This window comes from Cyanistes caeruleus, chromosome 2, assembly GCF_971803275.1.
Source record: "Cyanistes caeruleus chromosome 2, bCyaCae1.hap1.1, whole genome shotgun sequence".
In the NCBI taxonomy this organism is placed as follows: domain Eukaryota; kingdom Metazoa; phylum Chordata; class Aves; order Passeriformes; family Paridae; genus Cyanistes; species Cyanistes caeruleus.
In genome coordinates, this window is record NC_141702.1 from 97,958,597 (window position 1) to 98,246,954 (window position 288,358).

Here is a 288,358-nt window from a genome sequence, read left to right on the forward strand (position 1 = left end):
TACTAGACACATAAAATAGATAAACTTTGTGTCTTTGCCAATTAGATAAACCTGGGTCTACCCAGGAAATTTCCCTAGAATCTTGGAAATTTTCCTAGAGAAAGATATTCTCCTTGTAAAAAGGGAAATATAAAAATAAGCAAATTATATATTTGAGGAGCAGTAACATGTTGTTAAAGCTCCAGTACATGTATTTTGTAGCACCGTGGTTATATAAAATCACCATAGGCATTATCAAAACACTTATAGACACTAACTGTTAAAAATGAATGAATTAGGAGGTTTTTTTTAAATTGATCTTCAAAGCTTCTATGTTGTTGATAATTATATGCAACACCTTTGTATCTAATCAAAAGCAGGAAAAATGTTTAATGGAGAATGATTCATGGAGACTTGTTTACAGCCTATAAGCACACAGAAAGTCAGCCAATAGTGTTTGTGTGTTCACATATCCCCAGGGAGTTGTAAAAGGCTAGGCTGACACAGTCCTACATCCCAGTGGACTGCCCTCTAGAACACTGTGTGGGTGAACAAGGGTTTGGGTGTGCACATGTGGCCGCTCCTGAGACCTTCTGTATGGCAATATGCAAGCACTGTGTAGGCTGGGAAATGTCACAGGAGGGAGAGGAGGAGCTGCCTGTTCTCTGTCATTATAATTTTACATTGTCATACGTGATGAATTCCTGGAATTGGCTCTGGCCTGATCAAGCAGGTGGGGCAGCAAGAGCCCACCACTTCCTACCAGAGTGTGTAGCATGAGTGAGCCTCCCCTCTGCTGAGGTGATTCATCTGAGCCCCACATACCACAGCGTCCTCCTGACCTCCTTAGTCTCTCTCTGACCTGCTGTGAAGTGTGTCACACAGCCTGCTTGTGCTGGTTGGGACGGTGACAGAGATCCCAGTGTATGGATGTGGATCTCTGGCAGCCAAATTCCAGTGCTCAGCCTGCCCATGGCAGGGACCACCCAGTTACAGGAGCCCAGTGCTGTTCCCTCTGACTGACAGGCCCCAGTGTAACCTCAGACTTGGAGGCAGCCCAGTTTCATGTTTCTGTCTTATCTGTTTTACCCAGAGAGGGAACCCTCTGGGCCAGCAGGATAGCACATGTGCCTGGGGACCCTCCCGCCTGCAGCACTGCTACCAGCTCCCCTTCCTCACTCCTGCACAGGTGCTTATCTGGGACAGCTGGAGCCTTTCTGGGGGAATGGTCACCTCCAGCTCTTCCTTTCAAGATTGCCTGCACAGCCTTTGGGTGTGCCTGAGTGCCATGATCAGCAAGGTCTCCACATAGCCTTGTGAAGCCACCAAGGTGCAAACCAGCTAATGATTAAACCTGCTTTCTCAGTTTTACTGCTGGAGAAATGCTTCTGTGGCAAAGCACCGAGGAGAGTACAATACTCCTTTCACATCAAAAGAATATGCAGACACCCAAGGTAAATACCAGCCTGCACTGAGCATACTTCTTTCTGTGCTGCTATCTATTTACCCTGATAGTTTCAGTGAACTGAGTTCCTCAGCCCTCTAAAGAGTTCTCAGCACAGTGGTCAAACAAACAATGTAGTTTTCTGGGTTTTATTTGTTTCGGTAAAGAAAACAACAACAGTGTGACTGAAAAATACAAAGGAAATGGAGCAGACAGTCAAGAAGGAACAAAGACAGCAAGAAGGAAAAGAAAATCAAAAGCAAGTAATTGGCAGGGTTAGAATTCTTTATTTCTATCAGTTCCAAAGTTCTTGCTTCCTTCTGCCAGCCTCATTTGATTGCTGGACAACAGGGACAGTTTCTTTGGGTTTTCCTTTAGTTAAAATGATTTGTTTATAAGACATATTATTTGTAATAAACGTAAGTATCACTTTGTAAAAACATTCTTCTTCAGGAAGTAATAAAGCACTTGCTCAGTTTAAAATGTGTCCTCAAGTGTTTTTGCTGGATGGGTGTCATACCCATGTGTCTCGACTCCACTGAATCATCCCCAGAGAGAGTAGAAATGAGGGATGGTGGGGAAACAGATTTGGAAACAAATAAGCACTCTAAATCATAAGGACAGGACTTTGTGTGCAACCCAGGCCACAATAGCATCAATAGCTCCCACAGGGCCAGAATTCCTCCTGCATTTACCATCCAAGGACAAAACCTAATAATCTCACCCTCACATTTCCTACTGCAGCAACTTCCCTTGGTAGTTTGCAAACCTCAGTTCAGCAGTGTCTGATGCATGGCAGATGTCTCTCAGAGCTGTGAAGCCCCCATACTGTCATTTTTCTGATGTCACTCATGCCTCAAAGGATTTACCAGCAGGGGATGGGGGAAATGCATTTGTCAACAGCTTTTACTACAATAGTTCTTAATGGGACTTATATTTTGTGAAAAAGAACAGGTTTTCTTAGGAGCTCCCCATCCTTTGTAGATGCTCTAAGGGAGATGAAAGAAAATTTACAGAAAATCTTGGGGGCAGGTTCTGAAATTATTGCTCAAAGGCTGATCATTAGGAGATGTGGCTTTGATATAAGTTTAAACCCTGACTCAGAGATTCTCACATCAGGGACTTCTACCTAAATTGTGTATTGTCTTTTTGAAATCTATCCAGGAGTGATGGAAAGGTTTCAGGTTGTGGGGAAGCCATCTCTTTCCTCAGTATCTCAAGCCCTGCAGTCTTGCTATCCCCTGGCTGCCAGTGTCTTCTGGCAAGAGCAGCCCCAATCACTCAGGTCCACACACTGGAAATGCTTCTGAAGTAGATAAATAAAACATTAATGATGATAAATGTAAGAGAAAATCCAGAAATAATACACTGCAAAGAGATGACCCTAATAAACAGCTGAAGGGGTCAATGGACTTTTTATTATGATGTTAAGCCCAAATTTTTATAAAAAGTTTCTCCATAACTCACAGAGGAAGATGTAATTGTGAAATGGGTACTAAATTAGAATTCCCAATTATAACCCGTGCCTTGAAAAGGCAGTTACATGGAAATTCTTTGCTTCCAATGATGCTGAATTAGGGTCAACATTTCTACCATTGCAGGGAAATTACAGTGAAACCCCAAGTACCTGTGAATAAAGTACCATTGTTTTAACATCCACTCTTCCTCCCATTGTCCCAAGGGACAATTAGTTTAGACAAAATTTTTAAAATGGAAAACATATCAAATATAGTCTTTTGATACCAACTCAGTAATCTTTGTAAAATTACCTAAAATTGTTCTTCCTCTTTCTTGAAGAAGTAACCACTTCATAAAACACATAAGCAAGTGAGACACTACTTGGAGCAACCTAGATGAGGAAGCAGAGCACTGAGTGCACATACAGACAGGCTCACCCTGTTAATTCATAGTGAACTTCCTCTCATCAGTTACTGGGCTTAATTTAAGTAATAAAATGGGTTGGATTTTGCCACAGAGACATTTTCACTTTACCTTGTGGCCTGTGTTGGTGTTTTGAGAGGGACTCAATAGCTGTGCAAAGACAACATATCACCATGGGGTTGTTTCTTCTAGCTACATGCTTAAAACAGACCAAAATCTCACTGCCAGCTAATGCAAATCATAAATAGGAATTTTCTTAGAATAACTCACAGGTGGAGAAATGTCTGGTACATGCATTTACTTAATTCTTTATTATATTATATATTTACACTACATACATGCACCTATTAGACATTATATTTTGTACTTTAATATTTGCATGCATATGTTATGTATTTATACACAGAATATAATATTATATGTTACATATTATGTTCTTGCTTATTTCATGCATTTATTATTACTTATTACTCGCCAAGGACAGGAAGGAACCTGACTGCTAATCACGGGTCTTAATGCAGTTGGGGACATGTGGAGTGAGGCTGGGTTCTTGTCCCATTCCTCAGCACTGCTGGGGCTGGCACAGCACAGGAGGATTTACAGCATGGTGAGGAGTCCTCCTGGCATTAAAAAAGTGAGCAGCTCCTGTTCTTCCAGGCTGTGTCACCAGGGAGAATGAGCCTGTAAATAGGGGAAGATGATCATTGTTCTGTGTTTGGTTACTAACAAGGAAGAGTAGGAGAAAATTCTGTGTTTGCATATACTGAAAGCTGTCCTCACCACTGCAAAGACTTGGTTTTATTCAGTGCTTTCCTTGTCGATGCTTCTGATTTTCTGTAAGAGAACAATTGGTGATTCTACTGTAAGGTCACTAAAAATATTAATTCACAACCCAATATTGTGAGATACTGGATTAGGACTGAAGTTGGCAGCATATTTGGTAGTACATATATATATATACATATAGTTTTTATAATAATGACAATAATAAATCCATGCAAAACGTTCACAGTTTTTCTCCAACTTTGTACCAATTGTTTACATACAGTGTGTCTTATCCACTACTAATTAGAGAGAGTTAAATAGCATTATTCAGTACGTACAGATCTCAAAATACTTCACTTCAGCATAGTAGTTTCTTCAATCCCACTTTCTAAAGGTAGGGGTTTGAGGGGGGAAGGAGGTGGCTCTCTTTGGGTTGGTTTTGTTTGGTTGGTTGTTTTTGGGGTTTTCGGTTGAGATGTTTCAGGGATTTTTTGAGAAAGTTGTGAATTTTCCCAAGCTGAAGATGTGGAGAAACAGCCCAATGAGGGATGCAGGGGCAGGACCTGCAGAAAGGTTGTAGAACAATTTCCATTTCTGACAGCAAGTCTTGCACACAACTGAGGCGATGCAGATATGGCAGGCCATGTGCAAACTCTGCAAATCACGGCAGTAATGCTTACCGAGGTGACCTCGGCAGCAAGTGCTACTTCACTTCCATGAAAGTGGCTTTGAAGATGGAATATAAACTGAAAAAAAAATTAAAAAAAAAAGAAAAAAAAGTGACCAGTAGAGCATCTGCAGCATCATCAACTGGAGCAGTGACTCCCGAGCGGTTTTCTGCCTCCTCTCCTCCCGTTATCCCGCTCATCCCTCCCATGCCCTCCCCGCCGGGCCCCCGCCGCGGTCTCGGCTCCGCCGGGCTCTCCCCGGGGCGCTGCGGGGTCAGCGGGGGCCGTGGAGCTCCGGGCCCGGGGAATGCCGACCACTGGCGGGGCCGGGCAGGGGGACGCCGGAGCATCCCCTTCGGGGGGTGCAGGGGGATCCGGCCCCCTGGGGCAGCATCAGCCCCGCTGACGGCGTCGCGGTCCCCTCCTCCCCTGGAACCGGTGCTGCTCCTTACGGCGTCCTTCTGTGGCTTCCGCGGCCGTCGTGAGGCTCCTGGACTAGTGCGAGCTCCCCGACGGCTTCGTGCTTGTGATGGACCATCCAGAGTGCACCCAGGACTTCTGGGATGTGCTGCAGGAGTAGGGATTCCCTTTTTGTTTTCAGTCGCAGAAGGATTTGGGCTGTTCTCCCTTTTTCAGCTTTGGCCTACGATATTTTTTCTTTGCCAATACATGCGTAGGGGGTAAGGGGATAAAAGCAGGGTTTTCCCTACTCAACTGTCCCCTTGCAGCACCAGAGGTTTTCTTTCACAACCCAAAATTTGTAAACAAGACTCATGCACTGGTGAGAAGGCAGTGGGAGTGCCTTGTGCCACCAGTGCAGCCCTGACATCCCCAGGGATGCCCGGACAAACGAGGGTTTGAGAGGGAGCAGCATCCACTTGATGAGCTGTGCCTGTGTCCTGTGGGAATACCAAAGTACAGCCCTCCAGAGTGGATCTGCTTCCGCTGCTACTGTGGCCATTCAGAGATGATCTAGTCCCTGGACATCCTGCTGGACAACGTGATCTGTGGGGACCTTCCTGCCAACAACAACGAGGACATCATCCAGGGCTGGCTGTTCTTCACACCACAGGACTCTTGGGGTAGGTAGGTACTTGGCTTCATGGCACAGAGCAAATAACAGCGCTGGAAGGGTGCAGGGTGACACACGAGCATCCCATTCTTGCATCTCTGGAGAAAGTGGCACATACCCTCCATCCTGCTCTTCTCCAAAGTGTAGAATTGATTAGGACGCTTGGGTGCAGCTCTGAGAAGCCCCAGTGTGGCCTGTGCACTGGGGGCACTGGGGACACTGCGAGAGAGTGCACAGTTTGTTTTCTTCCACTGACCAGCAGTTTCTGTCTTCTCTCCCTGGAGTGCCAGCACCTCAAAACATCACTCAGCCTGTGAGTTTGAAGGAAGGGGGTTAGGAGAAAACACTTTTTATGAGGATGAACACTTTATTCACAGTCAAAAATAAACTTTATGCTTTTGGTCCCACTTCCTCCAAGGCAATTTTTTTTGTGTCCTTGCTCACTAGCTTTATTGCAGTTAGGAAGGGGTTAGGTAACCCAAAGAACGAATCAACAGCCTCTGTTTCAAACTGCAGCAGCCACCTCAGTGACCCTGAACTGCCACCCAGGCACACACGTGAATGTGAAAAGCAAGTGGGCTGCAGGGGCAGAGATCTCACCCCCTGTGAAAGCTAGGAGGAAATCAGAAGTGGCAAAATGCATTTCAGCTCAACCTCTGTCCAAATTGTTCATCTTCCACCTGTAGGCCCCTGCAAAACGGCCAGGCAAAGCTGGACTCCAGCAAGGTTTATTTTGGAGCGCTTTGTTCCCCCTGGCAGGAAAGTGATCAAGGAAACTATAATGTTTATTGATTGGAAAATGGATACTGAAGGAAGAAGGGGATTGTGGGAGACAGGGAAGTCTCTTGCATCTCTTTTCTATCCCCAGGAGCTCCTCATGAAGAGAAATGTCTCCCCTGGGTTTACACCTGACACCTCCTGATCCATCCACCCCTTCCCTCACTCGTGTCTGACCCATTCTGTGGACTTCATTAGCTGAACTAAGAGGAGTCCCAGTATCAATCAACACAGACCACAGAGAGAGCCCTGTGCAGTGAAGAAAGATTACAGATCTTACTTCAGGGGTAGAATTTGAGAATTGTATCTCTAAGGAGTTTACAATTTACTCTAGCAAACCACGAAACACTAAATATAGGCTATGAATCTTAAATGAAAAAAGCAGGAGGCGTGACAGCACAGGGATCAATAAACCAAAGGCCCTGGACCACAGGGATACCCTGTAAGCCCTAAACCCCTGGCAATCTATGGCAAACTCTGAAGGCTAAACCATCAACCCTAAGCAATAACCACTAAAGCTGAATGAAAATCTGGAAATGCTGCTACTGATGTTTTACAACTCTTGTAGAGGTGGAGAAAATGACAGAGAACAGTGGGTTCTGGCTGTCAGATTGTTTTTGAGAAGTTTTATATGCTATTACACCTAGATTCTACTAACACCCTGTGCAGGGATCTCCAGCACAGCATCAGCTCCACTGATGGCATTGTGGTCCCCCCACATATTTTCCACATCCCTTTGGTGGAATGGGTGATGAGCAACAGCCAAAGGTCTGCCACAGCTGGAGAAATACAGATTTACCACTGTGGAGAAGACCCTTCTGGGGTGCAGGGGCCACACACAGACCCAAAGAGGAGGAGACTCAGAAGTGGCATCTTCCACTTTTATGAAGAAGTTTGATGGCCCTCTATATTTATGTCTGATTTTCATTTTTTTTATCTGCCCAGCCAGCCAGCCCTTTCACACTGTTTTAAGTGCTGTTCAGCTGGCTGCAGAGATTACAGGGCATGACAGCTGAAAATCAGGAGACTGGTCCATATTTTTCGAAGAAAATACAACTTTCTCTGCAGGTTGTCCTTGATGTTCTTACGCACATAAAACTTCTGCAATTCCAGAGGTGCTCACAACTAATCATATTATTAAAATTCCTGACATCTGTATTAAACATTAATTAATTTCTCTCACAACATTTCACAGTGTACACCATTATTATAATCCTATAAGGCTTAAGCTGTACCATGTCCATATGCACTTTTCCCTTCCCTTCTAAGACATTAGTATATCCATCAGCACGACGGCAATGTTTTGGAAGTACTCCATAAGCAGTCACCATTCCCATAAATGTTCTATTTGTGAATGTTCTATTCCCTGAATATGTTTGAAAAGTGCATCCTGAGTGTGATTCCAATGCTACACACGTTCTATTAGAAAAACAATTATGCCCTTGTAGGAAAACGTGAATTTCAGTATTTCAAAGCAAAAATCCTGAGAGAATGAATACCATCTCCAGGATGCCTTTTACTATGTTTGGCACATCTTGGTAGGAAGTTCTTATTTCAAAAACCTCAAGAAATACTACATTTATCATATTAGAGTGATAATACTTCAAGAAGACACTGTAAGAAATGCAGTTAAGCAGCTTAACGCTACAGTTGTAACCTAAGCTGTTCTCATTTATTACTGCCATTGTGATTGATACAGTTTGCACACTCTCTAGCATTTCGGATTCATAACAGCATAGTTGTTAACCAGGACCTTGATTCAGCTATTTTTATAATGCATGCATAAAGATGCAAAATGGAAAATCGGAGATAATTATAATTAATTGCACCAGCAAGTACTAAAGCATCCGTAGCCAAAGAAAGTCAGCATCTTGCAGCAACGTGCTTAGAACAAAACAGGTAAAAAGAAATGTAAATAAGATATTAGGTTCTGGATGAATGTATAATAGAGGCAGTTCTTATAAATGACAAGGCAACAGTGCCATCTTGAGGTTACTAGAGAATTAAAGAGGAAAGCCACAGACAGTGCTCTCAAGGCATTTTACTTTTAAATGCAGAAATGTGTGTTCCAAGAGAAGAAATAATACCCTCAAGCCATTTTCTTACCTTGGTCGTGTTAAAAGCAAAGCATTTGTAAACACCAGCCCTTTCACATGATTGGATGGATGGAGCAGCTCCCCTATGAGGAAAGGTTAAGAGAATTGGGATTGTTCAGCCTGGAGAAGAGAAGGCTTTGGGGTGACCTAACTGGCCTTCCAGTACCTGGATGGAGCCTAGAAGATGGCAGCTTGTTTACAAGAGCACGCTGTTACAAGACAAGGGGGAATGGCTTTTAACTGAAAGGCAGTAGGTTTAGATTAGATTCTAGGTAGAAATTCTTTGCTGTGAGGATGGTGAGGCACTGGAACAGGTTGCCCAGAGAATTTATGGATGTTTCCTGGGTGGTCCCTGGCAGTGTTCAGGCGGTGAGCTCTGAGAAACCTGATCTAGAGAAGTGTCCCTGTCCATGGCAGTGAGGTTGGAAGCAGATGAACTGTAAGGTCCCTTCTAACCCAAACCATTTTGTGATGCTATGAATATGGAATTTCATGAATCAGTATTATTTTCTTGGCTACTTGTTTTCCTCCTTTCACTGACACCTGAGTTTTACAGGCAAAACATTCTTGAATCTTTTGTATTTTTTCCGATTGTACTAACACCACTGTGCATCTCACCCTTTAATGTTTTATGGGTTAAGCCATAAAGATCCATGAAGGCCAGAACTGCATAGCGGTGCAATGCGGCGACTGAGGCATGGAATAGAAAAACCTGAGTGTGCAAACATGGTGACAAAGCAGGGATTTACCCTTCACATACGTGTGAGAAGCTTCAGAAATATGATGGAATGCAGAGGAAATCTGCACTGATCCAAATGGCACATTCCCACCAAACCTAGTGCTGGGGAATGACCACCAAAACGTTGTTAGTTTTAGATCAGCAAACAGAAGAGTCATGTCTAATTCTTTAAAGCAAAGGTTGTGGTGAAAACAGCAACCACTCTGCAAGCAAATGTTAAGTTCTGCTGGTTGTTAAGAATCTGCTAGAGCAGATCTGTTTTTGGGTTACACAAGTACTTCTTTCCTGCAAATCAGAATGACTGAAGTTGGAAGAGACCCTTAAGATATCTACTACGTCAAATTAAATTGATGTTTCAATGAAGATTCTTTTATGAACTAAAAACCATCTAGAATACCTCCTCAGATAACATTCATAGCCCAGTAAGGAAAGAGATGTTTTGAAAACAAGCTGTTTTCTAAGAATGTATGTTTTATGACATTTCAATCCAGAAAGAAAAAAAAATCTCCATATAAAACATATGCCAGACAATTTCAAAGGATATTTTAAAATTCATTGAGTCTGAGTTTATGAAACTTACACCACCTTAAGTGAGCAACTCCTACACCAGCAGGGAATTGTTAAGGGTAAGATGGAGATACCGCCAAAGCTTCAAGAAAATAAGGTTTTACTATTTAAAGGACAACTGCCCCACCCCAAAACACAGATGCTAATATGCTGGATAGTGTCCCATCCTAGACAGCAGTCTCAGGGGATCAGTTTATAATACAGTTTCAAGGCAAGGCAAAGAAGTTGTTATTTCAAATGCCATACCCTGATGCAGGTCTTGTAGGAGGCTGGACAAAGCATTCAGCTGCTCGGGCAGGAAAGGAATATAAACCCAGAAATTACATTATTTTGACCCATCCCACTCATTAGTCAAAATATAACATTAAAAGTAACCTGCTTTGATAAGTCACTTACTTAGTAGGAAGAGATGCATAAAATCTTTGTGCTTTTTTGTTATAAAATATTTACAATTGCAGAAAAGAAGGCACTATTTTCCCACATATACAGAATATCACTTCCTTTATCAACAACTGTGCATTACATACAGCATCATTTTAACCTGTAGAAAAATTAATCTCTGTACATTTTTCACCTGAAAAGTTTTCCACATCAGATTTTAAACAAATAATTTATATATATTCATTCTTTATATTTTCAGAAATGTATGGTAAACAGGAGGACCAAAATATTTTTCTTTAAGAATACAATTAATTCAGTTTGTTTTATTTGGTATCAAAAGTACCTATTTTCACCATAGAGCATCTTATGCATTTATCATAAACTACCTAACATAAACTAAGAGTTTGTACAACTGTAAAAATAATTTTTCAGTAGGTTCTAGCTTAAGAGAGGGAGGCACAAGTATCTGCCTATACATTTAATCTTCTTTTCAAAGATAAATATATCTGTTACAGTTTCAACGCATGCCCAAGATTTGTCTGCTCTTTAGTTGATAGTTTTTTTCCAGTTCAGCCAGTGCTTGAGCTCGTAGATTTGCAGCATATAGACGACTTTTGAGATCAGAGCTTTTCCCTTTGGAAAGGAAATAGTTTTCCATATTATGAGGAGACACAGCTTTCTCTTCACTTCCATCAAGGAGTGAGTTCTTCTTGGTTGTAGAAAGGGGAAGCAGGAGTGCGTTATCTTAAGAAATCAAAAAGTACTGCATTAGTGCATCTTGCAGCATTTATTGCCTTTAACCCTGGTGCCCATTTTGTCATCTACCTATGGCTTTAAGTGATCTAATTAAATGCATCTCAGTTATTAGCAACAATTCTTTTCTATTTTTTGAGGGGAAAAAAAATTGAAAATAAGCCTTTTAAATTATGGTGGCTAAGGGATATATGTCAGAGTAGTTTTTAGAGTGCACCTCCCAATACCTAAGGAAAAGTTAGTTGAGTCAGAAGAAAAGACATGATGTTTCTTCTGAAGGACAGGAATTAAAAAAAAGCAACATAAGCCAATTTCAAAAGAAAATGCAGGATGAATTTTCAGCTCCTCAGCTTAATTTTTTTGAAAAAACCTTGTCTTTGCATCCTTTCCAGTGGTCTTTGTGCTTTACCCACGTTGTTCCAACTCTATCCTTATAATAAGTCACTGGGGTACAAAATTAGGCTCTGACTTGATGAGTAATGAGTTTAGATGTATTAAAAATTAATAAGCTACTTTCACTGCGGCCTCTAGAACAGGAATTTTCGTAGTGTGTCCTATAGCGTGCCACTAGCAAAAGGCAGTTACTGACTCAAGAGTAGAACAACTGCCATCAAAAGCTTTTGTAACACCTGAGTTGCCTCACATAAGAGCCAACTTCACAAGGCCAAACTTAAGGTGTGATTTTTATTTAATCAAAGGTCTAACTATTCTAATCTTAACACTGAAGCCTTAATTGTCAATTTATGAGGCTACAGCAAGAACGCAGTAAGCATAAAAGAGCAAGAAGGAATTTAATAAGCCAGCAAATATTTCAGCACTGTTTAGCTTCATTACTGTAAGTCAGATCTGTTTTAACATTAAATGGTTCACTAAGAAAAATCCCTGCAAAAATAGGGTCATGTCTAGGACACTGTCTTAAAAACCAGGATTTTTTGTATTCCATTTTACTGTCAAAGTGAACCACTCAATGGACTTCTCCTAGAAGTTAGGGATCTAAGAGATATGTGAGATGCAGTCCAGTAATATTTGAGCAACTGAAAATGCAAGCAAGCAATCTTGGTACCACTATTGGAGAAACAGTCCATTTGTATGAGAATAGGCTTAATTTTAGACACAGTGTTACAAGAGAACCATAGAATGAAATGGAAGAGCAGCAAATCACATGCTCGACAGATATTGCAATGTTTGGTCAGGTTTGTAACAACTATGTTCATTTTGCATTATCGAGCTTGAGGTATTAACCACCCCAACTGGTTTTGCCTATCCTCAAAAACTAATATGGTAGGGTCAAAATATCATGCAAATGGATGGGAAATGCAGAAGAGAACAGAAGTCAGAGCTGAAGCTCATTTGCCTTCAGTCATCCAATTTTAGATGCAACATCAGAAAGCCAAAAGCAAGTTTGTTCTCAAATTCTTTAATGTGTTGATGTCAGACAAGATGTTGAGAGACGGGTGGAATTCTCAAAGTTGACAGAAATGTTATAAACTGCTCAAGGAGCACTCACTTTCTAGGGGCATTTTACTTGTGTCCTTTCCTGCTTTGATAGGCAGTTCTTGAAAAAAAAAAAAAAGCTACTTCAGTTTTATTTGGTTGGGAGGCAGGGACATGCTTATCCTGCTTTATCAGACCAAAACTAAATGAAGAGTGTTACTGCATGTTAAAGAGTGTTCACATGGCTTTGTTCTAGAGCATGACTTCTGACCCATCCCTTCACTATTCCTACCACTTTTTAAAAAGGCATTTAGACACTTGAATATTACTTTTAGTAATAAAATATGGGAGCAATTAACAGATGATACCCTTATGATAGCAAAGGCTGAACAACCAAGGGCAAAGTGAGTATAAAATACTACTGTAAAACAGACTGTACTAGAGGCAGTCAGGAAGTATTTTAATACATTTCCAAATATGAGTTTTTCTTTATAATAGCAATGTGTATTCTTCATAGTTTCTATGATGCACCCACCAGTCACAGCAGGGTTCCTTGCAACAAATAATATTTCCCACATTAAAGCTTTTGGGGATTTAATGAAAGCTGAATTTATTAAAAATGTGCAATTTTATTAGAATTAATTAAATTAAAGATCTGTAAAAAGACATCCATACATAAAATCAGTGCAGCTCTGAGAAAGGTTTGGGTTACAAGGAGGCACCTCCCTTAGCTCAAGAACCTAACCTCCCAGACAGCACAAGACTGCAGTGCAAACAGTGCTAACACAGACTTTTGGCTGAGCATCACTCATTAAGTCCTTTTGCAAAGCAGAAAATCAAAAGTCTTTCCTCAACCGTGCAGCCATAACTGGGCTTTGCCGTGCCCCAAGGGGACTGTGCCGAGCATGCTGAGCACCAGGGACTTTCTTCAGTTCACACCAGCCTACATGGACCTTTGCAAGTGCCTTCTTGTGTATTTGCATACCTGGACCTTCCGCACACGTTACCTCCCGCTGCTCCTTCTGGAGATTGTACCTCTTCAGCAGGCTTTCAGCTCTGGTTTGGGAAGAGAAGTTTAAGCTTTTTGTTGTAAGACTGTAGAGTTTCTAATATAGACTACTCTAGGTTAGTACGATACCTAGAAAGTTTGTCCTCTGCCAGTCTCTCCCGAACACAGAGCTCCCGTTCTCTCTCTAGAAGTAGAAATAAGGTAGTATGCAGTGTGAACATGTAAATGTTAGAGTGACTGTGCATGGTAGGCTTCTGTTACAGGGAAAGACAGCAGTAATAGCCAGTCAGATGCATCCACACTTCTGATTCTGTGGCTCTAAACAAAAGGTAACTGCTGTGTAGATACACCTTTATCAATGTACTAATCAAACACTGACAAGTACTCTGAAATGCCAGGCACACTTCTGTCCCAAACTCTGACACATCTGCAACATAACAGATAGATGGCAACTTTCTATTATGCACATTAACTCGTGGCACACATGACAACAGATTTAAATATTTATATACCAGATACTATAATTCAGCTATGATTAAACACTGCTCACAACAGTAGCAGCTGTTATTCAGGTTCATACATATGGCTAAAAACTGTATTGCAGAGAGACTACTGCACATGCAGAGAGATATTTTATGTGGGCAGGAAATGCCAGCACCTGAGGACCAGCCATCTACAGACTCAGGTAAGCAACCTGTGGCGGTGCAGCTTTTATAAAGCAGTTGACAGTTTACTCAAAGATTATTTTTTTTTTCCTCCAGCATCAGGCTCACCTTAGGTTACATGTTAGTATAGGCAATTTTTACTTGCACAGTACGTGAAAAGCAACCTACACTGCACAGTGCAGACCCTATGTTTCTGTATACTTCCCTGCCACTCATGTTTAATAATCTTCCACAAACCAGACTTCCATATACAAACTGCCAATTCTATCTTAGTAACTTAAAACAGAAGCTAGTATAGCAGAGTAAGCCCTGAGCATTCTTGGTTTGGTCATTAGACACAATTCTAGTGATGAATGCAGGACTACAGTATCCTAGTGCATTAAAATGAGGGTTGTGAAAACTTTCTAGTTTTTCTTCTTCCAACTGAATCAGAATCCCACTGCTACCCCTTTCCCAAAACGGAATAGCATACCCTCCAGACGTTGTTCTCTCTCTTTAATGGCTTGCTCTCGCTCCTGTAATTGTTGCTCCTTCCGTTTCAGCTCATTCACTGCAACATCTGAGTACTGTGGCCTTTCTGGCTCCCGTGGTCTCAAGCCTTTTCTATCAAAATTATGTTTTAGTTCTTCTGTCACCACATTTTCTATCAAGGGGCGCTGCAGAATATCTTCAACGGAAGGTCGGCAGTAATCCTAAAGGAAAGACATTACCAATACGTTCCATCTGTAAAAAGAAACATTAAGGCCAGAGGTTCCCAAGCAAGACCAGCTGAGGTGCTACAAAGCGAAGGAGAGATTGGAGAAAACTGGAGTTAGGAAGCAGTAGCACAACCAGATGATAAAAGCTAAGGGAGGAGGCCATTACCAGCCTCCAGATCCAGAGCTGCAAGTCTGTCTCCCAGCACAGGGACCCTCTTCTTGCAGGATCAGAAGGGGGTGGGTGAGCCTGCAGAGGCAGCTGTCAGCAGATTCCTCAGCTAACACTCTGCTGAACAATCCATACCTGCTGGAAGCTTGTGTGCTTATTGCAGCTCTGTTGTCCCATGCTGTGTTCTTCTCAGCACCCCCACACCAGCCATGGGGGAACAAGCCATATTAGCCATATAAAGCAAACCCCAAAATGAAGACAAAATAGCCCCTTCCGGCTTCCAAACACACTGGAACCATTTTAATGCTGAAATTCTAAGACCTCAATAAGCATGCAGTCAGGAAATCCCATGTAAGCTAATATTGAGGCAGCCTTTTGGCATCCTGTGACCCTGGCATGACACCTGAGCTGCTGCCTTTGTTTGATGGACTCCAAGCACAACTCCTCCCTCCTTCCTCTACAAGTGACACTGCCAGTGACAAGGTGATACCAACCACTGCTTCAGATTGGTTTGTTTCATAATTGTGAAGGAAAACTAGTATTTCACTACTAGCTCAAATTATAGCTGGAAAATTAGTAATTGGTTCTTACCTTTACATTCAGCATCTCCTTGAGAAGGTCATTCAGCTCATCTGAGTAGCGATATGGTATTCGCCTGAACCTTCCTTCCTTTATCTTTTCTGCCAGCTCCTTTTGGTTGTAAGCCGTAAATGGAGGCCTGAAGAAGAAATTTTTTCTTGGATTCTTTAACTAGTTTTACAGGGCTTATTTTCAGAAAAAAAATGTATCAGACTATGAAGAAGCCCTGCAGTCAAGGTTTGTTTTGACTACCCAATGTCAAGATGAATAGAGAAATAAAAATCTAGGACTAGTCTCTGAAACCTTTAAGCTTTCATCTACAAAAAATATAATCACACCTACATTAGCAGTTATATGTTTCCACATTCGTTATCACACCACCATACTTACGAAAGAGCACATAATTCATACACGAGACATCCCAGTGACCAGATGTCAGATTTTTCATTGTATGACATGTAGTTCATTTGCTCCTAAAGAAATAGAACAATCTTAGGTTTATTAACAAAGACATGGTTTCACTATTGCAGGATAATCAGCTATTTAAACCTGAAATAAGCCATTATATACTGGAACAATTTCTGATGTTCTAATATTCCATGTTAATTAATATCCGTATCTACTCTTACTAGAATGATTTTAACTATTTGTGGCAGTACTACACTGTAGAAGATTGAAGTGTTCCACCAATCTTTAATTGATGCAACTCTGTGTGGGAAAGTTTAATGTTGACTGACAAGAAGTGCCTTGTATCAGGGAATAAGTCATTCCCGCTCATTTACACCACAAATTAAAATTCTACCATTAGGAGGTAATTTAATAAGCTCCTTACCTTAACAGTATGAAGCATAACAGCTCTCTAACTTCCCTGTTCCTTTTCAATATACAATATTGAAAACAATAAACAATATTGTCCAACAACTCTAATGTCCCCAAAACAAAACTAATACAGTGAAGAGCAACTGTAATTAAAAGGAAACTGATTGTGTGGGGAAGAAAGGAGATGAAAATAACTGCAAAATAACCTTGTCTCCAGAACATACATACTCTATGAAAAAAGTCACCTGTGTTTAAGGCCAATAAGGCTTCATTAAAACCTCCCAAATATCCATGGACTCTGAGAGCAACACAGCACACCTTGGAGGGGCGAAGGGGAAGATAACATATCATAAGAGGGAGGTCTTACAGGAGACATGTAGTATGGAGTGCCAACAAATGTTGTGGCAAATTTGGTGTCATGGTGTAATATCCTCGCCAGTCCAAAATCTCCAAGTTTCACATTCTGTTTGCCATCTAGAAAGACATTTGCTGGTTTCAGGTCACGGTGCACAGTGACTCCACCATCACTCCGTCTGTGACACTCCTTCAAGGCCAATGTTAATTGAGTCAACACTCTGAGAACAAAGTTTTCATCCAAAAAATGCCTGAAAAATGAACACATTGTTTAATGGATTTTCTGAGCACACATCAGTTTGATTAGTCTCTGCCAGTTTTAGTTCCATAACTTTTTAATACTACTACCATAAAACACCTCTGAAATAACCACTATCAGCAACAAGCATCTATGTATTCTACTTTTTTAATTTATTTTTTTTTTAAAAAAAGTCACTGCAAATATGTCAGAAGACATTGAGGCTTTCATTTCAGAATCCCTGCACTATTTCTTTTCTCCCCAAACCATCTGACAAACACATAGCATTTTCACTACTTACAACACAAGTATCAATTTGATGTTTTTGTAATGAGATATGTCCCTCTGATCACTTAAGATAACAATACACTGCCACCTGCTAATAATGAGCAACTAACCATTGCTCATCACAGCCAAAACATAGCTGATTTTTTTAATACAAACTTCCTTAAATGAAAACACTGATGATGGCAGGCAGCTGCAGAACTGTTTTAGACTATCCTCACAAAGTAAAAGAGATGTTGTCATGTACCTATTTGACCTAAGAATGTGTAAACTAACATTATACTTAAGTAGGATACTAAGTCTAAAATTAGACCAAGGTGAAGCCTTATCAACTTGATGTCTCTCCGAGCTTTATATAAAGGCAGATAAAATAGCTTTTCACATTGTGCTCAAAAATCACTCCTCCCTTACACATTTTGGTGTTCTCAGGAGTCTTACTCATGGGGAAGGCCAGAACCCACAGAACAAGCTGCCTGTCAAAAAGAGCTGTGACCTCCTGGTTTATCTTCTCAACCCCATTTGTAGCCAGAAACCCCTCAACAGCTTCTGCCTCACAGGAGAGCTCTGGGTTTTTTACTGCTTCAGCACCAACATCCAATCCGGTGATGCCTTCACTAGCACAGTTCCCATCACTGTTGTAACCTTTTACAAAACCTTTCACAGTTATTAAGGGTTGTTGGGTCCAAAGAGTTAAACCGCAAACTGCTCAGAAGTTACAAAGTAATTTTCCCTTCCCTCTGGACAGTACAAGACGTTTGGAATGCGCCACAAGCACATTTCACATGCCTTTCTTTCGCGCACTTGGCGATCAAGCCGGCCAGGTCTCCCCCATCGCAGTACTCCATGACGATGTACAGGGTGGTGCTGCTCCTGTCAATGATGCGATCGTAGTAGCGCACGATGTTCGGGTGCCGCAGCTCCCTCAGCAAGTTCACCTCCGACACGAGCATCTGCTTCTCCGACTCCGTCATCGCGCCATAGTCCAGCTCCTTCCATACCAAGATCTGCGGAGGCAGAAACATCCCGGGGAGTGACTGGGACAGCGGCCGGGGCCGCGCAGGGGGAAGAAGGGCTGCCACAGCCGCTCCCTCGCGTGTCGCGGAGAGCCGCCACCAGCGGGCAGGGACGCACGGCAGCAGCAAAGCAGCGCTACCCCCGCCGTCGCCTCCTTCTCCTCACCTTGCCGTCGGCCTTGCGGCGCACCTTGCGGCACTTCCCGTAGGAGCCGGCGCCGATGGTGAGCAGCACCTCGTAGTCGTCGGGGCGGCCGGGCATGGCGGGCAGCGCACGGACCCCGCCGGGCCGCGCAGGCCCCTACGCTCGCGCCGCGCCGTTCAAACGCACCGCCCCGCCCGCCCATTGGCCGCGCCGCCCGCGCGCCCCGCCCGCCCATTGGATGCGCCGCAGTAAACAGCGGCCGCGAGGCCCGGCGGGTACGGCCGTTAGCGCCGGGGGCGGGGCCCGCGCCCATCGCGAGATCGGGAAGGGGCCGCCCCTCGCCCCGCCCCGCCCGGGGCTGAAGGAGACCGCCTCCGCAGGGTGTCCTACTGTTTCCGTTGCTTTTCCCCGGCTTTTCCCTCTTTGTCTTCCCTTCTTCCTGCTTAGACAAATCACCGGGCCTGCAGGTATCAGTATCAACTCACATATTCAGAGCTTCTAGGAAGGGGCGGGTTTTTGCCATTAAAAATAACAGTCATCGCCTATCCTGAAATGCTTATTGGATAGAATGCCAGAAAGCTGGAACGTCTTAGCAGAGTTTTTTGCTATTCAGAAATGCTAAAATAACCTTAAGCTGTTTAAAATTATGTAAATCTAGTCTGGATTTATTGCAGTCTACAGCGTCTTGGTGAGGGGAAGAGTAGGGGTAGGCGCTGATCTCTTCTCTATGGTGACAGTGACAGGACCCGAGGGAATGCCCTGAAGCTTGGATATTAGAAGTTGGATATTAGAAGTTGGATTTAGTTGTATATTAGAAGAAGGTTCTTCACCCAGAGGGTGGCTGGGCACTGGCACAGGCTCCCCAGGGAAGTGGTCACAGCACCAGCCTGACAGAGCTCAAGAAGTATTTGGACAATGCTGCCATGCACGTGGTGTGACTCTTGGGGTGTCCTGTGCAGGGCCAGGAGTTGGACTCGATGATCCTTGTGGGTCCCTTCCAACTCAGCACGTTCTGTGAAAATCGTCCTTTAAAACCAGTGCAAAAAAATTCTCATAGTTATTTAAAAAATCGCTCATGAAAAACTATCAAAGTCGTGGAAGCTCTCCTGTCCCACCACATAGGAACACCCATGCTACATCATGCACAAAACAAAAAAATATAATAGCTTAAAACATAAAATTTGGAAACAGCAAACTGTGGGTCCACATCCAAACGCTGAGCCAGCAAATACTGTGGTTTACATGAAATGGCACCGAGTAACACCACAGGATACTAATGTCATTATATACATTTTAAGAACAATATAGTGTATTTTCTAGCATTATTTATGATAAGGAATGAGGCCAAGGTGCAATTCTGCATTCAATTTAATCTCTATCCATGTAGCAGCAGCTGTGACTGAAACAGGAACTCCTTCAGCAAAGCATTATAACATAATAATATAGAATCATCATGGCCTGGGGTGGAAGGGACCCTGAAGATCATCTTGTTCCAACCCCCTGCCATGGGCAGGGACACCTTTCCTGAATCAGGTGGGAAAAGGAACAGTAGTATGTCCTGACCTAGAAATTTAGCAACAGGACAGAGTAGCTCCTCATTTTGCATCTCCACATGGTCTCAATTATTTCCCAGTTTTGTTTCAGCTTTGAAATAGGTTTGAGTAGGTGTCATGCTATGGCTGAATACTTATGAAATATTCTTCTATTAGTCTTTAGAAAAATTGAAACCTTTACTTTTATCATCAGGAGGCACAAAAACTCCTGCTGTCCATTATAAAAATTTTATAGACTTCTATCTGTGGAGAATGTATGACCATTACAGGAAAAAATGAGCAAATGGATTCTAAAATGTAAAGACATTTTAGTTTTGTAATTAATGAGTAACAGGGTGATCTAAAGGGTTTGTGTTTATTACAGGTTTCAATTACTTGGAAAGAAAATCCTCACCTGCACCATTAGCATAGTGAATAAATTATGGCACTACACAATAAAAATGACAGGCAGTACAGTATGTATTATTCAGGCTGTAAGCTTCATTACTGGTTTCAAATATCTCCATTTCAAACTTCTGTACTTTCAAATTAGCAAAAGGTCATCGTGCATTCCCACTGCTATCAATGGGAGCCTTTCTATTTATATTTCAAAAGAAATAGATTAGGATTTCAATACTATGTTTTGTCTAGGGACTGTCTGAAACGTTTCTTTAGAAATGTTGGTTTGAATCAGAGAAATGTCAAAATTTCATGCTTCAAAAGCCAGCAGCAGAGTCATTTTATTTTTTTATTATACTTATTAAGGGCTGGATAATTTTGAGAAAAATACATTTCTAAAAGTGGTCATTACAATTTTTAACAGGCCCTCCATTTTCTTTCTTTCTGATTTTCTCACTTATAAAAATTAATAAGAATTTTTTTCCTTTTATATATGGACAAGTGAACCCAGACATGAATAATTCCAAAGACACATATCAAGTTTGAAATGGGGGCCTCTTTTTTCATGTATTGTATTTTAAATTCTGGTCTCTAGTTCAGGAGCAACTCTCAGATTTCTAGTCCTGAAAATACATGTGCTGACTTCAGGCCCTCAAAAGCCACCAAATAGTTCTCAATAACATATTTATAATGATATAATAATATTATTATATTATATTATATTATATTATATTATATTATATTATATTATATTATATTATATTATATTATATTATATTATATTATATTATATTTACATAAAATAATATATTAGTATATATTATATATTATGTTATATAATATATGATATATGTAATAATATAATATATATTAACACTATAATAATATAATAATATTATATTATTATTATATTATTATAATATTGCTTCTAATATTATATTCTGCTGGTTTGGGTTTGTTTTGGTTTTTGTTTTGTTTTTTTTTTTAACACCAAGTTTCACAAATTATTTCCCAGATCTGAAACAAAATAAAAGTCCTCTTTGGTAGTTGCCCACTGCAGTTTTTCAATTTTGATGACATCTGTCATTTGTGCTGTAAGGAGTACATTTTCTCTTTTTCCAGGACCTAGTTATCTGACAAAATATTAAGTGCTGAAGATAAATAGTATGGTAGGCAATTCGATATTTCTCTAAAGATATTTTTTTTTTGCATGTGGAAATAGGTAAAAATAAATGTGTAACACTTTGCTGTGTAAGTCCAACACAATATAATTGCACAGACTGACAGCAAAAAAAAGTGTGGTAAAGTACTGAAGGAAATTAACTTATGTTTCTGGCAGCTTTTTTTTTGTTTTCCAATCAGATAAGATTGCACAGGTTCAGAAAGTGAAAATAAGCTCAATAGGAAAAGTACTGAAAATAAAACCATAAAAATTATTAATAATGAAAAATAAACACAGTTTATAAAAATAATTAGAAAAAAAGCTGATAAAAATGTTGAGTTTTTTCCTTTTCAAAGAGGTGAAAGTCATAGTCCAGGATCTCAGAAATGTGCCAAAGTCTTCTAGAAAAAAAGGAGGAATTGGGTATTCAATATTAGAAAGGTAAGAGATCCTAGAAATATTTTTATATGACAAGAGGACTCATAAATACAGGAGTGACTGAGACAATGACTGCTTTATTTCAGTTCATTTTCAGCACAGAAATAGTTTGGGGTTTTAATGTTCAATTGTATTTGTCCTTATATGTCTTTATGCACATTGGGGTTTTCCCCCTCACTTTCTCTCATTTGGTCCATGCCCAGACTTTTTACATTCATCCAGGACTGCTGTGCACAGATGACATAATTTTTTGGTAATGTTATAGTTACTGACTCTTAACAACAAAATCATACACAGGATCAACAAAAACATATAAAATACCGGGTTATTAGAGAGAAACACTCTAAAAAGTACCAGAGGATAAAATTTCACTCTATTGCTTTGTGAGGGAAACAAAGAACATGTTAATTGAAGACATTCTGCACAACGCAGCCATGGACAGGACAGCAAAGGAGCAAAATTTAGCAGCATTAATTATAGTACTTGAGACCATGCTGTTTTTCATCTTTCGTGATGTTTGAATTCAAAGGTGAGTGAGATTCCAAGAGCAATGTGTGCAGCAAGGCAAGCTCCACTGAGGGAGTTTGTTGCAGTGGCTGTACCTTGAATGTTTTGCATTTCAAACCATCCAGGTGAGGAAAACATAAATCCACCTGAAATAAATTCGTCAGCAGGTCAAGTCTCTACACAAAAGACTGTAAAATTGACAAGCTAAGAGGATAGGAATCAATGAGGAAGAGACTGAGGAGAAAAGACACATTTTTACATTCAGAGGGGAGCATATGAATTCTACTAACTCCAGGTTTTTTATTATCCATTCCTTATGTTCTGTAAAGTAATATTTAAGTACAGTGCACAGCTGAACATTTTGAAAGCATGCAATTACTTAGCTCTCTTTTCTGTAATGAAACTAACAGCCCTATATGTTATATATGTCTTCATATATATGCTAATTTTCAAAATAGTATTCATTAACCTTAAGAACAGAAAATGCTTGAATTGATCTTTAAGGCCACTATTTAAACTTAATTTAAACTGATTAAAGACTGATTATTCGATGTGTATAGAACTTCAAAAGTGAAATTACGGAGTGTCCTGAAATCCATAATAAGTCAAACTTTAAAGAATTGGAATTGTCTCTAAGGAAGGGTTCTAGTATGATAATCCATGATTTCTGTTGGCTTACTAAGTCCTTACTAGGAAAGCTGACAAGTTTAGGATCTGTGCCTTAATTTATCTTCTTTTGAAAGGGAAACCTTCCTGATTAAAATTCATATCTAGGAGCTCTCAAAATCCTCAAAAAATGCTTTAAGTGATACAGTAAGTAAATATTTTGCTGACTTGAGCTGCCTGATTTTTTAAAAAGCAACAATATTGGAGTTTCTTATTGTGGAACAACCAGTCTCAAATGTTTTTCCATTAATTTATTTGTACTTACAGTCCCCTCAAATATATTGGGAGAAAGTTTTTCAAGTATAGCCATCACCAGATTTCTGTGCACCATTATTGTCCCAGATATTTTCATTACCAGTTCAGTCACTATTTCTTTAACTCACAATGTCTACAAACCCATGATATAATCCCAGTAATATGATTCCTCCCTACCTTGTTTCTCCTGTGGGAGAAAAATGCACAGAATTCACATTAAAGTTGCATCATGAGCAATGATGGCAGAATTTCTTCCAGGTTCTCTCCCAGGTCATCACATCTGCAAAATGTACAGCTCCAGCTTTCCCTGAATGCAGCATCTTTTTTGGAAAGGATGGTCCTAAGGCAGTGTGGTAGTGTGGAGAGCCTCTGGGAACATAGCAAATCTTTGCTAATATCTTTGCTGGGAGCTCTAACAAGTGTCCTGGGGCAAGAGGCCTTCATTTTCATGGTGATAAAGTTGAAAATACTGACATAAAAAATTATTGGAAGAACAAAGTGGCTTGAGATCGGGAAATATTTTTTGAAGGTTTGAAATGTTGTGCTGATTATCCTGTCACCAAAATTCTGAGATAAATTGTAGCCAGGGAAACGTTAGGAATTGTGACAGCTTGGGAAAATCACTGACATTTTATGCACTCTGTGCAGTATTTTGCCTTTTACATTTTTAACAAAATTATGTACTTAACTAAGGACTATTCTCCTTGCTTCCACACGTGGCAGAGCAGTGTCAGGGAGACTGTCACCAGGGTTTTATTTGTTTCCAGTAAACAAAGACTGATATTCATCCTTCTGTTACTCTGCCTCTCAGAGTCCTCTGGTTAAAGACTCTTTTCCACTGTGCTGTCTCTCTTATTAAGCTTTGAAATAAATCGTTGTATGCATCAGTGGAAGGCTTTATAAATAAAAGAGAGAATTACAAGAGTAGGAGGAACAAAAATGAAAGAAAGCTTTCTGGCATTTTTATGTTGACAACCTGTGTTTTCAGGAAAGTATATAGTAAATGAAGCACTTACACTGCATAAAATCCACAAAAAACTCTGTGGGTTTCCTAAAGCAAAATGTTTTTAAATCAAAAATTTGTCATGTGCCTCAGTAGTGTGCAGAAAATTGTGCTGTGAAAGGCCAGTGTCCACAAAGGAGACAGAGGAGCCCTGCAAGAATCTGTGTCGCCTTGCCTTGCACTCAGGAAAGGGTAAGCTACAGTTGTAACAATCAGATTGTGAGACCACTTCAGATGGCAAGGATTTGTATCTGTAGACTCAAAGTCACAGGGGAATCTGGGCTGCTTGTTTCTTAAGTCTGACATTCTGTTTTGCGGTCAGTGACTTTTAAGGTGGGAGAGGGAAGAAGGATTTCGTACAGATATTTTGTTTGACTGTATAAATAAGGACATTTTAATATATGTGAATATAGTAATTATTTTTTTCAGTTATGTTGAGGACCTTGAGATCCATGAAACAAGGGATTCTCTCCTAAACTCAGGGACTGACAAAATATAGGGACAGAACAAGGGGAAATGGCTTTAAACTGAAAAAAAAGGCAAGTTTAGAACAGCTATTGGGAAGAAATTCTTTAGTGTGGCAGTGGTGAGGCACTGGCACAGGCTGCCCAGAGAAGCTGTGGATGCCCCATCCCTGGATGTGTTCAAGGCCAGGATGGATGGAGCTCTGAGCAACCTGATCTAATGAAAGGTGTCCCTGCCCATGTCAGAGGAGGTTGGAACTGGATGATCTTTAAGCCCCCTTCCAACTCAAACCATTCTGTGATTCTGTCAGGATTGTTTGGGTGAGTCACACCGAGCTCACAAGCCACAAGTTCAGCACCGTCAGTACAGGGACATTTGGTCACAGCTCTCGGTTACATCCCCTGCTCTCTCAGGTGAATTCCCCAAAGGGACCTTGGCACCTCCATTATGAATGGAGCAAAAAGTATATCCTCTGCATGAGTCAGTGGCAGTGGCACCAAGTGTGCACACCAAGTGTGCGTCCCTGTGTCTGCTGGCAAGAGAAACTGAAGTGCTTTAACAGTGATGATACTCACAAGGCTTCTGGTCACCCGCAAGAGGAATGGGGCAGCTTGTCCCTCTCTGAGCCACCTTCAGTCTGTGAACTCAGGAGACATTCCTACCATGGTGACACAATAGTTCAGATTATATTTTGCTGGTCTCTTTGTCAAAACATATTTTGTTTGATTTTTTGTACTTTCTGTGGGAACTGTTTGACAATGACAGCTGGCTAGGAAGACTTAAAGTGGTGCATAGGATCTTAGGGAGCAAAGTTGGAGACTATGGCAAATGAGCCATGTCAGTACATCAGTCAGTTTGGAGCCTTCACAGAAGAGCTGTGACATCTGACTATAAAGGAGACTTTCTCTTTTGCAGCTTTATTTGCTGCTTTTTAAGCTGGCTTCACAGTTAACCAAGATTTCTCTATACTTTTTCATGTCCTTTTTCCATACCTTTTTTTTTTTTTTCTTTTTTTTTTTTAATTTCAGTTTAATTGCAGTGTCTCTGGGTTTCTAAGACTTTGTGATTTGTACCATACTGGGAGACTTTCTGGGTCAGAAGACCAGTCTCAGCTTTATCACACTTCAGTGCTGTATGTGGTAAAAATTCCTAAAACCATAAGTGAAAAAACAAAACGAAAAATCCCCACTTATCAGATAAAGCCAAGGAAAAAAATTTGATTTACAATCTGCTTCTGCTGAAGGTTTCATTTCTCCTATATGTGCAATTAAATATTCAAATAACTTGTTGAAAATTGATATCATTATTTCTAATTATTCTTGGTTAGAGTCCTAGAATTATATGATTACATCTAGATGCATGCAGTATATGCAGGAGGTACAGCCTAGATGAGGAGGAAATGTCATTTTATTTTTCAATTCTTTCATTTTTACTAGATAAAAAGATTCACAAAGTTTAATTTTCATGATCCTAAAAGAGGTTCCCTGAACTTAGCTTTATTACATTTCTTTTTGTAAGTTAAGTGTTAAAACCTCTGCAGTTATGGAGACAAAATTTACTGTGGTTTTTTTTTTTAATATTTAGGAAGATTAAAAAACACCTTAGAGTTGTGTGATTGATATGCAAGTAATGTGAGTGTGTATTTCCTTTCTACAAAATCAAGCCTGTAGTGTTGAGTAGGTTATTCCTAGGAGAATATAACCAGTGGAGAAGCAGCAGTTAAATCAAAGTTAGTTTGTTTCTATTCCATCTCAGTCTTTGCCCTTCTTTTGTGATACCAATTTGAATTTCACATTTCCTTCTACAGTAAATTCAGCTGTGTTCTTATGATTGTCTAGCATAGGTGCTTAATTGATTTCAGTATGTATCAGATAAGCATCTGAACTTGATGATATTTTTTTTTTTGACATCTTTATTAAATGCCATGGCAAAGCTACTGGGTCTGATTGTGCTACAGCAGAGAGTAGTGTAGGCTAGGACTGACTGCTCAAGTGAGATCACTCTGCAAGCAAAATTGATTTTAAAGGTCCTTAGTTAAGACCATGTTTATTAAAAATGTGCATTGAGTTTACTGGTGTTGTGTCTAAGAGAATTCTGTCTTCTTATATGAGTGAATGCTACATCTAAACAAAATAGGTCCTGTCTACCAGCAGCTTGCACATTTGGGTAAATTCCTGCTGAAGCAAGCAGAAGCTCCCTGCTAGTTTAAGTCCAGGTTGGAAGTATCTTTTTAGGAAATGGGTATATGCTCTGATGCCATAGGTTCACCAAAAGAACAGTGAGGAAGATTTCAGCATGCTGGAAAATAGGGGCATGACCTCTGGTGGCAGAGGAAAGTTCTGTGCAGATTTTAATGCTCAGAGCAATGAAATCTCAGCTGGAAAGCACTTTCTGCAATGAGGCTTCTCACTTACTCATGCTATCCAAGAAGATAAAGCATCCATTTCTGAAATATCTCATCCTCTTTAAGTTACTGAAGAACCTCAGGCACAAATTTTAAAGCCTGATCTGCTGAGAAACCTCATCAAGCCCAAATCACATCAATACTATTACCCTTTTTCCCATCTAAACTACAGCAACCACTGTCAGACATAGCAAAAAGTGTCTCTGAAGCAAGGCAAACTACAGAAACACAAATCTGTAATTTATGTATGGCTATTAAATAACAATGGAAGAGAGTTCCAGCTCTTTTTGGCACAATTTTCCAAAATTTTCAATACAAAGCAGCCCAAACTTAATGAGACACTGTTCTAGTCCTGATGTAACTGAAGATGAGAAATGTTCCCAATAACCCCAGTGAAAGAGGCTGCACAGGAGGAGCCAGACGGGAAGACAGCAAGAACCTCTCCTCTTATTGTAAAGTCATCTAACAGTGTTGTTTCAGAAATTTTGAAGTCACTCACCAATACCAAGAATAAGGATTATAAGAATATATTAATACTTTCATCTCTTAGTCCTATTGGGAGAGCAACTGGAAATTCCTGTCTTTAAGAGAGATGCTCTGATGATCTATAATGGTCAAGTCTGCCTTCTGTATGTAATGAGGCATGAAGATTTTTCAGCAGAAATTAAAATTTCTGGCCACCACATATTGCTTATGAAGACCATGGTTTGGCTTGTTCCATGTAGTTCTGTCTGTAATCTAACTTTCAAAGTTCCACATCCACTGCTATCGAGGGAGGATGCTGTGAAACAGAACATAAAATGTCTTACAACATGTTCTACCTGCACACACCAGAAGAAGGCATCAAATGAAACACATTTCTCTTCACACAGGATGACTGCCATCTCTCAGCCCCAAAACTGGTCATATGTTTTAATATTTAAAGAAAACAATGCCAGCAGAGACACAGTGTGACCCCCTATTCCTGTTCTGTTTGGACAACAGTAGAGTTTAGTCCTCATCAGTCCTACATTTTTCTTACTTAGTAGCAAAAGGGGAAGAGAAAATGGTGCTCATCTATTGCAAGTAGAACACCCATGTGGTTTTTGGTAGCAGATACTGAAGGAATGGGTTTTCATACCAGACATCTCAAATAGCAGTGCTTCATTTAATTGTGCACTGGCCATAATACATGGTCAGATTTTGCAATGTTAAAGGTGACCAGTGTGAGATAGATGGGGTAGAGACAGTATTTTCCATGGAGCAAGATCCATAAATAGTTGTAGTAGTGTTTTAACAGAGACACCTGTCACTGTTGGTACTCTTGACAATGCAAGTATATGATATCCTATAGCTCCTTGTAAAAACACACAGAAACCTCATAACAATCCCTTGCTTTGAGGAATGAATAAACTGTAAAGCCAAGAATATCAGTTATATCTGATGCAACTGAACATTAGGAAAATAAAGGCCATGTGTAGAAGAGGATGAGGAGACAGAATTTTTTTTCAGAAAGCAAGTATTCTGGTATATAGTGCATAATAGTGCAGCACTCCATGGTGTCCCTGAGTTCACATTAAAATAAACTGGCTTCCTGATTTTCAACAAGGAAGATTTGAAATTTTGGAGCTGCTGTACAAGTGTAATACCGATACCTTTAGTGAGGATCTTGGTATGTGGGTTTCCCAATGACAATAACAAAAAAAAGGTTTTGAAAACAAGACAGTTCAAATGGAAGCATCTGGAGTGATATTTTCTACTGCAAAGGTTTAAAAGCTGGTGTTTTCTTTGCATAAACTGATTTTTTTTGTTTGTTTGTTTCCCTGTGGAAATATACCTTAACTGATCCTATCACCTATATATTTCTCAGTCTCTATGTCTCTTGCTGTCCTACAAATTCCAATTAAATAACTCAGCAGAGAGGGAAGAAACATCTCAAAGTGTTCAACTATATCATTATACCAGAGTTCACATGGATGACAATGATGATGACGACGATGATGATGGCGGGTGGGTTCACTGCTGGAAAGACCTTGATTATTGTGTACTCTTGAGGCGCTAGTGAATTTAACTATGAGATACAAATCCTCAGGAATATGAACTTCATTAGCTCCACTGTTTCCTGAACTACATGTGTTATTGATCTGTGGTATTTTATTCTCAAACAAAACTGAAATCAGTTCTACTGGTATTGCAGTAAGGTGATTACAGTGAGTAAGTGCTTTCATGTGGAGAAAATGCGTGGTACTTACAAGCTTTTTAGACAAATGGAGAAAGGTGCAACACAAACTGATTTTTGGAAGATGAAATCAGACAGATTAGAGGGAAAGGTACAGATTTTTAAGTGAGCAAGTAAATTGAGGAGCAGACAACCAATGTAACATTCTCTGATTTTTTAATGCTTACTGATCAGGACAGTGTTTCTTTTTGAAAGATAAACTTTAACCAAAGTTGTATCTATATTAGCAGGGTGACATCTCATCAGAAAGTTAAGACAGATGGCAGCATGTTTCTTTCTGGTTTAAACTTTATGAGCAAGTAAGAGGTGGGCAGTGGGGCTTGTAGGGACACTGTCATTAATGGAAATAACAGAAGGGAAATAACTTGGCTGCATATAACTCTTTAAGGAACTCACTGCCTCATCACATCCCTTCTGTAAGGCAGGGCCTATCTATGTCTCTAGAACATTTACACTTGACAGATACATTTTAGCAAATTTTGCTTTCATGCTCATTTATGTTTAAATATTTTCATCTGTTCTGATTTGAAACAATCAGCAAACACTGTGGTTAGAAGTATTTAAAGAGCAAGGTGGCCACCGTTCTCTTTCCTCACAATTTTTAAACTTTATTTCTGTAGGAGGCTTTCAGGAAGGCACTTAATGACATCAATATGACCTCTTGCCTAGGCAGCACCAGCTTTTGAGTGTAACTCATTATGGAAAGGACAGACATAATACATTCAGATTAATAGGAGAAAGCAGAGAGACAGCAATTGCAGGACTGGTACAGCCAATATGCTTATGAAAGCTTGTCCTTTGCTTCACATTTTGTTTATATAGAACTACCTTGACAAGGAAATGTCAAGACCAAAAGTATATACATATATATATATATATATATATATATACATATATACATATAATTTTATTTCTTCATCTATTTATTTATTTATTTCTGCAACAAAAGATTTGTTTGCCTTTAGTGGCAGTAATTTAGGCTGTCTCTTAAATCTAGCACAGCCCTTTACTGGAGGACTCTCCAATACTCAGAGTGTATTTGCCTTTTCTATATTTCACCCATGATCCTGAATGCCATCCTGTAGCAAGAGCCTGATTTTTCCCCTCAGAGCCCACACTGGTGTGCTGACTAGACACACATCACCCTCACTGCAGAGGAGAGGTGTGAAGCTGTGACTGGCAAACCAGGCTCAGAGCACTTCAGTGAGCGAGCTAAGGACACCTATGATCAGAGACAGGGGAACTTTTGCAGTTCCTGTGTAGCCACAGGCAGCAGGCAGGCTCAGCACTAAGGTCACAGCACTGTGGCTCGTGGTGCCTATCACAACATGAGACTCAGCTGCTGGTGGCAGCACAGGAAGTTCAAGGCTAATCTTCCAAGTGGAAGAGAAGAAACAGATTGTGATTTTCCAGGTCACTGAAGCTGTTCCTGTCATGTTCAAAGGGGAGTTATTCTGGCACTCAGCAAATCCAGCAACAGAAAATGTCAAAAGCTACCTGGAAATGTCTGGGACCAGAGGGAGAACCTGCTGTATGGAAGATCTCAGGATTTTCTGGGGGAATTACCTGTCAGTTGGATTATTTGCCCTCAGTCTTGTGACAGCCAATAGCCAATAAAAAATAGGGTATTTTTTATCCAATAGGGGTAAAAAAGTCACTGCAATAGAGGATAGTTCTATATTTTTATCTGGCTATCTTTCGCCAGGCTTTCTTAGAAAGGCTGGACTACACTATCAGAAATTAGAGGCACCTCAGAGTGCTTAGGGAAAATGCCCAAGAGGAACAGAACTCAGTTACAGGTTATGGCTGTGCTTCACTTGTCTGTGCACCCTCAAACAAAGTGAGGACACCCATAAAATGAGCAGGACTGCCTAGAGAAGCTAAGTGCATCAGGAATGACTCTGAATTTTGAGTGAGGATAAGCTCCTAACATAACTAAACTGACACCAGTCCTTGTCATTAAGGGCTTAATGCTTGAGAGAACATTATGTCAGATTCATATGTGATTGTTACACCACATTCCAAACCCACTGCTAAGGATGACTGGAAAACATGAAAAGCAGTTCTGGCTGACTGTGCCTTGAGCCAGCAGCACTCTGGGGTATGAACAACCACTTGCTGATGGTTTTGGCCTCATGGTGCTTGCCAAGGCTTTTCCTAAAGGACACCACAGATCTCCTTCCTGTGCCAAACAAACTCCACAGTAGGTACCTTCTGCAGTTTGAAGTGATATGTGATTGGCACTCCATCAGAGGATGACTTGATGGGAACTGTTGCTATTGTCACAATACAAGCTCTTTCCTACAAATCACTACAGCTTATTCAGAGTGGGGCACAGCAAAAAGCTTTTGCAAGACACGTAAGACATTTCTGTTTCCAGGGTAATAATTTCTGAAACCTTCTGCAAAGCAAAGGGAGGGAGGGAGGGAGGGAGGATGTCCCTGTCCTTGGGAGAAATTCTTCTCCATTTAAGTAGTCTTATTGCTGGAAAAATTGATAAGTATTTCTTTTATCGGTATTATTTCATGGCCCGGCAGAGTCCCTTTAAATGCTGTCAGTAATTCTTCATTGCCCTTGCTTTCTGCCACCTCCAGAATACTCATCAGCAACTGCAGCTACCTATCAGCTACCTATCAGCTGTTACACAACCATCTGTGCAGCTTTTGATTATGTTTTGTTTTTTTTCCTTCCAGATTGCTACCATCCTTCTGGAAAGAGAGAAAGGGACAGAATGTTATAGTAATGCTACACAGTCGGGTGATACATTGTAGCTACTGTATACATGAGACAGTTTAGGGTAATGGCTGCTGACACCTCAGGCAGTCTACAGTCCCCAAGAGTCTGTAAAATTAGGGTGATTACAATTATTGTGGTATGTGACAAACAAATGCTTAAATCCATGGAGGACTGCTCTCTCTGAATTTGAAATCTGATTTCTGTGATACGTCATTCAGTTTTGGAGGGGCTGAAACTCAGAATCTGAGACTATTTTGCTTCCATTTTGGTGATTTCAGTATCATCTTGTATTTATCTTGGAGCCTGGAAATCTTTAATAAAATCCAGATTGGAAAGAATTTTGTTGATCACATTGATCTGTAATTGCCCTCTCTTTCTCTACTTAAAAACAGAAAGAAAACATTACTTGTACTGTTGAGTAAAACTAATTTCAAAAACCCTGATTACTTCTGTCTAGCTTTCTATGAGAAGCTTATCGCATCATTAAAAAGGATGAAGAGACATAACAGGCTCTGAGAATCAAAATTTGAGAGCAGTCATGCAGACCACTGATGAATTAAAGCAGAAGAAATAGGGGAATTTTCTAGAAAATAAATGCAGAGTTTCAGTGAGAAAAAGATGCAACCCTGATGTAGGTTTGCAATGTCAGCTAAAAATAGCATTTTTGTGGTCAAAAGTGGTCAAATGCATGTTTAGTTTCTTAGATAATTTGATTCACATAATATTAGTTTGAATAAATACAGGGCTCCAAAGCTCTCTGGACCTTATTCCCTTTCGTCCTCAGGGAAGTACCCACATGGTGTAATCCTAGTGAAGACAGCAGCTTTGCCTGAGTCCCTGGGGCATGGTGCTCATCCCTCCACACACAAGAGCATGAAGTCCCTTACTGGCTGCCATCCTGAGAATCTGTTAATTCAATTTCCCAGTGATTTCCAGCATTCTCTCTGATCCTCTAAGTCCTGGGAGTTCAGGGAGTTAATGTGTTCTCTGCAAGAGGTGATTATTATATTAATTAGTCATGCTCCAAAGCTTTATATGGATAAGACTGAAGCATTTAAAAGTCAAAAGTTACAATGCCACCTCCTAGAATTATGTCAAAGTGACCCCACAAATAAAATCCTCACTGGAATTGCTCAGGAAAAGCAATTCTCCCTCTGGCCACAGGGAGCCATACGGCCACCGCTGTGAGCCCAGGGAAGAAAGCAAGGGAGAGGGCAAAATCCATCGAGCCTGAATAGTCCCTGCCAGACGAGTTTGCAACAGGGGTTGTTCTCTCCTTGAGATCACCCCATCAGCTACACCTGTTTTCTCCCCAGCACCTGCTGGGATCTTGCACTGTTGTTAGCCTGGCACACAGAACGCATGGATAGCAAAATACTTGTACACAGAGTAAGTAATTAGTGCAGACTGTCATTGTAATTTCTAAGTTCCTTTTTGACTGCAATTTTAAGGTCACTTTGCAAGATGGAGAATGACCATTAATCTGTGAAGCCCTAAATGACAGCAGCAGTTGCTTGACTCCAGGTTTTGTGTGATCACCCCCAGTATACAACTCTTAAACATTTAATTCTCCCTGTACCAGTAGCATTGTCATCAGTAACATTACAGATCAGGTCTTGTCATTATCTCACACTTTATGCATCTAAGATAGTTCTGGTATTAATGTAAAGGTCTGGTAGCACTCAGTTTTGTTGTGCCTTCTGGACAAGGGTGTCACATTCAACTCCCTTAGCACCCTCAGCTTTTCCTCAAGATCCCTACCTGGCTCACAGACTCACACTGTGCCTTCCCAGTGTCTCCTTCAATGTGTTTCCACAAAATTTCAACTTAGTAAGCCTGGAGATTCAATAAAAGCTCCTGTAGACCTTTTCTTGTGAGGGAAGGAAAAAAAATTAAATGAGCCGGTAGCTCAACAGAAAAGCGTCCAGGAAATTATTCAGGTCCACTGAAGGATCAGTTTCCCTTGTTTTCAGCCTGTCCTTAACTTTTTCTTTCTCTGGACACAATATGTGCACTACAAAGGTAGAAACAAATTTCTTTGGGGATTTAAATTCTAACTAGGCATCTAAATAGATAATCTTTCATTTATTCAGGTCCTTAATGCTCCTTGTCGTGGTTACATGATTACACTTACCAGAGCGTGTAAACATGTTGAGATATTGCCTAGGAGTTCAAATATAGAGATTGATTTGGACTAGAAGGTCTGCTGCACTGATTCTCACTGTGCCAGATTAGAGGAGGAGTGCTGATAATGCTGTGGACCTGCCTGGTGTCACATGCCAAGTTAACTGTTGTTCCAGAAACTGAGCCTGATAATGCTTATTATTAGTCTGGTTTTGCATCTACTGTTCTTTGCTGCTCTCAAGTCAGAAGTTTATCTGCTTGGAGGTGCAGATTTGGCCTGTAAAATCAAATTACATTGTCTCAGTCCAAACATAGCCTCAACTCCAAACATCCCCAGCTTTGTCTGAAAGCTGATACTTCCTACATGAAGAGCTCCCTCTGTTTCATATATCTAGTGGAGATAAAGTGTATAGAGCAAGCACTGTTTCTTGGAGGACTTTAAAAATGCTTTCTGACCAAATGATATTTGACATTTCCTTTGCCTCTCTCTCTCTGCAAGGCTCCTCAGAGAGCAGAGCTACTCTCATTTCTGCCACAGAGGCAAAGCCACCATTTCACTTCCCTCAAGCTAAGCAGTGTATGATAGGCAACAATTCAGAATTAATTTGACAGTAATGGAGTTGACAGCCATTACTGTGAGGTATTTCTGCTATGAACATTGTCATCCTGTCCTCGTTTCACACATACCCCACATCCCCCCCAAGTTTTGGTGTTACAAGGAATCTCTGAGCAGCAGATAACCCCATACACAAAGCACACACATATACCCTGCTGTCCAGGCAACAGCAGCAACTTTGGACTCGGCTCCTTTGGATACAGCAGCTGTAGCTTGGAGGAACAGAACAACCCCATCAGCATGGGGCTTCAAAGTACATAATTCACACAGGTCCATGGGAAAGGGCAATTCCTTCTAAATAGGAGTCAGGCCTAGAATCATAAAGTAATTTTATTTAGAATGAATTTTTGGAATTTGTGTGGTCCAACATTTTGCTAAAATTGTAGAATATCTTAGGCAAAAATGCTTATTATTTTCTTTCTGGCTCTCTTTCTAATTAAAATGCACAAAAGAAACTGGCAGTGGAAGGATGCATTCTGTATACATGACTAGAAAAAAAGAGTGCAGGTTAAATTTAAAATCTATGCAGTTCCTTTCTTTTTACACAGGTATCAGTGCAGAATGAATAGTACTGAGACAAATATAATTATAAAATAGAGACAACTGGCTACAGTCACTACACAATATTGGAGTGGGTCCTCTCCCTGTCTGCAAGTATTTGATGTATTAATTCCCACATTGTAATTTGGGTCTTGCAACCCTGAGAATGAGGGCGAAGTCCTGAAATAATGAATGGCATAGGGTGAAGAAAACTGAGCAGCAGTCTCTTTAATACTGCAGTCAAAACCACTTCACTTCCCTTGGACTTCTCTTCCCATTTCTCAAATAAAATGCATTTTCAACCTGCCTTGTGGGAGCTTGGCTCCTGCCATGCCGGATATCCCTGCTCAGCAGAGAGCTGCATTCCCCTCAGCCTGCAGCACTTACGCACAGGAAGCATGGCACAGAGCTGCTCCAGGCTCACTGCCAGTGACTCGGACATGGCCTCTCCTTGATCCCAACCTGCTGGACATAATGAGTTTGTGCCCTTCCTGTGGAGAGCCAGGCTAAAGACAGATGCTGGAGCTGGTCACTGAAGATACCCAAACATGGCAAAAATGCCAAGGTGTGTGAGGACAGGCATTGCAAGCAAGGACAGGTTCCTATCCAGCTGATGAAAGAAATTTCCTTAACTTTTAATGTCTCAGCAGCTGAATTTGTAAAATAAGAACTTAATGTTCTAGTAAGGTATTAACACAAAGTCTCAGCTCCATTCAAGTCAATAGGAGCCTCATCTCTGACTTCAGTCTGAATAGCTGGTATAGGCTTATTTTAGTAACTAGCTGTGTATCACAACAACTATCATAAAAAGATATCATGTATAACAATTAGTTTTATGATTTTTATCAGTAGGATACATGGAATGCTTCTGAAACAAGATGTTTCTGGGAGAGTTCTGTAAATGTAACTTTTACGAGAATAACAATACCACCTACTTGGTCTGATCTAGTAAACAATGTTTGCCAGTTCCAGGTAGCAAATATCTCAGTGGAGTCAAACAGAACACAGTCAACTAAGTCCTTCCTTTGCTTTAAACACAGACAACAGGAACATCAGTTATCCCACATGCTGCTGATAAAAATGGGGTGTTTTGTTTTTACTGAAACCCTCCCTGTTGGTTTCCTGTGTGGCCATGGGCAAGGCAGGCACAGGGGCTGTGTGTCACTTCTGTTTCTCTGGAATGAAACGAGCTCTGCTACCAACTTCTCAGGAGACAGGTAATGATCAAGATTTTGATCTTTTGATGAGCTGCAGCACAGAAGAGCAAGATGCTTTCATTATTAATATTCTCATACATTTATCCTGTAGTAATTTATTGCACAAGCCAAGAATTATTCCTCAAAGAAGTGTAGAAGATAAATCTTCTAGGGCTGTTCTATGAGTGACAGAGCCAGGGAATGCTGGATTCCTACAGATTTGAGTTTGTTGCCTACTGAACTCTGCTTCCTCCTCCCTTAATAAAAGCCCTGCTGCATGTTCCGTGCAACACCCACTGGGTATGGAGAGCACATGCTGCAGTCACCACAGCCATCACAGACTGGCCAGCTGACCAGGTTAAATAAAATGCCTGTATTCTTTTTTGGTTTTTTCACATGGGGGTCGTTAAGCTGTGGAGTCTGCCCTCTGTGTATTATTTTATGTGCTATTATTTTTTTCAGTAAAAAGCCCTCTTAAGATCACACTTGCAGGATTTAAATGAAGTCAAGGATGGCCAATAGGCCTGAAATCTGTGGGGCAGAGTAACAACAGATGAATCAACCACAAAAATCTTTTCCTTTTAGGAAACTGGGGGTGTTTCTCCCACCCCTCATGTGTGGGATAGAAATGCAATATCAAGACTCGCAGACAACCCTCTGTTTCATGGCAATGAAGTGCAATACAATTAGCTTAGGGCATTTTCATGTTTTTAAGACAGTTTCCCCATATTGTCATGACAGGGTTAAATCCTTTTTCAGGTTCTAGATAAGCATTTAACAATCTTAGTATATCTTAATGTCTTAATGTAATCATTATAGATTTTCAAACCCCTTTGTTTGGGGATAATTCTTACAGCATATTTTATTGAAAACTGCTAGTATGTTAGAGTTAATGGAAAGTGTAATTTTGTCTAAAATTTCATAAGGAAAAATGTCACATACGGATAAACTACATTTCTAATGCCTTGAAAATATAAAGTATTGAGCCTAATTCTAAAGCTGTCCTTTTTACAATTGAATTTAGCTTTTTGGCCTTAAGATCACTATTCCATTAAGTCACAGGCTGATGAAAGACACATAGGTAATAGGAGGAGCAGAAGCCTGTTCTTTGGCCTGGCTAACTGCAGACAGTCCAAATAGCTATTTTAATACATCTTACTCTGTTAGGAGAATTACAGTGTCATGCATTTGTGCTTACAGCACTAGCACTAGCAAGGTGATAGGTAAGCTCAGTTATTTGAGTATGGTTTACCTAAACTAACAGGAGCAACCAGGAAAGCTGACAGCTCTAAAGACACCAACTACAATGCAACTACATGGATATGACTCCACCAAGATTGGATGAGGAGACTGTATCTTTTCTTATTCAGTCCAGAAAATACAAGGCCAAAAGGCCTTCCCTAATGTCTTTAATGGAAAAATATACTACATAATTATGTGACTCCTAATTAACAAAAGCTGGCTCTGAATTCTTCTGTTTAAGATGTACTGGCCTGCACAGCCCTAAACTAACAGCTTTAACTCAGTACCTTCAGTAAGTGTGTGACCATGTGCTCTGGGCTTCTCAGTGGTTCAGATCACTGACTTTGCACAGTCCCTGTGAGATATATCCATCAATCCTGTCTCCTGGTGGCTCACACAGACAGCTTAGTCATGAAAGGTTTCATTTCTTAAATGAAAAATTCAGATGAAGATTGCTGCTGTCTGTGATTCAACTGCCTGTGAAAAATAGCAATGTCGTCTAATATTCATTGTTTGAATAGTGCTGGTGTACTGGAGTGATAATCGAAGTAAAATCAATTGTAATTCTGACTGCAAATAAGGTCTCTGTGATTAGCTGATCTGAGGACACAGTTTGTGGTTGCATGGGACATCCAGAAGAGAAGAGGAAGCTCAGAAGACATACCAGAAGGTGCAGGACCCCAATTTCAACCTCACTTGAAATTGAGTTGCTAGTCCTGTGTTTCTGAGGTGAAAGTCATGTTGGTCATATCCAGTGCGAAATGCTGACCCATTACCCATCCTCTGTAGTTTCACTTTAGACAGAATCACAGAATCTGGTTTCTCTCTGATCCCACCACAAGCTAATTCAGTGTATTTTGCTGGCAGAAAATAGCTAGCTTTGATTTGGGTGGGCATGAGGTTTGTGTCAGTGCTATTCAAAGCAGAACACAAAAGCACAGGGAAGCAAAGTGACTTGGTAGGCCAGAGGGGAATCTCTTCCAAGTCTTTTATAATACCAGTCCATAGAGTGACCACAAGGCTTCATGTGTTGCTTAAAATATTGAAATGGCCTCCAACACTTCAGTGTCAAAATCAATAGCATTCTGATGAATTGGGACATTAATTTTCTTCTCCCTCCCCCCTTCCCACATTTTTAATCTCTTTCTCTGTGCTGATATACTAAATTTGTTTTGAGGTTTCAGATAAATTTGGAACATTTTAGCTTTTAATTTTAATTAGTAGGCACGAGAGGACCTGACCCCTTTTATAATAACTGGAAGGGTTGAATAATCAAAGTCTGAGTAGTCAAGGTCAAAATACATTTCTTAATGTACATCTTATAGTTATCTAATACCAACTCTATACACCACAGATGTTAATCTACAAAATCTTTCGAACCCAAATATTTGTTTTTTCTCTATTAACATATTAAAAAAGACACCATTTATAAATTAAAAATTATTAATGTCACAGTTGCCTAACATTGCTTGTAGTAGCAGTGCATCTGCTCGTGTTTGGGTCTGTTCACATCAGGAATAATACTTAGGATAAAGCTGCTTCTGTCTTTAATACAGGATCTGTAATGTCACGGGAGGTTCAGTGTCTGCACCACAAGCACAATTACATAATGATGCATCACCCACAGTATCTATTGGTGTGCATTTGTCAACAAGGACGAGAGGCATATGCTTAGAGGGATCAATGTTCCTGTTAACACATTGCATCAGAGGGATGAACAGACATCCCCGTGGAAATGGATCCCAGGAGCAGGTAGCCTGGATCTGTTAAGACATTGTTCTCATTTTTCCTGAAAGTAAACATGAAATAATCTCAGCTTGGTTATGCTAATCTCTTTTCAAAGCTTGATACAATTTGTCAGAACAGGCTATTTGACCATTATAAAAACTCTGGACTCGGGGTGCTGCTCCTGCAGCAATGGATTTGGGAGAGAAAAGGGAGAAATTGGCCTATACATAGAGCTACACAGCAGCACCAGTTCATGGCAGTGCTTACAACACTACAAGTGGTGCACTAGGAGGAAGCTAAATAAGCTTGCATATGCCTGAGCCAATTAACTAAACCATCACAAGCCTGTATGTAAGTACACAAGATCTTTTCTAGCTTTAATGATTCTATGATAATTACGTCTACAATGCTGCTTCCTATGTCTCATATTCAAAATAACTGCTTCAGCCAAGTAATTCTTCAGCTTTCTGGAAAGAACAAACTAGAAGTAAGGTGTTTATATCAGAAAAGAATAAAAGGCAGGAAGAGACAACTTGTAATAGATATAATGAGCCCCTAACAAGGAATTGCTCAAGAGAGGGCAGGGTGGGGTATTGTACAACCAACCCCCATCAGGGTGAATGCTGAGGACTTGTCCCATGATTTCATCTTCAGTGCTGAGCTCACCAAACCCTTGTCCTAAAGTCTGTTTCTTTCACTGAACTTTCCTTCCCCTCCTCTAGCTCTGTTTGGAAACCTCCTGAAGCAGTGCCATGAGATCTACTGAACACTATTAGTCAGCCCTCTGCTGCCTTGGTTCTTGGCTGGTGTGTTCACACAGACTGAGATCAGAGCCTGTCCAAACCAATAAGCCACACTCTGGATGGAACATCTGAAAGGCAGAACACCCACCTGCACTTTTAATGTAGTGGTCATCACTGGCAGAGAAACTGAGAGGTGTAGGAGGTAAGCTCTGCATCTGCACAAATAAATCAGGAAATGATCCTGAATTAAGGCACCCAGTGCTCCCATCCTTTGGGAAGCCTGGGAGAGCCAGTACTGCAGATAAGAGAGCCACTGCTATGAGCAAGTAGCTCCAGAGGCTGCTTTTCATGGACTGCATGCAGCACTAGGAACTGACTGCAGGTTATGTTTTAAACAGTACCCAGCAATGTAGATGTAACTGGGTTTGGGATATTGTACTTGAGCAGTTTGCTTCCACAGGGTATCTCACTCCAGTCAGCAATCTGGCCCAGTTGCAGCCTTAGGCATTTACTTTGTAATTCACTCCCTCCAATAAAAATGTAAGAATTCATGTTTTATAAAGCTGGAAGAAAAGACTTTCTAGTGCAGTGCAAAAATGTAGTGCATCTCTCTCATCATGTTTATTCATCATTATAAATGCCACTTTTCTTTTTAATTTTGACACATATGAACTTACTGCTTCTTCTCTCCAATTTTGCCTAAATGTTAAAGCAAAATTCAATCTCAAACTATCTTTCTTTCTTGTAGGTCTGTGACTCAGCTGGATGGAAGCACCTTCTTTATTTTCTCTTTTAGGGTGCAGTCCTGAGATAAGTGAGTTTTCTCATCATTTGAAGCTTAAGCGTGAGCCATTACTCAGCTAAAAGTCTAGATGAGTTGTCAGAAGGGTTCTTACCCAGCTCTGGGACAACAGGTGAGCAGGGACAAAGTAAGGCTGAGAGGAGAGCAGCATTTCACTGACTATTTAGCTGAAACATTGTAAAATATCCCAGTCACTGCCTGAGCAGAAGCTCATGATTCCACAGATCTTGGCCTGAGAAATTCCTGTTTGGGCCAGCACAGCACAGCACAGCAAGTGGTACCAACGCTAAGCCAATGCCACAGAAGCCCAGGCCTTCCTAGTAAATCTCTTTGATAGCCAGTTTATCAAACACAGGATACCTACCAGGGATCAGGGAGATGCAACATGGTTAGTAACCTTCTGCATCACCAGAGAAAAACTAAGGACAGCACCAGTTTGACAGATCTTATATAACAAGTCCAAAAATCTCAGCACAGATGTAATAATCCTCTTATTTATATATCTCCTTTTGGAGAGGATGAAGGACTCTTAACATTTCAGTGCTGGAAACTTCCACTGGTGATGCAAGTTGCAGGAAAGATAGTGTCCTGAAGCACTTAGGTAGCTGAGCCTCTGCAGAACCACAGCAAGAGAGGCAACACTGTCAGGCTGCACTACCAGACAAAAAGGCACTGAGCAATCCAGGTGCAGCTGGTACCTACAGGATGTTCTTTGAGAAATGTTCTTCAGACTTCAAGTGGAAATTAGATAAAAAAAGTATGTTTCTCTCTAGCTGTAGCAGGTAATTTCTGGAAGGATTTTGCATCTGGGACATGTTCAGGAGAGATTTATCATCTTAAGGAAACTGGGATTTGCCCAAGGTCAAGACAGGATGGTCTGTGCAATTGTTTATGGTAAATCCTTAAACTGCAAAAAACAAAAAAAGTGAGCAGCCCAAAGCCTTGTACAAGCCAAAACATTAATTTTATCCTTTTCATTAAACTTTAGTTTCTCCAGGTGCTCTTAAACTTGTTTTCAATCTAAAATAGGATCCTGGGCATGAAATAGCAATCCAAAAGTTAAATCACCCAGTGATTTTTAGTATCATGAGAATTTACTTGACTAAGAGCAGCACAATTTAAATCAGTTAAATTTTTCTGACATTAATGCCACATTCTGACATAGGAAAAATCCTGTTCTATGTCCTATCTGAAAAGGTAGTATCTAAAAAATTCTAAATTATCAACTGTTAATACAAATTCCTACAGCATACCATGACTCACCCTACCTTCCCAATTAATTGAATCACCAGAAAATATTTTGTCCACAGCAATGTTTGTATTGCAGATGGTTCAACCAGCTCATGTAGGATAGTGGGGTGCACTTCATTATCTTTTCAGCTCTCTGGAAAATGTGCTGGAGTACCAAGACCTACCAGAGTGTGCCAGTTTGTTGAATTATATATCCAAAGAGATGGTACGTGCATGAGATCTGGTAATCCTAAAAATACAGGTGGCTTTGCTTAGGTGGAGATAAAAGCAGTGGCAAAAAATATGAAAAGTTTTGCTACGGTTTGTAAGGACAGGAGAAAGAGTCACACTTCACTTTTTTGAACCCAATCCTGGGCACTTTCAAGGACAGATGGAAAGCTGACAAAGCTCAGATGCTGTGCTTACCCACTTAACCTGAGTGGGTTGCAGGTTCCAGGCTAGGCTGCATTTAGACAGAGCCCAGTGAAAGAAACAAGCAGGCTTTCTATCCCCATCCTTTTCTGATTTAATGATTCTTTAAATGTTGTGTGTCACCTTTCCCATCTCCCAAGATGCAGAAAGTTGTTTTGACTTTCCCACTGATTTGATTTTGTCTGCCTCCAGCTTTGCAGCAATGCAAATGTCTTCCTGGCAAGAAGGAGACCCCACCTTTGATGTTTGATTTAATTACCAGCAGCCAGTGCACAAGGCAGGAAAGAGAGTAAGCAAATCCCAGTGCAGAGCCTTTGCATACACAGAACATATATTTTACATGACTGTGTAAGTTGGCTCCTACTCCTTATAGAAACCCTGCCCAACAGCTCCTTTTTGCTGTTATTTTTGTTTCCCTTTAACAGTTTCAGCCTTCTTAGCCTTCAATAGCAGATGATGCAGCAATTATGATTAACCACTAGCAAAATGTATTTTCTCTCCCTCCTGACTTGCAAACTCCAAAGTGTTAAAAAAAATAACAAATTTTGTCATACTAACTTCTGAGGTGGGTGCCACATGTGTTGTCACTGTAACACATACTTTTGATACCAAGTAAGGGTTATTGCCCTAACGTGGAGATTTCCATGCAGTGCTCTAAGTAAGGCATGTTTTGTTCCTGCAGTTTTGATAATTTAGCTGCAGGTCTGGCCTGTCTTACTATGCAGCTTATTCCTGATTCATCTGAGCTTACAAAATACCAGATAAAAATAGATTATTGTTCTATCTAAATTCCCATAATCCTTGTACTCATTAAAAATAAAGTCATGTAACTGTTCTTAGTCAGGATTGCACTAATTAGTACAACTGGCACTTCTGACCTTGTGATTTCTACCCTTAATACACTCAGGTTGGCTGTGCTGCCTGCATTAACACACCCAGCACATATAATACCTCCTTACACAACAAAGTGCTGCAGAGAGAAATGCAAACCAGAAAATAAAGGTCAGGAGCCTGTATGGAGTTTCTCCACATCCTTATCCTTTGGCTTCATCGAATGTTTTTTATTTATTTCCATATAAGAAATTAGAAATTCACAAATGAAAATCAGGAGCTAACTCTTCATAGATCCATTAGGAGATAGGGCAGGTCCTCAAAGTGCTATTGATCAGTGGCTCTGGTTCAGGTTAGCAGTTTGTTGGATTCTGTAACAGCTCCTAGGATCTCAAAAATTTCTAGGAAATAGCAGCACAAGCTTATTAAATTTGACCTAATTTGACTGATTTATTTTTATTTTTATTGCTTTTATTTTTTTTTTTTAAAGGAAGACAGATTAATATGAAGGAAACAACTTTCTTGTTCTCACTTTACCTTAGGGAACAGCTTTATCTTTTTAGTCTTCTTCACTATGCAATAAAATTAAATGTGGGTATTTTTGTGTAGGAAATTAAAAACTGTTGGCAGCAAATTTTTGTTCTGTAGCTGCTAACTTATTTATTGTTTGATTTATATGTGCCACTGGAGTCAGGAAATTACTGATCCATTAACAAATCTAATACTCTCACCATCAAGCTGTATGGATAAGTAAATTATACCAACAGCACGATCAATTCTCTGAATGTTGTAATAAAAAGCAGAAGGAACTTAAGTATGCAGGTGATAGATCTACCACAATGAGAACAGAAGTTTACATAGTTCAGAGAAATACTCAGTTGTGGTAGACTGACATAGGATATAAAAACAAGAAAGATAGAGGGAATAAGCTACATCAGGGTTTGAGGGGTTTTTAAAAATATAACACAGGAAGAAAGGAAGAACCAATGCAAACACAGAAGATTTATAAAGAATGAAGCTTTTTCTGAAAAATTTGGACTTCTGACAGAGTTTCCAAGTGGCCTGCAGGACTCATTAACCTTCCCAAGCTCAAAAATCATCAGGTCAACAAAATAAAACCGAAAACTAAACGAACAAAACAGGGGTGTAAATTTCAGTCAGCCAAGATTGTAAGCCAACTTCTAGTGGAAGGGTTAGGAAGAAAATTCCTATATATAGCAAGGTTATTTGATGCTTGTCCACTCCAGGGATTCTTACAATTTTCTCTGAGGCACTTGTCCTAGCTATTCTGGGTGTGTGGATAATGGCTCAGACATATCTGAGGGCCTGATTCTCTATGCAGCTCCAGTCATCTGTGCTTAAATAAGAAAGGAAGACATTTTAATAGTTACTCCACAGATGCAAATGATTAATCTCAAAAATTAGCATTGTATTTATTGCTATTTCTTGCAGAATTGAGGCTTGTAAGCCTGGAGCAGAAAACAGAAATGTTGCATTGAGAAGGTAAAAGCATAGAAAAAGAATTTACCATCTAGCTGCTAATAAAATTCTAAGTTTCACAAACATTTGGGCCAAAGCCCATGAATTATTTAGTCTTGTTACCTGCATAATGTAGGTCACAACCTCCCTCTGTAATTAGGCTAAACAGTACCTACTTCTATTTCAGCTCTGTAATAAAACATTTAAGGCAACAGCTCTGATTTCAGGACTTGAGGGATGGAGAACAGAACACATGCCCTAAGTTGGGGCTTTCCCTCCCTTCCTCATCCTGAGCTCAGCTCATTATATTCTGCATGGAACTGCTGCCTCTTCAGTCTTTTGTTTTCCCAGCCGAGAGTCCATGACTGACAGCACCAGCTGAGTACTTGTACGTAACACAGTGGTATTTTACTTAACCTTTGGATGAGCTAACAAGACTTCCTCCTTTCTCTAAGTTTTTCTAGACTAACTTTGTAGCTTTTATTGTCTCTGCCTGGGGTCTTTTAGGGGTTGTGTTGGTACAGCTTCACTCTGTGTGTGTAAGGTTTATTCAATGATTAATGCTAAAAATCAATCTTCACCTAGATCCTTCTCTCAGCACAACAGAGACTCGGGCAGGTGTTAGACACAGCCTTTGGTGACTGTTCTCACCTACAGGTGCTTCTGCCCACTTAACAAATCCTTAGCTGCCTGTTCTGAACTTTAGGGATCAGCTGTGGTACAAACATGGAATATCAAACCACATTTTGTGATTATTTCCCATGGAGAATGGCTGGAATAAGAAAACCCATTAGTTACCACCTAAAGTGACAGTGGAATCAACACTTAATATTGGAATAAATGGAAGTGCGAAAAGATTTTTTTTGACATAAATTAATCCAGTACTACCTAAGCAACCCTGCTTCAGCAAATATTACTGCAGGCCTGTGTTACCAATTAACGAGCTTAGTTTTAAGACTCTACTAAGTATTATTCACACCTGGTTTTGTTGTCAGTTTTGGATTAGAAATTTCCTGGAAAACCAACCCCACCCATCTTGTATCCTATAAGGTTCAGCTCTGAAGGCTCTTAAAATTGCTTGTCAGGTGAGGTCCTATAAACCATTTGGCCATGGTGTAACAAAGCAGAGCATTGCACATAAAATGTTCCACAGGTTTTGCCAGCTGCAAGAGAGTATTTAGTCAGAGCAAAAAAAAAAACAACAAACCCAAAACCCCAAAACCAAACCAAACCATCAGTTCTGTTCTAACAGATTCTAAGTTTGGCATTTTCAGTACATGAAAATTACCGTCTCATCCAGTGAAAGGAGTTTTCTTTCAGGATGCCTGGTATCTTGTGCACTTCAAGGCAGAGGTGCAGGACAGCCCCTATCTAACAGATCTGGGTTTCTCCCCTTCAAATCCTTGCTGATGAGGAAGACCAGTGTGTCTGCCTAAGGGAAATGCAGAGAGCAGGGAACACATCCTGAACATGTGCAAGAACAGGATCAGAAGCATCTTCAGTGTTGCCAAAAGCACAGAGGGCGTAGAAAACCCAACAGCTTTCACTTTGGGGAAAACTCTGCCAGGCTCTTCCCTTCCATCTTACCTTCTCACTTTGAATCAGTATTTGATTTTTGGTCTCACTAATATTGCAGAGGGAAATCCTGCAATCCTCTACTTCTACTTGGTCTATCTGTTCAAAGGGTCACATCTGCCCTTTTATTTACTTCTATGTGTTTATTTACAGCAGAAATGCCAATGCAGCCCTCAGTTGCCAGAATATCTCAACTCTTGTGTTTTTTGGGATAATTTCTCTTCCTGGGACACATCTATTCCTTATGGATAGATGACCTTCCTTTTGCTCAGTATCAAACATACACTGCACGAGTGACTTGGAGCATTCAGCAACTTGTTCACATTAATAACAAATCAGTAATAAATTATGGTTTATTTAAGATAATTTATGAAAATATTGTACACAGTTGAACAGATCTGCAGAATTATACTAGCCAACTGTTAATGAAAACTTCCCTCTTCAAAAGTAATTCAGTATAAATTGACCTTTTAATTTTTCTCCTTCAGGTTCTCAAGTGAGATTATAAAAAACCAGCTCTATTGTGGCATATAATAATGAGCCACATCTGCCATCTGTTTTAGTCCTGCAGTTTTGTTAAGACCAGTGTTGCTTTTTCCCAAAGCTACGCAGAAGAGCTCTACTGAGGTTACCTTATTACTCACTCCTTTTATAGATCCAGAGTTTGATCTTATTGATCCCTTTCACAACATCCACTTTTTTAGAACTTCCAATTTCCCAAGGTAAACTTAAAAATCCACATGTCACCATCCAGCAAGCTCTTTGCCACCTTTAATCCACTATCTATCTGTTCTTATCAGCCTTTAATACTTACACAATAATGCCATTTACAACAAACTCAATGATCATTTTTAAGCAAAAATACTGGCAGCCTTTATTCAGCTGCACCAGATCCCAGCACTAGCTGCTCTGAAATTCCTGATGCACCACTGCTCCTAGCCCATGGAGAAGTCTTAGTCAAACCTGGTACAAAATCAGACTGGCATTATAAAGGACAACCAACCTAAGAGATTTCTTCCTTATTCCACAGAGAGCCCAGGGACATATGGGAAGTTTAAGTTAACAGATTCTTGTTACAGAAAAGTATTGACAAGAAAACCACTTTTTTTCTCCTCCAGGATGTATCTTCTTTGCTTTTGAGATCAAAGTAATTGCAGCACGTAACACCTGACCTCCTCAGCTGCCTGTTTTTTTACCTGTAGCCTTTCATAATTTTTCACAGGATGATTTTTTTTTGTTAAATCAAGACAAAAATGGGGGTTTTTTTGTAAACCAGAGTAAGCACCCATGACATTCACACATCTTTTTTTATTTGCTGTTTCAGCTGAAATTAGTGGTCTTTAAAAACGAAGAGCATCCTTTCAGAAAAGCTGACAGTTACCAGAACAGCAAAAATACAATAGAGTCCTGAGAGATAAAAATTTATTTGTCTCATCAGCATGTCATGATATGGCCACAACTCATACAGCTGACATTCTCATAGCCAAGAGGGATGTTTTTTCTTTTTAAAAATACATTTTTCTTTCCAGCAGGAAGTATTTTTTAAAAACAAACATTTCATACTAGGCAGGAATTAAAAACAATGGCTTTTTCAGTTTGACAACACGGCTGGTAAGCACTGGATCCCCCACCAGTGTCTTAATATTCAGATTTCAAGTTTTCCCTCCTGCTCCCCAATTCTCTCCACCCCTCATTGAAAAACACCACACAGAAAAACAAGACAAAGCCCAGAAGGGAAACAAAGAGGTAGATGTCACTACAACCATGGCGCTGTTTTGGAAATTGTGCGAGATGTCTCACAATGCTCCAAGGAGTTCCTTGTCCCTTCATTAAACATTGCAGAACTGGGCCCCCAGCAGTGAACTCAAGAGGTGGCAGGAGCCAAGAGCCATCGCCAGCGAGAGGTGCCAGGGCTGCAGAATGAGTGGGGCTGTCCCACCTAGCATTGCTCTGCCCAGCTGGTGTGGCATAAAAACAGATCCCTCTTCAAAACCGTATGGATCTCACAATGACGACAGCCTTGCTCCCAACAAGGCTGGAGTCACGTCCTTCTAGGAGGCAAACCAGGGTCAAGAGAGCTCAGGTTCTGCTCTTGGCATGCCCTCAGCTCTCAGACTTTAGGAAGACTCATTGCTACAGTGACTTGCACAGGAACTCTGCAGCCTGGGCACTGGCACAGCTTCTAGCAGGTGCTGGAGCAAGTGAGGGCTGCAGAAGCTGCTGTCCCTTCTCCCCTATTGCTCCACTCCTCTTGCCACTTCTGGCACTGAAACATTTGTCTCTGTGTTCTTCCTAAAAAACAATGTTATCTATCACAAATGAACACTGTGGCTGTAGAGTGAACCAAAGCATTATTTTACTATTTGTTGTGCTTATGGTAAGCACAGTAAAGGTTGTATATCCATTAGTAATAAGCACAATAAATACAACCATCAAAGAAAATCTTCTCATCTATTAAGGATCAGAAGCATATGAAATAGTCTTGAAAAAAAACTTAACTCTATTTTTGCCACAGGAAAAAAACCAAAACACCTAACCCAAAAAACCCCACAAAAAAACCACAAACCAGCCCAGGGAAAAGAAAGAAATGCTGCTTCTGGTATCTGTCTACATTTCTGAATGACATCTTGGCTGCTGGGAAGATTTTATAAAAAAATACCCCAATTAAATAAATTCAACAAAATAATTCCAAACATGACTAGCCCTTTGCAAAACCACTGACAGTCACTCCAGGCTTCCACATCCATTTTATCACATGAAACAAAAATACAGGTAAGAGAGGAGAAAACTGGAGGTGAAGACACTGGTACCTAAAAACCAAAAAAAATTCTGTTCATCACATAATATGAACATCATGGTGGAGTAATTATAAGGAACTAACTCATTTTAATAGGACAGTTGTTCAGTGAATAATTACTTCATTATCTCATGAAAAAATAAAAGGCCTAACTTTAAAATGCATAGAATCCTTCCAATGACGACTTCTATCACAGCCAGGCAGTCTACAGCTCTTGCAGAAAAAGTAGAGTTGCTCAGAAGCATTTCTGATGTAGGCAGACATTTTAAACCAGAGTATGGTTTCCATTTTGCTCTTCCCACTGTTCCTTTCTATTTTTTTAAAAGAAGTGTAAAAACTATCAAATATGCAATTTTGCAAAATAACCCTTTATTTCATATGGCTCCATTATTTCCAAAAAATACAGAACCCCAGATGTATAATTTTGTGTGATTGTATCAGATCACCACAAAATCTCCAGCTGACTGTCAAGAGAATGCATCCAACCCTGGGCTCGTGATTTGGAAATCCCAGTTTTAGGTACCTTTGGTCCCAAAATTTACGTCAAGGCAAAGCGGAGCAGTTGAATCCTGTCACACACAGTGATCGGTATCTGTTATTATCTTGTACAAACAGGTGAAAAAAGTTAACAGCACTTTATGGCAGTGTCACACAAAGAAAAGTTACATCATCTGCAAACCAAGTGAACAATGAACAGTACCACAGTGATAGCTTTATTTTTACTGCAAGAAGATGCACCTTATTTTTAATGCTGAGGGAGGAGGGAGAGGGAAGCTTTTATTTTTCCAGGAAAGCAAGGTAAACTGAAATTTCACTTTTCAATGTGACAGCAACTTTAAAAAAAAAAAGGGGGGCGGGGGGAGAAAAGAAGGAAAAGAGACACCATGGTTGCAAAACTCAACAGAACCACACATGGAACCCAAGTGAGATTGAAATGATGGCGCACTCACCCCAGGGCACTGAAGAAATTGCTCGGTGTGGATGGGCAGGTGCTCTTCACATCATGGGATTCACAGAGCAGAAAAGCTAAACCGTGAGGACTGACACAACTTCAACTGTAACAACTTCTTTATGAACAATTAAACATAGAAACATGAAGATGCTTTGTGGGCAACCCTAGCAGAGAACCATCTTTATTCTTATTATTTGCAATGCACCCAAATTACTCTGTTCTCACTTCTGTGTGCAACAGCTTTCAGTTAGAATTTTTTCTGTTTTTAGTTTTTGATCATTTTACACATTTTCCATTATTTTTTCCCTAATATAAATTCAATGTGATACTAATTTGTGATCAATTGTATAGTTCATTAACATCACTTTCTAACAAAACACATTTTGAACTCCCCAGAGGAGGCAACGGTACAGCAAAATGCCCACTACATCCAGAACTGGAGCCAACTGCCAGAAGGTAGAACCGAAGTGCAGCTGACAGGAATTAGTGTTTTACGGACTCACCTGCTAAGCTCCAGACTGTCTGGACCAGCACAATATTTTTAGCACTGAATTTCCTACCTATTGTACCCATTTTACATTTTTCCCTTCATAACAGAACTTATTTTATCTGATTTATTCTCTTTCATGAAGCAGCATCCAGGATCATGCTGGGAGGGTCCTTCAGAGTTGCTTTCCAACAGTTTCATTCTGGTGTCACCCACAGCACCTCAGCGAGCCGCGGTGTCAGCTGCTCTTCATGTTTCCCAGTGCAAGCAGGAGAGAAACCGGGGACCTGACACTATTTCCTCACCCTACTGAAACAACAACCAGTGCTTGGAAACAACAGTCTTGCAAGATTAAGAACTACAGAGGAACAAAGTGAAAATGAACAGGACCAGATCAATCTAACGCTTGTCTGAAACATTATTGCGCAGTGCTAACTTCTTGAGGCAGCACGTGAACATTTGCTGTTGGCTGCAACCCACTGGGAAAATAAAAATACTGCATTTGACAAAACAAGATGCCCTTACATGGAGTTCACAGGGTCTAGAAAGAACAATCTCCTGATGTGAGTAACTGCTGTGCAATCTGCTTATGTAAACTTCCCTTTTTGCATCAGTCCAGTCTGTCCTAGCTCGAAGTAAAATGAGCTGTACTCTGGGCATCTCTGTGGTTCTGATCAAACTACATGGGGGAGGACAGCAGTGAGTAGCTTGCCACCTGCCTTCTGCAGTTTTAAGGGTCAGTCCCATGGGCAGCAGAAACAACCACTTATACAACAGTGCTGGGCTGCCCCAACACACCCCTGTCAAATGGCAGATTAAATACTTTCTTTCCATCAGCTGAACTTCAGCAAGAACAACATGAAACAACAAACACTCCACATACTCTCTCCTTATCACGGCATACCTACCTCTTTTTAATGGTTACACCAAAATTCAGGTGCAGAGATGGTATTTATAAACAGCATCTTGCCTCAAACATGAAGCTATTGGCAACCGCTGTGCTTTGCCTCCAGCCCCCTGTGGAGTCAGGGAGGGAACACACACTTCAGGGGACCTTACAGTGGTATGTCATTTACCATCCATCTCCACTGAGCAACCACTGCTGCATGGAGAGGGACAGGGATGGCATATTTGACAAGGTATTTTTCCACAAAGCCAGGGAAATTGGCACTGTCTTGTGTTTTGGTATGCTCTTTGCTCCCCCTGCTCCCAGAAAGAGAACACTGGCAAGGTTTTGTATTCTGCACACCACCTCCTGTGATTCATGTAGCAGCAGAGGGAGACAGAAGGGGAATCAATATTGCTAGCTCAGAGCCAAAACTACTGAGGGCTTACTTTGTTCTCAACAAAATTACTCTGTAAAAGGCAATATGCCAACATCTGAAGTTCTGGCTACCCTGCCTGTATTTAGAGAGATTAGTTTTATTTTAGGAACAGTTCTCGCAAATCTGTGCATAATCACATAAACACAATGCCAACCAGACCTGCCAGAAGCAAGGCTGTACATCACAGACATCCTTTCAAAAGGATCCTGCACTACACATCTGAAAGTGTCTTCTGTTCCTATCTGCCTTCAGTTCAACCCATCCTTCTTCCAGTAAGATTTTAGTGGTGAGCTAATTAATACTGCCCTCCATGTAGTTATTCAGAATATTTACCATACTTATTTTTTCAGTAGTATCTTCCTACAGATTTAGGATAGCAATTATACCTATTTTTACTTTTTACGAAACTAGTTTTTCTTCTATTACTCCTTAGCAAAACATTAAGATGGTTGGCATTGTATCATTTAAACTCTCCCACAAGTATATTTAGCACTGTTGCAACTAGTGGGGAGAAAAAGGCCTCTATAAACCACTCCAAGGTCACCTTGGTTGGACTGCAGTATACAAAATACAAAGGTGGCTAAAAATCACCGGCAGCACCAGCAGGCCTTCAGAAACAGCTAGAATTGCTCTGCCTTCCAATGCATGACAAACAAAGCTTCCCTCTGTTCCCTAAGTTTTATGCCTTTCCTTCACTGACATTTCATCTTTGAAAGTGCATTTTCAAAACTGATGATGAGGGTTGAGCTGCATTCTGAACAAAAAGGGAATTTAACTGAGTGAGTTTGTATTTTCCAAGTTTCCCTATAACACGAGACACTGGTAGCACATGGAACTTGGAGAGCTGATGGCAAGACCACAGCAGGGATGGGCTGATTCATCCCAGGTGGACAGCTTGTAATCACACTGTGATGCTGCAATGCTTGTTTGAGGACCAGTCTTGTCACAGGACAGACCTGACACCGGATCTTATTTGGGTGTTGGGTTTAGATCAATGTGTCTGGTACAACAACTGCTGACTGCGTAGCCACAAAGACACTTCCACCAGCTCTGTCGAGGATCTCTGACTCCAGCACAATGAGCTGCAATAAAGTACACGTTGTGCAAATGAGGAATCTCTACCACACCAATGCTGTACACACTACTGAAGAGACAAGTTGCTGAATTTTCTGAGCTCTAACTACAATGCCAAGAAATATTTGTGGTGACAAAGCTTTCTTGTCACAGACATTCTTCTATGGTGGTTGTACGATTGCACCTTTTGTCCAAATGCTGAAATTGCTTAAGTGTGGGTGAGAGTATACATTTTTAAAAATACAGACAATTCTTAAAATAATACATCATCAGGTCACTATGTTACTGATCTTCACTTTTAGTGGAGTTTAAAATTCCCCCAAAGAGAGGTAAAAGTCCATCCAGTATTTTCCTTTACTCTTGAATATTCACATTTGCACATACAACATGATACTCATTTGCAAGAGCCTGGATTCCCATTGTGTCCTCAAGTCCCATTCCATTTTTAAAATAGGCAATGGTACAAATACTGAAAGAGGCAGTACCACATCCCTCCTGACAAAAATGCAAATGATTGTATGGCAACCAGCCACAGGTTACTGAGGGTCATCTCCCGAGAAATCGCTTTTGTCTGACCCTGGGGTGGTGGAAAAGCTCCTGCAAGAGAAAAGAAAACACATTTAATACTTTGCATAGGAACGACAGCTTAATGCACAATTCTTTACCACCACAGCATGTCCCAGCAATGAATCACAGAATCACAGACTGATCAGGTTGGAAGAGACCCTCAAGATCATCAAGTCCAATCCAGCCCTGACACCTCAACTAAACCATGGCACCCAGTGCCACATCCAGTCTGTTTTTAAACACATCCAGGGATGGTGACTCCACCACCTCCCTGGACTGACCATTCCAATACTTCATTACCCTTTCTGTAAAAAACCTTTTCCTAATATCCAACCTATATTTCCTTTGGTGCAGCTTGACACTGTGTCCTCTCATTCTGTCAGTTGCTGCCTGGAGAAGGAGACCAAACCCTACCTGACTACAGCCACCTTTCAGGGAGTTGTAGAGAGTGATAAGGTGACCTCAGAGTCTCCTTTTCTCCAGGCTGAACAACCCCAGCTCCCTCAGCCATTCCTCACAGGGTTTGTGTTCCAGGCTCCTCACCAGCCTCGTTGCCTCCTCTGGATGTGCTCAAGCGTCCCAATGTCCTTCCTGAACTGAGGGGCCCAGAACTGAACACAGCACTCAAGGTGCAGCCTCACCAGTGCCAGGTACTGCTCTGTGTTCTAATGCTGTCAAATTAATGCAAGATTCTCCAGAAGCCTTTAAGAAAATAAAAAACCCCAAACCAAAACACGACCTCTTATGTTAATGAATAAGAACAATTTTAATTTCCTTATAAAAGCATCCCTTAGAAGCTGCTAGCACTGTACTCAACCTTTGCAGAGATATTCAACTGTCAACTAAGCTTTGTGGTACTTTTGAAGTTTTATTAGTACCGCCAGGATCAAATTTAATGGATTCCATATAAAACTCTATAGCTGTTTGGTGGTGATATACTGTGAAAAAGCAACAAACATCCATTCTTGAGGTTCCTCTTGAAAATGTAAATACACACACACACTTTCTTTAAAGAACAGTTTCCACATATTGTTTGAACACTCAGTCATATTGACTAAGGAAACATAATTTGCCATGGAGTTTTCCAGAAATTCTTTACTGAAATCTTTGCTTAGTTGGAGAAGACTGGAAGAGATTCAACTGACAATAAAATTTGTTTTTTCCATACTTTGACATTCTCTGATTTGCAGCACTAAATTAAATGTGCCTGAATACATCATCAGAGCTTTATGATCATAAGCAAACTACTTGCATATATTTACATCAGCATATTAAATGATCTGTGTTACATTGTACTGAAATGCACAAAGACTTGATGACACGAAGCACTTTTGTTGTTGTTAATCCTGAACAGGGGATATAAAACTCTGAATATACCAGACAAGATGATGTACTTGTTGCAGCATTACGGAGTCTCAGCTTCTCTCAGAAGAACATGAAATCAATGATTTGAGAGTAAAGATGCAGCAATGTCAATTTTTAATCTTAGGAACCACACAATTTGGGCAATTAGATACCATCAGCAGCTTATCTCTGTGCTTCAGATTTGCAATCACTGGAAGAACTGCAATCAAGCATCTGAGACAAAGCTTTTCTTCCTGCATGAATGCTCTTAATTAAAAAAAAAAAGAAAAAAAAAAAGCGCAAAACCAAAGCAAACAAAGAAAAAGCCTAAAAACACCCTTGATGATCCCCATCCACCTTTCCCTGATAGGTATTTCATACTTGGGCAGATCTGCCACATCATTATTCCCCAGAAACTCACACCTAAGCTTCTGTCTACTCTATGTTGGATTTGTTCTTCCATAGCCCATTTGTTTTTTTGTACCAACAATGACCTCTTGCTTAAATACCTTTCCTTTTTCTCTGTTAAGTACAGACCGCGGTCTCTTCCCCCTCTCCCAAGTCATCTTTGACCCTTCTCTTTCCCAGCTGAGACAAGCCAAGTGCTTTTAGTTGCCCTTCACAGAAATGACTCCACCTTTCCCTTAATCTTAGCTCCCATTATCCCTCCCTCTCCCCAGTTCAATTTGTATTCCTTGACAGGAATGATGGACCTGTATGCAGGATTTCCAGGTAAGTTTTCAGATCTGGTAGAACAAAGAGTGCTTCCACAGCATTAGGGATGGCATTCCTTACTTTTTTCATCACTTCACACTACCCGGCTTCAGAGCACAGGGAATGAGGAGCATGATTACTTCAGCACACCATCACTCATTTCCAACTGCCCCTGGTTTATGTTTGGGGTTTTTCCTTTAATTGGTCCCCGAGTGTTTTTGTCCTGATAAATGTAATCTCACTTGTGCTACTGTGGGCTTCAAGGTTATCTTGCTACGGAGTTCAGAATTGCCAAGAACTTGCCAATACAAGTTTTCCACTATCTGCCTAAAACAAGAGTCTGTTACCTACAGCTTTTAACTTGAAAGGGGTTTAATTTTATAAATGAAATCTGTAAAATACACCTGTAAAAAATTATGGGATAATTTCATGTCAAATTTTAGGCATACTTTTGTTTTGGTTTGATTTCCAGAGGTCTAATATTACAGGTTTTCCCCAGGTGATTTAAGTTCTTGACACTTAAGAATACTGCAAAATGGAAAAAGGTGCTCTGAGCTTTGTTTCTTTCTCTTCACATATAAAAATAAGCCAAGAAAATGTATTTTTACCAGTGATACTTGTCAATGCAAACTTTTAAAGTTCCATGGAGCATTAAATTTTATTCCAGCTTCATGAAATAAGCTTTATTAAGAGAGAGAAATTCCTAAGCAGTGTGTATTGTAAAATAATATAATGATAATAATGGTAACAGTAATAATAATAATAATAATAATAATAATAATAATAATAATAATAATAGTAGTAGTAGTAATAATAATAATAATAGAAACAGCTCTAAGTCTTAAAACCACACCCACTTATGACCATGTACCAGGTGAGTACAAAGCTGGCTTTTGAGGAGCCTCAGGATTCCCCTCACAGTTAACCTCAGGACCTTTCCAAGGGGTTGTCAAAAACTGTAGCCTTTTTCAGTAGGCCAACTAAAGCAATGCAAGCAAGTCCTCAAAAAGTATAAATGGCAGTAACTTTAAATTATGCTTATTTATGCCTAATAAAGTCCTATGCCACAGCATTTACATTTAAAACATGTCTTTATTAATTCATACTGATTGCACTGGCAAATTATTACCAATTATGCTATTTTGAAAGTGCATTTTAATGAATAAATCTGATTATATTAATTATACTCTCAAATTCTGGACTAGTTAGATTTTCTGGGTACGACTTATTTCAATAGCATAAAATAATGTCACGAAACCAAGAATTCTTTACAATCTATTTGCTACACTTCTGTTTTTAAAGATATTCACAAAGTTATTTGTCTAATAAAATCCAATATATGTATTTGGATGTGATTTATATAGCAGAGTCTGAACTTTGCCATCAATGATGGCTGAGTGACAGCAACACTTCAAAAAACAAAACTCTGGGTTGTTAAAGAATTCTATTAATCTCTTTAAGCACTTGGATTGATAAATTAAGCACTCAAAACTAAATTAAAGCAGCCTTTGCAATAAATCATCTCACAGTAAAAGGTTCTTCTTTTAAGTCACCCAGGAATACTAAACTCAGCTTATCTGAGACACTGAACACTTGATCCCATCAACTGTGATGCACCAGGCTGCACATCACGGCTCCAGAGACTGTGTGCCATGTAATTCTCAAAGGTCCTTCCAATCATACTTTCAGTCATGGATCTTTGCCATCAAATCCCATACTGTTACTGTTTTGACTCCTTTGAAACATTATCCTTATTCTAATGGTGCCCAGGTAATTTACCTTTTCTAGGTAATTCTTTAATCATACTTCTTGCCACATAAAAAGCAGTAATAACAGCAGAAATTGTATCTCCTGTACCCATGTGAAGAATGCTTACACATTCTGAAACCGTTCTGAGATCCTTGTAAGGAAGTCACTACCAAAGCACAGTTCTCTTTGCTAGGTATCATTCTACCTGTTTCATAGAAATGTGTCAAGAGGTCCTCCTTTTCAATGAATCGTTGATATAGCCAGTTTGTGAGAGCTTCGGGCTCTGTAGGTACATCTTTCACTGGAAAAATCCTATCAAAGAAACAAACACAAATTAAATCTAGCAAATGTATTCTCCACGTGGAGAACAAAACTCTTCTGCCCCAGCTCACCACAAAACAGAGAGAACAGAACTTTTGTAAAAATCCAACTGTGTGATGTGCACTCCCTCCAACTCACAGATCACAGAGGCACGAAGGATACAAGAGTGGGAAACTCCAGGCTGCCATCCAGAACCACACAGAAGACACCGACATCAGTCTCCACTTCTGATAAAAGCTACTAAGGTGCTGGTTTGGTTTTTATTAAATAGAATACCATCACACTGTATATTACTATCCCTAAAAAGAATACAAACCAAGGAAGAATGAAAGAAATAATAAAATGAGCAAGTTCATTCACAGCTTTGAAGAAACAATTCAGCAGGCAGAAGCCACATAATGACATCACTAAGCACCAATAGCTCTTCCACATCCCAGAAAACAAGCCCTCTGTGCTTTTCAAAGGATGCTGGCAGCTTTGTGTGAGATTTCTAAGGCACATTTTATACTGAAAACTGACCCTGTACTCAAATATTGCTGCTCTGTTCTAAAAACACCAATGGAAGAACTGCTAGTGCTTTGGTACTTCTATGCTGAATATCAGCTCTGCTTAAAAAAACAGACACCCAGGGCAGAATTCACTGTGGTACACACACCCTGAAACTCCCAAATGACCCACCATACCTCACTGGATTATTTTCAAAATAGAATTTCCAATCTTGCAGTAACTGTGAAACCTCCTTAGCAGACCCTCAGTGCCTTTGGATATACACAAGAAATTACACATCCACTGCGTTGTACTGGCAGGCCAATGCAGAAGAGATTTGTGTATCAGGCTAACCTGAAAACTTCACACTCTGAAATGCAGGGCCTTTACTGGAGGTTTCTCTTTCCAGGTGAGCTCCCACTTAGCCTCTCATTTACATAATTCTATTTTCATTCCTGGATTTTCATTTCAACACAGTCTAAACTGATCACAGTGCAAAGAATTGAAAGTAACACCACAATCACCTGAGCAGTCTCTGGACAGATATGTGAATGTCAGAATAAGAAAATAAGGCATTTTTGAAGAATGCTTTTGTTGCTGTTACAGTTTTCAACATCTTTTCCAGTTTTGTTCATTTGTCACTTGTCCTTCCTCCTTTCAGTCTGATGTATGGAAAAATAAGCTGTAAGTGGGGGAGTCAAGCAGCAAAGCATTGCTCTAAATGAGTGAATGACAATCATGGTGCTTTGGCATACAGAGACAATATATCCTCAATGTAAGGAGATTAACAACTTTATTTACACTCTGTAGTATCAACATGAACTCAGCTATCTCTGTAGCCTTTGGAGTAATTCCACCTACATCTTCCTCACACTATGCAGTTCTCTATGTTCCAGTAAAGCCAGTTTTGGTAACCAGAAATTAGCAGCTGTTCTCTTGGATAAAACAGAGTTTGAAGGAAAGTCTTTGGCCAAAGACAAATGTTATGAAATGGCGCTTCAGTAAGCAGCTCAAGTTTTCAGTCTGCATATTAAGAACAAACAATTAAGAACTATTTTATCTTGAAGCCCAGATGCTGTACAGCTGGTTAAAATTAAACCACGTAGCACAAGTAAAAAACATACCCATAGAGCAAGGACCATTTTGTTGAAGGTAGAACACTAAGAAAGACTTACTCTGTGTCCCCAAACACAACTGAGCTGCCAAGCACTATTTTTATTCTCTTCTGCCTATCTGCTGTGAAGAGATAAAAGGCTCAGCAACTGAATATTGTGTTTCACAGAGTATTTTTGAAGGACAGATGCTTGCTTACGCAGGTTTTAAGAAGGTTCAGAACTAAGAGAATGCGTGTTGCCTCAGGACAGAAGTGTAGGGTTACCTGGATTCACATGCAGTCTCCATTGTAGACTGCAAGATATTCCTCACCTCTACCTTCACTTTTTCTTGACCTAATGCGTAACAGCTCTATTTTGTCAAGAACATTCCTCCTAGTCCGAAAACATCACAGGATTTTGCCAGATACCTGTTAGAAACATTTTTTGAGCTGGTGCTTTAATGGAGCAATGAAGTGATGCAGAGGTGATACCACCACTGTGAGAGACTAATGGAATGCTGCATACCACTTCCCTGCTTGAACCCATCCAGGCTCTTGTGTGGATCAATAATGCTGCTGGAATATAATACAAACTCTGGGTATAAACTCTGCTTCTTAGAAGTCTGAGAAGCAATCACTGCTACACCCAGTTTGAACAAATATTAACAGAGGGAAAAACAACTGGTTTGCCAATAATGCTACACTGGCTGCCACAACTTAGCAATGGTTAAGTGCTAGTGTATTTAGAAGCATTTTCGAATGTATTTTTAGATTATCCAGAGTTATTTTTACCAGCAGAACATTCTTACTAATGACTGATCTAAATTAGAGATTAAATATTAAAATAAACCAACTCCAAACTCTGGAAAGAAGCCCTTTCTGTACTCAATAAGGCAAAGCTAAACCCCATTATATTTAAACTAAACATACTGCTAATGCCACGGTTTTCTGCCCATCAGATGGCTCAGCTGCCATTTTTCTAAGAACACTCTCTTGAAGGAGACTGGGTTCAGGAAGGCAAGCAAGCAAGTCTGCTGTTATAAAACACAGATAATCTAAGACAAAAGCAGGGAGCCCCTGCTCTGATGGGAGCAGGGTCACCCCCAAACACCATATGCTGGCATTTCCCAGGTCCAGCGTTAAAAGATGCAGAAAACAGTTCCTTATTTTCACTGAGATATGCAAACAGGTGTCCATGTGGTCAAGGCATGAGCATCACCTTGGCTCTACTCCACCTCTGAGTATGCAGCATCAGGAATGCCATTAGAAGCAAACTGTTTGCTCCTCTCCTCAGGAAAATAAAACAGCATCAAACAGAACTGTCAAGACAAGGAACAAGGTCAATATGTAACATCTGAAGCTCCTGGAGTCTCTTGGGCACATGAATGTTTCTAGCTTTTGGGCAAAACTCACCTCACATTGCACTGTAATAGGAGCATCTTTGCTCCTGGTGTGGCAAACAAGGAATTTAACAGAACTGGATAAGAACTTGACCAGAAAATTCAAGCAGAATACCTTTTTTTGCTTCTCATCACAGGAACAGCTGATTCTCTGTCCCCAGGGAAAGTGAGGAAGGGGCTAAAAGCAGTGGCAGCACATGCTGCACCCAGGGAAGTGAAAAGGGGTGGTGGAAACAAAGACACATTTCAGTGGGAATCTGTGAAGAATCTTTTTCCAGTAATGAAGCATTATCCTTCAGCTGGAGATGCCTACTGGCAGCTGCAAGGTGACAACAGCTGCAGGGTACTTCAAGTACCTGACTGAGGGACAGCAACTTCTTAAACCACTACACAGATTTGTGTCCACATCCCAAAACAGATTACAGTAGAATAAATAACAGTCCAGGAAAGAAGAAAGGATTTGAAAAATCAGGAGATGTAACGGCCAAAGACATGCTGGCATATGTGAGAATTATGGAGAAATAGGTACTGATTGGCTGTTTCTCAGAAGATACCAAAGGATTTTCAGAAATATGGCATATTTAGAAACGTCTATCTCTTTTAAGTCATCCTTATTGGAGAAACAACCTCTGATCCTGCATTTAAATTCTGAAGTTCATGGCTAACCCTTTAAGTACTAACTGCCTTTTATCAGCTGTCCTACCCTGAACTGAAGTTCTGTATTACTTGCTACTCCACATCAGTCATGACATTATTTGCTGCTTCAATGGCTCTAAATAAATCTAGGACAGTGGAGGCTGTTGGTAGATGTCAGGCATGACCAAAAATAAGCTACTTGCGTAAAAAAGTGCATTAAAATACACTGCCAAACGGGATGCCCTTCTGCAACATTCATTCAGCAACCACAATGCATTTCACCTTATTTATAGCTCACAGCCTGGCTTATTTCAATAAATCTGTATCAATGCAGACACAAAAATAGGACTTCCTCAGCAGCTGAAAGCTTGTTTCAGCAGTGGCACAGCACGAAAGCTGGCATGGGGAAGAAAGATGACAGAGCTGGGAGCAGCCTGTGTGGCACTTCTATGCACGGCCACCCCTGCGTCACAGCTGACTCGGGCTGGCTCTGACGTCAGGGCTGCTGCACCAGTGTCACTGTCACACAGCCCAGAAGTGGGATGTGAGCATCCAAGGACATCACCTTACAAGGAAACTAAGGCAAAAAAACCCAGCCTCACACCACTCCTGACTGAGGGGACGCTAAGCACAGAGCCAACTTCATAGCCAGGGTGTTTTATATTTGCAAGTCTCACGTTTTGCTAACAGAACTGCAGCAACTTGAGAAATTACTGCTGAAGAAACTTGGTGATCAGTTAAGAAACACTAAGCCAATCAGACTAAACTAATGCCTGGTGTAAAAAGAAAAGAAACAAATCCCAAACTCAAGTCATAGCGCAGAAATGGTGGGAGCTGAGAAGAGCGGCCAGTCTGTGGCCTTGCTACACTGACACCAAACCACTCAGCTTGTTTCTGCAGAGTGGAAGTGTTGCAAGTCTGGATTTACAGTCAACACACACTACACAATGACCCAATCATAAACCTAAACCATCTGAGAAGAGCAAACAAACCTTTCCAACAGACTCACTACAAGGCAGGTCTTACAGTGATGCCTCTAGTTTGACATGCCTTGCACCAGATGGATTGACATCTCTCACAAAAATCCCAGTGCCATTTGGCCTGGAAGAAGTTAATTAGATATTTTCCTTGAGCATTATATTTCAGAGAGAAAACTGAGTTTTGCAGCACTTTCCAGTAAGTTCTGAGAAAAGTCAGTCAGGGTCAAAAAGTTATTCAATAGATGGGTGCAGATGTCACACCTTGTGTTTTTAGATTCAAACCTGGTAATTGTTCTTTTTTCTAGGGAAGATTTTTTTTTACATTCTGAGGAAAATCAGGCCACAGCTTAGCCTAATTATGAACTTCTGAAAATGGTGTCATTTGTACTGAAAATTGAAGTTTGAAAAGCAAGGTTCAACTCATTATCAAAACTGAGCTTTCAAAAAAAAAAAAAAAAAAAGAACTGGATTAAACCAAGCCTTCTCTGCAATTTCCACCAGCTAGAAAAGCACCTAGTAATGATAACATAAGGCTCCTTGCTGTGTTCTCTTCTGTTGTTTCCTGAGCAGGATGAAAAAGAAATAATCCTGCAGCAAAGGCTCAGGCTATGAGAAAAGGAAATCACCAAATTTGAAAGTCTGTAAGGCAGAAAGAGGCAGGTGGTGATCAAGTGGCACAGCAGAAGGGACTGACTGAGCCCCCAGAACAAAAGCAGCTCTGCAGTCTCTTCTGCTCCAGTTTGAGTGGCACAGAAAATGTTCCTTTTTTCCCCACTGCAGTCATACATCATCAATACCTTGCTCTGGACTACTCCAGAAGGGAATAAGCATGTCTAAATCCTGATTCTTCTTTCATACAGCACAGATGGCATCTGGACAAAACTATTCTTTGCTTTTTCCAAAGGGATGCTTTTTTCCCCCCTATAACTCAGTTAAAAGAAACTACATGAGAAACTATTGTGCTCTCTTCCCAGTTACTTAAAAATTACCCTGATGATTTATTTCAACTGTTATCTCCGAAGACATTCCAAATTACAAAAAAATGAGCAAAATTTTAATGCAGTAAATGCAGGCAAAGTGAGATATAATACCAATGCAGACAGACTTGATGTACATTGAAAGAAAATTTCAGAGGACATCCATGTGCCAACCTACACCCACCTCACAGTGCAGGAGCCATGTGCCTCAAGTACTACTACTTCAAGGACTGGAAGTCAGGCTGAGCTCCACCCAAACCCAAGGCACTCTGGTCTCATTTCAGAGCCATCACACCCTGTGCCTGGCTGGGCCCAGTTGCTGCATGACTTTCTATTTGGGACACACTTCAACTGTTTTTACAGAGTCAGCCATGATAAATTCAGGTTATTAAGAACATACATAAAGTAGTCAAATAGAGCAGCTTGCCCCTGTCTAAACCAGTGACTTATGCCCTCTGGAAGAAAATAACAAACTTAACACCCAAAATTAAATAATTTCAAATATTTTTCTCAGGATTTCAGTACTACAAGAACTTATACATTCAAGTACAACACAAAAACGGTTGCATTGGATATACATTTAGATATAAATATAATATTTATATTATAAAATATAAATTTTATTTATGGATATACATTTAGATATACATTTAGGATATACATTTAGAAGCAGGAAGTTAATTCAACTTACATTAACTTACTGTTGTTTATAAAGGAAGTATTTTTGGAAATACTTTTCAGAAGAACGCTAAATACATTCAACTTGCAATTATCCCAGAGGTCTGAGAGAGTACTAAGGTGACCTAAATAAAGTACAACAGATCTAATGCTATCTTATATAAATTAGGGTGTTCACCTTCAGGGAAACTTGGAAGGCAGCTTTCTATAAAAAGTAAGGACAGATTTAAACAAGGCTGTGAAAAGGAGCTCCCGCGAGCAGCCTGTACTCTGCATCACACAACACTGACACAGCAGTGATGATGGAGAAGGTCATTCCCACTTCAACTGCCACCCAGGGGATCCACACAACAATACCTGAAAGCTTTCTGTAAAAGTCTAAAAGCTCTCCAAATCATCAAGAGGGACTAAGACAAAATAATGTGATTTTGGGATAAAATGCAACAACTTATTTAGTAGAGGAAAAGTGTTAAAAACTCCTGGAGATTTCAGATTTGCAATTCATTGTAAACTAAAAGCAAAATGCAACTTCTCTCTCCATCAGTTTAGTCTTGAGACAAAGAACTGCTGAGGAGAAAAGTTTTAATAATCTCCCATTCTAGCTGTCAATGTGATTTGCAACTTTTTCCACCTGGTTTTTCCAGTTGTTTTGCCCAACTACTTAAAGTATTCTTTGAGTGAGAAAGCTGGCATTTCTTTGTCAGAAAGTTAAATATAATATTTGATTAGGAAATCTCTTTTAATTGTTGTTTTAATTTAACAACAGCAATTTTCCATTAATTGACATTACTAAAAACCAAAATTTTCAAAATTCAAGTTGCGTTTACCAGCACCTTAAGATTAAAGTGATAGCCTTCAGATATATTCCCCACAACCCCATTCAACCACAGGACATGAATCCAAAACTTAAATGTCTGTCCTAAGATACAGAATAGTCACTGAACTTTTTAAAAAAAGATGTATTGTGCTTAAATAATATGAGTTGCCCACCTGTGCAAGACATAAAAAACCTACTCCCACTGCTACTGATTTCCTCTTTCCTGGAATGACAATGATTTGTGAATACTTGAGCTCAGTGTAGGAGGAGCAGGTTTATTTCCTACCTGTAATGTACGTGTGTCACTGTTGGCTGTCGGTAGCCAAGAATCCAGGTTTGGATGTCTATAGGTTCAGCTTTGGGATATGCAATGGTTGTATCTATCACCCACTGGAGGCCTTTGGGTTTGCTCTCTAGGAACAAAAAGAAAATTCCATGTCACTTATTTGAGAGTTATTCCATTTTTGTATTACTTCATGATGTATGAGGCACAAATAAGACGATCAAAAAACAAATCCAGATTTCATTACAGAGCACAGAAATATTCTTAGGAATTTCAGCTAGACCTAGATTTTATTTAACCATTATTTCTGTTTTCTTAGATACCATGGTACACAGAATAGAACAAGTTCATTCACCAGGTTTGAGTACAGTCACGGGATATCTTGGCTCGAAGATCAGGTGCTTCTTCCCATTTACCAAAAGGAAAAACCCCAAAATAAACATCCAAGCTTCTTGGTCTGCACTTCAAGCACATTTACACCTGGGCCTTTCTAAAAGACCACTGATGGAGTAGCAGCCATGCAGATCCCTCAAAGGTTCTTAAAAACGTGAGTTGCAGGAAGAAGAGAAAAACCACCACTTTCAGGGTGACTCAGGGTAAGAAAGCAAGGAACAGAAGGTGGTCAGTTTTCACACTCCACCCACAAGGTTCCAGGAGAGGCTGACAGCAATACATGTTCATATGCTGCTCAGCTCACTTAGAAACTGAAAAAAGAATCAAAGGAGGTGAAAACACTTGCTATTAAGATGAGTCAAGAGAATCAATCTGTGGGTCCCTTCCAACTCAGAAAATTACACGACTCTTTATAAAATCTGAATAGAGATTACAATCAGCAACGGTCCAGGTCATAAATCAACCTAGCCATGACCTCTCTCTGGCCTGTCTTCACAGGTTTGCTAAGAGGGAGAGCAGCAGATCTGTAGAGCAAACCAAGAAGGAAGGGCACACTGCCACGATGGCACTCTGAGTTTAGCCTGTCAATTTTCCCTCTCTTCTGGATCTGTCTTGTGTTTGATGTCACGTTATGGCCAGGCCAGCAGAGAATGCTCACTTACTGCTTGAGACACCAGTACAATATACTCACACCACATCAGGCAGTATCTCAAAGGATTTAAAAAGCTGACTATCAGAAACAGCCACCCATGGGCACAAGCATGTAAGAAATGTTAGCTTTGAGTACAAAGTACAGTACAATACAAGCCTGCAGCTGAGAAAGCTACAAAAGAAATGTAACAGAGGTTGACAAGAGCACTGTCAGCATCAAGAACATGTACATGATTGACTGTTCACCATCTTTCCCAATACAAGAACAGACACTAAAAATTCAGCCAAGAGGAAAAGTTTTCTTAGCAGAGAAACGATTCTTTGTGCAGAGGGAGGAGGAAAAATCCTATTTCTTGCTAAAGGATGTCAAGGACACCAAGAACTGGGATGAAGAGGAAACTGAGTAAGTACATGAAGGGTTAACTAACCGGGCAAAAACCCCTACCTGGCTTGGGAAACCCACCACACAAGTCAGAAGCTTGGAGAATATGTGGGAGAAGTATGATGCTTGTTTGCTGTGTTCACATTCTTCCTCTGCAATCCACCTGGAGTCACAGACAAGATGCTGGGCTAGACAGATGTGTCTGGGCCTTGCCCGGAGTGGCCACACTAATTTTATGGAAGGTCTACCACACACGTGAAGAAATCTGCTGCAGTCAGTCTGAGCCACAGTTACTAACTCCAGCTAGAATGTACATGCAAGGACTGGCTTGCAAGTTTCTACCTGCTTTTAATTTAATTTAATTTGCATTTAATTTAAGCGTGAAAAGAAAATTGCAGCAATGCTATCACATGTATCAATTATTTTAACAAGCAGTGTTTTCTTGGTGTCTGCTCATCAGTGGAGTCGCACTGCTTTGTTACAAATGCACTACTCCAACAGAGCTAGACAGCATTTCCTAAAATTTAGATTTTGAGTTCTTAGCAGCACGCAACATGCTATTCCTAAACTTGACCCAGGGCAAGTTGCATAGGTCAAGCTGAAACATTCAGTGTTACCTTCTGGAAATTCAGTATTTTAAACCCCTGACAGACACATGGAATGAGAACTGGAGGCTGCAGGCTTGCCAGCATCATGACAGAGTGCTTGTCAAGTCTCTCTTAAGAAAATCACTAACTACAGAGTGCTTCATTTTAAAAGTAGCAATGAATCAGAGAAGAGCCAATATGAAATTAATATTAAATCAACAGAAGTATTCATTTAGAAATAGATTTTGAATCAAAGTCATTCAAGTTATTATTTTCCCAGATGTAAAGCAAGAATGGATAAAGACAAGTAAATTGCCAAAGTTAAATTGCCTAAGTGAGTAAGCAACAAAGATCATTAATTGCAATTAAAAAGTGCCAGATGAATATGGGCACATTTTCTTATTATTTACAGTAAAGTGTTTCAAAATAATTTATTCAATATTTAGCTGTATTTAAAGCTGTTCTTTCAGTGGATAATGGTTTGCACTTCATTAAGGGAAGACTCCTGCAGTTCTCTGCTGTGCTGATTTCCTACCTTCTGCTTTTGTGGAGAGAGCTGCTGCAGCACTGGATTCCTCAGTCCAGCTCCAAACTCACATCCAACCATTTTCAGGGCAGGGTGGGGAGAACAATACAGACAGCCCACCAGAAACCCCAGGCCAGGAAAAAAAACATAAATCTGACAGTAACATCAGTCTCTACAGACCTCCTTTTAGAGCAAGCAGGTGCTAGTGCAGCTACCTCCATGTGCTCTCAAATCACAGTATTTGTGCATGCTCTGGTTTAAAATAAGCCTTACATAATCATCCGAGATACCTGACTGCCAAAAAAGCCTGTATCACCAAGGATTTAGGAAAATTAATTTTGAAATACATCTTGTTATACTTTTTTTTGGGGGGGGGGGAGGGGGGTTATGTTGCAGGTTGCAACTGTGTTGCAACCTGCTCATAAGCAAATTTATTTTAAAACAGGGAGCTCTGACAGACCCTGAAAACTGCAGAAAAAAAATTCCTGAAAATCCGGAAAAGAAACTGTACAAAACACAAAGAAGTGGTACCTAAATATCTCCAAGGATGCTGCTTTCAGGTGTAAGCAGACCTCTGACCCTATTATTAACCCTAATACTAACAAACCCTATTATTTTTTAAATGGAGCATGTTAACAGGAGTGCAAATCAAAGACTGCTGCATTAGTTATAACATGGTGTGAATCTCTCATCTGGCATTTGTACCTGAGAAATCAGGGAGCTGCATACACCAGTGCTCAGGAATTCCTCTTGCCCAGCCTGGCTTGCCCAACTCAGCCACACCTTTCTGACAGCCAAACTCTTCCAAATTTCTACCTACCATTAAAAGACACTCCTACCTTTCATTTCTAGTACTTGCTGAAAGACTGAGCAGCCTGACTCTCAGAGACTTCAGCAGAAGAAGCTGCTGCAGAGGCCATACTTAAGCTGATGTCTCCAAGCACTGGTTTGTCTTCTGTGGTGTCAGTCTGTTTGCCACTTCCAGCATAGGTGGAAGACACAGACTTCTCAAACTGCTTGAAAATGTTAACAGTCTCATTCTTCTTAAATAGCACATAAACCTTCTAAATATGCTCACAGGCATCTGCCCTACACACCCAAACCACACAGCAATGATGTACCTCAGTGTGAATGGTACATACTTGCCTTATAAGTGGTAAGACAGAACTGAACAATCACATGAAACAGCAGCTTTCTGGCCTAGACAAAAAAAAAATAAAAATCAAAAATCAAATTTAAACAGCTTCCTAACTTGTTTGTTGTTGGGGGTTTTGCTTTTTTTTCCAAATCATCAGCAGAGGCAAATCTTTACAACTATTTTCTTCACTGTGGATTCAGTGATGCTAAGTCGCTCCCTATTTACTTAAGAAGCAACTCCTCATCTGAGTCTTCAAGGCAATCGAGCTGTAATCCTCTGAAGTCCTTTCACAGCAGATACTTGACTGTCTACAATCACAAATTTGTGGGGGTTCAGAGGTTCTCTTCATTCTTCCTCTTTGTCCTCCCTGGGGTTCCTATTTCCTGGGGTCAATGCAAGCTGAACACCAGATCAGACCATGTACAGAACCTCTCAAACCCACCAGCAGACTGTGTTTGCCACTGAGAAAAAACAAATCATAGACAGATTTCAGCAGGAAAGCTTGCCTCCAGCCGAGCTCTGGATGGTGTCACACTGCCAGACTGGATTCAGAGTGGGAAAGAATACACCAGCCAGGTGTGGACTTGAGGACTTCAGCTTGCACTTGAAAAAGAAAGCATTTGCTAGTGTTAACCAGCATTCAGGTGTGGTTTCCTGAACACTTGCACAACTCTAAAACGCAGCCAAATAGGCTGTTGGATCTTCCTTCACATCAATCTATTCTTGTAGCTTGTCCCTTGTTCTCTAACTGTCCTTCTGTGATCAACTGGATCACTGACCTCAAAATTAACTTTTTTCTCCAAAGATTAACTCTCAGACTGAACACCTTAATCATCATTCCAAGATCTTGACACAACAACCCACCTGGAACAAAACAATAAGCCTTTTTTCCAGGGGGAAGAAAAAACAACCATCAAAGCTTTCTCACATGTTATTCAAGTCACATTCCTCATGTAACAGTGAATCAAAAAGTTTGATTTTTAAAAAAATCAATTATGAAGTTCAATATACAACCCTGCAGAAGTGAAAATTGAATTTCTCTGAGAAACAGCATCAGAACTGAATGTACTCTGCTGCATTTGAAAACAGTATGGTAAGATTTCAGTACGGCTCTAACTAAGCTCATAGCAACCTCTTACCAGACAAAAAATTGCTGCATGGTACAATAAAACAATTTAAAAAAACACACTAGAGCAAGTTTGATCAAAAATAAGCTCTGGAATGTGCATATTTGAAGAACAATAGCTTAAAACTCCTTTGAATTGTCAGCCTTTGGCATTTAGAACATTTTGACAGTTCTAAAACTAACAAAATCAATTCTTATCAACTGAAGAAACAGTGTATTTGCAACCATGTTGAAGACTAAGTGTTGTGCTAAAAAAATTCAAAAAGCTATAAAATACTCCTGCAAACACACACCTGGGTCACTACAGGGTTAGGGTGATGATGGCTTCTCATGAAGGACTTTTATACTGCCTGTATTTCTATTCTGCACTAAAACCTTCCTCTGGAATGCAGGTGCTGGCAGCAGTGCTGGCCCATCTGGAGGCTTTCATCAGACACCAGAAGTACCTTAAACTCTCTTTTCAGGGACAGACACCATTCACTGTATTACTTAGCTTCAAGAATGGTCATGCTATCAAATGATTGTCCTACCTTTCCTATGCTTTTCCATCCTTCTATTAATTTAGGAATACAATTACATAATTTTGTTAAATTAAACAAGAGTTTCAGAAGACAGCAAAAGCAACAAGCATTCCAGTAACTTAATTCTGTATTTACCAGCAATAAGCTAAAATTCACTCCAATGAAGGTTCGTACTTGGGTTTTTAAATATGAAGGGAAACTGATAAGATGAAAAAATTAAGAAAATAGAGGCTGCTTGTCCTGGAAAAGCCACTGATAAAGAACTGATCAGTTTAAGTACAAAAATTATCAAACAGTATTAATCATCTAAGGAAGGTTTGTTCTTCTTGTCACTTTACAGAGGAAGAGTTAGCTACAAAACTGTGGGAAGTTCATTACTAGTATAAAAATAAATTGAAAAGAGGACTGGATATTAAGAATACTACTATCATAATTAAGACTAATGAATTTTTGGGGAGGTTACTGAACCTTGCACTTCTCAACATAAACCCACCTCTACCAAAGGGATGCCATAAATCAGATTAGAGACCTTACAGCAGAACAGACGATGTAGCATCGAGCTACAATTAGCCCATTTCTTGAACTATGACTTGAAGGGCACAGCTTCAGTGACATGTGACATTAAAAACCAGCTGGGCTGAGGAGGTAGGGTGTGACACTGTATCAAACAACTGTATATGACTTGGTTTGTGTCAAACTGTGATAACAGTATATTAAGGACAAACCGTCTTTTATTATAGTTGCCTTTGCCATCTTTTCTTCTTTCACCCAGTTTTACACATCACTCCAGTTGAGAAAGTAGAATGGCATCAAATTTACAAGGTATAAAAGCTACAAGGATCATTTAAAATGAATTAAGTATTAATAAAATGACAGCAGCCAAGAACAGCACTGTGTATCATGACTCAACATTAAAATAGCTACCCAGGAAACTCAGCAGGAAGGGGACATAATTTTTGATAAGGAGAACTCTTAATCTATAAACCAATTTAACTAAAATCATGTGGGAGAGGAAGATAAATTCCCATGAATATCAATAAAGCTTGGTGGAAACAAAAAGACAGGGAGAATAATAAATAATGGAGTAGAAAGCTTATTATAGTAAGCTGAATAATTTGGCAACCCAGGACTCCAGGAACATTGTTAAGACAGTATAGAGCACAAGGAGTGCTGTAGATGAAGAATGTGTCCAGCAAACCATGAAGTTCAAGTGTGATGCTTCTGATAAAGAAACCACTTCCCAAGCAAAGGAGAAGAGTTATAATGTACAAAAGGTTTATAGGCAGTCTCTGTGCAAGCCACTGGCAACACCTTTAATCTCTGCACTACACCTGGCTCTAGCACCCACAGCTCAACTATGGTCACCTGGAACAGGAGGGAAGCTTGATTTCTCTTACATGGGTTTTTTATGTGATTTTAAAAAAGGGAAAAGATAGAAGAGATTAAAAGTCAAGATATTCACTACCTTTGTTAGACTTCTAACTTTCTAATATAACCATAGCAATTTATACAATTATATTTCATGCAACTGAAGAAACATTTTCTGACATTGCAAGAGACCAATAAAAGCATTCAGAAAGCAGCAGATTAGAGGAAGAATCTTTTATATAAGATACAGATCAAGAACATCTCTGAAAGGGAAGTTTTACAATGCTAGAAACATTTTTGTATTAAAAAATTGCTAAAAAGAAGAGAGGACATAAAATACCTCAGTGTCACTATGTATCAAATACTACTTTTCCCTAGCATATAGAATTTACTTTCACTTTTTCATCCTTTTCAGTACATTTCCAAGTCCATTACTATGAAAGAGTGACAGCTAAACCCACGCATTTCATTCCTATTTTTACCCAATTATCTTTCCTTGAGTAGGATGGACAATATGGCTCCATTCTATTTCTGAGAGAATTCCTTTATTTTAGTACCCAGTTAGGTCAACTACTATCAAATGTTCATTTCTCTAGTGTCTGAATGATGCCACTCAAAGAGGGAGGGAAAAAAAAAGGCAGCCAGGTTTGATTTCAGCTAAGTTGATAGCAACCAAAGAATAGGAAAATATGAAATTGGTATTTGATAAGCACCTCTGGTCTCCCTCCAGAACCACACAACTTGTAATTAATTTCGGGAACTTCTTAGTCTCCATACCTTTTTAAGACAGCAAGAAATAGAACAGGAATAGGCCAAACTTTTCTCATCAAAAAAACCTAAACTTTTTAACAAGGACTGGGGTATTCAGTTTCTCTCTTTTAAACTTCAAATGTTTTATGACAACAAGAGCTTTCTTCAGCCTTTCTTTTCTGCATGTAGCCTGACAAGAAACACTCTGATGCATTCCACAGCTTGATTTTTCAGCTTATTTTAAATCCTACCTTCACTACTGCAAGTACATAATCTCAATTATTTCCTATGCTGACATGAATAACTTCAAAACTAAAAATCTGAATGCAATTTCTGTACAAGGGTTTTTGCTAACCCTGAGATTGGACCATTTTCTGTCTGAAGTTCAAAAGTACTCTGCATATGTGGCTTCCTTAGTAAGGATCTTTGTTTCAAATTGCTAAATGATTATCAAAATTTGGCTGTGGACACACCAGCACCACCCATCAATAAGAAACTACCACAACTCCCCCATCCATTGTTTCTATAATAAGTAACAGAAATCCACAAGGAAGTTAACCCTGCTGCTGAACATGCCAAGAAGTTAATTTTAAAAACAGAGACTAAAGCACCACATCCCATAACTACAGGCATTATTTATAGCCCATCTATACACTCCCCTATAGCCCAGACATCCCAGAACAATAATGCTGCAGGAATATTTTTATTCTCTCTTAACTCTTCTGATATGATAGCCAAAACAATCCTTCAGATCTAGTGATCAGTCTAGTGACAGTTAACTCCAGCAACAGGGACAGGCAACACAAAGATCTGTACAGAACAGAAGAACTTGAACTCAGTGGAAAATAGTTCAAGAGGAATAAAGTATACAGTAGTGGATGCAAAGAAAGCTTTAAAGCCTGGAATAAAAATATGAACATAGCTAGCATATTCCAGAAATACTTTTACTACAGTTCCATGCTGTCACAGACCAGTGCAAACCATCAATCTTGCCAAAAGGAGATGATCACCTTCTTGATCACTCTGGATGCCTCTTCCAGTATCTGCTTCACCCATTATGTGAGCCAAGCCAAGCACTCATGCAGCCATACCTAAATCCATACCATACCATAGACTAAATCAAATTAAAACTAAGGTGGGTTTTCTTGTCTCAACATCAAAGCAAAGTTAGCAGAACTAAAACTAGTTATGAAAACATAAAATGCATTATAAATGTATTTGATATTTGAAGAAACCAATTCTACACAATATTTTTCGTAACTCAGATCTTTGACATTTAATTTGCTTTATACCCACACAGTTATCTTTACCTTTTCTCACTGCATCTCCACCTGATGGAGTTCCATTTTCTTGTGGTGCTACAAGTGTTTTCAGAATTACTTGTGTTGCCCCAAGTCTTGGCAGGGTGACATGTTTAAGAAATGGCAAATTGTTTTTCTTGGCAAATGCCTGGCTTGTTTCTCTTCTTTTCCTAAGAAAGCCACCCTCTGGAAATAAAACAATCCATTTCCGATTGCGGCTCCTGTAATATTTTTCTAGATGATCTTTGAGTAACACAAGCTGCTGGTCACGGTGTGTTCTCCCCTGTAAGGATAAAACACTATCTAAATAAAATGATTGCTTAAAAGAGATAACATCAGACATAATTATCATGTTTCTAAGGTCTCTCTCTTTTCAGAGATAAAAATAAGCCCCTGAGAGAATAAAAAGCTGTGCTCTCCTCAGAGTACCTACTGGAGGTGTACAGACCAGGCCTCAGCTGGGTTACCACAGCAGAACCAGACCTCACTCAGACCCGCACTGCTCCAATGACCCACTCACTTCTCCTCTTTGATGCATTAAGACAACTTCTTCAGAACAGTAAGATACATCCTTAATTACTGCAGAAATATCTTCAGGAACAATCCTTCCTCTTCCCATCTCTGCATGCACCAAGTTAAATTTTCATAGGAATCTCTTAATACTAATTAGCATTTCTGAGTGCTCCAAAGTGACTTTGTCAAATCACTCAAAAGACATAGGAGGGCAAAATTAGAAATCTCCTCAGCAGAGGTGATTTTAATTTTCTGAAATGTCATAAAAAATGCCACAAACATTGCACTGTTTGGTGGCTAGCTGGGTTTTTTTGGTCACAGGAAGAGGGAAGAGTAGTGGGGTTGAATGAAAGACAGTATTTTACTAAAGGTGAGTTTTGTGAAAGTGCTTCTCCTACATTTAATTCTCACCATTGCAATTACTTCTGACTGACCACACGAGGGGAAAGGAAGAGGCTCTGTCTGCTCAAATTAATGCAATCATAAAGCAATATAAAAATCCTCAGTTAAGCCAGACCTTTCTTATCAGACCACAGGACTCCAGGATAGCACAGTAGTTAAGAAAAGAACAGTGAACCATAACCACCCAAATATTACTAAAGCCTTTCTAGAGTTAGGCAAAGGACCATTACTCACTCACATGAAGTATTTTGCCACACCCAAAGGCTAACGGCCTAGAAACGTTTTATTTTCAACTGGCTTGTCTCCAGACTCGCAGTGATATCATTGTATTTGTGATGTTGTCTACATCAGCCACTTTACAAAAATGAGGAAAAGCCTTAGTTTTTGCTAAGTGCTTCAGTGATGGTTTGGTTTTGTGACCGGAATTGCAACCCCACATTCAGAAATCATAGCTAACAAGGTGACAACCCTGCGGACCTCAAAATGTGCATGCTGTAAATTCTACCTATTGGAACAGATTTATATTTTACAAAGCATCCAACCCTGTTCCTTCCATCCATCCTCTCACAATACACAGTTGTGTGCCTCTAGAGACCTTTGTTTTATCTAATTTTGCCTGAGGTTTTCTAACTATGCCTCTAGTGTTCTCTATGTTCTCTAGTGAGAAATCTCACTTCAGCTGTGTACTGCTGTGATTAAGCAATTCTTTATTTCATTCTGAGTAAATTAACTTATTCTCTGCAGTGTGAAAATTCATTAATTCTCTCTGGCTCTCCACACATTTTATGTCCAGAGAAAGGAATAAAAAGAGGAAAAAAACATGTATGATGGATATTGCAGTTCTCATAACTGGCAACAGGTTCATGCTTTTCATTGGCCTCCTGAATTTCTACTTCAAGAGTGCAGTTTGATCAACAGCCACCTAACAACAAAAAACCCTACCCAAACTGTATAAAATAACCTGAGGGTCTCACTCATTAATATTTGAGATGCTGAGTTCAAGAGACATTCTTTCCTAATGTTCAAATAATAATTAACCTTCAAGAATGAATTAATTACTATTTATACAGGTCCATCACCACCTTGATTAATCCACTACTATGTCACCATCAAAAGGGATGGTCCTGCCTTTCCTAATTTGAAACTCTACAGCCAGAACAGTGACTCAACGAGACTCTCTGCATGGCTTCAAGGTCACTAAGGAAAGGTGAGAGGTGTGCTCAGAACCAGAGATAAAAAGGACTGCCCATGTATTTTGCCTGTACACCTCTCTCACAATAGGCTCCCTTCACAACTGGATTCCACAATCATTTGTGTCTATGCAAATAATAAAAATAGCTTGGAAAACAAAGTAGCTTCAGAGCAAAGACCTCCCCAAATACACACTTTACAGCATAGCTATTTCATCATGCAAACCAACAAGGAGGTGAGAAATAAGTCCCATAACACCACAGTATTCAAAATATATAAGGATAAATCAAAGCACTATAATGTGTTTGCATTTACCTGTCTTATAAAGAAGTCTCCATGGATTAGAGACACAATGCCAAAATTTGTATACTTGAAAATATGATCCATCAGCCACATCATCTGACGGACAACCTGAAAAGTAAAAAAAAAAAAAAAAAAATTAAAAATGAGTGAATTATCAAGTGCAAAGAATTATGGATTATGAATATACAGGTCACATTCTTGTCAACTCCCACAACAGCAATACAACTAGCAAATAAATAGAATAAGATCCTTTATGTCCAAAACATAAAGCAGCACAGGTGCTATGCTTCTCCCTTGAGAGCAGAATTAAATAGCTGCCTTTTTGTTATGTAATATACAGTTCTACAATTTTAGCTATGGCAGAGCAGCCACATGTATCCCTGAGAGCTTAAACAGATCCTGCTGCTCATCCCAGTCAAGCAGCACAGCAGGAAGGCAAAAACAGAGTTTGAGCTGATCAATTCACTTGACCATCACTTCTTACAGGACAGTGAGGCAGCTACTTTATTTTTTCAATCCTTAGAGATTTAAAATAGGAGAATTTCTCCCAACAAAGTAAACAACAGAAGGGAATAGCTGCTTTTCTCATGAGGTCTTTTTCCTTGATCTCTCCTACATGTAGTTTTTGAGAGGGCAGGAAGCAGTTCTCCAAAACTGGAAAATCCAGTGTCTCTGACATGTTCCAAATCATAGGCTAGGCTGCCTTTTCCCTGTGCTATGAAGCCACATCACTACTGGTGCAAGTTCAGTGAAACTGAAGTCACCTAAGACAGTACTCTTCTATTTATCACTATCAAAAAAGAATGTGAAGGACTGTGACATTTCTCTGGTGGTCAAATGATCATTCATGCACCTTCTGCTTCGCATCTCTCATGCACTTTGAGGCAAACACAAAAGAGAGCAGTCTAAGAAACAAAAATAACATGCTGGTATCCCTTCCTGTCTGCCAGTGGTATTCCTTACTAGATGCTATACATCCAAAGGACCAAAGGCACACTATGTGTTTGTGAGTGACAAAACAAAAATTAGTTCCTAGATACAATTCCTTACTTGTAACTAATATTGGCGAAATCGTTTATCCTACAGCTCTCTCCAGGCCTGTGTTAAATAAAAGTGAGGATCTTAAAGCCAAATTCTTCTCTGCAGACATTAACATTTTTTCAATTTCAGTAAATTAAAAAGCTTTATGGAAAAAAACAAGAAAAGGTGTGCCCTAAGGATAAGAGTTTAAAAAAGCATCACTCAGAGGTGTTACTGCTCTTCAAGGCACTACAATGAGCTCATGCCCACGCATCACCCAAAGGTGACTGGCTGGTGCAGGGAACGACATCCTTTGATAAAAACACCACCAAAATTCCAGTAATGATGATTTAGCCTGCAGCAGTACTCAAGGCCTGCCAGTGTTCATGTACTACTTTGGCATTTTGACAACTATTTTTCTATTATATCGAGAAGAAGCTAAAGCAACTTAATCTGTTTTACTGGAGGAGATAAGTGAGTTTAACACTCTGCTCTGCTGGAAAGAAAACGTGTCTTTTGAGGAGTCAACACTGGACTCAGATGCTCTATGGCAATTCTGGATGAGGCACTCTTACCTAGCAGTGCTACTGCTTCTCCTCTGCCATACCACTTGATACTTTTTCTTTAGATAATGGTGGATTTATCCTGCAAGTTGATCACTGCTCTTCAAAGTCTGAAGTCCATCTCACCTTGCTTTAGGCTTCTAACAGGGCTTCTAACTAGCATCCCTGAGCTTCCTCAGTCTTTCTGAGGAGTGATGAGATTTTGTCAAAGATAAGTGTGACACACAAACTGTAACTAAGACACACACAAATCTGTTGTGTGTGGGCTACAAAGAGACAAACTTCAGAGCCCAGTGATCATAAATCTGCCTGTAAGCCTAGGCAATGGTACGTACAAAGAGAAAGTGTTTTCATGTATTAATTAATACATACACATACTAACATACCAAATCAAGAAAGCAGTTCAAAGAATAAGACACAGTTATCTTGTCTGCAATCAAAAGGCAAACGAGATTAATGGATATTCATTTTGTTCCGCTACCAAGGGCAGAATAGAGGACTCTGCAAAATTTTGTTGGTAACTCTTTTATGTAGTGACTTCTCTATTTAGTATCCCCAGGAATGAAACAACAATTATGAGGTGAGCCTTTTATCACTTGCATTTCAAGGGGGTTTAAACAAAGACGTTCAGAAATGTTTTGAACAGAAACTCAAAATTTGTGTTTTTGATGGTTTCAAAGAACTTCTGGATGCCACTTCAGGTCCTTTTTTGCTCATGCTTCCTGGTTAAATTCAGAAGCTAGAAAAAGCTTTTACCAACTAAATATAAAAAAACCTAGGTGCCTCCTATTCACAGGCCCACTTTCACTTCAGTCTACACAGGTAACAAAATAACCTGGAGAGACTGACTTTCATCTTTCAAGCACCTCTAACTTAACAATGAAACCTGAGAAAGCATGACTTGCAATCTGCATGCAAACCACTGCAGGCTGCAGTTTTGTCTCCACTGCACCCTTCCTGGCACTGCTTTCTGCTCCAAATCAGAAAAAAACCCCACATTTATCAGTCCTAATCCAGTTAGGAAGCAGTAATAGCAACATTTTAACTTCTTTCTGTTAAACACATAATCTTAAATATTTATGAGACTATAACTTACTAAATTTTTTTAACTCTTACTTTCACAAAGCAATTGGAACAATTTCTCAAACTTTAATAAAAACATAATTAGGTTACTTCTGGTTCACCTGAAACATTACTGTTTGTTTTATATTATGGTATAATGTATTAATCAAACAATGCCACTAGTCCTTCCACTAAAATTTTTATTTTTAGCTAAAGTTCTACTTCTCTAGTAAAAACCAATTTTTTTCTTATTCATGTAAGTGAATCTAAAAGACCAGAAATACCTCATAACATGTATTTTATCTTACTGCTTTGTGAGATTAAATTTACTTAAAGCAGATAGACTACACTCTCACTGGTATCTAAGTATTTATACAATACTAGAAAAAGATGCCATCATGGTTCCTGACACCACTCTTTGGACACTGTCAAGTTGCACGACTGTCTCATGAGTTTGCCTCACTACATAGAAAAATCCAGAACCTTAAATTGAACACTTCTGATTCTTAAGTGAACTTTTTTTTTTTTTTTTAAAGCAGCACTGAACTGTAAGTGCTTGCAATTTACATCTGTTTTTAGTCTGTATTGGCTGGCAAAAGCAAGCAAAAGAAGTTGTGGACAGGCACAAGCTTAACCCTCCTGAACAAAAAAGAATTCTTGAAAACTACAATCTGGCTGCCAGAGGAGTTTCAAGCTTGTGAAGGACTCCATGTTAAGTTTAAACTGGATTTAAGGAAAGCTGACTAATTTAAGCATTTTCACACTGTATAATGATTATTTCTGGACAGGAAGGTTTCTTTTCCTCCAGTACTTTCACAGTCACACAAAGACAATTCTCTACAGAAATATGAAGCATGCTATTTAAAAGCACTTGATCCAGCAAGTTCTAGCAAAGATAAACTATCCTGGTCTTTCTCATTATTTTCAGCCACTTGTACTACTCTTGCTGTATTTTAAGCACATATTGAAGCTCATAGTGTTTAATTTCTTTATTAGCTAAAAACATCAAAGCCATACTAAGCTCTGGATATGTACATTCCAAGAGCAATGACTGCAACTACTTAAGGGAAAGAATCCTGATGTTAGGGATTTTCTGAAAACATGTGAAGTTAATAAATTCCATGATGAAGATTATTTGTGATCTCAGTGCCTTCCTCCATCTTTAGCACCTCCTACATTCACTAAAGCTTACTCTGTCTTGACTGAAATATTTAAGCTATGGGGTCAAATGGGACAAGCATGACTGAGACTTTTATCTATGAACTAGTGGTCAAGATTATATGCCATACATATCCACAGGACTACACCCTCACAATCTTATCTTTACCACAAGATTGTCCTATGTACAATTTTGATGAAGGGAGTTTCTTCTGTCATTCTACTCATTTGGGTACAGCACAGAATACCATATATACCGAATTCCCTCAATTCCAAAATAAATAAAAGCAATCAAAAGTACTTTTAAGACAGCCTGCTCTAGGCTAGAGTAAAAAGAAAGAAAGAAAAGTCTCTGCTCCATCTTGAGTACCATTTTCATACTTTGCGAGACTGTGTTGTATAAAAGGGTTTTTTTTTTCTTTTTTTGTTTAATCAGCTTTGCTCTCATAAGTAAGATCTGGAAAAATTTCTAAAAAATGGTAAATCACTGATAAAGGTAAGTGTACCTGTAACTATATTAATTTGCACTAAGAAAAACAGTGCCAGTTACAAATTGTGCAGATGCAACAAAAAACAGTTCTTGTTTTCTTGTTTCTTCAGGGTATGATAAAGGAATCAACACTAAGACACTTCAAGAAAGAAGACAACACTAAGACAAACACAGCTGATGGATTTTTTTCAGCTTGACAGGTATGCCTCCCATCCTAATCATGCACACATACCCTTCTTCCTGATTTGTACATCAATTTGATCTCCTGTTCAGGTCCTACACTCTGGTTTCCACTCCTTAGATACTAATTTTCTGAACAGTAATGCATGAAACAATCAACATTAGTTACACTTTTCACCAAGAAATGCTTAAGGGATTGTGAAATAGAGCTCAAACAATTTTGACCTTAGCTAGGTATCTTAACTTTGGTATGCCCCCAACTCCTACCAAAATCCCATACACAGCTTGCTCTAACTTTTCACGCTGGAGTAAAGTCATAACCAAGAAGCTAGACCTGTGCTGGTCTGAGCAAATTTGTCTTGAGTTGCACACAGGGGCATGAGGTGAGAGGAGAAAGTCAAGTACATGACTACCTCCTAGGAGATCTGCTTCCCTCTGCGTTAACCTTGACTGGATGCACAGTGACTCAGCTCACATCTGACCTTCTCCAAAGACAACATTCAGGGTCTATACCTGCTCCAAGCTACTGGCTGCCACACCGGACCAAATCCAAACCAAAAGCTCCCCCCTGAGATGATCTGTTGGGTTAACTGCTCAAAGTGAGCCCTTAAGGCAGCAGAGGGATGCAAGCAGTCCTGAGGGAACACAGCACACACAGCAGCCACCCCCTGCCCCAGATGCAGCCTACCGTGCCTTTATCCTGAAGGCACATCATCAGAGTGCAGACGTCACCCGTCGCTTGGTGGTTCACCAGCACCATGGCTTCATCTTCTGACACTGCTTTAACATCATCACCCCATTCCACTACTATTAAAAAAAAAAACCAAAAAAAAAGGTAAGTTTAACAATGAGCACACAGAAATTTTTCTGTCAACAGAAGAAAACAAAACAACCCCACACCCAGACTATAATCATAAAGAAGCCTACATGCTATATGTCAATTTAAATTGGCACATAGCATAAGGCAGGAATATTAACAAGACTGTTTTTCCAAGCAGAGGGTACTCCAGCTTTGAAATTGCATGCACAGAATAAAAACAGAACAAAAATACTCTACCAGAACATGTGCAGAGAGATTGATCTTTTTGTGTCATTATACCATTCTACATTTAGGGTCTGAAAATTACATAAGCTTTTTGACCCAGCTTTCGTATTCATCTATCTCACCTCATCTCATTAGATTAAAAACAAAATTATATTGCCAACAGTGGGTTTTGCTGGCTGGGCTTGTTTGTTTTTTTTTTAAACTTAGCAAGGTTTTTTTTGTTTCTCCACTCACTATTATTATTCTACTCCAGTAAAAGCAAAACAAAAAAAATCTGTATTTGGATCATTAGGTTTAAAATGCTACGTTAAACAAAATCATTCATTCAAATCCAAGTGAGTTAGCTATAGGCAAGGAAGTGGGTTCAGAAAATGATGCTCAGATGACATTAACCTATTAGTTAGTATTTTGTAGACCAGAGACCAGATGCTCCAGTGGCAAGAATGATGTCAGAAGGAAGATACAGATGTTTAGCATCCAACACTTACACGGACTATCAAAACTGTGCCGAGATTAGGAAGAGGGGTTAAAATTGATAGTTCCATCATCATGAAGTAACTAAGTGGAGAAAGAGAAGACTGCCTCTCAAAGAGCACAGGATGGGAAACTAGGAAGTGTGTGCTGCAAACTAAAGAAAGACCAGAATATGTCTAATGCTGCTATTGGGGCAAAAAGACAAGTGGGTAGAGTCTCTTTCTTCCATGAGAGGGATGGACACTGCAGTTCAGGGTAGAGGGAAAGGATGAACAGGCAGAGGAGCTCTCTGAAGTTCCAAAAGAAAAATAAGATGCACTGCCTGTGCACATAGGGTATAATTTTTTCTGTGTTTGTTATGTACCTTAAGTGGTTCCTACTGGCTATTGTTTTCAGTTCTGACAATGAAGGAAAGATTTCACCTGCACTACTGACTCTTTTGTACTGTTACAAGTTCTTCAGACAGTAAAAACTCTCAGCACAGGCCAATTACTTTACTATCTGTCTTTTAATAGATGGTTTAACTGATGCAAAGGTAATAGGCTACACAGTGATCACAAGAAGCAATAATCCATGCATAGCTTCCCTGTCCTTGAAGAAATCAATTAGCACCACACTTTTGAAAATTGCCACTTTATTACTTTCTAACAGCTCCAAAATTAGTACTGAATTGAGACTTGAACACAAAATTTTAAAAATGCTGTATTTGGTCACAAGTAGACAAAATCAGAATAGAGGTTGAAGGTCTCTGCTAGAAGGTGAAGAGGACATTTCATAATGTTTAACCTCCTCTTCTTTCCCTGAAAAAGCTAAGCACAGATCTTTCCTTATTTTTTTCACCACAAACTTGGAAGAGCCCCTTTATTACTCCTCTTCACTATGTGCAAATTCCCTGTGATGTCCTCTCTAATGCCATGAAAGCTGGAAAATGCTTGGCCATGGCAGTCGTAGCTGACTGCACACCTTCCTTATCAAGTATTTCACATATCTCAGTATGGCAGTATCCCACAGAGCAAGAAACCAAGATGAAATGAGAATTGCTTTAAAGGGAAACTAATCAACCACATACCGACTTTGAAATTATTATGTCAGTGTTTCTATTAAGCAGCCAATATATAGTAGTCTTACTGAACTGTGGCTTTCTAAAAGTAATAAAAATTAAGTACTAAATATATCAAGTATCTACAAAATCATGTTTCTCACAAGTAGCTAATTGTTTCCAAACAAAACTATCTTATTTCTAGATCACTCAGAGAAAATAAATGCATTCCTTTATTAGAGATCTTTCCCAGGAACATAGCAATCTAATACTAATAATTTAAACTGTGGAACAGTTTAAAATGAAGCTCTTCAAAAATGATTCAAAGATCTAACTTTACAATGGATTAAAATAAATGTCATAACTGAAAAATATAAGCGATGAGAAGCAGCATATAATTGAAAACAATTCAAGAGAAGAATTTATGAAGCTTAATTTGCTACTAAAAATGTACACTTTTAACATACCAGGTGAAGACTAATGTCCGACTTTGAAACTTTCAGATAGGCCCAGTGAAAGAAACATGGGGAAAAAAAACTCTCATTACCTGTTTTACCTACTGTTGTTAAATACAAGAGGGTATAAAACAAACAAGCAGCTCACAATGCACTAATAGGATTCAGCTGGTAAGCAAGAAAAAGGTGGGCTATGTGATCCCACTCCAAATGCAAGGTGAAGAAAAATGAAGTTTGATTTAATTCTTCAACTGATTTACTCCACTCATTTTACCTATCAACCAGCCAGGATAACAGCTCAACTTCTGCCACTCAGCTGACAGGTAGTGGGTTATTAAATCCCGGTGTATCCTGGCCCTCCTCTAGCTTCTTCTCCCTCTGTCATTCCTCCTCAGGCAATCAGGCTGTCTCTTGTGCTTAATAATGCTTTATGGTCAATTGATTGACCTGATTATCAAGGAGAGGAGAATCACCTTGTGCAAGTCCTTCACAGAGCATCTCTGCATTGAAAAGAGAACAGCAAACCACAAAAGCGTGCAGAAAAACGACTGCCGTTACTACGGTTTTTTAAAGAAGAAAAAAACCAAAACCTCAAGTCTCTAGCATTTTAAGTCCATGGTGTCCCTTTAAATTCAGTGGGGGGAATAAATGCTTATCATCAATTTCCTCCGCACACAAAGGAGAACCTTTTGCTTTAATACTTGCACTATTACAGTTCTCCGCTGCAGTTGGAAACATGGAAATCAAAACCCCAGCATGGCAGCAGAACCAACAACACTGCTTTCCTCTACTCTAAGAAGACAAAAAACAGCTCAAAGACAAATATTTGTCACTTGGGGACCCAAGATCCAGCAAACTTTGCTCCACAGCTGTCTCCACAGAGCACATTTTTTAAAGACAGTAGTTCTGTGTCTACAGCCTGACAACAGTTAGACTTCTGCAAATGCAGTTGAACATAGCAAAATAACATAAAGGAAGGAAAGAGCAGGAAATAATTTTAATGTGGCAATACAGATGTGACTGTAGTAGCTGTAAGAGAGACTTCATGTGACTTCAGTTTGTGAGCAAAAGGATGAAGACAATTTTCCTTGCAATTACATGAGCCCCAAAACAGAAATATTTATCCTTCTCTCATAAAAAGAAGTCCAAGATATAGAACATCAAGAAAGTATTTTGTCTAATGAGCTGCAGATTTAGATTTTTATGATCCAATCCTTATATAACTTAAAGAAGGGAACAAAAGTAATAGAATTTTTCCCATATTTTTACTGAACTATTACTAGCTATTGAGACACTTGGCTACTTTGTAATCATGTCCTTAATGTAATTGTCTGCATGCAAGTGCTGCTATGAATAAATATTCAAGCACTTCAATTACAGTATGTCACTATGCTGAGCAAAGGACTACTAACCTAACAAAAAATTCAGTAGATTTATTTTATAGTTTTGAATATACCTGGAAGAATGGCAGTCTACTGATCTGTGCAACTGCCCAGACATTAATATGAAAAACTTCATTTTGCATACTGTATTTAACACTTAAAAAATGCTCCGAAATTTTCAGCATCTCTTCCTTGTAATAGTCAGTAGTTACAGTGTGTGCTCTGAGAATTGGCATAGATGTCCTCGGCCTCATAACAACTTACATCTAAATTATTATTTCAAAAGGTACTGAGTTTAAAAGACTGACATTTTATGGCAAGATCAGGGAAATGACCTTAAGCATTCTAATCACAACTACTGAAACACAAATCACCTAAAAATTACAGTAGACGCAAACATGTAATTGATTTGGATATCCACTTTATTTGCTATTGGACTTGAGTCCACACAATATTCACAACTTTCTCTAGAAACTGGGAGAGGTTTAGAAGTCACTGTAGAATTTTCCACAGAATCACAGAATGGGTAAGGTTGGAAGGCACCACAGTGGCTCATGCAGTGCAACCTCTCTGCTCAAGCAGAGTCACCCAGAGCACACAGCACAGGATTGTGCCCAGACAGTTCTTGAGCATCTCCAGTGAGGGAGACCCCACAACCTCTCTGGACAGCCTGTTCCAGTGCTTGGTCACTGTACAGTATAGAAGCTCTTCCTCATGTTCAGGTGGAACTTCCTGTGCATCAGTCTCCGCACATTGTTCTTGTCCTACTGCCTGGCACCACTGAGAAGAGCCTGGTCCATCCTCTAACACCTCCCTTCAGATACCTAGGTAGATTGATGAGGTCCCCTCTCAGTCATCTCTCTCATTTTTTCCTCCTAAGAGAGATGCTCCAGTCCCTGCATCATCTTTGTAGACATCCACTGGACCAGCTCCAGGAGATCCATTTTTCTCTGGTACTGAGGAGCCCAGAACTGTACAGAGCACTCCAGATGTGGCCTCACTAGAACAGAGCTGAGGGGCAGGATTACCTCTTGGCAATGCTCCTTCTAATGCATCCCAGGACAGCTTTGACCTTCTTGGCACAAGGGCACTGCTGTTCAAGGACAGCCTTGTCCAGAAGGACCTCCAAGTCATTCTCAGCTGCTTTCCAGCAGGTCAGCTCCCAAACTGTGCTGCTGGTGCACAGCTCCACCTCAGCTACAGGACCCTGCTTTTTCAGACCCATCCTTTGGTTATTTTCCTTCTGATGACTTGTATCCATGTCACAAGACTTCATGAAAACTTGTTCCAAGAAGCTGCAGACTGACAACTCTTAGAAATGAACAGAACCACCTTTTGTTGATCGATTAGAAACCTTAAGCAACAAATAAACAGCATTACTGAGGAACAGCTTTCCTCAAAAGCCACCCTGCTATCCAGCAGAAAGAATGTTATTGTTAGGTGTTCAGCAGTGACTAATGCCTGACAACCAGGTTTCTATGTTTTAAACATTTCCCGTCTTACTCAAGCATTTATATCTGGCAAGTTACAATCCTGCTTTACTGTTATTCACAAATGACTTGTCAAAGCGTGTTTCAACTGGAGTGACTATGTACAGTTGTTCAATTAATTTGTCTCTCCTTAATAGACAGGATTCTTCGATAGCTAGCATTACCAAATCCCAGAAGTGATGCCAGAGGTTAAATACTACTTAGATGTTTTTTACCCTTCACAAAAAAATTAAGGTATTTATCTCTGGGAATTGGTTGTCTACAGTAAAAAAAAGGAAAACAAACAATGGACTAAGTTAATTATCATACAGTTAGTCCTTTACATTTATTAAGCATGTATTTTAGGGTCAGAAGGCATTTAAAAACACCAGCATAAAATCAGACATTACTACTGGAAAGAGAAAAATAGCTCCTCCTATCCCACTCATTCCTTCCAAAATTCCATCTGCCAAGGAAGACTTTGTATCTTGGTTTTAATAACAGACAAGAGGTACAGATGATGAATAAAAATACAGTACAGAAAAGGAGGGAAAGTACATACATACCATTTCATATCTCATTAAACATGGCTTCACCTAACATACTGTCCTCCTTCTACTGAAGAATGTACTCTTCCTAACAGAAGTATTGTTGATTTCAATATCCATATCTTCAGGTTTTAAACATGTCAGTTCAAGCCAGATTTTGCTAACAAAAAGAGCATTCTTTACAGGTGACTTAATCAGAATTTTATGCTGATAAACTGATGGCACTGACAATTTTTCCCTTTATTTCCATGAAGAAAAAACACTTGAAATAGGTAATTCAGAGTAGGAGCAGCAGCTGGCTGCACATAAATAAAGGGAGGTTATTCCTACAATCTATGCTACTAAGCCAGGGCTGGGTTTAAGATGTCCCAGTCACCAGCTTTGTTTTTTTGTGACCAACCATTTTGCACACCTCTGTGCTTCACTTCATGAAACAACACAAATTTCTTTTTGTTCTCAGTTCTCCTTAGCTTCCATTCCTTCCTTTTACAGTTTAAAGTCACATCTGCTTTGCGGACAAGAGCACTTTAGTAGTTACAGGATTTATCCCTTAAGTCAACTGACCCTCTTACTCCAATTAACCATCAGTCAGGAGTGTTAAAAACAGGAGAGAACTACAACAGAGATGCCCTGGCTCTGTCACCTTTCTAACCAACTCAAGAACCATGTTCTTCCTAAAGCACAGTAGCTCCCTTTGGAAACAGGCTCTAGCAATGACTGCTTTTGCAGACTGACTTAATTTTCCTGGAGCACATGTTCAAGACCTCATGGGTACAGTTTATTTGAGTTCTATAACTCACTGGCACAAGAGATGACACTTGTGGCTGAAGAGAGGGCTGCTTTTACCCATATGTGAACGAGAATCAATAAAACAAAAGCAAAACCTTAGCTCATCTTCAAGGAAGCAAACTTCTTACACTGACTTAAGTACTGGCAATACCATTTCAAGAGTTTCAGCATTTTGCAGTTGTATTAGGCAAGCAGTTTATATGATGAGAAAAATTTTAAATTAACAGATACTGTCAGAATACACAAGCAATGATCACAGAAGATATTTAAGAAAGAGCTCCAATATATCTTAACTATTACAGGAACATGTTTTGCACTGGACGTACCCTCCACATTTTTTTGGAGGTCTGAGTTATTTTATGCTGCTCCCATAACACTGCTTGAAATGTACATGCACCCATGACTTGGGTGCTCATAGTTTTGATCATCCAAACTGGAAGCCCAGCTGTAGATGGTGGTTCCTGCTCCCAAGGAGTAGAACTAGTAGGCACAGTGCTTGCAGCCACACAGGTAAATGGGAACTGTGAGATGTGAAGATTGCCGTTGATGTCAGCTTTCATGACTAGAGTGGTAATGAACTGTAGCAGCTGAGAAGGAACTCCGCTGTCTGTTTTGCTGCTTCTATTCTTAGAAAAGCAACTGCAAGACTGAAGAAGGAGATGGAGTGCTGAAATATTTTTCAAGTACCTCACGCTCATGAGTCAGAGCACTCGCAGAAGGAGAGAGCTGAACAGCACATTCCTCCCCAATGACACATAAAATACATTAACCACCCAGAAGAACATCAATGCATTCATGAACTAATATCCTAATGCTCTAAGACCTTACATACTGCAGATGTTATAATGGCCAGGAGAAAAAAAATAGTTTGTCTGAAGCCTAGAAGGAGAAGCAAAACAGTGGGGTAGCCTGGCAAGTTTTTCTCGCTGTTAAAGAATATTTCAAAATAAAATATCAGCACAAGTAAAGGTTATTAAGGAATACTGCAATCAAATGATCAGGCCTGAAAGTTGAAAATTATCCTGACAAGTTCTAAAGTATGCACACAGAAAACTACCTAGTTAGAAGCACACTGTCACCAAGGTTCTAAAAAGGCAGGTGAACCTGTGCCAAGAGTAAATACACTGCAGATTAACTGCCACCACTTCAGTTTATGTGCAAAGCTGGCATCCTGTACCATTTTGGTCATTCCCAGTTGCAGTGCGGAAAGAAATGATGTCAACCTACGTTCAAAAGTGTCTATTTCCAATATGAAATAAAGACTAAATGTACAGGACTGTCTTTAAGATTACCATAAACTAAAAAAAAGATGTAAGCTAAAGTTGAAATTTTGCCTTTTCATGGTCAAAAGCCTCTAAACACTGGGGATGACCAAAAAGTTGTAATGCCGTAAGTGATAGAAGCAAATAATCATATTTTCATAAAACAAACATCTAAGAGATTCTGAATAGAAGGATCTCATCGAGGTTGTTACATAGTGCAAATACAAGATTTGCATCTTACTAAGACTGCATAATGGAAAGAAACCTAATTTGACAATCATTGACCACAAGACCTATTGTATGAAAAAAATTTCCCATGGAACTTTGGTCCAGACATCTTTTACTCCTCCTTAAAGAAAGAGTATGGATTTGAAAATTTTAAGAGACAGCCAAGACATACAATTCTTTTTTTTTTACGACTCTGCACTTTGTGTTTCAAGTGTAAGGTAAGAGACGATGGAAACACCACAGACTATCTCTCATTGCAGAGGTCAGCATATGCTTAACTAGACCTGTTTTCAGACAAAGCTGTGAGCCCTGTATTTTGGTCTCTTTATCCACAGGAATGATTTTTACAAGTGAAAAAGGATTCTCATCAATTAAGCACATGACTTAAAATACTGGATCCATATGATACTCTTCCATTGTTTTAAAATGCAAGAGTCAAAATTTCAGAGTTTCACCCGTAACACTGATGTCTACTTTTAACAAGAGGGAAATTTGATATTGGACTACCCTAAGCTGGTATCTTAGAAATCCTTTTCAGTGTACTGCATATTGAAACTAATAAAGTAATTTAGTTGTTGTTACAAGGCAAAACATAACCTAATCTCAAAGAAAACTTTATCTGTAAGACTCCTTTATGAAAAATAGCCTGGTTTTTCCAGAATTAAAAAAAAAAGTTACTTTGAAAGCAAAAATTCTGGACTACAATACCACTAACAACATTTCCAGCATGCTTTTTTGCAAAAGGTCAAGTACTACAGAGGAGCAAGAGAGGAGGAAAGAGTGTTGGTTTTCTCTGGTAAAAAAACATACCAGTACTGCTGGGTAAGGAAAATACGCTGCAAATACAAAGCTTCCTATTATTGTTACCCTTATAACCCATTTGAGCAAATAACAGCTGGCTGAGGCTCTGTATTTTTAATAACTTGAACTCAGCAGGTTGCTACAGTATTTTACCCATACTCATCTGCCCCATCACTACTGCTGTGCCACTAAGCAAGCAGGAACAGAGCTGACAAACAGGGTCTGACTCAGCAAACACCGACAAGCAGGAATAGAAGTGCTAGGGCCCTTCTGTCTTTATTTTCCCTTTAAAAACTACTGCTATCTTATAAAAAATACCCATTTGCTGCATGAGCTGGAGAATTTGTTCCCCCCTGGAATCAAGTCAGAAAATACCATATGATTTCATGCTCAGTATATAAAGTTGGGGGGAAGAGGGAAGATGCAGGATGTTTGGCATGATGGTGCTTGTCTTCCCAAGCAAACACTTGTGTGATGGAGCCCTGCTTTCCCAGGGATGGCTGAACACCTGCCTGCCATGGGGAAGTGGAGAAACACCTTCTTGTTTTACTTTGCTTGTGTGCCCAGCTTTTGCTTTCCCTACTAACTATTAAACTGCCTCTGCTTCAGCCCTGGGTTTTCACTTTTACTTTTAATTCTCTTCCAGATCCTGCTGGCAGAGGAGGGACCCAGCAGCTGCATGGGGCTCGGGGGTTAAACCACAACAAAGAGCCACTGAGATAATGAAGGGACCAGAGCATCTCTCATTGGAGGTCAGAGTGAGGAAGATGGGACTGTTCAGCCTGAAGAACAAAAGGCTTCAGAGGGAAAAATCGTACCCATGTGTTAGTACCTGATTGGGGGCACAGAGAGAAGTGTAAAGACTCTTCCCTGCGGTGTCCAGTGACAGGCTGAGAGGTAATAGGGACAAATAAAAAATAAAGGCTATCCCACTTCAACACAAGGAAAAAAAAAACAACAACCAACCCCAACAACCAAACCACCAAAACATTTTTACTATACTATTGCAGGTTGCACAATGAGGTTGTGCAATGTCCATCCTTGGAGCTAGCTCATTCAGACCCTAACAGGACATGAACCTGTACAACCTATTCAAACTAATCTTGCTTTGAGCAGGGGAGTTCAGCTGTATGAGCCTCAGAACTCCTTTCCAACCTAAACAATTCTGACAGCCTGACACCAGGAGGAAAAACACAGTGTTAACAGAACTTTCTCTCGGCAGATATGTACAGCTACAACAAAACCTACAACTTCATCCAGCAGCATGAGAAGGAACAGCCTTTACAATCACAAAGTACATGTTGCAAATGAAAACTGGTAACAGCTTTGTGTCTTACTGCTGCAGAACTGCAGCGAAGACCTAACTCTGAAAGACAGCTCAAATCTCAACATGAAAGAAGCACAATTTCATCTGGGATCATCAAACTCGGGCAAAAAAGTGGGGCCAACAGCAGAACTTGAGGCAACAATGCATTTTAGCCAGAATAAGCCACTGTGTTCACTGTGGAAGTCTTGATATCTTCATCTGAAGATCTTCATTTAAGTATTTTTAGCTATATATGGAAAAATGAACTCTCCTATTGAGACTGTTTTGTCTGTGTGACAAACATAACACATGTAAGCAGTGAGACTGAAACTGAACTACTTTAAGTTACTCAAACACCAAGATATTCAAATTACTACTTAATACTCAAATATAGCTAGTGACACCTACTCAAACACGAAACTTAGAGTAATAACAAGTAAACAAAAAACTCCAACATGTAAAGTGGGAAGGCCTCAATTACTTCCCTTATTATCTTTATCCAAGATATATATCTAAAATAGTTACCTAAGCTGCTCTTACACTTGAGAAGCAGAAGAGAATCACTGCAACATTGTGGGACAGTCTATGCTGGTGAAAAAAACCCCCAAAACTAGAAGGGGCAAGCCAGCACAATCAGGGCTATCAGAAGATGGCATGATGGGGCAGCAAGCACGAGTTGAACCAGGATGAATCCTTACAGAACTGTGGTTTGCTACGCTGGAAGACCTGCTGGGCAAGTCTGGTTGGCCCAACAAGAAAAGCATAACCACTACGAGTCACCCAGGTTACCTTCAAAATTGCTGTGAAAAACTTTTTAGGCATGCTGTGGTCTCTAAAGCACAGCAAATGTAGAGTTTTGTTCTTTTAAAGAACATGTTTAGAACACGCTAAAAACCTGCAACCTCCCCACTCTTTTTTGTAAGCTTAAGTACAAGAGAAAATTAAACATCCTTGGTACAAATTTTTTGTAGCCATGTGTCACAGAGACTACAGAGACACTATGTGGGCAGGGACGGGGTGACAATTTTTAGTGGGCTTTGGATTCATTTGGGGAAAGCAAACTAAAGAAAATATTTTCTCCCTAAGAGAGCAGTCTGAAAGCACACCCTCTGCCACAGTTAAAGTACTGCATCCTAGCAATAGCCTGAGCTGTCTTCACAGAATCAACTGACTAGACAGCAGAAATTACCCAGAGGCAGTACCAAAAACTACAATACCATTACTACAGTTTCCTTTTGAGTCACTAGCAATGGTATGCATTACTAATTAGAACATGCTGCTTGTCTTTCCATTATGTGAAACTCCCTGTGATGCCAAAAAGACTCATTCATAAGGTACTGCACTTGCCTCAACTGTTAAGGCGACTCAAAAAGTACAGCTAACACACCATACAGCCTTAAAAAGCTAATAGATACAGGACTAAAGCAGTCAGACAAAACCCAGTCAGATTCCAGGGGAGACAATGCCCAGAAAAGAGAGCCAAGGCTTTTGGCCCTAGAGCAAAGGGACACATTTCAGATTGTGTCATCAATACCCACAAACAGTACATCCAAGCCAAATGTGTGAAAAATCCCATTAGGATAATGGTGTATGCAGAACAAATGACTTGTGAAATTGCGGGCCTGTAGAACTCTCAAAGTAGGGGGAAGGCTGAAACCTCCTTTGCAGCCTCAGCTGTTCACTCTGAGAACCCTGATGTCAACTGGTCAGCCTAGAACAAGCTGGCCAAAACTAATAATCCCCAAGTCACAGGACAAGAACACAGCACTCCCACAGCTCCCATTCAACTGTTCAGCTGCTTCTGCAGAGGTGCATACTGCGGGACTCTGTTAGGAATCAAATTTTCTTCTCATATCACAGAAACAGGGTCTGCACTGTGTAATCCAGAAAAACATAAATAATGGGGAAACTGAACAAAGAATCACTGAAAAAAAATGCACTTGCATGCCAAAAGCAAGGCTTTAAATAAATAATTGAGAAAAATCTGTAATGCTGTTTCAAGAAGAAAATAAAACATGAGCAGAGTCTGATGGCTATAAAGAAGTAAGGATAAGAATCATCTATTATCATTGGTAAATAGGTGGATGTGATCCACACTAGATTTTTCTACTTTTGAAGTGGACAGATATAAGTCCTGGCTGCTTCTGAGAACAATTCATAAGACTTGAAGGAATTTACTACAGAAATTTCAAGTATATTTACTGGTAACTGCTGAGGTGCTCAAAATCAAATCCTGATAGACTGCATGAAATTTTCATTGTTTCTTAAGAGGGAACAAGCTCTACCACTATAAAGTTCCACAAAAAATTGCTGGTTTATACTCTAGGGGGGGGAAATAGAGTTGAGGTGTTTCTAAAGCCACAGTTCCAGCCACACAGAAAATTCTGCTCTTACTTCATCTTGATCCTCCAGTCAGCCCAGCTGAAAGCAGGGCTTTAAAGAGCAAGTGGCAGATAGGTGGCAGATAGCAATGAACCTGCCCAAGAAGAGATGGCTATTTCCTCTCCTTTCAAGATTTGCAGATCGCAACCTTCCAATGTAATAAAAAGAAAACCAGGGCATCTTGAAGCTTTCCAGATGCTTTTCCCAAAAAACACAGCTGCAGAAATGACATGACATATGCAGAAATTTTACAACAAATATCCCAAGGCCATACTATACCAAGTCTTTCTGGAGACAGCAGAAGAACTCAGCCAAATTTAGTTATTATGTATTACATGAGGGACTGGAGAGGATGACCAGCAATGCAAAGATACTCACTGTAAGTCTCATTCATATTTTTCACTTAAAAGTTTTAACTTACTTTATGATTTGGGACCACAAACTTTTCAGAGCACTACACAAGAGGTTCTTTGTGGTAAAAGGCATGCAGAATGCAGAAAACTCTCACTGGGTTGCAAGAAGAGAGAAAGCAGGATCTCATGGGAAACTGACAAAACATAGCTATTCTAGTGCACTTACATAATAGTTAGAGAGGTAACACATCAAGAGTTTTCTGGTATCATGAAAATCTCCGAAGTGCCTTGAGGTTTATGAAACATGGGAACTGGAGAACTACAGTCAGACTGGAAGTGAGCAAACATTGCTTTTTCTTAATACAAGAAAAAGCCTTTTCTTTGCCTGAAACTCCAAGTGAGAGTTTGCATTCATCTCTCCCTACATACAAACCCTAATGCATAGTATGGTGAAAAGGCCTGATCAGCCCCCAAGCATTCAACTGCTTAGCTCGGAACTGCACCACTGGGACCAGGTGTGGCCAAGGGTTAGAGCAAGAGGGTACACATCAAGAAAAGCTGCCAGAGTGACACCAGTTAAGAACTAAGAACATGCTTTTCAAAGTTTTTTTATTTACTTTTTTTAAGCTACGTTAAAAAAAACCCTAATTACATTACTAAGCAAGGAAAGCATTTTCTCAGCATTCAAATCAACCAGGCTCACAAAAACATGGTATTTCATATATCCTTTAAATAAGTCATATTGATTAAATACAAACAAACAAAACCAGATCTTAATCTGCTTTTCCTTCTAAGGGAAGCAAACTGCATGACTTTAATCACTGGCTGAAGGTTCAAGTCAAGAAAGCAATACTATTACTGGAAGTCAAGATTCTAACTACTCAAACCACCCATATATCCCAGCTCATTACCTTCTGTTTACCTAAACCAAGTTGAGACCTTGCAGTTACCTCTTCATATTCTTCAGTTCTTGCCTAGTTACCACCAGACATGACAATGTCTTGTTATACAGCTGATGTTTTTCAGCCCAGCTCATAGTCCAGTACAAATAATCAGAACACAAAGTAGTGCCAAATGTACTTGGAAAACAATTTACTTTTAGATTACCTTGGTTAAATAGCCTACATGGGAAAGCAAAAGGCCCTTGGGTGCATTTATTTGTTGTCTCCTTACAGTGACCTCAGCACTGAGAAGCTTGTCTCCACTTGAAGGACAATGACCATTTAAATCTCTTCAACTTAGTCAAGCCTGGACAGTAAAAACAGCTACTGAGTGCCTGAATGATCACAAGAACACTGAGAACGCAGATGTAGCATAATCTGGAAATCAATATCCTCAAGCCATAAAACTGGCTACTAATCAACAGCTGCAGCATTACTGTCTTCTCCACCCACACACCTCTGTGCCTTCCCCCAGTTCCAGCAGGACAGCATGGCCATATACCACAGAACACACCCAGGCACTGGACATTCTCAAGCTGCAGTGTGAAGGAGGACACTTAAAAATTAAAGGCTTGCAAAGAATGAAAAATAACTGGATACAGATGCAAGAAAGAAAGATAAACCTTTTAAGCTAAGCTTTACATGTTTCCACCATTATGTTCCAAGGACTTTAAACAACATCTCATCCATGTTAAAAATAACAGTCTTTACAACAAGGAAGCTGTAACATGAACAAGAACTGTGAAAACATTGTCCCTTGGACTTGTTAGATACCAGGTTAGTATTTTCCAAATGACAAATTTTATAAAGGCTGGGGGAAATGATGTTCAGTTACCACAAATTTAATGAAGTAATTTAATCGTAAACCAATTAAAAGCTAAAGATGCAAATAAATATAATAGCAAATTCCTAGATTTGGTTTTATGTTTCTGTTTATGCAAATTCCGCCATTAAAACAAGAGGCCACAGTAAGTTTGAAAAGCATGCTGTGATGTGTATGACACCAATTCTAGCTGGGAACTTAAGTATTACTTTTGTTAGTATGACACAACAACTGATTCAAGAGAACAAAACCTCTTATTACATTTGCCCCAGGTTATCCTATACCAGTTCAGCAACTTTTAAGAATTAAATGTGTGGCCAGGTATCAGGTTGACAGCAAGCAGAAGCCCATTGTAACATCAGAAATAATACCTTTAATAGCATAGTCAGGCTATCACAAATTAAGTAAATAGTGGGAAAAAACAGCCTTTCTCATTATATTGTTCTAGCTAATATATCTCAAAGCAGCAGCAGAAAGTTTACTGTTCCTAATTTTACAGAAATTTTAGCTCTCTGGCATCAGTTACTATTATGAAACAAACAATCCTCTTACACCTGCTGACAACTGCAAGAAGTACCTTGGATTTGTGACCAAGAGACACTATTTGGAACTACTGGGACTTGGAACTTCAGTAGTACTTTCTACTAACATAAAATGGTCACTCTCTACAAACAAATTTATTCAAACATTCTGAGTGGATGGTTCCAATTCCTATCCTTCATCCTTGGTGCACGGACCAGTATTGAATACACCTTTCAATGAAATACACAAGTTCAAATTGTGAAATATGTTGCTGCAATGACAGTAATTGAGGCTTCTCTTTCTCCCTCTTTTTTCACTCCTCACATTAAAAAAGAACTCCCCAGCTCAAATAAAAAGGAGTTTCTACACATTTGGAATAAACAGTGAAAATGACAGCACATGACAAATGACAAAATGTTGGGGAACAAAAAAAGAAAAAGAGCAGCCTTCAGAGTACTCCAATTAAAAACTACTTCAGTGCAGAGCAGTTTTCTCTGGAGATCACCCATAAAGGGGTTGAACAACAGAGCTGTGAAAAAGAATGTGGAAATGGGCTTCTCCATTTCAAATACAGAAGGGTGCCACAAATGAAAGAAGATATGATGACTCTCAAACTTCTGCTTTACAATTAAATGATTAATGTGAATACTCCAAGTCTGCGGGTAGCAATGGGCACCATAAGCATTTTAAATGCAACTTGTTATGATCTGTGGCTACTAATGCCTTGGCTTACTCCACTCCTGAAACTCTTGTCAGAAGTCTTACAAATTACTTTTTCTTCAAACAGAAAGAAAACTAGGCAAAAAAAAAGGAATAGAAAGAAAAAAAAAATTGTCAGGCTACAGAAGTCTAGCATTCCCACAGAGTAAGAGATTTGGTCAATACCATTCAAATACGGAATTCTACCTATCCAACCAAATCATCCATACTTCTTCACTGCCTCAGGTCAAGCCCAATGAGTGACCAGACAGCCAGATCTACCACACACTTCTTGCAAAGTATCAGGAAAGGGTAGTAATAGGACTGAAAAAGAAGGGAGGAAGCCACCTGCCAGGGTTCCTTCCCACAGCAGTCGCCCAGAATAAGCCTTTGCCTTCCTACAGTGATGCACAGTAACACCATTTGTGGTTACCTGAACTCAGCTCTGCATTTCAGCTTTTAAAGTTCAGTAGGCTGCTAAAGCAAATCAGAGAATGTAAGCAATAAAGGAAAAAAAGGTATGTTTCTCCCTATATTTTCTCCCTTTGAAAGAGGAACAGAAGTGCTCCTGAAGCCTGCAGAAATCTTGTCAAACTCCAGAAGCCCAAAATAGGCATCAAATGATCTTAAGTGTTTCGAGATGCATTAACCAAGACAACAGAATTACCTGGGCAAAGACCTTGCTGTTGTCCCATTCCCATCCTCTGTTACTACGTTAGAAGACCGAAGTACTAGGTTTGATAATACACACGGAAAAGTTCCAAATACAAAAAATATTCATCTGTTCATTTTCATGTCATCCACTCCATGCAAGAGATTTAGCAGACATTTTTATAAACCATGCCTGCATCTGGAAACATTTTCACAAATGTAAACTGAACCTCAGAGGTCCTTCATTCTCTATTAATGTATACACAGGCTATGGTTCTATTTATTTCCAAGTAATGCTGCTGACAGGAGCAACAACAACTGAATTTCATGCCAGAGACAACCACGGGAAATAAAAATGGGTAAGAAAGAAGAATGCATTTGGAAAGCAAACTGGCAGCTATCAGAGCTGGAGGTTTGCCAGGCCATCTATATATATTTATACATATCAAAATAGGACAAGTTCAGATACCAAACTCAAGAGGCCACACTTCCAATATGATGCCTTTAAGCGTGGTGCAACAGTGGTACAGAACCCTTCTTGACAGACTCTCATGCTGCTTACAATCCACACCATTGCTTTCTTCCAGGTTTTCCCAAATATACTCAAATATATACCTTGACCTTCATGTTTCTGCATGTCCCTGGGTCAGATTCACAACTGATTTCATCTTTGACTCTGACCTGCCTACAGTAATCTGAGCATCACTGCTCTTTCTTGAGAGTTTGATGTGGTTTTAGGAGGAAAATTAACACTATCCCAAAATCAGGATGGAGTTTCAGTCAGGTTAATGTCCTTCTAGTCCTATTTGTAGGAGGCTATGTGAACTTCTGTTTAATACAAAGCAGAAGATATTAAAAGCTCAATATATTAAGTTCTTTTACCAGTTAGCCTTTTTCCTAATATTGAGTAAAGAGTTTTCTGTATATGCCTTTTGGATCCAAAAGACTATGATAAGCAAGGTGTACTAAACCCCACAGGAAAGGATGCTGCTTCCAGCACCATCTGCCACTGCCAGGTTAATGTGTTGCTCCAGAAGCAGAAGTAACAAATGCCAATCTCCCAAAACCCCACTATCTAACCTCCTTCTCCCCAACAGGATGGACAAGATATGCTGGCACTGTGGCAAACCCTGAATCATTGATGTACTGTTTGAACAAGCAGCAGATGTCAAACAAGCCATACAATGGCTGAGTCTGCCTGCACTACCCTCAGCTGAGGCACAAACTCGGGTCTCTCTCCTCCGCTCAGCTGTCAATTTTCACAAAACTCATGAGAACGCAATTACGCCTGAAACCCGAACCATCTGGTCAATCGCAGACAGATTTGCAAGGAAGCAAATCAGAAGTGTGGGAGAGGTGAGAGAAAGAATAGCTGTTAAACAAGTAGCTTAATCTCCTCACAAAACTATACTTAAACATGGTCACATTTATCTATATGGGTAATAAATACCCAAGTCATAAAATTACATTAAAATGGTGTTTGATGGCCCACCTTAAACACCACACTCAAACATAACTGATGCTTAAATTAACCAAAAGTATATGTTCTTAATAATGATGGGGTTTTTTCTCCCCCAGTCCAAGCAAGCAAACACAGACACTGTGGACTTTCACAGAAACTCAACATGCTTGTAACTACTGGATGCTAGAAAACAAATTAAACTAAATTTTAAAAGAAGTCAGACAAAGCCCTCCCTTTTGCCACCAAAAAAAGCCCAAATCCACAAGCATTCATGCCACTGTCCTAAAGAATCAACTTTCCTGAACCCATGTCCTCACAAACAGCAGCAGCTCCACCCCTTGCCCTTGGAACACCATTTCTACTTTCAGTTCCACGTAAGTGTGAAGCAGTAATAAAGCTATTAATCTTTCCTCTCCTCCCTCACTTAAATTACAAAACTGAGGTGAGTTTCTAAGCTATGAACTATTAAACTCCTTGAAAAGGGAGAATTCCTTACCCTTTAGAACTGTAACATTTAAACAAGAAGTTTTACAGTTATGTTGTATGAATAAAAAGAATTAACACCATTGGCATTACCTGGTAAAGCATTTGTGAAAAGGTATAATGGAAGTATTTAAGAAAAAATTAAGCATAACCTCCAGGTATGCTGTCTTATTAAATCTCATAGACTTGCACTATTCTACCTTTTAATGGGAACACTAAAAATTCCCTTCTCCTTTACACAGAATCTTTTCTGCCTAGGAAACAGAATCACCAAGTTGTCCAGTTTGGTTCTACTTTGAGTTCAGCTGAGACTGAAATGGTTCTGGTTTGATTTCAGCCTGCACTAATGAGGCTGATGACCCTTCTAGAGAGGTCTTAACTCTTCAATAGCTTTATAACAACTGAGACAAAATTACTGAACTGTGAAGGTGAACCACTGATAATTTTTTTAGTATTATTCTCCATTCTGTTCTTCAGATATTTTATAACAGAAGGTACAGTTGTTCATTGGGACAAAACTTTCTCTAAGCTTTCCACCATGATACTCATCTAATTCCTAAACTGCTACTTTAGTTATATGTTTATTATTTTATATTGTCCAACACCAAACACCTTCTACACTGTGTTGGCTATTCATGCAGCTTAAGTACTTTTGAAGTTTTCTACAACTGTCTCTGCAGCTGACAAATTCAAATAGTACATATACAAAACTTAAGAGAAACCCCATTGCTGAGCTTGCCCCAGAACCACTGGTCTTCTCATTTCTTTATGAACTAGCTTTCAGTTTATCCTAGTCCTTTGTTCTCACCCTAAGCTTCCTTTTCTTCTCCAGAAGAATTTGGCAGAAGGCAGTTTTCCAGTCTAAACAACATCAACCAGTTACAATAATAAGAAAAGATGAAGAAATCCACTTCAGTGACACTCACCTACTCAAGCCCTATCACACACAGGATTGCTCCCTTGAATTGAGGCCACAAGCAGTAGTTAAAAAAATACACTAAAGCTGGTGCTGCCACCAAAAGATGCATTTCCTTCCTCTTTCTCTTTGCTGTTTGTACCTACCTTCTCCCACCACACCCACAAAAGGAACTGGGTTAGGGACTGTGTCTTCTACATCACCCAGCAAAAATAGAGGTGGGTGGGCAGTTTTAGCATGGGCCAGACCTGGCTGTGCTCCAGATCACCACACACCATTAAATATTTGGCCAATAAAACTGAAGCAGTGGTAGGATGAGTGAAAGACTGGGACTGGCTTTCTTCTGTGGCACTCCCTACTCAAAATGCATTTAGCGGGGAGAGGAAAAACACCAAAGAGCCTCATACACAGAACCCCTCACTGGTGTCATGGAACATTTTTGGGAATGCAAACATATTAGCCTTATTTATTTCAGTAAGTGCACACATAAGTGGCTGGACTATTATCTGAGCCATGCTGGCTGCAAGGGCAGTGCAATTCCGTGCCTGTGCAATCACGCATTTGACATGTCATCCTCTGCATCATAGTTTACATCCCACTGCAACAAACAAGAGCAGATTACATATCTTGGAGCTGTACTTTGGCTCGGTTCACACTAGGGAGTTACACCACTAAGATTATATGCCATAAAGGATTTACTAACTATCCTGTCTAATTAAGGTTGCACAACTCTTCCATTTCTCAGCACTTGTCAAACTAACCTTTGGCAAGACTTTTCTGTCCCTCACACACGACAGAAAAAGAGAAAGTGATATATTCTGCTAATCTGTTTGAGCCTCAGTCTAGAAAAGTAATTTCCCAGAAAAAAACTTCAGAGAAAATAAGTTATCCTCTCCACAGTAAACAGTATTTTTTTTTTCTCCAGCTTTCTTGAAAATCTCTAAGACTTCCATGCTTTAGAACTGTTACATTAAATGAGAGTGAGAAATTGCATCTTTGACATAAAGGCATCACCTCTGATGCATTCCAATATACATGACACTATTCAAGTGCAAAAAAAAATTTCACTACAAAGAATTTGTGAATAAAGTATTTAACTCTCTAAGACTTTGTTTGCCCAAATCAGACCTGGACAAAAGCTTTCCTGTAATTATTTCACATGGTTACTAAAAGCCTACCATCAAGGAAAAGAACAGGAAAAATTAAAGAGAACAGAGACACATCTCTCAGGTATTCTTAGTCATATCCCTTCAGTAATGAAGGGAGAAGTAAGAAGACTAATGTGAATAGACATGCTAAAATCAAAGACTCGGGTGAAGTATGGGGGGATAAAAACGTGCTAAAAATAGCAAACCCAGCCATAAGGAGGAATAGAACCCAGAATTCCTAAAACTTCATTTTGCTTTGGCTGTGAGCATATGAGCTAATTTAGAAGCATTCCACAGCCATTGCTGGACTTAAAATTACAGAATCACACCTTTCTGTATATGTATTCATCAGTAATTTCATCTTTAATATGCTTTGGTAGGCTTCCAGTAGTTCTTGTATTATCCAGAGTAGGTGAAACAGGAACAGAGACTAACCTGCTCTAAAAAAAGAAAAAAAAGAAAGAAAAGAATAAAGAAGAAACCCAAACAAACAGAAGTAAAAAAGTACTTCAATAGCAACAAACAACAAAAACAATAGTGTGTACTTTTACTCTAAGCGTTGTGCCAGGAGGCAGCAACTTTCTGAAAAAACAAAACAAAACAAAAAACCAACTCAGAGACGATTTTATTATCTAATCTTTTGGAATGACCCTTTACAGTGAAATGATACAATAGAAAAATGAATTATAAGCTTTACTGCTTTTGACACATTAGATTGCATTTGCTGGCATTATCTGAACTACAAAGAAGCATGGTAAGTGTAACCCATGTCCCCAAAAGGAGATACGGGGTTTTTGTGACGTAGCATCTCATGCCACTGGAAAAGGACAAGGGTCTTTGTACAGCACTCTTTCAGACACACCACATGCACAAAGAAGTTGACACCAAGTTCACTGCACACCTTCCCTCCTCTTACGCAAAGCTGCAATGGGCCTTTGCTCTGAGGCCACGGTGGAAACAGCTCCCATGTCCCCAGCTCATTCATCTCTGACCTTTTCTTATTGAAACAGCTCAAAAGGTAAACACAAACTTCCTCTTACAAGCAGTAAAATGAATGCAAAGATTCCTGCTTGATCTCAGCATAACCTACACATCAGGGAAAGTTTCATTTAAGTCAGAGATTGCCTAGAAACCCAACGCACGCCCACAGCATAAACCAGAAGTTTATGCGAGGTACATTGCTACCCAAATCTACTGAGTCACATCACGTATTTTTGCACATTCTAAGAAAACGTTAACAAGAACAATTCTCCTTCTCCATTTCACACACTGCCTGACCTCAAAAACAGTAGCTGTTTCTCCATGCCTCTCCCTGCCCAGCCCTCAGAGTAGTGACCAGACCCAAAAGCAAAACACTGCCAATGAAAAATCACCCTGTAGGAACTGAGGAGAGTAGAACCAACGGCAGGGTTAGAGGCATAGATAGGTCTCCTGAAATAACACTGCCTGCCTTATATGGAATAAAAAATTTACTTTATCTCATCTGCCGTCCTTCAGCTTCTGCTGCACTTCCTGCCCAAGGAGGGGGGCCAACCTGCTACAAGAAGCAGTGCAGACAGCAAATGCTGTCTGCACCAAGGAAGTGGTGTCACAGCAACTCCACCTGTATCTTTTACAGCTCTGGAAGACAAAAATATTTGCATTCTTAGAAGATTAGAGGAATTTAGACTGTTGACTTAAAAAATGGAAACTAGATTTCGCATGAGAAGGAAAAAAAAAAAAGTATGACTGCTGAAAAAATTGTACAGTGGTCACACCCTAATCACATGTATAAATCAGCCAATAAAAGCCTAATCACTTTGGAGGAGACTGGGACAATAAAAATCAAAATCTCAATCTCAGTTTTTCTTTAACTGGCTGAACAGATAAGGAAAGAGAAATTCTCCTTACTTGACAAAACCTGACCATTCTTACAGACACTCTTTAAAATTAGTCACCATCCTGGCTGACACAGAACAGTAACACCATAGGATCAGTTCAATTTTAATTAAGCAGTGCATCATTATGCCAGCAAGCACTAGGAGTTTTTAGTGTGTGGTAGCAGGTGTATTACTCTTTTCCACCTGCCCACAACCCACTGACCTATCCAATGCTACTGCAGGACTGTGTGTGTCACTGAGAGGTTGAAACACAAGGTTGTGTCAAGCCATCCTCTTTGCTGCTGGAGTACAAAATACTCCAGGCACAGTTCTGAAGAAACCCCCTCCCCTGGTGCACACAAGCCTGCAGAGCCCATGGCTTCTCTCTCCTGGAGCTGGTGCTTGTTGCAGCCAGAGGACACTCACCCTCCGCCAGCCCTTCCCCACCCGCAGCCAGAGGCGCAGGCTGGGCACAAGCACCGCTCCCCACGGTGGGACCGAGCTGCACCGAGCACAGTGGAGCAGAACATCGGCATCGTGTCGGGACTGCACTGCCAGCTGATCACTCTGCTGTCCTGGAGACTCCTAATTTCAATACTGCAACACCACCACCACAGGCCCCTGCTGACTCCTGCCTTCAGACAGCAGGAGAGGCAACAAAACAGTTTGCCTACTGTCTGTAATTAATTAAGCAAGCTTCTCTCTAGCAGTCCTATTTTTGGTGATTTGATTAGGTACATGGATATTACACTTAGTCTGCAATACTTAACCAAAGAAGATGCAATCTGCAAGATGATTGCTTTAAAACTAGTTTTGTAGGAGAGCAAAAGGTCATCAGAAATTCACCACCAGAGATATTCTCCATGTCCCTCCCATCTACTGCACTATTTAGTGCTATCTGGTGTACTCTTATATTAAATGACAAATTATAGTACAGGGGGAAAAGGTACTTACAAACAAAGGATCAAGCACTCTCGACTTTGCTTTTTTTAGAATGTATCTTCCAACAAATGCAGGAAAATATTTAGAAGTATTATTCAAAGGTGCCCTTCAAATCACACTAATATGCAGACTCCAAGTGCCCTGGCTGAACAGCTCCTACAAGAGCAATGCATTTATAAAAAAAAAAAAAACTTTAAAAAAAGGAGATTTAGAAGAGTTATAAGAAGGCCTTTCTGAAATCATATAAAAATAAAATAACATTACTAGACTGTCTGTATGCTCTTCATAAAAAGATACTCCATTTTCATTTTTGTAAGAAACCCTATGGAGCTCAAGAGAACAGAGATATTGATCATATTCTGCCCTTTAAAAATCAAAGTCAACCAATTATGCACAAGTTCTCTCTCATACTTGCATCTTAAGAAGAAAAAGATGAGGGAGAAGACAGTGACCTTTACAATTTCTCTTCCCAGTCCCTTCTTCATTTTGCTTGTCCAGTCATGTGCTATCTCTTTACATAATATCAAGTGCATCTGCAAACAGAAACACCTACATTTATCAAAAAGCACAGATTAAAGCTACTGATACAGATCAGGTAATTTCTGTAATGGATCCTGTACGATCCTAACAAAAACCTCCAGGTTTAGACAGGGGTGAGGAAGAGAAGGGCAGACGTAGTCCAGGAGTTATTCCTCAGCTCTTCCAGCTATATTCAATACACCAACAATTACGCAACAGCAGCAAAGCCCAGAAGGATAAGCTAGCACTCACCATATTCTCTTCATTTGGTGTTGAGCTTTCTCCTACACATTACACACAAATTATGGGAGCAAAAAAAAGTCCGCCCTGAATCTATTTTGCAGGCTGAGTTTAAGTCCCTAATTACAAATGATTTATGTCGCTTCTTACCCAAGAGATGACCCAAGCTTGGAAAGGGAAAAAATAAATGAACTAAAGAACTAAAACATACTTGCAACACAACTGAAATAGACCTCTTCCTCCAATTAAAAGACAAGTAAACTTATTTATCAGGTTACCCTTTTAAAGATGAACAAATCAACTAAAAAACCCTTCACCACCTACTCTGATACTCAAAAGAAAAAACTTTCAATCTTTTCAATGAACCCATGCATACCTACTATCTTGTATTTACTTTTGCAAAGAGAGAACACACTGAAGCCTACCTTTGACTTAGTTTTTTTGAATTTAAAACAGAAGAATTCCGGAGCAATGTCTCTTGCAGACGCACCACTGCAAGTTTTGGACACCAACTCTAATCAGCAGTATTTCAGTTCTGAGTTAATTGGGTTATCCTGTACAAAAAACAGGGGACCTACTGGCAGTTTTTAAAAATCTGTTAATCTGAAAAAAGACACACAGATTACCCTGTCTGGATATGTTGAAGCCAAAATGATTCACTTTCCAGGTTTGTTCTGCAAGTGGTAGTGAGCACTGATGAGGTTAAAGAAAGGACGAAGAAATAAGCTGTTCCTGCTAATTCATAGCTTTCAGTATAAAACACATTAACGCCTTCATGTCAAATAAAATGCATTTAAACTAAACTTTCATACAAGCATTTGCTCAAAATACTCCCCAAAAGCCATGCTTCATAGTGAAAAGCAAAAAGAAGGGCCTCCTTACCCATACACCATCCCATAAAACACTTCTGCACAGCAGTTTGCACATACTTCAAATAAATATGCTACGACATTTCAAGACTATAAAACAAATTATTTCAAATTGTCATGATACATCAGCAACACCAACCAACAGATGCTTCAGGAGGACTCTAGGATATGCAGATCATGCTAAGACCACCTTCCAAGCAATAGGCAAAAGAAACCACACAGTTCTGCAGTCAGCAGTAAAACTACCCTGAGGAAATGGCTTTGAAAAATTGTCATAGGACAATGAATTTTAACCAGCACATTCAGTACACACAGTGACTCCTCGGGGTCATGAGCTGTATGACTTTCACATCACTATTACATCCATAAACTTTCCCATTTCCAATTAATAATACACAAGACACCTTGAAAGTCAATCCTTCCTTCTGGAAGGCCTTTGTGCTTCACGACATAAAGCAGACTTTTACAAGTGTACCTGCCACTGCAAACACTATGTGGACTTCTTTTAATGAGCAAACACATAAAGAGGTTTTTAAACAGCATATCTGGATAAGCTTGAGCTGTACCAGGCAAGGCAGTTTTGAAGCAGTGCAACGTTGCGACAGTTCTAGCCCGACAGATCAGAGTCTAGCTTGCTGCTGCTGCTGCCACCATCTCCTTAAGAAGAATGGGAAGCTCACCTAGAGTATCCATAGAAACTCTGCATCTCGGAAAGGCACACGACAGGGTACCAAAAGCCACGCTGGCACAGAGGCGTCAGCTCTCGTTGCCTAACAAGACTCCGTCTGGGTCAACACTGACTTTCTGACTAATCTGGAGTCTGACCAGACTCCAGAGCTGTGTGCTGCCATTCCTTGTTTTTCTTGTTTACACAAGACCTGCAGATGCAGCCTGGGCAGAAGAGAAGGAAAAATTTTTAGGAGGGCTGCTCATACTTTGTACTCAGTAGATTAATTTCTTCCCTTTCCAAAGCACACACAAAGAACTGATGGCTGCGTTTTTGCACGAAGTGCAGTAGCCAGGATGAAAATCAGTGCATTCGAGGACAAAACCAGAGCCTTCCTTAATAATTCAGTTCAGTCCATCACCTTGATGAGCCTATGAATACTAAACGAGCAAAAACAAGTTCAGTAATAACCACAAAGCAAGCATGCAGAGGGAAAAACCCTACAGATACTGTAATTAGCTCTGCTAACAGTAAATGAAGAGTCATACGGTTGAGAAATACTCCGTATCACTACTTGAATGAAAGAGGCTCCCTCTGTTTCTGTCCGTTCTGAAACAGCAGAAAAGACAGTCGATGTTGCAAGGAATAGAAGACCTACTCTTCTGGCAAGAGCTTTGTGTCAAACTTCTTAGCCTTGTCTCCTGATATTGCTAAGGGGAGATGATTTAGAGATGCACACACCTAATAGAAGAAAAGTTTAGTTCTACCAGCTACATGCACAGTACAAATCAACTCTCCTTTGAAGAGATGTATCTTTTTCATGTTAACACTAAAATAATGTGATCAAGATACTAAGGAGAAGTCACATTCCCCACTTTACTAGGATACTGACTGCAAAACACTTAAAATACATAAAGTTTCTGGCTACGATTTAAAAAACGTTTTAGTATACAGCATCTCAACCCAGGAACACGTCAGCGTAAGACCCCTGAAAGAAGAGCATTCTGCATATCTACTACATTCAGATATTCCCTAAACATCCCCTTATGAAAACAGTGTTTTAACATATTAGTACGTTTTAAATTAATAAGACATTCTTACCTGTATATCCTGCCCACCAGCCCCAGGAAGCCACCATAGCTAAAAGCCATTTAAATAACACTCCTTCGATATACCAGAAGCTTTTACTGTCCAATATTCGGAGAGGCTGCAGCACAATTAAATACAAGACGTAGGACGGAATAGCAACCAGGTTATTGGCGACCATAAAAGCGAACCTGAGGAGTGCTTTCAGGCAGGTATAGCCCACCCTCTGGGCCTGCTCTAGAGTCACGGCCATGCTCTTCACAGCGGAGGGCGCGGGACCGTCCTGCGGGCAGAGGGAGAACAAGGTGGCACAGGTAGCGCTCTCCGAGGGGGTGAGGAGCGGGTGTCCGCCGGCCCCGGCCGTGAGTCACCGGGCAGGCAGCGACCCCCGCCCCGGGGGCACGGAGGCTCCGGCGCGACCCTCCGGCCGGCGCCGCCTCAGCGCCCGGGCCGCGGGGGACCCCAGCCCGCACTCCCGGCGGGGCACACACGCGTGCTCCCGGCCGCCCTCCATCTCCCCCTCCCCGAAAAGGCGGCGGGAGCTACGGCGGCTGCCGGCGGCCTCTCCCCCGCCCCGGCGCGGCTGACAGCAGCCCGGGCCCGCGGGCCGGGGAGGCAGCGGGCGGCGGCGGCCCGGCCGCGGGACTCACCTCCGGCGGGGCGGCGGAGCGGCGGCGGAAGCGGCGGGGCTGGGGGAGCTGGGCCCGGCGGCGGCGGTCTCGGCTGGCGGCGGCGGCTGGCGGCGGCTCATGGACCCGGAGGTGGCTGGCCCGGCCGCGGCAGCGCTGCTCGCCCTGCGGCTCCCTGCGGAGGGGGAGAGGGGGGCGGGCGGCGTGAGCGCGGGGGAGGCGGGAGCGCCGGGCCGGGCGGGCAGGCGCAGACCGCGGGTTCACCTCGGTTCTCCCGCGCCCGCGGCCGGGCCTGGCACGCTTTGCTCTCCCTTCCCCTCCCCTCTCTTACCCTTCCCCTCCCTGCCGGCTAGGCTCGGCGCTCCGCGGGCGGGACCGCGCCGAGCCCCGGCCCCGTAAGGGCAGGCGGTGCCGCGGGCGGGGGGAGGACCCTGCACCTGCCGGGGGCGGGGGCTCGTACCTCGGCACCGCCGCCGCCTCCGAGCCCCCGCCGCGGGTTCATGCCGGGCGCCGGGGCCGCGCTCCCCGCCCCCGCCGTGTCCGCCGTGACCGCCCGGGAGCGGGGCTGGCGCTGCAGCGAGCGCCGCCCCCGCCGGGCAGCGCGCAGCCCCCCGCGCCCTCCCGCTCTCCCTCACGCGCACACACACTCACACGCATACACACAAAAGCACAGATAGACGGACGGACACGCAGAGACACTGGTACGGATGCCGCAGCGCATCCCGGGCCGGCCCGCGGCCACCCGCGCTCCGCGGAGGGGACACGGACAGGGGCTGCCCCCAGGGCTTCTGCGCCCGGCCCGGAGCCGGCGGGGCGACACCGGGACGAGCGGGTGAATGGCCTGAAGTTGTGTCAAAAGAGGTTTAAGATGGGTGTTGTGAAAAGGTTCTTCACCCGGAGGGTGGTTGGACACTGGAACGGGGAAGTGGTCACAGCACGATCGTGGCAGAGTTCAAGAAGTGTTTGGACAACGCTCTCAGGCACATGGTGTGACCCTTGGGGGTGTTCTGTGCAGGGCCAGGAGTTGGATTTGGTGACCCCTGTGCATCCCGTACAGCTGTGGTTCTGTGAACAGCGAGCAGTATGGCTCGGCCCCCTGACTTCCCCTCGCCCTTGTTTTTTGGTGAAAGTTGGGCAGTCGGGGAAGGTAGAAGAGGACGCTGCCCCAGGTTCCCTTAACACCACCAGAAAGATGCTTTGGGTACAGAGAGCAACAGTGCATTTCGTCTTGTCCTTGTAGTTGTAAGTCCCTTGTGTGTGCTTTTTATAGATCAACTCTCTCCAGTTTTCTTCCTTCTCTCTTATCCCTCCCCAGCAGCCACAAACATCATCTACCTCCAGACTCAACTCTGTGATGGCCTCCAACCTAGAGAGACACCTGACGCCAGCACAGAAGCAGCTGAGGGCAGAGACTTTACAGCCCCATCCAGAGAACCCACACCTTTACAAAAGCACTCCAGGGTGAGGATTTTTTACATTCTGTATAACTGCTTTGTCCCTTGTGGCAATACAGGACTGCTGCCTCTTGTCTGTTCACTGTGCCTGTCAGACACAGGTCCTGTCTTCTCTGTAACCCCTTAGGAGGCCATGGAAGAGCACTGCCACACCTCCATCAGCCCTCTCTGGCCTGACCAGGCTGTTCCCTCGGCTTACTCGAACTCTTAAATCACACTGAGCAGAATGGTTTTGCAAGTGATTTTAACTCTGCTTGTGTCCTTATGGAAGAGCAGCAGTTGAAACCTTATCAGGGAGATGTACTAGGTCTTTTGTGCTGAAAAAAAGAAAAAAGTTCAAATTGTAATATGTGGACTGAAAAACATACTGGTTTCACATATTAACCATGCCATGTGTAAAGGTAGTCCACCGTTTCCTAGACAATGAGGCTTCATAGATGACCGTGCCATCAACAAAATTAAATCCCAACCTCCATTCCAAGAAAGAAGCAAAGTTGTTATTGCAGATAAATTTAATTTGAGAACTTAAAAATGCAAACAACCAAATAATACCATCATGTTCTAGTTGAGCAAAACAAAACAACGCTAAACTTGTGACCTTTTTGACAAAAAGGACACATCTTGCATAAGTGTTTCCAAGTCTGGGCATTTTTTTGCCTGTGCTATTTTTATTCTTAGGTTAAACCTGACAGTTGTGCTCAGTAATCATTATGCAGTCAGCTCGAGCTGTTCTGAAGTGCTACCAGCGTCAGTAGAACTTGAGTATTACGTTGGTTTTGGGTTTCTTTTCATATAATTCATACAAACAACTCTGGGTATACACTTGAAGTTATTCTCAGCAAAATTTTGCTCCAAAATTCTCAGGTAGAAAAAGGATAATTTTTAGGCCCTAATTAAGGATACATTTTAATTTTTTTTACATCCAACAGCAAAATGAAGCTTAGTTTATGTATCATTCCAAGATTAAAATCATAAATTCTAATTAATTTTTAGAAAATTTTATATATCTTAATTTTATTCACGCTGCACAATTTGGAATACTGTTCTGAAATCTGATGTATTCAATGAGGGCCTGCAGAAATGATGTTAGACAAATAATGAATTAGGCAATTTATCCTGCAGAAAGGAATTGCACATGGGGAAGCAGCCGTACAAAGCATTCATTCTTTGTCAGTGACTGCCTTAGAGTTTAGGAAGATGTGGTTTAGCATTCTGCTGAATGAGCTTGTAGCAAAGGCCCACCCCTATTCCTCATTTCCTGCCCTTCCTGTGGACAACCCAGGTCCTAGGAAGCATGCACAATGAAATAACCCTACTGCTCTTGAGAAGCCAGCTGTGCCACCCAGTCTGGGCCTCTGAAGAATCCTTTCTAGTGTAAAGCTACATGTGTGCCACTGCTGCAAACAAAAAGAAGGAGACAATTAAAAGCAGCAATTTTTCATTAGGTCAGTAACTCTGAAGCCCAGAAGTATCATAAGTGATTTTTGGTTTCAATTTTAAGAAAATAAATTCCAGTTTTTGGAAGCCATTCCTCAATCTCTGAGCTTCATAAGCTTTCATTATATATTGTTTGTCTTTTTACTACTATAAATGCAAAAAACCAGCAAAGTATTAATAAAAGAAGCTCTCACTGTATGGCCTTTTTAATAATTTCTCAAAAGTTTACGTGTTTTTTGACTGAATACCTACCCTATAATTTCCTCTTTTCAGCCTCACAGAAATGCTGACAGGGATGTCACTATTGATCATTGTAAAAATACATTTTAATGTGCTTATTAACTGGTAGCTACAGATATGAACATTGGTAAAATTAGGTGATTAACCAGTGTCAATGATTGCTGGAGCAGATAAATAAATATGCAGTTGTCTCCCACTTACCTTTATAAAAACCTACAGATCAAAACCACAGAAGGTTAGGGCTAATCCTGACAGTAAGAAGGGGAAACGTGTTAGAGGAGTGAATGTGACATAGTAATAAACAAACATCTGCTGCATTTGGCTCCCTTAACAAGTTATCCTAAGGAGTGCACAGGTTACTGCATAACCCGGATCTGAACACTGGATCTGGCTGCACGATTCCAGTCAGGTGTCAGTCATCAAATCCTCAAAAGCCTTTTGAAGAAGGTAATGTTTCTGATGCCTGGGTACACTTCCAGAAGAGATTAAGCCACTGTCATTGTCATACTCTGCCCTTCAATGGCACATCTTTGCATCCCAACTTCGCCGTAGAGCTGCCTGCGAGCGTAGGGCAAGGAGGAGATGTAGCACAGACATCCAGGCAGTCCACGAGTCACAGCCACAGTGGAACCCAGGCTTGGAGGTGTAAACACCAGCTAGCTGAAGGATTGGTTTCTGGAGTTAGGAAACAGAAAGTTTTGGAATGCTTTTGAACCTCAGTCTGGGTCAAAGATTGGCAAATCCAAAGCTGCTCATTTGTCACGACCAGATTCAATCAGCTCTCCCTGCTTGCTTTTGTTGTAGCAAACTGAAGCTGCAGATGCCATATGGTTGGAGAAAAAAGGGTTAGGAGGATGCAGTCATGTGCTGATGCCAGTAAAAACAAAATGCCCTTTTCAAATCATAATCTCTTTCATAGAAAAAAAGGACAAGAAAATAAATTTTCTGAGAAATCTCAGAAATTGTACAGAGCAGAAAACAACTACTGCTTCCAGCCTCTCAGAAAAAAAACCAACTGGCTACTTGGGGAATTATATAAAATTTTATTTAAAAAAAAAGAGCATGATAGAAACATGAAAGTAGACTAAACTGCCATGAGGAACTACAGAGATGGGAACGTGCAGAGCACAGGCTGCTGGAAGATACATAATATGGAACAGGGAATATACTCAGGGGAGCATAAACACAGAAAGCATCTCAAGTGAATTAAGTAGTTAGCACTGGATTTGGAAAAGTCACAGTTTAAAGAAGCATCAAGAACCTATATTTTCTATAATCTGCCATAAAGGGGGAGGGGAAAGATAAACCCAAAACAAAATACAAAAGGAAGGAAGTTTTAGGAAAAAATAAAATTACATTTAACCTTCAATTCTGAGCTGCTTTACAGTTTCAAATACCCAGGTGTGAAGGATTTTTGCATTACTGTCTTATAACATTTAACATTTTAATTACAACAGTCAAACCTTCCAAAATACTCTCTAACAGTAGCTTCTACCACAACCTCTGTAAGAGAGGCAAAATCACTTCCATTCTCCAAGTAAATTCTTAAATTTAAAGGACAGTTCCACCATCTGCACCTCAGAAGGAACTGTGCTTGTCAAAGTCCCTCGAACTTCAGTGGCAAGCTGATCTCATGTTCTTTCCCGTTGTCATCCAACGGCAGACACGCTTTTACAAAGATCTATTTTCAGTAATCTTTCAGACACAGGAGTTCCTTTTGAAGGCTCGCCTTCATTTATCACACACAAAATGTAAAACCCAGGCCACTTGCCTTTTGTCATTTCTCTCCAGGAAGTAAATGTTATCAGCCTATTTGACCTTTTGGTCAAAGATGCTTTTGTTTGCACTTTAATTCTTTTAAGGACACTTCAGGGTAACATGAAGCAGAAGTTAAAAAGGAAGTGAATTGTGGCATTGACTTTAACACTTGTCACATTCCTGAATTTATGTAAAAAGGCTTTAACTGAGCTGACGCTGAATCTCAGCCCCCTGACAAGTTCCCTTCCCTTGCTTGCAACTCCAGATCCCTTCACCAAGATCAGCCAGCTGCAGCCTTGCCAGCTCCCTTGGCTCTAGCATACAGAGTTGTCATTTTCACTTGTTTTCTCTAATATTTAAACTCTTGGAAGAAAGGCTAAGTTTTTTCATGTTAAAAAATTACAGGCCTCAGAGAAAACGTCACAGGCATGACCAAAAATTTCGAGCTCATGACAAATGCACGCTTTTCTTCTCTCTTCTACTAGCTTGAGTTGACATCAGATCTTAGACAGTGCTTGTTTAACAAGACTGCAGGATGCCAAGTTAAGGTCTGGAGTTGTTTTAGGGACATTTTTTATCACTAGTGTAAGAGAGACTAAACAAAATGTACTTTTTCCTGCGTGAATAAAAAGTGGCATTGAAGTAGCAGCATTTGACCTGAAATGGGTTTTGGTTGTTGTTGCTGTTTGGGGTTTTTTCAACCAAGAATCATTAAATATGATGCAAGTTGGATTTTTACGTAGCTTTTTAAGTTAATATTTCATTCCAAAATTTTTGTAAGCCTAAATGAGACCAAGTAAACATTTTATAACCAGGCTTTATTGCATTTCTAATTTTGCCCAAGAGAGTTTTATACAGTTAGACACAGACAGAAGAAACTCTGGCTCCAGTGAGGCAACTCCAGTGTAATGCTTGAAGTTCTGTCCAATATAAAGTAAAAAAGTAAGTCTGAGACACAGCTTCTGGGGTGTTCTCAGAGCAAACCAAGGTACACCCAAGGAGGCTGTGCAACATGGAAGACACAGCTACACAAAATCAGGATACAAAAATATCAGAGTACAAAAATACAGGGGAAGAGAGAAGACAGCACATGTCTAATGCTGGGGCTGGCTGTGGTCCCATCACTCCATCTACTAAGTCCTGCATCACATTGGGCCTTTATGCAGTGAGATTGTCCAGAACATGTACTGCATCCTCCCTGCTCTGCATTTCAGATGCAGCTCATCTGGTGGATTGCTGCTGCTCAATTTAATTGGCTAGCATAGTTGGGCTTTCTCTATGGGAAGATATTTTTGTCCCATTTAATACCTAATTTTTATTTATCATGTGCTTTCCAATTGTTTGCTTCATCCAAGATGGTGTCAAATAGACTTACTGGGTATGGTCCCATAAAAAGTGATAGTTCATGAACGTTTTCAGGTGGAGATTATGTTCTAATATTTAGAAGTACTCTGTTACTTAGGATTTGTCAAGGGTTTCTTTTTAACTATTTTTGGATGCATTTCTTTGTGGCACAAGAGCTGTGTGATAACCAGCATCTGTACAGCTGACACCACAAAGACTCTAAAGAGACTCTTAAGTATAAGCTACAGAGCGGGACAAAGCCATATGATGCTTCAGTGAAGGCTATCTTGATCTCCCAAAAGAATTTGGGTACATTAATATCTGAATGTACTTATTCTTTCTACAGCATAACAGGAGCAAATCAAGGAATTTTGGAGCTGGTTAAGAACAGTGCAGTCATCTTGTTCATGACCTTCACTATTTGTAAGACAGGCAAAACCCAGAATATATCACATTTGAACAACCTGCCAGCTAGTCAAGACTAGCAGAAGGTGAGGCAGATGTAGCCATCGTTCCCTTTCTTCTACCAGCTATATGCAAATTTCATAATTTTCCACTTAGGCAGAGCTTGTTAACCTTCACACAAGGCCACTCTTGGATTTTCCATTTCAATCTGTTTTACATAAGATGTACATGTCATATTTGCAACTTTTTGGGTTACTCTTGGTCCAACCTATGAGGAATATAAGGCCTCTTCTTGCAGCTACATCTTCTGTAAGTTGTATGCAGACCTCATAAGGTTACTCATAATGTATTTCACAGTTGGCTAAATCAACATATTCTTAAAAACCAGAGAGGCTGTTCCTGCTATTACAATGCCTTTTCATACCGTAATAAAGTCACCATACCAACCCCTATAATTGTGAGCTGAATAATTCAGGTCTTTTGAGGTGTCTGATTTCTCATTAAAGCTAAACTGAAGTCTTTGACAGAGGCCTCTTATTAAAGATGGGTAACAGATACAGCACAATGCAACCAGGTGGCCAGTGAGCAGCACTTCCATTTGCTGCCGTATGGAATGTGTTTCTGCCATGTGTCAGTCAAGGGGCAGCTTATGTAGGGCACAACAAAGCTGAGCTCTCATCTCAGTTGCATGGATGCTGCTTTCACCCCACTGACACTACTGTCACCAAGGTAAGTTTGAGCTCAGGGTTTGCTTTTGATTTTTGTGGCACCTTGTTTTGCGTTGGTTTGTTGCCTTTTTTCCTAGAATTAATCTTTAACCTCTCTGTTAGCTTGGTTATGAAATCTTTTATCCATAACATTGATTTAATCCAATCCCATCTACAGAATCTTATTACTTCAGGCAATGATAACATGCTGATTATATATATAAGCTTGCGCTTTGCAAGATTTTTTTGTAAGCCCATTAAGTTTGCATAAGGAAGCATGGTACAAACACAGAGATGAAGCCAACCTGTCTTTAGGCAGATGGGACTCCTAACATTTTGTAGTTATCACACTGTTTTGTGATTAGCCATTTAAAAAAAAAAAAAAAAAAAATATATATATATATATATATATATATATGTAAAAACCCCAGGAATTTGACTGCCCTGAGTTAGTCTCTAATACTTTTCTCCATCTGTACTGGCAAACTAAGTACTACACTGTATGGTCCTGATCATAAAGTTCATATGTTGCATAAAGATCAGATGAAGCTCTTATTTTCATTCAAGTTCACTTCAAGTCAACGTTTACCAGACTGACCTACTTGGGTTTTGGTAAACTCTTAACACCAAGTCAGTGTTTGTAGATCAAACCATAAATACAAGAGAACTAAATAAATACTTATCACTGTTATAAAATGTGATTATCACACTTAAATCTCTAGTGAACAGCTTGTTACAAAATTAAAGAGTTATTCACACTACTTTATCCTTCTTATGTTTGTTGAATTCTAGATTGTTACAGTCTAAAAATAATATTGATGTTTCCGGAAAGTGGTGATTTTCCAGTTGAAAAAGAAAGTAAAGAGTCCAATGTAACAACAACAGCTGCCTTTGTCATGGAGTCTGTTTGTCCATGTGATTTCAAACAGCATTGGTCAAAGGGCAAAGATCCATCCTAAGTGAGCTGACTGAAGACCTGAGGACAAACTAATCAGGTCTGATCCAAGGTCCACTGTGCATTTCCAGGAAGCAGGTATTGTAAGATAAATACCACCATTGAAATCTGATCAGGCTAGAGATCTATTAAAAAACTCCTCATCTTCCCTCCCCCAGTTTAGCACCTCCTTGTTTTATGATGCCATATGCAGCTTTGCAACTGTTTTGCTGAGCTTCCTCAAAGACTGTTTAACTTGGTTACCCAAAGAAGCTCATGAGCACATCAATGTTGCAAGCTGTTTATACAAGTTTTGCACAAGCTCAAGTTGACTGAAGAAATAATGCAACACTGGGAAATCCAAAAGGAGAGTCACACCATAATTTGCATTCAAGCTACCCACATCCTCTGCAGCTACCTGGATGAAAAACACTGATACTGTCTCTGCTGAATGTGGAATAGTGATGTCCACTGTTAAAAGCAGTTAATCATTTATTTGGGAAAACTTCAGTTAAAGATACTGTTGGCACTGGTTAATGAGAAATCATTCATTTATGTAGACAACACTATCAGTTAGGTATTAAAAGGTATCCTGTTTTGGTTTTTTTTTCCCTCCAGGGAAAGATAGAATCACAGAATGGCTTTAATTGGAAGGGACCTTTAAGATTATTTAGTCCCACCCCTCTGCTCTGTGCAGGGACACCTTCCACTAGACCACATTGCTCAAAGCCCCATCCTACCTGACCTTGAACACTTCCAGGGATGGGCCATCCACAGATTCTCTGGGCAATCTGTGGCACTGTCTCACCACCATTACAGTAAAGAATTTCATCCTAATATCTAATCTAAACCTACCCTCAGTTTGAATCCATTCCCTCTTGTCCTGTCACTCCATGCCCTTGTAAAAAGTACCTCTCCATCTTTCTCATAGGCTCCCTTCAGGTACTGAAAGGCCACAATTAGGTCTTAACCGAAGTGTCCTTTTTTCCACAGATGCAGGAGAAGGTTGAATTCCAGAAAATCCTTTTATATCTTATCTGTAGTTTCATATTAACTTCATCATCCTAAGCCAGAGGCAGGCCCAATATTCTCAAAAGGAGAGGAAGGGAGGAGGCTCCATGCCCTGTCCTATGATTGGCATCAACAATAAAGCCCCTTCCCGTCCTGCCCACAACCAATCCAAACCACTTCATCCTGATTTACACCAGCCAACAGCATAGACTTAGGCAACAGTCATTAGTCAAAGAGGAATTTTCATCTAGATGATTGTAATGCTGTTATATATTTTTTTACCACAGACATCCAAGACCAGTTTCCTTAAGTCTGTGGCACAGAACAAACATGTTTGTAAGGGACAATTACTCCCTATTTTCATGCCACACAGTCAAGTGCTGCCCAAAAGCTCCATAGGTTGGCATGTGCAGTAAGAGCTGGAAATTGTCCTTCCTAAAATACCACAATTGTTTGTCATTAGTGCTATTGATGCATTTCAACTTAATAAAATGTTGTAAAATCCATTACACCATTGTTAACTGTGGCTAAGACAGGCAATCCTAATGGCATGGATGAATCCAGCCAGACCACAAGGGATTACATAGTTTGATTTGTTCAGCCTAAGTCTCATAACAAAAAGGAAAGAAGGCAAGTAAAGGTTTCAAAATTATACAGTTTCCTAATGATACATATAACTGTAATACTATTCTTGTAATACTATATACTTAGGGAAAAAAAAAATATTGAAGAAAGTAAAAACACAACAAACTCCCTTTGTCGAACAGAAGTGATGCAAGTGGAAGATAAAAACCCTTTCAACCATCTGCTCAACTCAAATCCCTTTTTCTCCATACAGAAATACCAGTAGTCCCAGTTTCACTGAGCTCCTCTGGAGCTCTACACCCCCTTATTGATTCAATGTGGCCCAGGCTGAGGCTGATTGACCTCCCAGTGTTTTATGTCTCATCTCACACTTTCAAATGCAAGTTTCTCTAAGGTCCCAGCTTTCACCTCCCTGCTTTACAGCCCCAAGTTTTCCAATGGAAGCTGGAAGCTCTGAGCAGGACACTCACCACGTTGTTCAGATGGGGATCCATCCCCAGCTTCAGAGGTTGAAAAATGGCATTAAATGTAGTTTTGAGATTGATAAATTAAGTTTCATTATTAGTAGAACTGAGATCTTTCCACTTGCTTCCTCTTACAATTGCCAAGACTGACAGACATCAGTGGAAGCCACTATAATTAGATTTGGGATGGGGGGAGGAAGGGGAAGACGGAACAGGCTGATGTGTTGAGGTTCTGAAAAATTATCAAACAAGATGTGCCTTGTGTTAATATTGAATGATACATCAAGCAAACTGAGTATCATAGAACCATAACTGCTTATCACACTCAGCTGTGAGGATGGTGTACTGACTTAATTGAGGTCAAGAATTAATTGCATGTCTTTCAGATAACACTTCCAAATGGCAGCATCTGCCTAAAGTGAAGACATTAATTCAAACCTTTTAGGCCAAACATTTACAGAGAAGCAGAAAGTCCCAGTCAGAGAAAGAATGTGAAAAAGTAAGTAAAATGTTATCTTGTCATAAAATGTGTCTTGACTGGCAAACTGTAAGTATGGATCAAAGCAGTAATATGCTGGAGAAAGAGCTAGATACAGCAGAGCGTAGGCTTGAGTATTTAACCTACTATTTAACGTTCTCTTCTCTGTACTTGTGTATTCTGAGGAATTTGCCGCCCAAACCCAGCCTTGCATCCTCTTTCCCAATATTAATACTTAGTGATGACTGACTTAGATTCTTAGCAAGGCAAACCTACCAAAGATGAACACAAAAATAAACAGCAGTTGAAGAACAAATTATGTTGCATTTGTGACATCTTGTTAGTAAGGGTTCTCAAGCTTGACTGGTGAAGAAACAGGACATACCACAGGGTGGTACTTGAATTCCAGGCTATCCTGATGCCTGAGATTACCAGCTGACAACCTAGCAGGGAGCAGCCCTGGGCAGGGCACTGTCTCAGACATGAGCATCTCCAGGAGTATCTACCATGCCCAGTGATAAATTTTCTTTTCCTAAAGGCAGGGAAGAATTGGAAGCAGAGGCTTGACACCTTCTAGTTCCACACCAGCTACTGCTGTCTCAAGTTGGGCTGGAGGCCAGCAATTTGGAGTATGTAAATTATATTGCACATTCCAGTCCCTACAACACACAGTCTTATTGTGGTAACTTCTATCTCCAAGTAGAGGTAGTATAGGAGTTGTTACATTCTTTACATATTGATCATCTCTCCCCTAAGGATGTGGCACACCTTAAAAAACAAGCAAACACCTCTAGCCAACCAACCCCAAACCTAAACCGACATCAGTTGTTAGATGAGTGCACAAAAACATTCCCTGGACTATCCTAGACGGCAGCAACAGCATCTAGGACTGCAGGCAAACATAAATTACATGTGTCCAAATCGACAGTAGAAAGGCTCACATTCCAGGTGAGGAATCTCTGCCATTCCCTATGCTGCCAGACACCATCATACTTGCTCCTGGCCACTTAAGTTTTCCCTGTGAAAGGTGAGGTAGGAAGGGAGCAGCCCTGACACGTGGTCAGGCAGAGACTGCCACTGACTGCAGGACAGCCAGGGTGATCTGTGCTGCTGCCCCACCACACACATGGACAGCATTGCCCAGCTCATTCTGCTCCTCCTCCTCCTCTCTGACAAACTCACAAGCATCACAGCTTCTGCAAAGATAACTTCAGGGAGTTACAGAAAGAATCACTGGGCACATTTGGAAGGACTGGGTGCAAGCACTGCTGTGCAGGATGACCTGTAAGAAGCTGTGGATTTTGTCTTGAGGAGATGGATGAAAAAGTGCAAGCTAGCAGCTGAATGAAGAAGACACAACTGAGCAGAATCCACTTGTGAATTTGCAGAATCGAGGCAATAGATTGTAGGGAAAAAAGCTGACTAAGATTGCTCAAATAAATACACTATATAATACACTCTGAAAAAGGCTTAACCATTACAGAAAAGTCAGGAGGATTTGCAAATCACTACTTGTAACCAACACACCCAGGAGCAGTCATTCTTCACCAGTATTTGCCAGGGGCCTTACAAAACACCACTACTTGACTTTATGGTCAAAACAAAAAGATAAAAACATTGACTTGCAACTTTAGTCTTGCAATGCTGCAACTCAGAGAGCAGCAGCAGCCAAAACCCTACAGTCTCTAGTCACCATCTTTAAAAACAGATGATAAATGAAATATCCTTACAAAATAAATGGATTAACATTCTGTTCCAGTAGAAAAGCAATGAGTGTCACAGAAAAACTCTCTGTACCCTTGTTCACAGAAGCTCTTCACCCTGTGAGCTGTGTTGCTGAGATCCTACCCAGTCTGTAACAGCTGATCGAGTTCACATCGAATTTCAGCTGAACTGTTATAAAAATCCTGCAGGGTTTCCACAAAAGGTCATCACAATGTATGCAAATGCATGATGAAAGGATATAAACGAACATACAAAATAAACAATATGAATTCCTGGTTAAAAATAGTTCAGCTGAACCTAGGTATTATATAAACACTAAAGATGACTTTTTATAATCTGATCGTGCTAGTCAGTGACTTCATTATGCAGGGAAACATGAGCTGGAATACTCAGATTTTTCAGTGCATTCTACAGTTTCACATATAGAGCCATTTACATGCATTCAGTTCCAGGCAAAGTCCACTGCTAAGTACATCTGCAAACAGAGCTCAACAGGGCTGCCTACATGAACACAAAAACTGAATTTTCAATCTGTGATTCAATGCATGTGAAATTATAGCTATTTCTACCAGCTAGATTAAGAAGAATGCTCATGGACAAGGTTCCCCTTTTAGCAATTCAGAAGCACTAATTCTGTTACATTAGACCTAATCATCAAGAACATTTAAATTAGTCTTTTCTCAGTAGAGCTTCATAACCTAACGTGTGCTATTTGAGGGCATTTATTAAGTGCACTGTTAGTATTTCCCCCTCCTCAAAACTCAAATACCTCTTGATCTTTTCCAGATTCTCTTTTAGAATTCATCTTTAATCTTTGCTGTTACAGAAGTGTAAGTTTGTCCAGTTTCTCTTATCTTCCACCCTCCTTCAAAGTAACAGTTGCTTACACATGCACAAATACTTTAAAGGCTTATATTCCTGAAGCTACAAAGCTTTCATGCATCTCCAAAATACTTTAGTAAGTGGAATGTCCATGCAACTGCAGCTCCTTCTACTCCTAGGTAGCCAAAATGATTAAAGAAACAAATTAAATAATTAATTACAAGTAGCATTCTTTGTAATGACTGGATTCTTTTGCCATTGCCTGGATTACACAGATAAATATTTTACTGTATCAGGTTGTATGTCTTGCCAGACTTGTAATTGAAGTGGCCTGGAAGTTTAATATTTTAGAGAGGCACAAATGAGTCATGGTCTCAACTGCCTGTGCTGAGCATGAATTATGCACCTCATTTTAACAGCAGTCCAACACAGAACTATGGCAGACATCCTGTGCCCTGTGTCAACCCTACTACAGCGTTACAGAGATTTGTCCTACATTAAAGGAAACTTTTGTCTACATTCTGTTTAGAAATTCAATTCCTGTGAATGGCTTGTGAATCCATGTAGACTGTTGAGTAATCAAATCACTGGTGAACAAATTATATCTCAGGCAGCACAGCTGTAGATTGCTGCTCTCTTGCTGGACAAAGTCCTTTCCACCTCTGTCCTTCAGCTGTCAGCTTCTCATTATCAACGCCACAGCTAGAACTAAGAACGGGTACAAATGAATCACTGCTCAAATCACAGCTGAGCTGCTGTGACTAACTCAGGCTCCACAGCCTCTTTACACTGGTCAAAGTCTTCCTGAAGGAAAGGTAAAGGACAAAATGAGTTATGTTTTTATTCACATGTGATCCCAGTATTTCTATACTGTACTAAGTAAATAACGTTATTACTTGTAATAATTTCTGTGAGCACAACCAGAGGATGCTGGGGTTTTTTATCTCTTCCAAAGGTTGCAGATGAGGAAATAAAACAGGTGATAATTACAGTGATAGATTTCTAAATTGCTAATTTGCCATCAACTTTGTCAACTGCAAGTCACACAAGTGCTGCCCAAGTCCCACCCACAGGATGGAGTGGCAGCCACTTGGCTTCTAAAGCTATTAAGTTCCTGTGCTGATAATCCTCTACTCCTTGAATGGCAAAATGTCAGGCACAGCCCAGCAAGGCTGGGCATTTCAAGGTCAAACCAAAACTAACTGAATTGCCTAACAGTGCTGTTGGAAGGACAGATTTATTTTTTATTATTTTTTTTTTCTCAGAAGGACAGATTTTACTGAACATTTGGCTCTTTTTAAACTTATGTTTTTAAGCCACACTTCCTGGAGTCATATACTAAAAATAAAAATGAGGAATGAGATTAGGCTAAACATGATTTATGGCTATCATGATTGTAGAGAAGAAGTTGAAAGTAAAAGCGCAAGAGATTAAAAGTGGCATTTTTCAAATTTATTCAGATTGCATAGCAGAATATTTAACGTGGCCAATGCCAACTTCTCCCTGGGCTGCCCTGGAGCTGCTGGAAGTGGTCGAAGATTTATAGCAGGAAGAGGATGTCAAGCTCCCAGCAGCTTCTCATAGCAGAGAATATTTCCATCTCTGCCAGGAGGAGATAAGTGGTCACACACAGGTGAGAACTCATGAACCAGAAAAACCACATCACAGGTAAACAGGGGCTGACTTGGCAGTGGATGTCCGAAACCAGCACAGCCTGTCAGTGCTGTTATTAGCCACGACTGGAAGGGCAGTGCCCAGAAAGCACAAGGAGCTGCAGAAAGGCACCTCTCAGGTGATTAGACAGGCATCACAGAGGGCTCTCCCATCTGTCTTCTCACAGCAAGAGCTCACTGTATTTGTACTACAGAGCAGGCTTCACTGAAAACAAATTTTAAGTTCCATATCTGTCTGGGTAAGCTGTTTTCTGGTGAGGTAGTGTTGACAAATATATTCAGTGAATCATCAACATTCCCATCTGCCATTTAGTACATTTACATCACTAAAGGGCAGACCTGAACTTGAGTACCTGATCACCAAGTTTTTGTTTTAGTTAAAAAAAGGTTCAGTTAAAAAAAAAAAGATTGATTCATCTGCAAGGAATTTAAAAATATTTTTTCTCAAAAGCATAAATTTTAAGTTCTGCACTGGTTTTGTTATCTTGCCAAATTGAACTACTGGAAGTATTGCAACACAGTTAAGAGTCATGGGGATTGTGTCCTCCTTTTTCCTATACAAAAAAGAAAAAATACCCCTCCACGAAACAGAACAATAATTTGTATGACCATAGTGAATTCCTAAAAATCTGAACAGCAAAACAAAGAATTAGGGGGTTGGGAGTTGTTGTTATTGTTGTTACCTGCTTTTGTTTTGTTTCAAGCAGGAAAACCAACAGAATTGGGTGCTTTTTTTAAGGTCAGGCTGAAATACCAGGAATACAACTAAACATACAGCCTTCAAGCTGTTTGTTCTTCTGGTTCATCTTTATTGCCCCACTCCCCCAAAAATGAAAATCAGTGTGTATTTTTGTTCTTGACCTAACTTACACATGCTAACAGAAGTACAAATCTCTCCAGTGGATCTATGATTTGGCTTGTACTACCCTGATGCAGTCAGGATTAATACTCTCAGAAATTCCTACCCAACTCACAAAGACTTGGTCAACACTAGAATTTAAACCCTTTCAAAAGGAGGAACAAAGAAATCTCCTGCATCTCTCTCACATGGCACAGAAGGCTGCCAGGCAAACATTTTCCTCTGCAAGGGTGAAAATGCACATCAATTCATTACTGGTGACAGACAGAGATAAAGGAAATAAACTATTGGAGTTTGTACACTGGAGGGAGGATCTGCTCACTGCTTACATATATCAGCTTCACTGATGAGTAGCAATAATTAGCCTAATTAATCATGGTTGCTTTTGCTCTTGCCTTGTGGAATGTGGGAAAGACGTTCTGAAGAGGTCAGACATCTTTTGTCAATTATTACAACTCCTGAAATTTCCTCTATGTCTGAAGTGGGTGACCAGCTTTGAGAGGTCTCCATCCACTTCACTCAACAATCTGGTTTGGACACTGTCATTTGCACAGACCAATTTCTGCAAATATGTACCCAAGAAACTAGTGCCAGTGGATTTCAGGCTAAAGGATAAAAGCCTACCTTTAGCCAGAATTTTTAAGTGTTCATGCAGGAATATCACTGGTATAAACTGCAATACGTGAAATCGGACCTCTGCACACCTTGGGACTTTGTGAAACAAGGCAAGTCAGAAGCCATCATGTGAGCTGCTGCCCACATGCACTGCTGGCAGATCAGGACATAGTCAAGCATGCCTCACCTGCTGCAGAGCAGAGAGTGACACTCACACAGGCTTGGCCCCAGCCACTGCTCCAAAGGACATTCCTTGCCCTCTGTCGCCTCGCTCACTGGTGGGCGGTGACTCAGAGCAGCCGGGAGGCCGGGCAGCTGGCTGGGAGCGCCTGCAGTGCTCTCTGCCCTCTCCAGCTGCCCAAACAGAAAAGCCACAGTTCAGACACACATGAACACAGTTTCCTCCAGACTCTTGCTAAGTACAGAAGTACACTGCAGGTTCATGGTCAGCCAGTCCAGCAGTTCACCATTACTTCCAGGATACACCACACATCTTCCCCAGCACCTTTCTGCTACTGACTGCATTCACCAAGTCACTCTACAGTCAGACAAGACAAACCAGCTGAGAAAACACTCAAGCCAAACAGAACTGTTTTAAGTGGATAAACTGATGATCTGATCCAAAGAGCAAAGCTGGAGTCAGGAATAAGCACAAGAGAGAGTCCCATTTCAGCACTGCCACACACCTAGAGGGTGTCAAGTGAAGCCTGAAACTGTACCCTGAAGATTCACCCACCATGTTTGGCAGAGTCCATCCATCTACATCACACTCAGTTTATATTTATCCCAGTCTCTTCCAGCTCAACTGTTACTCCTTGGGTTTTCTCCACAGTTAGCTGCATGTTAAGCACAGACAGCTCTTAATTTCACATTAACTGCATTCCTAAATTTAGAGTTTCTAGGAAGCAAGGAAGGGCTCTATAAAATGGATTGCCAGCATGTCACATACTTAAGCTGTTGAGCAAAGGTATTTTAAATCAGCCAACCCACACAAGTCTCTTATTTTATCCTATCCTCCTTGGAGCTCACTGTTGACACCCATTAAAAAAAAAACCTTCCAAACAATTGTTTTTAGTAATCAAAGTTTTTAAAGACTTCTGGAGAACTCCACAATCATGTCTGAGGGAATGTGAATATGACTCCTTATCTATAGGGAAAAAGCAAAAGGATGATTTTTAAGACTGTGAAGTGGCTATGGCCTAAGTTTTCTATCTATACAATAAAACAGTTTCAGTATCTGCTTGACTGCTCTACTGGTCACTGGTTAAATTCTGACAAAAAGAAAAATCAGCTTTTTACTACAGTTAGCTGTCCAGTAGACTAAAGTGTTTAAGGCATTGTTACAGGCTCTTTCTAACCTCAGAAAGACTTTTCTCTCAAAACTCACTGAACGCTGCTCTTACCTTATCTAAGATCCTTGGATCAGGAGACTGAGGCTAAGTGCAAACATCACTGACATACAACCAAGCTGTCCTTAATTTCGATAGCATCAGTTGGAGGTGGGCAAGCAAGAGATAAAGACATTATCCTAAAAGCAAATAAGAACACCAAATAAATGCTTCCTATTTCTCAGCTGACAATCAGTAGAATAGAGAAACTTTCTGAAGTGCAGACCTGGGATGACTGCTCACTGAAAAGCAGCAATCTGTGATTTCAGTTGTGAGTTTGAGCAGCTGCTGTTTGGCAGAGAGATGTTCCTTGGAGTACAAACAACTCAGGAACTATCAGGGGTCACTAAGATAGGCTTGTTTCCTGGTGACACAAAACAGCACCTAGCTTAAAGGTTCACATGGGGAAGAGGGTAACTTCAACACTGCATTATATGCCTTGCTAGAAAAGCAGGTAACACTTGGTTTTCTTTCGATTTCAAGAAGTGTTTTTGTCTCAGGCACTCTCTCTGCTCTGAAGGTGAAAATGCCAAAGTTCTGGGTAAGTCTGTTTTTGCTTAGCATCTCAGGTTGTGTCCTTGGAGGCACTTATGTGTATGAAGCAAGAGCAGCTCCCATAGTGCTGGACACAGAACTGCAGCAGTCAAGCAGAGAGAACTACCAGTTCTTGGGCTTTACTCAACTCAGAACTGCTTTGAGAGCTGGCAGGGCTCCTAAGTTCCCCCCCTCTACCCTCTATTTTTCCCCCCCTGCCATCTTGGTTTGCACAGTGCAGACACCTGAGTACACCTGCACTGCTACAAAAGGAACAGAATATTCAGAGAAGATGCTATTAGCAAGTAAAAGGACATGTGTGTAAATGTGCTGACCAAGGACACAGTAAGCAGCACTTCAGGCAAACAAAAAGATAACCAGAAAAGAAATGAAGCTAATCTGAAGGCAAGATGCCTCCAAACTGTGTTGTATGAGATTTCTCTTTCTCTAAATGCATACACACGCACACTGAATATCACTCAAAAGATATTTTGGGAATGCAACAAAATTCCTTCAAATCCTATAAATTTGTTCAGTAGGCTGGTGGGATTTTTAGCTAGAATTGTGGTATCACTAAATAAAATATTTCTTAAAAGTTTATGCATATGTTTAAAGAATCATTGAACTTGCTTCTAGACCTGTGCAATTCCCATACAGTTTCACAGGATTTAAGTCAAAATATATCCCCTATCAAATACAAAAACTTCAGCTGTATTAAGGCATATCAGTCCTTGGGTAAAATGAGGGCATATCCAAGGAAACAAAAATAGGAAAGGAAGTCTAAGATTCCATGAATACCCATGATGAGTACAACTTCAGGAATCACTTCTGAAATACACTTGAATGACCTTAGCAGGAGATTACATTCCAAATTCCAGGGGAAGGTAGAATCTGACAGCGGACATTGCTTCCCTTCCCTGCATTCAGTTCCACATTGCCTGGAGCAAGGAATCAGCCAGGAATCCAGAAATGACACTCTCTGGTATGCCTGAGCACATGTTCACAGGAATGTGAGTAGCAAGTACTTCCGAGAGTAACTGGCTACACCATCTGTGGAGAAGTCAGGTCAAATTATAGAGCCTAAGCACCAAAAACTATTGCCTTAATGCTGAACTGCACATATTATCATATCAGCACCTCCAGTCATCTTCATTCAGCCATCTCCTCCTGCTCCGCCCAACAATTTATCCAAGCTAGATGAAAGCATATCTCAATGATCAGGAACAGATCATGACGTAGCTGTCTGCATAAGCCCTTCTGTTGTTTGAATTCTTAGCAGCTGTCTCAGGACCAATGTCTGGCCACTGAATATTTTCTTTCTTCTGTCAGTTAGTGAGACAGATCTGAATTGTCTTCCATTATCAGTATGCAGCTATGCACAGTAATCAAATTACTGCTTTGTTTACTGAGAAACAATAAGGAGATATAAGTTGGGTCCCTATCTTAGAAGTGCCTTCCAAATTCTTTGTTGCGTATCTTCAAGTACAGGCACCAGAAACTGAATGCAGGAATCAAACATTAATAACTCCCCTTCTTCCATTAATAGTCAAGGATCACATTCACTGCTGATAGCTCCAACAGCAGCTTTCTGTATATTGCTGTAATTTTAACTCCCTTCCTCACTTCTCTTTAGGTATTTTCAGACATTGTTTGCCATAAAATCCATGGTTTCTGTTTGACAAGTCTATTTCCCAGCGTATTAAGAATAAAAATACACCATGTTAGGAAAAAAACCAAAACACATACACAAAAAAGAACCTCACTACAAATCCAAGAAAACATAAGACATTTGTGTTTACATAAAAAGAGAAGTTACTAATAGGTCCAGGGCCTTTCCTGATCAGCACACACATATAACTAACCCACAAATGAGCCAGCATGAGAAACTCTTCAGGGTTTGTTAGGAATACAGGTATTTATACAGCAAGTCACCTTCCTATACAAGCTAACTTCCAATAAGCAGCAATTGCAATTTTCCTCCCCCTGCAATCTCCCATACCTAACATCCAGACTCTCAGGCTTCAATTATTATTTGCTTGGCTTTAAAACTGATACAAGTTCTTGGAATTCTAGAAGCCTCTCAGATCAGGTGAGCAGAAATGTTTAAAGAAGGAACACTTTTTTCAGCTGTACTAGGGTTAATCTCAGCAGCTCAGAGACAGTTAAGCCTCAAGCCAGAGCAGGGCTTTCCCTGGATAAGGCTGGGGTTTTTTCCTACTAGGCTTCTCGTAAGTTTAACTATGCACTCTGAACATCACATGACTTATGAGAAAAGTTTGTTCCCCAGTGTGGAAATGTCTTGTAATTTCTGAGTTGTTTTGGAATAGCACCATCAAAGGTTTCCACCAACATATTGGTCAATAACAGCAAGAAACACACATTCATTATGCAGGATTAAAAAAATTGTTTGACCTCTTAGTCTCTTTTTTTTTTTTTTTTTTTTGGCATTAAAGTACAGAGGTTTTTGTGGTAAAGACACTGATCTATGCCTTTAATGAAAAAAACCAAATGACCACAAAAAGTTCAGGTCTTCAGTCTGACAGAGAGCATACACAACAGCAGGTCAATTACCTCTTTCTGGACTTTCATTTAATTAGATGCAGCTACAGGTACATGTATGCATGTGTGCACACAGCTGCATGTATATACACACACACCAAACTATTGTCATGGAACCACAAAAGTGGCACAGAAACCACCACTTTCCTCAGTCAGCTTGAAAGGCAGTGGCACTTTGTGCCTCCTGCTCAAAAGGAAAATAATTTAAGGAGGATGCTGCTCAACTTTTCACCAATTTTATGTCTTCTGTTTCTACCTTGCATCCCAATTATCTTTTCTAGTTAGGATTATAGCCTGACCAAGACACGACATCTAGCATCATCACTTCCAGTTTTTTTTCTTTTTTTTAACAGTCTCAAGCCAAGAGGAGCTACTATAGGAAAACACAGCAAAAAATCCTTCATCCTGCTATGCAAAAGAAGCCTCAGCTTACACCAGTTCATTATCAGATTCTCTGCACTTGAAGGAAGCAAAATCCATGAACTCCAGTCAGCTCTAGAATGAAATCAGATTGAAGAAATAAACAGTAGCATGGGAATTTGCTGAGAAAATAACAATAAAAATTTCTGCTCCAATGAGAGAGATTAACAAGCTGAAGTATGTAAGAAGTGCCATTCATCCACCTCCTCCTCACCCAAGTGGGTCCTGCTTTTCTACAAAGTGATATGCAGAGACTATTTATGAAGATCAGATGAAGGTCATCTTAAGTGATCTACTGCCCATGAGTCTGGATACAGTTCAGCCCTTTATATCACAAAGGAGGTGTGAAAATTATGTATGAAGCAGCATATTTCCAGAATTATTCTGGATCTATTTCTAGAATTGGCAAAATTCTATTTCAAGTTATCTTGTAAAATTAACATTTAAGCTTAGCAAGTTGGTCAAAGAATAAATAAGATTACAAATTTTTGGTACAAAGGACTTCTTTTAAAAAACAAAGCTGTTAACTTGCAAGTTGTCATTAATTTTAACTTCCTCCTTAAAAGAGCAAGTAAAAAAAACCCAACAAAATGACAGGTTTCAGTAACACAGATGCATAAAAATTTAAAAACAGCACAGTAATATTTTTCATATCATCTCAGAGACAGTGATTATTCCCACCTATAAAACTCTGCCTCTTTCAGGACTCCCCCAACATCAACCCCTCAACCAGTCTCCTCCCTCTACAGTGACAAGTTATCAGAAGTGAACTGCAATGTTTTTTCTTTCAGCTGCGTGCATTAAGTAATGCTGATGAGTTGCAATAACATACAAATTCCAGCCAAATACTGGAACTTGCTATTGAAATGTCAGAAAAAGAATCTCTGGATATTCCTGACAATTTCTTCATATTAAAAGATACACACTTGATATTACACTCATTTCTATATAACCAGCCAAAGTGAAGTGCTTCCCAATGTCCTGTAAACCTGACATTAGAACCTATGTGTGCCTCAAAAAAAATGGAAAGTACCAGTCAACAAGTTCTTAGTGTCCCCTGCTACTGTAGTTTGTGGAGCCTGCTGGAATAGGTTTGTAAACAGAAGTTAGAGATCAGGTAGAAGTTCTTATAGCAAGAGCACAACTCCAAATTTGAACAGTTGCCTCTGCTGAATCAAGTTCAGATTTATCCCAGATAATTTCAAAAGCAACAAATTGGCATCTGAGACTTTCTAGGAGAAGGTTATGATGATAAGAAGTCTTCAAAAAAACAATTAAAAAAAAAAAGTGTCCAAGAAAAACTGCAATACCAGTTGAGCAGGACCGAGTGACCTCTGGGAATCAAAAGCGTGAGTACGCGGTTCTCTGCTGCTGCTGCTGGGATGGAGGCTGTCCTTGCTGCTGCTGGAGACGGACCTGCTGAGAGTATGGATCCTCAAGAGACTTAACAAAAATAGTTGTTTTAGGCCCAGTTTTCCAGACAATACCATTTGAGTCTATCACAGAGGACTCCACTGTGATGTTGTGGGTGCCAAGGATCACAAAGTTTAACAGGAACTGAGTGCTGAAATAGTCGTTGTGCGGTTCCACCTTCTGCTCCATTTCATTGGTCATGTTGTCAATAGGAATCTGAGAACACAGATGGAAAGTTAAAACACCATTTTACATAAACCTGCCAAAAATAACTTTTCAACTCTCCATTTGAAGGAGAGGAAAAAAAAGGAAAAAGCTGTCCTCAATTCTCCTAAACATAAACACATGTGCATGCCTGAGACAGCTTGATAAGGTAACAAGTCATCTTCTACCTGAGGTTCTACTTTTCCACAAAGTAATGTGAGTCAAACATCACACACTTCCTAGTCCTGTTATTTTACAAGCCATTGACTTTCTCCTATTTGCCCTCAAAAAACCCCAAACAACAAAACAAACAAAAACCTGACCCCGAAACACACCAAAACCAGGCCTTTCACTATCACACGTTAGTTGAACCTAAATCTCACGGCATGCAATCTTTGATGAAACTGTTTACTTAAATTTAATATGTGTCTCTGCAGATGCTATTTGATTTGGACAGTGTGTCCTCAAAATTTCCACAAACAAAAGAAAAGAACCTTAAAATGACTATAAAAAAATTCTAGAGATTATGTGGTAGAGAATAATCTATTCCTGGTTTGTTTTTTTTCCCTGTGGAGTTTTGTATGATGTATAACTGGGCTGAGTTCTCATCATCTCAGGCAGATTCCTAATGACTTGTTCTGAACATCACAAAGCCTCTTTGTTTGGAAGAAGAGCTGTTACAAAAAGGTACTGACATATTGCAGACTTAAAAATCCCAGATTCCCTTCACACGTTATGCTTGGCCCTGGCCAGTGCTTGAATGTCAACTGGCAGGAGTGAAAGGATTACAGAACCACCCATTCATTTCACCCTGGAAATTCTGCTGCCCAGAGTCAAACAAAAGAACAGCAAAACACAGCAAAAAAGCTTAAGACTCGTCCTGACTCTACTCTATCGACACCTTATAGTCTTGTCCAGATTTGCTCTGCAGCACTGAAGAGACATTCAGACAGACGGATTGGATTTTACGGAAAAGGCCTGGTTTAGATCCGTGCTGAACCACTCCTTCCACCTTGAGGGCCAATTGCTGGTTGTTCTGTACTGCTATAGGCTCTGCTGGGTTCCTTGGAGACGGGGATAGAGCAAGCTGGAACACAAGTAAACAGATCAAAATGTAATTATGAGCCTTCAGAAAAGCAAACAGAATTCAAGGATGAAACGGGACACCTTCTTACAGAAAAATTTCCGAGGAGAGGTTGGGTAGGAAAATCAGCAAATGGAAACAAAGACATTATCAGAGTATTCATTACTATATTAACTAATATACATCATCAGCAATACCAGATATTATCTTTGTATCAGTTTCATTTACTTTACTTCTTCAAAAGATGTGGAAGAAATATGAAGCTGAACAAAGAAGCAAAATGCAATGAGTAATATTAAAAAAACTTAAGGCTTTCACTTTTCCCAGAAAAAAGAAGCACTTGAGTAAAACAAAAAAAACACCACCATAGCCATATACACTCACTCTTAGTCAGTGAGCTGATATATATGACAATTTTCGTCCAAGATAGTGAACACTGTTTAAAGAAAAAGGGAAAAAAACTAATACAAATCTATAAAAGCTGCCCTCCCAGGACCAGAATTACTTAGCTTTGCAGACTCAGAATCAACAAAAATTCCACGTACATTTTATCTTTAAGGCTTTGCAATCAAAAAACTGAATCACACTTGCCTAAGTGACAGTCTAGTGGTTCTGAACAACCATACATACATGTTATTTAAGTTATTCCTAACAAATTAACCTAAATGCTATTTGAGTTATGTATATTCACTAAAGATGCTGAAGCTTTGTGCCTTCAGTAGGGCTTTTCTCATGAAAGGCTCTGTAAAGAGAAATCTGAGGTCCTACTTGAGCAGTACATACCTTAATACTTGTAGACTGAAGCTTCTGGAAAAAATACCTTTGAAATGAAAGGGGCACCTTCAACAATGCAATGACAGCATTGCATAGACAAGCTGTATGCTGCAAGAAACAAGAGTCAGAACAATTGAGAAAAAATATCATTCATGACACAGCAAAAACCATATACTTAAGGTACTGAAACATCAGGAATTTCCATTTTAAGTCCAAAAATATATTAATACAGTTACAGAATTAAAGCCACTAAGATGACAGTGACTACATTCAGCTGCTCTGTTTATGTTCTGCCCCTTATTGAAGGAGGTATTCTGCTCTGGAAAAAAACAAGGAGGCCAAGCAAAAGAAAAATACAAACTTTCCAGTCCTACTGTTACAGTCAGCAGAGCACTTTCTGCTTGAAACACTCATCCAGAAAAACTCTCAAAAAACAACTCCCCTCCAAGGAAAAAGGCTGGCATCTATCACAACTTAATGCAGTAATTAAGTTTTAAGCCTCTTGTCTACTCTTTCTTTCCCTGCTGCACCATGCCTCTGGCTCAGATGAACACAAGCAGTGCCACTGAAACCACCAAGCTGCCTTGGTGCGGAGCCAGCCACAACTACGTTTACAGGGTTTACCTTTGCTGTGGTTTACATGATTTACTCTTCTATTCTATTTGAAATTGGTAAGGACTGTTTGATTAAGAAACCAGGCAAACAGATGGCAGCCATGACAAACAAACTACCTTGTTCCCATTAACATGCACTTCAGCTTTATGATGTTCCTGAGCAGTAAGAGACAAACCCACCAGCCCTGTAAAGGAGAGCGTTATCAGCTCAGTGTTTGCACCCAGCACACTCCACACCGTGCTCTCTGATGACCTGCACTGATAAGAGAAATGCTACACTCACAGAGCACAGTGCTCACCACCACCAGAGAATTTCTCTGCAGCAAGAACATGAAGGAAGAGAATGTGCTCCAGTGTTTGAATGTGAATGCAGTGAGGGGTCTGACAGAGACCCGATAGTGCTTTTAGTTACCTTATCAGCATCTGCTGTGCTCTTAGGATGGGAATTTTAAAAAGATTATTTTTAATCAGACCAGTGAGGCTACCAGATGTTTTAGCAAAATGATTCTTCAACTATTTTTAAACAAGTGTAGAGACCATTTGTGTCAGTAATGTCAGGTAACTGAGAATGCTTCCCAGCTTCTTGCCAACCACAGATATATGGAGTTCTGGGATGTTGGCCCCTTTCTCTACACAATATACATTTTAAACTGTTACTTGCCAAGTAAGACACAGGAGCATACTTCCTGTTGAGAGATTCCACTTCCTCTAGTACATGATTAAATACAGACATCATTCTTCTTTCATATTCACTTTCAACATGAGCTGTTCCATTTGAGCTATATTCCTGGAAACTATAAAAAAAACAGAAGAAACTTTTCATGATGTCTAACCTACCTTCCTCATCATAACCTGGAAGGCATACTGCCAAAGAGACATGACAAGGCATTACAACATGAAATCCATTAAGAAATGTCTTTCAAACTGTTTACTCTGTTTTTAAAATTATTTTTCCACTATAACACTTGCCCTTTGCATTTAAATCTTTCTTAACTACCACTTATTCACCATTTCTTGTCCCCACCCTCTCAGTTGAGGCAGTGACAGGTCTAACAGACTCAGCATACTTACTTCCCCTGGATTTTATTTAACCCTGCAGTGTGTGTAACAGTCAAGAAAATCTCACAACACAAAGCAAGAATGCCAGTCACAATTAAAACTAAATCTTGAAGTTTATAATCTCCTCCTCTGAATAGAATTCCACCTCGTACACACCCAGCTTCCTACAAATTTGACTAATACAACTTCTAAGCAATGCTTAATTCATAATGAGTATTACAGTATCTTAGGATGTTCACTTTTATTACCAGCTATAAAATCACTGAGAGCTTTTACCCACAGTATTTTCCATTTAATCTCAGCCTGGGAGTTTTAAGCAGTGATTCAATTCATCAGGACTTCAATGTTGTTTTCTAGTGGACTTAAGCTCACTGTTAGAAAAAGAGCCAGAGGTGATGGCTTTACATTAAAAATTTGAACTAATTTAGTGCATATATTCTCACAACTTTGAAGGAAGCTAAGGTGCACTTACAAGTGCAAGCAACAGGTATGGGATCTAACACACAACACAAATTAAAGTAAGCAGCCAAAGGAGAGATTTCAAGTTCAAGTCGGCATTTAAGCTAAGTCCAGTATTCTCAAGAGCAAAATCAGTATGAAATGCAGAACCCAAGAGAGTTCCCAGTTTGCCAGGTATTGCACAGTAGCAACAGATCCTCAAGCCTGCCCAGAATATAATTAGAAAGGTCTACTGAGAAACTTTCTGAACATTCTTTGAATTCCTAGTTTTAAAGCTCCCAGGATTTATTAATAAGCAGAAAAAGAGTATGCAGTTAACTATCAAACCTACCTTGCAGATTCTGGATCCAAAATCAGAGCTTCTATTGCATGTGAAATCAACAGACAGCTCTGCTGTTGTCTGATATTAATACTAAGGAGTTAAAAGACTTTCAAAGTTGGCACCTAAAGCAAGAAATGCAGTGTGTTTAGTGGCACTTTTCCTTGCTTCTGCTAAAGTAATCCTACAGTCATTACTCAATTAGTGACCAAAGAGCAAGAACTGTGAAAATACCAAGTTATATGCTGCTCCAATTTTTGTCTCATAACTTGTTTATCAAGTAATTCCAAACAATAATATGGTAATACTGATTTTCAAATAGGTTTTAAGCAATTGACTGCTAATTTTTACGTTAGCAACTTTCAAAATTACTTCATGGCAGTCTTCATAGAAAAGAAGATTCTTACGCTTCATGCTGTCCACATTAGAATGGAAGTGGACAAACTCTAGGATTTTTAAAGGATACAGTTCTACATTCCTTAGAGTAGCTGAGTCCGCATCAAATGATGACTGATACAGATCTCCATACCGTGTAGCCAAGTTTCGGAATTCCTCCATTGAGTGCTTCATCTGGAGAGACAATGTTACTAGGCAAAAACACAAAGCAAAACAAAACCCCACACATCCAGAAAACCACTGCATTGTAACATACAACACTGAAGGAATAGGTGGCTTATTAGAGAAAAATTTATTAAGTTCTTGCTTCTTCACTCAGATAAAGATTACCAAAGTGACAGACTGTTATCTACGCATTAAACAAGTATTTTTCCTGCATCAAGAAAATCTCCTTGGGTTAAAAACAAAGCAAAAGGAAAAGAAAAACCCACCAACAACCTCCTCCATCCCCTACTGGTAAATCAAACTGCTCTTTCAACGACCACCCACTGGTTCCTTCCTGCAGACTAGATGGATTTGGAAGCAAACCTCCTTGCTGTTATGTACAGTACCAAGGCAGCTGCCAACTCTCAGCAAAAGGAGTTGCAGACTCATCCTCAGAAGATATGTTCTTCCTTAGTGTACTCAAGAGCGTCTGAGGTGTTTCAAATCAAGGTGTCAAAAGCCTTGCTACAAGTTTGAGTATACCAAGTGACTTGTTACATGCATAACCTTGGAAGCTGTGTGCATGACTGGAGGAGAAAACACACGTGCACACACAGCTTCAAAACATGGCTTGCTATAGGCAGGTGTTTCCGGAGCTACAGCTGAAAACCAAAGTCCACAATTCAAAAAAACACACTTCACAACTACTTTTCATTTATTTTGTCAAATATGCTTGCTGAGAAGCAAAATTCATACCAGAGTCACAAACATAACTGCACAAGAGCAAAACAGGAGCACATATACCTGGTTGGAGATGCGTCCACACCTCTGGAGATCATTTCCCGATGTCATAGCAATTGTCGTGGCAATAGCTGGGGGGGGACTTGTTTTTAGGCTGTTGCAGGTACAAATAAGTTGAGAAAAAGCTTGCAGAAGGTCAATCCTGAGTTTCACAAAACCACACTGAAAGCTCAGAGGATTAAGTGGCGTACTAGCAGCCTGAAACACAGTAATAGGAATGTTGGCAATCTAGGTCAAAAGCAAAAATGATAAAATGACACTGCAGTGCCACTGAACATTAGAAAACTGAATCCTTAAGTTCAATTCTAAAAGCTGTTTTTTTAAAACTGCATTTAACAGGTTTGCTCAATTTCAATCATACTAAATATAAATGACATAGAAATTACATAATTACTAAGTCATATTCCAAGCACTTCACCCTTGTAACCAATGTGACTTAAGCTGTCAAAACACTGTTAGGGCACCTATTTCCTCTTTTTCCAAGGCCAAACCATTAGGCTTCAAATGACATTAGGCTAGATAGTCTTTACCATAAGAAAAAGTACACTGAATTGGATGGTAAACAAGAAACACAAGGACTGAAAAAGTGATTCTCTGCATCAGCCAGAAAAGAAAGAATTGGCTGAAGTAACCCACAGCAAGATGAAGGGGTGATTTTTTGGAACTGTGAAATGGATGAGGACACTATGAAGGCACTGAACCTTGCATTTGATCAAGGCAAGAGACACGGTCTAGTGGTAACTAAGAACAGTAAATAACAGAATTCCAGGAAGATAGACAAGCTGCTATTGTTTAGAAAATACAGTTCTATGAAGCTTTGCTCCCTAAGAGCTTATCTGACTTGGAGAAACATCTGTGACAACTTAGGACACCCAGGAGGGGGTAAACTGCAGTACTCAATGCTTGATATTACTAAGCCAAAAATCCACTACTTATTTTTCTTACACTGTTGGATTTTGAAAAGAATGAGCCCTCTCCAAAAACAAAGCACTGAGACTTACTCTTAAGACTTACTTCCCCAGTGCTTCTTGTTACTCACCAGGTCACTTCTCAAAGCAAGAGGTTATAATCTACACCAAAACCTTACTAAAAATCATTTCTCTGCTGGCAGAAAACCAGCTAACTGATTTCTCACAAAGCATCACATCATCTGAGAACTGGCCCACTATTGCCAAAAGTGAGGAAACATCAGCCCACCGCAACCAGTTTAAACTACTGAACTAAATTTCAACTGAAAAAATAAGACTATTTCATATTAAACCATTAAGTCTCTCTTATCTAGCACTTTGCTTTTCCTTCTCCAAGGGCACACACAAAAAATCCCTTTTGAACTGGAATTGTTCCGTTTATTTTGCAAGGATGGTTTCAGCAAACCCTCTGTGGAAGAGGGCTACACTGCACTGTAATTGCTCTACAGAGACTACATGCTTTTAAAGAGTAAAGTACTCATATCAGAAAATCCAGACATTTTTAATAGCACAAATTGGACTTGAGTCTTGTAAATGGAAATACAAGCTTGTCTCATTAATACTGCAATTTACCTTATCTGCTATGGGCAATAAATGAGTAACAATTCTTTTTGAAAGTGACAGAAATATTTTTTTGGCTCAGCCAAGTTCTTCAAACACTACCGTTTGCTATCGACATATTTGGAATTGGTGCTACTTAACCAATAGCTGTATAAGTGCTTTGTTCAAGTTTTAGATTACCAGCAGTGAAAAATTAACCCAATGCTTCCAATGGCACATGATCTGTGCCATAAAGAGCAGGACCCATTCAAAAACTTTGCTAACTCTACGACCAAGCACATAGCAAGGCAGATGTGGTCAGTATGCTCCCTGACAAGTCCCTGTTCTCCCACAGGGAGAACCTCTTACCCATAAAGCAGAGGGACTTCCTTCCCTCAAGTGCACTAACTCCCATGAAAGAACACTCTGCAGTGCAAGACACTTTTATGTACATCAAGGAGGAATTGAGAAATTTTCCGACAAGGCGCTGTCTGAGTATTTCATCGTTGCTAAACTGGGCTGGCTGAACATCTGCAAGAGATTTACTGACACTGTTTTCCAGCTACAAAATGGAGGAGCTACACAAGGTTCATCACATGCACCACTGGTCTTTGGTACCAGCAGTGCTGAGTCATGCCCTGCACTGAAACAGCAGCAACAGGAAAGCTCAAGTCACAGGGAAGAGAGCAAAAGCCTCCAGCAGCAAGGCTGTCACATGCATTTTGTGACACTTTGCTCCCCTTGGAGAGGCTGAGTTCCATAGACAAGCAGCGAGTGGCTCCTTTTACAGCTGATACACTCAAGCATGGCTGGGAAGTTCTCCAGAGTGATGCAACAAGTCAGTAACAACCAGCAGTAAAACCCAACTTCCTCCCCTCTAACCTACAGAACGTGTACTTAGTCCCCCCGGACCACAGCCATCCATAAGGAGGGCACTGCGCCCAGAAAAGCACTACGTGCAACAGGAACTGAAGTCAGCGGAAGACAAGAAGACAGGAATCCTTCAACAGAAAAAAAGCCCCAAACTCCACAGAATTGGTAATTAAATTACTGGATCACAGTATGACCTGTTTAAGCAAGTTTTTTTTCCTGCCTGTATTAAATATTAACATCTAATTAGATGAGGTCCTCCTCTCAATGTCTTCTCGATGTTAGAGAAATCTTGAAATGTTGAATTAAAAGCCTTATTCAATCAGTTGAAGAAAACCACTTCAGGAATGATGGGTCTTTCAGAGGACAAAAGTAGAAGTTTATGTCATTTCAGCTTCATATTCAGGGACATTTAATTAATAAATAGTAATATTTGGACTTTATTAAACACTAATGTCTAAATTGCATGACCCAAACTGTCCAGTAACTGAAACAACAAAGCAGCTTCACTGAAAAGGCACACGGAAAACTGCATGTAAAGATTTCCTCATGGAAACTAAAATATGAAAGAAAGTATTGTGTGAAGCTGGATCATCTTTGCTTAAGAAGCAACTTTACAGTAGGAACTAAAGGTCCCTAATCATAAATGCTTTTTTTTGATCTAAAGACATCACATAGCTTCTTGGTATTTTTACTACTTCAGAGAAGCAGAAAGTATTTGCATAAATGCAGGTACCAGTTGGATTTGAAGAAACTGAATTGTCTTCCCTCTTCTTACTAACTTGCTGTTAGGATTCCATGAGATCACATTGTCAAATAGAAGGCAACATGAACTCAGCAGGAGGGAGAAAGACAACTGAATCCTTCTCTGTATTTCAAGAAGACAGCAGCCAATTTAGGCCAATTCCCAGGTTTGACTATTACAATAACTTTTGTTCACCCAAAGCAAAATTATAAGTACTGCAACTTTAATTAACCAAGATCTGTCACATTTCATATGATCTGATCAAGGGAGGAAATGAGGGATGGAGGGAGAAGAAAAAGCAAAGAGAAATTTAGCTAATGACACTTGGCTGAGTTAGAGGATCTTTTCTCTCAAGATGCAGTGTGTTACAACTGAGATGCCTGCAGAGGAGAACCCAGCAGAGTCTGGCAGATGCCAGACATATTTAAGAACTTTTCAGGGAGTTAAGAACAGACCCCAAAGAGTCATGCTGCAGCACCCAGAAGCATCACCACTACTAGAGATGTGTGCTGACCGTCAGTGAGGCTATTCCTTTGTGGTAGGATTTTAAGGCTTCGGCAATGCAGGAGAGCGCGGAGCTGTAGTTGTCCTCCTGCAGGCCTGTCAGGCACTGCTCTGCATGGGAGAACTCCTTCAGGCTGTTCAGCCAGAAGTAGAAGTGCTCTGAAGCCACTTGAGTCAGCAGGCTTTGGTACAGTTCTCTGGCCATGTCGTGGTTGCCCTGTAATGAGAAGAATGTTTCTGAAAGGAAATGTGAAAGAAGGCTGGGGATTTCTACAAAACTTACACAAATAAGAAAACAGGAACATCTCCAGAACTATTCCCAGCTTAAAACCAGGAATAGTGAAACTTTTTCCAATTCTTTGATTGTGGCAATCCTGATAATATAGAAAAGCACAAGGGCTTACTTTATATAAATATCAGCCTGTAAAAAAGTATATATTTATTTACACAAGATAATTCAATATGATGAGAAAAAAAAATCATGGAAATTTACCTCATCATCTCATACTAGGATTTCTGTGTATTCTAACCCCAACTGTGAATTTACTGAAGGGAAAAGGGGAACAGTATATTTTTCTTCCTTTCTTTACATTGAAGAAAGAGAACCATACATCACATTCTGAAGAGCAGTCAGACAATACAGGTTAGGTATGTCCTCAAGAAAATGCCGGGACATCACTTACTTCCTTCTCAAATACTTCAAAAGGACAAGTGAAAAAAGCATTTTGATGGGATGAGTGTCCCAAATTATATGTATCTGAACCTGCATTCCAGTGAATTAGGAGGGAAAGTGATTTTTATTCTTTTTTCCTCCATTCCTTATCCAATTCAAAGAAATCCCTGGCATTCCTTCAAACCCAGCAAAGCATTTTTCTCCAGATATTTTCACTTACCATCCTGGAAGCCTGCCTGGCTATCCTGTAGGCTGTCCATCCATTGGAGGCATTCTCAAGCTGCTGTTTGATAACAGTTTTGATTTCTGTGGACAAAGCTTTCTGACTGGAAACAAATATCACTGTGGCAAGAGAAACCTAGTAGAGAGTGGAGGAGTGAGAAAGAAAGTTATATTTCAGTAACAAAAGTAGAAAAAAAAGCGCCATTTCTGTTTTAATTTGGGCTGAAAACTACATAGAAGATTACACATATATATTTTAACTGCAAAACTTCTCAGTCATATGTTTTAAATAGTTAAGCAATCCAACTATATCTTGTAGATAAAAGTAACTTTCATTTAAATAATCTCTACTCTGCCTTGTAGCTGAAATATTTCAAATGTTCCAAATAAATTAACAGAAAGCTTGTAATTTCTTTTTTAAAATTCAAATTATTTTCCAAGTAGATGTGATGAAAGCATTTTTCTCTCTTACAGTATATTAAGTCATTTGCCTCAGAGTACCCTATATAAATGGAGCTAGCTGCCATTTGGCCTTTAACCACTACTTTAGAGATACCCCAATAATTTCAAAACCAGGTTTGCCTAAGCAGTGCCATCTGCTGGAAAATCTAATGGAATACACTGCACAGTACAGCTCTGTCTTGGAGGTTTTTCTACACTAAGCACTGACACATGGAGTCAAAAGTTAAAACAAAATTGAAAATAATGGCTACAGACTGGCACATCAACCTGGACACATAACAAATGTGTCTTAGCTGCCTTTTAAATACAGTCCATTCACAATTGTTTACACAGACTTTATCCATCAATGGAGGTCTTACCAAGAGTTCCTGCTTTTTATCTGTGGCAGATTGTCCAATTAATTTATAGAGGTCCATTAGGTCTCCCAGCATCCCATCTGCCAAGACAGGCAGCTGCATGGCAATGGCTGCTAGGCAGTGGCACATGAGGATCCTGGCATTGTCCTGGGCACTGTGCAGCTGTGTCAGCAGGGATTCCACCACGGACTGGCTCAGGTGAGGGCGGCACTTCACCAGCTCCACCATGCAAGTTAGCGTGATCTGCAGCTCACACAATCCACAGGTACAATCAACACAATGTCTTCAAAACCAGAAAATCCAAGCACACTTACTTAGCTGCAAGCAGGGCTGCAGAAATACAGACCTGGTAATTTCAGAACTATGTACTCTACGAAAGATGAGACTTTTCTAAGAGCCCAAGCCTTTGTCCCCAAGCTACCAGCACAAAAACATGTCACAAATTCAAGAAACATTAGTAGTCTCTCACACCACCAGCCTTTAAGGTAAATAACTAGAAAAATTACTGATGGTTGCTGAAGTGGGAAAATAAGAATAATCATTTACAAAAATGTTGTGATAATGTACATTGCATCTCCATCTCCAAAAAGCAAGTTCTCTCCAAGATTCTCTTTGCCCTCCAGATACACCGACATCCAATGGCGGTTCATTTTTTATTACAGGTCCTCTGAGAGGAATGCTCCCTGCCACCTGTAAAAATCCTCTTATCATAGAGCTGAAGGGAGTTGTACTATAGCCATGCTCAATTTCTCAACTGCTCTGAACTCTGATTATGGACAAACCAGAAAAATCTTCTTTCCCCTCCAGTCTGTTATGCTTCCACCAGAAAGGATCTGGTGCACACCAGCCTCTGTTATACAAGCTGTTATTTTAACTTACAGCTGTGAAGGGGAATACAACAGTAATGTCACCTTTAAGGTTGCCTGAGCTCCTGGGCTGTCATCTTGGCTACAGAGAACAAGAAGAGCTTCTAAGCCAAAAACTGCATCTTGCTCCAAAGGCAGAAGATCTACAAAAAAGAAAAAGAGTGAGTTTGTTCTCTGACCATAGTTGGTGTAATGCTCGCACTGCTGCTGCACTCATGACAATTAAGAATCTTCCTAACTCTTCTGCTTTGCCTTACTTTGACGAGAAACAATTCTGCCATTCTATGTCTTGGGTAACTATTCAGCAGCCACACTGACACTTACAAAGCATGCATAAATCTTGGGACCAAGACTTCTAAACACCCTGTTATTATTTTGCAAGACACTTTGTGCCAAGGGCTTTCAAAGTTTGACGAGCAATTTACTAGCCTTACAGCAAAGGTAAAGCAAGCATTCATTTAGCACAAGTTCTACTGTGCACAGTAATTTTCTCCAAATGAGACAAAGATGGAACCTTCCCAACCATTCATAAAACCACACGGAGTATTCCCTGCTAGATTATAGTCCCCATTCTCCCTCACCAGCATGAGGGATCAGACAGATTTACAGGCAAGTTCACAGACAGGACAAGTTAATACGTGTTAAGTGCATAAGCCTGACTGTAAACAGAGCCACTTCACTGCCCTTGCCTTCCCTTACCTTTTTCCTGGCAAGAGGCTGATATATTGGTCAGAATTCTCACTCCATGAGCTGCAATGCCACGGTTATTATGATAACAGCACTCCTGTGCTAGTTTTACCAAATCAAATGACCTTGCAGTTGTAGCTGTTGCTCCTAAATAAAAGCAAGGCAAATGAAACATAAAACTGCACAGTCCATAAATACACCACAGATCTTTCAGTACATTTCTGCAAAACAATGATATTTGTTTAGGGTTTCTTCTTATGTTTAAACAATAGGATAGAAATATTTTTCTCTCTTCAGATAAAACCAGAGACTCTCTCATTCTTGAACACTACACAAGTTAGACACATGAGAAAGAACATTTGGACCTAATGGTTGATGTTTCAGGACTCGGAGAAATATTGCCTTAAGAAATATTATGTCTGATTAAAAAAAGCTGGTGAGTCTATTAATTATTAAGCCATGCTAGAATGATTGAAGAGGATGTACTATTTTTTTTTCCATTTCTGCAGCCCATGTATTTGAGCTCATAACACTCATTAAGACAGTCTGGCTTTCAAGAAGAAAAAAAAAAAAAGGAGCACGATCACAATTTTGAGAGCAAGATACCTTTAATCGCTTTTAAATGTCTACTCTTTTTCAACAGTTTCTCCAGAACATTGTCACAGAGCAGAAAGGTTCACCTGGTACTGCTGTAGGTCAAGCCCACAGGGGTGGAAGAGTAACATGCCAGCCCACTCTTACACCATGAAGCCTCCCTACTACTCAAGAATTATGCAAATCCATGGTTTCAAAGCACCTTAAGCAGAATGCAGGTCAGCCATTTGAGAGACAATACATCTCTTCACAAAATGAAGAAAACTTGAAGACCCAAAGGCAAAAAACCCTTTTTCATATACCACAGTACTCACAAAACAAAACAAAACCATCATTACTCATGACTATACAGTGTCCCATTTTAAGTTTTAAACATGATGAACACAGTCTGACTCTCAGTGTTCTGAAGTTCAAAAAATAGTTTTAGAAAATGCTACAAAGTGTTTTGATGAAACTGATCATCAGCAGAAAACCAAGCTACTAAAATGCCAAAGGTAATGATCTAATCCAGTTTTCTTACCTGGAGCACTGCTGAAGTACTGTTTAATGGCAATGGTCCCTGATAAAGTGGAAAGAACAGATAACATGCCCATTTTCAAGCTGTCATAAGGAGTGTTAAGAGCAGATTCACAGAGTGCCTAAAAATCAGCAAGAAAAAATACAGAGTTAAGAAGTCCCATGAGCTGTTTGTATGAAAAACTCAGTTGCACTTCTCTGGGAAGTTTTAAGAATCGAGATTTTCTACAGAAATTACTGTACTAAAATCAAAAATCAAGTCCTCAAGCATCTGGTTTAGAGGACTGAGGATGTGGCTTGCAGAAAAGTGACAGTGGGTCCTATATGCCAGGAAACATCAATTAGAAGTCATTCATTAATTAAAAATCACTGACAAAAATATTATCTGGTCTCACTGATCCAATGCTATAAAAGATTTTAAGACAGTTTCAGGCCTACTGATGATTTTGCACTGTAACAATCTGCAAGGTTTTATATAAATATACACCTCTGAAGAGCAAGGTTTCAAGTTCCTTTGCAGTATTTGTGTCCAATGGGAGTTTAAGGTTCTTGATAAATAAATTAAGGTGTATTTTATGTTTTAACTCATTTGTTGTCCAACTCCTGTCTTACTTTTGTGCCTTTTGCCAGGTCTAATCACAGGCATTATCACATTTAGGTTTTAATAACTCTTAAAATGCACACTGTTCTCAATTCCTTATGCCAACACTGCCCACAATTTAGTCATTCACTGATTTTGGATGCTTTTTTAGTCAACAGGAGTGACAGTAATATGAGACATAAATAGAAAACATAAGTATATTCTGCTTTAGAGTGTGTCAAAACTGAATGACAGAGAGCCAGTAATGGATAAAGGAAAGCAACACAATTAGTTCCACAGAACATAAAAAAACCCCACAGTATCAGGTATATGTATTGTGTAAGGGTTAAATTCTAAATATATCTGTTATTTATAGCAATTAGTATTTTGCTAATCCACTGAATAGAATGGCATCCAAAGACAGAGGAAGATCTAATGACTGGGGTAGAAAATGAGTCTCAATGTGTCCCAAGACACCAATGTTTTACTCCAGTGCTATCAGATCAGCTCCCAGAGCAAATCTGAAGCAGCAACTGTGAAGACTGCCAGGAGCAGAGAAGAATTAGCAGGATGGACTGCTCTAGGCAGCAACAGCTTCTGAAGCTGATGTCTAGAAATCAGTGAAGCCTCCACAGTACAAAGACCAAATCTCCCAACTGACCTACACAGGACACTTAAAATGCTGAAGTAACTAAACAATGTTTGTTGGTAGAAAGGCATAAGAGGCAGGCCTTGCCATGGGAAAAGGAGGGTCTGTTCCAGTCCCTCTTGTATAAATATAAGTAACTGTGGAGAACAACTTCCCAACTCAATATGTCAACTTTTTATTTCAGAAGTCAGAAAAACTCTTATTACTTCTGCATACCATTCTGCAAGCAGTAGTAAGTTTCAGACAATCAGTTTTATTTTAACCTAGTCACTGGTTTAGCTCTGACATCAGAGGGACTTCTTCCCTATGCATTTCAACCATCAGGACACCCACTTCAAAACACTACATGACAATGAAAGCCATATTATCAATGTCTCCCACTTGAACTGATATGACTCCTAATGAAATATAATGGGATAGAGTAGCATTTTCTCCACAAAAAATCCATAAATCTGTAATTCCTTAAAATTCCTATCAGGAAATAAATTTCTGGAGTTAAGCCATTATGAAGAAAAAACCAGTTCACTAAAGCAAAAAGCTCTGCACGCTCCAACTCATCATTGAGAACCCAAGAACTGGAGACAAAGCAGAACATGCTTTATTTCTCCACGATTGTTAACAAAAACCTGCACAGATTTTCCTTCCAGCTGCCTCCTGCTCCTACAGCACAGAACCAAAGTAGCTTCCAAGAGTAACAAAAGCAAAGAAAAAATGACCCAGGAAAAAGTAAAGCTGTAACCCTGTCCCATTAAGTTCTTGAAATATTTACTTTCCCATTAATCTAAACTGAAGTTATTTTCCATTGTCATTTCTACCAGAAAAAGGGAAAAGAGAAAAAATTCATATGCAACTGTGATTGAAAGAAGGCAGCAGTAGTATCTACAGTAGAACACTAGTTTCCCCAAATAGCACAGGTGCACTATAAACACCTTCTCACGAATACAACAGGAGTCACAAGACTACTATTGAAAAAAAACCCCATTAATTCTAGGAAATGAAATCAAAATTCCATTTGTCCTTTCAAGAAACACCTTGCTGGACGACACGTTCTGACAAATCCCGGAGGCTCTGCTTTGCACCAGAGCGTTGGCGTGTACTCCGTGTGGTAAGATCAGTGTAAACATTCAGCTCTCATGTCTGTTACCTGAAATGGGTTTGTCAGATGGAAAAGCTACTTCCTCACTGTACAAAGGCCTCCTACATGGCACATGCCTTCCCTCAGTAATAATGCTTCAACTTTAATCACTGAGGGTCAACTTACCAACTGAAGACATTCTATGAACTGCTCATTAATACTTGGCTAGTCTGCTTGGCAGAGTAACCTAACTTAAGGGTATGGAGATGAATGTTACTCCTTTCTTTACCTCCCAGATTGTTCCTCTGGAAAGAATTCTACAACTCCTTGGGAAGTTTCATAATAGACTTTAGCTTGAAAAACATACAGACCTGAATATTTTCTCTGCTCCATGTATGTGGTGTCTTGTTGGCCAACAGCTTCAAATCCTGGATTGCAAGCCTCTTCACAGCCTTCCTGGGGTCATTTTTCAAGTACTGCAACAAAAGTTGAATCTGCAAGAAAAAAAATTCATTGTTTAAGAGTGAAGCTACTCGGAGGAAGTATTTTCAAAAGCATTCAGGAAGGTAGAGCACACTGAGCCAAAACTAACTTGAAAAAGTATGAACATGTCAGCCATGGTTTTAGTCTCCATCCTCACCCTGGCTACATCAGTTTTATGCAGTATTAGCTGTCGTGCTGCAGAAATACAGCCTAAATCTCCATGTTTACTGCCATTAAAAAAAATAAAAGCAGCACATTAAGTGTTCTACTGTTGTTTCAGTAGACTCAGATTCAGTACCATCAGAACCATCATCTGAAATACAGAAGTGAGCCACAGCACTTTCAGAGTTTCAGACAGATCAATGCTATTATCTAACAGTCACAGACACCAGCCTTGCATGGCTGTACAGGGCTGAAAGAAAGCAAATAGATTTTCATGACTCCTTTACAAGGATTTGCTGGATGAGTCTCAAGACCTGCTCTATAAACCACATCCATAAAGCTCATTATCAGAGTATAAAAAGCATTGTAGTCTCCCATCACTGCTTTCCCATTACTTGGTTTACAGTTCTTGAATTTAAGGAACCAACTGAAATTCCTCAAAGTTCTCCAAGAAATGCATTTTAATGCATTCTATGCTATTGAAAGCTTCATGTGCTCGCATGAAAGAAAGGCAGAGGGCACACCCACAACCCAAGACAATATACAGAAATGCAAAGTGAAGCCTGGCTTCCACAGGCAAGTTGAAGATTTTTCAGAAAAAGTCAGGATGTTTATTTTCCTGCATGCTGATCTATCCTTGCTGATTCGAACCCCATTGTTGATTTGAATCCCTGATTTAGAAAAAGATGTTATGAACTGTAAAAAAGGCATAGTGTGTTTGATAGAGTCACCTGGAAATGGAACAAGAAAAGACAAGAAGTATGAAAAAGCAGCAATTTTCAGGGTGTTCTTCCTCAACAGCATACAGGAGCAACCAACCCAGCACAGCCATCACCGTTTATTTTGATCAGCAGGCAGAATCTGAGGGTTTTTTAAATGTACTTTGTACTTCACAAGGAAGGCATGTCTTAGGAAGAATTACCTGCTTGGGAATGTCAACCAAAGAAGAAGCAGCAAGCAGAGTAAAGGTGTGCAGGGTGACAATGACCATCTTGGTGGAGGGGTAGGATGTCACCAGCTGCTGCAGTAGCTGCCGGGAGCTGGAGGCCAAGCTGGCATCGTGGTGCATGTGCTGCAGAATAGGGATCAACTTCAGCTTCAAGTCCACAGGTGTGGCCAAACCTGCAATAAGGAAAGAAACACAGCCAGAGTTAGTCCTTGGGCTGACTTTTTTGGCAGTTCTGAGGCACAGAGTATGTCAGGATTGCTAGCATTGCTGAAAGGAGATTTCTGAACACCTGCAGTGGCTTCAAATAACTCATGTTCTAGCTAGGTGTGAAATGACAGCACTACCAAGCACTTTCATGGTTGTTTGAGAAAGCTACTCCTTGTTTCACTGCAGGTAACACACAAAGTAACTCATCTGAAGCAACCTATGAGAGTCCATGCACGTTTATTCACCACACTGTAGATAGGCTTTTATTTCTACCAAGCAGGTGCTTCAAAAACTTAAATTTTAGGAGGATTTAAGATAACCAGACAGATTATTGATCAGATAATTTAAAAACTGGAATCATCTAAGAGCACCAGCATTCTGATAGCTAATATGTAAATATGAATAATAAAGAATTTTCAGACAAACTAAAGCTTTTCCTCCTTAGCATTCAACATACATGATGATCAACGTACCTTGGATCATCTCACTGATTTTATTACAAATTCCGACAGCAAAATCCCTGTGAAGAAAAGAAAGTACCAGGTGAAATAAAAATTAAAAATTAAGTAATTAAAAATTAAATAAAAAATTAGACTGAACTACTAAACACTGTGTTTTAGCAATTCAAAGTTACACAAAAGAGTGCCTGCCAAAACCTAAGTCTTTTCAGAGCCCCTGCACACAGGCATGACCAAAGGAGAAAATGAAAACTGACTTTCAAAAACTGACAAGCAGCACTACATTTTAGTAATGTAATTTCTGTAAAGTAATTCATGATTAAAGCTGCTATTCCAGATCTCAGGCTCATATTTGAGCCTTCCATTCTAAAGGAAAAAAAAAATCTGCTGAACTTGTATTCAGATTTCCTTACATTGTTATTGCACATAATTGCTTTGCTTTAAAGGAGAGCACAACAGAAAACAGTAAGGTTTGTGAATGTCAGTGTTAATGGAGTTTCCATTCTCTGTAATATGAAAAAGTGAAAAAAACCAGTTCTTACTTAGATTGTGCAGAAAAGTTGGCAGCAGCAAATATAGCAGCTTCAACTTCCACATTATCATGGGAATCCAAACTCTGGCGAATACTGTGATGTGCATTCTTCCTTTCTGGAATGATAGATGCCATGCTGCCCAACATCCTACAGAAATAAACCACAGCAAAATCAAGGAGAACAATGATCATGAAGGAATGATGAAACCAAATAAAAATGTAAAAAGGCTATGCTTATATAAATATGCGCTCTTTCATGACTATTACAGAAATAAACAAATGCTAAAAGCACATAACTAAATGTAACAGATTTTGACCTGTGGGTTGTGTCAGTGGTTTGATAAAAATTTAATTACATTTCGATACCTTTTAGCTTGAAATTGGCACAGTGAGAAAACTTACTAAAAACTCTTTCAAAATTATGAGTTCACTATGGCATTATTTATTTCCAACATCTTTCACTGATGTAAGATAAGGTTATTAGGGAAAAAAAGTACAATCTGTGTAATTGCTAAAAAGGTACCAAATCAGCTTATACTTTGCCAAAAATATTTCAAAGATACCATTCAGACATCTTTAGCATAATCCAATTAAAAGAAGAATAAATGTAGGATTGATTTATACTGATGGTAATTTTAGCAAGAGTTCTGTGGAAATATTTACACAGTTATCTAGCAATAAAATTCCACAAAGTTTTGTTTAAGCAGTTCTTTCTTTCAACATGTTCTTCCTTACTGACACTATTCAAGGAGGACCAAAAAAAAAAAAATCAACAGAAGATTTTAAACTGAAACTGCTGAACCAACAGGTATTTTAACATTTTATTTGATGTATTCTGTGAATTTATTAGTAATTTAAGTTTTTTTGCAAACTGAGAGGACTCCTGGGACTTGTAGCAGTTTGTGAAGATAACCCTCAATGCCAGTCAACAGCTGCAATCTTAAATTAGAATACTGAACTACAAAAAACGATGCAGACACATTGTATTTACAGATTTCTGAGACACCAGGGCATGAAAGCATAATCTCAAATGAAGTATTGAAAGACAAAAGAAATGGACCTCATCAATCAAAAGTCCTGTTAATGCCTCCCATTTCCCAGTAGCAAAATCAGTAACAGTTCTAGATGAAGGTACAAAAATAATATAAAGAGAAAAAGACAAGTGCTCTCTTCACATTTGAATTCACCCACACAGAGGCTGGAAGATGTAGTTAAGAGGATCGTGTTGGACAGCATTAGAGACACAGACACCAAACCAACAGGAGAGTGACATGAAAGATTAATTTTTTTTGTTTTCCCATTTGATTCCCAGAAGTTAAAAGCAGTAAGTAATATAACAGCATTTCCTTAGAAGTTACTGATCAGAGATCAACTAGCAGTTCTGGCTGGGACAAGGATGAATGAAAAATAGGTGCAAACATAAAACAAGGGTCCTCTAAGTTTTTGTTACAAGTTAACAAAAACTATTTGGAAAGGAAGCACTTTCACTTGGTCTAAATGTATCCTAGACAAGATGTGATATATTGCATATAGCTACTGTCTGGCTTATGCATACAACAGATTCAGTTTTCTTCTCTGGTGTACACAAAATTTCAACACTGCAAATTCTGCTTTGCCTGGGACCAGCCACAAAATTCTCACCATTGTAAGTAGTTAATAACCTTGTTCTTGTCCACAAAATTCTCACCATCACAAGTGGTTAATAACCTAGTTCTTGTATTACAAATCCTTATCATTCACACCTTTTAAAGACAGAATTCTTTGCTTTTAACTTTATGAGCAATGTATAAAAAGCCTCCTTTATTCCACTCACAGAATCACAGAATGGCCTGTGTTGGAAGGGACCTTAAAGACCATCCAGTTCCAACCCCCTTGCCATGGGCAGGGACACCTTCCACTAGACCAGGTTGCTCAAAGTCCCATCCAACCTGGTTTTGAACACTTTCATGGATGATGCATCCGTAACTTCTCTAGGCAACCTGTTCCAGTGCTTCACCACGCTCATAAGAAAGAATTTTTTCCCAATATTTTATCCTAACCTGCTCTTTCAGTTTGAAGCCATTTCCCCTTATCCTGTCATTATAAACTCTTGTAAAAAGTCCCTCTCCATTGTTCTTGTAGGGTCCCTTCAGGTACTGGAAGGCCACACTGAGGTCACCCCCTATCCTTCTCTCGTCCAGGCTGAACAATCCCAATTCTCTCATCATTTTCTCACAGGTGCTCCATCCCTTTGACCATCTCGGTTGCCTCCTCTGGACTCCATCCAACAGGTCCATGTCCTTGCTGTGCTGAGAACCCCAGAGCTGGACAGCACTGCAGGAGGGGTCTCACCAGTGGGGAGCAGAGAGGCAGAATCTCCTTCTTTGGCCTCCTGCCCAGGCTCCTTTTGATGTAGCCCAGGACACGTTTGGCTTTCTGAGCTGCCAGTGCACATTGCTGGGTCATGTCCAGCTTTTCATCCACCAGCACCCCCAAGTCCTTGGCAGGGCTCCTCTGGTCTGTTCATTGCCCAGCCTGAACTGATACCAGGCGTTGCCCAGATGCAACACCTTGTACTTGGTCTTGCTATTCCAGACAAGTACATTGATAGTTACCTACAGATTTGAAGTAAATCCCAATCATTCATCAGATTTGAAGTACATCAGAACCATTGATGCCATACATACCGGAGGGTAATAGCCCGAGCAACAGGATCATTGCTATGGATTACTGAGAAAACTCTCTTGACAAATTCATCCACATTTAGGATCTTCTCTAAGTGCTTCTCACTCTGCTGAGTAACTTTCAGCACACACAGCCTCAGGAAGTTGTTCCTGTTGGAAAATATACACGTTTCTTTGTCAGGCTATTTTGTAACAAACATTCAAGCACTTTAAATACTAAGTTATTTAACTACAAATTTAGGGAGCAAATTAAAACCAGGAAACGTCTATGCTTTAGAAACATTTGAGTAGACTGACACAGTAGAAAAGAGGCTATTAATATACTGTTGTTTTATTTTCTAGTTCAGCTAGTGTCAAACTAAAGCCCAATTCCCGGGAAATGAACCTGTTGACACCAGTGAGGAGAGGTGTAGGCAAATGCCTGTTTTGTGCACACACAGGGATCCAAATCTGCTGGAAAAACACATCCAAGACTAAGACAGAGAAGTCTAATTACCACTTTAAAGTACTGAGAAAATTTATATTCCTTTCTGAAGACAAGAGCGAAGATTCCATGACATCAACATACACTTTTGTAAGCTTTTACAAAGCAGCTTTGATTCCATTACATACATCACTTGGACAGCAGGCACTTGGAAAAGCTGTACTTTGAGCTTTGTTCCAAAAGCTTCGAGCTTTTTTATCTGCACATGTGATCATTCATCCATTTATGAGCTACGATTTGGATGTGCTTATGGAGCAAAACTTTCACCACTGAAATTAAACCAGTCAGGGAGAGAGTCCTCAAATCAGGACAGATGAAAAGGAACTCTGTCCTTATCACTCATAGCCACTTAAGCCCACTAAAGAAGTGGAAAAGAGGTTTCAGTCAAGCACAGCGGTGCTGTCAGGCAGGCGGGACTGCAGCGCAGGGACACTGCGAGGCACAGTGCGTTCTCACGGACCAGGCTTGAATGGCTAGGGCCAGACCGACAGTACTCACCCCACTCGGAAAACATCGGCTAGCTTTAGGAATGCCGAGTTGATGAGAATGGGGAACGGGTATTTCTGGAAGAGCCTCGGAAAACGAACGACGGCTTCGCACTGCTCCCCGAGCTTGCCAGACCTGAGGCCTAAAGGAGACAGCAGGAATTACCGCAGGTACCTCCAGCCCCGGGTGCTCCCTCCGCCCCCCGCCTGGACAAAGCCGTAACAAGCAAAGCCCCCACCCCGGCCCCGCTGTCCGGACCGGTGACAGCGCCGATCCCGCGCGGGCTCACCTTTGTCCAGCTCCATGAGGGCGGAGTTGGCGTCCAGCTCCTGCTCGCCATAGCCCGCGTCGGCCAGGAAGGACTTGGCGCTGGCCGCCATTGCTGCCGCTCACGCCGGCTCTGCGCATGCGCAGCCGCGCCCCTGACCCCGCCCTCCTGGCGCGGCCGCGGGAACCGGCGGCGGGCGCGGCCTGGAGGCCCCGCCCTCCGGCACCGCCCAATGAGAGGAGGCGGGAGCTGCGCGGCGCGCTCGCCGCTGACCAATGAGGGCGCGGGTTGCGCTTGGCGGGCCGGTCGTTTGGCGGGAGCTGGCGCGGCGCGCGCCGGTCGTGTCCCCGTGGCCATGCTGTGCCGCGCGCTGCTCCGCCGCGCCGCCGCCGAGCCCGCCCGTGAGTACCGAACCTTTCCCCACAGCCCCCCCGTCCCGAGCCATCCCCGGCCGCCTGCACCGCCGCGGCGGCCGCCTCGCGGCTCCTGGCGCCCGAGCCTGTGGTGCCGCAGGCGTTTACGGTCCGTCTGTCCCCTTGTAGGTCGGTCCTCAGCGCTTCCCCTGCAGCATCTCCTGGAGAGCTACCAGTGCAGCCATGAAGATGACCACCTGTCTTGCGGGGAAACGGGAATGCCTGTCCCTCCTTTCGGCTGCACCTTTTCTACAGGTAAAGTCACCTCCTGAAAGGCCTTTTGTGGGCCCAGGGTATGTGCTCTGTTGTCAGCAGTTTCTTGTTTTAAAGTGAGCTGGTAACAGTGTGCTTGCTCCTACACGTGATAAGCACTGGATCTTGGTGCACCTAGATACTCCGGTGGAAAGTACTCAAAGAAACAACTGCAAAGAACTTATTTTAATGCCTCTTTGTTTCATCTGTGTCTGTTTCAAGGTATGTCTTCTTGGTGAGAATGTGAGGCTACATAGGTGAGAAACTGAGCTTTGTTCAAAATATATAATAGCTACAATAGGGTGAAAATTAGGTGGAAGTCAGACGCGGATGGATGTCACCAGGCAGTTACACATTGGCAGCATTTTCCCATGATGAGAGAAAGGAGTAAGCAGTGAAGCTCCTGCATCTTTTTCATTCATTGTACTCTAGTTTTGGCATGAGATTTTACATTTCTCTAAGGTGGCTTCCTGCTTTTCCAAGTCAGATTGTGGAAAATGCTGGAGGCTGTAGATAATAGGTACTCTAGATACAGAAAACAGTAACTAGAAAGCTATTATAGCTGGTGAAAGAGGCATTATCTCGAAAGTTGCTCCTGGAGCCATTTGATTGCCCTTGTATAGTCATTCCTGAACGGAACGTCTAGAAAAAATGCTTGCCGATATTTCTGTGCTTTAACACTTAGGTTGCTATATAAATGCTGTTTGTTTCACAGCTTTATGTTTTGTGTATTCCCTGTTTAAAGCATCTGTGGCCTTTCACAAAAAGCATGGGCATTATTATGTTTTAGCTTTGTAGCATAATACGTTTCAATTTCTTTCCAGCCCCAAATTTGGAGCACATCCTGGCAGTTGCAAATGAAGAAGGGTTTGTTAGACTGTATGATACTGAAGCACAGGGCACCAGCAAGCTCATCTTTAAAGGTAAATGTTGTATAGAAGGTGATCTTCATTTGATGTGACAAGTATGGGATTTGCTGGAATCAAAGAGAGCTTTATGCAAGTCCTTAAAACATAAATTCTAGGCAGTACTTTATTCCTTCCACGTTCTTTGCTGAGTCTTCTTTACAAAGCAGCAGCATGAATGTGCTCTTAAAACAGCAGTAGCAGATGAATTGTTCTGTGTTGTCTTTCATGCCTGAGGCAAACTGTTGACAAGATTTCTGATTTGAGTGTCTGATGTCATTTAGTCTTCTGCAAAATACCATCCTGCAATGCACGGAACTAATCTTGGCTTTTGTTTTCTTGTTAGAATGGCAGGCTCACTCAAATGCTGTATTTGACCTTGCCTGGGTGCCAGGGGAACACAGGATTGTAAGCAGTCTTTTACCATCCGACTTTTTTTTTAATGCTTTGGCGACTGTGTACAGAAAATGACTAAAGCTTTTTATTTTTCCTTCTGAAGGTCACTGCTTCAGGAGATCAGACAGCCAAGGTGTGGGATGTGAGAGCTGGTGAACTTCTTGGCATATGCAAAGGTCACCAGTGTAGCCTCAAGTCAGTTGCTTTTTCCAGATTTGAGAAAGGTAAATGTTGATATTCCCTGTTGTCTGGTTTTTTCCTTCTTTCCCCCTGGCAAAGTAAAGGGCTTAAAAAGGGCTTTGGAAACTGACAGGTAGAAATAGCACAGGACTGAGCAGTGACCCAGCCAGGAAAGCAAAACTGTCTTGCTGGAACTTGATGGTGTCCTGATGCTAAAATCTGCGTATTTCTTATCTTGGGATAAGATAGGATGTCAGGTTCCATACCCAAGTGTGTGAATATGCTTTCCATAAGCTGGTTTCTCTAGTGGGAGCAAGAAAAGAATAGTAAGAGTAAGGAAACAAGTCAAAAAGCATGGCAAAACAATGGCCTGAGTTTTGTGTTTCTAGGACTGGCAATTCAAGCATTGGGAGAAGAGCCAGAGGTACCCAGATGGCATTGTACTGCATTCAGTTACTTAAGTGAATGCTTTTAGAAGTTAATAACACATTTATTTTTTTTATTATTTTTTTTTTTCCTTTCAGCTGTTTTCTGTACTGGAGGGAGAGATGGAAACATCATGGTTTGGGATACCAGGTGCAATAAGAAAGGTAAATAAACTTTCAGATGTGTATCAAAAAAGCTTGGTATCTCATGAAAAAGGACTGCTCCAATGGACTTGTTGGACTGATACTTTTGATTACAATATAGGCAGCAGAGCATTCTCAGATAACTGTACTGCTTTAGGTACCTTAAGAGGATGGAATAGGTATCTCTGCTATGTATAATACATTTCTCCACTTTGCAGCAGTCTCAGATTTGCAGCATCAAGCCACAGTCTGGTTTGATAATTCCCTGTGTGAAGGTAAGGAGATGAGGTTGTATAGAATGCATCCCTGTTAGGGCACCGCACAAGCCGATGAGGTGGGAGAAATTGTTTAGTTGAGAGCCATCCAGAGGGGTGAATAAAAGGCTCCTGCCAGCATAGGAAGGAAAGCAGAAAGTGTAGAAAAAAGAGCTTGTGAGTGCTGGCAGCAACTGAATATATTGGAGGAAAACCTACTGTAAGTATGGTACGAGCTAAATTTGCTCCTGCTCATTTCCTGGAGCTTTTCCTTCCCCAGCCCCTTCCTCTTATGCCTTTTTCCAGTTCCCTGCTCTGCCACAGCTGTTTCTTTGCCTGAACATGTCTTGCTCTTCCATCTGTCCCAGGTTCCCTGGTTTTTCGAACAGGCAAATGAAGGAAAAGACTGACTCCACATGACTGAAGTGGAAGGTGTAGGAAAAAAAAAGTAGAAAAGTTGCATTACTCCAGTAAGGCAGCATATTTCATAAACTAACAGACAAAAGGCTAAACAGAAAATTATAGGGTGGAAAAGCACTGGAAATCTTCCAGTGAGCACCGTTCTGCATGGGATGAGGTGGATTGAGCACTCCAGACCAGGATGCATGTGAAAAACAGTCCAAGGGGTTAACGATTTCCAAAGGCAGATCCAAATTGCCTAGATCAGTTTTAGTTTCGTTGTCCATGCTACGCTGACCTCTGTAGTTATTTTACACTGTGCTCTTCTCACTGGTTTTGTACATAAGTAATTTTTGTTTTCAGAATACAGTAATGATTTTAAAGGTTAGCCTAAGCCACCTTTTAGGACTAATCCCAAGCTGATACCTGTTTTATTAAAGCAATAGCAAAATTGCATGTAAACTACTAATTGAGATGCCTTTGATTTCTTTCAGATGGCTTTTACAGGCAGGTGAATCAAATCAGTGGAGCACACAACATGGTTGACAAGCAGACTCCTTCCAAACTGAAGAAGAAGAGGCAGAGCCTGAGAGGACTTGCTCCCTCGGTGGTGGGTATCTGGGCAACAAACAAAATGTCTCTGCTGGGGACATTGTTACTCACAGAGTCCTTTCTGTGTAAATATGATGAAAAATATGTGGCTTGTATGTGGTAAATGCTTCCATTTATTTTTGCAGAGATAGGGGTTTTTGTCATGGTCAATTCCTATGGCTAATTTTAGACATTGTTTTGTTGTCTAACAACCTGTTTGCCTTAAAAGCCAACTTTAGGCAAATGCTATCTGAAAACACATTTTTTGGGTTTTTGTTTGGGTTTTGTTGTTGTTGGGTTTTTTGTGGGTTTGTTTGGTTGTTTTGTTGGTTTTTTGTTTGGTTGGCTGGGGGTTTTTTGTTGGTTTTGGTTCTTTTTCCCCAGAGAGGAAAGGAGTGGCCCAGCATTACCTTTTTGAGGGGGAAATATGAAGAGTTGTAATTTTTTTACCCCCCTAATTTGACCAGACAAATTACTGCCTTAGTGGTGTAAGACCTGATAATTTTTAATCTATTAAACCTTGTGATGAAGGTAGCTCTCTTATCTGTGACCTGAAAGATGTTTTCTCAAACTGCTGCCCAAACACTTATCTCTCAGTGGTAATTTCACTGGTAGGAGTGTTCAAAGGATTGTTGTGTCCTAAATGACATCTGCTGTTTCTAGGCTCTCGTGCCTGGTTAGGAGGAGGTTTTCCCTGCATTCACATGGCCTTGAACTAAGCAGCAATATCTTGCTGAGCTTAAAAGAAAATAAAGTTCTTTTTTCTTCTCTTTTTAAGGATTTCCAGCAGAGTGTAACTGTGGTGCTGCTTCAGGATGAGCATACTCTAATCTCTGCAGGAGCTGTTGATGGGTAAGGAGGGAGGAAAGCCTGTTTTCCTGTCTATTCTGTGTGCTCAGAGGCATAAAAAGATTGGGAGATTTTCTCTCTAAGATCACTCAGTGGCCAGCAAGGCTAGAGCTACTGCTAGGTGAAATCAGCAGCTATGCCAGCTTGCATTAGTTTTACTTCTTTACTGGAGATTGTAGTTCTGAACAAACTGTGATATGTGATAAATGCTCATTTTAGTGTCTTAGCTATGGGGCACAATGAGAGGAATTCTTCCCTCTCTCTCCCTCTATTCTCATGGACCTACGAGACAACACATAGACAGACTATTGTTAGACAGCCTTTTTGGATGTGAGTGGGTGGTCAGGACCTAGATATGTGTAGGAGTGCTTGAGAAAATGTTGCTTTGAGTTACAAAAGATGCATTCTCTTAGGTGCCATATCCCTTGCAGCATCTTGGAGCTTGAGCAAACTGTCTTATTGATTAGCATGGAAATTATCCTCTTGGACTCAATTCTTTAGCAGGATCCATGTGGACAGAGCCTTTCTGAGGCAGATATAATTGACTCTCCTGCCTATGGTTCATGACAGAGACTAACTTCCAAAGAGCAAGTAAAAAAATTGGAAGACTTAATTTTTAAAACTGCAAACTAAAACTACTTGTCAGAAGTATAAAGGCATCCATGTATTTCCTTTTACCAGTTGAGGAGAGCTATTACTAGAGTACTACTAGAGCTTCTAGGCTCTTGTTCCGTCTTGTGTTTGTTACAGAAGGCAGTGCTGCCTCCTCACCCATGGCCAGCAGAGCAATTGTTTGGCTTTCAGCACGGCTCTGCTCTGCTCCTGCTCAGTTATTGTCTCTTTAGCACTGGATACTCCTCAGTCATGACCAACATAACTTTCTGTGCTCTTAAAAGGCTTCACCAGCATGAAAAGGGAAATTTGGAAGCTGAAGACACTTGTGCTTTTCTATTCCAGTGTGATCAAAGTGTGGGACTTGCGCAGGAACTACGCCTCTTTCCGCCAGGACCCGCTGCCCGTCAGGTCTTTCTGCTACCCTGGAACCAGCACTCGCAAGCTTGGTAAGGCACTGGGCATGGATTTGTTAGAGTGCAGAATGAATTTAAGTAGTACTGTCAGTGATATTTCTTATCTTTATAGCCAATTGTTGATCAAACTGGCAAACTGTGCAGGATGCTTTGATTGCCAACACCAAATTTTCAGGTTGAAGAGTGAACATATGCCTGACTTCTATATCACTGCACCAATGATAAAAACTTGCAGAAGCCTCAGCAGTGCATTTTCATAAACAGAGTTGAGGAACAGTAGAGCTCTTGATGAGGAATTTAGCTAGTAATTCTGATACATGACTAAAATTCAGATTGAACTTTCTTTGCATTGCTTCTTGCAAAGACAACAGACTGGACTGGGTTTTTATATTATTACTTCTTGAAACTCTTATAAAAAACAATAGCACACTTGTTCATGTTTCTCTGTCTTCTTTGTACCTTTAATGCCATACAGTGCTCTGATGCAACACAGTAATTCCTGATGATTTGTCTGACCAGCGTGGTAATGGTCAGTGTCAGTCCCAGGAACGTGAGGCAAATCCTCAAGGGGGTAGCTGTGTAATAATTTGCCTGCAGCGAAAGAGTTTTCTTTGACCTGAATGACTAGCAAATCAGAAAATGGCTTGTTCTACCAAAGCATGAGGGTTTCTCTTTATTTTTGATCTCTGCCTCTACAACTGGTTGTTCTTGTTAACTGTTTGAAACTATCTAATAAATCACTTGCCTGTTCTGAAGGTGCAGTTCCTTTCTAAATACCATCCTGAATCCTCATGAGAAAATGTAGATGTTATTCTAGAAACATTTCTTCTTCAGCAAGTGCTCTGTCAAACACAGGAACTTTACCATGACAATCTCATACATGTTACAGATCCTTTCCAAATTTCCTTCTCTGGGCATTTCTTTAAGAATATTTCTTTTCCAATTTCTTTTTTTTTTTATGAAGAACTCTTTTTCTCTGTAGGATATTCTAGCCTGGTTTTGGATTCCACTGGTGCTAATCTGTTTGCCAACTGCACTGATGACAGTATCTACATGTTCAATATGACAAGTTTAAGGACCACTCCAGGTAAGCATGATATCTGTGGAAATAGCTGCAAAAACAATAGATGTTACAGAGTGTAGAAAGGCAAGTTTGTCCCTCTGACACAGAGGGACAGGGACCAGGTTCAACACTTGAAGGAAATCTATTCCATGCTCTTATCTAAAGCTGTGTAGGAGAGATGTGCATTTTGTGTTAAACCATCCACATGAAATAATAGCAGATACTGGTTCAGCCAGACAGAGACTGATGGTAGTTTGTGTGTTAGCTTTAGTTATCCAGCGAGGAAAGGCTGTCATCCAGCCTGAAGCAAGTTTGAATCTTCTGCTTACTGGCAATCACTGATTTGTCAGACTTTTAGATATGAACCCAGTGAAAGTGGTCACCTGATAACTTCAGATATTTTAAGGTGTCTTTTCAATTTAACTTCTATCACAGTTTCTGGAAGAAAGGATCCCCAGATAACGAGGTGCCTCAGCCTTTCAGATTCCTTCAGCTTTGCATCTGTGACCTTTACATGAACAAGATGGCCCTGAGCCTTTGGTGCACGAAGCTGCTTTGCCATAGGCCAGTGGCAAAATTTGTTAGATGCATTCCAGCCAGACACATAATTTATTTTCCACTGCCTTTTCTCAGTCTCTCAGTTAACAGAAATGAAATGAACAATGTGTCCTTCTGTCTGCTCTTCAGGAAGGCAGTCTGGTGGGTGGGAATTCTTCCAGAGTGGAGAAGTGCTGCAAGTAGTAAATATTAATAGCTTGGTTGTTGAGGTTAACCCCGGGTGCCACCGCCATCTGCTCTGTGGGAATGGGCTGCCTGGCCTGTCCCCTCACAGGAGCAGGCTCTTGCCAGCACACCCCTCGGCCTCCTCATGGAGCTCTTGCCTTGTGTGTGTGCGGCTGAGGCGAGCAGTCTCCGTTGCTCCGGCTGCACGGAGCTCCTGTGGCGCGGCTCCTCGGAGCGTGCGGTTCCCGCAGAGGGCAGCGCCTGCCCGCCCTCGTGCCGCCCTCACCGCGGCCGCAGCTGCTCTTACCCAGCGCTGAGGCGGCTTTCGTTCGTCGGGAAATCCTCCTGTAGCAACACTTGCTGCCTGGTTTGGGAAGGGATGATGGCCACTGCACTGGGAAAGCTGTGGGCAAAAAAAATCCAAGGGTGTTTTGGGGTCTTGCAACTCTTCAAAGGCCACTGAAGGCAGCTACGTGTCCTCTCAGACTGTGGGCTGTTTCCTTTGTGAGAGCCACTACCAAAACAGGGCTGGAGGAGAGGGTGCCAGCCCAGCCTGGGGCTACACTGGGAAACTTGAGCTTTGTGCCCCAGGAGAGGACAGGACATGGTGCAGCCAAGCACCCTGGATCCACGCTCAGCTCTCATGCCAGCTGAAGGCTGTTGTGGTAGGGGCACTGTCAGCCATTTGGGGTGATGGTTTCAAGGCTTTAGCAAACACTACTAAGGCCTTAAGTACAGGAGAGCATGACTGCCAAAATGCAAGTTTTATTGACGAAATAAAGCTGCTGGCAGTGGGAGGAAGGAGCAGCCAGTGCCTTTGTTGCCACCTGTGTGGAAGAAGGCTCCTGCTGCAGGACTGCCCTTGCTGATGAAGTGGGACTGGTGATGGCGAGTGAGGGAGGAACGGACAGGGAAGCTAAACCAGAGTAGTGGGGGAGCCTAGGTGAGGGCTGAGCCTGCTTGTGATATGGGTCAAGCTAGAACTTTAATAAACTGCCACTGGTTTGTTTGGGAAGCCTGAAGGGCTCCAGTTGAATAATAAAAACTTCCTGCTGCCAGAGCTCCAGAGCAAGGGAGCAGCGCAACCACTTTCTCCAAAGGATATGTGGCTAGGCAGGAAAAGCCTGTAAGATCAGCCCTTCTTGCACAACTGACTCCAGGGCTGTGCACTGAGTGGGGTTTTTACTTAATTTTTTTATTTTATTTTCTCTTCACAGTGGCTGTTTTCAGTGGACACCAGAATTCAACCTTTTACATCAAATCCAGCACCAGCCCTGATGACCAGTTCCTGGTCAGTGGCTCGAGCGACTGCAACGCGTACATCTGGAAGGTGAGGCAGTGGGGGGACACCCAAGCGTGCAGCCTGGAGCTGCATTTGCTTGTCAAGTTCACATAGAACACTCCTTGCTTCCCAATCCTACCCAAAGCAGCTAGCTCCTGATGGGTTGCACAAGGAGTGTGTATGTTGCTGTCAAGGCTTCATGTAATTGCTTAATGTAAAACAGAGCTAACCTCCTGCTATCAGTACATCTCTCGTCGCTGCTGCTTATTGCAAATTGCTCTTCTTAATCTGGTTTTAATGGGCATTAAAATCCTCTTTCACTCCTGTTGGTTCAAGCAGCTATGACAAGTAGACAGACAGTTCTTGGTTCATATTTAGCAATGGAGCACATTAGCAGAAACCTAAAAGTTTAATTGTTTTAAAGGGCACTCTTTCCCTCCACCTCTTCCTTTTCCAGCTCCTGCTTCAGATATAGCTTTTTCTCTTGCTTAATTTACAGTAGTTAAAGCTTTTGTATTATAGCAAAGGTTCAGCCAGTGCCGTCAGCAAAATTCCAAAGCAGTCTGACAGCTGAGGGGCTTTGTCGCTTAACATCTTGCAGTGATGTGTAGGAAATGCAAATGTCACCAAGTTAGTAGCAGGCACCTCAGAATAGGGTATGCTTCAAGTTCTGTTCTTCATGTTCCTCATAGGAGAACAGAGTAGACTTACTGAAGTAGAATAGATAGAAACCACAGGTGACTGCCTGTTTCAGGTTTGGGATATTTTTTATGGACTGTTGACTTGTGCATCCATTTCACAATGAGTTTGAAAGTAAAATACAAACCTCTAAGAGGAGAGGGTCAGCCTGCTGAGGTTGTGGTTAGAGCATGTAGCCTCTTTAATTTAGAGAACACATGGAAGCAGCTGGGTTGCTCAGTCAGTGGAGGCAGGAGTTTATAGTAGCAGGACTACTATGCCAAGTGGTGTAATTTTAACCTTCCTCATGTTCTGTGCAAATTCAGCAAAAATGCCTGTGCAAACCTGAGTTGCACATTCTGCATTCATGTGTTCTGATACTTTCTTGGAGGCTGGGACTCAGTTGAGAGTATTCAAGGATGTCATTTTATCTCAAAATTTAAGCATTTGAGCACATTTAAAATATGATAATATACAGAAGGCTTCTGGTGCTATTGCATATGAGTGACAGATCATATTGCACATTTATAAAATAAATCATCAGATGATTTTTAATACCATAGTCATATTAGAAAGTGGGACTTGCAGTGCACTTGTGTCTTTCAAGCTCTATAGTATTCAGAGGCTTCTTAATTTAAATGTTGACAGATTTGACTCTGAAACATATGTGTCTTTTCATGGCATGATGACTTACTTTGCTGTGAAAAATAAATGGTTAGATGTTGCATGAGTAGATAAGAGGTGATGTAAGGACGTTAATGAAGAGTTCTTTCTGTACCTAGAGAGGAATAAAATGCAGAGGAAGACCTTTTCCACTTAGATGATTTCTTTGAGGAACTTTTGCAGCAGTACTAAGTTTGTGTTTGGGAGAGAAACACTGTGGATAGAAGTTATGGCTGACAAGGATGCTGTTTTAGTCTGTTTTCTTTATAAGTCACTTCCAGGCAATGAATACTTCCTTTATCGTGTTTGTTTTTTTGGGGTTTTTTGGTTTTGGTTTTTTTTTTTTAATTAGAAGTTCATCAATTAATGAACTTCCACTCTTGAACAGCCATAAGATTATATAAAGCTGAAGAGCAGAGAGGTTTTTCTCCACAAAGATGGTACCTATCTGAGATACCTTTCTGGTAATAAACAAATACCATTTATAGACTTGTACTTCCATTGTTCTTTCAGTCCTTAAATGTGGATCACTCCCAGGAAACCATATCAAGTTGTGCTTTGGAGTGTCCCAGCCCTGGAATGTGCATGTTTCTGTATCATATGGTGCACAGGACCATAGACCCCATTTTACACGGCATCCTGAAAATGGATGTAACAGCTGTTTCCAGTGAGGAGAGTGACTGAAAAAAGTCTCATTTCCTAGGTTTCTCTTTTTAACCTTTCCACAATAGCCCTCACTTCCCCAGCAATATCCTGTCGGTTCAGGGACAAAAAGCAGCCTGTGCTGTGGCTAATCCTGACTTAACATACGCAGACTTGCTGACAGTCTTCTGCCAAACCATCCAAGTGGATGCAGCCATAACTGTGCACTCTTCTTCACAGTAATATAAATTTGGTATAGTTGTTTCAATTTACACTACTTTAGTGTAAAACCACTGTGTCCTAGAAAGAGTAGTTCCCTTCTTCTGCTTTCCTTCCAGCAATCAGTGGCTACTGGACCACTGTTTTGGTTGCCATGAATGTATAATTAGCAAGACTGCTATTAACTGTAAGTGAAGGTGTTTTTTGCACCAAGATCTCCTGTTTATTCCCTAAATAGGGATTTTGTTTCCATGGCATTGCATGTTTTGGCAGCGAAGGGAATGCTCTGACCAAGGCATTTAGTGGGTGTTTAGTCAAGTGATTGCCTCTGTCATGCCATGGGGAAAAAAAGGTGCTATTAAGATGAACCTGTTTGTATCAGAACAACTCGAGTTCTGAAGCTGCAGTTTTGCAGGCTGTTGTAGATGATCGACAAGAGAAAAACATTTGTAAATCAGAAGCCTTTCCCAAGATCTTGCATCTTCCTTTGAAACCTATATGTAATGTCTACTCCTTTTCCCAGACAGTAAAGGATTTGTTCATTCCCTTAGTCATTTATGCAAACCCCCTTGATAAATCTCCCTTATAATGTCACATCAATGATGGTGACTCACAAATCCAGAAAGGATTGCTTGCTGAAAGCAAGCAAAACTTGGCTAGAATCTGTGTGTGTGTGTGTTTTCTTCTGTGAGCCACTTAATGCTGGCTTCAGCTGTCTGTTACTTACAGGAGCTGGAGTCAAAGATAAGTAGCAATACTATAGAATAGGAGAATGATTTTTATGAAGAGTGTGAGAGAAATAGAGATCAGTTGAATGAATGTGAGTGATTTTGAGAACTCTTAAGCTGAACTCTCGAGTGGGTCTCTTGTCCAGCTGATTGGCTGGAGAAGGAACAGGCACTTGGCAGTTGCACAAATGCCAGTTCTGAAGCCAGTGAAAGTTCATCTACGGGATTTTGTTGGCAGTGGTTTCATTTTTTTAATAAACCATTGACCTGTGATTGGGACATTGGTAAAACAGCAGCAGAATATATTTGCCTGACCTGATTCAAAATATGAGCCTCTCAACATTTAAGCATCTTGCCTGGAACAGGTAGAGGTACTTAAAATGCTTCTCATGTTTTGGGCTCTCAGCTCTGGAGGCAGAATTCCTGTGTGTAAGAGGAATTGAACAAGTGTTTCCATGAATTGCTGCTTAGGACTTCCTCAGTTGTTACCTCATAATGACAGGCTGAGAGCATTTGATTTATGCATTTCATACAGGAAAGATGGGAAGTATCCACATGGGTGGGATATGAGGTTTTTCTTGGAGGTGTATATTAGGCTGTGTGCCTTCTGACTGTTTGCTTGTTTTTCTTTGGAATTTTTAAGGTTTCTGAGCCCAGCCTTCCTCCATGGATACTCCTTGGTCACTCTCAGGAAGTTACCTCCATTGCTTGGTGTCCTTCAGACTTCACTAAGGTTTGTCCTCTGCAAAATGGCCTTTCCTGTGAAACAATAGATGTGATGTGACAACATCTGCTTTTCAAAACAGCAGCAGCATTTGTTGTTTTGGGAGGAAATTTTTAGCTAATCAATCCTAAAATGTTCATTTAGGGGACAGTAATCCAACCATGTCATATTAACACAATGTATCAGAACCTTTTTATTATTTTCAGATAATTTAGGCTAATTGAGAAGTCTAAGAAATTGCAAATCAGTAAAGACCTCTCCTGATGAGAGCTTAATACTACCTATAAGAGACAAAACAATGAAATCATTTAATCAGGGCTTTCATAAGCCAAAGGCTTGTTTTGGTGTTCCATATTCACATCTTCCTTTCCCTCTGACTGCTGGGTGGCGAGAAGTTCTGAATGCCTTTTAAAAAACATATGGACTCTTTTCATTGTGACCTCTTTTCAAAACCTGAGCTGTTTTTATGATAAAAAGGGCCTCCAGTGAAAACTGGGTCAGAAGTTATGCACCAGGTGTCACTAAAAAGGAAAACAGCTGAAGTAGGAAGTTGATTCGAATGTTTGGCCTAGCTCAAAACTGGAAATAACCCTGAAAAATCCTGAACAGTGTCCTAATGATAGCCAGAATTTCTTCCACCTCACAACGTTAAAGAAGTCAGCTTCTTTCTCTAGCTTGCATTGCAGCACCAGGGCTTCAGAAAAGCATTACCCTATAGGAGGATGGGAGTTCTGCAGGGAAACATCAGGAATTGTTCTATTTGTGTAAGATAAGCAATATGAGAGCTGGCATTTCAGATGAAATCTATGATGTAGAGGTAGCCCAGCATCCTTACCATGATGCATTGGAAATGCAGACCAATTTGACCTTTGAAATTGTTACTGGCACAGGGAAGAAATAGTCAGCCATTGTTCAGATGCTAAAGCATGAGAAAAAGGGAGCTAAGACAGGTCAGGAAGCTGCTTGGTGTGATTTGAGAGGGTTGCTTTTGGTAGGGACAACATTGGTGTGACAAAGGTTGGAGTAGAAACATTTGCCCCATTCAGATTGCTATGAACTTTCACTATAGCATTTCCTTTTTCTTTCTACTGATTTCCTGTGGAGTAACCAGTTAATCTGCCTGAAGATAGCCATAAAATGTGGGCCAGATGGGTGCTGCTCCTTTGGTCGGGATTCCAGAGATCTTTTTAGAGCGCGTGATGCTGCGGCAGGGCTCTAGAGCTGTGTTCCTGGCAGAGTTGGGTTCTCTGCCAGATACTGCTGACACCTGACTCTGAAGAGATAGCACAGGTCATGCAACAGCCATCCAATGTCACCTTCTCAGTGTGCTGCAAACGTTTGTCCCCAAGCAGAAGATGTCCTCAGCAATAGAGGCAGATTAAGATGTAGGTGCAAAAAGGATTGTGGCTGCTTTTGTCTACTGAGGGCCTGAAATTTCAAAACAGGGCAGTGTCTGTTACATAGCCATGTATTTCTATAGCAGAAAGACATGCATGTGGTAGCCTTGCCTGCTTTAAAACAAATACTGCTGCCTGGTGCAGTAATGAAACAGTGTTGGGTTATTTTCATTGCTGAATGGTCAATCTTGTACCCCTTCAGCCAAGCTTCACCATCATTCATACTGGTTTGGTGTGTTGGACGTAGCTGTTCCAGTTCACTCAGCCAGTGATCCATAGGATGTGCCCTGGTTGCTCTAACACACAGATTTATACTTAGATTGCCACGTGCTCTGATGACAACACTGTGAGGATTTGGCGCTTACAACGATGTCCTCAGGAAGAGAAATCAGTATACAGAAAAGCCAACTTGGTGGGCTGGGTCACTCAGAGGAAACCAGAAGAACAACATGGAGCAGGTAAGGCCCCTGAGCTATCTTGCTCTGCAACACAGCTGCTGAATTTTGTCTGTTCTCTGTACCAACAAAAGCCTTTGGCTTATTAGCCTTCTGAGGTTCTTCTCATATTAGGCAATTACTCATATAGCCAGACAGGCACTTCTATTTGTAAACACTTCTGCCATCAACAGGACAAGGTGGCTGAAGTAGCTTACAAGTATGGCAAAGTCTGTATGGCCAGACTGCAAAGCTGATATTCATTGACACATCTTGTTGGGCAGCCAGGTCTTCAGTGAGTTTCAGCAGAGTTCAATAACTGAACAGTTAAAGGAGATCTCACTGTAGCAATAACTCACTTTTTTTTTACCCCCTACCAGATAGTAACTGAGAGCAGTAAGATCATGTGCCTTTTCCAGTTTGGTAGTTTACTCAGCAAAGGGCTGACAGCACATATATAGAGCCTTGAAACTCTGAACTGTTTGCTTCTGCTCATAGTTGCATTGTGCACAGATTTCTCGGGCGCAGTTATCAGTATTGTATCTCTTCCTTCATCTTTAGTCAGTGGTACTGACCATATACACCCAAATGAAATACTGTGTAGTGAAAGTACTTCAAAAAAAACATACAGACATTTGTGATGATTGTAATGTCCCAGAATTAATCATCTATTCATGAGTTAAGTCTAGTGAACAAATGCAGCACCTTTCTACAAAGCCTGGGCACTCAGGCAAGTTGTACAGTATGCTCTGAGCTAGCTAGCACATGTGGGCTCTGTGGAGAAGGGAATCACTAAACAGGCAATACCTTAGACCAGAAGAAAGGAACCCTGATCATAATATTACTTTGATTTGTCTGTAACCTGCATTTTGTTGCAGTAGAGTAGGTGAAAGGAGAAGTGCCCTCCCCCCAAAGTGAAGTAAGATGAGCTTCTCTGTAGCATAGCTCTGAAATTAAGAACACAATAGCTTCCCAGCAGCTGCTGCTGTGACTTCCTGCATTCCACCTATCTTTTCGAGCCACCCTCCAAATGAATTTCATCTTGGCCAACACACATAAAAGCTGAAGGTCTCCAAATCCCACTAATGGGATAACATTACCTCTAACCTTTTGCCAGTGAGTAACAAGTCTAGCAGGAAGTGAGCAGGACAATAGGAGGGAGAGTGCCAGGTCCACTCCATAGCTGCTAATTGTTTTGTGTGCACACACTCTTCCTCAGAGAGGGCTCAAAAATATATTTGTATCATAGTTTCAGAAAAACAGAAGTAAACATAGATCTAGACCAGAAATGTGAAGTCTAAAGTATCTTACACACTAAAACTTTTCAAATCAGGTTTGGCAATAATACCAGAAAAAATGATTTATTTCTCCTTGTTCTTGCTGCATTAAAGTAACACAGGAGGGAAGAGGAAGTACACAGACAAACACAACAGCAGGCTTCCTGCTGACCTTGGCTCTTGAAAACAAAACACGTGCTGTTAGAATATAGGCGTTATCTGCAGAGACTGATTCAGAGCTGGCAAGCAGAATACTATTTGACCTGCTGGGATGAATCTAGGTAGTTCCCCACCCATTTCTGACGAATAAATTACAAGATTGAGGTTGTGTATTGATTGTTGACCTACATCATCCAGTGTAGCAACCAGAGTTTCCTTTACTTTAGCAATTACTTTTGTGGTTTCTGTAAGTTGTACTATTTTCTCTGTGGTTTTGTGTAACCAAATTTCTGGAGCAGGCCTGTGCATGGACAATTTGATTCTTAAATCTTGAGATTGATTATACCACTCTAGAAGATTTGTGGCAGAGAAGGTAGGAAACATCCAAAATAACCTCCTTTCATGTGATGCAGGTTGTCTGCAGGTATTTGCAGTATTGTACCATGTGCAGTGACAGCATAAATGGAAACAGCTTGAAACTGGATTAGTAGAATCCTGAAAAATGCAGGCAGTCCTAGAAAAAAAGAAAGCCAGATCTTCATATTCTTTATTTCAAATTTGTGTTTGCTTCTTGCCATGACAAGAAGTCATCCTACTCCAAGGATAACTTGTTTTCTGTTATCCAGTGTGTCCACAGCATAGCTTTAAGACTGGTTTGGGATTCAAAGTGCTCATACCCAACTAGTCATGCAATATTTCTGCTGAATGAATTTGTAATGGTTGTTGTGGACTAAGAGTTGCTGAGCTTGCTACCTTCTTCCCCTCTAGGAGCTTAGATCTTTGAGTGCAACTAATTTCCTGGTTGAGTTATTATTGTCTTATAAGTGCTCATTAAACCAAAGATTAGGAGAAGAAATCTTGGCAGTTATGTTCTCATAGCTCAGATTGAAGCAAGTTGTTATGAAGTAGCATATTTTATCAGGAAAGGAGCCTTTAACTCGTTTTTTTGTGTTGAAGTTATTCGTAGCAGGGCCCTTTAATAGGGGTTCCTATTCAATTTTGTTCTACTGATACAGCAGTACTTGTATTTTGAATGCTAGTTAGATAACACAGTTAAAGGATTAGAAGAGGCTTAGTATGGTGTATAACCAGGCCTGTAGGTGCTCACTCAACGTGTGTGAGACAGCCCAGCATTGTAAAGAAAATGGCAGGTTATTCCCCCTAGACTTCTCATGTTTCTAATGAAGTGCTTTATAGTGCAGTGCTAGTGCTGAGAGTGGAGAATTTGGATTAAACCCACGGTATACACAAAATTTTTAGTGCTCTTGTGCCCAGCAGTGGAAATGACCAAAGTTACTTAAGGCACTACCCCATTTAATTGCATCACCATGAGGTTAGATGAATGAGAAAGCAGGCATCTTGCAAACCTACTAATGTGTTCCCTGTGTGAGGGGGATGGAGATAAAAACATTTGAAAAAATTAAAATAACCTCTCTAATATTGCTGCAGACTGAGATCTTTGCCATGTATGATTCCCACTATTGTTAGTGGGGTCCTTAGGCTCCCTACCTGGTGTTTTCTGGGTGTTCAAAACTTCCCTTTTACAAGAAGGGGGATGTCTTGGCTAGTGAGCTCAAAAGCCACTGTGAAATACCTGTTTGGTATTTCCCTGTTTGGGAATCATTTGTTGAGAGATTTTATTTCCTCTAGAATTTAGTCCTGGTTCAGGAGGTGAAGAATTTCTCAGACTTCCCTAACTGGTAAATAACTACTGGATCTCCGTTGCAATACAGAACTGCAGGAAGCCCTCCAGCAAAAAGACAACAGAATGAAAGTATGCCTTCACTAAAAAAAAGTCTTTAAAATATGCAGCCAGTAACACCTGACGAGGAGCATTATTCACGTGGTAGGGCATCACAGTGTAAGGCTTCCTTGCTATTGTAATTAGCCGTGGGACCTCCTTACAGCACCTTTGTCCCTCAGCTTGCTTGTGCAGCTGTTAAAGATGCAGGGCAGGTTGTACTTTGTCAGTGTGATACAGGATTTTATAACGGGCTTGTAGCAGTTTAACCAAACTCAGAGGGATTTATACAACTTCTTAGTTGAAAAGGGTGCATCTGACACACAGGGTCAGCACCGATTCATATCCTGGTTGGAAGGGGTGTTTTTAAAAAGGCTGTCCTTAATTTGCTGTTCTGTGTCCCTCATCAAAGTACTTATTTCTCCCTTCTCAGGGCCACTAGCCAGCCCACAAAGCACTCCTGCCAAGGCCCTGACAGCAGGCAGCGTGTGCAGCTCCTCACCACGGCCTGCTGCCTGTGCTCCCACTCACTCCGGGGACCTTCCGCTGCCCACCAACACTCCCACAGTCGCTCTCAAAACCCTGACTGCCACTGCCTCCACCCCAGCCAAGCCACCTGGAGCCAGCCCCTGTGCGTCTCCCAAACCGATCTCTTCCTCCAAAATGTCCATCAAACACTGGATTACAAGGACTCCATGCTCTTCTCCTCCAGAAGTGGAGAAAAAGGCTTCTTCTCCTCGAAAAGCCCTGGCAGAAGTCACCCAAGTTACTCAGGGTTGCCTGGAAGCTGCTTGCCCTCCTCAAGTCCCACACTCACAGTTTGAAAAGCGTGCCAAGAGAAGGCTGGACTGCAGCAAGGAGGCTGATGCGGGGCAGAAGTGTCTGCAGGCCTGTAGCTGTGTGACTGAGCTGGACCATGCAGCTAAGAAATCCAAGCTGAATTTATGCCACTTGGTTCCAGAGGAAAAAGCTGCTGATGAAGACTCTCTCAGCCTGGCTGACTTGTGTAGCAACCATGAAGGCTCCAGCCACAGCCCAAAAGAGCCTTCCCTTTCTGGAAGCCATATTAATCCATCAGGCATTCAAACTTCCCCCTATCTTTTCAGATCTCCACGTGGGAAAGACACTGAGGTAGTAGATAAAGAGAACAGTTCTCCTGAAACAAAAAATTGGTTGTCTGCTCTGGGAGAGAAGCTACGGACTGGCAGACCTGGCAGCCAGAGCACACCAAACAGCCCCCTGTCACTCTGCAGCCCCGGTGCCAAAAGACAAGAGTCTGTGGCAGCGGCCACTTCGCCGAAAACTGTAAGTAGGGCAGCCAACAACATTGTCATGAAATAAGCTATCCCTAGCTGCCACTCTCTCCTTGTTTGTTCTCTCCTGCTCAGCTACAAAGAATTATCTGATCCCTTTGACTATGGACAAAAGGGATGATTTCTGGCCTAATAAGCCAGATACATTATTGCTGTGATCTGCTAAGCCCCTCCACGCAGGAACAGAATTTTTATGATGTGTCCTTTGTTTTCAAGGGACTTAAGGCACACTGGAGCTCAGAGATCCTTGTAGCTCCCAGCTGGATGTTTGAAGGATGTAGCTGTCTTCTTAAGTACAGCTCTAGTCTGAGAGGCACAATATGCCAACAGCTTTCCTGGCAGACCTCCTGTTCATGTGTTCACTATCACATCTGCCTGTTTATGTTACTGGAAAGCCACTTAAACATTGGAAGAAAGAGCTAAACTCTCTTCCAGCTCAGGTAGCAGAAGAATTTGTTACCCATGTTAAAATTAAATAATGCCTTCAGTTCCTTCAATGGAGAACTGGAAGAAAACAGTAAGTGTGCAAGAGTGAGAGGTCAGGATTTGACCTACATCATCCTGCTTTTGGTGTACAGGAAGCCTGACACAGAGCCCATCCTATGTTCTGAAATTAAAGTTAAGCTTATAAAGCAGCTAAAAACATTGGCATGAGGGTTTAACTAGGAAATTATGATTATATTTTTTAAAACAAGCCAGACTTGCCTTATCTCTGAAACTGGACTCCCAAGTCTTCCAGTGTCTTTGACTGAGTCTTTTTTCAGTAAATGTTAGGTAAATTTTCAATCATCAAATTTTAGTTGTACTCTGGTGCTAAAAGATCTAAGGCTAAAAGCCATTACTGAGGCTTATCTCATTTCTTAGCTAATTTCATCCCTTCCAACACTTCTATCAGATATGACCTGGGCAAACCACCGGTCCTGAAGTTATTCATAGCATCTTCATGTTGTGGTTGTACCAAGAAATCTTGGTTATAGAAAACCTACAGCTACTTGTGACTACTTGTGATTTATGCTGTATGTGCTTAAACACAAGACAGAGAGACTTGCCCTGGAGAGAGATTACTATAGAACAATTACCTTTCCTGCCCAGTATGCTCTGGTTCAGATTTTGGGATGCTCCTGTGTTGTTACAGCCTGAGGAGCTGCCAGAAACACCCCACAGCATTCATTGAATTTGCTGTTTCTTGGAAATCTGCAGCTCTTACCTGCTGTAGGGAAGCTGAAACTGCAGTTGGGAGTTCTGCATTTCTCATGGCAGTAGGACAACCCTAGGATTTAGACAGTGCTGCCTGTGGTTAGTAAGCCTCTTATCTGTGAAACAGATTGTAGTAAAGAACCTTTCCATTTACTCTCTTAGTTGGGAAGCCAAGCAAATTGGAACAGTGATGGAAGGGAGACTTTGGGATTCCTCCAGCAAATGAGCTGTTAACCTAAAAGTGTTTCATGTTGGTTTTGGTTTTATTTCTTGCTAGGCTGCAGCCACTACAATTTCCATGAGGAAGATCTGCACATACTTCCACAGAAAGCCACAGAGTGACTGAAACAGCGTGTGGTGGTTGCACCTGAGGCATGTTGACACTGAGGTATCAAGACCAGGCTTAACAATGCCAGCAACGATGCACCAGCATTACACAATTTGTTGTCGGACCTTCATAGACTTGAGGTTTTAGTCTTCCTGTTTTTAAAGCTGTTAGCAGTTAAAGTGAGTTGAGTGTGTAAAATCTACACAATACTTACTCGTGGTCTCTTTCTGACTTCTAGGGTATGTATTTTTTTAATAAACAAAGTATTTTTAATGTGGCAACTGTTCTAGTCCAAAGACAGCCACAGCTCTGCTGTGTATTGTTGACAGGTACCTATAGCTTGTCAGTTTATGTTATTAATCTGCTGTTCAAACTGCCTCTGTTTAAGAGTAGCGTGTCAATCATTACACCCTCCTGAAAAGTAAGTGTTGGAATGTGTGTACAGAAATTTACTGGAGGTACATCTGAGCCTCTAAATACTGAATGGCATTTCAAGAGTTATTCCTCTAGTACTGCAATGACTGCCTGCTTCCAGCAGGGAAGTTAGAAATGTGTTAAATGAATCTAAAACCCTTTTAAATAGCCTATGTCCATCTGATGGTGACTGATGGTATAAGAGACAAAGTATAATCAAGTACATAATGCCTGATCTCCCCTTGCCATCCTCTTTCTTCTCCCACCCTGGAAACTACTGTATTTACCTACTTAGCTGCCTCTTGAACCATCAGCACTACAGTTCTTAAGACCAAAAGTTTATCACTTTTCTGAAATAAAATACTGGCAAGGCATGTTTGAGGAATTAGATTGACCTAGCCTAAATAGGCATCCATAACAGCCCACTGCCAGTCAGCTCTTACAGGTTCAGCCTGTAGCAAAGGCATTAGTAACTGCTTATAGCACACCTTCATAAGTTTTATAATACAGTAGTTACAAAATAATACCCTGTAAATTTTGGGAGAGACAACTGACATTTTAGAAAGCACTTGAGAGCATTTACATATTAATATTAAATGCTTTGCCATTGTGTGTTGTCCCTGATGCTGATAGAAGGTCACTGAAATGAGGTCACTGCCCTGGCTAATGACACCAATTCCTCATCCATGCTTTCCCCAGCTTCTTCTAGTAGAAGTAGGATCTTCTAGTAGAAGATTCCTACCTTATGTTGGAGCATTTACTCTGTTTTCTCGTGTAATACTTCCCATGAACTTCAAAATCAATCAAACCCTTTGAATCCCTATTAAATTTTTCAACTGCAGAAGAATTGAGGTATATGAAGGGGAGATGATCCCACTAACTTATGTTTTCTATCTTAAATTGTAACACCTACTTTCCTGTAACATTGGAAAGTAGGGTAGCTGAAAGGGATTAGAAGAAAACAGGATGGTTTGTACTTTGTGATAGATTGTATTTTGTAAAGAAATCGATTACTTGAGAGACAATGGCTTCTGTTAAAGGTCTGGTACAGATACAAAGCAAAAGGAAATGTATAGTGTGCTTTTTTTAAAAAAAAAAGAAAAGTAATTACTATCATGTTGCATCTTTTAGCAGAAGCTCTTGGGTACAAATAGGGGCCAGGACAGCTTTCTTGTGTTTGCTGAATTACAGGCCATCATCCTATGAATGTGTCAGGCATATTTTTATAGTACTTTTAAAAAACGAATTTTTAAAAAGTGATTATCTGAATAGATCTAGTATCTTAGGCAAAACAGGAATATAAAAATATCTGCTAGTTTAATTTTAACCTACTTCTGTATATTGAAGTACATGGAAGTAGTAGAAACATAACCTAAAATAAGTAGGTTTGGGATTTAATTCTGTCTTAATTTTAATTATGAGAGCAACTTTGTGGGGTACAGCCTGCCTCGCCGGGTACAAGCGGATTTTCACGCAGGATTCTTCCATGCAGTTTCTAAAAAACATTGCAGAGTAAAGAGATGTGAACCCTATTGAAGTAAATGAGAGTCATCAGACACTTCAACAATAGGATGTTGTGTTTCTTCACTTTTCTCCTCCAGAAACATTCTGCAACCAAACCATTGTCTCCTGTATCTTGTAAATGTCTACCTGGAGATGATAAACACTAATGGCTTACCACTTGGATGAATAATATTCTGTGGGCATGTGAGATTTTCTTCTTTCAGGCAATACTTGTTTAGTGGAACAACTTGTTTTATGGACCACTGGGCATTTATTTTTTCATCTGAAACCGGTGTCAACCTGGTTCAGAGTCTAGGAGAATTAACTGAGACATATTTTTCTAAGACCAACTGCCTTGACCTTATTGTGATAAAATCAAAATTGCAAAAGCATGGAAAAATTGCTTATACAAATTGTATGCCAGGTGGTTCAAGGTAACCAGTGCTGCCTTTACCTTAGAAGCTTGATAAAATAAGCATTCAGAGAACTGCTTTCAATTGTTTTGGGACAGCAAGCCGTACCTCAGAATGTTCTTTCCTTCTAAAGGATTTGCAGAATCTCTTTACCTTCATGTTTTATAATAAAATTAAGCCTTTTAAGGTATTATTCCCAAATCCTACATATGTATGTAAATCCCACCTTAAGTATCTTACAGGTTTTTCCAGGCAGATGCTAGTGATTTCTGATGTCTTGTCTCTGTCCTCAGTGTTTACCTTTACCCTCCGACTGCCAAGTGGGATTTGGGACTGACCACAGCAGTTTCTGATGGTGCTACATCCAACACTTATTGCTGCTGCTCTGTTGGAAGTTGTGCCTCCCCCTGCTCAGCTGTGAGCAGCCAACCAGTTTGGATTTTGGGCAGCCTGACAGCAACTGGGGCTAGCCCTGCTGGGCAAAACTGGGCAGGCACTCCCAGGATCTGTGCAGCCGCATGGTCAGCAAGCCTGGGCAAGCATTTCTGCTGGGAGCAGCACTCACTTAAGAGTCCCTTGGGGCAGCTAACAGCCAAGAAAACCTAAATTACCTCAGTTCCCTGCCTCAGCATCTAGCTATACACCATGGAGGAGACAGACGTGAACGTGTGGGGACAACATTGCCACCAAGGGGACTGTCCTGTCAAACTACCTCTTGATGTGTAGAGTTGGCTTCTGGTGGAGTTCAGCCTCTTGTTGGTTGGGGAGTGCTTGAGTGTTCCTGTGGCACGGTTGTTTCTGCAGCCACTGAACATGGCTGGAATCTCCAATATGGTCTACATTACCTTTGAGAGTCCACCTTGTACAGTGCTTACTGAGATGACAGAAAAATGCACTAGCGTGGCTTAGAAAAACGTTCTAGTTGCTCTCTGTGTGTGGTATATAAGTTCTTAAGAAGTTTGTTTAGAAATTGATGCTTTTCAGCCAGGAATTTGCCAAAAGCATTTGGTAGCTGGATATTCTAAGGTCTGTGTATAACTTTTGAAGAAGCTCTTCAAGGTCAAATATTAAAAGTTTTTCATCACTAATACTTCTTTGCCAGTAAATGGGAAATTGTGTTCATCTTCAGGTCCACTACGATCAAATGTCATTCTTTCCCTCCTGGAGCTGACCTGAACAGTTTTCCAAGTGGAAATTATCATTCTCTTCACAGAACTCAGAACTTCCCCTCTCTCTGATTTATGAATACTACAATAAATAAAATACATCATGCTACTATACAGCATCCATGTGTTGTCCTTCAAATAACAGCTTTACCCATAACAAACTGCTCATCATCTGCACTCCACAAAATGCCAAATACAAAGCAAAGCATGGATATGGGGAAAGCAAACATGAAAGAGTCCATCTATAATTTCTTTTAAAATTACTTAAACATTTCATGTCAGTTGTTTTATAGAATAATGCATAGTTGATATGAGGACAGCATGAACCCAGAAGGGGAAAAAGCAAAATTGCAATCAAAGAATGTTTAAATTTTAAGCCTGTCTAAATTACATATTTTTCTAATCAGAATAACTAACTTTCCATATTAATTTGTGCATTACGGAAAAATTCCAGGGACTAAAAGGACAAGAGGAAGACACATTACTCCAGTCTTGTGCAGCTAGACAAAGATAGAAAGCATTATGTATAATGAAGTCTGAATACCTGTCTTGGCATGAAAAGACAGGTGTCTGCTAAGGAAGGCAGGAGCCTCTGTTGAAATGGAAAATATAAACTCCCTCTGAATTAATATAATTTTGACATTAAAAGGCACTCAGGTGAAAGATATTGAAGTAAGAATAACAGTTATTTGCTAGTATGTATAAATAAAAAAAACCCTTACAATTTATTAGAAAAATTAATATAAAATGCATCAGCACAAAAACCACAGAGAATACAACCTGACCCCTGTTGGTCAGGGTGTTGGTAGCAGTCTGATTAAATGGTGTCTGCAGTCCTCCTGGAGAGACAGATGTGGTTCTGTTGAAGCAGTGATCCTGTAGAAGGGATCCTGTAGTTTTCCTTTGAAGGTCCAGTGGTGGTGTAGGTGGGTCTGGTCTTCCTCTGGGAATCCAGTGGAGAAAGGCTGCCTGTGGTGTGCCAAGTAAATTAATAATAAAGATTATATCCAGGTAGGCATGCTGGGCTCCTCCCCCTGGGTGGAGCATCTCCCAGTGGGATGATGTAATTTTATCAGTCATGCACTGAGACTCAATGGCCCATTAACAGAAGAAACCCCCTGGAGGGAGGATGGGTTGTGGAAGAGATAAAGAGCACTGCCCCAACCTGGTTTTAACAGCTGGTAATAGAATACATACTTTTAGTTAAATCTTGCATTGCAATTGAAGGACAATACCCCATCTTAAATTTTCAATATACAATCTACAGCAGTTTTTATTTTTTAAGTTGTTCAATCTTGATTTAAATGCTTTGCATGATTACATGTCCATTACAGTTGTACATAAATTATTCTAGAGCTGAGATACTATGATAAGAATGACTTTTTGAATTTGTTTAGCAAACAATTTTTTTTTTTTTTTTTTTTTTTTTTTTGGTCATTTGCCGGTTAGCTCAGGTTACTCACTTTTTACTATTTATACTACATTAGATCTTTTATCCAATTTGTAGAAAGCTCAAACATGAAACAACACCTCTTGTTCTTCTCTTTCTTGAGCTAAAACAGCCAAGGAAGTGCTTCATTCCTTCACATATTAAAGAGCCACATTTGTAGCTCCACTTATATTAACACCAAAGCCGCTGTGTGTCTTTACTTCACTCGGATTTATGGTTTACTTCTCTTGTCTGAAGATTGACTGAATCCTTTGGCAAAGTATCTTCAACCACCCACTTCTGTGCCATCCCTGGATGTTTTCATTTGGGTCATAAATTATGTAACTCCCTGGTGCTTCATAAGTGTGCTCTCACATTGTATTGGGAGTGTGGCAGAGGAGGAGATGGGCACAAACCCAAGCAGCAAAAACAAGACTGACCTGGGAGAGCTGATCATCTTTACATCCACTTGCCTATAACTGTGACAAACCTGTTTTGGTTGGGGTTTTATCCCTCTAGTTGTAACATCATGATAAAAATACCAATTTATTCTCCTGTCCTGTTCTTGCAAAAAGTGTTAACTATCCAAAAACCAGACTAATAATAGTCCATGTGACTGTAAGGCCAGCTCCAGAAACAGCAAGGTAGGCTATGCTGACAGGAGTTTAGCAGATATTGTCAGAGTGTATCGCTGAATTATTCAGTGTCACCATTATTTTTGTTCTGATTTTCATGGATTGACTGACAGAGGAAGTGACAGTTTGTACACTGAGATCCAGAGGTCCCTTGGATTCTTGAAAACAACCTGTGACTGACATAACTGCAGTGAGTTCTCATTTGCTTGAATGGACTGATTTGCTGCAGGTAATTGATGGCAATTGATTATGTGAAAATTGGAAGTGCTACATCATAAGGAATTGGCTGTTTGTACACATCCAGTTGTCTGAAGAAGCAGGACTGGTGAAAGAACGATAAAGAGAAAGCTGATGTTTGCACAAGGGGGAAAACAGTCACCATAAATGTGAAAGAACAATGTACATTGCATAAGACAAGCAGCTGACAGGAGAAACTAATATTCATCCGTCTGTTAGGTGCTTAGAAGAAAGAGTAGGGCTTGGGAGGCCCCTACCTTTGTATCAGGTTCTCATCTATATACTCCTGGCTTTTTCCTCTGTGGAACAGGACAATTGTCCATGCTTGCCAATTCATTCTGATTAAGAGAGGGTGTGAATTTGAGGTCTGTTCCTGTTCCCTCTCTTTGTGGACACTCTTCTTCCAACTGTTCTGATTTAACCCGATCAGCTCCTGAAAAGATGTCGGTTTTGAAACAGTATTGAGATCAATCAGAATAAGGTTTTTTTTGTTTCAGAATAAGCCTAGTTTTGCACTGGTGGTTCAGAAACTGCTATTTTGAAGAAACAGCAACTCAAATGGTGTTACAGTAACTCCACTACGTAGGCGAATCTTCAAGAAAGTCATGCGAGACTGCTGGGGGAGCGGGATAACATAAAAGCAAAGATACTCTCAAGCATGAAGGCAGCAGGAAAAAAATTCTCCATCAAAATTAATTTTTTAATTTTTGCAGCTCAGCACCCTCAGCCATGCCAGTTGGCCAGCATGATACAGAGAAGGGCTCTCGTTTTGAGTCGCACAGCCTGTGGTTTGGCTGTCGATGTGCTTCTGCCCATCCAAGGCTGAAGGGACCCCTGCTGCTGCCCCTGCTTCCTGGTGGCAGAGCCCTCCTCACCCCTCTGCCGACTGAGAAAGTTCCACTCACTCATGGATCTGTACGAGGCTCTGCTGCTCTGCTTTCCTGCAGAGCAGGAAATTCCAAGGGATGCAGCCCCGTGGAATCAGGGATATTCCTGTAGCAGCCACATTCCCGGCCCCAGAGGGTCTCTGAGGCTGTGCCTGCATCCCTGCACCTCCAGCACTCCAAGCACAGCCCAGCATCGCAGCCTCCCACCACCTCATGTCTCCCCCGCTGCCCCAGAGAGCCCACAGTGGGTCCCCTACTGTGCTCACACAGCCGATGTGCTCCAAAAAGCATGTTCTGGCTGTGCTTTTATTGCCTTGCTGTGCAGCCAGCAGGGACACCACCTTGGGCCACCCTTACCACAGGGCGTGCGTGCAGCCTTCCTTTTCATTTTCTCCCTGGGAGGCGGAGAAGAGTGAGTTTTAAATACAATGCTGCGAGTTCAATGCTGCTAAGCAGAGCCTGTCTGATTGCAGATGCAGCTGGAGCTCCTGGCTTAGTCCTGGCACAAGCAAGGACAAAAGGTCTTCGCTCCTCTTATGCAAAGAGACAATTTCTGTGGCAGCTGAGGGCAGCATTAGTATTCATGCCTTGGCTGGTCTGGCAGCAAGGCGGCTAACTTGATACTAACTGTGGCACAATGACTGGGGCTTATGGGCTGTTTCTTAATATATATCACAGGTAGCCAACCAAATGTCTCTTTATCCTATTTTCCCTGGGCTCTCCTATCTGCTCCAACTACAGCCTTGGGTTTTTCTTGCAATGGTGGTGTTTTTTTAAGAAAAACCACAGGCTGGTTCCCTACTTGGCTCATTTATTGTCGTGTTGTAATTTTGCGTTGGTTTATTTTCCAGCTGACCAAAGTTCCTCTTAAACTCAAGTCATCTGTGTTTACAAATATTTTATTGTGTAATGCACTAAAGCTTTTTCCCAGCATTTGAACTGGACCATAGATTTGCTTCTGAGACATTTCCACATTGTATGCATTAGAAACGTGTTACCCTGAATGACTAATGGAAATTATTTCTGCTCCAGGAAGCAAAACGATGCTGAGTGAAAGAGAGAAGAGGGTTTATATGGAAACAAGAGTATATTCCTCTTTGCTTGGGCCTGCTGAAATGCTCTTTCCCCTGCCCCCTCATCGTGTATCTCACCACAGCACAAGGGTGTGCCAGAACATGTTCCCACAACCTTTCAACCCATTCCGCACAGCCTGCAACTTTCCTGGCTATTTTTGTGTACTCCACTCAATGATTAAGTGCCCAGGACTGTGATAATACATCCTTTCAGCACTGGCAACCAACAAAATGCAGTCTCAGCTGCTCACAAACAGCTTTTCCAGTTCTTCTTCCTTAAAAAAAAATGGATTATGGATAGCTTATCCTTCTGATCATAAGGGTGTAAACTTGGAGACGTGTTCTTCCTGGCAAGGACTTCAGCTCTTAGTAATCAAGGATTATTCTTGTTGACAATAGGGGTTCTGCATCTAACTGAAGCCCCTTGCAGGCTGCCTTTGCCTGCTGTAAACAAAGTGTCTCATCTGCAGCTGAAGATTAACCACGTCTGGGTCAAAACAGGGCAGCTATTCAATTTTACAAAGCTGTAGCACACATTGGTTTCCTGAACACCTCTGGTTGTATAGTGGTATTTTAGCTTTGCTTCAACTTCTCAGTCTATTTACCAAACAGGCTATAACGCTGCTGATGATTTATCCTTGGCAGAAAAGCCCCTTCTCTCTCTGACATCTGACAGTTTTTCCATTGCTCAGCCACACTCGGGTGCTGTGAGCCCCCACTCCCACAGCAAGATTAATTCAATCTCATATTGACCAGGTGGAAGGGCTACCATCAATTCACTGCTGTTCATTGTCCTTGTCAGCAGCAGAAGCGAGTCTTGTGATTCGGGTCGGGGTGCAGTGATACCACCCCAATAAACCATTTCAATTGCTCCTTCAGTGTCAGCTGACAGACACCAAGGCACAACACATCTATTGCAGCTGACTGACAGCTTGCTGACAGCTCACAACCCAAATCACGCCTGCTTTCACATTATACCTCAGTGAACTAATAAAAATAAAACAACAAAATGGGAGCTCTACCACTGAAGAAAGTAGGGGAGCATCAGCCACTGCAATGTGGGCAGGATGTGACAGAATCAGAAATAGGAGCTTTTGGTTCCCACTTTCCCACTCACCTTCAGGAGTGCCTGAATCTTTGAGGAGCCTTCATTGCCTGAGCTTCCAGGCAGGCTCTGCAGCAATGTTTGAGAGCAGGAGTGTGTCTTCCAAGGACCCTTGGCACAGTGAACATTTCAACATTAAAACTTGACTCACTAAACAGAGCAGAGGCTAAATGTAGGGAACCACACCGAGGGTCTGGCCCTGCACATACCTGCAGAGACAGGTGATTTTTGATGCCTGCTAAGATCAGGGTCAGGCAGAAGAAAGAATTTCCCTCTTGGGCTTTCTCTGATTCTGCAAGACATATCCTCTGAGTCCCACATGGCAGCCAGAAGAAAGTCTCCATCCAGAAAAAGAAAAGTAGGCTGTTTTTGGGACTTGCCAGCCACAGCCAATAGGAGTTATGTGGGCAAAGGGCCAGACTCCCACAGATATAAATCAGTCAGGCTCCACTGACACCACAGCTCTGCTCGTTCACTCCAAGTGAAGCTGGTGCTCACTGTATTTCAGGTGTTAGATTCTAATTTATGCTCACTCTCTATCCCACTACAAGGTAAATCACATTCACTGGCAGGCTCTGGGCTGAAGAGGGTGGTGCATTATATCTCTGGTTTCATTCTAAAAAGCAAAATCAAAACCTTAGCTTAGCCCTTCCAAACTACGGTATGAAAATGCATGCCAAAACTGTGCTGTAAAAATATTTGGAATGTTAAAAATAGATTGGCATTTGAATAGCTGTTGAAAGGGGAAGCAGTCCCAACTAAACCTGGCATGACCAAAGCTGTTTGTTGTCCCTACACTTACTTCCAAGCAGGTTCAGCACATGGGGAGATCATTTCCTCTTGGGGTCTTTGTATCCCAGGTACCACTGGTGGCAGCTCCCAGTGCAACTGTAGCTGGTTTCCCACTGCTGTCACCTGCCCTCCTGGCTCAGCATCCAGTCTGGGCATTGTCGTCATCAAACTGAAAACTTTTTCACCACAGGAAACTATGAAGGTTGAGTTAATGAGAACAAAAAAAAGCTCACTTAGGTAAAGATGAGCATCTTCAAATTTCAGCGTCTGAAACTCTTCTGTGCTATTTTAAAGGCAGAACCTACCGATTTATCAAATCATCAGACAGATCAATGCATGCAAACATTGTCTGCTTTCTCACTGTCCTGTGCTGATGTGCTTGCACATTGCTCATTTTCCACACTGAAGTCATGCTGTGCTAAGTCAAACACCCATATGTAAGTTTCTGCAGCATCCTATTCATGACAAGATAATGATAATGATACCTTAGAAGCATATTTTTCTAGCTCAACTCAATGTATTTTTATACAATCGATATTCACCTTTAAATATGAGAGACTTACAGAACTTATGAATCTTTTGAGGGGCCAGAGCATGGGGCAAGTGGAAGGGCCATGCTATGGAGAGGGGAACTGATGCCCAGAGGAATGATGAAGTCAATGTTTTACGAAGCCAATGGATAGACAGAAAAGCAGTAAATAAATAATCACATATCATTCTTGTCCAATTTAAGCCTCAAACCACCATTATCAAGACAGTCCTGCCAGGAGAATTATGAACATCTTCTGTGATATTTTACATGACCATATTTGTGTGTGTTTCTAAACAAAATTTCCTCTGCAGCAGGCTGCTCAGCTTCACACTTTTTCAGGGCAAAAAGCTTCACCTTTGTTCTTTCTTGCCAGTATGCCTCACTTAAATTGTGCCTAGATTTTTGATGACTGCCTGAGGTGGTTTCTCTGTGTGCTAGAAGAATCATTCAAAAGGCTTATTTGTTCTAAAGTGCACCAGAGGAATGCAGGGAAGTGCACTGGTGAGGGAAAAGATAAACAGAGCAAACAAAAAGAGCAGTTTAATCTTGCTCAGCTGTATCTCAGCTGCAATTCTACTTTCTCTGGGCAGCTTTGACACAATCATGATGAAAGCAGATGGCAAGGAAGTGAAATTTGCAGTAGCACCCAGCCCCACCTTGAAACAAGACTGAAACACCCGCAGAAAAGGAAAGCCTTGCTCACCAAGCCATGATACACAACAAAATTTTTCTCTACCATGGCTGCAATTTGTTGGAAGTCTCTTATATTTCTGTATCTATAGTGTACAGCAAGCAGGAAGCTATCGACTGCATTACCACAGAAAATGGTTTTTGCTTAGCAAGCCTGCAAGATGAGTCATTAGATCCACCAGCACAAGCTCTGTGTGCTGCTTCATGCCAGGCACACCCTGAGGAGCCAGGGCAGCAGGGTGGTCATGAGCCTGGGGATGCCCACAGAACAAGAGGCTGGAGCTGAACCGTGTTCTTGCCAGCAGCAAGTTCTCTGCAGGTTGTTTGACATTTTTCTCTTTGTTTCTCCTCCTTTGCAAAGCTATTCCTCTCTATTTCACCTGATGCTGTTGGCATCTCCCACTGCAAAGCCCTTTAAAATAATTGCATGGAAGGACATCTATGGAGATGCACTTTACAGCTCCAGGGTAACTGGTGGAATGAGGAGAAAGCACATGGCCCCCCACCCCAAATTCAAAGAGATAATCCAAAGAGCTATTTCAGGCTTTCTGGCTCACAGCTGGGGTAGCAAAAAAAAAAAAAAAAAAAAAAAAAAAAAAAGCTTCATGGTGAACTCTCCTTCTTTCTGGCATCTCAGTGTGGATGAGGGTGGGGAAACTCAGGAACGGATCACTACAGTAGGGCTGTGAAATAATATTTAAATCAACACCCTAAAGCAATAAAAAGAGGCTTGCCTCACAGGATGATTTCTTTATGGTGGACATTTTATTATACTGGTTCAGGTTTGCTGAAGCCTCCAGAAAAAGTCATATGGTCCAAATGAATAAGTACTTAATCAGTAAAAAACCCTCTCACTCTTTGCATGTTGTTGTAGTGCTGCCACAAGCCACCCAAAAAAAACAGGCTTGGGCCAGGGAATCCCTTTCCACAGCCCTCGGCCACAGCAAGTCCTGTCCCTGTGTTCCCAGGAGGCTGCCTGGCTCCAGCAGGGTCCCTGGGGCTGCACTGCTGTGCCAGCACCTTGGGATTGGCTTTTAGTCTCACTGCTGTTTACCAGAACCTACCCTTGGACCAAAGCAGATTTCCTTCCTCCATTGCAACAACTTGGAAAAACATTATTTCAGAGTAAGCCCTAAGAAGTGAATGATTGGAGGTGCGTCTCAGCTGATTAACAAAAATCCTCAGTAAGAATAAGCCTCCCCTTTGAGCTACTTTGAAATAACCTTTAGCACAAATGTCTCTCCAGGCTCAGGACAGCTGAATGCAAAGCAGACAGGTCCCAAGAGCCCAGAGAGTTTTCCCCTGCACTCTTATACTTCCTCTGTTTTTGCCATGATGCATTTGCACTTAAAAGTAACAAACGGAGAAAAATTACACCTTGTGGGAAGTGTAGCTCTGTTCACATGATCTGCTTTCTTTTTTTAGCAGGATGCTTCCTGTATGCTCAGGGAGGTCAGTCACTGCTTCTGGTAAAGTACATTCCCAGAAGAGAAGGGAGTACAGGATGGGCAGCTTCTGTATAATTAGCTAACTAGCCCCTTACAGCACAGAGGATTCAAAGGGAAGAATTTTTTTGTACATGAAGAAATCCCCCTCCCTTCAGGCCTCCTGAGACGCTGGCAGGGTGAGGACAGCATCTCTTGTTGCAAACGTGTGCCTCAGAGATGCAGCTGCTGAGCTCAGGCAGGAGGGTGAAAGGAGTGTCACCACCACCGTGCCCTGCCGCCTCCAGCTGCAGAGAGGTGCTTGGGCCAGCTCTCCTCCCCCCTTTCTGGAGGCAAAGCTTGGGGCACTGCCCTCCTGCACCCAGAGGCACCCAGGGGGAGGGAAGAGAAACCCTGGGGAGCAGCAATGCCCAAGGTCCTGAACAGCCCCATGTGCCATTTGGGCTCAGCATCCCCAGATTCAGGTGGGAGAGCAGAGGACATCCCTCCTCCCTCCATCCTCCAGCACCACTGTGGGTCATTTGGCTCCTCAGTGTCCAGGACCTGGCTGGAGACCTCCTGCCCATGGTGCTGGCAGAGGCTGTGGTCATTCTTTCCATGTGATAAATATGGTAACAGAGTTTGTACAAGGTCAGAGCTGGGAATAAATTCCATTGCTCAAATAGGAGAGAGCTAAGTTTCGTTCACTTGCCCCCGTTCCAGCTCCGTGTCAACGCTGTTTGTTAAGGGTGACCTATTACGGGTGACCTACAGTCTGCCCTGGAAACCAAATCCACTCTTTATCTCTGCTCCAAGCTCACAAAAGCCCCTCGGTAGAGGCAGTGACCGAGCACACTGGGCTGTTTGCTCCCAGCCGGGCTGCTGGAGCTCACACAGGCTGCTCCTTTGGCCAGCACCGAGGACACACGCACAGCACAAGGCCACGCACAGCACGCTTGGGAGCTACAGATCTCTGCCTGTGCACTCTGCCATGGACCCAAATGAGGTGGCAGAGTGCTGATCTTGGCTGCCCTTACTGCGTCCAGAGGTCACCCGCTTGCCGCTGGCACCGCCAGCCTGGCATCTTCGCACGGCCCTTGGGCAGCCCCAGGGCCACCTGCCCTTTTCCCAAAGAGCTCGTCTTGGCTCCAGTGGGAAAATCCCTTTTGTGCAGCTGGATGTTGCAAATATGCCCAATCCCTTGCCAAAAACTAGCAGTTGGAGGCTGTACCAATAGATGCACAAAGAGACTGAACTATGCATTACAGACAGCTAAAATAAACAAACAAACAAACAAACAAACAAATAAATATGTATCTGACACTTCAACAGCCCTGAGCACTTGCCCTTGCAACTTACAAGAGGGAGTAAAAAGACACCAAATTTTCCATGCGTGTCGTATATTAAATATGGCAAATGTATATTGAAGATCATTAATCTCTGCTACCTATTTTTCCCAGATTGCATAGAAAGGCTTATTTTGGAATACCTGAAGCATGCAAGTGTTGTCCTCATTAATAAATTGTGGGAAAATCAACTGTCCATATGAATAACAACTGTTTGGTGAATATGAGAGAAGAAAAAATTCTTATCTGAACACTGCTGATGGCTTCTAAGAGGTCCTGAGTAGGAGGTTGCCTAACAAATACACATTTTATTTGAATGATGGATCTGCCTCGTATCGGTGCACCAGTGTTTGAGATCTGCTCAGATTCACCTGCAGTTGAGGTTTAAATTAGTATTTATACACATTTATCTCTGGTTGAACAGCCAAGAGTGTCATTTCAGGTGATGGTGTTTGGAATAGGGGGAATACACCGTGGAATAATAAAACAGCACTCTGAGCTGTCAGACAATAGATCATGTTGGGCAGTGTGAATTCAGAATATTAAAACTGTACCATGTGAAGGTGCTTCATCCTCCTGCTGGTTTGGATACTCAAGAAAACCATTCTCTGTTTTTGCTCTCAAGAAAATGGACTAAGTGAAACTTAGGTCACTCCTTCCTAAACCATTCCTGTTCATTAATTCAATTTTGAGAATTTAGGGGGAAATGTCTTTTTTACATTTTGATGTATGGATGGAGAAGGAGAATGTGTTTTTAGGATGGCAGGTGGTGTAATTTACACAAGGAAACTCTAACACTGAAAAGTGATCTCTCAAATCTGATAGCTCACCACTGTACAAACACAGGGCTACTGTAGTCTCAGTTTGCAGAAGTTTTAAGGCTTCAGAAAAACAAAGCAAATTACAGTAATTTCCAGATCTCCTGCCACGCATTACTAAAGTTTTAGTTGTCATCCATATGTGCACCACAACCAAAGACCATTCCTGCCCTAAGGAGTTATCAAATCTAGTTGACTGATGAAAGTATAATTATTACAGGCAAGCCACTTCCATATTTTAGAAGTATCTAACTAGCCTTGAAAACATGCCTGCAGAATCTTCTGTATTTATACAGATACAACTTCTCTAACTGATTTAGGAGAGAATATGCCCAGTATACAACAGCAATGCTCACTGATAGGTTTGTACTGTGTTCCTCCAATCTTTCTCTGGGGCCCTTGAGCCACTCTGAAATCTGTACACTGTTCATTTTCATTTTAGGCTTTCTCAGTGACCATTTGTCCACTGACAGCACACTTGAGAGCCTCTGGAATTGTTTCTGCTAAGAGGCTATTTGAGATCCTCTCGTGTGCTGAGGTGATGAGCATCACACAGGTCTGTGAAAGCCAGCTAGCAGGGTTCACCTCTGATGAAGGCAGTATGAGGGGAGAGGCTAAGGCTATCTTGGGAGAGCATAAACAAAATTATCTCCTCCAGGAGTAAACAGATCCATCTCCTGGCAGGGAAGTAGGGTGGGAATTACGTCTGAATTAACTTTCTCTGCTTGCATTGCAAAAGATTGAATGTATTTGTTGAATGAATTTAAAGAGATATCCAGATGTTTACAAATATCTTCCTTCTATTTTCTATTCTAAATACATTCTCCTTTGAAATACTGAGCCTTAAGCCAAGTGCTTAAGTCTTCAATAGGAATTTTGACTAAGTAATAAAATTTATAATGACTTTAGGTTTTGGCCCTGGGTAAAAATAAATCTTCTTCCTGTGACAAAGAATCAATTGATACGAAGTATCTATATGGTCACCGACACAATAAATCATTTCATAAACCCCTGACCACTGATCTTTCAAATTCTTTGTCGTTTGAAACAGATACACTGCATGCTTTAGAAAGTCCTGAATTATGCACTTTTTCCAACCCAAATATGCAAACCTCTTATGTGAATAACACTTGTTTTTAAGACAAAGCCTTGAGAGGGAGTGGGATTAGCTGGCTTGTAGTGTCATGGTTCTCTCCTGGACAGATGTGCTGGGAAAGCAAAGGGTGCTTCTGACACATCTGTCCAGAGGCAGCAGCAGTCTGGCTCTCCTCTCTGGCTGGTGACACCAAAATATTCCTTTTGCATCACTGACATCAATAAATCATCCTTTCCCTCATGACGTGTTAGGTGATATTACTGTGTTTACATAAAGCATAATCAATGCTGCTGACTCAAACAATTCCCATTTTGGTGTAGCAGAGGATGTCCCTAGTCACCAGGGCCTGGCCCACACACATTATAGGAAGCTAAATACCAGTAAAACAGAGTACTACATTACAACTTCTGCCCCCAATGAATTACCTTCTCTCCTGTTATATTTCAGAGACCTCTTCAGAGGAGAGTTTTTTCCCCTCCTGAATACTGTATGCCTACACAAATACAAGTGACAGAGATTTCATCAGGAAAAAAAATCCCAGGTAATCTGCTGAATTTGATTACTGTACCGAAGGTGATATTAATTTCCCAAGCTGCTTTAGCATCTCTGAACTGCACCAAAATTACTTCTTCTGGGAGGATGAGGTAGAACACTTAATATTTCCTAAAGGGTATGGAGTGAAATGCATCCTCAAGATTCACAGTAAGAGATGACTCCACAAATCTTCTGGATGGCTTTGTGTTTGTCACCCCGATGCTGCATCACTGGCCAGGAGTGTGTGTGCTCTTTCAGGAAAACCTATGAACTGATGGGAGATACAAACAGGACATCAAACTGCTACTGGCCAAGTCAAGCAATATACTTCCCTCACCCAGATACCTGGACAGGTGTTGTCAAGGAAAGCAATAAAACATTTCAAGTATAAAATCTAATAATTTTTTTCACTGTATTGAAAGAAAAGATAGATTAGAGTATATATACTTAAGATAGGCTTGGATCAGTAAACTTGATATATTCTGAAGGATAAATTTTTAAAGATCAGTACCTCCCATCTGTAAATTATCTCAATGCAAGATATCTGTAACTAGCAAGCGATAGGATTCTAGTAACAAGGCATTTTTCTGACCAGCACAGACAACCTGATTTTTAAACAAAACTGATAGAATTTTTTTCTTTTCAAATGCACTGGAGGGAGATTAAAAAAAAAAAAAATTAAAAAAAAAAAAAAAGTGGGTAGCTGTATTTGTGTAAAATCCTGTTCCCACTCCCTGTATTTTGTAGAGGAACAAAGCTCTTATCTTGGATGTTTAAATTCCACAAACCCAACAACAATGGAGTGCTCATCCCTGTGACGTCTGAATTTCCCGTGTGGCTCAAACCCCTCCTAAGTGAGATATCCTTTATCACAGACCAGTCACTTTTGAAGTTGCAAGAAATCCCTGTAAGATGGTGGGACAGTTTTTTAGATCACTGCAGAAATCTGTTCTAACCTTCATCCCAAGGCAAGCTGAGAGAGGTACATGTGAGCTTGCCACATCTCCCTTTGTGAGGTGTAGCACTTGACACCATCTTCTGCAAACGTGAGGGTCCCTGCAGTGAACTGAAGCCTTGTTCTGCTGCACCAGGCAAAAAAACTACTAAAGGCATTAAAAAGAAGGACCAAAAAAAGTGTGCATTATTTTTATTCCTGTGCTGGTGACCACAGCTTTATGCAAGAGTGTGAGGAAGGAAGTGGAAAAAGTGGGTTGTTGTGCTGCCTCACTCATAACAACTTTCCTCAAGCTGGTGAAAGGGGAAATCAGATGTGCTACAAGAGGTAAACAAAGCTCTGGGTTTATCAAGGATATCGAGGGCAGTATTAATCACATCTCAGGGTATCTCTTTGTCTTTCCAGTTTAGATCCTATATGCAAAAATCAGACATATCAACAAATAAGATATGTTACATATCAGTGCCATGACTGTGCTTCCAAAGGGGATGAAGCAGGGTAGGACTTTGCCAAGTAGCTGCCCAGAGTTATGTTTGTTTTATGAGCCAGCTTTAGCTGTACACAGCTTTCACTGGTGTCAGACCTACCTATTGCACACCTCAGCTAAATTAATTGCTTGTCCTTATCAGCTACATAGTGTGCAGTTCTGTTTCTCCTGACCTCAGACACATTTATTGTTAAGAGGGGAGATGATGCACAAATGGCATTTTTTTCAGCAGTGTGTCTGTTTCTTGAAAGGAAGGTAGTTTGTTGATTTTTCTGCAAAAAGTTTCCAATGATACCTCTTTTTCCATAGTAAGAGAATACCTCTCTCTTCAGCCTTTACACACAATCCTATGGTTCTGAAATAGGTGCCTCTTCAGCAGACCCTGCACAGCTGGACCCCGATTGTGGGGGTGCCTCCCTTTCCACTGAGAGATTAAATTTCGTCCTAAAAACTAATCAGGCACTGGCCTACAATTAAACATCCAAGCCTCTATCTTCAAAAGTTTTCACCTCGTGCTGCAATCCCCACTTTTCCTCAATGCCAACAGTGCTAGTCCCAGGATGGTGCCTGCCACCTTCCTGGTGGTCCCAAAGAGGAAGAAAGAAATGGAACAAGGATTCTGAGGGTCTCCTCAGAGCTGGGTGCATTTCAGCTGTTCTCATTTTAAGTTCAAAGCCTTCTACATGGCAGCTGATTGGGAGGCTTTCCAAAATCTACAGGAGGCTGGGAAGGAATCCAGCATCACAAAGAGTACCCTGACAGAAACAGAAGAACTGGCAAATAAGCATATGTGAAACGTACCCCTTTTTGTCACAACCAGAGGCACTGTTTTCCCAACAAACACCCGATCCATCTGGTAAAGAACAGCCACTACCTGGCTCTGGGGAGATGATCCTTGCTGCCCAGCCAAAGGGAGTTTTAAGCAAGCAATCCTACCCTATACATTGCCCTCTTCTTACCCCGTTATCTTTCCAGTGTTGCTACTATTTTGTAAGAGAAGGTATTCTTCTGAGATCCTAGACCTACAAAATGATAGCAGTGTCATGCAAATGGGTTCATTTGCAGAGATAAGAATTTGTCACTAGCACTGTTTTACAGGACTGGGCCTTATATATTTTTCCTTGAACTCTTTGCAACAATTTCTCTCCTGCCAAATCCCTTTCTGTCTAGATCCTGCTCTTACATTCAGACTCCATTTCCTGTGGCTTTGGTTTGGCTGGAGTTTATACGCTCTTTTTCTTCTTAATCCCTCAGCTTTCTTTTGCTGTATTTTATTTTTGCTTCTCAAGCTCCTAATAGTGTTTCTGTAATCAGACTTCTGCACAGCTTCTGAAAAGGCAACACTGCAGGTCTGTCTCGGAGCATTAGTTTGCAAGCATTAGAAGACGCAAAGAAAAACCCTCTGTGTCTAAATCCTGCTATTTAAGCTACTATAATAGAGCATGTTCGCAGAAAGTCCTATAAATATATATATTTTTAAGGGTATCTCAAATGTCATACACGCTGCAGGCACAGACTTTTTAAGTCAAGGATTTACACTGACATCAGCGTCTCCTCAATTTTCTTCATAAAGCAGTGTACCCAACTCTTTCCTGGTATGTCCTTGCCTTTCTCCAGCGGCTGCAATAACACCAGGAGTAATTCAGAGGAGCGAGTAAGAGGCTCCTGCTTTGTGTATATCAGTGAAAAGCCCAAGGACAGAGCGAGCCTGTGCTTCTGGCAGCGCAGCACATGATAATTAGACAGCCCTGGTTACACATCCGTTGGTGCAGGAATGGCATACTTTCCTGGTGAGCTGGCAGGTAATAAAGCTTGCATGCTTACACGTCCATTATGAACAGGCTTATTAAGAGCCTCTCCTCCCACAGGAATGCTGTAGTATACATGGAAATGAGTCTGTGGTCACCCAGCGTTTCACAGGTATCCAGCTGCGCACTCAGCAGACACGGAGCACGCAAAGCTGTGCCAGCCTCCCAGGCAGAATCCAAATATTCCTGCTTAGAGAAGCAAGATCCTTTTAGTTGGAGCAAAGACAAGGCCCACTTGCTTTTAGCACTGCTTGAACCACAGAAAAAAAAAAAAAGGCATTTCTCATTCTCTTCAAAGAAAGACGGTTGCACATATTTCTCCAGGCCCCCAAGGGTATTTTGTCTCCATCTAAAATTCTCCAGATTACTTCACAAGTTTCTTAGCCAATATCTCATTGATTACTGTTGCTATAACTCCTCCTAAACAGATAAAATATTTCAACTGCCTCAGAGAAATGTCCTCTCTCTGCACTGGCATGTGTAGAAATGCCTCTCATAACTTCTGAATCTGGCTTATCTTTCCCAAGGGCTGAGGCATGACAATTCTTTGCTATTCCTCTCCCTGGTGTTTAGAATCGTGCTTCTGCCTTTGGCAAAGGATGAGGGAGGCCAGAATCTCCCCCCGTACACTTTGTTGAAGCTACAGTACTTGAGACAGGTTATTACTGCTAATATTATTAATTGTTTTAGAACATATTTTTACTGCCTTATAATATTTACAGACTTCATTGTGAATGCTACTACTCCCTTCCAGCTACTCACTGCTCCCTTCAGGCGTACTTCCTTTGAAGCAGCAGGTACAGGGTAAGTGCTTCAAAACTCAGGAGCTGCGAGGGTTTAGAACGCATGTGATGATGATTAGTGTTTCCTTTAGGGACTTCATGTTTCTGAGATATTCTTAACATTGGTCTCTTGCATCTCTCAGACACTCAAAACTCCCAGGGGATCTAGGGAAGTTGCAGTCCAGCCAAGTCCACTTATTCCCACAGTTCGCTTTCCACACCTCATTAAAGAAGTGATTCAGGATTTCTCTTCAAAGCTTCAGCAGCCCTGCACGTTAAAAAAGAAACCCTTCAGGAAAAAAACAGTATATGCTGTGAAGCACATATGGTACTCTCAGTGGGATTATATGGCAATAAGGAAATATTTTTGGGTAAAACACCAAAACAAAAATACATTTTTAAAAAGCAATGCAATTCAAATGAGGCCAGCAGCTCCACATGACTCCAAACAACATTCCAAGGTCTTCAAGGATTCATCTATGCTTACCAGTTCTGCTACTTTAATTATGCTAACACAGAGAAGCATAATGCCTTTCTGGCAAAGCAGCAAGTATACTGGTACAGTTTAGTCCAGTTACACCCATTGAGAGTGCCTACTGTTTTATACCTTTGTGCCCAGAGTGAAGATTTTACTGGCTATATGTATATCTATCTATCTAATCTATCTATCATCTATCTATCTATCTATCTATCTATCTATCTATCTATCTAATCTATCTCAAAAGAAAAATCATATGCTTGTTAATAAAACCTCTGTGTCAATTAGGTATAAGTCCCAATTAAATTCACCTTTACTTGAAGTTGCTTGTTTCTCTATCAGTTCTTCTGGGGTCTTGTTTGGAGATCTCTTTATCACGACTCCCCTGTGCCTTCCCTGCCACACTTTTCTGTGTGCTGCTGCAGCTGCTAAACCTCTTCCCAGGTTTGATTCCAGGCTTAACTCCTCCCAGTCATTTTGCAACATTTTCAGATCAAACCTAAGTGTGTGATCATTTATATTCCATTCTTCCTGACAGCATTCACCTCCTCTTATTTCCTTTGAGCTGGGTTAAAAAACCAGCTGGAGCAGAAGGCCAGCATGAGCCTGGTTATTCCAGCAGGACAGGTGGAAGTTAAGCAATACTGTTACCTGCTTATTCCTGCATTTTCATATAGAAAGGTAGGGAACAACTACAACTTGAGAGAGGTAGTTTTCTTCTTACCATCAGACTGCCTTACCAGCCTATTTTCCATTGTAAAGAGGTTTCACTAAGTGCAGACCTTTTTCCCCATGTAGGCTCTCTCTGAGGCTCTTGCACACTCAGATTTATCACACATTTCAATCAGAAATTAACAGCCACCCCACAAATCTGGGTAAGGTACCTACATGTGTACATCTATCTTCCCTGCTTCTCTGGTAAGAGTGACAGCATTACTCCTGAAAACAGGAGATCACTGCTGGAGTAACTCCTCCATACCTCCTGAAGGGAGTCAGCATCCCCTCAAGCACACATCAACTAGTCCTTCTCTGAGGCAGCCACAAGCTGGAGGCAAAATGGGAGAGAATCTTCCATCTGAAGCAAAGACAGTCACCACCTCTGAACACATCTTTGTGCCACAGCTGGCACTGGCCATTTGATGAGCAGTCTGAGAGCCCGGGCTCATCTATTACAAACTAGTGCGGAGAGCCATCTGCGTTACCCGCAGCATGATTGTCCAGGGAGAAGTTCTGCAACTCTTTGGACTTACAGATGATGTCTCTGCCGGTTGTGTCAGCTGCAGAAGCAGTTGTATTTTCAAAAGGGAAGCATGAGAAGGACATTGGAGATCTGCCTGCATTTCATTGATGTCCTCCTTGCAGATGAGGTTGGTACCAGGCTACTGTAAAACATCACTCAGGGAACTAATCTGCAACTCCAGACAGGAAAACTCACTTTTCCCTGAAACACTTTGAAGCATTTGTCTCTGGGAGCTGAGGAAGCAAAGGGCTGCACAGTGCTCAGTATGGTGGGTGTTTGGTCCCTGACTGCTTCAAGTCAGTCATTTAAACTAACTGGGAAAAAAACAAGGGAAGGACCTAACTGATGTGACTATTAAAGGAAAAAAAGGACAAGGTTCAAAATCTGATTTCCTTCATATTTACTCCCGTTAAATGAGAATAGACACACTGCAAAACACAGGAGTAGGAGTAGGAAACTGAAGCACTGTGTTGGCTCAAACATCAGCCTGAATCCTGCGATGACCCAGATCACAAAGATTAAAAGCAACACAATCCCTGAACTAATGAAGTAGGTAAGTGGATAGGACTTAATAACGGTGTGATACTTGGGTTATGGTTTGTGTGCATTTTGAAGTAAAGAGGAACTCTTTGGATAATTGGTGTATTTATTTGTTCCCCTTTTTCCCAGCCTCTCTCAAACCAGCACTCAGACTCTCAGAGAGTCTTGATCCTGCCAACAATTTGGAGAGGGATGCTAAATGTCAGAAATGCAGTAGGACAGAAATGGCTTAACTTTCTCCAATCAGTGGCACCTTTTTTTCTTTTTTTTTTTTCTTTTTTTTTTTTAATTTACACTGTAAGCTGTTTAACTGGGGCAGGGACAACTTACTTTTTACTTTTTACGGATTTGCATACAGGATTCAAACCACAACTCTTATATTTCAGTGAAGCACTCGTAGGTGCTTCCATAAAAGAAATAAAGTGAAAAATCCTACAGGGATGTGCAGTGAGAAAGTCTAATTATTACTGAAAAGGGCAGTAATCCACGGAGAAGTGACATCTAATACAGCTCTGTGGCAGTGACAGAGACAGCAAATAAGGCACTAACAGCACTTGTTAGCAAAGGAGCAATTACAGCACCAGCAGCTGTGGGTGAATGTGAAATCTCTGTAGAAAGGCCTGTGCCTCTACCACACTTGTCTGACAGCAAATGAGACAACTGAACTCCCCAATTGCTGCGCGAAGAAGGAAGATGACAAAAGTAAATCAGTTTGTTGTGGGTCACTTCAAACTGCAGACAGCCCCAAAATATACCATACTTCTTAAACCTACGTCTAGGCAAGCAGCAGCAGCAGTTCAAGCTTGTGGCAATGGTGTTAGAGGTATTGAGGCCACAACAGTGGCTGCCACAGGAGAGCTCAGGCTCAGAAAGTGTTCCACAGAGAGCTGCCACTGTGAAACTCTTGTTCCATTTTCATCTCAGTGGGACTAGACTGCAAGGGATGTCATGCGGTAAGAGACACTCCACGTCAAAATTAGAGGCCACAAAGGACTGGAAAAGTGGAAATTTTTTTTCCCACTTTTGTTTAGGAAGAAACAAATCACAGAAAACAATGTATCACAGAGGGGCCATCTAACCCTGGGGAGACAGGATGGCAGTTTTGGAGCACTTCTGTGGACAAGTTCTGGCACCTCTGAGCCCCATGAGCATAGCAGGTGGCAGAGCTCGGGGCACAGGGACACTGGAAGGCCTTGGGCTGTGGCTTTGTAGTTGGATATCTCTGTATTACTGTCTGCATCTCTTCTAAATCTCCTTACGGAATAATTACTTGAGAGATCCCTCTAAACACTGCAGGAAAGTACTTCATCCTAGGCATTAATTAATATGGCTGCCAGCCCTGTACCTACAGCTGTTTTGTAATCAAAGGAGTGAAGACTGCAATTAGTTGCTCATCTTTCAAGCCTTTATTTTGAAGAAGGTAACAATCCCAGTTACAACCAAAATGATTAAGACACCAGAAACTGCAGAGCTGATGAGTAAATAATAACCATATGACTCATTTCCTAGATCAGAGATGCCTGGAAACTGAAATTAGCAAGTCACAGAGCAAAAGGCTTCATCTTTGAGGGGTTTCATTTTGTCTTCTAATTGTACATAAAAAGATAAAATCTGCAGTGCCTGGGCCTTGTGAAGTGTCTTTCCAAGACAGTCTATGGAGGAACTTGCATTTTGTTATATTAAAGGCCATGCCTTACAGTGTTTAAAACCACACCTTAGAGCACAGTGGATGGCCAGGGGTCTGCAATGCATGTTCCTGAGCTGTTGGCACCATGGGGCTCCCTGTTCCTGCGCTCTTCTTACTTTCCCAGCTGTGGTTTGGGCTGTGACTTGTGGAAACAGTCAGATGGATCAGGATGGACCTTAAATCCAAATTTCCTTGCTGCAAGAAAGCTGAGGTTTAATGGGTAATTAGAATCTGAATTAGAAGAAACCACCAAGTCAGAGAACCCTGCTTATGTTCATGAGTTACGGTGGCTGGTCTCTACCAGCTCTGATACCAGCTTGCTTTTCTTTGCAAATATGTCAGTTCACAAATGGGCCTCAAGGATTTAGGAACTAAACCCAAGACACATTGCAAATCTTGTGTATCCTTTAAGACACAAAAAAACCTAATTTTGAGGGCAAGTAGTACATAAGTGCTATATATAGCTCATGTTCATCTCTGAGCAGGAGAAAATGTATTAGAATATTTAACCTAATCTGGCATTCTAGAGGGAAGCCTTACTTCGGTTGTACCCACAGAAATTTGTTACAAGAGTAAATACATGGCACAGAAACAATTCACCTCACCTTGAAAACTTGCAGTCTGGATTTGGGAGGTTAAGAGACAAAATGTTGAAGCAGGTAAGAAAACTACTTCATCTGAATGTAATTTGAATGTCCAACAGAATGTCATTGTAGTCCCATGTCACCCAAATAAATGACTGCTCAGAACATTCAGAGAACATTATTCAGAGTTTCAAATTAAGAAATATAAAAAATAGAGAGAGCCTACATTATTCATAAAGGCTGACCCAGTGAAAGACCCAAAAACCTGAGCTTTCAGAAACTTCAGCCAGAGATGATCCTCTGTGCAAAGCCATTGTACCCCCCATAAATCACTCAGCTGCAGTGGACTTCAACACACACAGCAGAGAAGCCCAGATAAAAAGAGTAAATATTTTTAAAATACCAAAAAAAAAAATCAATAACAGACCTGAGCAGCAGATTACTTCCAAATCTATGAATCAGTTCCTTCATTCTTATGTTCACATAGTGCTCGCTTGTCAATGGTTTATGAAAAATAACATCCTTTCAAATTTGAGGAGAACAAACTGTACCAAAACCATAACCAAAACATATGGTTTACCTTCAATTTCAGCAATTATCAAGTGTGTTATTTTGAGTTAATACAATTATTAATAAGGGCTTTGCAAACATTTTAGATATTCTGGTTATTCAAAACAGGCACAATATGTACTTGTCGATATTTGCAGCAGAAATGAAGACATTTCAAGGTCCTGTTAGCCTCTCTGACTGTGCTCTGGAGCTGCTCACCTGCCCCTCCAGCCTCACAAGTGAGCTGAGGTTGCCCCTGGAATCCCAGCACAAGCAGAAATGGGAGGCCTCCCATCCTCATGCCCTCAACCCAGCTTCAGAACTGAGACCTGCTTTTTATCTTGAGACCTTTTCCCAAACTGGCTGTCCCCCACTGGTCCTTCCACAGACTGTATTCCCAATCCATTACTTAGCTCTTTCAACCATTTCCCAGTTATCACCTCTGAAACCAGTAAGGGAGTAGCAGCAAGAAAACCACAATTTTTACTTCAAATACGACATCGGCCTAATAACCCAGACCGCACCTATCTCTGATATATTGTCTTTTTCTTTGCCTTCATCTGACCATGACTCTAGCAGGCCTGTCATACAGTTGTGTGCCCATTTGTCCTACTTGTATTGCTTCTTTCCTAGATTTCTGGTGAAATTCCTGGTTTGTACTAGCATGACTGCATACATAGCCTGCACAATGCAAGCAAATTAGGCTTCCATCCAAGGTGACAGAGTTACCTTTCTCCCTCTCTGTTCACTCCATCTTTCAGAGGTGGAAACTTTAGCTCAGTTTCACTCCAAAAGTTAGCTGAGTGTCTTAAAACATCAATGCCTCATCATCCCCATACTGAGAGTTTACAAGAATGCAACTTCAGGACATCTGTCAACTGCATCTCCACTGACTGTAGAGGGAGCATAGATCCCTAATTTAGGCACCTTTTGTGTCCAAGATTAGTTTATACAAATACATCTGAAATACACAAGTTATTTAATAATTATTTTATTTCTGTGGGCTTATCGAGCACTGCAGGGGAATGCAGCTGTTTGGGAATACAGATAAAAACAACAGTGTGCAGAAGTTGCATGGCTTGTGTGGAAGTGCAGAGTCTCAAGCCCTCGTAGGAAAACTGCCCTGGGCAAAGGATGCTCAGGTAGGTTCTGCATCTCAGAGCCCCACCAAGATGCAGGCTTCATGGAAAACAAATATACCAGGTCTTTGAAAGGGGTGGCTTTGGGTCCTAAATTTTCCTACCTGAGCAAACAAGTGAGAACTTGATAAGAGCACTTGTTCTCTACACCCCATTACCAATCATGAGAGGATGTCAATATTCAACATGAAGCAGTCTTTTCACCACTATGGATAGGAGCAGTACCTTCATCTGTGTTTCTGGGCCCTGGAGTCACACCTGGGAGGTTTTTTTTATACAGTTATTGTATAGTAAGACAGCCAGCACAGCCCAAGGATTTTGTTTTGTTTGTTTAAAACCTGCTTGTGGCCATGAGGTGTTGAAATTCACACTTCAGCTGCTGAAGCAACACTCTGGGATGACATATCACAGAAGTGAGGCCAAATGATTATCAGGGAGGGATATATCATAAAACAAAATAAATGACAAAGAAAAATGGGCCATTCTAAAAGCAAATAAAAACAGTGCAAGGTGGTAGCACAAACAAACAAAAAAGCAAGAAAAAAAAATTACAAGAGCTCACACCACTCTTTCAAGACACAAGAATACTCAAATAAGGGCAGCAGTATTCACTTGAAACTACACAACAGGACTATAGTCCAGCTGCTTTATTATTCTCTTATAAAAATGAATCTAATATTAAACATTGCAGCTCCTTGATAGAACATGAGGAACTAATGCTGGCTGCACACTATGAATCACAGTGAGTATCTATCTGCATTTAAATTTACTGGACTTTGAACAAACTGACCTAATAGCTAAAAATACAGTCTAGTTCCCATTTCTAAAATCCCATTTCTGCCTATCCTAACAGTTCACAGACAGTGATGGTTTGCTGTGAAGGTACCAGTCCCTTCTCTTCCCAAAAGAGGATGTGATGCAAGCTCTGACTGATTGGCATGGACAGATATTCAAGCAGACAGTTCTCTGAGCTATCAGTTCTTAACTTCTGCATTGCCTGGACATGATGACAGGAATCTAGAAGTTAATTACCTAGCAATTTTCCTTCCTTAAAATTATTTTGTAAGACTGACTTCTGTCTCCTGCTCTAAGACTGTGCAAACACTACTACTGCCTGTGTTTGGTCCTGAATGGCAGTGGCAGTAGCAAGCACTGAAAGTTGTTATCTTCTTCCTGCTCACAGATATAAAGCAAGAGAAAATAAAAAAAGGGTGGATTTTAACATCAGAATTACCATATATATCATGGCTTCTCTAAAAGGTATAAAGTTACCCACACTGGAAGTCTGATTTAACAGAAATACCATCCAAAGGTAAACTGGTAAATAAGTGGCTGTATCTAGTTTTGCATAGGCAGCTGTCTAATACCTTGCAGCCAAAGCCGATTAGATTGAATGATTTCCTACAACACATGTAGATGAACCCCTTACAATATGAAATTGAGGGTTTTGTCATGCATAAAAGCAAATTCAAGCATCCACATCCACAAGTCAAGCATGGAAAATTATAATGATTCTCACATAGTCATGTCACTGCATCATTTAGAAACTTCACCAAATACTGCTAATCTTGCAACACATTTGGCAATTCAGATAGTGGGACTAAAGCAATTCCATAAAGTCAGGATACCTCCAGTATCCACCAGATGCATCTTCCTAAATCAGCTGCATTTGTTTAAAATAACCAGCAGGTCTGACTTAAGACCACACACTCCTTGAAAGTGAAACAATTTTTCTCAGAGGAGTGTTGCTTCATAACTTGTGCAAAAGCTATAATTCCATTTAGCTGGCAACTTCATCTCGACAAGAAATAAGTACAATCATACTTTCAAAATTTTTTGTCAATTTTTTTCTTATTTTTTTAAAAATTTCAAAATGAAAACAAAAATTGCTACCAGCTGATTAGAAGCAAATCATGCTAGACAAGACTTCTGCAAAACTCATGGTGGTAGTAAAATTATGCTCATTTTAACTTGAACACTTTACCTGATCAAGTGTCATAGGGATTTGTAATAAGCAAAAAAGTTGTAGAGGCAAATTTGAAAAATCAATTTGTTCACTGATAAACTAAATTAACTATGAAAAGAGAGGAGCAAGTTTTGTAAGCTTATTTTCCAAACAATACTACATTTTTTTCCCCTACATCATGCATTGTTTCTGTCTCATACTTATTTTCTCTGCTCTCAAACCAGAAGTAGCACTATAGCAAAACAGCCAAATCGTGACCAGCACTGGTAAAACCCTTTCATTTTGAAAATCATGTCCCCATCCTCTCTGGGAGTAGAGGGTCACTATGCTCCACAGAGGAGGTAACCCAGTCTGGGACAAATCTGAGCGTCAGGATATTATTAGTGCTGAAGGTCATTATCTCTTGGGAACACAGTAAGGATTAATCACAGACTAATGACCATTCCTGGCCCCCATGGAGGAATTTGGGGGGTAGACAAGGAGCGTTTCAGAAGCAGCAGTTAGGTCTGCCTCATATGTGACCCTGGAGCTGCCGGGGACCCGTGGGGACAGATCCTGTGCAAGCTGAGGGACAGGTCCCATGGTGTTCCCTGGCACAAGGACAGGGTGGCACGGTGGCAGGGGTGGCCAAGGGTGGGGCACAGCTCCTGCCAGGGCTGAGCACACACGGGGTCAGGCTGGAGGTGCAGGGCTCCGTGGGGCTGAGTGGTGCCCAGCTATGCCCCACTATGGCACTTCCCAAGGTCTCCCTGCTGCCTCCAGCCCCACCTGGATTGACATGCTAGTGTGCAAAATGCAGGTCGTGCTATCACTCACACCAAAACCTGCTGGCAGCTCCATCTTTTCCTGCTCTCTCAAGGAAGCGGGACGTACGCAATCCCACCGTCTGTTGTCCTGCCTGTCAGAGGTACCCCTGTGACAAATCCCAGTCTGTTGGCCAAGTTTAACCACAGAAGGGCAGGGGTCTGAAAGATAAAAGCAACTTCTGAAGTCACGCAAATCTGCACGTGGGTTGTGCTCCAGCACGAGAGGATCTCTGTGAGAGCTCTACAGCCCTGGGGTTTGTGTCTGGTCAATGTGCAGCAGACCCCAGAGCCAGCCCTGGCACCATCAGTGTCCTGCCCTCAGGGGCACTGGGACACCATGGAGGTCATAGGGAGTCACCTCACTTCCCACAATAATCTGTGGTTAGTGAGGTGCTGCAGGACCTCAGGCACCTACCACAGGGAATCAGGCCCCTCTAGCTCTGCTGCACAGCTTGTTGTTCCCTTCTTTGTATTAATCTACAGAAGAAAAATCCCAGTTAAAGGTCACAGCGACACAGATAAGTTTGCAAAAAAGTGTTGTCAAGAAGCCAAAATTTTAATGTCTGATAAATCCAAGTGCATCATACTGACATAGCATGGAAACACGACACTATTCTAACTTCTGGTGCTCACATAATCTGTACATCACATTCTGAGACACATTAAAAAAAAAATTCTACTGCTTTATTATTTGGAATTTTATGTTGAACTAGACCTTCAGGCCTGTAACTCACATGAAACAACAGTGAAACCTAAAGAACTTCAAAACTGTTTTCCAGTGGTTTCTCTTGTGGAGATGAACATGCATCTTTGGAAATCATTAATCCCTAACACTGAAGGGAAGGCAGTAAAGGAAATCTGATAAGCACACTAGCACCAGTTTGCAGTCAATTGACAATAACATTTTCTAACTTTGAAAGCATCATAAAAATGTGTATTTCCTTACCTTGTTTCCTTACCAGTATTTTCTGGAGAGAGCTACCCTAATCTCCTGGAAAGAATCATACCTTATGGTACCAGCCACAGTAGGATGTGGTCTGTACCCTTGGGAAAGCCCAGGATCACCAATTGGACTGGCTGAGGAGGAAGGGAAAGGGAAAATTTCTGGTTTTGGACAGCAACCATGAGAATACCCTGCTTTTTTTAACCTTAGCTTCTTTCATACCTTCTTTTAACCATTTCCTATCTAGAATTGGTAATGCGCAGTTCACTTTCGGTAGAAGAAGAATTGGATCCAGTATAATTTTGTTCAGTTCTGTTTATTAATTAGGGAGGAAAAACATCCTGTGTCCTTGAAAGCAAAAGGAATCAAGCAGCAGAAGAGGCAGGCTTTGCTTACAAATAAAATCCCGTCTTCAGCTAACAATCTGGACAAAGGTTCTCTTTTTAAATTATTTTTAACACTGCCAGGCTATTGGTGCTTCTGTGGCTGCAGTGATCCCTTTCTTACTGTCCTGTCTCAGTTTCTGTTTTTTCTGCCCCGCTTCACAGAACAATAAACGTTTACCAAATTGAACTCAGTGAAACCTCTTTACCTGCATATGCTTGCACATTGGAAAATAGCTTCTACTATTTTGGTTACCTGATCCATAAAAGATCCCTTTTCTTGCCAGTTTATTAACGTTTACCTAAATATATTAAAACTATTTACTCCTCAAAATGGCTAATTAATATTCAGATGTAGCCAAATGATAGCAGCATGCAATCTTGATTAAAGGCACCTAGCATGACTTGGCCTATGAAAGTATTACAATTTTCATGCACAGAATTTCAACTCTGATGTGCAGAGCTAAAACCAACAGTGAATCACATAGCACCACAGTTCCTACAGCGACAGAGAGTTTGCAGTTAAAAGAGTTAAAAGAGTTCAGTCATCAGTGAAAGCAGCAAATGTAAAAAACTGAACATAGCTTAGAGGCGGAAAGAAAAGAAACTGCTTAAGAAAAGACTGAAGAAATTGACAGATTCTCAACTAATGTCAATCAGTATATCTTTGGTGAAGGTGATGAACTTCCTTAATGTAATGGAGCTAAAAAAGCTGCCCAAAGCAAGTACTAGAAACAGGGATGGTCACAAAAGTACCAGGCAGAGGGGAAAACGTAAATTAATGAAAATTATTTTCACTTTGCATTATCTAACAAAAGAAAAAATACTTTATATAATTTTCTTATTATTAATCAGATGAACAGAACATTCCAATATTCTACTTATAAAGGATATAGCCCCACTCTCACAAATACTGCTGACAGTCTCTTCTTGTGATCCGCCAGACTTCCAAGTTTCCTCAAACCTATAACAATAATCCTGAAAAGCATAAAGTGGCTGGGCTGTGGCAACCACTTCTAAAGTGTGAGAAACAAAGAGGAAAGCATCCCTTTCCAAAGGGAGAGCAGCTGGACTAAGAGAAGCTAAGCATATACAGGTTTTGTGGTGGGATAAGGATTTTTTGTTAATCCTTTGGTATAGCTCCAGCTTTGTAGATGCTTTTTCTACAGTATTGTTTAGCAATAGGTCAGATCTCCTGTAGAGTATCCACAAACTTCCTGCATCTTACCTTGTCTCCTCAAAATCAGAGTGCCTTTTTTGTCATTTTAGAGTCTTATATTTAAATGCCCTTTTCTCCTGCTTCAAAAAATTCTCTTTCTTTCCAATCCAAAACCTTTGAAGGACTCCTAAGTCTTCCCCTTTGTCTTAAATTGCAGTGCAAGATGTAACCAAAGGTATGTATTCTATTACCAGCTGTTAAAACCAGCTGGGGCAGTGTTCTTTATCTCTTCTACAACCCATCCTCCCTCCAGGGGAATATCTTCTGTTAATGGGCCAGAGTCTCAGTGCATGACTGATAAAATTACATCATCCCATTGGGAGATGCTCCACCCAGGGGGAGGAGCCCAGCATTCCTACCTGGATATAATCTTTATTATTTATTTACTTGGCACACCACAGGCAGCCTTTCTCCACTGGATTCCCAGAGGAAGACCAGACCCATCTATATCACCACTGATCCTTCAAAGGAAAACTACAGGATCCCTTCTACAGGATCATTGCTTCAACAGAACCACATCTGTCTCTCCAGGAGGACTGCAGCCACCATTTAATCAGACTGCTACCAACACCCTGACCAGCAGGGGCCAATTGTATTCTGACTCTGTCAGTGTTTTTTGTGATATTGCATTTTATTTTAATTTTTCTAGTAAAGAACTGTTATTCCTATTCCCACATCTTTGGCTGAGAGCCCCTTAATTTCAAAATTATAATGATTCGGAAGTAGGGGTTTAGATTTTTTCCATTTCAAAGGAGGCTTCTGCCTTCCTTAGCAGACACCTATCTTTTCAAACCAAGACACACTTTTTTTCCCTCTGTGAGACCCTCTGGAACTGGTATTCTTTTAATTCCTTTTCCTTCTTCCTCTTTAAGGACTTCCCACTTTATCTGGCACCACCATTAAAGGCGATGGCTCTCCATCACCGACAAGTATGTGGTACAGACCTAGCAGCAAACAGCCTGTTCCACATTAAAAACATGACATTTACAATAATATTGTCCAAAATTCATCAGATGAGTAGAACATGCAGGCCACCCCGTTTGTCTGGGATCAAACAGAGTTTAAATGTCATTTAAAAGAGCTATTTTATGGATTTTTTCCGAACATAGACTGAGCCTGTTTTCACCTCACAAAGAGCATCTGACCAACCAAGACAATTTGCACAGATATTTAAGTAAGACTTAGGAAATTATGATTATGATTTTTTCCTTTTTTTCCCCCCACAAAAAAAAATAATAAATCCACAGAAACAAAAGCTTTGGAAATCCCCACTGCCCTGCTGGACAGGGAAAGCAAATGCTAAAGACATTTCAGTCAAAATAGTTTTGTAGTGTTTAGTAATTATATGTGTAGACAGCAATACATTCAGCACTGGGTTACAGCAGAGACATTTCTATCTCAAAAAGCCAAGAACTCTGAAATCCCTGGTAAAAATTATAGACAACAGAAAATATTTTTTTATCTGGAACAAATATTCAGAGATATGAACCACAGAAATCAAATATATAAGGTTAGCGTACCAATTTGTCTGCATTACTTTGGAAATGTGGTGAATATTAATAAAAATTACCAAGAAGATATCCCATCTTCTACCCATTAGGGTGATCAAGAAAAAAGATAGTTGACTGTGCCTGTACTGAATAAAACTGGAAGATACTTTTAACTGTAGAAACTATAGAAATCACTTTAGAACTGATCCTCTTAGAATAGCATTGAGCTTTACTTAGACATCAGCTCATACTTCTGCTGCCTGCCATGCTTTACTTTCCCCATTTCAATGTAATTTTTTCAAGGAAAACTTAATATTTAAAAAAAAATAATTTCTGAAAATGGAAACCGAAGTTTTAAATTATAAAATTTGACTTTTGGGTTAATTTGAGAGTTTTTCCTTAATGACATGAATCAGTACATTTTATGTCAATGTAGATTTGATGAGTTTGGTGGTTCTGTGGTCTCCAAAAACTAGAGGAGAGAATAATCAGGCCACCAGTTTTTAAAGACAAGGAAAAGTGTATTTTTCTTGCCTTTAAGGCAAGGGGAATCTGAGATACTCCTGTATGAGAACATGCATATAATTTAATAATCTAGAAAGGAACTAGCAGGTGCTCAGTTATACTGCAATTATTCTGCTTTACCACAGAGAATTCTGAGGTCTGTTAAAATGGAAAATAATTTGAATTTTTTCTTTTCTTATAAGTTGCCAACTTTTTTAACAAAGAGACAGACCAATAGCATATGCATTTACTGTGATCCATTCTGACCAGTGCTGGCTAATTAAGGTTTTAGCTAATTTATTTTTAAAACACGGCTTGAGTTAGAATCTGAAAACTCTTGTTAGGTAATACAAACAAGAACTGAAGACATGTTACAACTGAGAATGAAACAGCACTTCTAGTTCTCATCTTAGTGGAAGCTGTAGGTGTCACTGACTGCAGTTCATATCATGGTAGCAATTTTTACTTAAGGAAGACAACATCCTTTTAATGTGTGAAATAATCTGCTGGTGAACTCCAATGTTTGAAAAGGGCCACTAAAAATTAGAAGACTGAAGTAATAAGTGGTGGGCTTAGGTGGAAAACCTTAAAGAAAGGCTTTTTGGTCTGTAAATAATCTTTTCCAACTAATCAGTTTTGTTTCATTTGAAGAAATATCAAATAGCTATGTGGAATACTTTTCCCCATACCTTGAACTAACTGCCTCTTCTAAGACATCAACAGGGCAAGATTTGCCATTCCTTCTTAGCATTTTCCCAAAGGGTTAAGCAGAACTGCTAGAACTTGTATATGTAAATGTGTATATATGTATATACACACATATATATATATATATATACACACAAATGTGTGCATATATATGGGGCAGCTTGTGCAGCATGGCTACTCCCTGCTGTAGTTCAAGCCAGAATAATACTGAAGATGTGGTCATTGTTTACACCATCAGAGCACTGAATTATGTGTTGTCCTGTATGCTCCTTCAAAGATGAAATTTTGAAGAAATCCAATCAGGTGTGATGGTAGTAAGACCAGCCTGAGGGAATCCCATCCCTGTCCACCTGTTCCACCTCTCCAGGGGAAAAGAGGGTTGTGACTTCTGAAGCCAGCTTTGCACTGAAACCAGGGTGCCTTTTAATGACATGGTAAACACCACAGAACTCTAGAACATATATGGAATAGCATTCAGTATAAAAAATCTATCTTTTCATACTTTTATACGACTGGGAAAAGATAAATATGTCTACAGCAAAATTTCAGGTTGAAGCCCACTATGCTATGGTGATCAACTCATTGTAAAGTGTCAAGAAAATAAATATGTTTAAAAATATGTGGTTGCCTCAACTTTTAAGAATATTCAAATCTATTTCATATTCCAGATACTTGGCTACATGTTTGTATTCACAAAGCTCTTTCTTGAAAGTGAAAATATAGCACTATTTCCCCTGCCATGTTCAACTTTCTTAAAAAGCAAAGGGATACTGCTATTTAGATTGCAGGAACAGCAGGAAGAACATTTGCCTGTTTAAATCTTCCTTTCTGAAAACATGGCTTGTTTATTTACTTAAAATTTGTGAAAACACACTTAATAATTGGTTTTGTAAAAACAACAATAAAAGGAACAAACCAGAGTCATGAATTCAAATTACTACAACAAAAAGGCTTATATTCAGAGGCTAAAAACATGCTATGTTGTTAGCTGGTAAATCAGGATGGAATTCAGCTCTTCCAAAAATGGCAAGGTCACACACTGTCTGATCACATTCGTACTACATGAAGTTCTATTTCACTCAAAATCTTTGTCTTTTTAGTTGGTGTTGATCTAAGATGTTAGAAATGATTGCAGTCTACAGAAACAAGGTGGGGGGGAATCAGTTGTGAAACATGTCTGACTCTTGGAGATAATTCAAATGGAAAAAAAAATCCAGGTCATTGGCCTTTTTAAATAGACCCCCGGCAATATTTACTCCTCCATAAATAGCACAGTCACATGAAATAAAACTGTGTTCAGTAAAGCCTGCAAAACAAAAGAACAATTTACAGACTGAAAGGCAAACTGTGGCTCATGTGTTCGCTGGGGAGGATTAAGTGAGCTTGCTGCCCGGTCCGTGCTTAGTGACTGTGGTGTCAGTTCCGCTTCAAGGGGAGCAAGTCAGGTCACCCAAGGTGCTCCATCCTTCAGCAAAGGCCGGGAAACGCCGGGATCCTGCTCCAGACGGTGACTTGTGAGCTCCACTGCCTTTACCCGTGACTCAGAGCACATCTACATAAGGAAATATCATGGGCATTACTGCACCGCTTTAATTCAACCACCACGGCTCTGGTGCTCTAGGAAGGGCAGCACATTTCCCTGAGGTAGACAAGTCCTAACATGGAAGCACAGCCTTCTGAAATACCAGTAACACCATTTAGTGCACCTGCTTGCAAAAATATATATTTTTGGATGATACAGACAAAAGGACAAATGAGTAAATTAGAATAAACATTATTTACATTTCCCTAAAGCTCATGTCAATCTCTCCTGTGTGCTTACCCACACTTAAGACTCTATTTCAAGTCTTACTTTTTAAATTTTTTCCTCAAAGATCCAGCTCTGGAAATCATGTTATTACATAAAAGCCACAGCTATCTCTTCTAAGTCTCTTGCAGCTCTGAAAACACTTCAAAACGTGAAACAACTGCCCACAAAAACTTTGTAACCCGTACAACAAATCAGTAGTATCCACAAGGGCATGTGACTTTATTTCATTCATTAACTGGGGAGTGGAAAGATTGATTTTAATTAAATCAATATTTGAGACTCTTCCTTACTAGTATCACTCTATGTACACTGGTTATGCAAAATGAGGTTAAACAATGCTGCTGAAAAGGTATTTGTGGGATCTGAGCCTGGTTTGAGGGCAGATTTGCAGGTGATGGGTGCCAGCCCAGTCACCAGTGGGCTGTGGAGAGCTGTCTGCTCGGTGGACTTGGCTTTGTTTCCAGTTGCTAAATCACAGCAGAGACACATGAAAATATAGAAATACTTTTCTGCTATTATTCTCCAAGGAGAATAGAACTGCAAGGGAATAGAACTACAATCCTAGACGCAGATACAAGTCTTTACAGACTTGTATCTGTACACCGTCAAAGTGCTTGGAAACCCTGGTACAGCAAAGCCTTTCCACCTTGGATTTAGGGAGAGATTTTCCCCATCCTCTATTTCTCCCCACTACAGCCTATATATACCTGGTTTGCAACTCTTGGCCATGTTTGTACTTTTCTGCCTGCCACATTCAGTAAGTTTCCAAGCAGCTGATTCTTAGCATGCAGTAATTCTTGTTAGCCTGCTAAGAAGCTGACAGAATAAACCTTGCTGTTTGTTTAATTCCCTTCACTGAGCATTAGGAATTACTCCTGAAAGAACTCGGGCTTCCAGGTGTTCTTTCTTACATGCAAATATTTCATACCAGAAGTAGTTCCCTCTTATTTCCAAAATGCTGTGTTGAACAATCTTTAAAGCTTAAGATAGTGCTCATGGGCATTCATAAGGGTCTGATTTGCCACAGACAAATGAATGTAGGAAGTGGTAGTGAAAAGGCTACAATGTTTTTTGTTGTTGGCAGTGGCAGCTGGTCGGTGGGTTGGTGGGGCTTGGTGTCATTTCTGCATTTCAGTGAATATAGGTATCATTTGTTACATTTAAAAATACCACGAATCCACTCCTCTTGCTGAAGATCTTTACCCATTTTATACATATAAAATGCAAACAAATCTTCAGCACAGAGAATAGATTAATTAATACACATCTGCTCATGCTCTATAGATTCTTGCTAAGGAAATATCATAGCAAAGATGTTAACTGACTTTGAAAGCTTAGTTGTAAACCTATGTCCCTAAGGGATGCTTTGCATCTTACTGAGCCAGAAAGATTGCTGTTGAATTCTCAGACAGCACTGTTTACACCCAAAATGACAGTTCAAGACACAGGCAGAATTAAGGAGTTAAACTGGGATACATTTTCATTGGACTATCAGTTACAATAATCCGTGTATTTCTGCCTGTGCATACAAAATTCTTAAAATACATTTTTTATTTGCAACACAATCACACTAGATTGTCTGACAGAAGACTCAATTCAAAGGTTTTTAAAATCACAACAAGAATCAGAGCTAGTTTTAACAATCCATCGCCTGCATATACCCATACACATAGTTTTGCCTGGAAAGACTGTAATGATGTATTCACAGGTATGCTGAAGGAAGTCAAACTCAGGACCCTTGCAAAGATCTTGCCAACTAACCTCGGAATTCCAATCCCTGAATTTCAGATTCTGCTCTGGGAAGAAGGCGACAGATGGCCCTGAGATAACTAATGCTGTATTATTCAAGGATTTATCAAGCAGAATACTTGGGAACATGTATGCTAGACATCTACTACCCAACACAGACTACAAAACATGTAAACATACAATTTATCCTGAACTAGGTGAATATCTCACTTGGTTTTGGTGGAGTATCATTCCAGGAAGTATTTTAAGCTAGGACCAAGCCACTCCCATTTCAGACAGGCTGGGTGAGTTGGAGCTGTTCAGTCTGGAAAAAGGGAGACATTAGAGCACTTCCTGTATCTAAATGGGGTCTACAAGAGAGCTGGGGAGAGACTTACTAGAAGGACATGTAGTGACAGGACAAGGGACAATGGTTTTAAACCGAAAAAGGATAGATTTAGATCACATATTAGGAAGAAGTTCATCACTGTGAGGGTGGTGAGGCACTGGAACAAGGTTGTCCAGAGAAGCTGTGGATGGCCCATCCCTGGAAGAGTTCAAGGCTGGGTTGGGTGGGGCTTTGGGCAACCTGGTCTGGTGGAAGGTGTCCCTGTCCATGGCAAGGGGTTTGGAACAAGATGAGCTTTAAGGTCCCTTCCAACCCAGGACATTCTGTGATTCTATGAAATACCCTGAAAAACTGCTGGGTTTGTGCAGTAGTAAACATAAGCACAGTTGCAGTCAACAGGGCTTTTCATTTTCATTTTCATTTTGAGAGGGAAATAAAATTTTCTCCACAAACCTTTTTGGCTGAGAGTTCTCTCACTCAGGGCATAGTCTTTACTAAAATATTCCTCCCACTGTCTCTGAGAAGAGCTAGATTCCTGGCAGCTTGGCCTCTAAGCATCTGTAAAGAAGAATGGGAAAGCAGAGCTGTAGTTAACTCCTCATACACTGGCAGCCAGGCAACTCCCTGCAGCAAAAATCTGGTAGCAACCTGGTACTTGAAGCACCAGGTTTGCAAGCCAACTGAGCCAGGATTCTGCAAGTTAATGATGCGTCATGTTCTTGTTCACCTTTCCAAAGGTTTCTCTTCTGGGTAAAAAGATGATAAGACAGTGCAGGAAATAATCCTCTGTGACTAAATGAAAAGAACTGTAAATGTGACTTTCAGTAAAATCTGCTCCAGAATGTTGCTTCTGCATTCTGAATAATGATCATGAATGATAATGAGCCTTCTTCCAAGCTAGAGATATGCGAGAGGTGTTGCAGAATCAAGGCTTCAGTGCATATTGAGGGCCCTGATTAAGGAGTGGGAATAACTTGGCATAAAATTACTATTCACAACATTCTCCGTGGACACCATGGACTTCAACAAATTGAATCTGGAGCCAGCAGCTTGTAACCTGGCACCATCCCTGTGTGCCTTTAAATGCACTCTGAAAACCAGGGGCTCCAGAAGCTGACTCAGAGCAGCTCCGACAGCTGTGTAGGAAGCAGTATGTGCAGAAAGTGGGGAAGGGCAATCTCCAGCCCTCTCAAACACAGTTATTTCATACTGCCACTCACAGCTCCCGCTTTCATTTTTTGTCTCCAAATACCCTTGTCCAGCAGGCCTGTATGTTCCAGTGATTTCATCTATTGATGCAATTCCACTACCTTCAAGTGTAACTTAAAGCAAATGTTACCATTTCAGTTTGGGAAATAGTGGCTGGTCACCAGAGACACTGCTCATTCTTTTCCAAATCAGAAGAGTTATATTTAAAAGGCAAAAGAAAACTCAGTGCCTAAAAGTACTTCTCATTTATTTGAGAGAATGAAAGTTTCATTTTGTAGCTGACTCAGATTTCACCAATGTTTCTTTTACAAGTGATACATGAAGATACAGTCTGAAAATCTTACAGTGCAGTCAATATGAAAATCCCATCATTGCAAGACTACACCTATTATTTATGGAGGTCTTGGTGTCATGAATTTTGACTGCCAAAAGATTTTTTTATAGCACATTTTCAAACAGCATTTCTAAGCCTAAGCAACCTTGGGGAAAACATTTTAAACCTCAGAAAAAACATTTTTACATTAACTAGAACTTGCATAAATTTTCCTTAACAAAATCTGAAATATTGATGAAACTCTAAAGTAGACTCTTTTACCCTGGAAACTGGCAGCACGGCTTGAGTTGCCAATAAACAGTACACAGGACATGCTGGTCAGTGTCAGTTTCTAAAAATGGGTGCAGAAGAAAATGACAGCTGTTGGAGGGCAGGCAGGAACAGAGGAACACACCAGTACAGAAGCTTGGCCCCAGTGATCTCTCAATAGGAGCTGTGGGCCTTGAAGTGAAGTGAGAATTAACCAGGTAAGGAATGCAAGGATTTCCTTTACCGCAATCACTGAAGGAGCTGCCAGTTTAAAGGACACGTGCCTAAAGACTGCTATGTTGTCTTTATAATGGATTTTGTAACATAAAGAAATGAAATGAGAAGTCTACAACAACTACAAGAAGGATGAAAGTATATTACACGGATACCCTATAATTTCTGGATAAACTGTATCCAGAACTGAATCTAAAGTGTACAGGAAAGGATTCTCTGAGTGCAGCTCAGCAGGTAAGGATTATACAATATTCTGAGCCAGAAAAGACCAACAAGGATCATTGAGTCCAACTCTTAAGTGAATGGCCCATATTCTCTCTCTACTAAAGATCATTTCACCAAAAGCAAAAAAAGATGAGAAGCACACAAGTTAGAGCCTGTGTTGACAGAGGAAAGGAAAAATAAAAGAGACAGAAGGAAACAGCAGTTTCTACTGAACAGGCTACCACGATCTTAGTCTTTTATGTTCACATAAAGCTATAATAATTTGGCTTTTGATTTATGGTTTATACACAAGAAGATTAAAGTCCAGCTCATGAAGGCATTTTACAAACATTTACGGTGATCTTACTGTATTTATACCCTACCACAGCTGCTGGAACTTGAGTGTGCGCTTAAAATACTAAAAATACTTATTTGCTGAATAGGTATCCAAAACTATACAGTAAAAAGAAATGTGCTGATGTGCAAAAAACTTAGCTATACGCGAACGGCTACCAGGCACCCCCACGTGTTAGCAGTTCCGAACGGGGGAGGGGGGAATCCTATATGGAAACGGGACAGCGCAAGTCAGGCCCTAACGCAGCCCCGCGGCGCACACAGAGTCCCAGCTCTCCCTTCTCCGGGCCAGGCTTCAGCCCGAGCCGTTTAACCCTCCCGGAGCAGCAGCATCAGCTTCTCCGCGCGCGCGCCCAGCCCTGCAAGCGCGGCGCGCGCTGGCCTCAGGCAGCGCTGCGCCCGCAGCCCCGAGCCTCGCCGCGACAGAGGGAAAACACCACGGCCATGCCGCTGCTCAAACAACCGAGTCCACGCCGCGACGGAGGGAAGACGTAAAAGCGCCTCCGAGGCGTCGGGAGGGTGGGGAAAAAGAAAAGTCGGGAGCACTGGGGAGATGGCACGGAGGTGCGCTTGGGAGCGCACCCGCGCGCCGCCGCGACTGCCGGCGCTCTCGGCTCCCGGTCAAACACCCTTTTGGCGGCGTCGCTGTGAGCAGCTCCCGCGGGTGCGCTCCGGCGGGCTCGGGACCCGCCGCGCCCGCGGCGCCGCTTCCCTCCCCGCCGCGGGATTGGCCGGCGCGCGCCCCGCCCGCCATCCCGCCCCTTCCCTTTCTCTTTCCCCTTCCCCTTCCCCCCGCCGAGAACCCCCGCCCTCCCCGCCTCTCCCGCTCCCGGTTGGAGGAGCCGGCTGTCAATCATCCGCTCCCCGGCGCGCGGCCCAACTCCCGCGTCCTCCCCAGGCCGCCCCGGGCGGAGCGGGGGGCGTTCCGTGCTCCTCTCCTTCCATTGGCTGCTCTGGGCCGTCAATCACCTGGGGTCGCCAACCGCTGCCGCTGCCACCGCCCCCGTCCCGCCCCTCCCCCTCCCTCCGCTCAACTCCGCTCGCTCCGCCAAGTTGCGCGGCCGCTGCCCGGCGGCTCCGGGGCTCTGGCGACGTCGCGCGCGGCGGCCCCCGGCGGAGCGCGGCCAGGCGGGATGACGGCGGAGGCGCGGGGAGCGCCCGGCGGCGGCTGAAGGCGGAAAAGGGGCGTGTGGAAGCGAGCGGCTGAGCCTAGGGGGCGAGTCCGGCCGATGACAGCGGGCTCGGCTGAAGGGGACGCGGAGCGAGCGAGGCGGGAGCGGGGCAGCGGCGCCGCCGAGCCCGTCCCGCGGCGGGTCGCGCCGCGCCTGCCCTGAGGACAGCGGGACCCCGGGAGGGAAAGTTTGGCGCTCGCCCGCCCCCGCCCCGCCGGGCAAAGTTGTCTTTGGATTTTGTTTGTTTGTTTTCCCTTTCCTCCTCCTACTCCCCCCCTTCCGTTCCCCCGGCGGCTCCGCGCGGGGAGGAAACGGCGAGGGAAGCAGGAACTGAGGAGCGACCCGGGAGCCTCCCCAGCGCCCGGCAGAGCCCGCTCCGCTCCTCTCTTCGGCGGTGTGGTGTGTGAGGGCAGCCAGGACTTCGTTTTTGGTGGTGTTTTTTCGTTGGGTTTTGGTTTTTTTTTTTTTTTCCGTTTTTTTTTTTTAAGCCCCTTTGTTTTTTGCCCGCCCGCTTCTCCCTCCGGTACAATATATGCTCGTGGAGAGCCGCCCCGCCGCCCAGCCATGTCGGCGGCCATCTCTGCCGCGGAGAAGGTGGATGGCTTCACACGGAAATCGGTGCGCAAGGCGCAGAGGCAGAAGCGCTCGCAGGGCTCCTCGCAGTTCCGCAGCCAGGGCAGCCCGGTGGAGCTCTCGCCGCTGCCCCAGCTCAAAGGTACGAGCCTGCCCTCCCGCCCTCCCCTCCGGCTGCAGGTGCCGCTGCCCGCACCGCCTGCCCTGGCTTGGCCCCTGCCCCGCGCCCTCTGCCCTTTAGCCGTGTCCTCCCCTGCCCCCGGTGCTTTCCAGGTAGGGACCCCGCGGCAGGAATTCCTCCTCCGCACGGGTCGGCTCTCGCTCGCTGTCCCGGGCGCCGACTCCACTAATTCGCCAACCCCCTTTTCTGGCTGGTTCGCGTGGTTTTTAAGGTCTTACGGAGGAAAATGCAGACGATGAGTTGAGTTCAGGAGTGCAGGCAGTTAGTTGAGCGCTAAACCTGGGAGTGAGCGGTGGCTCCTCCCACGGGGGATTTTGGGAAGGGGGAACTCTGCCCGTGGCTAACACCCTGAGTTACCGGAGAGAGTTCGCGTTCGGCTGCTCCGTGCATTCGCACCGCTCTTGGACAGTGTTGGAACGACGTTTTGCTGCTCTCCAGGAGTTGCCTCGGAAACTTCCTCCTGCACAGTGCTGTGTGGAAACACTCTCAAGTGAATGAAAACTCTGGATGCTGGCCTTGCTGAAACAGAAAATAGACAGTGAAGGTTTTATCCACTGTGCTGTAGCTAAAATCTGAGAAGGCTCAGTTCATTAGGTGGCAAAAATGAAGGAAGGTTCATTGAAGCCTTCTACGTCTTTGATCATCAGAATGCATTTCTGTATATTTTTAAAATTACGAGAAGTACGTGCTGGGGAGAAAATGCAAAACTTCTTATTAAGGCATTTGTCAGATACTTGAAAAATAAGGGAGAGCGATTACCTTAACGTGACCTAGCATGTTAATTTTGTTTCCACTGGCTTTAAAGTCTTAAGGCTTTTGAAGCTGCATCATATGATGGTGGCAAAAAAAAAAAAAAAAAAAAAAATTTGATTTGCAGCAAATATCCAAAATCTGAATAAGATATAGCAAACTTTAAAATATTCTCAGGTACTAAGTGTGGGTTTTTTTCAGTTTGAATGTTATGGCATTTTACAATCGTGTCTCTAGTATTTAAAGACAGTCACTTTTTCCTGATTTTTGAGTGGCAGATGTACATGAATCATAAATCTGGCTCTTAGCAGGAATGTTATTGACTAGAAATAAGCTTAGGAAGGGGAGTAACAAGGGCAGGGTTGTTTATTTGGTTTTAACATGTTTGTTGCAGTAGTTTTGGGTGTTATAACAACAGCAGGGGTGTTCTCGCTGCTTCTTTTGAGCTTTCCTTTATGAAGGTGTGTCCTGTCTTGGTCCACTACTTTAATTTAAAGGATTTATAACCTGGATAATTTGTTTGAAATCATGATTCAGTTTCTGCTGTTCCCATGCTGTTTTGGCAATACGTTTTCCTCTGAACTGACTTTTAGAAACCACACTTGAGACTTTGTAAAGGCCCTTGGTAAATACTGCACATAGGTGGCAGACTTCAGAAAGTTTGGGTCCTGGTCCAGCAAACAGTTAAACATACGTGTGTTACGCAGGGAACAATTCCAGCTCAAATCAGCAAAATGTCCAAGTTTGCATTCTTTACTGAGCTGGGACTTTAATATTAAAGTTTTTAACTCTGCATTATTAAGTCTTGCAGTTTTCTGAGTGTGGTTTTACAGCTTTTTATTTGTAACACAGAGAAATTTTGCATGGCATCAGCAACTTAGACGTTTGGAAATTTGAAGCCATAAACCAGCAGAGGGATTTCTTCAGTTATGCAGGGTTTTATAGAAGTTTGAATTGCCTTATTGCCTTAAGTTCTTAAAGGAAAATCCCTTCAGTCGTTATGCTTATGATTCAGATGTGAAGTCTTTCCTTGGAGACCTGCTACAGAAAAGAAATTGTGGGCAAAATACACTTTTATGAGCTGTAGTGTCCCAAGTAGCCAGTTTGCAGCAAGTCAAGCAACACTCCTTTTGCTTGTTTTTCTCCCTTAGGTTTGTGATGTTAGGTTTGTCCTGAATGTAGCTGTGTACATGGGATAGTTTCTTTTGATCTGTTAATGCTCCCCCTCCTTTTTCCTCTTAAACCTTCCTTGCTCCTGAAACCAAAAAACGTTTTAGAAAGAGTTTGGATCGTTTTATAAAACTATTTGTTCTAATCACACATGTCTTGGGAAGATAAAGCTGTGCTTTATTTTTTTAAAGTCGATATGGAATTTAGCAATAGTTTTGATGCTGCCAGTGCAGTATCATCTACAGAATCATGAGCCAGAATTCCCAGGGATGGGCTGGAAAAGGAAAGTACAGTCATTGTAATGATGCCTACGGGTGCTCAGCATACACTTTTGTAATTAGAATAAGTTTTTTCTTTTACAGACCTCTTCAAATAAATGTTAAATCTGAGGTATTTCAAACCTGTATTGGGAGAAAATTGAATCTTTTTAGATGAGAAAGCAATTTGGTATTATGCTGCTATAAAATATTTCATTTTGTTTATAGGTGTTGTCTTGTTTCATCGCTTTTAATAGAAAATATTCTAAGATAAGTATAAACAGTATTTTAAAACTCCCCAGTAGGTTTGTCAGACTGGCCTAAAACACTTGCATCTATTTTACTGGAGGGACAAATGTTCCAGAAGAAAAGTAGAAATTACCTGTCACTTTAGAAATTACCTTCATAGGTAGAGAGTGTTGTGGGATTTTTCTTTTTCTCTAGGGGCTGTTTTGTTTGCCACTGGAATGGCCAGCTCAGATGATGAGACACACTTTCAGAGTTGTATTGTTTCAAAGCCTTTAGACAGGTAATCTTAAAAATATGTATTTCTGCAGTTAATTGTACTGGTGCTTTGAATTACCAGAATTCTGCGCTTTGGGTGTGTATTTCTTCTCCTAGCAGTGATACAGCACATCTCTTACTAGTGGGCAACAGTCCCAAGTAGTACCTCAGGAGCAGGAGCTCTTCCCATCAGAGGTGGTGTTGGGGGAGTGAGATTGAGAAGAGGAACGGCAAGATTGTGTGTTGTGATTAACATTCAGCTTATCTTTGTGTGTGATGATACCCTGTTTAGATGAAAGCTTAGCAAAACATAAATGATGGCAGGATACTCAAAATAATTTAGTAATTTGTTCTGCCGTTAATTTAGGTTTCCTAAAGCACTGTTATTAACGACAGTGTCCATCTGACTATATATATTATATATATATATATATATATAATATATATATATAATTTAACAACTGAATAAGAAATACTGAAGACAGTGATGATATTTAAAGCAAAAAAAAAAAAGATTGTTTAATCACCCCCCCAATCTTCTTTTCATTTTAAAATTTACCTAAAGTTTGCATAATAAAAGAATTTTGAAGACTCTTCAACCAAAATAATGTGCTGGAACACAGCAAGATTTTGTCATTTCATGGACAATTCCAAGAGTATTGCTTTTTAAGAAATCTGGCAAAGGGAGTGTTATTTTAATTGTCTTAAGAAGTGATAATTTTGTCCCAGTAGAAAATTGTTTCAAGAGACTGCAATAGAACATGGCAGTTATCTTCATTTTTGAAAAAGAGATGCAGCTTGACCTTGGAACCTGATCTGACTCTCTCCAGTAGATGTATGCATGCTTGTCTTTGTCACTTTTGGTTGAAGCAGCATGTAAGCAATACAGGTGAAAAGTGATGAATAGAAAACAGGACTCATTGGACCATCAAGTTGTAAAGCAAATAGAATTTTTTTTTCCTGTGTACCAAACATATCAACTACAGCTGGAAAGAATAAAAATTTCCTCATGCTTCTTTCCCTCTCAAGAGAAGAATTGCAAAGTGGTCCAGAAATCTTTCAGCCATGGGCTAGCAATAGAGGGATCTTTGTAGGGCTGAGAGTTACAAAGGTGGACATGAGAAGACATTTTTAAGAAGACCTCCCAGTGTGTAGTGTCAGCCTTCAAATACAGGGTGTAAAATAGGTGTTAACTCTGGTTATTTTCTTTCCTTAAACCCTTGAGAAAGAGCTTGGGTTTGACTGAAAACCAGTTGTTGTGTTCAAGTTGAGCTTTTGTGGAAATGTTGCAGGGAGGTCTAGTAACCTTGCTGATAGGTAAAATTTTAGTGTTACTAAATCTGAGGATCAGTTCAAGCCTCACACTTTGGCTGGTTTTGAGTCACATAGTGTATGCTTCAGAGTGACATAAATAGGTGGAATTGAAAACAGCTGAAAGAAATTTTCTTGTCGTATTAAGTTGCCTTTGCTCCCCAAGGGAAAATGTGCTTCAAAGTTTTAGAAAGGTTTAGTTTTACTACAGCCTTAATAAATATTTATAAGTGAAAGGAGAGTTTTCTCTCTCAGATTTGCACTTGTTTTTTTGTATCCCTCATGATTCATTGTTATTTCCTCTTCTGTAGTCCTCCATCCTCCACCTTTTGAATTCAACATCCCTTGCAACTGTGATCATCTTGGATGAGTTTTACCTTAAAAGTGAGAATCTTTAATTCAGATGAAGAATGGATGTTTGTGAGGAATTTTTGTTTACCTCTTACTATAATCTCAGCAGGGCACATTATGAAGTAGTTAAAACTTCCTCTTAAGTGAAGTTACAATCTTGAGAAATAAACAATCTATAACAGATGAAAAAGCTGTAGTAGTTCCATGAAAAATGAGCTGTTTGATTTTTTTTTTCTATATTAAGGAACTGTTCCTAGTTTATGGAGTGGAACATTTTAGTCTTTAATTCTTAACAAATTGACCTTTTTTATCTGTAGACTTGAATTTTTGGTCTTAGAATATACTTCCATCAAAAGCAACTCCTAAATATAGAGCCTATTGACAGTCTTCACATGAACTTTTCTATTTCAATCTTTCACATCTTCTGTGTGCCAGCTTAGTATCACATTTCTTTTTCCATATTCATTGCTTTCTGGTTTAGGCAGTAGTTTTGCAGGTGCTGAATTTAATGCTAGTTGCTGTAGGAGATACAAATTGAATTAATTATTCCTGCAGGCTATCTGAGCAAAAGATGATTACTTCAATCTATGGATATGGGGGGTGGGTTTTAGCATCTGTCTATCTTAAAATCATTCAGTGCTTTTGAAAAGGTGTCATACCAACAGTTCTGGACAAATTCATATTCTTTTTAAGCAGAGGGGTTATGTGTTGTGATTAAAAAAAACCACTTCCATTGAGAACGCTGATAAATTCAGCTCCTTGTTGTCCTGATTCCTGTTTTAAATCTAGCCAGTTAAAATGATGACTTTTAGCCGCATGTGGATTTGTATGGTTGGAGCTCAGCCCAATTAGATGAATAGGTAGTAAATTACACCTGTTTTAGAAGACTCCCTTGGCAAAATGCTCTACTATAAACTAGATGGTGACTTCTTTTTAAAGTCTGAATCATTGATTCCATCAGAGAATTACTGAACTAGTTTCAAATTTTGCTAAATTTGTGGCCAGTGAATAATGTTGTCTGCAAGACGCCTATTTCATAGTATATTTCTGACTCAAAAGCAGAGTTCATCATAGGTAAGGTTGCCTTCAGTTTTCCTTCACCAGACCTTATTCTCAGCTGCTTACAGCATTGCTGAACTGTTTGGACTGAAGTTTTCCATGCCAAGTATGGACAGCTTTATTTGCAACTATTCCTCAGGGTAATTTTCTTAGCTTCAGCAAAACCAATTCAAGCTACTTTGAACACTAGAGGAAGGATAAATTGTACAGTGTCAATATTTAAAACAAACATGAATTGTGTTGAGGTTTAATGCTTGCTGTACTTTAGAGCTTAGCATGTGTTTCTTAATGAATCTCATTTGGTCCAAATTCTTATTTGGTCCTATTGTAGCTGCTGTAGCTCAGCAGCAGGACTGATGAGTTGGTATTTACCAAGCTGAGCTCCTTCAGGATCTGCTGTGCTGCTCCCGTCTGCAGTGCTCTGGGAGGCTGCTCTGTGTGGCTTTCTAGGGGCTTCTTGTCTGTAGTTCTTCTAGGAGAGCAGCCAAGTGTAGGCAAAACCTGTCATTTTCTACAGGCAAGAGCCCAGGAGTACATTACAGGTGGAGGCATGGCATGGAACTGCTGAGGTGATGGAAAAGCTTAAGTGGGAACAGAGGGCAGAGGCCAGCTCCTCTCCAGTGGCTGCAGAGAGCTCAGTGTTTGGAGTCTCAACACTCCTACTGGCTGTGAAACATTCTGGAAATGTTTCTTACCATATTCTCTTCTAATTTCTTCATAGCTTTACATTGCAGCTGTGGATTTTGGACTTCCTGTGATCTTCCTGAAACTTCACAAGCTTAGGGTTTTTGTTCTGTACTTCAGGAATTGATTGCAGATTAGCTGGTTCATCAAATGAGAGATTTTTTTATTGAGAATTTAAAATTGAGGAGAGCATAACTGTACATTTGGGGGTGGGAAGTGAAACTGGGAAAGGCTGGTGAAATTTAAATGCAGGATACTAGGACTCAGTATTCTAAGGGTATGGCAGCTATGGGAACAAACAGTAGTTTGATCAGAATTCAGCGGTCTTGTATCCTTATAAAATAGTAGCATGCAGTGCTGCAATGGATATAGTAAAAAAAAGGGCTATAGATAAAAAAATAAAAATACTGCTGTTACATTGCCTTTTACTGTTGGGAAAAGACTTCTGTCATTCTCATCTCAAGTTTTTCTCTTTGCCATTGTTTCTCTTGATTTTACCAAACAAAGCTTGGTAATCAAAGAAATCGATGGGTTTTTGTCAGCTTTGTTGATATGATAGGATTCAGAAGAGAAATACAAACTTTGCTGGGGAGCTGGGAGGTCGAGGTGAGAGTAACAGCAAAAATTATATTTGTGCATGTCTATTCAAGAACAATGCTGCAGAAAGAAGATGTTCTATTTCTAGTAAATAATTTTTTAAAACACTAAGAATTAAAAGATGAGAGAGTTACTCCCTACAATAAGAGAAAAGCTTTCCACGTGTTATACAAGTTTCGAATGACTGATTGGAAGTTTGTGTGTGGGACCATCACACGCTTGGAGAGTTGTCAAGCTGTGGGTAACAGTGAAAGTGGCACAGTAGATTTTCTCAGCTGAAAGAGGAGGTGGGTTGAACAATTTTAGAGAAGGACAGTATAGCACGGGGCAGAAAAGCTGATCTGAAAACAATCAGGAATAAAAAGTTACAGCAATGTGTCTGAATATGAAGAGGAAAACAGCTTCATTTCTACTATAGTAGTATTAAAGGATTAGCAGAGTACACCAATGCATAAACAAGTGAGCTTTTAGAAGTGATTTAATACATTTATTTCTGTAGATGCCCGGTCCTTCAAAATAGAGGTCCTTCAAAATAGAGTTTTTATTTTATGAATTTCATCCCAAGTAAAATTATATGGGAGAGTGTAGGGGGGGGGGAAAGTGTTTTTTTAAAAAAGGCTCTAGGTTAGTGTAATTGCATAAAACTTTCAAAAACTGTACTGTATTTTCCATTACAAATTCTGTGTTTGAAATATGACGTGCATCTTGTTAAGCAGCAAAATTTTGGTTCCTCACGTATGTAAAAGCAACAAATGGTGAGAACTGAGCTTAGGTCTTGAATTACATATTTCATGCATTTCAGCATAGTTGGATTCTGTAGGGAAACAGTTATTGTTGTTTTTAAAGAAAAATCTAGATGTATCAGCGTCCTCTTGAGAGACATGGGCTTGGTCCCACAGTAAAGTTGGGAAGGACAGGGTTTGGTAATACATATTTGTTCATTTTCCCTTAAGCGTAGGAAGCAGGATCAAAATAAACCAAATAGATCAAGATGATGTAAATTGAGTTTAAAAATAGCCAAGAGATTTAGCCAAATGGGAGAGGACTTAAAGAGCAGGTTCCTTCATTACTGACACTTAGTCTTTCTGCCAAACACTCTAAACACAAGCTGTTAGAGTATGCTTAAAATTGGTGAAAAAAATATCTCAACCTTTTATTTATGAGGCTAAATGTCTATTTCACTTAAATCAAGCAGAGATCGCCCAAATGTTTGGTATTTGTCTGCTCAGGGTGATTGTTCTGGTTCAAGTTGGTGGGAGTTGGGTCACTGAATGCAGCACAAGGAGGATTTCACCTGTGTTCCCTGTCTAATCATAGTTCTTGCTACTGCAACATAAAGTGCTTGCTACGTGCAACATAAAGTGTCTCCATATGTTATTGACCTGAGAAGTCTTTGAAATGTAAGAAGCACTTGTTTAGCCAGTTTGCAAGCTATGTGTTTATCCAAGGAGTTAATCTAATACTTGTAACTAACTTCCACACAGATTTACACAGGAATTGAAAGGAAGAGGTGGGTTTTCCTTGTCTTTTGAGATGTTAGATTGACTGTTTCCTCTGGTACACATTTCCTATTAAATGACTCCTCTATGCATCTCCTTCATGTTAAAAAGCTAAGTGCTAAATTAACTGCAAATTGAATTTCTGTACTTTGGTTAAATTGTGTTTAACAGCTACCCTTTGTTTCAATAAAGGGTATTTTTATATTTCACTTAGCACTGATATTGCCATGTGAAAACTGCATGAGTGTTTCTTCAGTTTCTGGAAAATAAACAAACTTGATTTGTGTTGACTTGCATGTTCTAGTGTGATGTCAAACTGGAGCAACTTCATCATCTTACTCAATATCAATTTTATACTTTGATATGGTGAGGAAATTATGGGGAAGAATACAAGTTAATAGATTTTTAATCTGTTAATAATATGCCACACAGATCCGCTTATGGCATACTTCATAATTACCACTCAATAATTATAAACTGCCATAATGTCAGTGAGACAAGAGTTTTGCAGTTGACTTAATGTAGAGGGAGCTTAAATTGTAAATACAGTTGCTGTCCCTTCAGACTTAAAAGGTGCAAATCAATTGGTTTTGTTCAAGCTAAGTGTTTAGGTCCCTATGAATTGAAAATGTTGTTAATGCAGTCCTGGATAATGGGTATTAAGCTGAGATTTTTACTGAGCCTGTGTGGCACACAACTTTGTTACCTGCTTTTCAGCTGTCTGTGTGCCCTGATAAAATTTGTGCAGAGCACTGCAGCTGTTGGGGGTAAAATAGGGAACAGAGCTGCTCAGATTATTCTTTTATTTCTTAGCAGGGTAGATGTGGAATGCTTCCTTGAGTCCACCTTGTCACACCCTCAAGGGCTTTATTGTGTCTTCAAAATTACATGCAAAAATCCAGTACTTTGTTGAACCATTACCCTCTGATAGTGTTTCTTTAAGGGCAAATGCTTCCATTTGTGGAAAAGTGTAAATAATGTCATGTTTTGGGAACGTGGAGCATCATAGCAATTGTCCCTTCTGATCTTTTTGATTTGACACTCTCAGAAGCTTGGTATGTGGTGTCCTTCCATTTCTGTAGTCTCTTGGGTATTGCCAGTGGTTAATTTTCCTGGCACAAGAGTGAATTACTTGGAATAACAAGTTGCTTGTGCAGCCTCTCTGGGTACTTCAACCTTGTGGCTCATTCAGTGTACCCTGACTTAGATTGTAAAGAAAGGACCTGTTTACATACACAGGGCTTTACCTTGATCTTTGTTTGCCCTCTTGTTAGAAAGACTTCTTGAAAGCATCTCTGTTTTGCCATAACAAAACCCTTTGTTTCATTTCATTATTTAAAAAGCTATTTGGGAGCTGTCTTTTCTGTTCGGGAAAGCAGTTTCAATTCATGGGCCTTTGTATCAATTTCTGTAATTTTAAGTTAAAGGTGCTATCTATCCCGTATTCACATCTTCTGAGAAACAATTTCCAATTCAATAAATTAATTACTCTCCCCTTTTTCCGAATGAATGACCTGGCTACGCATATGAATTCCACAATAGGATTTATCACCCTTAAATTTAGAAGTCTCTTCCTTAGAGGCAGGTTCCTGTTTTAAATTAATTTTTTAGAGGGTCTGGGTATATTCAAAAAAAGGCTTACCCTGCCACATGATCAATCACTAAAACTGCTTTATGGATTTTAAATGAAGACAGCAAATGCAGTAGCAGCGTGTCCCAAAACCATAAATTAACGCATTGGAGAGCATTATAGTTGACTTATAGATGGGAGCAAGCTCCCCCACAAGAGCACTGGGGGAGTAATTGTTTTTGAAACTATAACACTTCAGCTGTGTAAGAAGTGAAATTTCTTTGCCTTTTCTAATAAATATAGTATCACTCTGAACAACACTTCACATAGCCATGTGCAAATTCCTCAACTTCTCAATACTTTCAAAAGCAACACTGATTCAACTGTGTCAGTCCATTGGCCAATTTTTCCCCCTGCTTTTCCTTGTTGTTATTGCATGGAACTGAATTTCAGCTAGATTCTGAACTGCTGGTGTGCTCTTGAGGTAGCCTTTGTATCGTTAAACTTGTACATTTTGTTAAGGGTGACTTTGGGATGGTTTTCGTTCCTGTTCCAGTGATTGGTATGCTTGGTAAATTTTTATTTGTTTAAAGAATCAATGGTGCTTTAATTCTTCTTCTTTAGAAAGTGTGGTAGAAGTAAGGTGACTTGTGGCAGGGCCAGTTACTAGAGTCTAACTTGAAGTACCAAGAGTATTTGTATTACTTTTTGCATCTTAACTGCTTGTTGTCTTCTGTAATTAAACAGTAAGAAATAGGGCTATTAATACAAAAACATTTCAGCGGTGTACTTTCTTATTCTCTGAAGTGTCTTGGTTGGCTCAAATCTTAATTAAAATCAAGGGATTTAACATGGCAGTAGCTGGAGACTTAACTATTTTGAGGTTATAAGAAAGCCTGGAAGATGGTAGAAACAATCTAAATTAAACACTTGCAGTTCATTATCATTGCAAGAAGCCGTGTCACAGAATTTGTGACAGATGTTGTTAGATCAGCATGGGCTTTTCAGATTTCCTGGACTGATTTGTTGAGGTCAACTCCTGGCCACGTGGAGCAGCAGATGAGACTCTCTGAACAAACAATATCTTACTGGGTAGGAGACAGCTTACTTTTTCCTAACTTTTTTCTAAATGACTTAAAAATTATCTGTAGCCTAGACTTGTAGGTAACTCTAAACCACAGTGCTGTATGTAACTAAAAGGAATTGTTGATTGTTAGTCTCATATATCTTTACTTCTAATATGTGGTTTCCTTTTTTTTTTTTTCTTCCCTGTTTCTGTATCACAGAATTAATCTTAAATTCAGACTATTCCAATGAGCAGAATTTCTGATTTTCTTACTATTTCAAAAGAGACCAGAGATTTACAGTGTGCAAGTCTTGCCTGATGACCATCTGCAGAATAGTTTACTTAAAAATGGAAGTACAGGAGAAGCTCAGCTTGTTACCTTGATTGCCCCTTTGCAGTCCGGATTTCTGAAATGAAGAGTTTAAATGTTAGTGTGACCACTTGGGTCCTAGACAAGGTTGACCAACTTGGCAATTTTGTGCTGAGTCCTTTTTGTGTTTGTTGTGTGGTTTGTGTTTTTTTTTTGTTTTGTTTTTTTGTTTTGTGTTTTTTTTTGTGGTTTGTGGGGGTTTTTTTGTTTGGTTTTTGTTTATCTCCTATAGGTAGTATAAATTTCCTTTCAATAATGATTGAAAATGCATTTTTACTTCATTGTCTTCCAAATCTCCTTCTCTAGTGAACAAACTTACTATTGAATAAAGAGCTGGTTAACTTTTAAGATATATAATGTTGTTCTGACTCCCTTATTTGTCCTGGAAAGTCAGCGTTCTGTTTACTGACAACATGCAGAAAAATTCACTCAGCCCCTTCCAGAGTCCTAGCAACAGCTGTAGTGGTTGAGGTAACAGGTAATTTGAAAATACATTCTTTGAACTCTTGATTGGAGGGGACAGAGGGAAAACCTGCAACCCTGGTCTACTAAAAAACAGGGCTTATTCCTTAGGGTGACAAAAGATTTTTTTTTTAATGTGGACAATCTGAAAATATTGATGAAGAGTTCCTTGGATGCTATGGTGCTGCACAGAGCTCGTCTGAGTAGCTCCTTCAGTTTCAGTGGGGCTGTTGAGCTGCCAAAAGTTGGAATTGTGGGAACTTCTCTTATGAGTGTATTGAGTTACTGGGGAGTGTTATACACTTCCAGGGCAGCCAAGTATATGGGAGATACATTTTTTCTTTAAAAAGGAGCTTGAAGTGATTTAAAACAAAACAGAGCCCCAAAAATAACCAGACCCTGCAACAAACACAAAATCCAATTCTCAAAAAATGCCTAATTTAAGTGAAAAATCTTACCTACACATTATCTCATGCCACAATACTTGGATGATATGGTTCCAGAGGAGATAGTAAACTAACTTAGCAGCTCACCACAGAGAGCTTCTGCTCCAGTCTCTAATCCTGTGCCAGAGCTGATGCACATCAGGCCCCTCCAGAAGCCGTTTAACCTCACTAATATGACCGTGTTATTGAGTTAAAGCAGCTTAGGAAGAGCCTGACGAGTTCCAGAGCCAGTGCTGATGGAGGGATGTGACTGGAACAGAGAAGGGAAAGGGAGGAGTAAATGGGAAAGGGGGTAGCAGGGAGAGAGACCTCTCTCAATTGCTGTCAGCCAACAGCTTTGCTGCCTGTCAGGCTGTAGATGGAGACTTCTGAGAACCTGGAAACACTCTGTGCCCTGTTGTAACATCAACTGCACCAAAACTGCATCTCCTAACAATGTTTTGTCGTGCCTGTAACATCAGCACTGACGTTCAGATGCTAGGAGAGATCACAACAATCATATACACAAGAGCTGTCCAGGACAAAACCAAATATTAAATTTATGTCAAATGAGACTCCTTGTGCTTGATTTATGTAAGTGGGGTGGAGTTTATCACACTACCTCCTTTTCAGATTAATGGTGTCTCTGAAAGGAGCAGGCTGTACAAAAACATTGATTCCTTTAAACTAAAAGCCCCAAAACCAAGCCTAGAGATTTGGTGTCTCACTGTCCACATGCTTCTCTCTCTGTGTCACTGTTAAGGCTTTGTCCTACTCCAGCATTTCCTGCCACCACTGAGTACAGCTGAATGCAGTGCAGTAAATGTATCCAGACAGCAGAGACTAAATCCTAAACTTTGCACTGTGGAATGCAGCATCATTATGACATGATCCTTTTCATTTATTCAGTTTGTCAGAGAATTATGTAGAAGTGTAAAATTGTCGACAAGTTCTAAGGAGGTATGTGGTACCTTATTCTGTAATATCATTGTCCTCTAACATCTTGAAAGGGCTGTGTATGAGCTGCTTTAAGAGGCTGTCAGTAAAAGCTCCGTGGTTGTTTCTCTGGCTTCTGCATCTTCCAGGGGTAGCTCTACCAGGGAAAAACAGAACTATTCAATTAGTGAGACTTAAAAAAAAACAAATGGAAAATGTTTGCAAATGTTTGAGAGGGTTTATTTTGTATTGGCAAGGAAACTACGAATTTAGAACTTGCCATTTATGTAGTTGAGAGAGTTTTTGTGCATTTAGAGTCTGATTTCTGCTGATAAATCAAGGATTATGTTAGGTTCTCTGTACTGAATGTCTTGGGTAAACAGTTGTGTTGAGAAAGGAAAATTATCTTTCTGTTCCTTCCAGGAGGAAGGCCTGTAAATATAAGAGATAAATATGTTGTAGGAAGACAGCATTGTAGTGTGTTTTTGTCTCCAGTTATGTATCAGTGAGGTAGTTCTTGTGAATTATTTTTGTTTCCATATTTTACTTGAGCCTTCCCTGGAAAGATTAGTCTCTTGACTCAATATTCCATGCTTAGATTTGCATTGATGACCTTATAAATCTGAAGGCATTCGATTTAGGGACAAATCTGCACACTCATACAGCTTCAATGTTTTAAAACTTCTGCTCAGGAAGAGCTTCCAAGTCAAATTGCTTGCTACTTTTTTTTTCCTTTAGTATCATGCCTACTGTCTGAGGGGAAGTTTGTAAACAGTAGAAATAGTCTGTGGAAAATTTAAGTATTGTGAAGTGCAACAATCAAATTGAGTATTTTAATCAGGTGCAAGCTCTCTACTATCTAAGATGGAAATGACCAGAGGCAAGTCATGATTAAAGTGGATCATAATTTGCAATAATTCCTTTGGTGCTGGATGTTAAGGTTTTGTCTTCAGGATTTCCCATCATCATGCTTGATTCAGAGTTGTTTTATTGAGGCATCTGCTGTCTACTTTGAACCTAATTTATCTTCTGTGGTCTTTTGTGGCATTTAGGGTATTTGAAGAATAACAATGATCTTGAACTCCACATGTTACAATGCAAATCTTCATAGACTATTAGTTTGAAGCTGGTTTAAAAATTATGCCATGGGTAGTTCAACTACTAAAGCTAAAAGCTCCAGTGTTTATGCAGTTATGGTGGCACAGTTTATTTTATTCCTAGAACTAGAATAAACTATTGTGATATGATTTTGTTGTGGTATAAAGTTGTCTAGCTTTCACCGTTATGGGATAGTTAAAGGCTTTGAAAAGTTAAGAATCTCATCTGACAAACAAATTTTCCTCAATCACTTGGTGGTTCCCATGGTACCTTTCATAACATTCCTGGGACAAATGTGCAATGTGTCAAGCAGGGGTTGAGCACATGAAGATGGATTGTGCTGATAGAACAGAACTGGCTTCCTTGTTACCTTATTTTTGCCATGGTTTCACATAATTTTCATCTCTTGCAGACGACTAGAGTAATAAGTTGAGTAAAAAAAAAAAATGTTTCCCCTTGTAAGTACAAAAAAAGGATGTATGCTTAGAAGAAGGTACTTCCTTTAGTTTTACTTTAAATGTTTTAATGGTAACAAAACAGATTAATGGGCAGGTTTTTCATTTGAGGAAGCATCCAGTTGAGAGAGATCAGGTTGCTAATAAAATGGACTGCTGATGCATGGTAGGGGAGAGATTCACTTTTACTCTGATGTCTAACTAGAAGTGGCTAATGCAGGAATTTATTTGATATCATAGGGAAGGTAATAAGTGACTTAATTATTCTGTATGAATTCCAGTTAATGGCTTTTAGCCTTAGGTCTTCAGTCTGTTTGAACCAAAGCTAGAAGTATTCAGATGCTATCTGCTGGTTTTTGAAACTTCTAGGTAAATTTTTAGTAATACTTCCTTTTTAATTTTTATTTATTTTTTTATCATTAGCTAACTGTATTGTGTTAGTTGTGCCTCATTTGTGGACCTTTGTAACTTGGAGTATAGTTGAGTTTGTAGTGAGGGGAGAATAAGAGTAGGCTTGGTTCCTGTGCTAGTCTGGCTATCAGCTTGGGGCTAGCAACAAAAAAAGCTGCCCTCCCTGTGCCAGTTCCTTAAATTAGGCTTTTTGGATTTTATCCTCAGCATGTCACTGTTATTGCATTGTTGCTATGATACAATACTTACTCATGCAATCTGCTGTAGAATATTAGAAGATCTGACCTGAAATGTTACGTAACTTACAAATGTTTTTACAGCTGATGTTCATTATTTTGCAGAGTGTAACAATTCGTGTCTTTGTAGTTATCTGAGTGAAATAAGCATCTTGCAAGGCTTCTTATTCAAAAGAAAAATGGTTAAAATGGCAGAATTGACATTCAAAAGTGTGAATTGTTCTTCATGAGGGAGTAGTAATTGCTGGCTTGTTCAAAAGCCCCTGAAGTTGTTATGCTCATCTAATAGGATCATAACTGTCAGGTGGGGAAAGGGAGCACAATACAGTAATCTGTATATGCCTGAATTTCCAGGGCACAGTGAGCAGTATGGGTTACAGTGGAGGTGTGTCAGTCCATTTCAGCAATTACTTTTTGCTTATGGAAATGAAATAATTCTATCAGGTAACTACTGATTATTAAACCTGCTGTTGACTTGTTGTTTCAGCCACTAAATGAAAGGTATTTTGGTAGGAAACTTGAGAAACGGGCATTATCAGAGTGAATTGTTAAAGGTATAAACTTAATGAAGTTTTTTTAAATTAGAATAATTCTAAAACGTGAAAGAGAAGCATGAGATTTTTTGTGATTTGTTCAGGTTTTAAAGTGAGACTCTTTAAGATTTTCAGTACTCAATTGCTGTTTTCCTGTCTTGATAATTTTTTTTTTTTTGGTGGTGAAATAGCAGTGCTCATAGCAATACTGCAGTGAATGAATGATGCTAAGGGATGTAGTCAGGATGTTGTCAAGTCTTGAAAATTCTTCAGGGGGAGAGCTTTCTTTATTCGGAGATAAAATTGGGAATACTGTTTTTTCACCAGAGTAAGTTAAATGCCAACAAGCTGATAGATGAGGTGATGCTGTATTGGTGCAGTTGCTTTGAACCCCTATAACCAGTTGAAAACAAGAACAAAAGACAAACCAAATCTTTAGTTAAAACAATGACTTTTTTATTTGATTGTTATGGTCATGCAGCTTTGGAACAATTGCAACATACTAAGGATGCATTAAATTTTTGAAGACTGTAGTGCTTGATAATCCATCTCTTTTAGAGTTAATGTGAAATGCTAATGGAGGAATTCTGCTTATCAGATTACAGAGGTACTGAATGCTGAAATGAAAATGCTAAGTCGCAGCCAAACACGTTGTCTTAATAGGCAAAAAAATCTGGAAGACCCTTATATGACTAAGATTGTCATAAATTATTTAGACCAAAGCATTAAAATTCAGGATTAATCCTTTTGAAATATTGGAATTCTTTCTTCAGAGAAACGTTGATCACATGATATCAAAAGTATGTGAAGCATTTTGCATTGGGGTAAAAAGACAAGGTTCCTTCAAAGCAGATTTTACAGCTTTTAAGCAGGTTACATAATAAAGGATTAGGGAACAGAATGAGACAAATCGGATGAATGAAAGGTTAGTTTGATGCACTGCTTCTGGATATGACTTTCGGTGATGGAGATCTGGAACTTGTTAATGTCTATGTATTTCAAATAATGTTAATTCAGGAACTCATTGCTGGTAAATATATTTACTGCCATATCTTTGTCCATTATTTCTTTCACGTACCAAAAGTTGGGGATGGTGAGTGTTCCATTGTTACATACAGATATTTTCAGTTTTGACAAAATTGCATAATAACTTGCTATTAGTTTGCTGACTATGAAGCACAACATTCCCCATTAAAAAACCAAATCATAGCTATGCAAATTCTTGCCAACAAAATAGATTTAGAAATCCTGTGTTTGCTTCTACAGACTTAAGTGTTTGTTGTTTTGTTGGTTTTTTTTCTTCTATAGATGCCACCTTCAATGAACAGCAAGATCTTTTTTGTCAGAAGTTGCAACAGTGTTGCGTGCTCTTTGACTTCATGGACTCTGTTTCAGACCTGAAAAGTAAAGAAATCAAGAGAGCAACACTGAATGAACTGGTTGAATATGTTTCAACAAATCGTGGAGTGATTGTTGAATCAGCTTATGCTGACATAGTGAAAATGGTAAGTAGAATGCTCTTGTTATAGTTTGAATTTTAATAAAATATCTTAATCAGTTTATGACTGTAATGGCATTTAACTCAGAATTGTGGTTGGTTATTCTGCTTATACAATATAATTTGTTAATGATAACTTGGCTCAGAAAGGCTTGTAAAAACAAACAACTTGCAAGTTCTAGTTATTAGCTGAAACATGATGCATTCAGGTTAATTAAAATGAAAGAACTGGTGCACTGCAGATACTTGCAGTCTGGGTAAGCTTTAAAGTTGTTCTCTTTCAGAAAATGGCAATATTTCAGTGCTGCCTGTTTTTATTTACTAGTGGCAATGGAGAGTTAGGCTAAAGTTTTCTGGTAGTAATTGCTGCAGGTACTGGTGACAGCAAAAAAGTTTATCAGTATAAGAAAGCAACTCTACTTTGTAAATACTTTTTATGTCTGTTTGTTATTATTTTGGCCTTGGAGAGCTGTACTATATTAGCCTAAGTGGTTTGCTGAAGTTATAAACCATAGGATGACTTGTCCCATGCAATTGCTACTAATGACTTGCTGAATAATGAACAAAATATTTGTGGTTGTTATCTGCTGACTTTCCCAGGTGTTTATGTGCATTTTCAAATGCTACTTAAATAATGATTTTGATCTGCCTGTACTTAAGGTACAGGGAATGCAACTGAAAGACACTTGAGAATAATCTGAATTATTTTTTTTTTTTTCCCTAGAAAAGTGAAATGTAAAAACAGTGGCTTTAGTGCCCATGCATTTACGTGAATGGTTCTCTAAACTTTGGTGAAGTTTACATAGATAAAATGCTGATTTTAAAAAAGCTCTCAGGAACATAAGCAGAGCAGTTCAAATATAGAGCCTGCAACTTTTGTGGTTCGCTATACAGTGTAAGCTAGTTTTTTCTTAAGGTTAATTTTGTTTGTTGTTTGGTGGTTTGTTGTTTGGTTGTGGTTTTTTTTTTCTGGGCAACTGATAGAGAAAATCAGATCTTAAATGTAAATAAATGTGGAAGTTTTGCCATTATACTGAAGGGCTCGGATTATTGAAACCCTTCTAATCATTTTGGCTGTTTCAGCAGATGCTTATTAAGTTTTACAAAAAAATCTAGGACACTGCAGGGTTTTGTATAGTTTAGTTTTTTAAAGGACCTGGTTTTCTGTCCTAAATGTTTTTTACATAAGAAAATAAAGGACAAAGTATGTTCACCTCTTATTAGGCTTTTTTTTTTTCTTGCTGCTGGTGGCAGCAAGCCTGAATCCTTGCAGTATTTTCTTATTCTGTGTGCCCTCTGTAGCCCCTTGTTACAAGAAAGAATATACTAACTAGCCCATACTACTTGTTGAAGAGAGGCTTTCTTTTATGTTTGAGTTGTTTTCTTTTCTTGGAGATAAGGTGGTGTTGGGCTGTTCTTTTGAGTTTTTGTTGTTGTGCAAATGATTTGATTCTGTGGATGCTTGTTTTCCCTTCCATAACAAATTTCCATCTCCTTTTCTTCCCTAAAATGACAGAAAGTGAAGCTCAGTGAGAGCTGTAAATGCTCAGTGAGAGCTTTTTGAGAGCTTGAGACAAAAGATCCCTCCAAGCTTGAATAGTATTTCTAATCTCCCTGGCAACTGGCAGCAGAAGAGGCCTTTGCTGTGAATTAGGACGAAGTTCCAGCTTTCAGGAAAAAATCTGCATGGGTCTGTTTCTCCCTCTACATAACACCTGTGTCAGGCTCAAGGCCTTTCTTGGTAGCAAAACTTGTATGAGATGGAAGAGTTACTGTTTCACTTCTGTTTTGTTTGGGTTTTAAGTTTTTAGGATGTTCAGTGATCCTATATTAAAAATAACTTGAGTTTTGCTGCAGTGTTTGAGGTGTGGTTTTGGGATGAAAAAGTAGAAATGGCCTTAATGAAATCCAGCTATCATCTGGCTGCTAGTAGAGGACAGGCAGACTAAAGAATTCCCTGAAAAAAGCCAGAGTGGCAGCAGTGGCAGAAGCAGAAACAATTTCTTTCCAAAGCTCCTTGTCCTTCCTTAGGCATGGGACACCTCTCCAGCTCTCAGAGGAAACAGCCTCAGGTTTCAAACAGGTTTCCCTGGAGTCACCTGAGCTGTGGGGAGGCTAAGTCAACAATGCCTTAAAGATAGCAGGAAGGGACATAAGATGCTGATTCTGACCAGTGGATAGGCAAGGTCTGTGCAAGTGAGGAGGTCTCTGGCATTCCTTTCCTTCACTGGTCTCTGCTGACCCAAGTATCACACAGGCTCCTCTGGTCGTCTCTGCTATGCTTGGATCCTGAGGCAGGGAGCTTGAATTGATACCAGTATCATTTCTAGCCACTGAAGATGGAACAACATAATTAAAAAAAGTCTTTGTTTAAATGGATGTGCAGGACACGCTGTAGGTTATCTTTTTGGTGCCCTGGGCAACCTAATTTTCCTTCAGGTGAGGAGGAATTTTGCTTACAAATAGTTTTGAAGATGTAGCACAGTGGTCAGTGCACCTCTGTTCTGGGTCATCTAAAACTAGTGTATTCTGTTTGGAAATTCTCAGTTAAAAGCACTCTGAAACTAAAAAGAAATCAGGGTTTGGTATTGTAAATACTTTAAGTTTTAAAACTTCCTGGGAAATTAGAAAGTTCTACCTTTTATCAGTTTGGGGAACATGACAGAAATGTCTCTACAGTACACGTAACTCTTCATCTCCTTGTGCCTATCAGCCTCGCCTCGTTCCCCAGCAGAATATAAAAATCTAATGTAATGAGATTGTCCTAACAGGCTGTATGAATTGTGAATTCAGAATTCAAAAGAAATCAGGAACCCTCAATCTGCACGCTCAAATTGGAATTGAACCTAGTATCTTTTGAATGTTGAGATCAAATGTACAGACAATAAGGGACTTTTTTTTGTTGTTTGTTTCAATAAAATGTAATTGCTGTATCCCAGTGCACTTACTGGTACATTTTCTGATGTCATTTTTGGAAAACTTTGAGATTTAATTTAGAAAGCTGATGCTGGATTTATCTGGAAATCTATCCGACTTTAAAAACCTTTTATGATCTGTGTTTCTGACATCACAGTTTTGGGATAAGACAACACTTGGGAAAGAAAAAGAATGCTTTAAGTAACATGAGAGGATATAGAGTAGAATTTGCAAAAGTATTTTAAACATAATAAAGTAAATTAATTGGTTTTTTGGGGGGAGACAGTCTAGTATGGAAAAAGGGTGCAAGGTTTATTTTAAGTTTCATGTATTCTTGGGAGGTGAATAATGCTAGTGGCAGTACTGAATACTCTGAAAATCATACCATTGGTTTTCCACAGGCCTGGCTGAGAGGCTTGCTGATTGTTTCTGATACAGAAGTGTATTTAGTAGCTTTGTTTTGGACATGAAACTTACTACTCTGAGGTTCTGTGCTAAAGGCTGACCAGCTCAGTTCAGCAAGATGCATGTAGAAACAAAAAGAAGTGTTTGCAGGAGATGTTACCAGAAAATTTGTAGGAGAGGCAGAACATTCTCTGTAGGATTCATATGCTGGAGGGTTTTATTGAATACCTGTTAAGAGTAGACAGAGCAAATAAGAGAACGAGGATTGTAATGTTGGTTTTTGAGCTTGATTAAAATGAATGTTCTCTGACTCCTATTTCCCACTCCTCTCCCCCCCAGCCTTTTGTTCTCAAGCTTTGGAACCCCAAGTCCCTTGTGTTTACAGCATTAAAGGACAACTGTACTGTTTTTTGTGGGGTGGTTTGTTTGTTTGTTTGGGTGGTTTTATTTGGTTTGGGGTTTTGTTTTGTTTTTTTGTTGTTTTTCCTGTGTCTTAAGCTTGGAGACAGCTGAGCCCATCCACACAGAACTTCATTGCCCTTCAAGTCCAGGCCAGTAGTGCTGCAGCTTTGCCGTGTCCTAACAGGAGACAGAGACAGGACACAGAACAAAGGGCATAGGAGGAAATGAAAATGCATCTTATGCAATAGCTGTGTATCTTGTTTAATGAGGCAGCTGATGCTTATGTCCTGTGACTTCAGGATCTTTCTAAAGTCCTTTTGCTAGACTCTACAAACACCTTGGAGACTCCATGGAATATGGGCAGGAGGATTTTCTGCAAACTGTTGAACAGTTTCTTTTGTGCTTAGTAGGCTTGGGTAATAAGCAGCTACTTGAAACAGATTTGATCAAAAAGACTAAAAGATTTTGAAAGGTGATTGGAAAAGTCGGGTTTAACTTGTTCCTGAAGGAATGGTAAAAAATGCAGAAATTAAATGAACTTCATGTTCTCTTTTGTTTGTGTTAGAGATTTAAATCCAGTATGTTATATCTGGTGCAGGAGATGACATTTTTCCTTTAACATCTGAATGGTCTTCTATACATGCTTTAATATACTTCAAAAATCCCTGAAGAAACCTTTTTAAACTTGTCCTTTTGAAATTGATTTGATGTGACTGTATCATACTAAAAGTAACTTAGACTACCTTTAAGAAAAAATAGCTACTATGTGAAAGGGAAAAGTTAGAATGGTTATGTGTTTCTAACTTTCCAAACCCTTGAAACACCTTGAAATTTTCAAAGGTGAAAAATGTAAACAGAAATATCTTGAAATCAAGTAAGATGAAGAGCTGTAGAAATAAAATGCATTTTTGGGATTGTCTGCCTTACATGACAGACATGCTTGCTCTCTCTTACGTGGATAGACCTCTCTTTAAATCATAATTGATTTTAGTTTTATTTTATTTGTGGTCTTATATAAAAACAGCTCTTTGTGTCATGTAGTTAAAAATTGTTTTTTATAGGGAAGCTGATTTTTTTTTAAACTTCATAGTTTCTAGGGAGATGCTGGAATATGTCTAGCTACAAGCTTGTAAAGCAGTTGAGACAAAAGTTACTTTCTTATTTTCATTGATGTGCTACAGACTTCTGGCTGTTTGTATTTTGCAGTTTTGAAAATGAGCTAGTGATTTATTATGTTACTTTCTTTAGATAGTTTTGTTTCATTTGATTTCAGGGTAAATGAGTACCCTAATGAGTGTTATCGGTGAGAGCATAAACAGTGATACAATTTAATTTTTTTTTTTGCTTACAGATTAGTTCTAATATTTTCAGAACACTTCCACCTAGTGATAACCCAGATTTTGATCCGGAAGAAGATGAACCAACTCTTGAAGCCTCATGGCCCCACATACAGGTGTGTGATTCTTTTACTTTCAAGCCTTCTCAGAAGGCAAGAAGTGTGGATACTTCAGTCATTTTGTGCCTTTGTTAAGAACAAAAAAATTGCTTTTGTAATACAATTGAGTTTTTATAGCTGAGAGGGAAAAAAGTGGTGCTTTTTTTAGCATGCATAAATATGGCTGAATGTAACACTTCTAAATGGCTTAAATATTATTTTTTAAACAGAGGGATTGCTCTGTTAAATAGTGCTGTATGTATGTCTTAAAGCTGGATATTTTAGATAATTATGTTCTTCACCTAAGAGGTTTGTTTTCTGCAACTGAGCAACTTTATAGTGTTGTTTCAATGAAATATAAGTTAATACTAACAGTTCAGTTTCTTGTGGCAATAACAAAAAATGGAGTAATAGCCTTTATTTGTCCTTTGAGCAAATAAAAATCCCCTCCTTCTTCCCCACCATTTTCCCTCCCTCCATGCAAAGGCTTTACAATATCAGCGTTGTTTGGTAACAGTTGCATGGTTATTCCATTGTTGCACTTCTATGGAGATCTCGTGATTTTTATAGCACTGCTGTATCACACACAACCACAATGTGATTGACTTGAAATGCTGCTGAGTTTTATTTTATTTTCTATTAACTATTAGAAGATGTAAATGTTCAAGCACATATCTCAGGGTAGTTCGTTGCCGAATTTATGTAAGTCGTATCTGTTAAAGAAAAGTGAAGTTGCAGCTCCTAGCAGTGGGTAGATTGAGCTGCTGCACATCTGCATACCATTTCCTCTCTCCTCTCAAGAGCTAAAATGATACCCTGCCCCTATAATATTACAGTTCTAATGCATCCACAAATGCTCTTATTTAAAAACTGAGCTTCTAATATTGACTCTAAAAAGTATGTATTCAGCATAGTATTTCAGACTTAAACCAAACAAGAATTAAGTTATCACAAAAAAATAACTCTGCAGGTCAAAGGCTGTGATCATTATTTTCTTATATATGGTTGATTCTAATTAATAGGAGAAACAGCTATAACTGAACTAGATGAGAGGCTTGACTTTGTTGGGTGGGACAAGGGCTAAGCAAATGTCTCTTGTAGTCAGTAGCAGCACCATCTGAATTCTAAATACCTGTGTCTCAGAGGTAAAATCTGGAAATGCTAGCTCAGTTCACTTTAGGTCATAATTAAACTCTAGTCCTGTTCATAGAAAAAGACCTGTAGATTTTGTGATCAGTTCACTTGTGCCTTAGGCTTGCCTGAGAGGAATTGAAAGAGATTTGTAGCCTGTGGTATTATTTGAAATTTTATTTTCAGGTTTCTTCCTTGCATTTTTCTAAGGGAAATTTTGCCAGGCTGTCTGGTCACTGGTTGTGGATTTCCCTTCCCTGTGTCTGTTGTTCATCTTGTCCTTGGAATAGATTACTCCTTGCAGCATAGTGGAAATAGTTTGTGTTTCCCACTCTGTCCTTTTACAGTTCATGTGATCCTGGACCATAGAAGACTCAGTTGCTCATTGCCCTTCAGGAGCACAAAGCTGCTGGAAATGTCAGATTCTGTGTGTGAAAGAAAGGCTGTACACAACTGTTCTCCTCCCCAGCAAAACACAGTATTATTTTTGGCATAGTCTAAAGGACTGCTTAAGGAGAGAAGGTGTGGATGTTTTGCTGACTGTGATTTGTGACAGATGAGTTACAAATTCCAAATTCTATCCTGATCTGGCAGTCAGGTAGCCACTTTTCTAGGAGAGGAAAAAAAAAAAAAGTCTGAACCTCTACTCTTCTCTGCTTGAATCTGTTGACGTAATTGCTTAGTAAGTAACCAGTGTGTGTAGCCACAACAAAAGACTCCAGACCTTCAGTAAAATGAGTTTCACTTGAAAGATGTTGCTTTAAAGTGCTTAAAATGGTTTGTAGCAGCCAAAGTAGGTTGAACAGGTTGACATTTAAAGCTGCTGTGCATTTTGAAGCTTAGGGAGTTGCAGAGTTGCTGGAATTGTTTAAAGCAGTAATATTCTAGTGGTCCCTGCAAGATAGAATCAGTAAAGCATTAGGAATTTTATTCCATAGCTCTTTGACCCAAACAGACTAGTTTTGAGAACAAAAATCACTAAATCCAAAATCTTTCCCCTCATTTAGTATTTCCAAGAGTAATGTTTCTGTTAAACTCAAAGTTGAGCATGCCTGTCTCTTTAGGTAGGATCTGTTGTGATTAGAACCTGTTCTGGTGCCCCTAGTTTGATTGTTGTTGTTATGCTTTTAAGTTTGCTAACATTATCATACAGGGAAAGTGAGAATTTGACTTACCCAGGAATGGCCACTGCAGCTTGCTTCCTGAAGTGTCCTGGATAAAGAGGCTTTCATGTATCTCCCAAGGCTCACAAGGATTTCCAAAGTCATTTGATATCCAGTTGATAGCCTGAATTTAATCTTGGACAGCTTGTAACAAGATGTTGCAGCATTGTGCTTTTCACTTAGTTCATCTGCTTGATGTCTATTGCAGTCACTGTATCTATTTATGGAAAGAAGGCATAATTATCCTTCTTCCCCTGTCCTTTAGGGAAAACAAAATGTGCCAATTTAGTGTTCACTCTTAAAAAGTGTTCTATCCCATGACAATCCTAGTGGCTCTCTCTGTATCCTTTCAGGTTTTAATAAATTTCCTCAAGCATGTTTAGGTCTCTGCATCTCTGTGCTGTCAGTATCTTCCTGGAATATCCTAGGATTTCACCTGTCACTTCCATAGCTTCATTGGGAGGATGGATCTTAGTCATCCTATGGTTAACCCTGTCTCAGCTTAAGGGCTTGCAAATGCAGAGCTTTTTCTTAGCACTCCAGCTGTGACTTTGCAATCTGAGTTTCATTCTGTATTTGTTCTTCTAGGGCTTCAGAGTCAACTTGTCCTTTCTTGTGGGTAACATGACATACTTTTTTTTCCCTATTTTCTGCCCTGGTGGTGTGGCATTGTCTAAGCAGTTATCACACATGGCTGTTCTTTGTTGTTGTCACTGATAGAAATATGTAATATTAGGAGTTTATTACAGAAATCTTGAATTAAATTAAGTTCCAAAATTAAGCTGTGCTATGTACCCTCCTCTGGCCATATGTTGCCCGTTTCTATACAAATTTATCTAGTTGCTAATTTGAAGAAGATCAGTAGAGTCAAAATGTTTTGGGCTGGAAGGGACCTTTAAAAATCACCTTAGTCCAAGCCCCCTGCAATGAGAAGAGACACCTTACAGGAGATCAGGTTGCTCAAGCACCTGCTTAGTTTGGTGTCATCTGCACCAAACATCTGTGCTGAGTGTTCTCTCACTGTCTGTGTCATTGATAAGAGATTTTAAGCAGCCATGGTTGAGCTCTTTCTAAGACAGAAGGTGCAGTATGGTAACATTTAAAATTCTACTATTGGGTTGTCTATTATGGTGCCAAGAGAAGACAGGACAAGGAGTAATGGCCGTACACTGAAACAGATGAGGAACTTTACACTGAGGGTGGCAGAGCACTGTTCCAGGCTTGCCCAGGAAGGTCATGGAATCTTTCTCTGGAGACATTCACACCCTACCTGTTCCTCTGTCACCTGCTGTAGGTGACCCTTCCTTGGCTGGGGGCTTGGGCTAGATGATTTCCAGAGATCTCTCCCAACCCTAACAATCCTGTTATTCTATGTAAACTGCTGATAGGAAAAGCTCTTTTTACAGTATGTCAGAGTGGGACGAAGTGAAGGGTAGCTTGAGTTTCTGAGCCTCTGCTTTGCAGATACAGCACACCCTCCTTGAGGCTATGCATAAGTAACTGTCAGCTCAAATGTTCAGCATAAAAGTACTTACTGTCATGTACTTCTCTGCAGTGAGGTTTCTGATTATAATTATGAATTACTCAGGTGTTTGCTCTCAGTTTAGTTAAGTGTTCAGAGTGGTAATAGTTGAAACTCATGCCTGTGAGGATGAGCACAGGTCTGCGTGGGTTTTATTTAAAAGCCCAGTCAGTGATGGCATTATGTACCTAAATTTCATTGCAGTATTATTACTAATCAGTTGCTTAATTATATTGAGTTATGAAATAGGCATTGAGAACATGAACAACTCTGAATGTAATCTAAACGTAAGGAATATTTCCTCTCAATTCTGTCTTAGTGAAGAGATGCCTTCTTTGTACTTTATTAATCTGCCATTGTTTCGGAAGTGCAGTATTTTGGACTTTTGCTGAACCCCAAAATATGGGACTTGTGCTCTGGCCTCTCCATCCCACTTTCTGCTACCCCAGGTAGAGCTTTGGTAGCTCTATCTCCTGTCAGGTTTTTTAATCTCTGGATATTGTAGGATTGTAGCAAATAGGAACTTGAACTAAGTAGAAATAATATGCTCCAAGACGTAATGGATATTATAATTGAATTTCCAGGATATAGAAGCCTAATTTTAATCTGAGCTCTTTCAGTTTCTGTGAATTCATTCAGCTGTTTTAATACAACTTTTCATTTTCACAGTTTGCAGTCAGAACTTAGTTTCAGGAATACTTAGTAGATTTTTCTTCATTTCTTTAAGGAATTATGTAATGTTGGAGCACTTAATTTATTAACTCTCAATGCTGCTAAATGTTTGGTAACCTATTTCTCCATAATAAGTTCTTAACATGGCAGGAATGTAACATTTAGAACTTGTTTTTTGTCCACTAGTGGTATTTTCAGTAGATTATTTATTAAGCTTTGACTCTTCTGGGAATTAAAGTGTTTTAGGTACTTACTGTAATTCTTTCCGTAAATTCCAGTAGAAGCTGTGGTTAAGCAGTGATGTGTTAGGCTTCGATTACTTCCATACTTTTTGAATATGTGAATAATCCCACAGACTTTGGTGGTGATGACAAGGCTGAGATCTGTGTTATGGTATACTTACTAACTTCACAATTTTCATTTCCATGTTTGTAGTTGGTGTATGAGTTCTTCCTGAGGTTTTTGGAGAGCCCGGATTTTCAGCCCAGCATTGCAAAGAGATACATTGACCAGAGATTTGTACAGCAGGTAAGAGAGGAGTTTTAAAGTTGGAAGTGGAATTTAAAGATCACATCTCAAGCTTAATTTATCAGATGCTTAAAAGCTTTCCTGTTGACACAGGGTAAATTTCACTACTTGCAGCAGTGGTTTCTGCCAAATACTAAATAAACAGCACATCATGCCACAGGGGCTATATGTAATTAGTAACTTCAGGAACACTTTGTTTTCAGATATCAACCTCAGTGCTTTGATGTGCAAGATATTTGGAATTTGTAAAGTTCTATTTTTCATGATTTGTAACTTAATTCCAGTCAAATCAATAATGTGGTAATTATATTTTTGTAGCCCTTCTATGTTTGTTTTTTTAATAGTTTTGCCATGAGAAAACTTACAGCAAACTTTCTTCTTGTAAAAAATTCACATACTTATTATACATGAAATGTGTTTCAACACCTTACTTGTGTCTAGATAGTGTAATTATCTTTACTATTGTGCATTAATCACAAAAGGAAAATCAAGTAAGAAATTACTTAGGGAAGTCATGCTTTACCATGCAAAGCAACTATGAGCAAGAAGTGAGATTTCATATTAAATATAACTTCTCAGGGAATTACAGTGTAAAATGCAATAAAAATATTTGGTTCAAATTGAATTCAGTGGGGATTTATTTCACTGTGTCAAAATATTTGTTTTCCAAATTTTGTTGGTCAAAATAATTGCTCAGTATCTGAAGAGTGAGTGCTGGCAGGCCATCACAATACAGCATTGAAAAGTAAAACCACAAAATGTGTGCTTTCCCTCCCTACCTTCAGTGACTGCATTTAATTTCCACTTATTTTCTGGTTCTACTGTTCTTGTTTAAAAGTGTTTCCTTCTTCTCAGTTTTATTCAAGTTACACACAAAATTTGAGCCTGAAGCTGCTGGTGAGCTATTGGCTGTGGGTATTCAGTTTACATATAGACCTGTGGTCCTGTCTTGGTTTGAAAAGACAGGTGTCTGCTAAGGAAGGCAGGAGCCTCTCTTGAAATGGAAAAAATGTAAACCCCCTGCCCCCACCAATTATTATAATTTTGAAATTGAGGGTTTTTTAGGCAAAGATATGGGAATAGGAATAATAGTTCTTTACTAGGAAAATAAAATAAAATGCAGTAGTACAAAAAAAAACACTGACAGAGTCAGAATACAACCTGGCCTCCATTGGTCAGGGTGGTGTCTGCAGTCCTCCTAGAGTGACAGATGTGGTTCTGTTGAAGCAATGATCCTGTAGAAGGGATCCTGTAGTTTTCCTTTGAAGGTCCAGTGGTGGTGTAGATGGGTCCAGTCTTCCTCTGGGAATCCAGTGGAGAAAGGCTGCCTGTGGTGTGCCAAGTAAATTAATAATAAAGATTATATCCAGGTAGGCATGCTGGGCTCCTCCCCCTGGGTGGAGCATCTCACCATGGGATGATGTAATTTTATCAGTCATGCACTGAGACTCAATGGCCCATTAATATGAGATATCCCCCTGGAGGGAGAATGGGTTGTGGAAGAGATAAAGAACACTGCCCCAGCCTGGTTTTAACAGCTGGATATAGTTGCAACCTAAGGCAGGTTCTTAAGAGCAGCATTGCAGAGTTTGTTCCTGACATTTCACTTGATCTTTCTCTAGAGTACAAGATGGAGACAATGCAACCAACAGCTAGCTATATATGGGAAAAAACATGGAGTAGTGACCTGAGAAATTCCTGCTAAATATAAAATTGAAACTAACCAAGTTCCTGAACAGCTGTTTCCAGTCCCTTGTGTCACTTAGTACACACATACCTAAGCTCAGACCTGAGCAAGGGACTGGTGACTGCTTGAGCTGGCACTGACTTGCCTCAAGGCAGCTGACATTTCTGAGTATGCTGTTGCTTGGGCATGCAGGGTTAAAAAAAAATAAGAAAAATTATGGTCTGTAATGTGATCTGAGTATTTTTTATGTCTTTGAGTGAGCATGGTCTTTTCTGTACCCTTGAAAGACTTCCTACAAGAAAAAAAGTGTGTGGAAAGTTTTGTTAGCTTCTTGCAGCGTTTAGTCTGTATTAATAGGGAATTGGTTAATAATTACATATTTTGTGCTTTCTCTGTGACCCCCTCCTTAATTGTAAAATTCCTTGTATAGGAATGCTTTTGCTTGGCCATCAAGACACAATTACCACTTTGAGATAAGCAGTAAAGAATTTTAATTAAGAAATTGTAAATACAGGATATGGATTTGATTCATTCTGATTTCTTAAACAGCAAGTGCAAACCACTTACCTACAGTTTCATAACCTCATGTTTGCAATTGCATTTTTATTTTGATAGTATAATAGTTTCTGGAATGACTCTGATGTCTGTTGTACACAGAAAAGGAAAAGAAAGGAATGAAGTCGATGAGTTTATTAGAAAAAAATTCATCTTTATTAAAAACGTAATTTTGAAAATATACTATTAACATCTGAGCAAAATGTACAGTTAAGCTGATTCTTTTTGTTCCTAATGTAAACTTGTAAATTAAAGATAAATTTCAAATCAGGTAGTAACAAAACAATCTTAAGTCTTTCAAAAGTAATACATTTCAATTTAATTTTTAAAGTTGTTGGAGCTCTTTGACAGTGAAGACCCACGAGAACGTGATTTCCTAAAGACAGTTCTTCATAGAATTTATGGAAAATTCCTTGGTTTAAGAGCATTCATCAGGAAACAGATAAACAACATTTTCCTCAGGTATGCTGTGTGTGTGTGACTAGTTATCTTGCCTTCACAGTCTGGGTCTGCAGTGATTAATTCTTAAAATAAAAGACCTGTGTATGGTCTGCGATCTTGCTTTCAAATATTTGAAGCTTAGTAAAGATTATTTCTTTGGAATCTCTGATCCTCTGTGGCAATTTTTGATGGTTGTCTTTTTTGGCTACAGGTTTATATATGAAACAGAGCACTTCAATGGTGTTGCTGAACTTCTTGAGATATTAGGAAGGTAAGTTTGATCACACACAGAAAAAATATAAAATGTTATTGTGAATATTTGCTTCATGTTTGCTGCTTTGGGAATGGAGGGGAGAAGAGAATTATTACAGTAACAAGTGATGAAGTACAGTCACTGATAATCTAATGCTGTCAGGGTTACCACATGAATATCTAATTTGGACACAGAATAAATTGGTCCTTTTTCAGTGCAAGTTTTAAAGGTGATGGGCAAAAAGTGTTTCTCAAGGGTCCTTGTTTGTCAGACCTATCTACTCTTGCTTATCTTCTACCTGATAGATGACTTGTTCTTTGATTGAGAAAATGAATGTTAACTTTTGCCCTCATGCTGAATGAAATGCTTTAATCTTCAGCAAGCTGGTTTTCTTTCAGTTCTATTCAGGAAAGCCTTGTGAGTGCTAAGGTTTTTTAGTTACCTTTTTTTTGGATGTTATTTCACTAACTTGAATTTAACTTTGAATTTTTTCTCTGGTAGTTTTTTTACTGCCTTTCCAAAACTGTCATGCATTTCACAGTAGAAAATCATATTACTGGTCTAACTGAAAATACAAATATGGTGAAGCTACTGTGGAAAAAGTTTTCATGAAAAATCAAGTTATGGGGATCCCATTATTTTCTTGGATTTGCCTAAAATGTAAGGGGCAAAAGAAGCTAACCTTTTCCTGAAGGACTTTTGTCTATTCTGTAGCTCATCAACTCTTTAATATAAGATTACTGAATCAATGCGACAACTCTTAAACTTTGTTTTTGAAGGGGAACAATCTCAAAACAAGTGTTCAAATTGCACTGTTATTCTTTTGTTTCACTGAAAGTTGTAGTGATTGTGGGTGAAATGGATCAGCTTCCTTATACATCTGTCTAAACTTTGCAATTAGACAGCAAGACTTACTGTAGATGACTTTATTTAGTGGGGGTCATGATAAAAATACTTCAGCTCATCTCGTGAGTATTGTTTAGCTTCTACTGTGGTTCTCTGGTATTCCTTACCAAGAGTCTAAACTCCCATGATACCAACATTTTAAAGGTTGTGCACATGTAGAGCTATTTTATGGTTTCAAAATAATCAGGTTTAAAAACTGAATCAGAAATGGAGTTTCAGTTGAACTTACAGAAATTCTTGACTTGCTAGGAAAAAATATTTTTTTAATAAAAATAAATCCTGCTTATTCATGTTTTCAGTATTATCAATGGTTTTGCACTGCCACTGAAAGCAGAACACAAACAGTTCCTTATGAAAGTTCTGATTCCCATGCATACTGCAAAGGGATTAGCTTTGTTTCATGCACAGGTAAGCTTTTGCCTATTTTTAAGAGTGGTGGGGTTTTTATATTTACATTTGAAACTAATGAAATTTAAAGCACTATGTGTTATAATTCAAATAGTCCAAAATATTTGCAAATTCAGTCACTTTTTAAAAAAGTCTTACACATCTTATATCTAAATGTTAATTTTGAGATGATATTTGAGATAATATTACAAGTGAAAGAATGTACCAGTGAGTCAAAGACTTACCAACTGAAGTGGGAAGCTTTTTTGCTTGTAGTCTTGTCACACTTTAAGCTTCATTTAATCCCAGAGCCTTGTGCTGTTGTCATTTCCTTTATATAACTTAAATGCTGTGTGTAAAGGAACCTTGGGTATGGCCAAGTATTTATTTTGTATGTGTTTTTTTCTTTCTAAAGCTGCACCAGTGATGGGGTGGGAAGGAGAATTTTGTTGCCATTTATAAATGGCAGAGATGCACAGTAGCTCTCTGGATCAGCCAGGAATTATGTAGATCCATGACACACTGTCAGAATGCTGCAGTTCTTCAGCTGACTTTGATTCTTATACTTGCCACAGACATTCAGCATTTCATTTGAGGAATAATCTGTATCCTTTCCAGACATATGGCACTTCAAGTATTGAATATGGTTGATGCAAGCTTGGAAGTAATTCATTCTGCTGTGGCTAATTAAAACTTGCTTTGTGACTTAGCTCACTAATACAGCTCCATACAGACTAAAGATACAAGAAAATGGGTTTCTAATTAAAGTGAAATCATTATGACTGTATAGCCTACAAACAAGATCAAATGAAAAGCTCACTTAATTCCTAATTCTCATATGAAGTTTTAAATTAATCCAATGACTTGTCGTTTATTGCCTTGCTGCTCCATGAAATGAGTCAGTGAAAGGAAAGGGCCCAGTCACCTCCCAAAGGTGTTCTCACTGACAGATCAGTACAGCAAGCTGCCCTTTTTTTCTGGGATACATGTGATCAGTTCATGGCTACTGAAAGGGGCCCTATTAATTCAACTGTACCAGAAAGTAGCATTTCTCCTGCTGAGCAGGCCACTCCTCTGTCCCTTCATAGAACACGGGTGCCAGGTGCACACACAGCACTGTGTGTTCCTGATTTCATTTTATCCCAAAGGTCTAAGCCAGTGGTAAATCTCCTTTACAATCCCAAGTGGCCTGGTTGCTTTGTTGCTGAGTAAAGTATAGCCTGTGCTTAAAAGTTAAAGCCTTAAAGATGAATTAAGCTTGAGTCTTTGTGTCTTTGAACAGTAAAGCATTACTTACTGAATATACACATATAATGGGATTTATGAGATTAATGTGTGACATTTATTATTTTTTGAATCTATACAAATGCATCACTAGCCTAAGGGCAGAAGAAGTAAATTAGACCTGTTGCAATTATGGCATTGTAATTATCTGCTTTGGCATAACAGATTAAAAAAAAAAGAAAGGGAATGCTTAAATTTCAAGCATCCTAAGTATTGAAATGTAATGCATTTTACATAATTTTTGTCTTTGCTTTATATTGTGAAATACTGACACTTTTAAAAATCGGTCTTAATGGAATCTAGGATTGTAACTACTTCAGTAATAAGATTATTGTATGGTTTCTGCATGGGATGGTTGTTTACTTACTCAACTATATGCTCAGTAACTAAACTCCAAGTAATTATGTAACATTAAATATCCTTGGCCTGAGCAGGCCCTGTACAGAAACCAGGAGAGGCTGGGAGAGCAGTGCTGGTGACTTAATCACATTATGCTTCCCCGTTCCTTCTACCTGTCCACATACGCTTGTTGGCCAGTGCTGCACTGGGACAGGACATTCAGCTGGGCAACAGCTACCTGATCTCTTGTGGCCTTGGAATATGTTCAAATTCTTTCACTTGTAATCTTACTACTGAATGTTGTGTGCTGTAGGTGTCTGGTACCTGGGCAATGTGCAATGTGTGCTCATTCAAATCTGTGTTACAACTAGTTTTTAACTGGAAGTATGGCTTTTTTTTTTACCCCAGTATAGATGTTTGAAAGTGATAGCTTTGTAATGTTAATACAGGAGTTGATGTTAAGAAAAATCTGTCTGGATATGGGATCTGAGTTAAGGAAATAACTGCCAAGCTTAAAAATAATTTTCTAGATTGAAAAGATGTTTTTTTGGTATGCAGGAAGTTTTTTTAAGATACAGCAGGTCTGTTTATCTTGCTGCTTTAATTGCTGCTTTGTTTAGTTTGGACTAATATGAAATGTCTGTGTAGGGGTGCCTTGGGTTGGGTTCCCCCCATGATCTGAAGTGCTTCCATTAGAAATTGTGATACTTAGTAATGCTGCAATGTCCAAATTGTGTCTGCTAAAACTAAATAACCATATGACTTACATTTCAGCTCGCCTATTGTGTTGTACAGTTCCTGGAAAAGGATACAACTTTAACAGAGCCTGTAAGTGTTTTTCAGTTGGATGTCTTTCTATTTTTGATTTCAATTAAATAGTGCAGTGTAACCTGTTGAATTGTACAGCAGTGCTGTGTTATCTTGATTAAAGATGGATAATTAGGATTCTTGGGGAGAAGGGGGAGGAATAAAATCTAGAATTAAGAAAATTCTGAGTTTGAAAGGGCATTTGTCTCTTAACCTATGGCCAAAATAGAGCATAGGTTTAACTAAAAGTTTGAATTACTGGTATCATGCAAACTACCTCAAATGAGAAAGCATGTCATGACTGTTCTCTTCTAATAAAACTAAAATGTCAATGGTTTTGGTACTGATAGCTTGTGTTTAGCCACTGCATGAAGTTGAAATATTTTAGGGAATAAACAATCCCAAAATAAAAGTTGAAAATAATAGCAACACTTCATTTAGACAGAAAGAACTCTGAAATTCCAAATGTGCTGTTTCTGTTCTGCCTCTTCAGTTCCTGGGGTGCCTCTTGGCATCAAAACTTAGGTGCTTCAGGCATCTGTGGCTTTTGCCAGACTGAATCTCCCATGATACATATTGACAGCTCAGCTAGAGAGGGTTTATGCACAGGCTTTGGCAGGGCCCATGAAGAACAGAGGCTCAGGGCAGTGCAGCAGTTTGTGAGGACACAGAGTGATGTCAGGCCAACTATAAAAGAAACTGGTTTTGCTTGGACAATTAGGAATATCTCCATTAGGGCTATGTTGATATTTAAATACTTTACCCCTTTTGTGACAGAAAAAATGAAGAGTTTATGCACGACATAAATTTTTCTTCTTTAAAGAAAAAAAGATAAACAGCTTTGGGAAAACAAGACTGATCTTTTCTGAGTGTCTTTCAGTGGAAGCTTGTTTTCTGCACAGCTGTTTCAGCTGACCAGTTATTCTGTAGGTGGTGGAGGGTGTCGTGGATTTGCCTTGTCTGCTTGAAGCATCTCCTTCCCACTGTGCTGCAGTGTTCCCAGCCACTCTGGTCAATAAGCTTATTTTGTGGGATAGAGCAAGGAGAAAGGAATTCTGTAACCCCTATTCCTTAAGCTAATTGAGGAAACAACCCTCAAAAGGCATTTTGACAGTTCAAGTTGACATGTGAGTAGAAAATGTGTAGTGTTACATAAAAACTTGCACGATGGAATGAAGCGACAGCGTGACAAGGTCAGAACTTCCTGACACAAATTTATGGAAGTGTGGTGCAGGATCCAAGCCCAAACTGCTGTGAAGAAGGCAGGGCTTTAGAGCAGTGCCACAGTGCAGTTCTGAGGCTCATCTGGACTGTGGTCTATACAATTGTGGTTGCTTCTTAATCAGTTAAAGGTGAATTCAGGCTGCAGAAGACACAAGAACTCACTGCAGAGTCATGGCCTGTGTTTGCTTTGGTTGTTACTCTGTGTGTATAGTAAAAGTTGCTTTATAAAGGAATTAAAGTTAATAGGATAAGTGAAGCTTTAAGAAACTTTCTGAAATGCTTGAAAAGTAAATGTTAAATTTTGGGGCAACTGATGAGATAGCATTGGAAATTTTCCTTGGCTTTAGGTCAAGTAATATTTTAAGAACTCCATCGGAAGGCTGTCTTCACACATACCTTACTGTTATTTTTCTGGCAGGAATTGTCACTCAGGGTCAGTTTGGAGGACATTCAATCCGAGCTCTTGTAGCTATGGTAGTCTGCCTCAGGTCAGTCCTGATGTTTGCAGAGCTGACAAGAAGAGGTTGTTACCTAACCCTGCTGAGTGCAATGGCCTTTACATGGACGAAATCAGGCTAAATGTGCAGTCCTTGTACATGAATAAAGTTTTCCAGCAGGTGCCTACCTGTTGTAAGCCACTTAATGGGAATCTTGTAGCTCAGTGAAGAATATTAATCTTACGTAGTAAAAGCAGTAATCCATGAACATAAATGTGCAGGTATCAACTTCTTAAAATAAAAGCATAGTCAGTTTCCATGAAGCTGGAAACTGATACTTCAGCAAGGAGGAGCAAGGGATAGGTATCTTGTTGAGGTGTGCACTGTTATACTCAGAACATATTATTTCTTTATCAAGTTGAGAATATGGGTCTCATCTCTAGCAATAATTAAGTATATTTAAAAATTCTTGCAGTAATTTGTGCTGGGAAGTATACTTTAGTCATACTAACTTTTCTCTGGAAAGACACTTTTGATACTACATGTAGTTGTTAATAAAGCAGTTGGAAAGCTGAAGGAAAAAAATCAACATGACAAAAATCAAATATGGAAGGTATTTAAATAATTGAGTATGTTTTTCCTTTGGATATGATCAATTAGGTGCTATTGTATCATAAAAAAATAGAGGTCCTTTCCTCAGAATGAAAGTTTGTAAGTCTCTGAGAATGTTTCTGCTCCTGGAACATAGTTGCAGCCTCTTTTTTATCTTTTTTCTTTAAAGCCAGCATTCATTTTGTAATTTAGATGCCATGTGAGATGTTTATTTCTAGGAAAAATGCCTCCAGCCTTTCTTTGCTGTATTTCCTCCATTCCTCTTGGGGGCTGTACCTTCCAATTAATTTTCCCAGAGGTTTTGTTTTTCCAGTCTTGTCCAAGATAGTTTCAAATGTAGATATTAGAATTCATTTTCTCTGTAAGTTCACATCTTTCTTACTTTAGTTTCCAGTCTAACACATCAAATTGTAGCAGAGAAGAGGAAGAGTTGGAGGCCATGGCTCCTCTTTAGAGCCCTGTCAGCATTTATTGTTTCCTCTCAGGCTTCAAACCTTTGATGCCAAGGCTGGTGCTCCCCAAAGTATGGATGAGTAGAAGACAAAAAATAATCTGTGAGATTTAGCTACAGGGGGGTTAACTTCACTTTGTGATTCTTTGATGTGATCAGCATTCTGTCAGTTAATGTGAGTACTGGGATGGGAGCAGAGTGTGACTAGATAATCACAGGCACACTAAGAGATAAGGGTCTGAGTTATTCTGACAACCTAAACAAGACAAACATTTAAATGAGTGTTTATTCAGTTTTCATTGAACTTTTGAATAAGGAAAAGCAGAGAAAAACCAGTACTTTTCTTATTAAGTAGATAGTAGGAACTTATCCTACTTTAACTTGTTTGTATTCTTCATACAGGTAATCAGAGGACTGCTCAAATTTTGGCCAAAAACGTGCAGTCAGAAAGAGGTTGGTTTTGTGTCTCATTTCTGGTGTCTGCTGTGATGTAAAATCTTGTGGGGCAGATTCACAAACTTTATCTGTGCTTTTCAAGACATCTTGAAGAAAACTTGCAGTTATTGAAGCTTCTTGAGGCACTCACCTTTGTCATGTGACTCAGTATGTTTTCTTCTATGTAGTTAAAATGAGTTTGAAAACCAGGAGTTTGATTTATCCCACCAGATTCCATTCCCAGCAGCTCTTTAAAAGTGGGTCCCTTAACACTGTTGTCTCTTTCTCTGCAAGTGGTGATAAATTTTTCTGTGCCAGCTACACAGACTTCTGATGGTTGCAATTTTATATGGGAATTAACTACTTATCACTTCAAAAGCTACTTTGGTGATCTCTGATAATCTCTGTAACCACTCTTGAAATAAGATAAATAAGATGCCCTAATTATTTTTTTGTTTAAATGTAAAACCCCATTTTCTGCAGAAGCAGTTTGTTGAAGTATTCACTATTTACACAAAAGAAATCCAAAAGGAGAGCTGTAACCTGTTAGCTGAGAGTGATGATTGACATTTTAGGCTGCAAAACCCCTGTGCATGTCTAAATGCCTTGTAATGACAGTCTTCTTTGCAGGATTCATGTGTAATGTATAAGATGTATTTTGTTTGCTTCTGTTCACAATGGTGATATGAAACACTATCATCTTTTTTTTTTCTTTCTAAACAAACAGGTAATGTTTTTAGGTGAAATTGAAGAAATCTTAGATGTTATAGAACCAACACAATTCAAAAAAATAGAAGAGCCTTTATTTAAGCAAATATCCAAGAGTGTGTCAAGTTCACATTTTCAGGTAAATAAAATAAGTACTAAAAAAACCCAAACAAACCTTGTGGTAACTTACTTTATGGTTGTTTTGAACCCTTAACTTTGTGTTCCAGGTCGCAGAAAGAGCTTTGTACTTCTGGAATAACGAATATATTCTTAGCCTGATTGAGGAGAACATTGATAAAATTCTACCAATTATGTTTGGCAGTTTGTACAAGATCTCCAAAGAACACTGGAATCCGTATGTGGCATTTCACTTTATCTGTAGCACTGTAAATATATTGTCCACTGTTTCAGGTTTGGATTGGGAACTTGTAAATGGGACTTCATTTTTACTTAAATAAGATGAAATCCATGACATTCTGGGTGTTAAATGGAGTGTCACTTTCAGCTGTGTTGCTCTTTCACTGTTCTGCACTGTTACAATGGAGACCTGGAATTTATTGAAAAAGTGTGAGGAAACTGGATGATGGTCTTTATATTGTAATTACATCTGATCCTTTGTGTTAGTTCAAAATGCAAATTAATGCTACTTGGACCAAAACCATTTCCATGGGTTGCTTCTATTTCTGTTTTGCTGTCCTTTAATACTTCAGATGAATACAATTGTCTGTGTCTTCATAAGTATTTATTGCTGATCAGTGAGATAAGAAGGGGAAAAGATCCTATCAGAGGGGAGCAACCCTTACAAAGGATGGTAGGACTGAGAAACGAGTGACTACTTCACTTTATATTTAGTGCCACAAGTTAAATATTGGTATTCCTGTGTTTGAAAGAAGCAGCAAGGGTATTGAAGTATACTGGGTGCCAACACCCTGAATTAAGCTGCAAGTTAGTGTGCAGAATATAAAGCTTGTACAGGCAAAAGGCAGGATCAGCAGGAGCTTGCCACAGCCCTGCAGTAAACCAGATGTCCTGTTTTAAGCCCTTGGAGGCTTTGCAATTATTCTGGGTTTATCTAGATGGTGTGTCTAGTTGAAAACCGAATACAAACCTTGGGGAATAGTCCTTGGAGTATCAATGTATTTGGGAGCTCAACAAATTTGGAGGATGTCCCTCTTTCCCTATCTGCAGGCAGATGTTTCCCTTTATGAAAGAAGTAAGAGATAGGATAATTGCCTACTTGAGGACAAGCAAGTTTGGGGAAGAAAGTATAATCCTTTGATTCTAATCTGTTGGGAGGGCAGCAAAACATGCTTGTATCCATCTGGTTGTCTGATACAGGCTCAACTTCTTGCTCAATATCCAACTTTTCCTCTCAGAAAACCAAAACCTTAAATAAGCTTTTGACCTCAAACCACATGAAAACCAGGGTACAAAAAACCAAATTTTAAAAATAAGTGTATAAACAGGCAACAGATACTGTGCGTTTTGAATGGACAAGCAGAAGGCTCTGCTGAACAGCTGGGAGATTTCCTAGTGCCACGGTGGACAGAGTGCACTGAAAAGGCAAACCTGGTTCTCTGGTTATTTCCTTAGGGGTTTTTTTGACTCCTTTTTCAAGGTCACAGGGCTGCAGCTTTGCAGTCAGTGGGGAACTACTAGTGAGGGAGAAGACAGGGAAGACAGTTTACCTACTTTTTGATTAGTGATTAAACTTAATGACAGGCATTTTAATGTTTAATTTCATTGATTTTTTATTTCTTTGTATAAATATGAATGGGTTTAAAGGAGATAACACAACATTTAAGATGGTTTACTGAAATATGAATACTTTCACAAAAAGAAGGGAAGTGCAGGAATACAGGCAGCCATGTAACACACAGCCAGTGTTGCTCAAGTTGGTGAGTTTCTTAAGGAAACTGAGGTACCTAAATCCATGATCTGATATTCTTGATTCTAGTTCTCTAGCAAGACTCCTGCTGCCCAGAAACACTGCTAGGAGAGCTTTGCTGTGCTAAACCAACCTAAGCCTGTGGTTTGTCTGCTGCCTTCTTGAAGCTATGAGCCAGAAGTTTTATTTTTCTAGACTCTCATATTTCATTGCTCAAATATTACAGAGTTGTTGTTAAAACTTGGTTTATTAAAGGTTCACATAATTGAATGGCTTTAAAGTACAGCCACAGCATGAATAATTATATCCTGTGTAATTACAGAAGTCAGGAATTTAAGATTAAATAGCCATTTCAAAAAATGTTTAACTATACTATAATTTCCTCTGTAAATTAATAAAATGGAAAGGATTTTGTTTCAGAAACTCCCTGACCTTACAGTATTATCTTGAAGAAGAAGCTCAGAATCTGAAAAAGAGGTCAAATTCTTGTCTTCTGAAGCTGATTTTGTCACTGAGTAAATCTAATAGCTGTGCTCCTTCTGTTCCAGAACCATTGTGGCACTGGTGTACAACGTGCTGAAAACCCTGATGGAAATGAACGGCAAGCTTTTTGATGAACTCACGAGCTCGTACAAAGCAGAAAGGCAAAGGTACTGAGCCTTTTTCCAGGTTCCCACTGATGAACATATCCAAGCTGTAATTTTGGATGTTGCTCTGCTGTTGTGGTTGTGGGGCTTGTAGTGGAGCTGTTTGGTGCTGGGTGTCCTGTGTGTGAGGTGGCACCTGGCAGTGGAAAGGCCTGAAGCTCCCCATCCTGCCTGGGCAGGGGCTGTGCTCCCTCCTGGGTGGTGAAATGGGTCTCAGCTGCTGCTGGCTGTGCTGCCTCAGGTATCTGAAGAGAATGGAGCTGGACTCTTCATAGCTCCGCAAAAGCATCGCTTACCCTACTAATCTACTGAGCAGCACCGTTGGAGTCAGAGAGGCAGGGCACAGGTGACCCGTGGCCAGCTGAGACCACTGCCCAACCCTCCTTATGGTAGCTGTGTTCTTCCCCCCAACAAAGATTCTCAGTCCCTTAATTTGTGTGCATGTGATAAAAAAACCTCCTTAAAACAGAAGCCAGCTGTGCAAAGCCACCCTACAGCAATTGTTTTCATTTGCTGGAGCAAAGGTACAGTTTCACCACACACCATTACTTATTTGTTATGCTCTGTTTTTAATTGAGGAAACTGTAGTTGCCTCTAAAAATAGCTTTGGAGAAAAATTTAAAAGAGGAATTAGTAGATGCAAGTCACAGTTAAGTTATTATGTTTCCAGATTGTGCTTAAAACACATCTGAAATTGATCTTTCACTCTTTTCTTCAGAGAGAAAAAGAAAGAATTGGAACGTGAAGAGTTGTGGAGGAGATTGGAGGAGTTAAAGCTTAAGAAAGCGATGGCAGAGAAGCAGAACAGCACTCACAATGTGCTCAATGCACACAATACAAGTGCCAAATAAAAGAAATGACCACCTCTACTCGGCAGACATTCTTTTTTTGTACCCTTTTGAAATATATAAAGATTTGCAAAAGAAACCTCATCAGTATAATGGAAACAGCCAATTTTTTTCTCTGGCAAATGTAAAGATTTGAGTTTAAATACAGCAGTTAAGTGATGTCATTACCACAACATATTGTAAATTTGTCTAATTATTGATATACTGTCACTTCCAATGTTTCATAGAACTGAATTATCATCCTTAATGAGTGAAATAATTATGGGAGTGGTGAGAATTATGACTTGAATTTTTGATTGTGTTGCACATAGGTGGTATAGTTTGCTATGTACACATTTTTCCTTGTTTTTTTTATGTGCTTTTCACATTGCTGCATACTTTGGTTAAGGTGATAGAAAAGGCTTCTAGTTGTGCTGTATTTTCTCAAATAAAACCGAGGTACGTTACCAGTAACTTGAGATATTCAGTATATGCCCCTTACAGCATTGAAAGGAACTCTGATACAGAGCTGTCCTTGAATTCCTGATTGGATTCAGATTTATATCTATACAATGCTCACATTAGAAACAAGGCAAGGAAGGGAGAGAATCAGCTGCAACAGGTTGGGGTGGCCAGTGCCTCTGCCCCATTCCTGCTGCCTCTTGGGTCCTGGGCTAGTTAAGGATTTCCTCCTGCTACAGCTGAGGATGGAGCTTCCTCTGGAGAGCCCATCAATGATGCTCCTCGTCAGCCCAAGGACCCTCCAGACTGGTGCAGTCTCCAAGAAAGACCCATCTTGGATGTTTCTGCATTAGTTTTAGCATCTCATGGACTGAAGAATGAGACCAAAATTGGCATTAGTATATTTTTTTTTTCAGTAAGGAGGAAAGAATGTCAAGAAATTATTCCTTGTTTTCTTTAAAGAAAATGCAGTCTGTTTCTTAAAGGTGGAAAGTTGACAATAGAAGTCTTGTCTGTTTACTTGATCAAGTATTTTTTCACATCTTTTATCAGAGTACCATTCCAATCTCTTAAATTGCAGTTGTGTGGAAAAATTTTGTAATGAAAGATCTTTGGGGAATTGAGCAGCATTCAATAAAGTCTTTATGTTTGTATTTAGTGCTGTACCTCACATCTTTGTGTTTCTGAAGACCAGGAGAATTAGAATGGCTGTTGAAAACAACCTTTTTAACTGTCCTATGTGGCTTTTCACTGAGTGGCAAAAGTGGGGAAGTCCCTACTGCACTGAGTCAACTATATTACACTTATTTGTCTCTAAACCATTGTTTCACAGAGGGTATGGGACTAGCACTGCCTGCAGGGAAAGGACAGTCACACAGCCACAGCTCACCTCGGTTTAGTTCTTTAGTGCCTTTTTGCCCTTAGAAGAGTAAAGATCCCAGTGTGTGACAAACTTTGTTCGGCTGTCCTAGAACCTAAATGAAAATAATTTACACAAATGTTGGGGAATCAAACACCTTGCAGGGGTTCTAGGAATAAATCACTGGCGTTTGGAATTGTTACAAGTTTTTTCCCAGAATTGTAATTACAAATTAGTTACAAATAAGGACATTAGGCTTAAGTAATAGAAAAAACAACAGGAGCTGTAAGATACCCTTCCAAATTGTGCAACACTTGCTGTCAGGACCGCTCCTATAAATAGGCCTGCAAAAGAAAGGCTTCTTGGCTGGAATCACTGGCCTGCTCTTGTAACATTTCCTTATAAAACAAAACATCTTGACAGCTGAGATGTAGTGACTGAAGTGGACTGCTGTGCGAGTTTATTGGGAGGAAAAAGATGGTGCATACTGCAAAAAGGAGTTTATCCTTTATTTAACTATGCTTTCTACTCACCCCACAGCTGCAGCTATGTTGTCTTCCAACTTAGCATCTCTGACTTCATTAGCAAAAAAGAAAAAAGTGGATCCATCAGAACTGGTTCAAATTGTTTCTAATTTTCCTTTTTTTTTTTTTTTTCCTTGTAAAATCCAAGCAATGGCTGCTGTAATATCATGTGTTCAAGGAACAGTGGGGTATTCCTTTGGCAGGCAGCAAGAAAGCTCAGTTGTCATAGCATAGGCTGTTTGATAGCAAAGGCAGTGGGGGGGTTTCTCGATGAGGAAAGGTTGAATGTAGGGGGTTTTATCCATCCCCCAGCCCCTGCCTAGTTTCTATCCTGCTCCACATCACCCAGAGATGGAGTAGCTCTTCTTGCTTCAACCATGCAGTGTTTGGCCTTTGCTGGTCTTGTCCAGTTTAATCTCATTCCCTTGCTGAGCAGTTCAGGAGCCATCATTGTGATACTGAAGGTGAGGACTGGACCCCACCTTTCTCCATCTGTTCTCCATACAAACATCTTTGTCCCCTGATTAAACATTTTCCCCCAAACAGCCAGTGCTACTACTTTATCTCATTACAGTAAGTTGTTGCTCCCCTGTTCAAGGCTGTCTGGTCAGTGCAGTGCCTTAATTTGCTCTGGAAGCTAGCTGAAAGAAATTTTGTCCCAAAAAGCTTCCTCAGATGCCAAAAACAAGGAAGAAAGGTGAGGGGGTAGTTTTGATACAGTTACTCCTCCTCTGCTGGAAGAGGAAGGAAGAAGCAAACTATGAGTTGGCATCCTTGCAGCAAAGCCTTCAGAGCAAACACACAGTGGTGCCCTGCTCCCTGTAGACTCCACACGGCCAAGTCAGGCATCTCAACTAACAAGGGACTTATAAGGAAGAAAAAGACACCAGCACCCCAGCAGCGTTGGTGAGCAGGCATTCCCTGTAGAACAGAGAATCACAGTTCTGTGCCCTGCTGATGAAAGACTATTTTTCACTTCCTTAGGAAAGACTGCCAGAAAGAGGCATAAACAACAGCCTGAGACAGACTCTGCTATCAGCCACCAGCTCAGCTCCCCAGGTTGTCCTGTTGCTTGAGTTTGCTTTGGGCTGGACTGATCAGTGGTTTTCACCTCATCCTCATACCATGACACTCCTTTTCCTCCTGTGAAGCTCTTCCAAACCTGAGAGCAGGTACTTTCAAAGAAGGCACACAACAGATTATTTGAAGTATATTTTAATATTAAAGTCATTGTGTTTTGATTTAAAGATGACATGTAATAGAATTCCAGTGTATTTTGTTTTAAAACATACTTTGGAGAAGAAAGGCCAGGATGTTTCCAGAGTACTTTACCTTCCACTAAGCACCATCAAGGCAGTGACTGTGCTATGGGAGCAGCTCACAGCTGATGCAGAAACTAAAGGAGAAACATTCAAACACTGTCCACTTTTTCACAATTTACAACAGTGATGACTTTCTGAACATTAGTGAGTTCCCTCCTTTCCCCCTGATTCCTCCATACATTGAGGTAAACTTGTTAAACTTCGACTACAAAAGCGTGAGTTTGTTAGACTTGTCCTAGAGTTAGCTCCTTCTGCTGTTCCAAGGCCAGTTCAGTAGGTGGTTTCTCCAGCCAGCATCTCTCTGGAAGAAAACATACCTGGTTTTCAGCTTTAATTGCTGATTGCTGTTTATTCCAGTTATTTTCTATCCCTCCTGCTATGAACAGTTAAAAGGCAATCTTAGTCTCAGCTTATGTGGTTCGTTACTTGACGAGTCCTCTTCAGATGCCTTCTCCGTATTTTGATCATCCACTTAACACTTAACTTAGCAAAATCTGCTGCCTTAAACAGGGCCAGAAAGATACCACAAAGAAGAGCAATCATGTTCCAGGGATTTGCTGTGATAATCTGAAAGAGATGACAAATATTAGTCCCCTCATCTGATTCCACATAGGTAGAGAGGAGTGAGAGGTGTGGGAATAGGACTGGGCTCTAAAGACCGAGGAGGTGCCTGAGTTCTGCTGGGAGTGCAGGAGTGCAAAGGACCAACTCCTGTCCCACACAGTCTGCATTGACACTCATTTGGTTTTGGGCAAAGAAACACCAACACTGTAGATTTTGCTGCTGCTGGACCTTAGTTGTTGGGTAACTATAATACCATATTTTATTCTAATAATGGATAAAAAATATACCAGGCTATTTTTATTATTCTTATTTCAGCCTAGGTTTCTTGTCAATTAATAAAAAAAGTCATTAAATCAGATTACCCAAGCAGACTTATTTAAGCAAAAAGTTTAGCCCTGACCTGAAGCTACCCTTTGCTAGAACACAGGAGGACAGGTGCTTTGCTTAGCTACGTGTACCTCTAGCTGCAAGCAGCCCAAGGAAAAGCATCAGATGGTCCTGACCTCCACACAGAATGCATTACTGGCCATAAGGAAGAGCCTACACTGGAATTTCACAAATATTCTCACTTTTCTCTGCATTTCTTCTTGAAGTGAGGTAACAAAGGCAAGTGCACACATGCACAAACCACGAGCATGCAGAGTCAGACAGTGATTCAAGAAGGGACTAGTGGGTTACTCACGTCCTGAACTGTCTGTATGAAAGGATCTTTCCATTCAAACACCACAAAGAACAGCTGGTCACTCCTTGGTTTAGTTCTCTGGTCAATGTAGTTAACCACACTGGTCTGGGGAGAGGGAAAGAAAAGTGCAGGTTACTTTCTTCAGCAGTACAATGAGTTTTCTGTGCAACAGCAAAGGCCTGTAAGAAGATGAAAATACCACACTAAGGACTTCTACCACAGCCTTTCTCTTCTACCTAGAGCAATGGGCTGCCAAAATATGGCAAGGGCAGTTTCCTCCTTCTGTTCATACTATTTTTCTATTTCTAACTCAGTATCACACTACAATACCATTTCTACATTGCTTCTCAAGAGGGGACAATTTCCAAAATCCATTTACTTGCATTTGGAAAGTTCTCATGAATGCCCATTAAATTAGTTTCATTTTCCAAAGAACCACATAATGATAGCAGGAGGATTCCTTCTATTTGAAAATGTGTTGTAGAATAAACTAGAACGTTACAGCAAGTGCAGAATGAACATGGAAGGAAAGAAGCCCAGGTGTTAACAACCAAACCCATACTTCCAATACTGCCCATTAACTAGGTCACCACTTGAAACTAATGCTGCCCAGCAGAGAGCTGTAACACAATTCCAACAGGGAACTGCGTTAGGATACTAGACTGTGTAACAGCCACATGAAACCAGAGTCTCAAGAACCACAACCAGGAAAATACTAAGACATCAGGCCCTGGGGAAAATACTTGTATTGTACCACCTGCCCCCAGCCTAGCGGGGGAACTACACAGGGTTTTTACACAGGCAGTAACCAACACAGTTTGAACTGACTCCTGCTCCTTGGAGACAACACAAACTGCCCAAGAGCCACACAGTGACCTCAGGAAAGCACAGTGGTGGAAGGACTTCTCCAAACCTCAAAAGAGTGTTTACATCTTAGTGTGCACAGAGGAGAGTACTGCTGTTTGTCCTGTTTAATTCTGCACTGAAAGCAATCTAGCAGCACTGTGACTTTGTTTCAGGCTTGTGACGTAGAGATGAGACAGATGATGGAAGAACATGCTTTTTCCACATTTTGTGAGCCCAGTTTTCCAGGTAGAGGATGGCTGAGCTGGAAGTCTCTAAGCAGACCACTCTCTTCATCTCCTTACAAGTCTTCCCATTGTATGGGGAAGATCTGCCACAAGAGCCTCTGATCTACCATGGTGCAATTTCTTTCCAGATACCTCAGGGTTTCTCTCAGTCTTCTCCACGGTCCCAGCCCTGAACAGATTTTAGGCTGCAGACAAGCAAAAGCAGGAGCTAGAACCACTCAGAGCATGTGGAGCTTCCCCACCTCCTGGTTTCTGGTCAAACACCTTTGCTGCAGACTTGCACCACACTTCTACAGCTCATTTCCTTATTGCAGGGTACCAGTGCCCCAACCACACTCATCCAAGAAAACTGCACACCAGGAAACAAACAGTACACAGGGCTAAATGAAGGCAATGGGAAAGGCAGAAAATACAAATGAATGACTGCTGGGCTAGTTAGCAAAGTGACTGACTGTTCTGTTTGACCTATTATTTGTATCCATCTTTCTGGTATGCCAGCTCTCAGGTTTGGATTTGAAAGGCTAATGGACTTCCTGGTGCAATTTGAGCAGATGTTGTACTGTCAAACAAAGCAAGTGCAATTTATGTCCAAGCTGTTTCAATTTCTACTGTATTATTAATAGGGATCTGATGCCTGTTTTTTAGGTTTTATTAAAAACAAATAAACAAACCCACAAAACAAACAGAAAATCCAAACCAGCAAACCTGTTAGACTGGGGCACACAAAAGAGGACTTTCAAAAATCCTGTATTGGTAAAGTATTTGCCAAATGGCAAATAATACAGAGCTGTAGGTGATGAAGGACAGACAGCTGCTACCAGTGTTTACAAGGCAGCAGCAGACTGATGCATTCTTTCCTCTCTTCCAAACCAAGGCATTACTTTGGGACCTGCATGAGTCTGAGAGGTGCCTCATGTCCTCCTCTAGTGGAGTAGGAGTGTACCCCCTTCACAGTCACAGATCTGCTCTTGCCTTAGGACTGTTCCACATAACACCTAACTGTGAGAACTAAAGATAGAACTGAAGATTCTGCTTCATTTTTCTCCCCCCAGAAGACTCTTTCCAAGAGTACCAAATGACAGCTCTTAAAATTCTCATTTCTCACCACTGATGAGACACTTCCTTTCCAACCACACTGGAAGCAAAAACTCAAAACACAATTATTTCCCTATGCATTAATGGGAACAGAACAGGAATGAAAGTCAAGCTCATTTCCTCTCTAGGTAAGTTTGCATCTTCCACCTGCATATTTTCTAGTCGTAAATAATGCAAAAAGTGAAGGTACTCTGTGTTTCTAAGGACACTCAGCAGCTAAAAATTCCAAACCCAAACAAAAAGAGTTGAGAATGCTACAAAGGCTTATGTTTATCTCCTCATCCTAGCATCAGTGGCAACCTAAACAATACCTCTTTCCAACAGAAGCTGTTATTTAGACAATTCCTTTGTCAATTGTTCTCCACCTTGAACTGTAGGTAGCTATGTTAATATTTCTGTGTCAGTCCCTTGGGACCCTTACCTCAGACTACAAGTGTCATAACCCATTTGAGGCCTGGATTTCTGGCCTCCCTGGTAGGAGATATTTTCCTGAGCTGTGTCATGAGGCCATACCAGCAGCTGAGCACATCAAGACGTTTACACTTTTACAAAATTCCTCCTTGCTGAGAAACAGTGTGAGCAACTATAGACAAAACTGCTCAGTGCAAAGGGCATCATGGATGCAATGAAACAAAAAACAAACTCCCAAAGCCTTATGAGTACTTATTTTCTTTTTTTTACCTCTTGTTTGAATTCAACAGTCTCACTACCATCTTCTTCTTTTGTCTTGACCAAGGACATCTTGACCCAAGTTCGGAAGCCTGCAGAAAACTTCCAGCTGGAGTATGAACTTTCACAGTCCTTCATGAATTTTGCTTTTTCTGGACTACAGGAAAAAGAGCATTATTTTATTGACCAAACCAAGCACTGTAGGCAGGAGAAAGTCAGACCTACAGGCACTTCAAACTATGTTCACAATTCCTTTCATTCTCCATCTGCTAAATTCAACACATCTAAAACATTGAGTGTAGTGATGTTTTCATTAATTTCATTAATGTGCTAATTTCATTAGCACTTCACTGGTGCATCCTTAACTGCAGAGGACTTACCTGGTGCCTATGGCACTGGAGTTCTGCCTGCCTGTAGGGATTGTTCTGCCTCACAGGGAGTTCAGCTCTGCTCATCTGTCACCTCTGGGACAGACAGGAGCAGAGCCAGCACCTCAGGAAACAACTCATCACCAAGTTAAGAAGCAAGAGAGAGCAGGAAGAGCCTGGAGGAAAGACAGGGTGCTTCACCTCATTTCTGGTTGCCAAATAAACCACTTGCAATGCAGACATCCTTAAAATGCCTCAGAATTTCTATTCAGGATATTCCTATTATTTTGGAAACACCATAGCTTTGGTGTAAGGCTCCCACCTGCAGTAACATAGCTGTTTTCCCAATATGCAATCACAGAAATCTGCAGCCCACAGAACAGCAGGATTGCTTCCTGTGTTTCAATTGGGGTTTTGTTTTTAATACTGTGACTGTAAACCTTTAAGGCTTCCAGCCCCCCTCATGCTGCAAGTAGTAAAGAGGTAGCTTTAAGGCATATCTGGTCTCCATCTCTTCTCTACCAGCTGCACAGGACATAGTGAATTGACCATGCTATTTACTTGGAGCTCCTCAGTACTGTGATTTCAGCCATTTTCATGTCATACCTGTGAAATAAGCCCTGCAGCCACTTTTCCAATAAGATTTCATTTGAGAAGAAGGTGTAAACCACTGTGAGAAGTCATGAATAATTAAAGGCTATTTTTACTAAGATAGATTTCAGGTTGCAGAGATATGGCAGGGTATGTTGGTTCTTAAAAGAAGGGGGAGGGTTTTGATCCAGCATAAATCCATTAACCTAGGAGAAGGGAAAAGAGTGTTCTTTGCTTTTAAGGCAGAAGGTGTGCATGACTGGGTCTTTTAGGAGATGAAGGTGTTTTGGCTTTTCAGGAGAAAAATGCAAAGAAGTAAAGAAGTAAAGCAGAGGTGAAGAAGCAAGCTCTTGTCCCAGAACAGGCCAATCAGGAAGATTTGTCCAGCACTGACTGGACTTGCAGTTTTCCTGTCTTTTTTTCTTAGTTTTCAAACACAGGGTTTCTTTTCTTTCTACAGACCAAGGTGTCTTGCCTACAAGGACCAAAAGGACTGCACTGATATAAATACCACATTGATGGCCACTCTGTACCACACCACCTGCTCAGGCTTAAAAGATGAATACACACGTGTCCATGGGAAAGCAAAACCCAGCAAAGCCATTCTCTCAAGTCAGGGCTTCAGGCAATGGACTGAAACACAGAATTCCACTGTGCACATGCACAGAAAAGAGAAGGGCTTCTGGAAAGAAAAACTAACACGCTTTGCTACCTATCAAGACAGATGCTGTTCCCAGAGTATTCTAGGAAGTTAGGAATATCTTTATTTTGACATGAGGGGCTTATTTTGTGACCCCAACAGGATGGCACTTCTCTACCTCACAGAGGAAAGATGTGGGCAGAGCCTAAGGACAAAGCCCACAGCCTGCCTGCTCCTCACCAGAGCAAACCAGCGACACAGGAACACCTAATCCAACAACTGCTTCCCCCCTTGGGATGTGGGCAGAGCAGCAGCTGAGGGGACAGCACAGGGGAGCACCAGAGTGCTTTGACACTCAAGAGGAACATACATAATTAGCACTCTGCCAGCCAGTCATATGCCTAATGTCTGGCTAAATACAGCATCCCAGAAAAGCTTTCCAAGCCAACATGGAAAAATGAGGCAGGAAGTTATGACACAGAGCTGAATGTTACAGCCACAACTTCCATGGTAGGCAGACAGCAGCAGTGTGCTTTGCCTTCGACAGTAATTGTAGGCTTGAAAAAGAAGGATTAATAATATCTTTGGAGAAGTGATCTGAGAGGCATCTCCATAATCCAGACCACTGCTGCAGAGTGAGTGGGGGAAAAAAGGGAGTGGAAAGGAGGAGCACAGCAGAGGGGCACAAACTTTGCACAAATTATAGAAGAGGGCAAATAACACAGCTTTAAAACCACACACCACCAAGTGAACACAAGACAGGAAAAGGATTTTAAGCTGAAAAACAGTTCTTCAGGCAGTTTCTTTTAATTCCCTCTTTACACCAAAGACAGACAACCCACACAGGCTACACCTCTTTTTTGTTGCTGTTTGGGGTTTTTTTTCCTTTTTTTCTTTCTCTTTTTTCTGATGTGTGGGAGTCACTATTTCTAGACTGGGCTGTAGTGCTGCAGTGTCTATGGACCACCCCATGAGAGCCAGAGAAGTTTAGAACATCTCACCAGCAGATTCCAATGCAACAGCAAGAGCCAAACCCACTGATGATTCAAACCCAATCTGTGTTTATTGCTTTTGTGTTTCCCCAGAGCAGGAAACTGTTAAGCAGCCATGGCATCTAATAAAGGTTGATGTGGTACCAAAAGTCTCAATCCTTCTATGTTGTATTTCTCTGCATGCAGCAATCCAGATCAGAGATATGAATGTGGAGCTTTGTTTAGACATTTAAATAATCTCTGATCTGTTCACACTGGTATTCATCATTTCACAAGGCCATAAGTTATTTGACATGCTGCACTAACAATAGTTTCGTCAGGAGTATATTCCGAGGATTTTCTTCTGAACCCTATGCATTATCCTAACCACAGTTCAGAAGAGGAACTTGTATTTTTAGCAACACATTTTGGGTAATTCGCAAGGGTTTCATTATTTCGCTCCCTCCAATTAATATGGTACAGACAGCAGCTGCCACTACCTTAAAAAAAAAGAAAATTAAAAAGAAGCCAGCAGCATCTCCCTCTAGCTCAGAGGCAAACAACAGCACACAGTGCAGCAGTGTTCTGTGGAGACCAGAACAAAACCAGTGAGCAGTGCCAGTTTCATGGAGTCTGATCCAATTTTAACAGAAGAGCTGCAGAGAATAAAGCCCTTGACAGAAACAACTGGACCTTGCTTGAGTCCTCAGCACTTACTACACCACAAAAAATCTCTTAAAGATACAAGTCCTTAGATGCCATTTTTTTATTGCTTGTGGCACCTGTGATAACACTGTGCATGAACTTCTGGGCACAGGGTTATTCTGGGCTCTCATAACCAGTGAGACGCTTTGTCAGGAAAAGTAGTTAACAGAGGCCAGTAATTGAATTTTTCAGAGGCTGTATGGAAGGACACACAACAGTTTCTACAGATGTCTTAATCCAGACTTCCCATCGGCTAAATTTAGCATTTGCTGATGAACAAAAAATAATTTCTATTTTCTCTTCTGCTGGAAGCTGGACAGAATGAGTGCTCTCCATATACACAGTGCTGTTTCACATGCACTTTTCATAGTCAGGTGAAGCATAAACTCCCAACCTTCCCTGAGCTCAGCCAGTTCATGCCAGGACAGCAAACACAGTACTGAGCAAGAGAAGCCACACCATTTGTATCAAGTTTTGGAGGATGCTGCCTCCAAAAAAAAGACACCACTGGCCTCTTGCCCACAGCTGTATTTTCCTGTATTCCATCTAGACATGCAGACCATGTACCAGTAAGGCCTTCATCCCCTTGCCAATGTTACCATTCACCTGGGTTAGTTCAAAACCAGTTTTAACTCCCATTCCTATTACCTGCCTCAAGCGAGCACAAAGGATGCATCCCCAAACAAACATCCCCATTTCCCATGTGGCTTCCAAGGCCTGAGGATGTACAGACTGAGCTGTTCATCCTGCCCCGAGCCAGGTGCAACACCAGGGGTGGTCTGTGGCAGTATTTGTGTCTGGCAGTCTAGAAAGAGCTGAGCACCTTGCTGCAATTGGTCCCACTGTAAGCGTTTCTAACCAGAGCACAAGCCATAAAACCAGACAAAAACAACATAAGGAACAAGCAGCACCTTCTACACCACCACTCTTAACTGGTATTCTCTCACCCTAAAATATCAATGCCCAAAATATGGAGAACATTAGCATTTTATGAGATTTTTCAGTACAGTTACAGAAAATAGTTAAAGACTTAGGATGTCTTCACTGAAGTAGAAATGCTTTGTAAAAGGCAAATGCAGCTAACTGGTCTTTGGCCACCCAGAGGTATCGTGTCTGAACACTTCCAGTATTTGATCCATTTGAAAAGCATCAGTATGACCGTGTCCAAGCCTCTGAGAAGGCCTTGCTACAATAAAATCTGTTCTCTTCCTTCCCTCACCTAATTTTGTTCTGCATAGGTCCTCTATTCCCTGTCCCTTTTTCAATGAGCATCTATTATCAAATTAAGGCTTTCTATCAGGTGTCACTATGACTGATACTTCTTGACTAACTTTTAATCTGGATCTCAGAGAGAAGAACATTATTGAATTTAAATTAAACTCTGAAGTATGAAATTTATTCTCAAAAGGTAGGAAAAAGAGCAGGTCTTTCAAGAAAGTTCAAGACAGGACTAATTCCATTCTTGCTGAAATTAGAAGGCTGATTAGATACTCCAATGATACCAATGTCAAACCAACACAAAGCAATTATGAAAATCCTATATATGAATTTACATCATTCTGTTGAATATTAAATTAAGCCAGTAAGGCAAATAAACAGAGTTAATCTTTCAATGAAATCACAACATAGCAATCTAGGGATCTGACCTTCATTGTAATTGCTTTAAAAAAATCCCAAATCATACAGAAATATTCGTATTCTTGGTGCACTTCCCTGACACCGTACCCAAGACAGCACACTTCCTGATCACCCACAGCAGCAGACAGCAGGAAGCCAGCACAAACTCCAAGCTTTTAGAACATGCAGCAGCAAATAGTTTAAGCACAGCTGAAGAACAGGTTTTTGTCACTGAAAAAGCCCTCAATACATTTTTTAAAGGTCATATTAGTAAACAAAGGCATGAAAGAGCATCAACATAGTCCAAATATTTTTAAAAATCATAAAAGCCTGCAAGCCTGCCTGATTTTTACTAGAAAAGCCCTGCTTTCACAAGTATTGTGACAGCAAGTTCAATGCAGCCACAGGCTCATTTCCCCCCCTTTACATACCTGCTGACAAACTCTTGGAAAGATGAAAACAGCAGGTAATCAATGGCACTAAAATCTTGGTCTGTTTCATTTAAATGGAACTGCAAAAACACCAGTTCCCTTTTCTTCACATCACGAGGGCCTTGAACAACCAAAGCATACTTCTGTAAGCAAACAGATATGGTGAGAGGAGCAAAGGAATCCTCATTTCCTGTTCATTAATTTGCCATCTGGCACTAATACTCTATGGAAATCTAATACACACTGAGAGTTCATTGGCTGCTACTAAATACGCATCTATTAAAATACCTAACAAGAACGCCACTTGAGTCCCTTCTTTTAGTTTAAAAAGGTCTTTAAATCAAGATTCAGTGTTTAAATATTAATATTTGAGTATTAAATATGGTCATTTGTGAGTTTTGGACATTTGTTTATACAGAAGCAAGCTTCCCTGCACTTCTAAGGGCAATTTAAGACAGACTATCACTCAATGTACTCAATCACTCGTCTTGCTGGCTAAAAGCAGTTCAGTGTAATGAAACATGTGGTGCCCATTTAAGATTCTTCCAAGTGTGACAGACATGATATGCAATTCCCAGCAGGAATTCATGTATGAATTCCCAGCAAACATAAAAAAAAGAGATTAGCTGTCCTCCTTTAATGGATACTGATACTGCTTTCAATCAAAGCTAGGTTTACAATATCAAGGAAAATGCTTCCCAGTTCATGTAGGAGAAGAATGAAGTGAGAGTTTCACTGTGAAAAATTACTTATTTTATCCCATTAAGGGTTTTGTGCTGCACACACCCACAGGACAGCTGATCTTCCATAACACATATATACACTGACTGGGGTCTTTTACATATCTGAAAACAAAATGACAGATGGCTTATGAGAAATCCAAACCAGAAGCAAGGATTTTTTTACAGCACGTAGTACATATTTTTACTTTCCAACAAGATTACAAGGAGAAAACCCACACTGAATAAGCTTTGTTCTATTATATTGTTATTACCATAGTTTGATTAGTAAAAGGATCTGTGTAGTTGATCCTCTGAGTGGTGCATTCAATATCTCCTGGCTGACCTGGATTTATCAGAGGTGGAATGTGATCGTAGTAATGATGTTTGCAGCTGAGCAGCCGAGCCCTGCCTGGGTAAAAGGCAATACCTGTTTGGGGAGAAAAAACATTGGAGAGCACTGACTTCTTTCCTGCAGACATAGATTTTCATTCTGGAATTTATGGGATACGGAGCTATCCTTAAGATGCCACAAAACAATCAAATTAAACCATGCGCTTCCACATTTTTCTGGAGCAGGACAAAAGCACCAACTGCATCAGGACAGAATCCCCACAGTGCATTGGAAAAAAATCAGGGTTCATATTCTGTTACAATAATTCAAGGTTCATAGAAGTTACCAAGCTTCCCTAGTCTTCCCACAAGCCAGCAGCTAATCCATCAGTCTCTTTCAACCCCAGATAAATCTGTAAAATATGTTAGGGGCCATCAAACGGCACATATAGTGCTTTAGTTTTCAGATACCAGCATTTAATATGTCAAGTGTTAATTGGAAATAATGTACATACCATACCATACATACATGACAGATCAAAGATCACTGGCTGAGCTAATAGAAGTGAAAAGATGCTCTTCAGAATACAGCATCTTCTGTTAACTGAATATGACATCATGATAAAAATCAAAGCCATCAAACATTCACTAACTGCTGCCATCCCTTATTATTTACATCACTGGGTAGGGCAGGCAACTACTCCACCTGGATGGAAACCCACATATGCTATAAACCTCCTGTTTCAGTCCAACAGTGCATTCAAACAACCTCGACCACCTCAGCTTTGGAAGGCTAGCAAAATTCAAGAGCCAAACTTCAAAATCCTTTTACTCCACCTATGCCATGTTTATTATTGTTAACAAACTTGCTAGAAAATAATCCAGTTAAACTTAAAAAAAAAAAAAAAGAGTGATTGATTAGATATAATTCACTCACAGCTGAGATGACCTGCCCACCAAAATGTGAGATGTCAAAGCACTCAGCATATATCAAATGCTTTATTCCTTTCTTCAGAGCTCCATGATTGCAACTTGCCATCTCATCATTTTAACAGAGCAATATAATAAAGGACTACATTGATTTAGGTTCTCTGATCTCAGGGATCTCCAACAATACTTTTGGATTTATATGTATGCTGCTCTGCTTATTTAAAATCTGCTTATTTTCTTCTTGTTGCTATATGAAGAGCTCATAAGGGGAAAAAAAAAAAGGGGAGGGGAAAGCTTGAGTTTGTTTGCTCTTACAGTCAGATTCATATGGTCCAAACATTAGGCACTACTTCCAGAGCTGGGCCTAACTGGCCATAGAGAAAAAACAACTACAGTAATATGGCAACAACTCAAAACACCTTTCAGCCACAACTATGGAAGTGGGTATTTGGAAAATGTGTTAATACTTCAAATAGAAGTGTTATTGTTTAACTGGAAACTCACTGATGATTGACTGAGCTGCATTTGCTACCATGGCTCTACTTACAAATGGCTGCTGGACAATTAAAAAGAATAATAACAACAGAACTCACCATTAAAAAATGCTCCTGTGGAGCAATTCCTCCTGCAAACTGCAATAGTTTCTGCTGCTACACTGCATTTTTATGCCAACATTGTTCCCTGCAGTCACATCACATTTTCATTGCCTACTGACGTAATACCACGTTGTAAACAAGGCAGGGTGGAAGTAGAAAGTGGCATTGTGGTTATTTTGTGGTTGGTTTGAGAAATTCCCCTTCTTTACTGTGAATGGCATCTCATAGTCCAGTGCAGCACTGAGCTCCCAATACACATCCTATGTGTTACTTTGTTTGAATGATACAGTTTAGGGAATGTTTCCAAAAGGAATTATCTGTCTCCTGTAAAAGAAACTCATTCTAGAGTCAGAAAACAGTTCTTATCTATGAAGTGTTGTAATTCTCCACAGTTCCTGGCATTCATGTTATTGGCATGAAAGCTCCCAAAAATCTCCTGTACAATGTTAATATTTCTGTGCAAAGTCAACACAACTTTAGATTAAAAAGCGAGGAAATGAAAGACCTGGGTCAAAGTACTATATGCACACTGGGCTCCAGAGACACCAAAAATTTAAAACAATCCAAGAAAAACATGAACAAGAACTTATTTTGCTTGTTACTGCTCTTACCAGGTGCATCATAAAAGGACACTTCCTTGTAAGTGACAGACATCACTGGGTGCTTGAGCTTCTCCCTGAAGTCACTGATGGTTTGGTAGACAAGGAACACAGCTACAGCCATGAGCAGCAGATAAATAAACAGGAGAATTACTGAAAAAACATTCTTCAGGCAGGTCTTGCTGAAACGCAAAGAAGGGGTAGTGGTACCCAGTTCACCATCTGGAAACAAACAGAATATGGATTGGCACTTTAAAAATGCAGATATTTTTGCTGAATTTTTATTTAAAGATCAATCATGTGAGAGGAAAATAAGCCTCAAACTCAGCTTGACTTAAGAAACTGCCCCCACAAGAAACCACAGTTAATTCTGGTTTTGATGATCAGCCAGGCAGATGCTTCCTCCTCAAGAGGTGTAATCAACCTAAGATTGTGCCTCCTTTTCACATGCCAGAATTTGGCACTCTGCTTAAGGCCACTACAGGTAGGAAACAAAGTTTATTTTCAAGGACAGCTGAGAAACAAAGTTTAAAGTTCACAAGAAAGTCTGTTGATGGTCAATCTTGGGTTCTGGGAAAAAAGCCAACTCCTTTCCCCCTACTTCCAGTCTGAAGTGATTCTTACACACACTCAGCATAAACATCAGTGGAGTGATTTAATATTCTAATGCTCATGCCTAGCTCTATGCATTGTATATCCACCATGGTAGAAGTCACTAGATATTTGTTACTCTCTAGTTCATAATTCCTTCTGCATGTTAAAAATTTTAATAGAAGGATTCTTCCAATTACAGCTAGAAAGAGACTGATCCAATTCTCCCAGAATCAAACCTTGTTCTCCTTAGATCTTCACAGTAGTCTCACTCACTCACAGACACTGCTTTACCCATACTCCCTGCATTTGCCATTTCTTCTGGCAATACTTCTAAGGAAAAGGTTCTTGTACTCTTGAGTCACACATCATGTTTTGTCATGAGCGATATACAGCTGAACATACAAAATTTTATGTTAAAACTCAACGCAAGAAAGGCGATAAGCAGCCATGCTGCTTCCTGCTGACTGTTCTGTGTGGTGTCATTTGATGAACATTTCATTTAAAGGCCCTCTCAGGCCATGCCACAGGCTGCTCTGCAGCACTACAGCTTGTTGTTTGTGCCTTCCCACAGTGAACACGAGCCTTTTAGTGAACCCTGTTGCACATAAAACCACTTACAAATGTCCATGGGCAAGTCACATGCCAGGAGATGGCAACCAAGGCAATTAGGACAATAATATGCATAAAATTGCACTGCTGAAACAAATATGTCTTGAACAGCTGCGAGGCATTTAGGCCATGCTCCTTTCAGGCTGGCTAACCCCAGTGCCCACACCTGAGCTGCAATAAGCCCATTTAGCACTGCTTCAAAAGCAGCCTGAACAGTCTAAGAATCTATTTAAAAGTACCTATTCAATATTGCATCTTGCTCACATAAATCTGTCACAGACTCTGCCTGCAACCCACTACCACTCAGGCGAGACACAACATAAAGGAAGACGACATACTAAGCTACCTCAGAGTCAGATGTGCTGAACCTGTTTTGATTAACACAGTTCCTGACAAAGAAATATTCTTATATCAATCCTTGGAAAAACCTCCTTGGCTTTCCATCAGTACTGAGTTACATAAAATAAGTAAGTGAAATTAGTGAAGTGAAATAAGCAGTGAAATTAGTGTTTTGTTTACTTTTAGAAGTGCAATAAAATAACAAAACCAAAACAACCAATACCATGAACAGCAGCAACTAACAGGCCCTAAAAATCAGGAATTTTTGGGTCAATAGTTCTCACCTGGTAAAATAACAGAGCTGGAATCTTCATGAACTTCCATATCTCCTTCTCTCTCCTCTGTTGGATTTTCAGATACTCGCTCCACATCTTCACTCAGCTGTGTAGTTAAAACAGTGGTTCAATTTCCAAACATGCTCTCAACTTGCAATTGTTGGAATTTCTATGGTACAAATAAAAGAGGCTCCAACTAACCAAACACACAAAAACATGCCCCCAGTCCAAGAGCATCCAACATCTGTTCCACTTGTTCACAAGACAAAAGCCACGCTTCTGTAGACTTAGAGCCAAAAATTAAGTGACTTGCCCTTACTTCTACCCTGCTGCTTCAACAATAACATCACCTTTCCATTCAAGTCCAAAGTAATTATCTCCCCAGCAGCTCCAACGCAATTTAATCCTGCAATTAGGACAGTGTTCTCTGACAAGCAGGAACTTCATTCTGTCACTGAAGAATATATTTTTAGGCATAAAGAAACCACAGCACATACCAGCAAACAGAGCATTAGCACTTCTTAATAAAGAGGTACAAAAAGCATGAGATGCATTTTGACGGGTGCTAAGGCAAGGCACTGAAATACAATCTTAGCCACACAGATGGCTGGGTCATTATGAGACAGCAGTCAAGCATCTCTATATTTCTGGTCCTTATTTGATCTCACTGTGCAGATTATTATTTATTAGTGGTTATGCAACTAATTAGTCTGCCAGTGTTTCTGAAACACCAACAGAGACCAGATGTTTTCTTGTTTTGTTATTCAGAGCTCTGGGCTCAAACTGCCAGGCCACTTCCATCAGAGTCAGAAGCTTGTCACATCAGATACGCCTCACATGACATTGCAAAGCACTACAGCTTTTATACATTATAAAATATAAATTATAAAGTATCCCTTGTATGCTTTCCAGGTTTTCTTTCGAGGTGGGGACTGACACAGGGATTACACCAGTGCAGACCAAGGTGTGAGCTTGCAGCACATCACATTAGCTTTGTTCCTGTTTCAAGGAAAATGGGGGCAGAGTTAATGCTGCAGCAGCACTGAATGCTATTAAACCATACACCCCTAACTTACACAACAGTAATGTGCATGTATCCATAAGGGAGTGCTTTTATTTCGCCCAATTTTAATTCCCAGATCATCATTAGCACCTGTTAGGAAAGAGTCCACTCATTTTATGTCTTCAAAGTCTGACGTAAAGCCTCCATCACCTCCTGCTGTATTTCTCTATTCATTTCCACCACGCAAAGCAAGATGAAAGCAGTTACCCAGCTGTTTTTAAATACTTAGTACATAAATAAAGCATGATTTCCCATAGCATGAGGCAAGAAGTGAACAGGTAACTTGTAGGTTAAAAACTCAGCTCATGTGCAAGACTTACCAGGGTCCAACTGAAGATACCTTTTTCAAATATCACCCTAAAATAAGGGAAAATAAAAACTCTGCTCCTTTTTGTAGAAACATGCCGGTCCTGTTTGTTTATGTGACCCAAAATAAGCTGACACAAGAAAAGTACTCACTGAACCTCTTGTATTAGTTACACTAAAACAGCTAAGAAACCAGTTCCAATTATACTTATCTGAATTGCTTGTACCAGAGCTGATCCAACAAATGTAAGTTACAAAGTCACTGCAGCTCCTCAGCTGACTTCCGTAGGTACAGGCACTTCATTGACTGAGGTTATTGGGAGGGTAAATAAATTTTATTCCTGATGGCAAGGAGATCCCAACACAAGTTTTAAAAATAACAAAACAAGCAACATTTCCTATCCTCTCAAGAGGACCTACAGTAATTTTCTTCAACAAGTGGAAGAAAAATTATCTTAGAGGTAATTCCCAATCTAAATGATTGCTGTGATAAACTCAGAAAACACAACCTATCAGCACTCCTTAGAAACAAACCAAAAAATCCCAAACAATATGCAATTATGTTTTCTTATCTCTGTTCACAATGTTTCACAAGATTTTCACGCACAAAGGACAGCCAGGCCAGAGCAGGACTACTAACATTGCTTTAGATGCAGTAAGTAGGTCGAAGTGTAAGACCTGCTCCCTAAAACCAACTATATTTTACTGCAGATACTGAACACCTGAAGGGATCACCAAGACCCCAGAGCAGTGCATGGCCCAGCCACTGTGTTCTGAGCAGCACACAGCACCCTGACTCTACAAGGCAAGGCAGCACAGATCTACGAACCCAACACCTCACACACACCCGGCTACAGTATCCCAGTGACTGGGAAGCCAGCACAGCATTACTGCAGCACAGCTGAATCCACCTGTCACTCCTCTTGGATTTAGGGATTCTTCCAACAGCGAACCTGGAGCACACCAACCAGATTCACCCTCACAGGCCAGCCCTTCCTACGCGGCATTTTTGATAAAGGGGTGAAACGTGGTGCCAATCAGATTGCAGAGTGGTTAAGGCTGCAGTAGGATGCAGAGACAGGACAGGATGTCAAGGGCAGGAAGAGCATGAAACAGACCTTCACTCAGCATTCCTCTGGGTTCAGCACACGCAGCCGAGGGAGAAACAACAGCAGGAACCTGCCCATGTCCCAGCCATTCTTTTTCAGTCCTGCACACAGAAAGGCACTGGACAAAGAGAAGTTCAGAAAAGGCAAGTCCAGCCATTTGAGCCTCCCTGCCAGGGGCAGAAGCAACAGAGACGGCTGCAGGTGCTGAAGAATGAGTGGACACACAGGTGCTGCACTTAGACACACAGTCTATCTTGACACCTGCCACAGCTTGGGATAAACCCAAACATACAGAGCAGTGTCAGTGACTGTTACTTAAGGTGGAAACATAACATGCAACATCCATGCATCCATCTGCACTTCAGGCACTAATGCAGCTTCATTTACTCTCTCCTAGGTACAAGCACACAAGGAGGCTAAAACCCTCCTAGTGGACAAAACTCCCTTAAATAAAAGGAGAACTTCTTCATACAGGCCTTTCGCTGATCTGCTGATTCATCACCTTCCAATGCCTTCTAGCCTGGCAAGAAAACCAGAAGCTGAAACTAAACAGACTGTACCACACTAAATTAGAGTGCATTAAAACTGAGCCACATCTACCCATCACGCGTAGAGGAAGTTAAATAAAAAGGAAAATTCCTTTTGCCTGCAAGATACAAACAAAAGTGCTCTGCTGTAACTCTCTACCGCGGCTGAACCTGGCACGAATTGCTGGTGTCTACTAGGAGAGATAGGAACGAGCAAGGAAGTCGGGCTGCTGAGCCTGTACATTGATATGCAAACCAGGCGCTGCCTCGGGCTTTTGGCAGTGTGATAAAGCGTCCTTCAGTTTCGGAAGCGGGAGCTCTGGTACCCAAGTCATTTCTCACAGCCAACAAATCATCCCCTTCTTACCAAGCCCCAGCCACAGAGGCCAGCAGTAGCCACCTCACACACCCGAAACAGCCGCTGCCCACTATTTTAACCCCGTTCAAAGGTACAGCACGGAACTGCGCGCACCCGAGCCACCCACCCGCTCGTTTCTGCCGAGCGCAGCTGCCGCCGGACGCCCCAGACACCCAGCGCCGGCTGTCCCCGCTCGCCAGGCGGCCAGCCCTGCCCGGCCCCCCGTACCTCCTGGTAGGATGCGGACACCTCCGGCTTTGGCATAGCATCGGCGGGAGCGGCGCCGCGGGGCCGGGCAGCGCCCGCCGGCACCGCACGGGGCGGGGCAGCCACGGGCCGAGCCGGGCCGGACCGAGCCGAGCCGGACCGAGCCGAGCCGAGCCGAGCCGAGCCGAGCCGGGCCGGGCCGAGCTGCCCCGCCCGGGCAGGGCCACGCAAGCGCCGCCGGGACCCCCGAGCCGCCCGCCCCGGCCCTTCCCGTCCCCGGCCGGTGCCCGCCCCTTGCCGGGGCTGCCGGGAGACGTAGTCCGGGCACGGCGCTGCCGTCCGGCTGCTCGAAAGGGGCTTTTGGGGAGGCTTGTAAGAACATCTCTCCCTCCTGAGAGGCACTCATGGGGAGATGAGGCTTTTCTGCTTCGCAACGCAGACTCTGCTAACACAAGCACGAGCCAGACTGGGAAAGCCGGCTCCCCCCAAGCTGCACAAAACATTACCCTTTTAATTTTTATTTTTATTTTTTGTTATCGGAACACCGGAACCCGGGCGCGCTTGGCCAGCAGACAGAGCTCCTGCAGGACGCCTGGGCTGACCCACCCACACTGTGCCCGCAGCACTGGGGCACTGCAGGAAAATAAAAACCAAAACCATGTAAGGGCTGGTTCACGAGCCACGTGGCCACAATATACCTACACAGCTTATTTTTTGTTGTTGTTGTTTTTTTTCTTCCCCAGCGTGGAAGTAATTGTCAATGTTTCATCATCAAGAAAAAGCATGTGCAACATTTTTTTTTTTTGCATTGAGATGCAACTTTGTAAGGGAGTCCCTGCTGAGTAGATCATTTCCCTCTGCCTAAGGCCCACGCCTAGTAATATAATAACCAATATTTGAAGTCCTTTAGCAATAACAATCCTATTGTACATTTGAATTGCGGCACTGAAATTAGGAAGAGTGCTGCAGGATCAAACACCCAGGCTTTAAATCCTTCAGATCCTTACTCGTCAGCACTGCAGCAAGGGATGTGATATTTGCTTCTGAACTGTAGAAAGTTTCTAATTTTCTTAATTCTATATAGAATGATAACATCAAGCTTATTCTTCTGACAGTCCCCAGTGTTCCCCCATGTCATATTTATAGCATAGGGAAAACATGTAATCTGAAAAATTCCTATTTAGCCTATTCTTAGGCTAAAAATTTTTAAGCCTGGGTTTTTTTATGTCTCAAAGACGAAGCCTGCACTGTGTGAGCTGTTTTTGTGAATAAACATTGAAAACAGCTAGCAAAGAAATTTCAAGAGGGGAAGAAGGAGGAAAATTGAGAAATCTTTTATTATGAGGTATCTGTTATGGTGCTGCCAAGTCCATCTCTAAACCCCGTCCTTAGATGCCACATCCATGTTTCTTTTAAATACCTCCAGCGATGATGACTCCACCGCTGCCCGGGGCAGCCTGTTCCAGCGCCTGAGAACCCTTTCTGTGAAGAAGTTTTCCCTAATATCCAATCTAAACCTCCCTGGCACAACCTGAGGCTATTTCCCCTTGTCCTACGGATGGTTACCCGTGAGAAGAGGCAGACCAGCACCTGGCTGCAGCCTCCTTCCAGGCAGTGCTGGAGCGCGATAAGCTCCTTTTCCGCAGGCCGAGCGCTTTCCGCCATCCCCCTCAGCGCCGTTCCCGCTGTTCCCTTAAGTGCGGTCCCACCCCGCTCCCTCCGCGGGCCTCAGGCCGGGCCGCAGGCCGGGGGCGGTGCGCGCTCCGCGGCATGGCGGGCGCTTCGGCCCGAGGCCCGCTGCCCTGCCTGCTGCTCTGCCTGCTGCCGCTCCTGCTGCTGCCGGCCGCCAGCGCCGAGCCCGAGCTGCGCTTCAAGCCGCCTGCCGAAGCCCCCGTTCGGCTCTTCACCGAGCCCGAGCTGGCCAGATACGACGGGCACCAGGTAGGGCCGGGCCACCGCTCTGCGCCGGGGCCGGGCCGGGCCCGCACACCCTGGCGCTGCCGCCTGCCCTGGCGCTCGGCGCCCTGGAACCGCCGAGAAGCTCGGGTTTCATCGTGTTCTGCCGCTGTGCTGCCCCGCGATCCCTGCCTCCCTGTCCTTCCGGGCATCTCTTGCTTCTTGGGCAGCAGCCTGTGTGAAGTTTGCAGGCACCCGTGTGCTCCAGCCTCTGCCCCTCGGTTCGGCTGGCGGCTGCCGGGGTTGATGCTGCACACACAATTAGATAATTGGGTGCCATGTGCCCATTTTACTGGCTCCCTGCTTGGCAAGGTGCTCCTGCCCGACAATTTCAGATTACCATGGGCTGGAGACAAAGTTAATTTCTTCTCTCAGTAATTCATTAAACCATGTACTTTTCTTTTTCTTTGCCTTTTTAAACCCCAAGATTATCAAAATAACAAGATGGTTTTAATTTAGGAGTGTTTAGCTTACTGTGATTCAGAAGCCCCAGCAGAACTCCAGAGTCAAAACTATTGAGTCCTGTATTGATACACATCTGCTTCTCTTTTGAAATACTTGCTGTCTGACCTTCTCAGGGTGTTCTCTAGATACTTTGAAAAAACTAACCAATGTCTGACTAAAATTACACCTTATGTATAAAACACAAAGCAGAAGCATTGGCATATTAAGTAAAACAGATATCACCAGATCAGATTTACGTGTGTTTATGTATTATTTATATTTGTTTCTTAATCAATGCTGTTGGCCACATGCCCTTTTATTTTGAGCAATATCCATCTGCATTAGGAATAGAAAGGTTGACAATGTTCAAACAGACTAATGTGCAAACAAAAGGTGATTTGCAAAAAGGTCTTCCATGTCTTCCATGGGCATGCTGTTTAGATTAAAAAAATTCTCTCATTGCTGATGGTTAAATAAGAATATTAGGGGCAGTTTAAAGCACAAGCAAAGAATGTCCAGAGAAGGTACGTGTATGGTGGTATAACAAGAGTAAACATACAACAAAGAATTTGTGTCCTGAGAGCTTGTGGATTTCACAGCTAAAACTAACTGTATTTTGCCTGTGCTTAAGTGCTGAGGATGTATTGGTGGCTTTCTCTCCAGGAAGGACAGCCCATCTACCTGGCAGTGAAGGGAGTAGTGTTTGATGTCACCTCTGGAAAAGGTTAGTGTTCTTCTCTGCTGTCTGCTTTGCTTTCATGTTCTTATTCAGTCATTTGTTTTTAAATATTCCCCATGTGTTGGAAGCCTGCAGTTCAACTGCAACAAAAAGATACACTTTTTCCTCTTCTAAAAAACTTGATTTTCTTCCTCTGACAGTTTCCCTACTAAGGTTTTGTCTAGAACTTACACTGGTCTGAGATTATAACATGTAGACGGACAAGCCATCATCATCCAGGTAGCTTGGGCACTGGTAAGGAAAACTGGAAGACACTTCCCAGATCCCTGAGTCCTTGCCATATATGGGACCAGGCCACATGGAAGCTACAGCTTCGATTTTATTGCCCTGAACTGAGCAGATCAAAGCTAATGTAGATGTGCCCACTGTACAATATCAACACTGCAGCAGCTGCATCTTTGTGGGAGGACAGTTTGTAAGAGAATAGAGATAGTGCTGAAGGCAATCTCCCCCAATGAATTGTAGCTGTATTAATTACCAAATAGTGGGAACAGCCCTGCCCTTAATGGGTCACAGTGAAGATGGGTGTTATAAAAGAGTGGGTTAGCTGGTTGAGAAGGAGTTGGAGCCTGCTGGTTGTGTTGTGAGGAGGCAGAGTCACGTGGTTGTGTAAGGGACAGAAAAAGCAAGATGCTATGCAGGGACAGACAGGTTTAGGTGGCTGTGTAAGGGACATGAAGGAGTTAGCTGGTCCTGCAGAAGAAAGACTAAGGAGGGAAGGAGTCTATGTTATGTGGTGCTGCCCATGGGAAAGGGTTCAGAGAAAAGGTAGGAAGGTTTTGCCTATAGGATAACTGATTGCCAGCCGCAGTCAGTCTGACACCACTGTCAATTGGTGCCCTGTGTGAGGAATGGGTGACTACAGCCAATGCATCTTTTCCTTTCGTGCAAGGTATTCACACCCCTTGCTGTCTGTGCCCTCCCTGAGAACTGCAGATGTTTTAATTTGGACTCCTGCTACTTAATCCAGATTTGCTATAAAAAGTTTGAAGGGACCCATGAAGGTCTTATGTCTGAGGCACTTGCCTTGGTGTCATCATAAATAAGCTAATGGCTTGTTACTGTGTTTGTACTAACCTTGTCTGGGTGTACGTGTTGGGTTGGTTGATCTTCAAATCCTAAATTAGCCGAGGCTTGTAAATTCTGGAGTTTACAAACACCTCATGAGAATGTAAAGCACAACTCCCTAAATAATAGGAGAATTTTAAGAGTGCAATATAGGGAGTTCAACAGCTGTATAACCCTAAAAAGCTGGAAATCCAAAGTCAGTTCTGGAAAGAAGTCTTAGACTTGAGTTGTTGCTTTCAGTTCACAGGCTGGTGAAAGATAGAGGCTGAATATACCCTGTACATTGTCAGACCATCACTGTATTTTTAAATTTTTAATCTGACAGAATTTTATGGAAAAGGAGCCCCATACAATGCTTTGGTTGGAAAAGACTCAACAAGAGGAGTTGCAAAGATGTCTCTGGATCCAGCAGATCTTACACATGACACAGTAAGAAAATGGGCCATCAGTTTAACTTCACTTTGCAAATTTTTATTATTATGCAAGATGATGAGTGATGATTTAAAATTGTTTTTATTTATGTAAGTTGATTCACATATTTAAATTCAAAATAAATTAGTTCTCTTTAGATACATAAAATATATTTACTGATCGTGAAAGGTGCTAACAGCCTTCAAGAGGAAGGTTTTTCATTTGTGGAAACAATACAACTTCTGTAAGCATGTAAAAGGGAAATCATCTGCTGTTTAAAAAGATGCTCACAAAGACAGTAAATCTCTTTCTTTGCCAATTAGTTTGGTGTATCCTGACAGGGCAGTGAATGCTAGCTCTGGTGGTGGGTTGTTGCTTGTTTGACCTGAGTACCTTAAAGTTTTGTCAAGGCTGAATTTGAATGGAAAGAATACAATTACAGGCTATACTATCAATTTTTTTCATCATGCTCTGCACTGTAAACCCAAAAGCTGACCCTAAGGTTTACAGTCATTGTTAAAAAAAACAAAAGCATGTAAATATCTCTACTTTTGTTTCTTTGAGACAGGATTTCATTTTCCTATTTCCTTTAGACAGGACTCACAGAGGAGGAATTGAAGTCCCTGGATGACATCTTCAATAATGTTTACAAAGCCAAATATCCAATTGTTGGCTATACTTCTCGGCGAATTCTGAATGAGGATGGCAGCCCCAATCTGGACTTTAAGCCTGAAGATCAGCCACATTTCAGCATTAAAGATGAGTTTTGAGGAACATTTTGTATTTAGAGAATGCTTGGGGAGAGGCACAACAGAATATTAAATTAATTCCCTGTGTTGTGGAGTTCATTACTACAGTTAGTTGTCACGAGTCAGTTCTCTGCTCAGAAAATATGTGTGTGTGTATACACATAGCATAGAGGAAACAAACAGATCTGTGGTAGTGTCATACACCTGGGCTGATTGCTGGGAATTACGGGAATTATTTAACCTGCAAGTTCTTTCTGCCAGGGTTTCTCTGTTAAGAAGTGTATAATGTAAAATTACATTCCTTAGAAGAGAGAAGAAAGCTTTTAATAGTTGAAACATGACTGGTAGTTTTGTAAATCCCAGGTTGTTTCCCACTCCTTGGAAAAGTGTAAATGAATTATTTGGACAAGCTAACATCAATTCTCTGTGCTTCATGTGAATGTAGGTATCACGAGTACAGACAGGTGCAATAGAAGCTTACATTTGAAAAAGCATTCTGGGGTTTAATATTAGATGGGTTTTGAGAATACTGGATATAAAAGCTCTCAGTCTCTTCAAATGCAGTTACATTGAAGTATTTCTGCAAAGCCTAGAGCTGTAAACTGAGAAAAATAAATATTTTTCCCCTATGAGGACTACTGTGACATTTTAAATAAGACTATTATGTTAGGTTTGGATAAAGGACACTTTACTTTTTAAAAATAATTACCAAAGATGTCATCTATATTAGATTATGGTGATTTCCTTCTACCTTCCTCCAATCTTTCTCTGACAAAAAGAAGAAATTGTAGCCCACAGTTTGAGATGTACTCTTACAGCATGAGTTTATTATGGCTGTTTAGTGTCCTGTGGATGTTGTTAGCGCTTTTATATTAACATTTTCAGCTCTCTTTTTTTTTTGTCTCTTAGTTTTTCTTTGTTCTTACCCTGGCTTCATCACTGCTGTTTTAATGAAGTGTGCAATGCCATGTTCCTCTTCCTCTTAACCTGATGCAAAACTGCAGGTCCTGCAGGGTGAAAGCAGACCTCTTTATGGCATTTTCCTGGCAGTCTTTCAGCAACGAGAGGACTGTAAAAGCCTGAGCTGTGTAAGTTGCTGCTAATCCCAGACTTTCACTAACTTAAGTAGAATGTGAATTGTCCCATATGTGGATTTATCTGTCACCATTTTGACTGATATGGGAAAAACAAAGCAGCTGCTCCTAATTCTGTATTAATAATACAGCTATAATAAAAATGATTGTGTATTATTGTTCAATTTCTTAAGCATTTTGGTAACTTTCTATGAAGGGAAGATTTTATTAGATGATTCTCCACCTTCTAGTTTGCAGGGGACAGCTGCCTGTCAGTTGAATAACTAGAAAAGCTGTTTCTATGTATTTGCCCATTTTTTTCACAATGTTACAGATGTTATTCTAGATTTGTTTTGTGTCTCACTATTAGACCACTTTGTTTGCAGGAGGGACTCCATGGGCCCTTCCACTGTTGGATGGTGCACTGAGTAGAAAAAATAAATCAGCATCTAAGAAATTACTATTGCTTCAGATAATTATTTTTGTATTACTGATTATTATTATTACTGCTCACCTTCTGATTAGAGACCAGCAGCTGGGAGTTTGCTCCTTGATGATACCTATTGTCTTTGTGGGAATGCACGTGGGTTTGGTGGTTGGTTGGTTGCCAACATTTCACAAATAATTTTTCATTGCCTACTTTTTTTTTCTCTTCTCCTTTCCTTGCATACTTCTTGATGGGGCAGCTTCAGTAGTTGTTCTGCTGTGATTACTGCAGAAGTCTTTGCTTCATCTGGGATCATGATATCCAGCTGCATTTCAAAAAAAAACCCTTCTAGCTCAGTTGCTGCTCATCACTGCTGAGAGGCTCAGTGTTCCTGTTCTTTCCCTGCTTTCCCTGTTCTCCCTATGTAATCACCTTTGCTGATGTCAAAGCAGATAACTCAGCTTTTGCTTGTACTGAATTTCAGGTTCTTTTCAGTGAGGAGGTGCTCCTGTTGCAACAAGAAATGGTGATATAAAACCCTCTCCTGTAATGCAAGATCCTCACAAATCCAACCTGCTTTCACCCTGTCTGTGAGGGAAATGCTTTAGTCCTTCCTTTCTGTTATTAAAGACAAGGTTTTCACAACTGAGTACACTTTAGAATGCAAAACATCTCCTTTTTGGTTTTATTTCCATTTGGAAACTGAAGGTCTCACATTTAATCAACTCCTAGGCTATTTCACTTAGGCTACTTCACTCAATAGAAGTGTTACAACAACAAGGCTTTAAGTGGACACATCCTTAACACTTTTTCACTGACTGCTTCTTAAAAATGCATTCAGAGTACCACAGTATTTCTTTTAGTGTTAGTTCAACAACACTATTTTATATCTAAGGCTGTTTTACTTGCCAATGGCCTGAAATTGATTTTGCTTAAAAACAAACTGTCAGCTATGGCTGCTTTGTTCAGGCAGCTGCATTTCCCTGACCTCTGTATTATTCCAGCATAACAGGTGCCCTCATGATCTATAAACTGCACTCAAAA

At 40.6% G+C, this 288,358-nt stretch overlaps 8 protein-coding genes and 2 long non-coding RNA genes across 39 annotated transcripts; 5 read left to right on the forward strand and 5 right to left on the reverse strand.

Moving 5' to 3' along the window:
* Positions 1-10,472: 10,472 nt before the first annotated feature.
* Positions 10,473-18,784, reverse strand: NEK2 (NIMA related kinase 2). Of its 2 annotated transcripts, XM_086878606.1 has the most exons (10): positions 18,552-18,784; positions 18,159-18,376; positions 16,863-17,100; positions 16,067-16,149; positions 15,689-15,815; positions 14,703-14,922; positions 13,695-13,749; positions 13,542-13,612; positions 12,630-12,677; positions 10,833-11,113 (listed from the first exon to the last, which is right to left on the reverse strand). In XM_086878606.1, the coding sequence occupies exons 1-10, from the start codon at positions 18,645-18,647 to the stop codon at positions 10,887-10,889; spliced, it is 1,383 nt and encodes a 460-aa protein (XP_086734732.1). In that variant the 5' UTR covers positions 18,648-18,784; the 3' UTR covers positions 10,833-10,886. The 2 variants fall into 2 exon arrangements, with proteins under 2 accessions (XP_023778580.2, XP_086734732.1); XM_023922812.2 differs by lacking the exon at positions 12,630-12,677 and having other exon boundaries at positions 10,473-11,113.
* A 19-nt stretch (positions 18,785-18,803) lies between these two features.
* LOC111926176 (uncharacterized) lies at positions 18,804-69,312 on the forward strand. 17 transcript variants are annotated; one of them, XM_086878614.1, is made up of 9 exons: positions 18,814-18,997; positions 21,980-22,064; positions 24,589-24,684; positions 40,484-40,706; positions 41,253-41,418; positions 42,687-42,762; positions 43,161-43,257; positions 45,252-45,302; positions 51,308-51,600. In XM_086878614.1, exons 5-9 carry the CDS (start codon positions 41,377-41,379, stop codon positions 51,378-51,380), a joined length of 339 nt encoding a protein of 112 aa, XP_086734740.1. In that variant the 5' UTR covers positions 18,814-18,997; positions 21,980-22,064; positions 24,589-24,684; positions 40,484-40,706; positions 41,253-41,376; the 3' UTR covers positions 51,381-51,600. The 17 variants fall into 17 exon arrangements, 10 of the variants coding, with proteins under 10 accessions (XP_086734738.1, XP_086734740.1, XP_086734745.1 ...); XM_086878619.1 differs by lacking the exon at positions 24,589-24,684 and adding an exon at positions 19,918-20,063 and having other exon boundaries at positions 18,823-18,997; positions 41,301-41,418; XM_086878613.1 differs by having other exon boundaries at positions 18,825-18,997; positions 24,586-24,684.
* On the reverse strand, positions 49,998-109,937 carry LPGAT1 (lysophosphatidylglycerol acyltransferase 1). 4 transcript variants are annotated; one of them, XM_086878609.1, is made up of 9 exons: positions 109,835-109,937; positions 109,169-109,322; positions 108,534-108,801; positions 81,847-81,965; positions 76,698-76,793; positions 74,286-74,559; positions 65,537-65,663; positions 58,068-58,174; positions 49,998-54,085 (listed from the first exon to the last, which is right to left on the reverse strand). In XM_086878609.1, exons 3-9 carry the CDS (start codon positions 108,769-108,771, stop codon positions 53,934-53,936), a joined length of 1,113 nt encoding a protein of 370 aa, XP_086734735.1. In that variant the 5' UTR covers positions 108,772-108,801; positions 109,169-109,322; positions 109,835-109,937; the 3' UTR covers positions 49,998-53,933. The 4 variants fall into 4 exon arrangements, with proteins under 4 accessions (XP_086734735.1, XP_086734737.1, XP_086734736.1 ...); XM_086878611.1 differs by having other exon boundaries at positions 109,799-109,931; XM_086878610.1 differs by lacking the exon at positions 109,835-109,937 and adding an exon at positions 109,608-109,703.
* Positions 108,740-120,280, forward strand: LOC111926179 (uncharacterized). The gene is made up of 4 exons (XR_002862754.2): positions 108,740-108,832; positions 110,463-110,608; positions 115,727-115,871; positions 117,285-120,280. It is a non-coding gene; the product is annotated as an uncharacterized LOC111926179 (long non-coding RNA).
* Positions 120,281-130,915: 10,635 nt separating this feature from the next.
* Positions 130,916-155,059, reverse strand: INTS7 (integrator complex subunit 7). The gene is made up of 20 exons (XM_023922814.2): positions 154,847-155,059; positions 154,570-154,699; positions 153,591-153,737; positions 150,935-151,072; positions 150,408-150,454; positions 149,701-149,900; positions 148,505-148,627; positions 145,834-145,951; positions 144,732-144,866; positions 144,078-144,175; positions 143,170-143,409; positions 142,347-142,484; positions 141,464-141,670; positions 137,830-138,024; positions 136,952-137,055; positions 136,498-136,566; positions 135,310-135,442; positions 134,044-134,142; positions 133,078-133,263; positions 130,916-132,188 (listed from the first exon to the last, which is right to left on the reverse strand). The coding sequence occupies exons 1-20, from the start codon at positions 154,935-154,937 to the stop codon at positions 131,901-131,903; spliced, it is 2,886 nt and encodes a 961-aa protein (XP_023778582.2). The 5' UTR covers positions 154,938-155,059; the 3' UTR covers positions 130,916-131,900.
* Positions 155,060-155,098: 39 nt separating this feature from the next.
* DTL (denticleless E3 ubiquitin protein ligase adapter) lies at positions 155,099-178,837 on the forward strand. Its single transcript, XM_086878607.1, has 15 exons — positions 155,099-155,226; positions 155,368-155,493; positions 156,315-156,413; positions 156,742-156,803; positions 156,895-157,015; positions 157,496-157,561; positions 158,688-158,803; positions 159,563-159,636; positions 160,591-160,694; positions 161,644-161,748; positions 163,665-163,777; positions 167,303-167,392; positions 169,100-169,238; positions 172,825-173,696; positions 175,179-178,837. The coding sequence occupies exons 1-15, from the start codon at positions 155,181-155,183 to the stop codon at positions 175,245-175,247; spliced, it is 2,202 nt and encodes a 733-aa protein (XP_086734733.1). The 5' UTR covers positions 155,099-155,180; the 3' UTR covers positions 175,248-178,837.
* A 29,360-nt stretch (positions 178,838-208,197) lies between these two features.
* On the reverse strand, positions 208,198-216,806 carry LOC111926180 (uncharacterized). 6 transcript variants are annotated; one of them, XR_015283702.1, is made up of 5 exons: positions 216,526-216,806; positions 215,283-215,352; positions 213,932-214,036; positions 213,361-213,454; positions 208,198-211,143 (listed from the first exon to the last, which is right to left on the reverse strand). It is a non-coding gene; the product is annotated as an uncharacterized LOC111926180 (long non-coding RNA). The 6 variants fall into 6 exon arrangements; XR_015283701.1 differs by having other exon boundaries at positions 216,645-216,780; XR_015283704.1 differs by having other exon boundaries at positions 213,331-213,454; positions 216,645-216,762.
* PPP2R5A (protein phosphatase 2 regulatory subunit B'alpha) lies at positions 216,740-260,407 on the forward strand. Its single transcript, XM_086878622.1, has 13 exons — positions 216,740-217,949; positions 235,041-235,237; positions 240,305-240,406; positions 245,312-245,404; positions 247,978-248,108; positions 248,299-248,358; positions 249,546-249,654; positions 252,031-252,084; positions 255,190-255,240; positions 255,950-256,069; positions 256,158-256,285; positions 258,367-258,468; positions 259,184-260,407. The coding sequence occupies exons 1-13, from the start codon at positions 217,799-217,801 to the stop codon at positions 259,314-259,316; spliced, it is 1,431 nt and encodes a 476-aa protein (XP_086734748.1). The 5' UTR covers positions 216,740-217,798; the 3' UTR covers positions 259,317-260,407.
* A 1,929-nt stretch (positions 260,408-262,336) lies between these two features.
* On the reverse strand, positions 262,337-280,677 carry PACC1 (proton activated chloride channel 1). 5 transcript variants are annotated; one of them, XM_086878623.1, is made up of 9 exons: positions 280,469-280,572; positions 279,828-279,875; positions 276,887-276,983; positions 275,073-275,282; positions 272,878-273,032; positions 271,884-272,026; positions 266,573-266,717; positions 263,706-263,810; positions 262,337-263,026 (listed from the first exon to the last, which is right to left on the reverse strand). In XM_086878623.1, exons 1-9 carry the CDS (start codon positions 280,502-280,504, stop codon positions 262,865-262,867), a joined length of 1,101 nt encoding a protein of 366 aa, XP_086734749.1. In that variant the 5' UTR covers positions 280,505-280,572; the 3' UTR covers positions 262,337-262,864. The 5 variants fall into 5 exon arrangements, with proteins under 5 accessions (XP_086734749.1, XP_023778583.1, XP_023778584.1 ...); XM_023922815.2 differs by lacking the exon at positions 279,828-279,875 and having other exon boundaries at positions 280,469-280,677; XM_023922816.2 differs by lacking the exon at positions 279,828-279,875 and having other exon boundaries at positions 276,887-277,046; positions 280,469-280,670.
* A 1,173-nt stretch (positions 280,678-281,850) lies between these two features.
* On the forward strand, positions 281,851-287,347 carry NENF (neudesin neurotrophic factor). Its single transcript, XM_023923306.2, has 4 exons — positions 281,851-282,388; positions 283,511-283,571; positions 284,980-285,083; positions 285,659-287,347. The coding sequence occupies exons 1-4, from the start codon at positions 282,218-282,220 to the stop codon at positions 285,833-285,835; spliced, it is 513 nt and encodes a 170-aa protein (XP_023779074.2). The 5' UTR covers positions 281,851-282,217; the 3' UTR covers positions 285,836-287,347.
* The last annotated feature ends 1,011 nt before the right edge of the window (positions 287,348-288,358 follow it).

Coding starts and splice junctions, on each gene's coding strand:
- NEK2 (XM_086878606.1), bottom strand. CDS start 18,647: ATGCCCGGCCGCCCCGACGACTACGAGGTGCTGCTCACCATCGGCGCC. Junction 17,101..18,158: donor GCCAAGTGCGCGAAAGAAAG/GCATGTGAAATG, acceptor TTCATTTTTCAG/GCATTTTTTGGATGAAAACT. Junction 16,150..16,862: donor CTCCATACTACATGTCTCCT/GTAAGACCTCCC, acceptor CTATTTCTTTAG/GAGCAAATGAACTACATGTC.
- LOC111926176 (XM_086878612.1), top strand. CDS start 41,377: ATGAGTTGTCAGAAGGGTTCTTACCCAGCTCTGGGACAACAG. Junction 43,258..45,251: donor TGCACAAGGCAGGAAAGAGA/GTAAGCAAATCC, acceptor TATTTCTTGCAG/AATTGAGGCTTGTAAGCCTG. Junction 45,303..51,307: donor AGAAATGTTGCATTGAGAAG/GTAAAAGCATAG, acceptor TGTCACCCACAG/CACCTCAGCGAGCCGCGGTG.
- LPGAT1 (XM_086878609.1), bottom strand. CDS start 108,771: ATGGCCGTGACTCTAGAGCAGGCCCAGAGGGTGGGCTATACCTGCCTG. Junction 58,175..65,536: donor GTGACACACGTACATTACAG/GTAGGAAATAAA, acceptor TTTCTTTGATAG/GATTTTTCCAGTGAAAGATG. Junction 54,086..58,067: donor GACACATTTCTATGAAACAG/GTAGAATGATAC, acceptor TTTCTCTTGCAG/GAGCTTTTCCACCACCCCAG.
- INTS7 (XM_023922814.2), bottom strand. CDS start 154,937: ATGGCGGCCAGCGCCAAGTCCTTCCTGGCCGACGCGGGCTATGGCGAG. Junction 148,628..149,700: donor TGGTTGACATTCCCAAGCAG/GTAATTCTTCCT, acceptor TTTTTCTTGCAG/ATTCAACTTTTGTTGCAGTA. Junction 135,443..136,497: donor TTGGATCCAGAATCTGCAAG/GTAGGTTTGATA, acceptor TTTTTTTTATAG/TTTCCAGGAATATAGCTCAA.
- DTL (XM_086878607.1), top strand. CDS start 155,181: ATGCTGTGCCGCGCGCTGCTCCGCCGCGCCGCCGCCGAGCCCGCCC. Junction 155,227..155,367: donor CGCCGCCGCCGAGCCCGCCC/GTGAGTACCGAA, acceptor GTCCCCTTGTAG/GTCGGTCCTCAGCGCTTCCC. Junction 160,695..161,643: donor AACCAGCACTCGCAAGCTTG/GTAAGGCACTGG, acceptor TTTTCTCTGTAG/GATATTCTAGCCTGGTTTTG.
- PPP2R5A (XM_086878622.1), top strand. CDS start 217,799: ATGTCGGCGGCCATCTCTGCCGCGGAGAAGGTGGATGGCTTCACACGG. Junction 248,109..248,298: donor ATAAACAACATTTTCCTCAG/GTATGCTGTGTG, acceptor TTTTGGCTACAG/GTTTATATATGAAACAGAGC. Junction 249,655..252,030: donor TAGCTTTGTTTCATGCACAG/GTAAGCTTTTGC, acceptor CTTACATTTCAG/CTCGCCTATTGTGTTGTACA.
- PACC1 (XM_086878623.1), bottom strand. CDS start 280,504: ATGCCAAAGCCGGAGGTGTCCGCATCCTACCAGGAG. Junction 279,876..280,468: donor TGTCCGCATCCTACCAGGAG/GTACGGGGGGCC, acceptor TTTTCTTGCCAG/GCTAGAAGGCATTGGAAGGT. Junction 272,027..272,877: donor CTTTTACTAATCAAACTATG/GTAATAACAATA, acceptor GTTTGCTTACAG/AAGTATGCTTTGGTTGTTCA.
- NENF (XM_023923306.2), top strand. CDS start 282,218: ATGGCGGGCGCTTCGGCCCGAGGCCCGCTGCCCTGCCTGCTGCTCTGC. Junction 283,572..284,979: donor TGATGTCACCTCTGGAAAAG/GTTAGTGTTCTT, acceptor TTAATCTGACAG/AATTTTATGGAAAAGGAGCC. Junction 285,084..285,658: donor CAGATCTTACACATGACACA/GTAAGAAAATGG, acceptor TATTTCCTTTAG/ACAGGACTCACAGAGGAGGA.